General features: G+C 40.9%; 13 protein-coding genes, 1 long non-coding RNA gene and 2 pseudogenes across 27 annotated transcripts in view; 5 read left to right on the top strand and 11 right to left on the bottom strand.

Moving 5' to 3' along the window:
• LOC116311735 (protein phosphatase, EF-hand calcium binding domain 1) overlaps nt 1-7,330 on the bottom strand; it is a 36,964-nt gene extending 29,634 nt beyond the window's left edge. Inside the window, 2 exon segments of the mRNA XM_039608700.1 lie at nt 6,438-6,545; nt 6,860-7,330. Of these exon segments, the coding sequence (XP_039464634.1) occupies nt 6,438-6,545; nt 6,860-6,902 (151 nt within the window). The 5' untranslated portion in view covers nt 6,903-7,330.
• Nucleotides 7,331-46,766: 39,436 nt separating this feature from the next.
• On the bottom strand, nt 46,767-60,478 carry LOC116328418 (M-protein, striated muscle-like). The gene is made up of 17 exons (XM_039608559.1): nt 60,445-60,478; nt 60,198-60,303; nt 59,145-59,189; nt 58,435-58,579; nt 57,813-57,875; nt 57,479-57,546; nt 56,406-56,519; nt 56,202-56,289; nt 55,811-55,849; nt 54,850-54,955; nt 54,126-54,171; nt 53,615-53,711; nt 51,043-51,065; nt 50,897-50,941; nt 50,732-50,821; nt 48,425-48,550; nt 46,767-47,308 (listed from the first exon to the last, which is right to left on the bottom strand). The coding sequence occupies exons 3-17, from the start codon at nt 59,160-59,162 to the stop codon at nt 47,099-47,101; spliced, it is 1,278 nt and encodes a 425-aa protein (XP_039464493.1). The 5' UTR covers nt 59,163-59,189; nt 60,198-60,303; nt 60,445-60,478; the 3' UTR covers nt 46,767-47,098.
• On the bottom strand, nt 60,475-65,306 carry LOC120440373 (M-protein, striated muscle-like). Its single transcript, XM_039612733.1, has 4 exons — nt 64,882-65,306; nt 62,901-62,957; nt 60,910-61,024; nt 60,475-60,605 (listed from the first exon to the last, which is right to left on the bottom strand). The coding sequence occupies exons 1-4, from the start codon at nt 65,008-65,010 to the stop codon at nt 60,475-60,477; spliced, it is 432 nt and encodes a 143-aa protein (XP_039468667.1). The 5' UTR covers nt 65,011-65,306.
• Nucleotides 65,307-74,094: 8,788 nt separating this feature from the next.
• On the bottom strand, nt 74,095-79,825 carry LOC120438301. The gene is made up of 3 exons (XR_005611788.1): nt 79,536-79,825; nt 77,226-77,409; nt 74,095-74,278 (listed from the first exon to the last, which is right to left on the bottom strand). It is a non-coding gene; the product is annotated as an uncharacterized LOC120438301 (long non-coding RNA).
• Nucleotides 79,826-88,872: 9,047 nt separating this feature from the next.
• Nucleotides 88,873-103,311, top strand: LOC120438256 (annotated as a pseudogene).
• A 5,993-nt stretch (nt 103,312-109,304) lies between these two features.
• On the bottom strand, nt 109,305-123,765 carry LOC116311674 (annotated as a pseudogene).
• Nucleotides 123,766-127,563: 3,798 nt separating this feature from the next.
• LOC116311673 (AP-1 complex subunit sigma-2-like) lies at nt 127,564-133,466 on the top strand. Its single transcript, XM_031728868.2, has 5 exons — nt 127,564-127,734; nt 128,188-128,366; nt 130,270-130,378; nt 130,517-130,654; nt 131,528-133,466. The coding sequence occupies exons 2-5, from the start codon at nt 128,188-128,190 to the stop codon at nt 131,573-131,575; spliced, it is 474 nt and encodes a 157-aa protein (XP_031584728.1). The 5' UTR covers nt 127,564-127,734; the 3' UTR covers nt 131,576-133,466.
• Nucleotides 131,648-140,364, bottom strand: zrsr2 (zinc finger (CCCH type), RNA-binding motif and serine/arginine rich 2). The gene is made up of 11 exons (XM_031728867.2): nt 140,065-140,364; nt 139,492-139,571; nt 139,310-139,397; nt 139,093-139,201; nt 137,815-137,901; nt 137,379-137,417; nt 136,225-136,355; nt 135,192-135,405; nt 135,035-135,090; nt 134,834-134,943; nt 131,648-134,747 (listed from the first exon to the last, which is right to left on the bottom strand). The coding sequence occupies exons 1-11, from the start codon at nt 140,103-140,105 to the stop codon at nt 133,939-133,941; spliced, it is 1,764 nt and encodes a 587-aa protein (XP_031584727.1). The 5' UTR covers nt 140,106-140,364; the 3' UTR covers nt 131,648-133,938.
• Nucleotides 140,365-141,027: 663 nt separating this feature from the next.
• Nucleotides 141,028-149,483, bottom strand: LOC116311671 (transmembrane 6 superfamily member 1). Of its 5 annotated transcripts, none has more exons than XM_039608572.1 (11): nt 149,414-149,483; nt 148,076-148,431; nt 147,840-147,943; nt 147,526-147,623; nt 147,340-147,443; nt 147,075-147,157; nt 146,748-146,866; nt 145,816-145,920; nt 145,619-145,711; nt 145,404-145,523; nt 141,028-142,558 (listed from the first exon to the last, which is right to left on the bottom strand). In XM_039608572.1, the coding sequence occupies exons 2-11, from the start codon at nt 148,165-148,167 to the stop codon at nt 142,367-142,369; spliced, it is 1,110 nt and encodes a 369-aa protein (XP_039464506.1). In that variant the 5' UTR covers nt 148,168-148,431; nt 149,414-149,483; the 3' UTR covers nt 141,028-142,366. The 5 variants fall into 5 exon arrangements, with proteins under 5 accessions (XP_039464506.1, XP_039464507.1, XP_039464503.1 ...); XM_039608573.1 differs by having other exon boundaries at nt 147,840-147,963; nt 149,410-149,482; XM_039608569.1 differs by having other exon boundaries at nt 149,410-149,482.
• On the top strand, nt 149,433-156,250 carry LOC116311669 (BTB/POZ domain-containing protein 1). 2 transcript variants are annotated; one of them, XM_031728864.2, is made up of 8 exons: nt 149,433-149,999; nt 151,365-151,521; nt 152,366-152,471; nt 152,563-152,760; nt 152,974-153,103; nt 153,206-153,293; nt 155,172-155,318; nt 155,413-156,250. In XM_031728864.2, the coding sequence occupies exons 1-8, from the start codon at nt 149,584-149,586 to the stop codon at nt 155,569-155,571; spliced, it is 1,401 nt and encodes a 466-aa protein (XP_031584724.1). In that variant the 5' UTR covers nt 149,433-149,583; the 3' UTR covers nt 155,572-156,250. The 2 variants fall into 2 exon arrangements, with proteins under 2 accessions (XP_031584724.1, XP_031584723.1); XM_031728863.2 differs by having other exon boundaries at nt 152,911-153,103.
• Nucleotides 156,251-165,136: 8,886 nt separating this feature from the next.
• LOC116311668 (RNA guanine-N7 methyltransferase activating subunit) lies at nt 165,137-168,836 on the bottom strand. 2 transcript variants are annotated; one of them, XM_031728862.2, is made up of 3 exons: nt 168,700-168,836; nt 167,691-167,861; nt 165,137-166,081 (listed from the first exon to the last, which is right to left on the bottom strand). In XM_031728862.2, exons 2-3 carry the CDS (start codon nt 167,858-167,860, stop codon nt 165,811-165,813), a joined length of 441 nt encoding a protein of 146 aa, XP_031584722.2. In that variant the 5' UTR covers nt 167,861; nt 168,700-168,836; the 3' UTR covers nt 165,137-165,810. The 2 variants fall into 2 exon arrangements, with proteins under 2 accessions (XP_031584722.2, XP_031584721.2); XM_031728861.2 differs by lacking the exon at nt 168,700-168,836 and adding an exon at nt 168,068-168,190.
• On the top strand, nt 168,269-200,162 carry homer2 (homer scaffold protein 2). Of its 3 annotated transcripts, none has more exons than XM_031728860.2 (9): nt 168,269-168,402; nt 180,784-180,940; nt 190,317-190,448; nt 190,883-190,975; nt 191,715-191,857; nt 194,074-194,230; nt 194,725-194,835; nt 196,605-196,685; nt 198,223-200,162. In XM_031728860.2, coding segments are annotated over exons 1-9 (1,065 nt in total). In that variant the 5' UTR covers nt 168,269-168,400; the 3' UTR covers nt 198,412-200,162. The 3 variants fall into 3 exon arrangements, with proteins under 3 accessions (XP_031584720.1, XP_031584718.1, XP_031584719.1); XM_031728858.2 differs by lacking the exon at nt 168,269-168,402 and adding an exon at nt 168,733-168,847; XM_031728859.2 differs by lacking the exon at nt 168,269-168,402 and adding an exon at nt 168,946-169,079.
• A 3,306-nt stretch (nt 200,163-203,468) lies between these two features.
• LOC116311666 (WASP homolog-associated protein with actin, membranes and microtubules) lies at nt 203,469-218,711 on the bottom strand. Its single transcript, XM_031728857.2, has 11 exons — nt 218,018-218,711; nt 216,181-216,354; nt 213,991-214,141; nt 213,613-213,782; nt 212,094-212,301; nt 210,125-210,309; nt 209,486-209,572; nt 209,305-209,400; nt 207,074-207,488; nt 206,464-206,606; nt 203,469-204,781 (listed from the first exon to the last, which is right to left on the bottom strand). Exons 1-11 carry the CDS (start codon nt 218,591-218,593, stop codon nt 204,626-204,628), a joined length of 2,361 nt encoding a protein of 786 aa, XP_031584717.2. The 5' UTR covers nt 218,594-218,711; the 3' UTR covers nt 203,469-204,625.
• Nucleotides 218,712-218,873: 162 nt separating this feature from the next.
• Nucleotides 218,874-225,888, top strand: LOC116311734 (fibronectin type III and SPRY domain-containing protein 2). Of its 5 annotated transcripts, none has more exons than XM_031728946.2 (13): nt 218,874-219,170; nt 219,275-219,512; nt 219,773-219,868; nt 220,092-220,325; nt 220,488-220,510; nt 221,364-221,485; nt 221,740-221,904; nt 222,040-222,174; nt 222,323-222,476; nt 223,152-223,285; nt 223,616-223,748; nt 223,826-224,002; nt 224,936-225,888. In XM_031728946.2, exons 2-13 carry the CDS (start codon nt 219,330-219,332, stop codon nt 225,183-225,185), a joined length of 1,806 nt encoding a protein of 601 aa, XP_031584806.1. In that variant the 5' UTR covers nt 218,874-219,170; nt 219,275-219,329; the 3' UTR covers nt 225,186-225,888. The 5 variants fall into 5 exon arrangements, with proteins under 5 accessions (XP_031584806.1, XP_039464433.1, XP_039464431.1 ...); XM_039608499.1 differs by having other exon boundaries at nt 218,874-219,207; nt 219,307-219,512; XM_039608497.1 differs by having other exon boundaries at nt 218,874-219,207; nt 219,301-219,512.
• On the bottom strand, nt 225,344-234,028 carry LOC116311664 (KH homology domain-containing protein 4-like). The gene is made up of 14 exons (XM_031728855.2): nt 233,815-234,028; nt 232,611-232,875; nt 232,394-232,513; nt 232,189-232,265; nt 231,870-231,922; nt 231,538-231,743; nt 230,786-230,994; nt 230,108-230,168; nt 229,785-229,842; nt 229,325-229,560; nt 228,944-229,048; nt 227,217-227,302; nt 227,015-227,133; nt 225,344-226,496 (listed from the first exon to the last, which is right to left on the bottom strand). Exons 1-14 carry the CDS (start codon nt 233,841-233,843, stop codon nt 226,366-226,368), a joined length of 1,755 nt encoding a protein of 584 aa, XP_031584715.1. The 5' UTR covers nt 233,844-234,028; the 3' UTR covers nt 225,344-226,365.
• A 1,450-nt stretch (nt 234,029-235,478) lies between these two features.
• pde8a (phosphodiesterase 8A) lies at nt 235,479-287,998 on the bottom strand. 2 transcript variants are annotated; one of them, XM_031728854.2, is made up of 22 exons: nt 286,459-287,998; nt 259,139-259,195; nt 254,957-255,147; nt 253,814-253,870; nt 253,597-253,651; nt 253,338-253,426; nt 253,041-253,119; nt 251,428-251,568; nt 250,774-250,862; nt 250,584-250,635; nt 250,456-250,498; nt 248,608-248,685; nt 248,289-248,359; nt 246,659-246,823; nt 244,102-244,150; nt 243,750-243,885; nt 243,432-243,630; nt 241,314-241,531; nt 240,378-240,510; nt 239,472-239,636; nt 239,220-239,349; nt 235,479-237,686 (listed from the first exon to the last, which is right to left on the bottom strand). In XM_031728854.2, exons 1-22 carry the CDS (start codon nt 286,609-286,611, stop codon nt 237,580-237,582), a joined length of 2,457 nt encoding a protein of 818 aa, XP_031584714.1. In that variant the 5' UTR covers nt 286,612-287,998; the 3' UTR covers nt 235,479-237,579. The 2 variants fall into 2 exon arrangements, with proteins under 2 accessions (XP_031584714.1, XP_039464392.1); XM_039608458.1 differs by lacking the exon at nt 286,459-287,998 and adding an exon at nt 283,400-283,469.
• Nucleotides 287,999-288,358: the final 360 nt, after the last annotated feature.

Below are 288,358 nucleotides of genomic sequence, written 5' to 3'. Positions count from 1 at the left end.
ACCCGTGTAGTAAAAACTTTCTATGTCGTAATGAGGAATGCAGAAGGGGTGATGCCTCATCGGATCACCATTTCTTCCTGTGTCTTAAAACCCCAACTAGGAAAGATACAGCTAGGCAAGGGACCAAAGGGGGGAAAAGGAGAGAACCCCGTGGCCCAACGGAAGAGCAAGAGGCTGTGTTTGCTGGTCTAGGTCTGTCCCCGAGCAGCTGGAGGCTGTTCGAAGGCTTGCACAAACAAAGTGACTTCAAAGTTGTGTGCTAGCAGAGGTTCGGGAGATGAGAGTTGTCTGAAGGAGCTCCGGTCCTCATGATGTTGTTGGACGTCACCACCAAGAGGGGAGACTGGATTGGAGCACTCATCGATTTAGCCTCTGACACGAACTACATCACCCACCAGGCGGCAGAAAGGCTTGGCCTGACTGGTGAACCAATCACCTTGGTTGTTCATGGTGTTGGTGGCATGGAGGCGAAAGTAGAGACAAAGAGATACCTGGTGAGCATAAAAGTAGCCACAAAGAAGGGGACATGGCGACTCCATGAGATGGTTTGCTATGGGTTAGAGGAGATTGCCAATGTGGGTCACGTGGTGGACTCGAGCGCCTGGAGAAGTTCTTCCCAGGCTCCGTCGAACCGGGGAACTGATCCGCCCTGAAAAGATTGAGCTACTCATCAGCACCCGAGGGGTCGTCTAGCCCCCAGAGAATGATGAGGTGCGGTGACTTGGTTCTGTGGGATGGTCCGTTAGGGAAAACCATCAGTGGCGCACACCCAGATCTGTTTGAAGATGTGGAGGTGACTGCACGTTTCTCGTCAACCCATTTCGCGTGCTCCATGAAGACAGAGTCTCAGGTAGTTGCGACCCTTCGTAGCTGTTACCCGAAACCAAAGAACAGCGTGAGGTCGGTACCACGAATACATCCAACGCTGAGGTCATCAAATGGTTACAGTGGGACAGTATTGGTGCCGCCTGTGACCCGTGTGTGGCGGTTGCCGCTGCGGGAAGTGCGCCCCTGGAGGAAGGAAATGTCACTTGCTGACGAAAAGAGAGTTGGAGATCATCAGAGGAGGTCTGACCTTCAAGCTGAGTGACAATCACAGTGACAAGCCCCATTGGGATGCTAAATATCCCTGGAAAGAAGACCCTGCGACCCTGCCTAACAACCGCAAAAGCTGTGGAGGCGACTTTCCTGAAGTCAGAAAAGCGCCTCGAGAAAGATCCGCTATGGAAGGCAGCTTATGCTAAGCAGGTGCGTGACATGCTGGCAAGGAGGGCCGCTATCCAGCTTTCCCAAACAGTGTTGGACGAGTGGAAAGGAGCCGTGTGGTGGATAAACCATTTGATGGCGCCCAACCCACACTCCAACACCACGCCGATGAGGCTCGTTTGGGACAGCAGCCAGGTGTACAGAGGTGTTAGTTTGAACAGCATCTTGATGAAGGGCCCAGATGTTCTGAATCCCATTAGGGCGGTGCTGCTCCATTTCCGAGAGGGAGAGCATGCGGCGATAGGGGATGTCTCCAAATGTATAACTCTGTGTGGCTGGAGGACCAAGAGGTGCATGTTCACCGCTTCTTGTGGAGGAATTCCCGGAGGAGGACATCAAGGATTATGCTGTAGTGCGTGTGAACATGGGTGACAAGCCTGCAGGTTGTATCGCTCAGGTTGCCATGCGAGACTGCCCTCCTGCCACAGTTTGTTAACAGAGTGGAAGAAAGACGTGTCATTGAAGAGGATACTTACGTGGATGACATCCTTGTGTCCCACAGCGACCCTAAGAGACTGAGCGAGATCCTGGAGGTTGAAACCATTCTCAAGTATGGGGGTTTTACCTCAAGCCTTGGGTGCGGTCTGGCTTTAGTGGGAGGCAAGGTGATGTTCCTGCTGAACCCGAAACCATCATGTTGCCCAACCAGCTGCGGACCGAGGACAACAAGGCCTTGGGTGTGGGGTATCTTGTGGAAGAAGACAAGCTCTTCCTCATGGTGGCTATCAACTTCTCCACAAGAAAGAAAAAATGCGTACTCAAGTAGACCTCACTGAGGAGAACATAGGGAGAAGACGCCGAATCCCTCACCCGTCGTATGCTGCTGAGTCAGGTAGCAGGGCTCTCGACCCCCTTGGTCTGGCGGCGCCCCTGAAGCAGAAAGGTGTTATTCTTGTTAGAAGAGCCTTTCAGGAGGCCGGTATACTGACTAAGGATACATGGGATAAGCCGCTGTCTAGTGAACTACGTGGGAGAGCGATTAAGCTCTTTGAGGAGTATGCGCGCGCTGAGTACCATCACCTTTCCCAGAAGTATTACGCCATCCGGCTGGGTGGGTAAACCCTGGGAATTACATTCTCTGATGGGAGTTGTGATTCATACGGAGCGGTCCTTTACCTGCGCTGGGAAACTTCTGAAGGATCAGGACTCGGCTCGTGGAGTCCAAGGCCAAATTGACTCCAATTGAACAAAAGGGAGATGCAGTCAAGGCAGAGATTTGTGGAGCTGTCTTTGCCACCCGCCTGAAGGGTACTTTCTGAAGTACAGTCGGTTGGAAATAGATCGTTGGTACCATTTTCTGGACAGTCAGACTGTGTTAGGCGCCATCCAACGAGAGAGTTACGGGTTCCAGACCTTCTTTGCCAATCGAGTGGGCGAGATACAGAAGGCCGGGCCTGTCACTGACTGGTGGTGGCTGCCTGGCCAGTTCAACGTGGCTGACCTGGTCACAAGAGGATGTTCCCCTGAGCAGCTTAGTGAGGACTCTTCATGGCAGACCGGTCCCATGTTCCTAACCAAGCCAATAGAGGAATGGCCCATAAAGTCGGCTGCAGAGGTGGCCTCTGGGACTCGAGAAGTCGTCAGTCGACTCCAAAGAAAGGCTTTTTCTGCCATCTTAACAAGGTCGCAGGAAAGGGTGCAGACTACACCAGATGGCTTTGATAGCGTCAAAGCTGTGGTCGGCGCCCAAGTAAGTCCAGAGCTTTTACCATTCAGCAACAAGGTTACTTCTTTTGAGACTGTGGGGTCTTCTTCTGTTGCTCCTAGTGTCTGCTGGATCAAGGAGTACTGGGGTTCAGCCTTGATAAATCAAGTAGATCTTTCACGGTTCAATTCTCTAGCCAAGCTCTGTGGGGTCATAGCTTATGTCCGCAGAGCCTTGCGGTTTTGGTTAACTGGCGGGGTCAAACTGCTGCAGGATTAAAGTGGGAGGCAGTGCCGACGGCCCAGGAGCGGGTAGGGCGTTTCAAGACTTGTGCCTCGCCGCTCAAGCGGGGTGTGACTTTCCCTCGACGACGCCAACCGCCTGGTTGTGCGCAAGGATAAAGCAACAGGGCTCATGATGTGCCATGGCCGGATTCAATCTGTTGAGGAGGAGAGGTCCGGGGTCCCTTTGATCCCCTACAAGTGTCAGTTAAGCTCTCTCCTCGCTGAGGATGCCCATCGTGTCAACCATGAAGGTGTTTCTGCCACCCTTCTTCGGATGAGGAAGAGGGGCTGGGTAGTTCAAGGTCCCAGGATCGTGCACGGAAGGTGATTGATTCGTGCATAAGTTGCAGAAAGTGCAGAGCCAAGCTATGCACTCAGGTGATGAGTGATCTTCCTCCCGTACGCACTACGCCAGCAGCCCCTTTCGAGTACACTACTTTGGACTTGTTTGGTCCGTATTTTGTCAGAGACTCAGTAAGGCGACGAGTGAAGAAGAAAGTTTGGGGCGTGGTTTTTAGTTGTATGGCCTCAAGAGCAGTTCATGCAGACATAGTTGAAGATCTGTCGACTGAGGGCTTCCTGAAGGCATACCAGCGGTTTACTGCCCTGAGGGGTCACCCCAAGAAACTCTGGTCTGACCAGGGGACCAATTTTGTGGGAGCTAAACCTGCACTGAAGGAGCTCTATGATTTCCTTGGTAGTATCGACAAAGAAGAGATCCAGAGGAGGGCAGCTGTGGTTGGGTCTGACTGGATGTGGGAGTTTAGTCCAGCAGATTCCCCTCATCGGAATGGAGCGGAAGCAGCTGTTCGCGTGTTAAAAGGGCATTGGGCAACGTTGGTGAGGGGGGAAACTTGACTGCTCTGGAATTCCAAACCCTCCTCTATTTGGCGGCAAACCTCACCAATGAGAGGCCTATCGGGGCCAGAGCTCAAGTTCAGGAAGAAACTGTAGATGTTGTGACACCAAACTCTTTGTTGTTGGGTCGGGCGGGGCCCAGGGGTGACAACATGGGGTTTGAGTTCCCTGCCTATCCATTCAGCCGTCTGCGTGCAGTCCAGGTGGAAGTGGACAAGTTTTGGAGGCGCTGGAGCCAGTTGGCCGGGCCGCACCTGTTTGTTCGGCAAAAATGGCATGCCCCGGCGAGAAATGTCTCTGTTGGGGACCTTGTTTGGGTGGCAGATCAGAATGCACTTAGAGGCCGCTTCAAGCTGGGCCGTGTGGAGGAGGCAGATGCAGATGACCGGGGTGTTGTTCGGGACGTCAAAGTAAGGATTTGTTGTAGTCGTCCCATCAACTGGTCCCAGGCAAGGAAGGACAGGGAACCATGTCATTCCACCATTCTCCACAGGGACGTAAGGAGGTTGGTGGTGTTACTGCCAGTAGAGGAGCAAGAGGGACGTGGTTCATCCCCCTGAGTACCTGAGAAATATTTACAGATTGGGGACTCTTTGGTGTGGAGACCAACTTGTTTAATGACGGTTATAAGAGTTTTGTTTCTATATGTGTATGCTACTGGTTATTGTGGCCTACTTAGTCTGGCACGTAGCCCAAGTGGGAGGTGTGTGGTTTTTCCTATATTTCTAACGTGCCAATTTATTTGTTGTGATTTATTATTAATCAGACCCAAATTTGTTTTAAATGACAAATTTATTTAAGACGGAGTGATTTATGTTAGTCTGGGATAGTATGTGTTAACATCCGCTCATGGATCCTACCTGCCGGATCTTCTTTTCATTGATGTTGTTGTTATGACTGATGAAGCCGAGCTGGTGAGTTTCTGTGTTGATTAAATAATGTGTTAAAGCCATAAATATGACTATTACTAAACTGTACTATCATTAATAGGGTTGCTTTGTTAATGTTGTATGGTTGTTTATTTTGTGTCTTTCAGTTGATTACCTGGCTTCTGTAAAGGCACGGTTACTGTACTGGTGTTAGCTTATGCTTGTACAATAAAGCTTACAAAAGGCAGCAATCAGATGTCCGAGCCTGAGTACGACACAGTTTCATCAGTTAAAACACACCCTTACGGTGGGAGTTTACTAAATTAAAGGTAGTTAGCTTAGTAAAAACCGTACAATTATATTTACATGCTTCCAGCTCCCGTTTTTGCTCCGTGACAGCTCGGACTTTTCCTTTCTCTCCCTCCCTCGCTCACAGACACATAACGGGTATGGTAGTCCATTCTCCCTGCAGCACGGACTACACTGCCCATCAGGCTACATGCTTTAGAGCTATGCCTGTAGCATTCTGCCTTTTAGCTTAGCACAACAACAACAACAACAAAAAAGCGCTCTCACCCAGGAAACACGCAGAGAGAGAGCGCGTCACCCTGTAACCATGGCAACCGTGACGCTGCCGCCTGGAACAACAGAACATAGCTGTCAAACAAACCCAAATAATCCTGACCCGCGACAATATGAAACAGGAAAGTACCGCCGTGTATTCCATGTATTTCAACAAAGTAACTGTATTCTGAATACCACCTTTTTAAACGGTAACTGTAACGGAATACAGTTACTCATATTTTGTATTCTGAATACGTAACGGCGGTACATGTATTCCGTTACTCCCCAACACTGAGCATTACAAAATGCCTTTGCATAAACACAAGCATGCAGTAACACCTGGAGTACACCCTGCAATTTAGGTGAACTGACTGCAGTCATTTTTAATAAGGGGCAACTGTATGTGCCTGATGTGTAATCATTTATTAAACTATCTTGTACTCGAGTAACGGGAAATCAAAGTCTCTGTAAGGGCCCAGAAACAGTAGAGGTGGGTGGATCCATTAAAAAATATCGATATTATCACTGGTATCGGTATTGGTACAAGCGCGATGGGATCGATACTTTGCTTTCATCTTCTTTGTTCAGTATGTAGCTCACTGAATTATGTTAATCATTTGCTAAGTTGCCGCTTTTCCCTACATAAGCTGTCTTTATAATTTAAAAGTATCGGTATTGGTAACATTGGCAGTGCATTTACTTAGTATCGGATCTATACCAAAATTTCCAGTATTACACAGCACGAATACATATGCTGTTTTACATCACATGAGCTTTGCTTTCCAATTAGTGTTTAACACCTATGGGCTGTTTTGTGTGTGTGACGTCTTTGCATGTGGGTTTTTCCCCACCTTTCACAGGAGGAACAAATCTCTCTGGGGACAGGGGGGGGGGCAATAAAAATCCCAATATCCGGTGTACTCCAGCATTAAACCACCTACACATGCTTACCTTGCTCCAGCGTTTCCCCTTGCTTTTCTGTGGCGACAGAGGTGCCACATCCCATGATGGCTAACAGAGAGGGTCCAGGAGGGCTCACATTAGCCGCTTCTTCCACAGCTGTTTGGTGGCATTTGGTGACATGACACTGATTGATATGAGAAGGTGCTCCTTTATAGAGACACATCGTTAAAGCAGTACTCGATTATCATGTTGCCTTCAATGTATTCACAGTGCAGGATTGGCTTCAACTTACAAAAATAAAATACAATACAAAAAAGCGACAGTAAGAATTATCCTGCTAGTTAATCGAGTCAAATCATACCAAAATAAAACAAAAATGCTTCTCATAGTCTTACTGTGCGTTACCTTTTAGGACAGCATCGTGTTCCAACGAGGTGTTTGTTTGGCAAAAATCATCAGTTCAAACCTACCTGTAGCTCTTATCCGCGCGACAGGGTCATGCAGTTCATTCATACCAATAATAATAAAATACGGTTGCGCTCTATATTCCCTTAATAGCTTATGAAATCGATTTGAGGGTAAAAACAGGTCGATATGAGGACTCTGGTGCGCTTCCGGAGCAGCTCTACATGCAACAGGAGCTACTGGTGCAGAAGGAGAGCTCACAGAAGAGGCGGAGGCATCAGGTGGAGTGAAACCTCAACCCGGGAGGGGCCGGTTTTTCACGAGTGAGAAGTTGTTTTTCCTTTGACAGCGTTTTAAGTTTTCAGATGCAGTTTAATTAGCTTGTTATCCAAGTATGAGAAGAGATTTCGGCCTGAAAGCGGATGTGTGTATTTTAACTTTGTCCTCCTGAGAAAAACATACATTTACTCAAAATAGTCTGGTTTTCATCCTAGTTATGACAAGAGAGCGCCTTTATTTGGGGGCATCCATCCATCCATCCATCCATTCGCTTATCCTTTCCAGGGTCGCGGGGGGCGCTGGAGCCTATCCCAGCTGTCATAGGGCGAGAGGCGGGGTACACCCTGGACAGGTCGCCAGTCTGTCGCAGGGCCAACACACAGGGACAGACAACCATTCACACTCACATTCACACCTAGTGACAATTTGGATTATCCAATTAACCTATCCCCTCAAACTACATGTCTTTGGACGGTGGGAGGAAGCCGGAGTACCCAGAGGGAACCCACGCAAACACGGGGAGAACATGCAAACTCCACACAGAAAGACCCCAGCCTGATGGTGGAATTGAACTCAGGACCTTCTTGCTGTGCGGCAACAGTGCTAACCACCGTGCCACCTTGCTGCCCTATTTGGGGGCAGCCTGGAAAAATCCCCACCCAGCCACACTTGCACTTAAGCTCATGCCACAGCATTTCCCCAGGGTTAAGGTCAGGACTTCGCCGTTTCAAAGGATGGATTTTTCCTTTTAAGTTTACTGATGTTTGAACCCTATTGTTGAATCATCCAGCCTCTCCTGAAACTTCAGATTGGACTGAGAAAGCACCTGTAAAAACCTACTTCAGTGTTTCTAAGCCGCTTTAGTGTGACGATTTTCATACAAAACAGTATCATTTTGTTTTTGTAGTCAGACAGCGATCCTGAAGCCCGTTAACGCTGGTAGCGTTATAGTGATCTCACCACATATCACAGGGTGGGCATCTCCAGGCCTCGAGGGCCGGTATCCTGCAGGTTTTAGATCTCACCCTGGGTCAACACACCTGAATCAAATGATGAGTTCATTACCAGGCCTCTGGAGAACTTCTAGACATGTTGAGGAGGTCATTAAGCCATTTAAATCAGCTGTGTTGGATCAAGGACATCTAAAACCTGCAGGACACTGGCCCTCGAGGCCTGGAGTTGTTCACCCTGACATGCCACATTTACAATTTCCAGTGAGAACGGGTTGAGCACAAACACTGGTTTTACAAGTTGGACTGTTAGAAAATACTAGAGTCTTCCTGTGGTGTCAGGACAAACATGAAGAGCTGTGAACATTCAGAGTGAGGAGGTTCGGTTGGTGTGAAAACAAGCATTCTCAGTGAATTTGAGTGCAAAACTGTAAACTTGGTACGTAATGACGATTAGCCCTCAGTTTGAGTCATGAGACACAGCCATGACCTCACAGTGTATTTACAATCTTGAGTTAAAATCAACAAATAACAGGCGCCACAAACTCAGAACGCTTTAACACGTGCGCTTTTCTTCACGCTGATGGAAACATGTAGGTCTCTGTTTCAGCCCTGGTGGACCAGGACGCTGCAGAAACGCCTGGATTTAAACTGGAATTCTGATACGCTCTGGCTGTCTTTAAAAACATAAGAGTGACAGCAGTACAGCGATACTTTTAATGACTGCTCCTTATTTCACTTAAAAGTTTTAGAAACATCTAGTTTTGTATAATTACCCTAAAAGCTTTTTTCCTGTGGAGTATTCACTACACACTGTGTCAAAATCGCAGGTTATTTCTGATTAAAATCAATTTAAAAAAGAAGCTGCCCAAAGTGAAAACACACCAACTACACTGCAATAAATATACTGTATGCTTAACAGCTACCTGATCTAAATAATTACAATGATTACAATTTAATATACTAACCTTTTCTGTTAAAATACCTTAGATTTGAGCTTTAATTGACATATCATGTGTTTCTAACTTCTTTTAATCTAAGCTGAACTCCTCATATCCAAAATACACAGATATCAAAAATTCCAGTTTGGGCCTTTCTCCGATCAAACTCTCTGAGGTGTAAATACACAGCTGGCTTCATGAGAGAGAACTGAAAAAAAGAATTTGTGTTGGAAATGAGCTCTAAATGAAAGCAGAGCAGTTGAGCTTTCTTTCATGCTGAGAAACTAAATACATTCAAAAGTGACGTGGATGTGTTTTTTTTTTTTTTTGTAGATATGTATAGAAAATCTAAGAAAGAGTCATTTTATTGTTCATTCTCATACAAAAAACAACACCAGAGAAACACAGTTCAGTCAATTTCATCTGAAAGTGTTTAGAAACAGAAATCTGAACTGTTCCTGCAGATCCAATCGTTACTGTCATAGGGAAAGCCAACAACAAAAAAAGAAAATTAAAGAAAGGTGATGGTTAATAACTTTTGCATAAATGGGCTTTAGTCTGAAATTTAAGGATAGTATTTTTCTTTCTCTCTCGACAGCAGCGATTCGCTCTGACAGGATGCTGGAGCAAAAAAAACACTGTTCCTGTTGTCTCGATAGTTTATCATAAATAATCCCGTGTAATTTGACATCAAGTGAAGATGTGGGAAAGGCTATACCACACCATCACAAGTCATAATAAATGTTTATTCGTTTATTTTCTCTCTTTTTGTTTTTTTTTCTTTTTTCTCGTTGCTTGTTTGGTAAATAATAAGGGAGAAAAATGTTCCAACATGAGAAGTTCTGTTTTGTATTCATTGTAAACAGTTTGTGTTTTCCGTCTTCTTTTTTTTCTTTGTAAACTATATCCACAAATACTCAATAAAAATATTTTGAATTAAAAAAAGAGCGTTGGAGCATTTTAGCGCTTAAAGCTGCAGCTTCTGACCACTTGGGGGCGCATTAACAACTGCGAGCTGTGTCTGTCCTCTGCTACAGTTGCTTTTAAGAGCTTTTTGTCTCCATCAGGAAGCCAAAGCAGCAAGGTCGTGAATGCAGATAAACGCTGATGTAAGGGCACATCTTACATCAAACATCTTCCAAAGGACTCTGCAGTCTAGCTGATAACTGCTGCTCAATGATCAGACACACTCGTGTAACACTGTTCCTTTCTCATATGAGGAGTGACACCCTCCTGGCTGAAGCGCTAATTCACCCAGTAACTGAGAGAAGTTATCTAAGATCCCAGAGAGAAGGGAATTAAATTAATTTTAAGTTAATTAGATTTGTTTCGTGTCACTTCTTCACTTTATTTGTTATTTCTCTGTCAACTAAGGAGACAACGCAGCGAGCGGTGTTTGCTTGTGGCAACACGGTTCTCTCTCTGTATTATTAATTAAAATGATACATGATTTCCTCCTGATATTTGCACGTAAGGAAACTTGTTATTTAGGGATTCTAGGTGGAGCCCATCTCTATAAGCCGGGCGGAGAAACAGCGCATGTACTCTGTCATCCAGTGGTCGTCCACCACCATCAGCTGCAAGCGTCTTATCTTCTCAGGTCAGCCGATCGAGCCCGCCCGGCGGTCCAGCCTGGAGCTCCGCTATCAGACTCCCTGCGGGTCTGAACGCAGGCATCAGAAGTGTGACTCTGTGAGGAGAAACCAGAGAGGAGTCATTTCCGAAAGCTACACCGGCGTTTTATTATTCATGTTTGCCACGTGTTCGGTAACACAGTTTCACTTCTCTTCTGTCCTGTGAATGAGGTCGAGCTGCTCTGCAGGACCCCTGCACTACCAAGGACGGGCCTGAAGAAAAAGGCTGGTAATGTGCTACGTGTTTTTTTCTAGTTAGCAAGTCTGTCTCTTGAAATATAATGGTGTTTAAAATCTTAATGTATAACTTAAAAACAGTCAAATTATTGATTGTAATTAAACACACACACACACACACACACACACACACACACACACACTTACATACATATAGAAGTTCACACACAATGCCTTGTCTTAGAAACTATGTGGGCATTACTTTTTGTGTGAACTGTCTCTCAATAAAAGGCAGCGAGAGGAGGCGGATTTGGGGTCTCTTTCGTGCTGGACACAGATGAAGCCTCCCTTGCGCAAGTAATCAATCGAACGCTGTAGCCTTGTTTTTCTTTCATGGGAATAAGTCCTGGATACAGCGGGGTCTGAGTTTAGACCCAACATTATATTTTTACACCAAATGAACAATGAACAGAATAAATTATGTAACAGTTTCAGAATTTTCATCATAGAATTACGTTAAAGGAAAAAACAATTACTTGAATGAAGTTTTCAGCCAGCTGTTAGGGTTAGCTAATGTAGGGATGTTTAGCTTATTTTAGAAGTTTAGGAATGTGTTAGTTAGAATGTAGAATTATTGTAAAGACACTGACACTGCCCTCAATGTAATAAAGGCCTGATTGTGTCATGAACTTAGAAGTAGATTTTAGGAGGCCCTCCCCCACTTGAGTTGTGAAACTAAGACAAAAGGAGTAAAGTGGAAATTCCTCAGGGTATACTTAGGTGGGGGTGTCAACATTTGTGACCTGATAACGGTGGTCTGGAACGGAGATGGGTTTTTATGACCTCCGGGAAGTCACTACATTGAGACACACACCTACAGTGCTTTAATTTACGCACCCACACCCACATGCACACTCACTCACGTGCACACACATACACACAGGTAGGCGCACATAGTCACTCACGAACACTCACGTAGCTACGTGGGAGCACGCACATGTAGGCATTCACGTGCTCGCACACACACAAACATGTAAACATGGTGATTAGTTTTATGGCACCTCGTAGAAGGGTTAGAAGGGGGGTCACTTATACAAAACTGCATGTAACAGACAAAGGAGTTGAGATCTGCAGAGGAAATCCGGGGTTCTGTACATCTCCCTTCTAGAAGGTATAATCAATAAGTGTGTATTAATAAAAATATTGTTAATTGACTACTGAGTCCCGGTGTTCTTTCTGGAGGCCTGACGAATACACGAACCGGGGTGAAATTGCTTTTTGCAACACTAACCATAGCCGCCACTGCCAGTACTGATGATCAGAGCGCACAAATGCAACACTTTTTTCATACTTGACAACACAATAAAACACAAGAAAATCAGAATGTATTTGTGATTTGGATTTTTATTTGATGCTGAATAATATTTTCTTCATGTCAGGTTTTGATTCATTTGAATGAAGTATACTTTAGTCGTTTAGTTTTACTTTGATGCTATAATAGATGTTTTTAAAATTCAGTTAAATTCAAGATTATATAGCATCACGGCAAAACAACAGTCTCCTCATGGTGCTTTATACTGTAGGGTGAAAACCCTACAGCGGGGTGGCCAACTCCAGGCCTCGAGAGCTGATGTCCTGCAGGTTTTAGATAACACCCTCGGTCAACACACCTGAATCAAATGATCACTTCATTACCAGGCCTCTGAAGAACTTCAAGAAATGTTGAGGAGGTAATGTAGCCCTTTACATCAGCTGTGATGGATCAAGGACACATCTAAAACCTGCAGGACATGGGCTCTTGAAGCCTGGAATTGGCCACCCCTGTCCTACCAAGAAAAAACCCAACAATCAAAAGATCCCCTTTGAGCAAGCATTTGGCGACAGTGGGGAGGAAAAACTCCCTTTAATAGGAAGAAACCTCCAGCAGAACCCGGCTCAAGAAGGGGCGGCCATCTGCTGCGGCCGGTTGGGGGTGTGAAAAGAAAATATAGGGAGACAAGATGAAGTATACTTCTGATGGCCAAATGCTTCAAGATCTCTAAAGAAGCATGCTAGTGGGGAAAAAAGTCAAGATGGTCATTTAGTCATCACTGCTGCCCTTAAAGCAGCAGCTGAACGGCTTCATTAAAGCTTTTCCCACTGCTCGAAAGAACCTAGCAATTTTAGACTTCATTGGGGGATTGAGTACAACCTCAATAATGATTTCCAGATGAGCCAGAAAAAGTTGAGCAAATGTTGAATCATCTGGTGTAAGAACAGAATGTACGAATTGATCTAAAGAGCCAAGCTCCTTTCTAAGGGCTTTAGTCATTTTCTTTACAATCTGAAGTTTGTTATTTTCAAGAGCACTCAGATATTCTGAGCTTCTGACGTTATCTAAAACCAGATGTGTAAGACGCCTGGTGATGGCCTTTCTTTTTTCTGTATTCACTGTCTTTCTTGTGTCAAAACTGCATTTCTCGAGGAGACTCGGTAACAGAACGGCGCTGAAGTCTTTGGCAATTTTCTCAGCAGCAAAAGGTGATATAAAAAATTCTGAAGGTTCCTCCTGTAAGTTTTAGAGATTGATGGCTGACTTTGACCTTCTGTAGGCCCAGTGTCAGCGACTGGCTCAGGCTCAGGGCTTTTTCTGGAGGTAGGTCCTGCTCTAGTACACTCACACAGGAGATGGGTTGATTTTTGTGAGGAGAAACTGGACTTGACTCTGGTTCACACAGTCTGTCGCATTCTCTTTGCTCTGTTGGGGTTAGTGCTCGTAAAATCACATCCTGGATGTCTTCCACGGCACCAGAAACTTTGTCACTTTGGACAGTTTCATCCAAAGCATCATTCTCTAACCACAGAAGAATGTTTTGCAAAAACTTTTGCACTGAGTCTTCTACAGTTACATAGAGGACTTCGGGCGAAAAAGGTAACTCACCTGTTGGCTCTGGAGACCTAGAAATCACAGAGTCTGAAAGACTTCTTCCCAGTAGCATCACAGGGAGTGAATATCTTTGAGTTGACTGGAGATGGTCATAAATTTTATCTGTCAACTCCCTGCAAAACGTCTCAACTTCAACAAATGCATTTACGTTTTCCATGGGTTTCTGGATAAGGTTAAGGTGTTTTGTCTGTTTTAATTTATTAAACAGTTGATCAAGATAAGGGTTGAAACTGGTAAAATCAACTGAGGAAGAACTTTTAAACCTGGTATGCATAGTTGGTGTGTTTACATACCTACAGAAAGAACTGTAGCTGTCCATAGAATCTGCTCTCTGATTATCAGGTGACTTGACCGGATCTTGGAGACAGATGAAGAACCTTTTGTTTTTCTTCACCAGGTGTTTTATCTCTCTTATCACTTTATAAAACTGCTTTTTTGGCAAAGCTGCAGAAGTGGTCTTTGTGCAGCTTTTGTTCATTGGTTTTAGGGTGGGATGCATGAGGCAAAAAGTTTTTCACCTTTTGGATAATTAGCTGCACATTAAAAGGTTTGCAAGAGCCACATTTGTTACTAGATGTGACATCTTCACCATCAGAAGACTGCAGATTATCAATTACTGTGTTGACAATATCAGCTGCAGCTATTTCTTCTGGCGTGCTGGGAGGCTGCAGACTTTCAGCAGCCACAGCATCTGTGCACTGCTCTATTCCTGTGGCATCTTCAGCTAAATAATTCAGATTGTCAAGTATTTTATTGACAGCATCAGCTGCGATCACTTTGGTTAGACTTTCCATTTTGTCCTCAGTGATTGCTGCATCTGTGCTCCATTTGGTGAGAGCAATGCTGACCTCATCAAGTGTCACCCTCTCACGGATCTTTGATTTAGTACTCTCTGCACTTGAATCAGAGGGACTAGGGGAACTCGAACTGGCCCCCTTTCGCATGCACAGGCAGCTTAGCTTACCTGCACATCTCTTCAGATACGAGGCTGCATGAGAGACCATGCGTCGAAGGTTTTTTATGCATGTAATTTTTCCGCTGACATAAACAGCGGGATCTGACCGTAAATCCGGGTTGTTTAAAAGTAGAGTCACAGCCGAGTTGACCTTTTCTGAAATCTCCATTTCAATCAGTTTTGTCAGCGTCTTAATGGACTCATACTTGTCATGGGGGATGTTAAGAGAGATGGCAATGCTCATTGAGAGAGAGTCTCCCAGCGACGGAGCTATTTTTACCACAGGTATGCTAATATCTGTTTGGGACACATGTGTCATAAACTTCTGAACTACGGGAAGTGCCGAGTTCAGGATGCCAGTAGAAACTGTCTGAATTATTTCAGTTATCATGTCAGCCAGTGCTGCTTGGAGATCAGAGTCCCAGACTCCATGTTCAATCGTCCCCCATTGTACTCGGGAGAACCGATTGAAACACTCACTGACAGCAGGTAAGATATTCTCTGGAGTAATGAGGACAGAGACTACAGTCTGAAATTCAGCCATTGTGGACTCTCTGTATTTTTCCTCAATGTCTTTGAGTTTGCACTGCATGTCTTGTTCTTCCTTCTGTTGAAGGATTTCTCTATTTTTTTCCAGCGCTTTGTAGAGGTTTTCTTGGAGCTCCTCATTAATTTTGTGTGTGTGTTCGAGCTCTTCTTCTAACTTTTCTATAGTAGCATCATTTGCATCAAGCTTGTCGTACCCTTGTTGTAAAAGACCCATATGTTTCTTGCAGCCTTTTTTCAGGAAACAAATCTTATTTCGGGCTTCACCAAACTTGATTCCCCAGCCTTCATTAATGATCTTTATGTCAGGCTGGCGTTTAATTTGTGCTTCCATTTCTATGCACTTCTCCTGAAGTCCAAGGATCTCTTCTTCAGCTCGTTTAATTTTGTTTTGTAGATCGACAGAGCAAAGAGAGGACAGGGATGCGTTTTGTCGTTTTTGGTGTTTTTGTGGACTCATGGCTGTATACACTACAGTGACTTTGAAAAGGTTTTCAGATGTTTCTCTGGTGAACGTTTGAATGCTGTGAAAACACTGACTAAAAATTGCTGCTTCTCGGTCCTATTTAAGGAAAAACTTCAAAGGATTTAAGATTCTAAATTTGACTTTATGACATCATCACTCTAAACCAAGGAGTGATGATGTCATAAAGAAAAGGTCACATGACATTTTGGCTGGGCGGTGCCTAAAGGCCTCAGCTGTAGGTGTTTAAACCAACAGTCATTGGTTTAAACCTTTCCAAAAGGTTGATTCTGTTTTCAGTGAGAGAAACGTTTAGTCACTCATCCAAGGGACTTCAGTCTCAGCTGACTGCAGGTTTTCCCCAACCTTATAAACAGTACACTTGCACAATAACTGAAACCAGCCCAGTGAATGAACAGTGAGGTCAGTTCCTTGATTATTAGTATGCAAAGCAAGACATGTTTGAACATTAAATGTCCTCGTGTTCGAGCAGCCTAATGGATGCTAAAGGGTTAAGAACATACAGGTAAGCGTTTTTTGGGGTATGAAATGTAGCATATGTGTATATTATGCACCATGGACTTTTAGCTAGTCTTAGCATTTGATAGCGCTGCTATCAAGATGGCGTCAGGTAGCTAACCTAGGGCAAGGCCCGCGATACCGGGCGGGGGAAACTGCGCATGGTTTTACCGGCTGTAATGCCAGGTCTGCTGTGTAAATATAGACAGGCATGTGTGGTGCACTCAGACTTCTCAATCTCAGCTAAAAGCTCATAAAAAGATTTCTACAACCACCAAACACAAGTCAGAGTTTTAATTGGACAACGCGGTGAGTGTCAAATGTATTTCTCGCTTTGCAACTCGTGATTGGTGGGACTGACGTAACGTAACCTTGAATATACTGTGTAAATCAGCGGTCCCCAACCGGTCCGGCCCGTGCGTCGTTTGGTACCGCACCACGAGAGTTGAGGCTCAGCGTAAAATTTATGGTTTTCAGGGTTTCTTTTTGCTTTTGTCGTTAACTCGGTTTCCCTGGGTCTTTTTCCGTGTAGTAGTTGTGTGTCTTATTTTTAAAGAAATATTTACGCGTTACCATAGCGACCAGAGAGCATAAAGGGGCAGAGAGGAGGACGTTAGTCTCAATGTTGTTGGAGGACACTGCTAATAAAGTTATACACAGTGAATTCACGTTTGTCATATTTACAAAATACCACAGGTTTTGTCTTGGTCGCATCATTTTATTTCATCATTTTTATTTTATTTATTTATTTGCCAAGGAGTTGCCATTTGGTGTTTAGACTAATGAACAATGCACCACGTAGGACAAAACAGTATGCTGTCCTTTTGGTATAGTGTGTACAGTTATCAGTAAATATAATAATAATAATTATAATTATAATGTTACTACTACTACTACTACTACTACTACTAATAATAATAATAATAATAATAATAATAATAATAATGATACAATTTAAATTGCCCAAATTAAAAGTTTAAACCCAACCTATACTGCACATGTTCTCTTTAAATGGCTAAACTTAAATAGTTGCCGAATATGTCAGGTGAACAGGTGCTTAATATTTATTCATCAAATTTGGCACAAAGAGGATATTTACAAACATATTTGCAAATGCAAATATTGAAAAATGTTCTATATGCTTTTCAAGGTTCCTTTGTTTTGCTTTCTTAATTGTCTTCAGGGGTTCCTTGTTCAAAACCTGTTTCCCATTTCCTGCTTAGTCCAAGTGTGTCAGTTTGTATTAATAGTCTGTGGTCCTGCCCTCTTCTTGTGTTCTCCCTGCCTTTCAAGATATTTAGTTGCCTTTCATCATGGATATTTATTTCGCTTAGCTTCTAAAATCGAGGATTTTGTATTTTAGACCCAATGCCTGAAATACATGTAGTTTTATGTTATTCCTTCTGGTTTGTGAGCCCTGTATTATTTTCCTCCTCTCACAATATTGATAGTTTGGCTGGCAGTAATAGGTATGTATGTTTTAAAGGATAGGGAAACAAAGCTTACAAACTGTAGCTTGTTTCTGAAAGATAATAATAGTTAACTTTCAGGAACAGTTTAGCTTTTGCAGGACATTTGTTGTTTGAACAGTTTCTTACTGATGTTATTCACATTGTAATTTCAGTGTGAGATTTTCTCACTGAAATGATATTTACTATTAAAGTCTTTTGAATGGAATAATTTCTGAATCTTGTTTACTAGTGCACGTTTAATTTAAACTAACTATTAAAACAATATTTTATTACAATGAGGAAAGTGATAGCATTGTCATCTGGAGCAGCATGTTGGTGCAGTTCGTGGATATCCTATATCGAGATATCAAACTGCATCAGAAATGATCATATTATCAGTTTTTAAAAATATTTATCCAACTCTTTTCTCTCTATTTTAATCAGTCTGCTAAATAAAAATAAGAAAACACCCATTCTGTCGCTGTTATATACTATTTTCTTTGTTAACATTAGGGTGAAAAGGCAGTAAACAGCCAAGCTGCTGTCTCACTGTGAACTTTGTGTACCTGCTAAGTAGGCTGTGTTTGATGGGTGAGGTGCTATGGCACAGGCACCATGAAATAACTACTGAAATAGTGAAACAATTTAATAGGTATGGTTTTTTTTGTTTTTGTTTTTTTAAAAATTGACTAAATAATATTCTACTATTAACTGTACATGATGAAACTAACTATAAAGAATACATTAGTTAATGAGACCTTTCATTCATTATTTAAATATTTAATTATTTATGCATATTGACCCTCTACATTAAATATATTCATGTTTTCATCTGTAAATTCCACGAGCTAAAAACCTTTAGTTAAAAAGTTCTTTTTAACTAAAGAACTTTATTTATTTTATTAATGTTACGGGCATCAGAGACTGTAAATGTGAAAAGGCCAAAGTGTTCTCTACTGTTGAGGCTTTTGAATTTTGATTGTCTTCATTTTCTTCAGAGGTCAGCAGCGGATAGTGAGGACAGCAGAGAGGATCATTGGAGGCCCTCTCCGCCCATCTCCCAACTCTCGACAAACACATCATCCGGCGTGTGAAGGACACTTTCCACCCTCACATGCACTCTGGATGGCGATTGATGGGGAACAGAGACTCTTCCATGAACGGAAACAACACGAACAGTGAGTACAGAAGGCCTTAGAGAGCGGCTATGTGCCCGTGCGTTAAAGCAGGTACGTGAGTGCGCAAGCTGTGCGTGTAGACACAAGCTGCCTGGTTTCTCCGCCAGTGTTTTTGTTTTGTTATTAATCTTTTTGATTTATTTTTAAGGAGGGTTAAGTCGGTTTCTCCACCGAAGGAGGTTTAAAGAGGTTTCTCCACCGAATAGAAGGAGGGTAAGGACGGTTTCTCCACCGAAAGGAGGATAGAGCTCTATAAAGATAAAAAAAAAAAAAAAAAAAAAAAGTTCTCCGCAGTTAAGGGCGTTGAGTGTATGGTTTCTCCACCAATGGTAAGGAGGAAAGAGCTCGCCGCAGTAAGGGGATTATGGGCCTAAAAAGAGTGTGAATGAGCGTATATGTGTGTGAGTGCCAGTAAGTGAACGCAGCAGCACAGAAGGAAACCTAAGCGGTGTTAATGGAATTCTGTGACCTGTTGTGTACACGTAGCCTGGGTTTTGGTGTAAGTCGCGTTGCCTGCTGCAAACATAAAAGAAGTCTGCCTTGAAAGAGGATGAAATACACTGCAAAGTTTTTATTGGGCAGCACGTGTTGTGTGGATCGTTGAAGAATGAAGTGAAATTGTGCTCTAAGCAGAAGTGAGTGTGAGTGTGTCTGACGTCACGGTGTGTGTGTGAAAAGGTGTCCAGCTGGGGCAGACGTGATTCTGTAGGTCACCTGCCCAGCGGACAAAGAAATAACATAGTTGTGTGGATGAATGATAACACAAAGAGTGTTTGGTGTTTCTCAGCCTGAAACAGCTGTAATGCTATTTTCTGTTTTGGAGAAAAGGACAGTTAAAAAATAAAAAAGAGAGAGAGAGAGAGATGTGTTTTGTTTTAAGCAGTGATGAGATTAATGAAAATGTGATGAGAGGAACACAAAAACATACAGAAAATGCATCAACCATACTAACCCTACATGCACATACACAATAAATGATACTCATGAAGACCAGACAGCATCTTAAGCATGAGATTCTGTTTGTCATCTTGTCCAAGTCACTAGTAAGATGAAAGTGATACATAGACTAGTGGACTGAATATTATAGGAGGACAGATGACCGCATCATAGGGAGAAAACAGAATGCTGATGAGGGGTTTTAAATGAGTGAGCTGATTGTGAGTTTCTGGTGTGTGAAGAAGTTTTACCATGGCACACGTTTGGTTACATGAGAAGAAACTTATTATGTGATGAGACAACAGTGTTATGCTGTATGTTGTGTGTGGCTGATTGGATGAATGTTTGAAATTGATCTAGCTGTTGATTTGTCTTTTGTTACTAAGTTGAGCCTGCCAAATGGGTTGTTATGATTTATCCCCCTGGCATGAAGAACACGTGTCATGATTTAAACAAGGCCTTTCTTTCCTTTTTCCTTTCTTTTCTTTCTTTTCTTTTTATTTTGTTACTTTCATGGTGCACTGAAAGTTTCGTTTGATGATCTCTGTTTGAGCACATATGCACGATTAGAACAGAAATGCTATACGACTCGTCGTCAAGAAAACTGTTGTAAAAGTGAGTTTCTCCAAAAATTTAAATAGGCTTAGGAGAAAGCCACTTATTTGGGACAATCAGAAAACAAGTCCCTGCCAAAAAGGATTCAGAGAGGTAATCCGATTTAAAGTTTTTCTTTTTCCTTTTGAAATGACGTCATTTTGCTGTGGGTGGAAAGCGAATTTACCGATAGTTTCCACTATCAGCAAAGAAAGAAAGAATGAAAGAATGAGTGGAAAAACTGACTGACAAAAGCTGACAAGATTGACTGACTTAACACCATTGTGTGAAGTTAACCCCACCTGACAAAGGTGTGGACGCATCTCTGTGTGTGTCTTCTGTTGCAGGAACAGAAGGAGACCACAAGAGGAAACTTGGGTCACATGACTATGTGAACTCTGCAAATTTAACCTTTTTAGTTTAAAAATTTCTGTGTCTGTGAATTTACCATGGGTGTGTTATTAACTGCTTTGTGTTGCTCACAGAGATGACTGTGAGAAAGAGTGTATACAAATGCGCAGCGCTGACATTTAAATTTCTTTTTACAGCAGATGGTTAATCATGTCATTCGATCATGTGATTTGTAGTAGGACACATCTTAAAGATGTTTTTCTATCACAGGATTACTGAGATTTTGTGTGAAGAAAACTGGTTACAGGCTGTGTGTTGGTGATTAAATTACACTGTGTTGGAGAAAATATGAATGTTGCAGGGGAAAAGTGAATAGAGTGACACCGTGTTTAAAACCAGTGTTACTTCTTTTTACAGCATCTCTGGAATCTGGGTGGCGACGCCTGACCACCAGGATGAACCGTGTGTTTGGCTAATGTTTGTTTTTCTTTAAGAGTGCTTGTAAAAGATTCAGCACAGACAGACAAGTGACAATTGAACAAATGTGCAGTGGTTACAGAATAGTTGAATATGGGGCTCATTAGCTAGCCACTATTAAGCTCACAGTGATAAAAATGAGTGGAGTGACATTGCTTAAGGGAAGTCACCGATTAAATTGTGGAATAAATTGGGATGATTCATGATTTGGGACAAATTATGGCAATAATAGTGATTTAATGATTGGAGAAAACCTGCACATGATATTTGTCTTTTATGCTGAATACTTTATTACTCTTATGATCTATAGTTGGTTGCAAATGTGTAGTTGTTTTAACTTAAAGACTTTATCTTCCAGGATACAGGCTCCAGGTGGAGCTGAGAGTTAGACAAGCTAAACATTTAATTGCTGACTGATGTTTTTACACAGAGTTACAGGTTGGAGTATGGCTGCTCCAAGTGGGAAACCCTGGAGATTTTTTTTTTTTTTAGGGAGACTGTGCAATATTCATGTACATGTCTCATAGGGGAGTTGACACATGGCGAAAGCCATGTGGTGAGAGGAGTGTCATTTTAATTTGCAGATGTCGTGAGGTGCCATGACGAGAAGGAGTGACTGAGAGGATCATCGATAAGATGGAAGCTGAGGCCTGGAGAGAGTCTTCAGGAGGATCGGAGATCACCTTTAGCACAGAGAGCTGTGCTACTGGGCTTCCAGGAGATCGTTATGAGGAGACTCTGCACAGCAGAATCTTGAATAGGATAAAAGAGTTTCGACGTTGACGTTGAGGAAGACTACTAAGGTGTACGACGTGCTCTGCCTTTAAAATCTTCAGCAGCGTTGGAACATGAGAATCTGAGGGAGCGTGCCAAGCTCCAAAAAGTGACAGCGCAGAGGAGGTCCAGCGATGGACTTGTGGTTCTGTGAACAGCACAAATGCCAGGTGACTGTGAAATAACTAACAGCACTTTTTCCACAAGTGAAGCCAGTAACTTACTATCCTAAAAGATTAGCTGTAGTTCCTTGTGCTTTACCTCCATGTGTGTGATCAGTATGTGCAGCGGCTTAAGCTGTACAATGTTTCAGGATATAGTTTTTCACCTTTTTGACACTGTTAGTTCCACACGAGGTAGATGTCTACTACTGCAGGCTAAAATTACATTTCTGTCACCTACAAGACGCTTGTCTTTAATGTTACTGTTACTCTCACAACCACATATTACCATAAAGTGATGCACAATTCTGAATCCGTCAAACCTTTTGCCAACGAAAGAAGAGGGCACTTCTCATGAGCGTAGAGAAGGAGTGTAAGCCGAGGGATGACTTAATATATGTGCCACTTGGTGAGGGAAAAGGTTTGGTTTGTTGATGGTTTGAGTTTTTACAACAGCAGAGGGACAGACTAAAACAGGTTTTACTGTAGTAGATGGTGAGAAAGTTATCTGTACAGGACAACTAGCATGTTTCATATTTGCTTAAGCAGCAGGGATAGTAGCTTTAACGGAAGCGTGTTAAGCTGCAGAGAAACAAGATGTGACAATATACACTGATAGCCAGTATACATTTGCTACAGTATATTTACATAGAAATATACTGTAGCAGTGGGTGAGACGAGGTGTGACAACCGTAAAAATTACGCTAAACAAAATTATAAAGCAAAAACTGAAATTTTGCTTTATAAAAACTGAAAAAACTGAAATTACCCATTATCTTACACTTATCCTTATCCAAAATAATTCAAATTATTAACAAATATACACTCTGTGCAATCTGAGTAAAGTAAGAGACGATTAGACCTTTATCTTATACAGTTACTATATACAGAGTATTGTACAGTTATTAAATTAAATAAAAATAACTACAAATAAGAGGCAAACCAATGTTTGCCTCTGGGCAGTGTTATTATCCAGTAGAATTGCCGTTTGTAAATGTGTAGCACACATGTGAGGGAAAGATCCAGTTGCATTAGAGGATGCTTTTGCAGATAAGATCGCGAAAGAGGCAACTTTAGGAGAACATGATGTTAACATTTTAGCAATGCAACACCAGTAGACGTTGTCTATTATACCACATGTATTAGCAGACATGCAGGCCCACTCACCTACTGCAGGGAAAACAGGTGTGACTTAAAGAAGGAGCGAGCTTGCAGGATGGTGTTTATTATCTGTGTGATACACCAATACTGCCTTTAGAATTTGTATAAGACTGCTGCTATTTTGCGCCATGGGCTTTGCCATGTCGCAACAGGAGGGAGATGATGAGTAATTTATACTTTAAGATTAAATACCCTTAAAAAACAAATTTTGCAAGTTATGTATGATATGTTGCAAGCACAATTCTCAGGGTAATTTGAGACATAAGAGGGAAATTCCCAGACCCAGTCACCCATTACAAATTATTCACATGGACTATAGAGCTGTCCAACTGTAATAACTATGAGTATTGTTTAGTGATAATGGTCCACACTTTGTAAATGAAGTGATTAGATTAATGGCACAACATCTAGGGATAACATTAAAACATCATTGTTCATATCACCCACAAAGTGCAGGGTTGATAGAGAGAACTAATGGAACAGTAAAGTTAAGACTTAGGGAGACGCAGGACATGGTTAGACTGTGTAGAATTAGTTGAGATGTACATGAGGATTATTCCAACAGAGAACGGTCTGACTCGTTGAGATTATATATGTTAGAGCATTTAGAGTTCTAGTCTTCTGTAGTGATGATAGAGAAGCAGAAGAGAGAGCATATTAGCAGATTAGATGCTTAAAATGTTTAAAAATAAAGAAGTCTTGAGAACAAATGATCTGCCAGATGATTCTGTTTCTCCACAGGAGCAGAGTCTGAAGTCTGGAGATTGGATTTTGATAAGGCCATGGAGAGGAAGTGCTGGTCCAGTCCACGGTGGTCCCTATCGGGTGATGCTGACGACGACCATAGCAGTGAAGATTGCTGAAAGGATTACTTGGATATGTGACAGGTTGAAGGACTACTGTTGAAGGACTACTGCATATAAAACTGTTCAGTTAATAATAATTCATATCAGTTGATAATGTAAATATGGTAAGAAAATGGTTAAGAGTTTATTATTTTTCATGTTATATCAATGGCTTTCATGTTATTTAAGAGAACTGCAATCTATACATCAGTGATCTAGTAAGCCTTTTCTGGGATCGATTAGTAGTGTCTCTATTCTCCACTAGGGGGCTTTCGCGCTCTCCTCACTGCAATAAACCACTGCATGAGAGACGCAAGTCATAATCACTCTCGTGATTCTTTTCCCCCTGTTTTCAGGTAAAAGTGTTTAAAAGTTGATATATTTCCAATGTGTACACTGTTAAGATATTTAAGAGATAATCCTTCATTGTTTTGTAAGCTTTAGAAGCATTATATTACGGGTTTTGTGCACATATACGTGGCGGTTTTGAGCCTCAGTTTTGTACTGTGTGGTGGCCATTAAGATAACGGCAAGAGCTAAAAAACGCAGCTATTGTCAGCCATTTTGTCAGGAAACCTGCTCAGGTATCTGTATAGTAAGCACTTTGGTATTTTGGTTTATTGTTTGGTGTTTTCTTCCACCATGTGACATTGAGCAGTGCAGAGTGTGAAATGTTTCTGTTCATTTTGACTGCAATAAACCACTGCATGAGAGACGCAAGTCATAATCACTCTCGTGATTCTTTTCCCCCTGTTTTCAGGGGTGTAACATTTGGAGGCACCGCTGGGATCGCTGCTTAGATGTCCGGTGTCCACAATCTGCACATCGTAGTCCAAGCCAGCCAAATCCCCCCATACAACCCAGGCAGACTGCAGTGAGGAAAGTGTTGCTGTCGAGGCGAACTGGTAGCTGTGTTTTAGCGCATGTTTCCTGAGGCCAGCCAGAGATCATCAGGGGCTGCAAAACGACTCAGCTCAGCGTCACCTGTACATGTAAAATTCTTCCTGCCTACTGCCACAATGTCTTCGTGGAAGAGCTGCGAGAAGAGGTTGTGCGTGAAATGCACACTCTGTCCAAAGATCAACTAGTGTCAATCTGCGAGTTCCTTGGCATTGCAGAGAAAATAGATGTTAGCGGAAAAACACGACTGTCACTCCTAACACACATCCAAATACACATTGAGAGAGAAGGTATAACAGAACTTGAGGATGAAGGAATGTCAGAACTGTTTAATGATAAGATTGCTGAAGTAATGAAAGAGACAATTGTTGAGACTGAACCAAATGCAAATGAAGGACGTTATTCAGGGCACAGAGAGCAACTAAACACTGCAACCTCACTGGTAACGGAGACAGCTAATGCAGTTAACACAGCTGTTAGTTCTCACTCCCAAGCTAATCACTCTGTCCCTAACTCATCTGTGTCAAGTGCCCCCCAACGACCAAGCCCTTACTGGCAGAAAGATTTCAAAATATCAGGCCAGATTGGCGAACCAGGTCAAAAAGATAAACTGACATTTTCCAGTCTTGCTCACCAGATCGAAAATGGACTGAGCAGAGGCTACTCAGAGCTTGACATTGTAGATGCTGTCATCAGAGCTATCTTACCAGGTCTACAACTACGCAGCTATTTGGAGGGAAAAGCTCAACTCACCCTTCTGACTCTACGCCGCATCCTGCGCTCCCATTTCCAGGAGAAGAGCGCCACCGAACTCTATAAACAACTTGCCTCTGAGGTACAGACCCCGAAAGAGACTGCCCAAAGCTTCCTGATGAGAGTTTTAGATCTAAAGCAGAAAGTCCTATTTGCTTCCCAAGAATCAGAGTCAGGACTCAAATACGACCCAGCTTTAGTCCAGCGTATGTGTTTACACACCATACTCACAGGGTTCCAGAGTGACAGTGTCAGGATAGATATGCAGCCACTCCTGTTAGACTCTAAGACACCTGATGAACTGCTGTTAGAGAGGTTAAATATGGCTTGTGCCAATGAGGCAGAAAGGAAAAACAAGAAAAGATGTTTAGCATCACAGACTGCTACAAGTGTGAGTGCAGTGCAGTCAGATGATGTGTCACCTGCTAAGAACCCTGTGAAAGAAGTTAAAGCTAGGATACCACCCGAGCTTTTAACTGAGTTAGCGGAGCTTAAGACAGGTGTAGCCTCCCTGAAAGGTCTCAGTGCAGAGATAGCTCAGATTAAAGAGACTCTACAGCAGCCGGTGCCTGGTCCTCAGTCATATGCCCCACCACCAGTTATGCAGTATGATAGGGACCAGCAGCAACAGCAGTATTACAGTTTCCAGGGCCCCCGTCAAAGACCACCACCCCCTCAGTATCCTGTACAGCACTACACAGGTAGTCCAGCCCGCCGTGAGAGGAGGTGCCACATTTGCCAGCAGAATGGAGTCAACGAACGCTGCACACACTGCTACCTCTGTGGGAGTAGAGAACACTTTCAGGCTGGATGTAGAAGCAGAGGTATGAGACCATATACAGAGAAACATTTAAACCAGCAATGGTTACCACCGAGGGACGAGTGTTAACCATGCCCATCATCCACAAGTCCCAACATTGCTCCAACTGTAAACAAGAAAAGTCAGGCATGAGACAGTGTTCAGCATGTAAAAACGCACTTTATTGTTCAAAAGCATGCCAGAATCAACACTGGAGACAACATAAGAGACAATGCACTAGCTTAAAGACTAACAAAGACAATAAGACTGTTCAGGTACCACTGCCGCCAGCTCATGTAAAACTCACAAAGTCACATCTCTGGTGGGCAGGCAATGTCTGGTTGAGTGTCTCCTGGACGGCCACAGGCTTCAAGCTCTATGGGATTCAGGCTCACAGGTGTCGATCATTGATGAGAAATGGAAAAAGGACTATCTGCCACACACGGAGCTGAGAGATGTAGCCGATATTATGGACACATCTGAACTCACCCTGACTGCAGCAAATGGGACCAACATGCCATATCTTGGGTGGGTTGAGACAACCTTCCAACTTGTTTCTGGAACTGAACAAACGGAGAAATTGACCATCCCCATGTTGGTAATGAAAGGTTTTCAGCTCACATGCCCTATTATAGGTTACAATGTCATTGAATACATTGTGAATTAGACTGACCAAGCTAAACTGTACAGCACAGTGAGAAAAGCATTTCCCAGCCTCAAAAGACACAAGGTGAAAGCTTTTATACAGGCTGTTAGTGCAGATACAGTTGACGAGTACAAAGTGATGACGAAGAAAGACTGTATTACTGTACCTAAACAGAGCCACATGCATGTTGAGGGTCGTATAGCAGCAGGGCCATTTAAACAGGACATGGTCATGATATTTGAGCCAGACTTAAACCCTCAATGGCCAGACAATCTTGAGTTTTTTGACACTTTGGTTAAAGTTAAGAAGGGTACTTTACCTGTCATAACACTAGGTGTCTCTAACCCCATTGACTATGAAATTGTCATTCCAGGCCGTACGTTAGTTGGCTCGGTTCAGACTATTACAGCTGTTTTACCTGCCCAGATGTTTGAAAAAGCCGCATCTGTAGCTACTGTTAACCAGACAAATACACAAGCCCAGTGTAGCTCTAGTGAAGAGTGGGATCCACCTGTAGATCTTAGCCACCTGGGTGAAGAGCAGAGAGTATTAGCGAAACAGATGCTCAGAGAGGAATGCCATTCTTTCTCTAAGACAGACAATGATATAGGCTGTATTGAAAAACTGAAAATGACCATCTCACTCAAAGACAACGAACCAGTCAAACGCACATACCTGTCTGTGACATGGCCGCTCTACCAAGCGGCCATGGCAAGTTACCTGCATGAAAAGTTACCTGCATGATTTAATAGCACAAGGCTGGGTCAGAAAGTCAGACTCGTCATGCTACTCACCAGTCGTTTGTGTTAGAAAAAAAGATGGTACTTTAAGACTGTGCATAGACTACAGAGACCTGAATCGGAAAACCCATCCTGATCGCCAGTCCATCCCACGCGTCCAGGACATTATGTTCAGTTTGGGTGGAAACTCCTGGTTTTCGCTTTTAGATCAGGGGAAAGCGTACCACCAGGGGTTCATGTCAGAAGAAAGTCGTCCACTCACTGCTTTTGTGACCCCCTGGGGATTATATGAGTGGATTCGCATCCCCTTTGGACTTATGAATGCCCCTGAAGCATTTCAGCGCTGTGTGAAAGAGTGCCTGGATGGGCTGCGCGACAACAGCTGCATCCCCTATTTGGATGTGTTGGGATTTAGAGATTCTTTTATTGCTGCCATATAATCTGCCTTATGATAAATGCATTAATAACATGTTCTACAGTATTATTTTATCAGTAATATTGTTTACAGGGTTCATATTGCATTGAATATGTTTGTCATCACATTCATTTTATTCACAGGTTGAGTTTATTTTATACACAATGCATAACTGTGCTTGTTTAGAGTTGATGTTCTATCCAAGAGGGTTTTAAGCTTCACTGGTGAGAGTGTCCAGGTGATACATGTTGAGGGAAGATGAGAACATAGCAGGTTAATTGCATGCATGCTTACAATACACATAAATCTAGTAGCAGGCCTGAGCGAAGGCCCAAGTGTCTTCTGCTTCTTATTTGAGACCTGCGCCAATTCAGTCTACTTAGTGATTGAGGACGAGGGTCCATTATTAGCCCTTAGAGGCCCTGAAGCTTGAAGTTATTACCTTAAAAGGAAGGTGTTATCAAAAAGAGAAGTTATGTTTGTTTATAGTTATTAGAGATGTACAAGATGTACCCTTGTCTGTAAACAATGACTGGACATAATGTATTTTTGACCTGTATTGACGTGTATGTGGGGGTGTGATCCTCTATGCTATAAAACCAGAACCCAGTGTATTTTTGTTAGAGCAAATAAGCCATATGCTGACGGTTGTTCTCCGTTGTCAATAAACTCATCGTTTGATTGCACTTTTCTGGGCCTCCGTCGTTTGTTGTCTGGTCTACAGTTGATCGATCTCGCTTCAGATGACACATTAGTTTACAGCAAAACGTTCAAAGGTCACTTGGAGGACGTGAGAAAAGTGCTCCAGAGATTGAGAGGCTTTGGTATAAAGCTTAAGCCAAGTAAGTGTGACATGTTTAAGTCTGAGGTGCGCTATTTGGGCAGAATAGTGTCTGCAGAGGGCAGTAAAGTGGATCCTGCAGACTTTGAAGCAGTCAAAGCACTCAAAGGTATAAAACCACAAAATGTTGGTCAGCTCAGAAAAATGTTAGGCCTTCTCTCCTACTACAGACAATACATAAAAGACTTCTCCAGAAAAGCAGGTTGTTTGTATGAATTGTTAAAAGCTGACAAAACCACAGAGAACTCAGACACCACAAAAGGGCCAAGGGAAAGACCAAAGAGAGCCAGTCAAGTTGTGCCCTCCTCAAAACAAATTGTGTAGACTGACCAGCATCAAAGTGCGCTTGAGGAACTAATAGACTGTTTGCTCCACCCACCAGTACTGGGATTCGTACACACAGATGCTTCACACAAGGGGTTAGGTGCCGTGTTGTACCAGAGACAAGATGGTAAGCTGCGAGTTATTGCTTATGGCTCCCGTACTCTAACAGCAGCTGAAAAAAGACTACCACTTCCATGCAGGAAAACTAGAATTTTTAGCATTGAAGTGGGCTATCACTGACAAATTCAGAGACGATTTGTACTATGCCCCAACATTTACTGTCTATAGCGATAACAACCCGCTAACGTACATTTTGTCAACAGCCAAACTGAATGCCACCACATCAAGATGGGTCGCTGAGCTCGCTGATTTTCACTTCACCATTAAGTACAAACCAGGGAAGGAAAACAGTGACGGAGATGCTTTATCAAGAATGCCACTTGATGTAGAAACCTTAATGAGAGACTGCTCTGAGGAAGTGCCACATGGACACTCTCAGCTGCAGCAATGTCAGTCACAGCAGAAGGTGAGCCAGCAGAAGCAACATTCACACCCATACCAAAAGAACAGCTTAATGAAGCGCAAAAGTCCTGTTATAAGCCCTGTATTACAGTGTAAACAGACAGATTCAAAACCACTGCCCAAGGAGCTAAGAACATTTGACCCTAAGACAAAATGCTTGTTCAGAGAGTGGGGCAAGTTAACGCTAGATAACAATGGCATCTTGTACAGACTCACTTCTGCCCGGAAACAGCTAGTCCTGCCAGATCAGTTCAAAAAGACTGTACTTGAAGAGCTGCACAATAATATGGGCCATCAAGGTGTTGACCGTACAGTGTCTTTGATACGTTAACGCTTCTTTTGGCCACACATGCAAGCAGACATCGAGCATTATGTGACCAACGTTTGTTCCTGTGTAAAGCAGAAAAAGCCCAGCCATGAAACAAGAGCTCCTTTAGCAAACATTGTAACTGTTGGGTCTAAACTCAGACCCCGCTGTATCCAGGACTTATTCCCATGAAAGAAAAACAAGGCAACAGCAATCGATCGATTACTTGCGCAAGGGATGCCTCATCTGTGTCCAGCACGAAAATGACCCCGACAATGGCCTCCTCTCGCTGCCTTTTATTGAGAGACAGTTCACACAAAACACAGCGAAGCAACGCCCACATGGTTCTAAGGCATTGTATGTATATGTGTGAACTTCTGTATGTAAGTGTGTGTGTGTGTGTGTGTGTGTGTGTGTGTGTGTGTGTGTGTGTGTGACAGACTGTGTGTGACAGATGTGCTAGCAGGCAGAGACAAAAGGAGCATATGGCAGCAGCACCCGAGGCTGTAAATTAAACATAGAGGAAGATTAGATAATGAATGTGTGCTCTGAGACAAAGAGACAACAGTAAGCCAGAGGCGGAGCAGACCGCTCCAGCACCAGAACTGTATGTGTGTATATGTCGTTAAACACATAATAAATGCGTGGAGCAAACAAATAAGTTGACCGACTGGCATGAAATCATTACAAAGAAATAAAAAGACAAAAGAAATGAGAAACACGGGGACGGGGGGCTGTATATAAAACCTTGACCAGTCACACGTGTGAGGGACAGTGACAGCAACGGACCCCTCCTCTCTAAATTACACATAGTCTAATGCATGATCAAGCATACACAAAGAGTCATATGACATATCAACTCTGAAAGTTAACACTACTTTCAATAACATAGTAAACAAATATAGTTCTTATTTTTCTGTTTTCTGAAGAATATCATTTTGCTAGAACTAATCACGTATCTTCGGCAATCCAAACTTTACAGTGTTCCCTTCATTCGCCCAGTAATATGCAAAAACACATTCAAAGGCAGAGAGCATGAAGCTATTTTTGCCTGACAAATGACACTTCAACATGTAGGTCGTAAACTGGCAAACCTCTCTACCTGCTGATTTAGAAAAATTAAAACATTAAGAGTATTCTGTACTAGTGTAGATTAAACTACTCAGTAGTATATAAAATATATAAAGAAGTTTCATCCTAGCCACACACAGGAAAAAAAAATGCTGAACGGAAGTATATTTATAACAATAAATAAACATGTTTAGCTCAGAGCCACTATAGCCAATAGTGTTATTTTTATATCCAGAAGATTTAGTGGTGTAGTTCCACTCTGGGACCTCCCCACTCTTTTGTATGAGTGAAAAGCATACAGTGGGATGAGTGTACCTCCCTGCCCTTCTGTGTACATACATGCAAAGCCAGAGGCAGAGGAAATCAGCAGAAAGACCCCAGCACAGAACATAGCTGATATCAGAGACAACAAATATGACTTTGGTTAAGTCAGACACTGGATGAAAGAAGAAGATGGGCTAGAGGCAGGTTGCAAAATGGCTTGCAGATGTGCACCATCTGTAGGCCACTGATAGCTGATCTGCCAGGACTGAGCTTGAATTTGTGGCTTGCTTGAAGGGATGTAATGCTCAGTTATGTTATTTTGAAGTTTACTGTACATTTTAGAGTTATCTTATATTTACTTCAATCATATTTTCAATGCAAGACTTTCATTTAAAATTAAAATTTTTAAAGTTTTAATAATTCAATTCAGTATTTTTGTCAGTCTAACATGTATATGTGTATCTATACACAATCATCACAGAGTATGTAAGTACAGAATATATGTCTGTACCCAGTCTTGGCCTTAACGCGTGGGCTAATCTGAGCAACACTTTGCACAAACATCAGCACACATACAGCAATTATTAACATCTATATGCTTTTCAAAAACATTTATTATAAATCTCCAAGTCTTCTGATTCTTATATTCTTTGTCCCTTTGCAAATGCAGTGTTACGTTCTCTGCATTTCGTTCATGTGTCATGTTCAATGTATGCTGTCTGTACATAACTCAACAGTTACAAAAATTTGTGTCCTTTGTGTCCCACATTTTTAAACATTGAAAGAATACAGAAACAGTCAGAGTTTTGTTCAGAGAACTACGTGCGCACGGGTGAGTGATCGGGTGATACCCACTCCGAGGCTTTGTAGTCAGCTTTATTTATACATCGTAGCATTCCCTGTTTTGTCAGGCTGTAGCAGACAATCTGGGCGTGTATGGGACACAGTGTATATGTGTGTGTGTGTGTGTAGTTTCTATCTCGAGGAAAACAGAAGCCAGTTGGGTCCTGTTTCCAAGGGTGTCTGCAAGAGACTTTCACAGGAGTCAGCGAATACTGCGGGGCTCATGTGTATGTGTGTGAGAAGAAGCAAAGACAAAACATAAAGATATGTGAACACTATGTGCTTTCCAAGCCTTTCTCAACAGGAGCATGTGAGTAAACGAGCAAATGGAGCATTATAAGGAGAACTGAGTAAATGAAACATTAAAAGGAAGATGTATCAAAAGGAAAAACATCATAAAATCACAAAATCCCTTAACATTCCCTGCTGTTGTTCATATATATTTATGTACTTCAACTACTAGTCACTTGCAGAAGCATTTTCAACTAGAGTATCATTTTGTGAAAACGTACATGATGAACTTTAGTGGGTTTACACAGTTTAGTGCTTAGAAATCATCTTCTTCAACTTGTACCTTTTCTCGAGCTTGTTCAACTTGAGATAATGCAATGTAAGCTTGCACTCTTACAGTAAACATTTTGCTTATCATACTCCGAATACAAGGCAGTACACATGTGGAAAATAAGCAAAGTAACATAAGGAGCATTCCAACGAATGTTAGTCCTTTTGTGAGTAATGACTTCCATGACCCGCTAAGCAGCCATGTGAGCCAGTCCGCTGTGTTTTGCGTGTAATCTTGCTGCTGTACTCGTCTGAGCTGACGTAGCGTGTTCAGTGTGTCAGACAAGTTGGTGGAATGCACATTATCAGGTGTTTTGCATTAAGAGGCATGTGCGAACAGATGTAATAGTTTCTGTCTCTTGTGGAGTTGCACACATAACGGTACCAGGCATTGTTCATCCATGGGTGGTTGTGATCTTGTGTCATGTCGTCTGGATGTATTGTGTCATGTGTCAGTCTTGCCTCCAGGTGGTGCTGTTGTTCTTCTTGTGGAATCAGTAACAGCAGTCCCAACAGAATTGTGACACTGGCCATTAGAACGAGTAGGGTCTTCATGATGACCGAACACACCTGGTCCTGTGAGTGAGTAGACTAGGGGCGAGAAGAACAAGGGCGGGATTTACCCAAACAGCCCTCTCTCCACCTCCCAGATCACTAACAGGCAGGGGTGCTGGCGTCTTAGTGTCTATGGGCTGTCACTCACTTTCTTACAGTGGCTCTGATGAATCCAGGAAGGTCGTTCAGCAATTTTGCAGGCTGTTGGTGTGGCCAGGAGGACTTGGTAGGGTCCTTCCCACCTCGGGGAGCTCCGCTTTTTCCTCTGGAGCACTTTTATCAGGACCCAATCTCCTGGTTTCAACCTGGAAGAGACTGGAAGAGAATCATCTGGCAGTTGATTGTTCAAAACTATTTCTTTATTTTCTAACAGTTTTGTCATCCATTCTGCTAGTGTTGTTTCTCTTATGGATTTGTCTATCGGTTCACTTGTAATAGGTACTCTGCGGGTGATATGAGAAGTGATGTTTTAAACTGAAGCCCAGTGCTTCAGAGACTTTTGATATTACTTCATTTACGAAGTGTGTAGCACAATAGACAATTCAATCAAGACCTTGAGCCATAAACAGACCTCACGCACAGACATTGTTTTCATAACCAGACAATTTTAGACCTTGTTCCTTAAATCTACATAAATATCCTCTGGGTGACATAAAACACATTTTAAGTAATCAATTGCTTCTCATAAAAATTATGTATTGGGATGTTTGTGTGCAGCATTTTGCATATCAGCATAAGCATTTGCGAGCAAAGCATTCTTCATTGCATAAGCGTGTGTGTGTGCCATTTCTCCCTCTATCAACGAGTGCACATGTGTTCATGTGTGTGTTTCACTTCATTCTGAATCGGTGTATGTAGATGTGTGTGTGTTCATCACTTTCCTGTTCTGGTGTTCTGGGTAAACCACAGCCTGAAGCGTGCCCTGGGGTCCTGCCCTCCTCCTTTTCAGTCCGCTTGCCACCATTGCTGCTGTTCAAAGTTCAGTTTGTCCTGGTTCTGGCCCCAATTGGGACAGTCCTTTTCTCCAGTGTCCATGCTCACCGCAGGTGAAAACTGCATCTTCTTCTGTGTTTTGTCCATTCGACCTCAGTTGCTCCTCCTGTCTCTGGCACGCCCTTTTTGCTGCCGTGTTGGTCCATCCCTGTCCTGCACAGTGTTAATGCAGAATTGTTAAGGTCAGCATTCTTTTGCTCGGCCTTACTTGTCATAAGTTGTCGGCTTGGCAGGCGTCTCGTCACAGCTCTGTCAGCTGAAGCTGTCTGGGAATTTTCCCCCGTGTAGTGAAACGGGCCTTGGTTTTAACGCTCTCCGTCTCCGCTGCATAAGATCGCTTTTCTGCAGCCCTGTTGACATTTTCAGGAAATTGTTTTTGTAAGTCCAGCTGCTGCAGCATTTGGTCAGGGTCACGTCGAAGGTGGTACAGGGGAGAGCAGGAGTCCAGGTCAGCCTCGGCTTTCAGGGCCAGCAAAGCAGCCTGTAATTAAACATAAAGAGAAGAAAAAACAAAACAAAACAAAAACAAACAGAAGTGTACGAACAGGAAAATTATGTTGTGCTGGCTGTGATACAAAGAGAGGGGAGAAACACCGGGCAGGCCCTGTGTCAGCCTTCCCCTTTTTTTCTTTTTTTTCCTCTCACGATGTAATCAACTGATAACCCACCAAGTTGACAGGACAACACAGGTAGATATTTAAATTCTTAAGATCATGTTTAAAAGCACAAAAAGGAATTTTCCTTCCGTCTCACAATTTGACTCTTAACCACTAAAATTGTTGTTTAATCACTGGTTGGTCATACCAGTCTCTTTATTTTCTTTTTGAAGTTTAATTGTTGTCCTGCAACCCAGAGGGTTTATTTGTTAGTAATAGATAAACTTCATCATTTAACAACAGGTGTATATTAATTTTTTTTTTGCTGCTTTAACCTTGCTGGAAAATCTTCACGTGTTCATGAGTGTAAGCTGTTTTTCATTGCGTTTGTCGGCAGGTTAATTTTAACTTTTTCTCAAACAAGGCATTTCTCTAACAGTTGCCCTTCACTCGCTTGTGCTAAGAAAGGCAAAATGTGCTTGTAGTAGTTGTGAGATTATATCACATTATACCTGTAAACAAAATGAGCGAATCATGATACTGCTGTAGGCCACATCATACTTCTTGTTTAATCAGTATTTAGTGTCAGTTTGCATCACACCTCCCAATTGAAAGAATGTGAAAATCACCAGATCTATTAGATAGGTTTGTATTATCCTATACTGCTGATTTACCGTGAGTGAGTTACACTGTTTCATGACATTTCATAACGCTGAGTTATGAAAAGAGTATTGTGTTCAGAGAGTAGGGGCCTCCCTTTTCCTTTGTGATAGTAAAAGAACAGAGCACATGCCACGGGGCGTCACCCCACCTTTGGTGGAGGCAGAAAAACAGGGAGCCAAGGTCATAACTCAGGCTCACAAAGAGTCAGAAAAATGTGAATGCTTAGTTTTGTGGCTGTGGCGCATTTTGTATGGCTTCTCTTCTTTTGTTTGTGTAGCTTTCTGCCTTCACCTGAGAGGGTGTGCCCTAAGCATGTGACTTCAGGTCTCCATGATTGGAGTTTATTTAAAGATAAATAAGATGATTTCATTTATTGCTCGCAGATCATGCACTAAACGTATGTTGCAGTATTTAGCTTTCTTCAACACTTAAACAAAATATCACTTCTTATCCATTACCATTCTCTCGTATTAAAAACAAACAAACAAAAACCAAACTAAGTTTAACTTTTCTGCTTTGTCACTTAAACAAAAAGCATCGCTCTCAGCTGGCTCTGAAATTATCATCATCAAGCATGAAGTTGCATGAAGAGAGCTGTTTCAGAAGTCACAGTATTCCTCACTCAAGCAACATCAAGAAACAAACAAAAACAAGCTGCTGATGGCATGAACGCTTTACACACATGAGACAGGATGCAAAAAGCTGCTGTTAAAAACAGATCAGGGGTGTGAGGGTGAAAACTGGGTTCACAGACAGCTGCATGTTCGAGCTTTAATATGCAGCTTCTGCTCTAAAAACAAATAAAAAAATAAAAATGTGTAACTTGCTCATCAGCTTGGTAGTGTCCACATATTTAATTCATTTTATTCAGCTTCTCAAACCTGTAGCTTTAGCTGTTGTATACAGGGTTTGGCTTATTAGTTGTTAGTATAGGTTTGCTCTTCATCTTAACAAAGTCTCATCTAAGATGACAGGTTTACAAGCAGGTCAGGTGTCTCTATGCACCTGATTAGTGTAGTTATTTTCCTTATTTTCTTCATCTCATATGTCATTATACTGAATTTGAGCAAACCTTAAGCTTGATGCAGACTACTTTTAACAATTATCCACCTCACATCACAACTGACTGAGGTGCCTCTTCATATTTAATATTATTTCATTATTAATGTCATTATGCAATAGTATATTACAATATTTATTTATATTTTATTTGTGTCCACCAAGGGCTGAGGATGAGCTGCAGTCTCACCCTCTCCCAAGCTGGAGACATTTTCCTTTTCACACACTTTCCTTGGCTGAACAATGACACAACCTTAATATACCTTATGCATCTCTCTATTTCATTTAATATGTGTTTGTGTGAGTTATGTATTTTCTTTCATTCTATTCATTCTGGCCATGGTCGTCCTGCCAACTATATTTCATTATTAATACCAGTTTACCAGTTGCTATCCTTCTATTATCAATTTGAATACATTAACTAAGCTCTAATTTAATTTAACCTTTTGTTTATTCCACTTCATTCCTCTTTCCATGCTTTAAAACATTACACCTTGTTTTGCTTTTATTTATTAATACTGCCAGCACACACTGTGAGACGTTCTGGTACTAGAGTCAGAGGAGGTTATTAAGTCAGCCTTCTACCCTGAACTAAATTCAGGGCGGACTTAATTTTACGCGTTGAAGCGCAACCTTTTCTCTTTCTCACCATCCAGTACTCACAGGAAAACAATAGGAGTAGTGCAGGAGCCTAGAGCTCCTATTCAATGAAGCACTTACTCCTCAACAAACATTCAGCAAACAGTTAGCGCGCTTAGAGAAAATCCTATTTTATTTGACACTCTCGCTTCTCTGGCTACCAACCTTTATTTTTAATCCGTCTTACACAGGCGAGCGTGGCTACCAACCTTTTGTTTTTATGCTGCGGATTATGCTGCGGATTAAGCCTCCCAGGGCGTGTTAATCCGTCTTACGCAGGCGAGCGTGAGATATACTGGCTACCAACCCTTACTTATGTTGCGAAACAGGCCCCCACAGGGCAGGTTGTTTCGTCTTACACGGGCGAGCATATTACATAGGACACGTCTGTCCTTTTCCTTTTCGGTCCACACAGGACCCTTCTATTTTGAGCAGTGTCAAACTAAAATCGATTATTCAACGCAAAGTGTTTCTGGCTGCCTTATATTCACCTTCAATGTTGCGCTGTGTTCTTTTTCCCGGCGTCACCGAGAACCTGGCGTCGTGGACCTGTATAAGACACTGGCCAGTAGGCGAATGTACGACTCTGGGCTTTTCCTCGCTTCGCTAGAAACGGTGGTTGCAGTGCAGGTAGTCACGACGCCAGGATCTGGTGGCTCCGTCTGTGAATAGTTAGATGATACAATAATATCAATAAACTATCCGGCTCGAAGGACCAATTAAATGTCAGTGGCAAGACATTTTTAAACATTGAAAGAATACAGAAACAGTCAGAGTTTTGTTCAGAGAACTACGTGCGCGGGGTGAGTGATCGGGTGATACCCACTCCGAGGCTTTGTAGTCAGCTTTATTTATACATCGTAGCATTCCCTGTTTTGTCAGGCTGTAGCAGACAATCTGGGCGTGTATGGGACACAGTGTATATGTGTGTGTGTGTGTGTAGTTTCTATCTCGAGGAAAACAGAAGCCAGTTGGGTCCTGTTTCCAAGGGTGTCTGCAAGAGACTTTCACAGGAGTCAGCGAATACTGCGGGGCTCATGTGTATGTGTGTGAGAAGAAGCAAAGACAAAACATAAAGATATGTGAACACTATGTGCTTTCCAAGCCTTTCTCAACAGGAGCATGTGAGTAAACGAGCAAATGGAGCATTATAAGGAGAACTGAGTAAATGAAACATTAAAAAGGAAGATGTATCAAAAAGGAAAAACATCATAAAATCACAAAATCCCTTAACAGTCATGTTCAATGTATGCTGTCTGTACATAACTCAACAGTTACAAAAATTTGTGTCCTTTGTGTCCCACTAAATTTGGAATGAAAGATTTGAGAAAGCACTACAGTCCTGGGAAAAAATGCCCATAGGATAGGTTTTTGCTAATTACTATAATATTTATGTTATAGGATAGTATTTGTTGAGATTTTAAAGAATTTATTTTTATTTTATTTTACAATTTATTTTATTCTATTCTATTGTGTACAGTATCTTATTGATCTCTTATTCTAGTGGTTTTTCTCCAATTTTTCTATGCAACTTTGCACTGTCCACTGCTGTAACAAAACAAATTTCCCACGCGTGGGACTAATAAAGGTTATCTTATCTTATCTTAACCACATCACTAAAATGCTGGATGATCACAACTCTGTGGTTCAACTCTGTGGTAGTACCCTGTGATTCCTATTATTAAATGTCTGACATGGGATTAGAAACTGAGTCTGTACCATATTAACTGTGTCCATATTCTTATCACCTAAGCATGCACGTTTACACACTTCAAACACAGCTTGAACGCCCACACACATACACAGACTGAACTTCTGCAAGCCTCTATCTTGCTCTGTGTGTGTGTGTGTGTGGGATGGGGTGGAGGGATAGAGGGAGTATGGTTTAGGGTAATCTGTCACTGTCTCATTACTGGGCCACATAGAGCAGGGAGGTGGGGTGTGTGGTGTCATGCAATAACAAAAAAAGGAAAAAAGAATCAGAAGAGAGGGAGGGACTTAATTCAATAATGGATATCGGCTGGATGCAGATGAAACTGATGTGCACCTCAGTTGAGTAACTTTAGTAATCATTTGTATCTCAGACCAGAAGCAGCAACTAGGAAACTGTCAAGAGAAAATTGTATATATGTGATCAGCTACATGAAATGTATCCTTTCATTATTTGTGATTAAGCACATGTTTAAATAACCTTTTGCCTAGTAACTTGTGTGATGAACTTATGCAGATACTAACCGCATCCTGTCGTTCTGAACATTTAGATGTAGAGAAGACCAAGCTCAGCTCTTTTACGAGAACATGCAAATGAAGAGAAGGGGAAAAACCCGCTGCTCTTAATGATGTTGTTACCTTTGTACACACACACACACACACACACACAGGAACATTTTGTATAAATAAAGGACGCGGACAGTCAATAGACGCAGATCCTGCGTCTAAAGGGCTGCCCTCGCGAGTAAAAGAAGAACTGCAGTGTTCGTGTGTTTTCTAAACTCAGGAGTCTTGGCTAAAGAAAGAACGGCAGGGTGATTTAAAGAAATCCCCTGTCAGAAACGAATGTACGTCACCTTAAACTGATTTAAAATGTGAAATACTTCTCAGCCTTTAAATTCTTTAGAGCTTTCAGAAATGCTAGCAGCTGCCTTGGGGATCAAAACTTACTATTTTCTTTTACATATCTGGCATGCAGGAAATGCATACCCACAATGAAGAGGCCTTGCAACATGGTGAAACTACAAACTTGTATTTGTATAAATATGTAATACATACATTCCTGAGTTGTGAGCACAAGCGTGAATAGTGATAACGTTTCTGTGTGTTGTCCTCTGGAAAGAGTGTGTCAATAGTAAGCCCTTGATATTAATACCCCTCAGACTTATAGATACTAGAACATTAGCAGGCCCTGATATTTCTTTGTACAGCTAGTAGATGATACTATTTCTCCGCTAGTTACATATCTTTTTAACCTTTCTACACTTTGTTACGGAGCTTGAAATTCGTCTTAGTAAACAACTAAAAGACTTCCTTTTTATAAATCATCAGGTTTCAGGGAAAATTACAAAATATCTTTAGCAGCCTTAAAAATATAATGTCTTTGCTTGTTTTCATTATGTAACATGCAACACTGTGCAATCCTTTTTACTGATTTAGTCAAAGGCTTTGACACAGGCTTCGCAGGAAGAACATTGTTGAAAGGTTTCAAAATTATTCAGGTGCAGGTAGAAGGAGTCGCATATAGCTTCCCCAGAGTAACTAAAGGAGTGCCCCAGGGTTCCATTCTAGGACCACTGCTATTTGTTGCATTTATCTTGGTCATAATATGACAACAGCAAGCTTTCATTTTCAAGCAAACAGTATGGTGAGGATTTGATGATATTCTCCTACTCCTAACCAGGCACTCTGTTAGCTACGATCAACATTTAATACAGTGCACCTAGTGTGTGATTTAAAAATTGTTTTAAATGCACATAAATTAAACTGAAAAAGTTTCCCAAACAAAATAAAAACCACTGAACCTCTCACATATCAATACAGTTCAGGACTCTGAGATCGAGTTAATATCTATTTGTAAGCACTTGGAAATTATAATTGATGACTCTCCCTCTTTTATACCTCACATTCAGTTGCTGGTGAGAAAATTTAAAAACATGCCCTCTAAGGAGATCCCTTCTCAAGCATTTTAACCCCCTCTCACAACTTGCCTCAGGTGACCCCAACAGCTCATATAATGGTGGGGTGGGGCAGTGCTTTACAGAGGTTTCAAATCTTGGCCCTGGTGACAGCAATGACCCATGCTGTTTTTCAACTCATGGCTCATCTGATGACTCAAATGATTAATAGTAGGTCACGAACCCGAAAACCGTCCCCCACTAGAGGTTAAATACCTGGGATTTTCCATCAGTTGTTTTAGAATTGAAGAAGCCTGGATGAGAGGCAAAAACGATCCTGCAGTCCAGTTGCTGTCTTTTCAAGCACTATTGACTACCATGACATGAATGACTGAGAATCTGCACAAATGTAAGTGCCAGGCCAGGATCTTGTAAAAAGAGATTTTTAATATCAAGAGTCACATTTTAATAATAAATATATAAATGAAAATCTTTACACTGTATGTGTGTGCGCACTCACATACACACACACAGATTGCTTTGACTACACCCACATGTACCACCGCTGCCTGGAAGGCTAACAGGGGGGAACCATAATCACACACACAGGAGATAAAGGTGATATGTTGGAGCCATAATGAGGGAACACTGTTGTTGTGAGCCAGTCACTGCAGCTCTGATTACAGGCCGGTGTTCAGTTTCTATACGAGGAGTAAACACATGAGAATACTGCCACTGTGGGGATTTGACAGTAAGCACACACACACTCGCACACACACAGGTTGGTATAGTGTAGATGAAAACACAGCCAGAATGTGAGTGCCTTCATGTGTGAAGGTTTAGTAGGCTGAAGCCCAACACACACCACTTTCCCTGCTTACCGTCTGTCTCTTCAAAAGACAAAGCATGGCCTTTACTGCCCCCAGCTCATTAGCTGCACCAGAGATAGAGATAAACAGCACATGCAAAGACATTGATACGTGTGTTTTTTCACTGATTCTACGGACACCTTAGCAGTTTAGTGGCATTTGGCAGTGGTCAGAAAAGGATCATCTTCTTGCTGATATATACACACATAGCAAGGAACTTATTTCTCTATAACCTACGATTCGTTGCAAAACTATTAAAAAACTATATTGCTAACATTTCCCCTCTTGTAGCAGAATCCACTGTGGTACTGTAAGTGAACTAAAGTATGCCTTTTTTACTGCCTGTTGGTAGATTTGCAGAGCATTCAGCCTGCCACCAGGGATTAGCTCAATTCTCCACTCAATCTCACAAGTGCACACACTATATGAGGGGATCTACTTATGTGTGTGACTGGATGTGCATTTGTTTGTATTAATGTGTGTGTTTGTGTACACACTCAAGGGTGATATTAGTTAATCATAGCCTTCACTCAGCATAAATAAAGACCAATTACTGTGGATCCCTATGGGCCTTTCGCTATTAGCACACTAAAAACCCTAAAGAGTGTTGCCCCATAGCTAATACAGCCTTGGTGTAGCAGTCAGTCTTCTGAATCATGATGATAAGCAGAGGGTAACAGAAGGACAATAATTACAGGATCACAACTACTGGGGCTGGATTAGACATGCATGCAGCAGGGAAGATCAGTAAGTGCTCAAAAGAATAATGATAAACATCATGAAAAGTATACCTTTTTGATAAGTGCTAAGCTTTATTTATAACTGACTTTACATTAATAACCAAAAGAAGAAGAATTTGGGTTTCTGCCAGTGATAAAAAAAAAAATGAGATGGGATTTTGGTTGATAGTAAAAGAGGGCTACTTCTACATATTGAGTTGTCCATTCATTTATGTGTCACTGCATGTATTATACTGTTACATAATGAAATGGGCTTCATATCAATCCTTAGTTCAAAAGGGTATAAGACCTTAAACGGTGTTAAACCGTCTTATCTTAGACACAGAAAATACTGCCATGCATGAACAGGGATTGCTGCAGTTCTACCAAATAATTAAACTGAGGTTGTTTTATTTCAAGAAAATAAAAACTAAATTATTTGAGATGCCACAAGCCAGTGTCCAACCTTTGTAAAGATCAAAGTGCACAGAACTGCAAACTTGCAGTTAAGTTTATGTTATAATAATTAAGTGGTTTTATTTTCTCTGCAACGGCGCGACAGAAATATTTAAAACACATCTGTCCAAAGTAATGGACTAAGCTGGAAGGCATTGCATATGGCACACCCTGTAACATCAAAATCTGCTGTTAAGTGGAAACTATACCCTTTTGCCCATTCGGTCAAATTTTGTACTGTGACTTTTAGCAAGAGTTAAAAAAGTAAAAAGATGAACTAAACCACTGGGTCCAGAGTGCCACTGTGAATTTATCTTTCCTTTGACTTAATGTATACATGTGGACAAGTGAAACAGCAGTCACAGAGATATGTGATCCACAACACGTGCACAAATGCAAAAATACACACACAAATATAGTGGACCCTTGCTGGCAGCCACTCATCACCCGGAGTGGCCAACCCAATTTGGAGGACAGGCTCCTCTTTGTCTGCTGGGGAGGCAGCAGGGATTATGAGCCTTTATACACACTAATCTAGTTTAGCCACGCTGGGAGAGGGAATCTGTGTATCTCTCTCTCTCTCTCTGTGTGTGTGTGTGTGTGTGTGTGTGTGTGCGTTTGAGAGAGAGAGCGAGCGAGAGAGCAAGAACAAGGCTGTGCATGTGCCTAAAAGTGAGTCACAGAGTCTCTGTGTGTGTGTGCATGTTCCCATAGTGCCCCATGTGGAGGATTGCAAAGAAATATATATTCTATAGTCTGGTTTCTTAACACACATACACAGAAACGCACACACACTCGTACACTCCAATGACACGGTGTTATATTTGGAAACACAATTTCATGCTATCAGTACTGGCTAGCTATTCCATTTAGATAGCAGCCATCTATATATATATATATATATATATTTGTGTGTGTGTGTTATATATTTGTGTGTTTAAGTGTGTTTGTGATCAGGTTGTGTGTCTGTGCATATTGCATTTCTGTGAGTGCACAGCTCACCCGTGTGTCTTGCAGAGACGAGTCATTTTCCAAGTTTATTGAAATTAAAAAGTGGTTGCCATGGCAACATTTGGATTCTCTGTAATTATATTGATTAAAAATGTGAAAATTAATTAAAAAGTCAGGAAAATGATCTCACAGCAGATGATCAGCAAAACATCAAAATGATTCAGATCTGTCTCTCTTTCCCTTCCTCCTGCTCTCTCTGATACACTCAAGCCTTCCCTTCCTGTCTCCCTCTGTCGCACTTCAGAAGTCCTTTATCGCCACACAACACTGAATTATCTGCATTCATTCCTCACACAAGCTTGTCTCCTTTCCTTTCACACTTACTGTATATAAACACTTTATGGCATGATGAAATTTGTCTTCATGTCCAAAGGGATAAAAAAAACAAAGCAAAACACAACAGCACGGAAAATAACACAAACTGCACCGCCTCTCTCTCTCCCCCCCTTCATCCAATCACTCAGCTCATTCACAAGTTTTTAACAAGCATGACAAGACTCGTCTCATGCTGCCAAAGCAGACGCATCAGCAACAAAAGTAACACTCAAAATGAGGAACCTAACAGTCTCAGTTTCTCTCTTTCAGCCTTCTCCATTACTCAGTTCTCTCACAACCCGTCTCTTGTTCTCAGTCTCTTTCCCTCTGACAGAATGAATAAACAGGCTAGCAAAGTGTAATCGCTTTCTTTTATTAGCAACAGCAAACACAGAAACAATGACTTTACCCTGCGCCCCTCCCTCTCTCTTCTCCGTCTGCTCCTCTCATCAGCTTTAATGAACCACAAATCTCATCAGCCATCTTTTCATCAGCTCTGCCATCACAACTTCCTGCACTTCGGCTCAAGTATTTAAACCTGACTACTTATAGCATGTCTGTTTCTGCTTCTGGCTGATGACCAGAAGGACTGAACATAATTTATATTTGGCTGCAAGGCAGAATGCATATCTTCTGCTAACAGTCAGAGTTAATATTAGGTAAAATTTGGTAATGACGGTTTGAGAGGCAGCAGCGTTAGTAGGACAGCTTCGCTTCACAGCTCTGGTTTACTTAGTGGTGATTCACTGCCAGTTAATCTTCAGCGTGTTCACCATGGTGATCTTAAGGAGGATGGTGTTATACATTTGCAGTCATCAGTTGACCGTGTTGTAGAGGTGGCAGTATAATGACTACTTTGTACAGCCTGACCTATTTCTCTCTGTCCCTTTTTTCTTTGTGAAAGGTGCACGTCTGTGTTTTTTTTCCTCCCTTTAAACAACATAAAATGAACACTGATCTTGTGAGCTGTGATACTAAGCCTGTGTTGTTTTTGTGCATTTAAATATGTAAATGACTGTGAGACTGAGCCAAACCACTGATCATATTCAGAAAAATATAGACAAGAAGGGCCCACCTCTCTCCACTGGCTCATAATGAAACTTGCCTCAGCCCCATAATCAAAGGCAAATGGGAGTGGTGTGTATGTGATTATACCAAGAACATCTGGTGCTAGACACCATCAAAAATGCAGGTAATAGTCAGCAGGTTAGTGATGTGAGGGCATGTCCTGGCTAGTGGCCCTAGCAACTTTGTAACATAACACAGCATTTTTTAAAACTATGTTTAGAGTAATCCTTGATGGAGCAGACCATGTCTCTGGTTTACTTGAAATATTCTGTGACACAGATAAGAATTTAAAGAGAAAACTCTTAAACTCTACAGTGAGGGGATCCCGTGGTTTTGATATGCTGTGGGGTTATTTTGGTGGCATGGCAACAAAGATGGATGGGTCACTTGGTTACGGGGGACAAAACCCACATCCATAGGGCAGCTTTTTCCATCAGGCCATCAGACTGCTGAACACTTCATAGACACCTCACCTTCACTTACCAGAACTTCAACATTATGCACTCCATACTGTATATAAATACCACTGTTTTGCACATACCAACCTCTGTATATTTTATATATCTTATTTTATTGTTTACTTTATTTCATTACATGTATATACACACTATATACACACTCAAACACACACATGTAGAAAAACATATTTAGTATACACATTCAGTAATGTATATACCTTTACATATTGTACATATATTTATTACTTTTTAGATTAGCCATTTTTATATTTTGCTTGTTTTACGTTATTGTATTTTGCACAACTCTGTTGCTTGTGAAGCTCGCACACAAGAATTTCACTCGCATGTACTGTACCAGTGTACCTGCACATGTGATGTGACAATAAAAGTGATTTGATTTGATTTGATTTGAAATTAATGTTTACTGGTCTCCTTTGGGATTTGTACTTACTAGACTTTAACCCAATTTTGTTTTGACTAACATGTTAAACTCCCCCTAACTATGATAAATACGAAATATTGTTCCACAATGCCAAGGTGCATCGAAGCTTCAAGTCAGTTAACTTTGGGCAATGTTCCTGTAATTTGCAAGCCATTTAATATTTGATTATACTGCATGCGGTGTCATTTGTGCACTTCAAGAATGAATTTAAAACACATTTCACTCTTTCTTCAAGTTTTATTCAATTTGTAGCTTTATTCAAGTTCATTTCAATTAATTTCTAATTTCCTCATGTTTAGATAGTGCCTAGCTTTTTATTATTCTAGTATAATTTTGCTGATTTTATACAATGATTTCACATTGAAATTATTTTTTGCTTTCCATCACAATTGCAAGATTTATTTCATATGTCAGGGTTTTCTTGACGCTCTAATTTAATGGAAAGAGTATTAGCTCCATTTCAATCCAGATAGAGAACACCAATAAAGGCTTCTCAGCTATGTGTGGTCTAATTGTGCACCAGTGATTGTGTTTCTTCTGCCTTGCTTTTCACTTCCTCCGACTTGGAGTAGGACTCTTCACCCCTCTTCCCAGTGCTGCCTTAGGAGCGGCAGGGCTAGGAGTTGAAGGGGCAGCGCTCGGAGCAGGCTGGGTCTTAGGCTGAGGGATCTCGATTGGTAATTTAGGTGGGATGATTGTTTTAGGGGTCAGAGTTGGTTTTGCCTCAGGGATTTTCTCCCCATGGCGATACACACTGACCTGAAGATAAAAAAAATAGCGAGACAAGGACACAATGTTAATACCCATTCATGCATTTACTTTTTTTTTTTTTTTTTTTGTCTGTCCCATTTGGTTCTTAAGCCATCAGAATTGTTGTCTGAAGACCAACAAGGATACCAAATGGATTTATTTTGCCAAATGGATCATCATGGCATTGCCGTATTGGTCCATTTGATCAAACTTAGTTATTTTTATTTATTTTATTTTCAGTTGTTACAGATGGGACAGACATGACTGGGGGATAGGAAAGGGAGAAAGAAAGAGAGGAAGGAAAAGAAAAACAGAAGGAAAAGGGACAGTGAGAAAGGGCACTTACAAAGACAAAGAAAAGAAAAAAAAAAAAATCTCCTGGATCACCTGTTGAGAGAAAAGGAGAAGACAAGCAAAAAAAACCAAACAAAAACAAAGCAACATACTAAACACAACACCATCACGTTAATCTAGCTAAGTGTGAACAGCAGTAAATACTAAATATTGAAAGTTGTTGTGCAGCACACAGGACAGACAGCGCACAATGTGCTTTGAAGTAGCAGCTACGAAAGGTGTAGTTTGTCTCACGAACAGTGAACACCGTGTGCACACCTGTGTGGATCAGCGCTTGTATACAAAAAGGTTTCCCCATGTAACGGTCTGCTAGAGGGTGTGAAGGCCCATAGCCCCGTCCCCCAGGGCATGAAGCAGGCATGGAGGAGATCCAGGCTCCAGACATCCAGAGGCCCCAGAGTGCGAGAGCCCAAGGAGGACCACCGGAGGGGCATCCGTGCCACCTTCCTGGGAAGGGCATTCATGCATTTACTACTAGCGGTGAACACAAAAGGATTGTTTAAAGGGCTGCAGCACATTGCATCATCAATAGAAATTGTTTAGGTATTTTTAATTTTAGAGAAATTTGGATTTTGTATTATTTTGTATTAATTCTGTCAAAATCAGGGTGAGAAAAAGTAACAAGGTCAAATATCAGGCCCGTGTAAGGTTTTTGTGCTGCTGCGATCAAATATATCCCCATGTTGGGCACCAATGGAAAGAAAATATTTCTGAAGCAGAGACGGCTCAGAGTAAATCCAGTCATTTGTGTTACACAGCGGAAACACTCACCACTATATCCACAGACTCTCCTCCATATTTATTCTGGACAATCATGGTATATCTGCCAGAATCCTCCATGGAAACGCCTTTGATCGTCAGACTGGCAAACTTGCCCTGGTCCAGGGAGACCACATACTGGGAAATGAATTCAGAGGTTAAAAAAAGTGAGAAAGCCAGTGGAGGGAGTTTAGCATGATTTATTCTTTAAAATGCCTTACTCAAAGTGGCAGCATGAGCAAAAGCTGAGCACTGGTGCATGGGCTGAATGGACAAAGGGACTAATGATGTATTCCTGTCTTATCTGTTCTGCTGCACTCAACCACGCTCAACCAAAGTATGGTGAAATTGAAAAGCAATACAAATGTGCCCAATCTATATTTTTTATACCACCCAAAAAAACCCCTACTGTATATTGTCTCTGATACTCTAGTCTACACAGAGTACTTTATTCTGAATTGTACCATGTACCACGAGTGGTGCAGACAAGAGTCCAACATTTTAAATTGCCTCTTATACCTGCCCACTCACTTGTAAGGTCTGGACATTTATACATTTTTATGGAGTGGTACTTTCAGTAAGTTAATTACATTATTAAGAGAAACACTTGCCTTTTAATTACAAGAAATAAAATGGTCTATTAGATTAAAATCCTAAAAATGGTAGCCATTAGCATGCTATGTGTTCTTGGTTAAATGCATTAATTTACTTGACCAATGTAGGTTAAGCTGTGTATTATTCAGAAAAAAAATATTCTAATTACAGTCGTTTCTGTGATACAGATATTATAAAATTTGACAAAATGTCTAAAAAGTAGTAACTTCTGCTTATTACACTACTCGAATTGAATTCTCTGGATCTTCTTATGTTCATGTTTTTCATTTATCTTCATGCATCCTCAGACGCCTCTGTGGTAACTAAGTGCATGAGAGACACTCCAGAGGTTTGGAAAACTCATCAACAAGGGCCTTGCTTCTTGTTTTAGACAGATTATTAGCAGGTGAGGGAATGAATAAAGGAGAAAACTTGAACACAAATTCCTCCTGGACCGGGGTTTCTCAAACTTAAATCTTCAAAGCTGGTAGAAGCTGCAGGATTCTGATGCTGTTGAAAGAGCTTTTGTCGACTAGCGACAGACTGTAGACTTACTGTACTCTGGTTGGCAAGTAGGTTAATGAGTTATGAGAGGTAGAGTTGTTCCGTTACTGATCTAGGATTATGCTGATAATACTGACCCCAAAATGGGTAGAAGCGTAGTGTAGTTCCCTGAATCTTGGTGCTCTCAGTGGTAAATACACTCACCTGCCACTCGATTAGGTATACGTTGCTAGTTTTGGATTGGATCCTTTTGTCTTCAGCCTTAACTCTTTGTGGTGTATCTTTAGCAAGATGCTTAAAACATTCATCAGGGATTTTGTTTCATATTGACAAGATGGCATCATGCTGCTGATCTCATGCTCCACCACATCCCAAACGTACTCCATTGTTGATCTTCTATTGTTGATCAGAATACTTGGTCGCACCAGAATACTTAGACTAGCCCGTCTGTCACAAATAACCCTGCTCATGTACATTCAAAGTCTCACCTTTCTTCCCCCTTTTGACCCCCCTACATGCCTAAATGTACAGTGTTGCTGCCATTGGCTGATTAAATATTTACTTTAATAATTTCTTGAATCGGTGTACCTAGTAAAGTGGGTGATGAATGTATAAGAAGTGCTTTGGCACAATAGGGACAACATCATATTCATGAAGTTCCTAACAAGGAACTAAAGTATATCAATGGTTTTGGGGTTTATTGCATTTTATTACTACTAATCATTTGTACTAATTTAAATATACATGAAGCATACTTTTTAGAAAGTACTTCATTACCACTTTCAGTATTACCAGAAATTGTTTTTTAATTACTGCTATTTCATTATTTTATATGAATACTGGTTTTAATATCATGGTAAGTATTATAGACATTGACTTTTGAACAGACATTATCTGATCAAATGGATCTGGAGAGTTCTCAAAATAACATGACATCATGAAGCATATTTTAGTAGACACATACTGAGTGTGAAATTTCCACAAGACAAGTTAATAGAAACATTATGTTGTAATTGTGTATGGTTAATGAGATAATTAATCGTGAGACAGGAGGGGAGGAGTTGAGTTTCTGAAGAGGTTAAACAGAGTCAGAGAATAAGGCAGTATTTATCGGTAGGAATCAAATAAAAGTACAAAGCCCCATCTGAATATGAACTGGTTGTACATGTGACTTGCATACACAATTTAATTAGCTGAAAACAACTCCAATAAGACATTTACCTGATCATCAGGCTCGACTTCTGATCCGTTCTTCAGCCATGACACCTGAGGTTTGGGGTCTCCACACACTGTACATGTTAAACTCAAAGTCTACAGAAAGCATAGAAAATACCTATTAGCAAAATGAGACAGAAAGCATGCAGTTTCACACACTTAGACGCCTACCTTCTTTTCCATAATGGTGACCACATCAGGCAGTCCTCCCACCACCTTACCACGGTGTAAAACAAACAGTTGTTAACATTCTAGGTTATTCCTATTGTTTATTATATTAAGCTATTATATAAAGGAGAACAGGAGGATAAACTTACTCTTCTCAGCGTATGCCTCAGCCCTGAAAAATCAAAGCAGTTTTGTATTATTATACAAATTTTATCACTAGCAAATCTTTATATAGTTCAAGCTTTACTTTAGCCAAATCATTTCTGGTTAGCTTTCATTACCTGGCTCTGACCACACATCATTTTTTCTTTGTTTTTTTTTTTTCTTTTCTTTTCGGTTAACTAACAGTGGTCAGATGGTGTGCCACAAGGTGCGTTAGATTTACAGCCAAACCTCCTTTTAATATTGTTTACTTCAGGAGTTTCATGTATATTTCCTGGGGAAAAATGATATTGTTATGTGAGCGCTGTTGGAGCAGCATGGCAGGACCAGAGGTCAGCCACAAGACCAGATGGTTGAGGAAACTCTGCTCTCCTCTTGGCAAGTTGATGCTCAATCAAAAGGGTAACAGGGTGTCACTTGTTTCAATGTGTTTGTAAAGTCTTGTGCTTAAATGTCTCTCTTTGAATGTTAATTAGAAAAGGGATTTGGATGGTTTCCACACTGCATGCAGTGTTTAGTGTTTGCAGTCTCAATCCCTTTCCTAAAAGGATTTGCAAAATGTGTGTGTGGGTGTGGGGTTTGCTTTGGCCCAATTAGCCGACAGACCCCAAAGGATCTCTGCTACCTGACTGCTTCTATTTTTAACCAAGATTTTTATCTCAAATTATAATGCGCTGGACTCTTTCCAGACAGCCAGCGTTGGAGTTTTTGAATTTGCTCAACTTAAAGATGCAGGGTAATTTTTCGTAATCATTTCTGCAACTCGAGTTGCAGTGATTTAACAAGACTTTTCAAAACTGTAGCTGTAGGTGAAAAAAAAAACATACTTGAATAATTGGAACCAGGGCATGCAGAAGTTTTACACCTCTTGGAGCTCTTTAGATTCTGCTCATGCAATAGTGCCAGGGAAGCGTCTGATTCAGTTTGCAGCTTGCTACATGCATGCAGCAGTGTTTTAAAGCATACACACAGTTTCTTCAGTCACAGAAAAAGGAGAATAAATCATCAAATAATATAGTGACCTAATCTGAAAATCATAACTTTAGTCTGGGATTAAATCCTCAGTCAGACTTCCACAGTAGACCTTTAAAAAAAGTGCACAGGTCCTTACAGGGCAAAGCACAGGCAAATTAAACAACTAAAATATTCAAAACAAGCAGTTAGTTTTAGTGTAGCAGTTTGGAGTTAGGAGTGCACTGATATTTTAAAGTGACAAGTCTAATCAATGCATGGATCTACACTGATTAACACTGAGCATATAGTGGTTACAAAGGCTCATACAGTCTTCTGCAGTGTCTCAAATGATCTGAAGGCTTTGCACTGTTTGAAATGTGGAGATACAAATGTTAATGAAATTTCCAATAGATGTTTTAGTATTCAAATACAATCAGAACGAGAGAGTCGAATATACGTGTATTTATAGAAAACCTCATGCTTTACATTATTTGAAGCAGGAAAACAAGACTATTGTTTCCTTATATGAACACAGTGTAGCCTGGGAAATCATTACTTTGAACTATTAGATGTCAAACTCACAGTTATGAAGCAAATGTGAAGGAAGCAGTGATTCGTCATTAGGCGAGCCAGTCTGACACATAAAGGCACAAGTTTAAAAAAAGAAGAAAACAGCTTTGAGAATATAGTCTTACTTTAGTTTCTGGAACTCTGCAAAGGCTTTCTCATATACTGTTAAATACAAAAACAGAAAACTGTCAGTGTCACAACACATGCCAGTTTACTTTACTTTAAATTTAGACACACCTAGAACCAAAATAGTCTTTATAATATCAAAACAGAATCTTTCCCTTTTCCTGCTCATGAACATGGCAACTTTTTTTTTTTAAAGAAAATAATAGTTTTAAGATGAGAGTGATGCAGTAAACACAGGAGGAATGAACTCTTTCAGTCATAACACTCATAAATGTGTTTTTTTAACATTAAAAAAAGTAAATTTGAGAAGTTTTAGTGGAGATTTTTTCCATACAGTGCTGTGCAAAAGTTTTGAGCCGCAGTAATTATGCACGTAAAGGTACAATTAAAAAATGGTTCTTTGCTAATTTTTCTGTTATGTGTAGACACAACACTGCTTCAACCGTTGAGTTGGGGGTTTTTATGCTTGAATGTTACATAGGTCAGTGTTGGGTGGTTTAAACCAAAAAAAGCCATTCCTCTATAATTAGCCAGGTACCAGGACTGGACTCGAAATGAGTGAAAAGCAGCTAATGTCCAAAGACAAACTTTTCAAGGCTTTCTGTCTTTCAAACTTTCAAACTCAAGACTTTTGCATTGTTGTGTATGTAATCCGATCCACACTAAAATGTATGTAACTGACAAGCAGCCAAGCAGTCCAAACATTGAATTCTTTTTAAAAGTGAAAACTGGAGACTTTCATACTCAAAGACTAGCTGAAATATAACCAGAGAGACTACACGCTGAAAGAGAGCCATAAAAACAAGTGACTGTTTTTTTTCTACCCTCTTTTTACAGAGTTCTCGATAAAAACAGGAATTGACTCAGGAGGGAAGGAAATAAGAGTGGAAAAGTACTGAAAGTACTGACCATCACCGCTGAGGTCCAGTGTGCGTTTATGTGAGTTTTCAGGGTCAGTGATCACAATGGAGTACTTGCCCTTGTCCTTCTCCACTGGTTCAACTACCTGTGAATCAATCAGCGAAAAACGATCAGCCACATGACGACAGAGGCATCAACTCAGTGTCTTGCTATTTATTTCTGCTTTGCGTGTTTTGAGCTATGATTTAAAATGAGATTAATTTAACAGGTAGGCTAATTACAATTATAAAGCTTTCTGACAAAACGATCGGAAGACACGCTACTTAATCAACTTTAATGAATTTTAAACCATTTTTATTCATTAGCTTTCCCTTGTGATTATCCCTTTAATTTATCTCAAAGTTTCCTCGTCTCTGCAAAGACACTTTGAGGACTTTTACAAGCAACACAGACGAGCAGCAGCACCAATGTCTGAGGTGCTTTACTGTCATAAAGTTACTGATGTGTGAGATTCCTCCGAAGCATATACTGTTCAGCTTTGTATAGAAGATGATAATACCTCCATTGTTGCCATAGTCGGGGTTCCACCAATCACAATCTTGTCACTGTGGGAGAGTTTAGTCTCACCGAGGAGAAGAAAAGAGAGGTTAGTGTGTGTGTTTGTGTGGTGGGGGGTTATTTTTGAGCGAGTCAGGTAAATGAAAATCATGTTTACATGCCTCGCTAATGTCATGCCGACCTCTTGCTCTTACACGAACCCACAGAAAACACAGTGAGATATTTTAAAATAAAATCTTCATAATTTTTATTCAGTTTTACTTCATTGTTCTGTCCACTTGTTTTTATTTTATGAACCCATTTTTTAACATTTTATAATTTCTGGAGTGAACTGGAGTGCTTTTAAGTGCAGAAAAGCCTTCCTTCTTTATAGAAAATAATAGCTGTGTGATTTCTGTCACAAAACAGGGCAATTTTACTGCAATAACAGGGATAATGAAACCACTTGCCAATAGCCCATCAGAAGTTTTATTATGCGGCTTATTGTTTTTCCCACTCATGACAGTTTAACTTGAGGAAAACCAGAATAATGCGTTTGTGGTCAGCATGTTTATAGGTGGACTTAAAAGAATACTCTAGTAAAACAACTACCAGGACTACAAATACTGGAGTTATGCGTATTTTCTTCCTCCATTCCTTATCTTCATCTTCGTACTCCCAACTATTTGGTATTATGTTTATATTTGTGAGGCAGTGTTAATTCTGTGTTTAATCTAATTCCTTACCCATTATACCAGGTGATGTTCATCTCTAAGGTGTAATACTTCATGTGACACTGCAGCTGAATGCCTGTTGCTGTGCAGTTTATCACAAGCTCTGCTGCACTGGCTCCTGGAGGAGGTAATGGAGGCGATGGAGGTTGTGAGGACCACGTTTGAAATCAAAGTAAAATACATGTTTTCCTCCAGCTGCTGGACGCTGTGACCTCGCTATGCTGTGAAAGCTACTGCATGCAGAGATGAATTAATTGAATAAAAATAAACTTCCATTTTCAGCCATTTGTAGGATCTAGTTTGAAATTCCCTTTTGTCCAGCTTGGAGAGGAAAATTCTGCTAATGAAGCAAAGAGCAGATTGTTTATATCCTGGCACTCAGTAAAGCACTTCAACCATGACAGGTTTTATTAACTTTTTTTTTAAGCCGTTATACCTAAAAGGGCATTTTATACTACACAATGTCTGTGTCAGATTTTCCTCACTGCACATTACAAGTGGGCAAGTGTGTCATCCACCTGGTCACATCACCATGGTTTCCCATTATCACAGTAATGAACCACTGCTGTAACAGTTGCTGCAGAGCTGTCAAGTGACTGTCTCTTAAAATAGGAGTAAGATGCTCCTCCACACTGTCACTGTGACAGCGCAGTGGAATTTTAAAGTGATTTCACCACATGATGGCACGATGGCCAAATGCTTCCAGCATGACAACTTCTGCCACACGCTGATAAGTGTGTGTGTGTATGTAGCAGAGGGTTTTTAAAACAAGACCCATATCAGTCTGATGATGGATCTACCAAATCTCTCATCACTGGGGTTTGATGGTGCCATGTTAAATTTAGATAATTTGAACTGGATCCCTACAGTGGGTAGAGGGTGGTGCTGGTGGTGTGTCGTACCGTTTTTAACATGGATGTCTCTTTATGAGATTATTGGTGTGTGTGTCTGTGTGCAGAATGCAGCAACTTACCAGCCAGTTGGCTGAGCTTGTTTATGGCATCGTCAAAGACTAGAAGAAAGGCAGAGGAACATGGGGTCAGAGACAGAGCCAAGAGGATGGAAAGGCATGATGCTGCTCTCTGGTGGCTGCATTCAGAGCTCAGTAAGGAAAGGTTTAATGAAAACATGGGAATATGTTACTTTATGGTTTCCCAACACAGTAATGAAAAAAAGAAATAGTTTATAACATTATAAATGTTTTCCCCATGTCAAGCATTTTATTTATTCTTTTTATAAGAATAATACACTGTAGGTAAACAATTATACTTGCTCAGTAAGACATCAAGCTAACTATCCAGACAGTGAACTTGTCATTTTTATTAAGTGGTAAGATGAACTGCAAAAATAGAGAACATGTTTACCTTTTCCAGAAATGTTTATTTGGCTCATATCTTTTCCTCTGTCATCGCTGATGGTGGCTTTGTAAATTCCTGCTGTCTTCATTGAAAACTGGAGAAGAAACAGTGTGACATAGGGAATACAGATTTGTCCATTTTGAACACAGCACGAGGACAGCGTTGGAACCCCCAAAAAAAATAGTCTTTAGTGCCACAGTGTGCTCTTACCTCTTTAATTGGCAGTTTACAGACTCCTGATCCCAGGTCAGGTTTTACATCCGGGATGATCTCCGTGTCTTCTCTAAACCAGTGAAACACTGATTCCTTCTTCAAGTTAGCAACCTGTTAAAATCAATAAAAACTGCATATTATCATTTTCGAAAAACAGGAAGTGAAGTTTTATTGTCTCACACACACACTTTATATTTTATACAATTCATCGAACAATGCAAATCCAGATGACCAGGGATGTGCTGTATATAAAGTCTTGTTTATGTGGTAGTTTAGGAAGATCAAGAGATGTCGACGAGGCTTTTGAAAGACAAAGGAAGCAAATGCCTGCAGCAAACGGATTAAAGTGAAAAACAAATCTCTTAAATGTTAATGCATTGGTGCTTTTGTTTTCTGAATATAAAAATAATACTAATCGGAGAAAATGGTAAAACACAGTTTAATGCTTGGCTGTTTAGTTAATGAACTAAATGGTAAGAGTGCATTAGCATTTGAAGAAGGGGTTATTTAAAATGCCTGTTTGCTGCAGGACAAGTACACTTATTTTTGCCTACAAAAGTCAACAAGTCAACCAGAGGTTCCCAAATGTTAGCACATAACTGTACCTCATCAACTTTTTGCAGTAATTCTCATCCACTTGATGGATTTAAACATAAATCCTGTCTTTCAACCAAAAAAGCTTGAGGCTAAATGATCCCAAATTGGAAGTAGAGCATTTTTCTGAAAACTGGTTGATGTTTAAGCTTGCTGTGTTTTGGTACTCAACAGTTAAATAATGAATGCATATATTTACTATATCTCTGCATAAATCAAAGATATGCTGATGTCAACTTAACTGTCCCGGAGCATATAAACGGCGACTTTAATTTTAAAATGTTCTTGATAATATACTTCATTCTAACAAGGGCAGGAAAAACCCTGACAATTCGAGTTATTATATGTCTGGACCTTATCATTACGCAGCACTGTGGCATCCACACTTAGTCTCCATAGAATATCTGCTCAGTAAGTGAGCCTCCCATTTGTCAGACTGTAAATATTCAATAAATATCGAGTACCACTGTGTTTACCTTGCAGACCAAAGTGACAGAGCAGTCATCCCCAATCTGAAGTGATAGAAACTCACTAAAGTGGGGGCCTGTAGTGAAAAGAAACATGAGAGGAAGCCTTGAAAATGGACATAAGCTTTTATAAAACACTTGAGGAACCTTGTTATAAGCTGTATTAACTGATGTGTGGTTTTAACTTTGCAGCTCGAGAGTTTATGCAAAGATAGTCTACTTCTCTCCTCTATGCTCACTCATTAGTTATCTCCCGGGCAACATAGTGTTGTGCTGGTCTCAGGCTAAATTAAGAACAAAGCTCTTACAAGCTTAAAAGTGGATGATGTTTTGTATTTCTTACCCTCTTTGACTCTGATGTACTCTCTCCTCTGGAAATCAGCCTCAGCCAGGGCTGCTTTGAAAGCTATGTGCACATACAGACACACATAAACGAAGAATAATTAAAAGATCAAAGTGTTGCTATAGATTTTTTTTTTAGTGGTCCCCCATATGAGAGCAGAATCATAATTTATGAAATCAAGCATCTTTAGTTGAATCTTAGGGAGTCCTATAGACATGAAGTTCAAACCCTTCTCTACACTGATGGGCTCAATACATTTCCATAATGGGATCTCTAATGCAGCAGATGCTAAGTCTACTGTCATACCAAAAAGCCCATTCTATACACTCTCTGCTACATGTCTGTGTTTCTCCTGGCTTAGGCTTGACAGCATACCCCCTAATTAGTACGCTGAAAAATAAGAGGTTGTGATAAGTTCTTTCTGCACACATCCACTTAATATACATTTGTGGTTTGATACAACTGCAATCCAACCAAGAGAAAAAAAAATTACAGTCCAGAGGTTATTGTTCTTTTTTTGTTGAATGTAGTCGGATACTGCAGGTTTTGTGGGGTCTGACTGGGTTGGAATCACATTTGAAAGGCTGATCGTAGGACAGGAGTAAACCTTGGCCCCTCTTACCATTTCCAATCAGAACCAGTGAGCTCTGTGCCTTTCCTCCTCCATCTGTGATCTGGCAGGTATATGTCCCCTCATTCTCCTCAGTGAAATGATCCATGATGAACTCAATGATCCCTGTAGCGACGTCATGACCCATCTTGTTGGGCTGCAGAAAAATAGAGTTGTAATTTTAAAAAGCCTACTTGACGACAGACTTTGTGAATATCATAACTTTTGTGTAGTTAAAAACAGCTGACTGAACTATTGTCTTGATAGAAAAGTAGGTTGTTCACCTTGAAGCTAGAATATAAATCATTCATCTCTTCTGTTTTTATTTGCAAGGTTCAATTAAATGGTTTAGTCCATACTTTGGGATCTTTCAGTTTGAGCCTCGCAAAAATTGCAGCTGAAAGAAGACTACCTGGCTAACTGATATATCATTTTCCGGACAGGAAAAGGGGAAGAGCTTAGGCAGGTGATGCAAAAGCAGGTAAGACTTTTTTTTGGGATCAAATAAAAAGAGAAATCTGCCCCTAAAAAAATAAAGAAATCAGAAATCTTCAAAGGCAGAAGAAGAAAGAAAAATAAAAGCATAAAAGAGGGAGAACGAGAAATGAAGTGAGCAGGTAAGACAGATTAAGACTCAGAGGAGAAAGTTTTAAAGAAGAGATTAAAAAGGACAAAGAGAGAGAAACTCAGAGAGATAGAAAGAGTCAGCCAAAGGTACCTACCTGGGTGTCTGATATCATAACTGAGCGCCAGCATCTTTACCAACTCTATAAGGCACAGACACATTATTTTATAGACACAGACGTGCAGTTATCACACATGTGACATTTTATGCATTGGTCTAATTTTACCATTAGCTTCGATGAGGTACCAGATAAGTCAGGGAGAGGAAAATCAAGAAGCAAAAACATTAAAACTGAAGATTAAAGCTGAAAGAACGACATTACATTGTGACTCATAACTGGCCCTGAATGCTTACCCTGAAACACAGACTGTATTCTGAGTTGTTGTATTATTGGAGCCTCACCAAGTACCTGTGATATAACTGAAATAAATGAAACCTTGCGTGCTAGAAGTTCAGAAATTATTGCGAGTTACAGTGGAATAACTGTAGGCCGAATGGGAAGCAATCAGTGGAAGCCACTATTATAGCCTCGTAGCAAACTGGTGCAATAGAAGGAAAAGCGTTGTGAAGCTTTCTGACAGAAATCCTTTTGCCACGAAGATCTGGTGGTAAAACATGTTCAGTGCCCCAAGCTTGGAGAAATAATGCGCTCTGCTAGTATCATCAGATGTGTAATGAAATTGTTTGTTGCCTGGGTGCCAGGGTGATTGTTTTTAAGTATGCTCTCACTACTTTCATCTTTTATTGCATTCTACACACTGCCTTAGTTCTCCGATACAATTTTCTTTTGATTTTGGCTCAAGTCTGCGCTTTTGATGTAGTTATTAGGGTGTTGCTCTACAGCTGTTCAAATTTTCACGATCAAGGCATGAGTGGTATTTGCATGCAATAGTTTAACAGAGGTAGGAAACGGATATGGAATGCAAACTAATGCGATGAGATGATTAAGATAATAATGGCAACATCGCAAATTACCATATGTCAACAAGGGCAAATGAGCCATGAGTATAGAATACAAATAAACATAAACATGAGAGATTTCATTAAGTCTAAGTTGCAGATTCTCTTACAGATTTTCAAATTTTGCATGACAGTTGACTGGGTGCCTAAGCATCAGAGCCATCCTTACATAGCAATGAATAGAACCTACCTTCATTAGAGATTGTGTAGCTGGATGACACTCCTCTGTGTTTGTGACAGAAACAGAATACGTCCCAAAGTCTTCCTTATCTGGGTTCTTGAAGATCAGCTTAGAGCTGCAGTGGAGGCGGAAGAGAAACACAGACACACACAGTCAGAGAGATTGTTCAAGCTGAAATTGAATGCAACTGTTTGATGTCATATGCATGTCATATATGTGTGTGTGTGTGTGTGTGTGTGTGTGACTGTGGTCTTACTGGGTGCCCTCAGATTTAATCACTACCCCTTTAGAAATCTGTGATTTCTTTATAATCTTTCTTCCAGATGAACTTGGAGCCTTCGTTTATCTGGCAGGACTCGAATGACAGAACAATGTCACCTGACTTCTCATCCACCACACAGGACACCTCCTGGGAACCTTCAATACACAGACAAACATAGTTTTTAGACTAGCCATTTTTGTCTCCAGTTAATGCCCAGAAAGCCTAGACTGCTATTAATGTGATCTTTGATATTTGATGGATTGATAGCACGTGTCCACTCGCTCTTAAACTCTTGCCTTCACCACTGTCAACAATAGTGCAACACTCACTCAAAGCAAAACCATAGCACTTTGTATGCTTTACAAAGATACAAAGAGAAACTTGGAGACACATATTTATGAATTTTAACACCCTACATTTTAGGAAGGTATTCAGTTTCTGTCTGCTGTTAAATGTTACCTGCCACGGCCTTGGCAGTCACAGGGTCAGAGGCCATTGAGGCCATAACCACTCCTGCAGCATTGACTGCACGCACTCTGAACACATAGGTAGTGCCCACCTCCAGACCTGTTACCTAGGACACAAACAGACAATCTGTTGTTGCTAGGGGGAGTGGAGGTGTGAACGTCTGTAAATTGGTGTGGTAACTTTCAACCTGTGCAAAATTGACAGGTAAATAAATTATGACATAATAACAGCATATTCTATTCTGAATCTAACAATACTATTTATTTTGTTGATCACTTGGTGCTGTGAATAAATGTAAAATATATCATCCTTTAGCCCAGCAGCAGCTGGATCTATTATTATAATTCCCCTTCTTCTTTTAGGCAACATACCCTAAATATTAATAATGCATGAGTAATCCGTATTGTTTCAAAGCATAAATGGTCTTTGTGTTATTATAATTACTCTTGTGTTATTTTACTTTACTGACTTTCCATTATCACACATAAGGTGATTCACCTTTAAAAGATTTCTTAAAAAAACAAACAAACAAAAAAAATCCATCGGCCCGATGGCCAGTCCAGCTATGCTCAAGCCCCCCCCTGCACGTGCGTGATGGAATTTCAAAGTGTTCAACGGCCATTCCACGATCTCTCGGGGGTGAGGTGAGCAAAAAAAAACCTACTCAGCCCTGCACTGTTTTGTTTTTTTATGTTAAAATGCGTGTTTGACATTTAAATTCATATGCCCAGTGCTTTTAAAGTTAACGGAGTTCAAAAAAAGAGGGGGGAAAAGAATAACCTTTAATTTGCTAGAGCTAGTGCTGCAATCTGAATCCTAACGGGCAATTTGCCACTCAATTTTAGCCGTTGGGCCGCATCCCCCTGAGGACCCGGTAGGCCAGGGGTCACTAACAGGCGGACCGGGGTCCGAGTCCGGACCCAGACGCCATCCTATGTGGACCTAGACTTATAGTTAACAAAATATTAAATTATATTTAATTTTGACGGGGCGATACAATTTTAAGCGGTAACGTTACATTGTATTAGACCAGGGCCGTGCAGAGACGTTTAAATGGGCGCTGTAACAACTTCTACTGTTATAACTTGCACATTACTTTTCTCAGCTTATATATACACTAACTTATTGAAAGTTACATGTCTACTTTTTTAATGCACAGGTACAATAAACAATCTGCACTTTTCTAATTATTCTAAATATTCTTAACTATTTAAACATCTTTCAGTATCCTGCTCTGTTTGCACACTATGTGTACGCTAATTTAAACAACTGTACTGTACTCTGCTCTGGTAACTATTGTCCATGATGTAAATATGTAAAAATTGTGCTTCTGTTCTGTGTCCTGCTCTGTTTGTATATGTGTGTTTTTGCTGCTGATACAACCAAATTTCCCCTTGTGGGACAAGTGTCATCCTTTAAAAAACTTACTTACGAAAACGGTCCCGCCCCAAAACGTGCAATAAAAATATTATATATTCATATTTTTTTCCCACTTTAAATTGGTCAGTCTTTTAAAACTACTTCTGCCTGAAATATTCATATAAAGTTTTAATTATATTTTCGTTGTTTTAACCCTTTAAATCCCAGTTTAATTACATGAGCGCCCTGTTTTTTTAGCCCCCAAAAACAAAAAGACTAAATATTTTCCATAAAATACATTTGAAGTAATATTTGATTATTATTATAATTAGGCCTTTAGATGGGTCAAAGATTGGCACTAACATTCATTTTGATCGAGCATTATTTTTTGCAGCACCATAGTAAATTATAATAAAACGGTATGTTATGTTTTTAGTTTTCACATACTAAGTGCTTATTACCTCGTTGTTTTCTAAAATAAAATTACAAGAATATGTTAATAACAATACAAGATCACTTTGAACCAGAAAAATATTTATTTCAGAAGGATGAATATGAACAGTTATGTTATCGGGAATCGACAAAACTTATGATTTCCGCTGCCAGCGCGCCGCCTCCTCTACCTGGCTGCCGCGGTGTGTCGTTCCGCGGTGAGTTTCCCTGGCCAAGTTTGGTTTTCCCTGTGTAGGGAGCACAGGCTGAGATCACTAAATCACGCAGAAACAGTATTCCACAATTTTTATTTATTTATACAAACACTTCTAATTATGACGTTTTACGCCTGAAACTTTGGAGAGTTTAGTTCTTTATACAGAAAAGTTACAGCAGGATATAAATAATTATCAGGCAAAAATGTCCTTCGTTTATTACAATAATCCCATCCGAACGTGAGAACACTAAAATATAAAATGTTTTGTAACCCCGAAAACTGAATCGTAATGCAACAACACTACTAATGTTTTGTAACCAAAACATCCCACACCTCGCTGCGTCATCGACGCATGTGCCATCATCTGTCGGGGTAGCGACCTACACGCAATGTCCGATCCCACACAATAAATCTATCGTTTTCTTTTGTAACCGTCAAACTGACTGGTAATAATAATACACATTTGTCATGAAACCAAAACATGGGCGTCACGATCGTGACGCAGGTGACGTGTTCTGTCGGTAGCTACCTACACGACAGTTCGACATGCCCGATCCCACGCAATAAATCGTAGTAATAATAGTTTTCTTTTGTAACCTCAAACTGACTGGATACTAATTTTCAAATAACGAAAACATTGCAGAGGGGGGGGTTTGTCACCGGCGAATAGCGCTGCGCTATCGCGATGGAGGAGAGCATCGCCGAAGTCGATGGCGGATCATTGTCCGCGGGTGACCAAAATACTTTTAAATTTTTCAAAAATCACCCTGTTACTGTTTCATTCATCTCCCTTTCGCTCCGAATTTTAAAATGAGTGGCAAAGGTGCTTTTTTTTACCGTTTTTTTTGCGATCCATGTGCCTTTCCGGAGGATCGGCGATGCGCGCTGGCCACTTCCGCCGTCAAAAATAAGTACTTCCGGGGGCACAAGCTGGTTTTTCCACCACAACGGCACTGAAAAATTAACTCGAAGCCATAATAGTCTAATTTGGTTTTGGTTCCAGCTTTTATATTCATTCTGTTTGTAATGCATTGTGGCCTAAGAGAAAAGACGGAAAAAAGGTGTGTGTGTGTGTGCGCGCGCGCGCGTGTGTGTGCGTGTGTCATTTTTTTTTTTTTTTTTTTAGCCATAAAGACCTTTATTTTATTTTTTAAAACATACACGCCATTGTCTAAGACTGTTACTGACACAAAATTGTCATTTATTTGAGCAGAAAGTCTATGGAATAAATACGGAATTTACTGCGTTTCACCCACTTGCCCAAAAGTGGGAAAATGGCGCCACCTGGTGGACAAATAAAAAAATTACAATTTCAAGGCCCTGAGTCTAAAAAGAAATAAATAAAAATACATAATAATAATTTTGGGATGAAAAATAGCGTTTATAATGGTTGTCAATGGGCCGAAAACGGTCCCTAGGGTGACCAGTGTGAGTATTTTTGCTGCTCAGCCATTTTAGGCTGATTTAATAAAATCAGACTGAAATTTTAAAAATTTTTAAAAAACCAAACCGTTTGGTAAGTTTGGCTATATTACACCCAACACAGTGGAAATGGCTTTCATATGAAGAAACAAAGTGGCACAAAAAGGGCCCAGTATGACACAATTATTAACCAAAGTGTCAAAAAACTCAAGATTGTCTGGCCACTGAGGGTTTAAGTCTGGCTCAAATATCATGACCATGTCCTGTTTAAATGGCCCTGCTGCTATACGACCCTCAACATGCATGTGGCTCTGTTTAGGTACAGTAATACAGTCTTTCTTCGTCATCACTTTGTACTCGTCAACTGTATCTGCACTAACAGCCTGTATAAAAGCTTTCACCTTGTGTCTTTTGAGGCTGGGAAATGCTTTTCTCACTGTGCTGTACAGTTTAGCTTGGTCAGTCTAATTCACAATGTATTCAATGACATTGTAACCTATAATAGGGCATGTGAGCTGAAAACCTTTCATTACCAACATGGGGATGGTCAATTTCTCCGTTTGTTCAGTTCCAGAAACAAGTTGGAAGGTTGTCTCAACCCACCCAAGATATGGCATGTTGGTCCCATTTGCTGCAGTCAGGGTGAGTTCAGATGTGTCCATAATATCGGCTACATCTCTCAGCTCCGTGTGTGGCAGATAGTCCTTTTTCCATTTCTCATCAATGATCAACACCTGTGAGCCTGAATCCCATAGAGCTTGAAGCCTGTGGCCGTCCAGGAGACACTCAACCAGACATTGCCTGCCCACCAGAGATGTGACTTTGTGAGGGGTGTTTACATGAGCTGGCGGCAGTGGTACCTGAACAGTCTTATTGTCTTTGTTAGTCTTTAAGCCAGTGCATTTTCTCTTATGTTGTCTCCAGTGTTGATTCTGGCATGCTTTTGAACAATAAAGTGCGTTTTACATGCTGAACACTGTCTCATGCCTGACTTTTCTTGTTTACAGTTGGAGCAATGTTGGGACTTGTGGATGATGGGCATGGTTAACACTCGTCCCTCGGTGGTAACCATTGCTGGTTTAAATGTTTCTCTGTATATGGTCTCATACCTCTGCTTCTACATCCAGCCTGAAAGTGTTCTCTACTCCCACAGAGGTAGCAGTGTGTGCAGCTAACTCAGTTAAAAGCTCGGGTGGTATCCTAGCTTTAACTTCTTTCACAGGGTTCTTAGCAGGTGACACATCATCTGACTGCACTGCACTCACACTTGTAGCAGTCTGTGATGCTAAATATCTTTTCTTGTTTTCCTTTCTGCCTCATTGGCACAAGCCATATTTAACCTCTCTAACAGCAGTTCATCAGGTGTCTTAGAGTCTAACAGGAGTGGCTGCATATCTATCCTGACACTGTCACTCTGGAACCCTGTGAGTATGGTGTGTAAACACATACGCTGGACTAAAGCTGGGTCGTATTTGAGTCCTGACTCTGATTCTTGGGAAGCAAATAGGACTTTCTGCTTTAGATCTAAAACTCTCATCAGGAAGCTTTGGGCAGTCTCTTTCGGGGTCTGTACCTCAGAGGCAAGTTGTTTATAGAGTTCGGTGGCGCTCTTCTCCTGGAAATGGGAGCGCAGGATGCGGCGTGAGAGTCAGAAGGGTGAGTTGAGCTTTTCCCTCCAAATAGCTGCGTAGTTGTAGACCTGGCAAGATAGCTCTGATGACAGCATCTACAATGTCAAGCTCTGAGTAGCCTCTGCTCAGTCCATTTTCGATCTGGTGAGCAAGACTGGTCAGTCAGTTTATCTTTTTGACCTGGTTCGCCAATCTGGCCTGATATTTTGAAATCTTTCTGCCAGTAAGGGCTTGGTCGTTGGGGGGCACTTGACACAGATGAGTTAGGGACAGAGTGATTAGCTTGGGAGTGAGAACTAACAGCTGTGTTAACTGCATTAGCTGTCTCCGTTACCAGTGAGGTTGCAGTGTTTAGTTGCTCTCTGTGCCCTGAATAACGTCCTTCATTTGCATTTGGTTCAGTCTCAACAATTGTCTCTTTCATTACTTCAGCAATCTTATCATTAAACAGTTCTGACATTCCTTCATCCTCAAGTTCTGTTATACCTTCTCTCTCAATGTGTATTTGGATGTGTGTTAGGAGTGACAGTCGTGTTTTCCGCTAACATCTATTTTCTCTGCAATGCCAAGGAACTGCAGATTGACACTAGTTGATCTTTGGACAGAGTGTGCATTTCACGCACAACCTCTTCTCGCAGCTCTTCCACCGAAGACATTGTGGCAGTAGGCAGGAAGAATTTTACATGTACAGGTGACGCTGAGCTGAGTCGTTTTGCAGCCCCTGATGATCTCTGGCTGGCCTCAGGAAACATGCGCTAAAACACAGCTACCAGTTCGCCTCGACAGCAACACTTTCCTCACTGCAGTCTGCCTGGGTTGTATGGGGGGATTTGGCTGGCTTGGACTACGATGTGCAGATTGTGGACACCGGACATCTAAGCAGCGATCCCAGCGGTGCCTCCAAATGTTACACCCCTGAAAACAGGGGGAAAAGAATCACGAGAGTGATTATGACTTGCGTCTCTCATGCAGTGGTTTATTGCAGCCAAAATGAACAGAAACATTTCACACTCTGCACTGCTCAATGTCACATGGTGGAAGAAAACGCCAAACAATAAACCAAAATACCAAAGTGCTTACTATACAGATACCTGAGCAGGTTTCCTGACAAAATGGCTGACAATAGCTGCGTTTTTAGCTCTTGCCATAACTGAGGCTCAAAACCGCCACGTATATGTGCACAAAACCCGTAATGTAATGCTTCTAAAGCTTACAAAACAATTGAAGGATTATCTCTTAAATAGCTTAACAGTGTACACATTGGAAATATATCAACTTTTAAACACTTTTACCTGAAAACAGGGGGAAAAGAATCACGAGAGTGATTATGACTTGCGTCTCTCATGCAGTGGTTTATTGCAGTGAGGAGAGCGCGCGAAAGCCCCCTAGTGGAGAATAGAGACACTACTAATCGATCCCAGAAAAGGCTTACTAGATCACTGATGTATAGATTGCAGTGTGGTGGACCACTGGAGGGCTCCACTCACACCCAGTTCTCAGGAAGTGTTGTTGCTATGTTTTGGAGGGAAAAGTGTTCAGTTGTGTTGTGGTGAGGAATAAACGAGGAGTGTTAATCGAGAGCTCTCGTGTCGTCTGTGTTTACCTCCACATTGGTGACCCCTGACTCGAACATGCTGCAGTCCGATGGTGGCACTGACTCTGCTCTGGATGCATCAGCAGCCGCCAGCCCTCTGCCTCCGGCTGCAGCTGCGTTTGTTGTGCCGCTCAAGCTGCCGGACTTTTGGCTTCACGATCCCCCGTCGTGGTTCGTGCACGTGGAGGCTCAGTTCGCCCTTCGTGGCATCTCGGCTGACGACACGAAATATCACCAGGTGGTGGCCTCTCTCGACCCGCTAGCCACCCGTCGTGCGTTGACTCTCCTCCGGGACCCACCCGCCCGAGGAAGTACTCCGCCCTTAGGAGCTGCTTCTTCGGGCGCTATGCCCTCTCCGGCGCAGAGCGAGCCGAGAAGCTCCTCTCCTCTCAGGCCTGGGTGGCAGTACGGCTCTCGAACTGATGGGCGCATGCTGTCCTTTCTCGGACGACGGGGATTCCTGTTCGCTCATCTTCCTCCGACAGCTGCCGGCGGCCGTGAGAGCCGGCCTCGCCAACTCTCCGCTTCTGGGCACGAAGGATTATCGCTCCCTGGCTGAGGGCGCGGATCGTATTCTCTTGGCTACCCGCGCTTTCCACGATCACAACCTAGTTCCAGCCTCGCCGGCGGCTCTTCTACTTCCCGCTAACCTGCCCCGGCGTGTCCGCTCCTTCGCTGGCGGCAAAGGTCGCGGCACACAGCGACACCAGCGCGGACGGGACCTCTGTTTCTACCATCAGCGTTTTGGCCCCAGAGCGCGCCGCTGCTTGCTGCCTTGTGCTTTTCCGACCCTGGGACACGGGCCCCGACAGCGCTGTGGCGGCGCGACCGCTGGCGACAAAGAAAACTGCTCTTCATAGAAGACTCGCGCCCGGAGACGTTTCCTGGTCGACTCCGGCTCGCAGAAGAGCCTCCTTCCCCCGTCCGGCGCCGACAGTTTAGCAGCAGGCTGCGGACCGCAGCTTATTGCGGCTAATGGCTCTCCCATCGCAACGTTCGGGGAAAGGTTCGTGACTGTTTGTTTTCATGGTCGGGATTTCCAATGGACCTTTGTTGTTGCCGCTAGCTCTGTACCTATTTTGGGCGCTGATTTTCTTTGTGCCCACGGACTGCTGGTCGATGTCGCTAACAGACGCTTAATCGACGCCCAGTCTTTTTCTTCAGTGCCCTGTTTCACTCGCGCCATCGAGCCCCTGAATCGGGCTAATTTGGTGACTTCTGGGAATGTTTTTCAGCGTTTGCTCTCTGAGTTCCCTTCACTGACTGTTCCTAATTTCTCAAACACGGCAACGAAGCACGGGGTTGAACATTATATTCCGACGGTCGGGCCCCCGGTGTTCGCACGCGCGCGCCGCCTCGACCCCGCGAAACTCTCCGTGGCTCGGGAAGAGTTTGCTGCTATGGAGCGCCTCGGCATTGTGCAGCGCTCGAATAGTGCCTGGGCTTCTCCGCTACACATGGTGCCCAAGTCCGACGGTCGGTGGCGGCCGTGTGGGGATTTTCGCCGTTTGAATAATGTCACGGAGAACGACTGTTACCCCATTCCCCACATACAGGATTTTTCCGCCCACCTCGCCGGCACCTCGATTTTTTCTAAAATTGACTTGGTGCGGGGGTATCACCAGGTTCCCATGCGCGCCGAAGACGTCCCAAAAACTGCCGTTATTACCCCTTTCGGCCTGTTTGAATTTTTGCGCATGCCGTTCGGCCTGAAAGGCGCCGCCCAGACTTTTCAGCGGTTGATGGACTCTGTCTTGCGCGGGCTGCCTTTCGTCTTCGTGTACCTTGACGATATATTGGTGGCCAGCTGTTCTGAGAGTCAGCACGCGTCACATTTGCGTCAGGTTTTCCAGCGCTTGGCGGCACACGGCCTGATCGTCAACCCTTCCAAGTGCCAGTTCGGCTTGCGGTTCTGGATTTCTTGGGCCACCGCATTTCGCTGACGGTGTGGTTCCGTTGCGGACAAGGTCCGGGCCGTTTCGGCTTTTCCGCGTCCCGCGTCCGTTAAAGCACTGCAGGAGTTCTTGGGGATGGTCAATTTCTACAACCGTTTTCTCCCCAGAGCTGCGCACCTGCTGCAGCCTCTCTATGCTGCTTTGAAGGGTAAAACTGCTAAGGACCCGATTGATTGGCTCCTGAACGCATCCAGGCATTTTCTGAGGCCAAGGCGGCGCTGGCAACGCCGCCCTGCTGGCCCACCCGTTTCCGTCGGCGGAGATTGCGTTGACCACCGGCGCGTCGGGACGTGGCGGTGGGCGCAGTGTTGGAGCAGCGGGTCTCCGGTGTCTGGCAACCGCTTGCCTTTTTCAGTCGCACGCTTAGGGACAGTGGCGCAAATATAGCGTTTTTGACAGGGAGTTGCTGGCCCTGCACCTCGCGACCCGGCATTTTCGTTTTTTCTAGAGGGTCGGAGTTTCACCGCGTCGTCGATCATAAACCCTTGACATTCGCGATGTCCAAGGTCTCTGACCCGTGGGCGGGCGCCAGCTGGCAGCCATTTCGAGTTCACAACTGACATTCAGCACGTGGCTGGTAAGTCCAACTGCGTGGCTGACTGTCTATCCCGCGCTGGTTTCTCCCGTTTATGTTGGCATAGACTTTGGCGCTATGGCCGCTGACCAGCGGGCGGACCCGGACGTCCTTGCCCTTCGGTCTGAGCAAACGGGCCTTGTACTGGAGGACAGACCCGTGTGGAACGGCGGGCCTAGCCTGCTGTGATGTTTCCACCGGCCGACCACGCCCTGTAGTTCCACTTTCGTGGCGTCGTCGCGTTTTCGACTCCGTGCACGCCCTCTCTCATCCGGGCGTCCGGGCCTCGGTCAAGCTGGTCAGCTCTAGGTTCGTTTGGCGGACCTTCGTCGGGTGAAAGACTGGGCAGCAGCGTGCATCCCATGCCAACGCTAAGATCCATAGGCACACACAGGCGCCCCGAATCCTTCCGCGTTCCAGGGAGGCGTTTTGATCATGTACATGTGGATCTGGTTGGTCCCCTGCCGCAGTCACAAGGTTTCACGCACCTTTGACTGTGGTGGACCGCACAACCCGCTGGCCTGAGGCGGTGCCTCTGGCGTCCACTACAGCAGCAGCAGTGGCCAGGGCATTTTGTCAACGTGGGTTTCGGCGTTTGGTCCCCCTGCCGACATCACCTCAGACAGGGGCCCCAGTTCGTTTCCGAGCTTTGGTCTGCCATGGCTGACGGCCTGGGCGTCAGGTCCACCGAACCACTGCGTACCACCCGCAGGCCAATGGGATGTGCGGCGTTTCCACCGGTCGCATAAGGCGCGTTCGTGCTTCTCTCACAGATGGCAACTGGGTTGACCGCCTTCCATGGGTTTTACTGGGGTTGCGCTGCGCGGTTAAAGAAGACCTCGGGGTTTCCCGGCTGAACTTGTCCTCGGTCAGCCCCTCCGGGTCCCCTGGGAATTCTTGCCCGAGAGCCCACCCGTGCTTCGCTCCCTCTGTGCTGTCTCTCCGTCCCCGAGAGACTCGTTTTCTCTTCCTGGCCCAGTGCACCATTGTCTGCCCGACACCTTTGTTCCGAGGTCGTTGGACTCTTCGCAGTTTGTTTTCGTCAGGCATGACGCTCATAGGCCTCCGCTCGTCCACTGTATGACGGCCCCTTTAGGGTTATTCAACCGGGCGGAAGCATTTCCTTTTGGACTTTGGGGTCGTCAGGAGACTGTTTCTATTGACAGACTTAAGCCGGCGGCACATGTGCTGCAGGATGATCAGTTGGTGCCGGCTCAGGCCCCCGCCGTGGCCGCCCGCCTTCCACTGGACTGGACAACCCTGCTTCTTCCTCTGGGAGCACCCCCCACCTGGCGGGGTCCGAGCTATCTTCAGCTTCTCCTGGCCGCCCATGCCAGCCTGGTCCACAGGCTCGTTTCCCCTCAGCCAGCTCTCCACCTCCCCGGTTCAGCCGTTCTGGACGTTTGATTAAAGCGAGGGTTCTGGACTAGGGGATGACCCTACTGGGTGTTCGGGGGGGGCATGTGTGGTGGACCACTGGAGGGCTCCACTCACACCCAGTTCTCGGAAGTGTTGTTGCTATGTTTTGGAGGGAAAAGTGTTCAGTTGTGTTGTGGTGAGGAATAAACGAGGAGTGTTAATCGAGAGCTCTCGTGTCGTCTGCGTTTACCTCCACAGCAGTTCTCTTAAATAACATGAAAGCCATTGATATAACATGAAAAATAATAAACTCTTAACCATTTTCTTACCATATTTACATTATCAACTGATATGAATTATTATTAACTGAACAGTTTTATATGCAGTAGTCCTTCAACAGTAGTCCTTCAACCTGTCACATATCCAAGTAATCCTTTCAGCAATCTTCACTGCTATGGTCGTCGTCAGCATCACCCGATAGGGACCACCGTGGACTGGACCAGCACTTCCTCTCCATGGCCTTATCAAAATCCAATCTCCAGACTTCAGACTCTGCTCCTGTGGAGAAACAGAATCATCTGGCAGATCATTTGTTCTCAAGACTTCTTTATTTTTAAACATTTTAAGCATCTAATCTGCTAATATGCTCTCTCTTCTGCTTCTCTATCATCACTACAGAAGACTAGAACTCTAAATGCTCTAACATATATAATCTCAACGAGTCAGACCGTTCTCTGTTGGAATAATCCTCATGTACATCTCAACTAATTCTACACAGTCTAACCATGTCCTGCGTCTCCCTAAGTCTTAACTTTACTGTTCCATTAGTTCTCTCTATCAACCCTGCACTTTGTGGGTGATATGAACAATGATGTTTTAATGTTATCCCTAGATGTTGTGCCATTAATCTAATCACTTCATTTACAAAGTGTGGACCATTATCACTAAACAATACTCATAGTTATTACAGTTGGACAGCTCTATAGTCCATGTGAATAATTTGTAATGGGTGACTGGGTCTGGGGAATTTCCCTCTCTTATGTCTCAAATTACCCTGAGAATTGTGCTTGCAACATATCATACATAACTTGCAAAATTTGTTTTTAAGGGTATTTAATCTTAAAGTATAAATTACTCATCATCTCCCTCCTGTTGCGACATGGCAAAGCCCATGGCGCAAAATAGCAGCAGTCTTATACAAATTCTAAAGGCAGTATTGGTGTATCACACAGATAATAAACACCATCCTGCAAGCTCGCTCCTTCTTTAAGTCACACCTGTTTTCCCTGCAGTAGGTGAGTGGGCCTGCATGTCTGCTAATACATGTGGTGGTATAATAGACAACGTCTACTGGTGTTGCATTGCTAAAATGTTAACATCATGTTCTCCTAAAGTTGCCTCTTTTTCGCGATCTTATCTGCAAAAGCATCCTCTAATGCAACTGGATCTTTCCCTCACATGTGTGCTACACATTTACAAACGGCAATTCTACTGGATAATAACACTGCCCAGAGGCAAACATTGGTTTGCCTCTTATTTGTAGTTATTTTTATTTAATTTAATAACTGTACAATACTCTGTATATAGTAACTGTATAAGATAAAGGTCTAATCGTCTCTTACTTTACTCAGATTGCACAGAGTGTATATTTGTTAATAATTTGAATTATTTTGGATAAGGATAAGTGTAAGATAATGGGTAATTTCAGTTTTTTCAGTTTTTATAAAGCAAAATTTCAGTTTTTGCTTTATAATTTTGTTTAGCGTAATTTTTACGGTTGTCACACCTCGTCTCACCCACTGCTACAGTATATTTCTATGTAAATATACTGTAGCAAATGTATACTGGCTATCAGTGTATATTGTCACATCTTGTTTCTCTGCAGCTTAACACGCTTCCGTTAAAGCTACTATCCCTGCTGCTCAAGCAAATATGAAACATGCTAGTTGTCCTGTACAGATAACTTTCTCACCATCTACTACAGTAAAACCTGTTTTAGTCTGTCCCTCTGCTGTTGTAAAAACTCAAACCATCAACAAACCAAACCTTTCCCTCACCAAGTGGCACATCTATTAAGTCATCCCTCGGCTTACACTCCTTCTCTACGCTCATGAGAAGTGCCCTCTTCTTTCGTTGGCAAAAGGTTTGACGGATTCAGAATTGTGCATCACTTTATGGTAATATGTGGTTGTGAGAGTAACAGTAACATTAAAGACAAGCGTCTTGTAGGTGACAGAAATGTAATTTTAGCCTGCAGTAGTAGACATCTACCTCGTGTGGAACTAACAGTGTCAAAAAGGTGAAAAACTATATCCTGAAACATTGTACAGCTTAAGCCGCTGCACATACTGATCACACACATGGAGGTAAAGCACAAGGAACTACAGCTAATCTTTTAGGATAGTAAGTTACTGGCTTCACTTGTGGAAAAAGTGCTGTTAGTTATTTCACAGTCACCTGGCATTTGTGCTGTTCACAGAACCACAAGTCCATCGCTGGACCTCCTCTGCGCTGTCACTTTTTGGAGCTTGGCACGCTCCTCAGATTCTCATGTTCCAACGCTGCTGAAGATTTTAAAGGCAGAGCACGTCGTACACCTTAGTAGTCTTCCTCAACGTCAACGTCCGAAACTCTTTTATCCTATTCAAGATTCTGCTGTGCAGAGTCTCCTCATAACGATCTCCTGGAAGCCCAGTAGCACAGCTCTCTGTGCTAAAGGTGATCTCCGATCCTCCTGAAGACTCTCTCCAGGCCTCAGCTTCCATCTTATCGATGATCCTCTCAGTCACTCCTTCTCGTCATGGCACCTCACGACATCTGCAAATTAAAATGACACTCCTCTCACCACATGGCTTTCGCCATGTGTCAACTCCCCTATGAGACATGTACATGAATATTGCACAGTCTCCCTAAAAAAAAAAAAAAAAAAAAAAAATCCAGGGTTTCCCACTTGGAGCAGCCATACTCCAACCTGTAACTCTGTGTAAAAACATCAGTCAGCAATTAAATGTTTAGCTTGTCTAACTCTCAGCTCCACCTGGAGCCTGTATCCTGGAAGATAAAGTCTTTAAGTTAAAACAACTACACATTTGCAACCAACTATAGATCATAAGAGTAATAAAGTATTCAGCATAAAAGACAAATATCATGTGCAGGTTTTCTCCAATCATTAAATCACTATTATTGCCATAATTTGTCCCAAATCATGAATCATCCCAATTTATTCCACAATTTAATCGGTGACTTCCCTTAAGCAATGTCACTCCACTCATTTTTATCACTGTGAGCTTAATAGTGGCTAGCTAATGAGCCCCATATTCAACTATTCTGTAACCACTGCACATTTGTTCAATTGTCACTTGTCTGTCTGTGCTGAATCTTTTACAAGCACTCTTAAAGAAAAACAAACATTAGCCAAACACACGGTTCATCCTGGTGGTCAGGCGTCGGCCACCCAGATTCCAGAGATGCTGTAAAAAAGAAGTAACACTGGTTTTAAACACGGTGTCACTCTATTCACTTTTCCCCTGCAACATTCATATTTTCTCCAACACAGTGTAATTTAATCACCAACACACAGCCTGTAACCAGTTTTCTTCACACAAAATCTCAGTAATCCTGTGATAGAAAAACATCTTTAAGATGTGTCCTACTACAAATCACATGATCGAATGACATGATTAACCATCTGCTGTAAAAAGAAATTTAAATGTCAGCGCTGCGCATTTGTATACACTCTTTCTCACAGTCATCTCTGTGAGCAACACAAAGCAGTTAATAACACACCCATGGTAAATTCACAGACACAGAAATTTTTAAACTAAAAAAGGTTAAATTTGCAGAGTTCACATAGTCATGTGACCCAAGTTTCCTCTTGTGGTCTCCTTCTGTTCCTGCAACAGAAGACACACACAGAGATGCGTCCACACCTTTGTCAGGTGGGGGTTAACTTCACACAATGGTGTTAAGTCAGTCAATCTTGTCAGCTTTTGTCAGTCAGTTTTTCCACTCATTCTTTCATTCTTTCTTTCTTTGCTGATAGTGGAAACTATCGTCGAATTCCGTTTCCACCCACAGCAAAATGACGTCATTTCAAAAGGAAAAAGAAAAACTTTAAATCGGATTACCTCTCTGAATCCTTTTTGGCAGGGACTTGTTTTCTGATTGTCCCAAATAAGTGGCTTTCTCCTAAGCCTATTTAAATTTTTGGAGAAACTCACTTTTACAACAGTTTTCTTGACGACGAGTCGTATAGCATTTCTGTTCTAATCGTGCATATGTGCTCAAACAGAGATCATCAAACGAAACTTTCAGTGCACCATGAAAGTAACAAAATAAAAAAAAAAGAAAGAAAGAAAGGAAAAAGGAAAGAAAGGCCTTGTTTAAATCATGACACGTGTTCTTCATGCCAGGGGGATAAATCATAACAACCCATTTGGCAGGCTCAACTTAGTAACAAAAGACAAATCAACAGCTAGATCAATTTCAAACATTCATCCAATCAGCCACACACAACATACAGCATAACACTGTTGTCTCATCACATAATAAGTTTCTTCTCATGTAACCAAACGTGTGCCATGGTAAAACTTCTTCACACACCAGAAACTCACAATCAGCTCACTCATTTAAAACCCCTCATCAGCATTCTGTTTTCTCCCTATGATGCGGTCATCTGTCCTCCTATAATATTCAGTCCACTAGTCTATGTATCACTTTCATCTTACTAGTGACTTGGACAAGATGACAAACAGAATCTCATGCTTAAGATGCTGTCTGGTCTTCATGAGTATCATTTATTGTGTATGTGCATGTAGGGTTAGTATGGTTGATGCATTTTCTGTATGTTTTGTGTGCCTCTCATCACATTTTCATTAATCTCATCACTGCTTAAAACAAAACACATCTCTCTCTCTCTCTTTTTTTTTTTTTTAACTGTCCTTTTCTCCAAAACAGAAAATAGCATTACAGCTGTTTCAGGCTGAGAAACACCAAACACTCTTTGTGTTATCATTCATCCACACAACTATGTTATTTCTTTGTCCGCTGGGCAGGTGACCTACAGAATCACGTCTGCCCCAGCTGGACACCTTTTCACACACACACCGTGACGTCAGACACACTCACACTCACTTCTGCTTAGAGCACAATTTCACTTCATTCTTCAACGATCCACACAACACGTGCTGCCCAATAAAAACTTTGCAGTGTATTTCATCCTCTTTCAAGGCAGACTTCTTTTATGTTTGCAGCAGGCAACGCGACTTACACCAAAACCCAGGCTACGTGTACACAACAGGTCACAGAATTCCATTAACACCGCTTAGGTTTCCTTCTGTGCTGCTGCGTTCACTTACTGGCACTCACACACATATACGCTCATTCACACTCTTTTTAGGCCCATAATCCCCCTTACTGCGGCGAGCTCTTTCCTCCTTACCATTGGTGGAGAAACCATACACTCAACGCCCTTAACTGCGGAGAACCTTTTTTTTTTTTTTTTTATCTTTATAGAGCTCTATCCTCCTTTCGGTGGAGAAACCGTCCTTACCCTCCTTCTATTCGGTGGAGAAACCTCTTTAAACCTCCTTCGGTGGAGAAACCGACTTAACCCTCCTTAAAAATAAATCAAAAAGATTAATAACAAATCAAAAACACTGGCGGAGAAACCAGGCAGCTTGTGTCTACACGCACAGCTTGCGCACTCACGTACCTGCTTTAACGCACGGGCACATAGCCGCTCTCTAAGGCCTTCTGTACTCACTGTTCGTGTTGTTTCCGTTCATGGGAAGAGTCTCTGTTCCCCATCAATCGCCATCCAGAGTGCATGTGAGGGGTGGAAAGTGTCCTTCACACGTCGGATGATGTGTTTGTCGTAGAGTTGGGAGATGGGCGGGAGAGGGCCTCCAATGATCCTCTCTGCTGTCCTCACTATCCGCTGCTGACCTCTGAAGAAAATGAAGACAATCAAAATTCAAAAGCCTCAACAGTAGAGAACACTTTGGCCTTTTCACATTTACAGTCTCTGATGCCCCGTAACATTAATAAAAATAAATAAAGTTCTTTAGTTAAAAAGAACTTTTTAACTAAAGGTTTTTAGCTCGTGGAATTTACAGATGAAAACATGAATATATTTAATGTAGAGGGTCAATATGCATAAATAATTAAATATTTAAATAATGAATGAAAGGTCTCATTAACTAATGTATTCTTTATAGTTAGTTTCATCATGTACAGTTAATAGTAGAATATTATTTAGTCAATTTTAAAAAACAAAAACAAAAAAAAACCATACCTATTAAATTGTTTCACTATTTCAGTAGTTATTTCATGGTGCCTGTGCCATAGCACCTCACCCATCAAACACAGCCTACTTAGCAGGTACACAAAGTTCACAGTGAGACAGCAGCTTGGCTGTTTACTGCCTTTTCACCCTAATGTTAACAAAGAAAATAGTATATAACAGCGACAGAATGGGTGTTTTCTTATTTTTATTTAGCAGACTGATTAAAATAGAGAGAAAAGAGTTGGATAAATATTTTTAAAAACTGATAATATGATCATTTCTGATGCAGTTTGATATCTCGATATAGGATATCCACGAACTGCACCAACATGCTGCTCCAGATGACAATGCTATCACTTTCCTCATTGTAATAAAATATTGTTTTAATAGTTAGTTTAAATTGAACGTGCACTAGTAAACAAGATTCAGAAATTATTCCATTCAAAAGACTTTAATAGTAAATATCATTTCAGTGAGAAAATCTCACACTGAAATTACAATGTGAATAACATCAGTAAGAAACTGTTCAAACAACAAATGTCCTGCAAAAGCTAAACTGTTCCTGAAAGTTAACTATTATTATCTTTCAGAAACAAGCTACAGTTTGTAAGCTTTGTTTCCCTATCCTTTAAAACATACATACCTATTACTGCCAGCCAAACTATCAATATTGTGAGAGGAGGAAAATAATACAGGGCTCACAAACCAGAAGGAATAACATAAAACTACATGTATTTCAGGCATTGGGTCTAAAATACAAAATCCTCGATTTTAGAAGCTAAGCGAAATAAATATCCATGATGAAAGGCAACTAAATATCTTGAAAGGCAGGAGAACACAAGAAGAGGGCAGGACCACAGACTATTAATACAAACTGACACACTTGGACTAAGCAGGAAATGGGAAACAGGTTTTGAACAAGGAACCCCTGAAGACAATTAAGAAAGCAAAACAAAGGAACCTTGAAAAGCATATAGAACATTTTTCAATATTTGCATTTGCAAATATGTTTGTAAATATCCTCTTTGTGCCAAATTTGATGAATAAATATTAAGCACCTGTTCACCTGACATATTCGGCAACTATTTAAGTTTAGCCATTTAAAGAGAACATGTGCAGTATAGGTTGGGTTTAAACTTTTAATTTGGGCAATTTAAATTGTATCATTATTATTATTATTATTATTATTAGTAGTAGTAGTAGTAGTAGTAGTATTATAATTATAATTATAATTATTATTATTATTTTACTGATAACTGTACACACTATACCAAAAGGACAGCATACTGTTTTGTCCTACGTGGTGCATTGTTCATTAGTCTAAACACCAAATGGCAACTCCTTGGCAAATAAATAAATAAAATAAAAATGATGAAATAAAATGATGCGACCAAGACAAAACCTGTGGTATTTTGTAAATATGACAAACGCGAATTCACTGTGTATAACTTTATTAGCAGTGTCCTCCAACAACATTGAGACTAACGTCCTCCTCTCTGCCCCTTTATGCTCTCTGGTCGCTATGGTAACGCGTAAATATTTCTTTAAAAATAAGACACACAACTACTACACGGAAAAAGACCCAGGAAACCGAGTTAACGACAAAAGCAAAAAGAAACCCTGAAAACCATAAATTTTACGCTGAGCCTCAACTCTCGTGGTGCGGTACCAAACGACGCACGGGCCGGACCGGTTGGGGACCGCTGATTTACACAGTATATTCAAGGTTACGTTACGTCAGTCCCACCAATCACGAGTTGCAAAGCGAGAAATACATTTGACACTCACCGCGTTGTCCAATTAAAACTCTGACTTGTGTTTGGTGGTTGTAGAAATCTTTTTATGAGCTTTTAGCTGAGATTGAGAAGTCTGAGTGCACCACACATGCCTGTCTATATTTACACAGCAGACCTGGCATTACAGCCGGTAAAACCATGCGCAGTTGCCCCCGCCCGGTATCGCGGGCCTTGCCCTAGGTTAGCTACCTGACGCCATCTTGATAGCAGCGCTATCAAATGCTAAGACTAGCTAAAAGTCCATGGTGCATAATATACACATATGCTACATTTCATACCCCAAAAAACGCTTACCTGTATGTTCTTAACCCTTTAGCGCATCCATTAGGCTGCTCCGAACACGAGGACATTTAATGTTCAAACATGTCTTGCTTTGCATACTAATAATCAAGGAACTGACCTCACTGTTCATTCACTGGGCTGGTTTCAGTTATTGTGCAAGTGTACTGTTTATAAGGTTGGGGAAAACCTGCAGTCAGCTGAGACTGAAGTCCCTTGGATGAGTGACTAAACGTTTCTCTCACTGAAAACAGAATCAACCTTTTGGAAAGGTTTAAACCAATGACTGTTGGTTTAAACACCTACAGCTGAGGCCTTTAGGCACCGCCCAGCCAAAATGTCATGTGACCTTTTCTTTATGACATCATCACTCCTTGGTTTAGAGTGATGATGTCATAAAGTCAAATTTAGAATCTTAAATCCTTTGAAGTTTTTCCTTAAATAGGACTGAGAAGCAGCAATTTTTAGTCAGTGTTTTCACAGCATTCAAACATTCACCAGAGAAACATCTGAAAACCTTTTCAAAGTCACTGTAGTGTATACAGCCATGAGTCCACAAAAACACCAAAAACGACAAAACACATCCCTGTCCTCTCTTCCTCTGTCAATCAAATAAAAAAAGTTGTAAAACGCCCAAAAAGAATACAGAATAAAAGAAAAAGAATCTTAAACATCCGAAGGGCATTAGAGACAAGGAGGAAGGAAAATTACGATCTACAAAACAAACTTAAACGAGCTGAAGAAGAGATGCTTGGACTTCAGGAGAAGTGCATAGAAATGGAAGCACAAATTAAACGCCAGCCTGACATAGAGATCATTAATGAAGGCTGGGGAATCAGGTATGGTGAAGTCCGAGATGAGCTTCGTTCCCTGACAAAAAAGTACAGGAAAAATGAAAGTGTTATACAACAACTGCCCAAAATATTTGAAGCAGATAGTGCTAATATAGAAAAGTTACAAGAAGAGCTCAAACACGAACACAAAATTAATGAGGAGCTCCAAGAAAACCTCTACAAAGCGCTGGAAAAAAATAGAGAAATCCTTCAACAGAAGGAAGAACAAGACATGCAGTGCAAACTCAAAGACATTGAGGAAAAATACAGAGAGTCCACAATGGCTGAATTTCAGACTGTAGTCTCTGTCCTCATTACTCCAGAGAATATCTTACCTGCTGTCAGTGAGTGTTTCAATCGGTTCTCCCGAGTACAATGGGGGACGATTGAACATGGAGTCTGGGACTCTGATCTCCAAGCAGCACTGGCTGACATGATAACTGAAATAATTCAGACAGTTTCTACTGGCATCCTGAACTCGGCACTTCCCGTAGTTCAGAAGTTTATGACACATGTGTCCCAAACAGATATTAGCATACCTGTGGTAAAAATAGCTCCGTCGCTGGGAGACTCTCTCTCAATGAGCATTGCCATCTCTCTTAACATCCCCCATGACAAGTATGAGTCCATTAAGACGCTGACAAAACTGATTGAAATGGAGATTTCAGAAAAGGTCAACTCGGCTGTGACTCTACTTTTAAACAACCCGGATTTACGGTCAGATCCCGCTGTTTATGTCAGCGGAAAAATTACATGCATAAAAAACCTTCGACGCATGGTCTCTCATGCAGCCTCGTATCTGAAGAGATGTGCAGGTAAGCTAAGCTGCCTGTGCATGCGAAAGGGGGCCAGTTCGAGTTCCCCTAGTCCCTCTGATTCAAGTGCAGAGAGTACTAAATCAAAGATCCGTGAGAGGGTGACACTTGATGAGGTCAGCATTGCTCTCACCAAATGGAGCACAGATGCAGCAATCACTGAGGACAAAATGGAAAGTCTAACCAAAGTGATCGCAGCTGATGCTGTCAATAAAATACTTGACAATCTGAATTATTTAGCTGAAGATGCCACAGGAATAGAGCAGTGCACAGATGCTGTGGCTGCTGAAAGTCTGCAGCCTCCCAGCACGCCAGAAGAAATAGCTGCAGCTGATATTGTCAACACAGTAATTGATAATCTGCAGTCTTCTGATGGTGAAGATGTCACATCTAGTAACAAATGTGGCTCTTGCAAACCTTTTAATGTGCAGCTAATTATCCAAAAGGTGAAAAACTTTTTTGCCTCATGCATCCCACCCCTAAAAACCAATGAACAAAAGCTGCACAAAGACCACTTCTGCAGCTTTGCCAAAAAGCAGTTTTATAAAGTGATAAGAGAGATAAAACACCTGGTGAAGAAAAACAAAAGGTTCTTCATCTGTCTCCAAGATCCGGTCAAGTCACCTGATAATCAGAGAGCAGATTCTATGGACAGCTACAGTTCTTTCTGTAGGTATGTAAACACACCAACTATGCATACCAGGTTTAAAAGTTCTTCCTCAGTTGATTTTACCAGTTTCAACCCTTATCTTGATCAACTGTTTAATAAATTAAAACAGACAAAACACCTTAACCTTATCCAGAAACCCATGGAAAACGTAAATGCATTTGTTGAAGTTGAGACGTTTGCAGGAGTTGACAGATAAAATTTATGACCATCTCCAGTCAACTCAAAGATATTCACTCCCTGTGATGCTACTGGGAAGAAGTCTTTCAGACTCTGTGATTTCTAGGTCTCCAGAGCCAACAGGTGAGTTACCTTTTTCGCCCGAAGTCCTCTATGTAACTGTAGAAGACTCAGTGCAAAAGTTTTTGCAAAACATTCTTCTGTGGTTAGAGAATGATGCTTTGGATGAAACTGTCCAAAGTGACAAAGTTTCTGGTGCCGTGGAAGACATCCAGGATGTGATTTTACGAGCACTAACCCCAACAGAGCAAAGAGAATGCGACAGACTGTGTGAACCAGAGTCAAGTCCAGTTTCTCCTCACAAAAATCAACCCATCTCCTGTGTGAGTGTACTAGAGCAGGACCTACCTCCAGAAAAAAGCCCTGAGCCTGAGCCAGTCGCTGACACTGGGCCTACAGAAGGTCAAAGTCAGCCATCAATCTCTAAAAACTTACAGGAGGAACCTTCAGAATTTTTTATATCACCTTTTGCTGCTGAGAAAATTGCCAAAGACTTCAGCGCCGTTCTGTTACCGAGTCTCCTCGAGAAATGCAGTTTTGACACAAGAAAGACAGTGAATACAGAAAAAAGAAAGGCCATCACCAGGCGTCTTACACATCTGGTTTTAGATAACGTCAGAAGCTCAGAATATCTGAGTGCTCTTGAAAATAACAAACTTCAGATTGTAAAGAAAATGACTAAAGCCCTTAGAAAGGAGCTTGGCTCTTTAGATCAATTCGTACATTCTGTTCTTACACCAGATGATTCAACATTTGCTCAACTTTTCTGGCTCATCTGGAAATCATTATTGAGGTTGTACTCAATCCCCAATGAAGTCTAAAATTGCTAGGTTCTTTCGAGCAGTGGGAAAAGCTTTAATGAAGCCGTTCAGCTGCTGCTTTAAGGGCAGCAGTGATGACTAAATGACCATCTTGACTTTTTTCCCCACTAGCATGCTTCTTTAGAGATCTTGAAGCATTTGGCCATCAGAAGTATACTTCATCTTGTCTCCCTATATTTTCTTTTCACACCCCCAACCGGCCGCAGCAGATGGCCGCCTTTCTTGAGCCGGGTTCTGCTGGAGGTTTCTTCCTATTAAAGGGAGTTTTCCTCCCACTGTCGCCAAATGCTTGCTCAAAGGGATCTTTTGATTGTTGGGTTTTTCTTGGTAGGACAGGGTGGCCAATTCCAGGCTTCAAGAGCCCATGTCCTGCAGGTTTTAGATGTGTCCTTGATCCATCACAGCTGATGTAAAGGGCTACATTACCTCCTCAACATTTCTTGAAGTTCTTCAGAGGCCTGGTAATGAAGTGATCATTTGATTCAGGTGTGTTGACCGAGGGTGTTATCTAAAACCTGCAGGACATCAGCTCTCGAGGCCTGGGTTGGTTAACCCGCTGTAGGGTTTTCACCCTACAGTATAAAGCACCATGAGGAGACTGTTGTTTTGCCGTGATGCTATATAATCTGAATTTAACTGAATTTTAAAAACATCTATTATAGCATCAAAGTAAAACTAAACGACTAAAGTATACTTCATTCAAATGAATCAAAACCTGACATGAAGAAAATATTATTCAGCATCAAATAAAAATCCAAATCACAAATACATTCTGATTTTCTTGTGTTTTATTGTGTTGTCAAGTATGAAAAAAGTGTTGCATTTGTGCGCTCTGATCATCAGTACTGGCAGTGGCGGCTATGGTTAGTGTTGCAAAAAGCAATTTCACCCCGGTTCGTGTATTCGTCAGGCCTCCAGAAAGAACACCGGGACTCAGTAGTCAATTAACAATATTTTTATTAATACACACTTATTGATTATACCTTCTAGAAGGGAGATGTACAGAACCCCGGATTTCCTCTGCAGATCTCAACTCCTTTGTCTGTTACATGCAGTTTTGTATAAGTGACCCCCCTTCTAACCCTTCTACGAGGTGCCATAAAACTAATCACCATGTTTACATGTTTGTGTGTGTGCGAGCACGTGAATGCCTACATGTGCGTGCTCCCACGTAGCTACGTGAGTGTTCGTGAGTGACTATGTGCGCCTACCTGTGTGTATGTGTGTGCACGTGAGTGAGTGTGCATGTGGGTGTGGGTGCGTAAATTAAAGCACTGTAGGTGTGTGTCTCAATGTAGTGACTTCCCGGAGGTCATAAAAACCCATCTCCGTTCCAGACCACCGTTATCAGGTCACAAATGTTGACACCCCACCTAAGTATACCCTGAGGAATTTCCACTTTACTCCTTTTGTCTTAGTTTCACAACTCAAGTGGGGGAGGGCCTCCTAAAATCTACTTCTAAGTTCATGACACAATCAGGCCTTTATTACATTGAGGGCAGTGTCAGTGTCTTTACAATAATTCTACATTCTAACTAACACATTCCTAAACTTCTAAAATAAGCTAAACATCCCTACATTAGCTAACCCTAACAGCTGGCTGAAAACTTCATTCAAGTAATTGTTTTTTCCTTTAACGTAATTCTATGATGAAAATTCTGAAACTGTTACATAATTTATTCTGTTCATTGTTCATTTGGTGTAAAAATATAATGTTGGGTCTAAACTCAGACCCCGCTGTATCCAGGACTTATTCCCATGAAAGAAAAACAAGGCTACAGCGTTCGATTGATTACTTGCGCAAGGGAGGCCTCATCTGTGTCCAGCACGAAAGAGACCCCAAATCCGGCCTCCTCTCGCTGCCTTTTATTGAGAGACAGTTCACACAAAAAGTAATGCCCACATAGTTTCTAAGACAAGGCATTGTGTGTGAACTTCTATATGTATGTAAGTGTGTGTGTGTGTGTGTGTGTGTGTGTGTTTAATTACAATCAATAATTTGACTGTTTTTAAGTTATACATTAAGATTTTAAACACCATTATATTTCAAGAGACAGACTTGCTAACTAGAAAAAAACACGTAGCACATTACCAGCCTTTTTCTTCAGGCCCGTCCTTGGTAGTGCAGGGGTCCTGCAGAGCAGCTCGACCTCATTCACAGGACAGAAGAGAAGTGAAACTGTGTTACCGAACACGTGGCAAACATGAATAATAAAACGCCGGTGTAGCTTTCGGAAATGACTCCTCTCTCTGGTTTCTCCTCACAGAGTCACACTTCTGATGCCTGCGTTCAGACCCGCAGGGAGTCTGACAAGCGGAGCTCCAGGCTGGACCGCCGGCGGGCTCGATCGGCTGACCTGGAGAAGATAAGACGCTTGCAGCTGATGGTGGTGGACGACCACTGGATGACAGAGTACATGCGCTGTTTCTCCGCCCGGCTTATAGAGATGGGCTCCACCTAGAATCCCTAAATAACAAGTTTCCTTACGTGCAAATATCAGGAGGAAATCATGTATCATTTTAATTAATAATACAGAGAGAGAACCGTGTTGCCACAAGCAAACACCGCTCGCTGCGTTGTCTCCTTAGTTGACAGAGAAATAACAAATAAAGTGAAGAAGTGACACGAAACAAATCTAATTAACTTAAAATTAATTTAATTCCCTTCTCTCTGGGATCTTAGATAACTTCTCTCAGTTACTGGGTGAATTAGCGCTTCAGCCAGGAGGGTGTCACTCCTCATATGAGAAAGGAACAGTGTTACACGAGTGTGTCTGATCATTGAGCAGCAGTTATCAGCTAGACTGCAGAGTCCTTTGGAAGATGTTTGATGTAAGATGTGCCCTTACATCAGCGTTTATCTGCATTCACGACCTTGCTGCTTTGGCTTCCTGATGGAGACAAAAAGCTCTTAAAAGCAACTGTAGCAGAGGACAGACACAGCTCGCAGTTGTTAATGCGCCCCCAAGTGGTCAGAAGCTGCAGCTTTAAGCGCTAAAATGCTCCAACGCTCTTTTTTTAATTCAAAATATTTTTATTGAGTATTTGTGGATATAGTTTACAAAGAAAAAAAAGAAGACGGAAAACACAAACTGTTTACAATGAATACAAAACAGAACTTCTCATGTTGGAACATTTTTCTCCCTTATTATTTACCAAACAAGCAACGAGAAAAAAAAAAAAAAAAAAAAAGAGAAAATAAACGAATAAACATTTATTATGACTTGTGATGGTGTGGTATAGCCTTTCCCACATCTTCACTTGATGTCAAATTACACGGGATTATTTATGATAAACTATCGAGACAACAGGAACAGTGTTTTTTTTGCTCCAGCATCCTGTCAGAGCGAATCGCTGCTGTCGAGAGAGAAAGAAAAATACTATCCTTAAATTTCAGACTAAAGCCCATTTATGCAAAAGTTATTAACCATCACCTTTCTTTAATTTTCTTTTTTTGTTGTTGGCTTTCCCTATGACAGTAACGATTGGATCTGCAGGAACAGTTCAGATTTCTGTTTCTAAACACTTTCAGATGAAATTGACTGAACTGTGTTTCTCTGGTGTTGTTTTTTGTATGAGAATGAACAATAAAAATGACTCTTTCTTAGATTTTCTATACATATCTACAAAAAAAAAAACACATCCACGTCACTTTTGAATGTATTTAGTTTCTCAGCATGAAAGAAAGCTCAACTGCTCTGCTTTCATTTAGAGCTCATTTCCAACACAAATTCTTTTTTTCAGTTCTCTCTCATGAAGCCAGCTGTGTATTTACACCTCAGAGAGTTTGATCGGAGAAAGGCCCAAACTGGAATTTTTGATATCTGTGTATTTTGGATATGAGGAGTTCAGCTTAGATTAAAAGAAGTTAGAAACACATGATATGTCAATTAAAGCTCAAATCTAAGGTATTTTAACAGAAAAGGTTAGTATATTAAATTGTAATCATTGTAATTATTTAGATCAGGTAGCTGTTAAGCATACAGTATATTTATTGCAGTGTAGTTGGTGTGTTTTCACTTTGGGCAGCTTCTTTTTTTTAAATTGATTTTTAATCAGAAATAACCTGCGATTTTGACACAGTGTGTAGTGAATACTCCACAGGAAAAAAGCTTTTAGGGTAATTACGCAAAACTAGATGTTTCTAAAACTTTTAAGTGAAATAAGGAGCAGTCATTAAAAAGTATCGCTGTACTGCTGTCACTCTTATTTTTTTAAAGACAGCCAGAGCGTATCAGAATTCCAGTTTAAATCCAGGCGTTTCTGCAGCGTCCTGGTCCACCAGGGCTGAAACAGAGACCTACATGTTTCCATCAGCGTGAAGAAAAGCGCACGTGTTAAAGCGTTCTGAGTTTGTGGCGTCTGTTATTTGTTGATTTTAACTCAAGATTGTAAATACACTGTGAGGTCATGGCTGTGTCTCATGACTCAAACTGAGGGCTAATCGTCATTACGTACCAAGTTTACAGTTTTGCACTCAAATTCACTGAGAATGCTTGTTGTTTTCACACCAACCGAACCTCCTCACTCTGAATGTTCACAGCTCTTCATGTTTGTCCTGACACCACAGGAAGACTCTAGTATTTTCTAACAGTCCAACTTGTAAAAACCAGTGTTTGTGCTCAACCCGTTCTCACTGGAAATTGTAAATGTGGCATGTCAGGGGTGAACAACTCCAGGCCTCGAGGGCCAGTGTCCTGCAGGTTTTAGATGTCCTTGATCCAACACAGCTGATTTAAATGGCTTAATGACCTCCTCAACATGTCTAGAAGTTCTCCAGAGGCCTGGTAATGAACTCATCATTTGATTCAGGTGTGTTGACCCAGGGTGAGATCTAAAACCTGCAGGATACCGGCCCTCGAGGCCTGGAGATGCCCACCCTGTGATATGTGGTGAGATCACTATAACGCTACCAGCGTTAACGGGCTTCAGGATCGCTGTCTGACTACAAAAACAAAATGATACTGTTTTGTATGAAAATCGTCACACTAAAGCGGCTTAGAAACACTGAAGTAGGTTTTTACAGGTGCTTTCTCAGTCCAATCTGAAGTTTCAGGAGAGGCTGGATGATTCAACAATAGGGTTCAAACATCAGTAAACTTAAAAGGAAAAATCCATCCTTTGAAACGGCGAAGTCCTGACCTTAACCCTGGGGAAATGCTGTGGCATGAGCTTAAGTGCAAGTGTGGCTGGGTGGGGATTTTTCCAGGCTGCCCCCAAATAGGGCAGCAAGGTGGCACGGTGGTTAGCACTGTTGCCGCACAGCAAGAAGGTCCTGAGTTCAATTCCACCATCAGGCTGGGGTCTTTCTGTGTGGAGTTTGCATGTTCTCCCGTGTTTTGCGTGGGTTCCCTCTGGGTACTCCGGCTTCCTCCCACCGTCCAAAGACATGTAGTTTGAGGGGATAGGTTAATTGGATAATCCAAATTGTCACTAGGTGTGAATGTGAGTGTGAATGGTTGTCTGTCCCTGTGTGTTGGCCCTGCGACAGACTGGCGACCTGTCCAGGGTGTACCCGCCTCTCCCCTATGACAGCTGGGATAGGCTCCAGCGCCCCCGCGACCCTGGAAAGGATAAGCGAATGGATGGATGGATGGATGGATGCCCCAAATAAAGGCGCTCTCTTGTCATAACTAGGATGAAAACCAGACTATTTTGAGTAAATGTATGTTTTTCTCAGGAGGACAAAGTTAAAATACACACATCCGCTTTCAGGCCGAAATCTCTTCTCATACTTGGATAACAAGCTAATTAAACTGCATCTGAAAACTTAAAACGCTGTCAAAGGAAAAACAACTTCTCACTCGTGAAAAACCGGCCCCTCCCGGGTTGAGGTTTCACTCCACCTGATGCCTCCGCCTCTTCTGTGAGCTCTCCTTCTGCACCAGTAGCTCCTGTTGCATGTAGAGCTGCTCCGGAAGCGCACCAGAGTCCTCATATCGACCTGTTTTTACCCTCAAATCGATTTCATAAGCTATTAAGGGAATATAGAGCGCAACCGTATTTTATTATTATTGGTATGAATGAACTGCATGACCCTGTCGCGCGGATAAGAGCTACAGGTAGGTTTGAACTGATGATTTTTGCCAAACAAACACCTCGTTGGAACACGATGCTGTCCTAAAAGGTAACGCACAGTAAGACTATGAGAAGCATTTTTGTTTTATTTTGGTATGATTTGACTCGATTAACTAGCAGGATAATTCTTACTGTCGCTTTTTTGTATTGTATTTTATTTTTGTAAGTTGAAGCCAATCCTGCACTGTGAATACATTGAAGGCAACATGATAATCGAGTACTGCTTTAACGATGTGTCTCTATAAAGGGAGCACCTTCTCATATCAATCAGTGTCATGTCACCAAATGCCACCAAACAGCTGTGGAAGAAGCGGCTAATGTGAGCCCTCCTGGACCCTCTCTGTTAGCCATCATGGGATGTGGCACCTCTGTCGCCACAGAAAAGCAAGGGGAAACGCTGGAGCAAGGTAAGCATGTGTAGGTGGTTTAATGCTGGAGTACACCGGATATTGGGATTTTATTGCCCCCCCTGTCCCCAGAGAGATTTGTTCCTCCTGTGAAAGGTGGGGAAAAACCCACATGCAAAGACGTCACACACACAAAACAGCCCTAGGGTGTTAAACACTAATTGGAAAGCAAAGCTCATGTGATGTAAAACAGCATATGTATTCGTGCTGTGTAATACTGGAAATTTTGGTATAGATCCGATACTAAGTAAATGCACTGCCAATGTTACCAATACCGATACTTTTAAATTATAAAGACAGCTTATGTAGGGAAAAGCGGCAACTTAGCAAATGATTAACATAATTCAGTGAGCTACATACTGAACAAAGAAGATGAAAGCAAAGTATCGATCCCATCGCGCTTGTACCAATACCGATACCAGTGATAATATCGATATTTTTTAATGGATCCACCCACCTCTACTGTTTCTGGGCCCTTACAGAGACTTTGATTTCCCGTTACTCGAGTACAAGATAGTTTAATAAATGATTACACATCAGGCACATACAGTTGCCCCTTATTAAAAATGACTGCAGTCAGTTCACCTAAATTGCAGGGTGTACTCCAGGTGTTACTGCATGCTTGTGTTTATGCAAAGGCATTTTGTAATGCTAGTACTGCTACTACTATGCTTTAGTAAGTTACTAACCTGTTCTGCTGCAGCGAGTTGATGATAGTTATTTTTTTGCTGCAGTAAATGTGCCTCTGATTTTGACAGATGATGCTTTCCCTCCTTTGCAGTCTGTCTTTTCTTCTCTTTAATGAGTGCTGCTGCTCCCAGAAGCTTGTTTAATTTGCTTAGTTTTCCCAATCCCACTGTTGCACACGACCTCCCTTGTGTCTTGTTATCTCTCATACCGTGTGTGTGTCTGTATATGCTCATTTGCACACAGTTTTATTCAATTACGCGTTTCACGTTTTCTCGCTGAATTGTAGTTTTCCCTTCATGCAGATGAACCAGTTAAGACTCCCAGCCCGGCTCTGAGTAAGACCCCGCTCATCCTTAACCGTCAGGCTTTTACTTATGTGGCATGTATATCTGTGTTTGTGTGCTTGTCTGTCTGCAATTTTACATTTTGCAAGAGTAACGGAGGGTTCCTGTGGCCTGTGGAGTTCTGCAGAACTAAAAGATGGGATGTTTGCTTTGAGTGTGCTGGTGGAGATGTATAGGGAGGTCAGAAGGAGCTTCACTTGTCTTTGTGGATCTAGAGAGTATGAGGAAATAAGGAGTGGCAGAGAAGTATGTTAGGGTGGTGGAGGAAGCATATGAGGATGGTGAGATGTGGAGTAGGAGTGACACAAGGGTTCAAGGTAGGGTTGGGATTTTATCAGCGGTCAGCTCTGAGCCCCTTTTGTTCGGTGGTGATGGACAGCTTGAGAGATGAAGGTCAGGCAGGAGTCTCCATGCACTATGATGTTCGCTGACATTATGATCTGTAATGAGAGGAGGGAACAGGTGGAGCCTGGAGCAATGGAGGTATGCACTGGAGAGAAGAGGAGGGAAGTCGGTAGAAGCAAGACAGTACGTGTGTTAATGAGAGGAAGAAAGGTGTAACAGTGAAGCTGCAAAGAGTACAGGTAGTAAAGATGCACGAGTTTAAATATTTGGGTTCAGCCATGCATGCAGAGCAATGGACAGCGCACAATGTCAGGAGTGATTTGTGGCCTGCTATGATGTATGGTTTGGAGACGGTGCTGCTGACAAAATGACAGGAGGTGGAACTGGAGTTGGCAAAGCTGAAGATGCTAAAAGTTTTAATACGAGTGACAAGAATGGACATGATTAGAAATGAGTACATCAGAGGGACAGCTCAGGTTGAGTAGAGACAAAGTTAGAGGCGAGGATGAGACAGTTCAGACATGTTCATAGGAGGGATGGTGGATGTATTGGATAAAGTTGAGTATGGAGCTGCCAGGCAGTAGGAAAGAGGAAGACCACAGAAGGGTCATGTATGTAGTGAAGGAGGACATCCAGAGGGTTGGTGTCACAGAGGACGATGCTAGGGATGGGGTGAGATGGAGATGGCCGAAAAAAGACGTTTTAAACATTTTCATCTGTTTTCATCTTTGTTTGCTACTACATACACTCACTGGGCACTTTATTAGGTACACCTTTTGCCCTCAGAACTGTCTTAGTTCTTCATGCCATAGATTTGACAAGGTGCTGGAAACATTCCTCAGAGATTTGATCCATACTGAGATGATAGCATCACATAGTACCTGCAGATTCATCTGCTACACATCCATGATGTGACTTTTCTGTTCCACCACATCCCGTGGGAGCTGTGATTTGAGCATTGTGGCATGGTGCGTTGTCTTCCTGGAAGAAGCCATCACAAGGGTACAAATTTTAGCCCTACAATCTGAATGTTTCAGCATGAAGCATGTTGCTATCATACAATTTTTGTGATCCTTGAATTGTAGCCTCAGTTTCCTGTTCCTAACTGACAGGAATGCCACCTGTAGCCCGTCTGTTTCAGAGATTGTAACCAGTGGTTATTTGAGGTACTGTTGCCATCCTATCAGCTCAAAGCAGTCTGGCCATTCTCCTCTGAGCTCTGGCATCACCCAGAGATCAGCAGTTTGTCACTAACAACCATGCCATGTTACTTACATCACCTTTCTTCTCTATTCTGATGCTCAGTTTGAACTTCATCAGGTCATCTTGACCTAAATGAACTGAGTTGCTGCTATTTAATTGGCTAATTAGATATTTGTGTTGATGATCAGTTGAACAGGTGTAGCTAAAAGAGTGCCTAGTGAGTGTATTTTCTCACATGTTGAGCCTGTAAATTTAAAAAATACAACATTTTGTTGCAGCTATGAAGGCAGCTGTTTTGATCCAGCGATGGTACCGGCGCTACATGGCCCGTCTTGAGATGAGACGCAGGTACACCTGGAACATTTTTCAGTCTATTGAATACGCCGGGGAACAAGACCAGCTACAGGTGTCTCTCACTACAGGCATCTATTTTGCAAATTTCAGAAGTATCATAAAGCTTAAACATGTGTTTCTTTTTGTTTTTTCAGCTCTCTAGTTTCTTCACTTTCATGCTGGACAACTTCACTCAGCTGAATGGGAATGGGCCAGGTTAGGGGAGAAAATTCTAATATCTACAGCGTAAAAGGGTGTATTATTATTATTACTTTCACTATCATCATCATCATCATTATTATTATTATTATTATTATTATTATTATTATTATTATTATTATTTTGCATGTCTAAAACTTAGATTTTTGCCTTTAATATTTGGAACTGCTGAAGTAATGTTTGCTTCCTTTTGGAGTAAAATATCACACTGTAGCAGCTAAATAAATGTGCCTAATTTTAAGAAACATTAGTTTTCTTATCAGTTGGTGTTTAATGATTGTTCTTTTTAACTTTTCCAACACCCCCATTGCTTAAATTAACACCATTTTGTTTGTTATGCCACTGTACTTTAGATATTTTGATCTAGACGAGGAAACCCATTGCGTATACCCCGTTGCTTAGCAACTACTGTGAATGTGGAGGCCAATGTGTCAGTGTGGTGCGCTGAAACAGCTGTGGCTTAAGTGTGTATTGACCCGCTCTTCCAGCTCAAAAGCATAATGCTTCATTGACAAGCTAATCCTCAGGGAAGCCCTTTTTGCTCATCATCTCCTGAACATCTTCTTCATGGGTTTTACATTAAGTCTACGTAAGGGATGCAAAGAGGCCAGACTCTGCTGTCTCGGTTTACTACGTACGGGATCTGTGTTTTTATATTTGTTTGTCAGAGACAATATAGAGGAAATAACACAATGGGAGAGGGAAATGGGCCTCTGGGTAGACGTCTGTCCCAGCACTGTTTGTTTGCATAATTTAGAGACTGTCAGGATTTGTTCTTATATTTGAAACATCATTGAGGTCTCAAATATGAGAAGAATATTTAGTATATTCTATATTACCTATATATGAGATTATAGTATAGCACCTGTATATGAGATTTGTGTAGTTTAAGACAACGAGAGAGAAGAAAAAAGCAACAATACACTCCCATTACAGACAAAATAGAAATTGTTGGTGACAAGCTTATCATTGATTAAGTCAGAAAAAGAAGAGCTGTGTGGTGGGTGGGTTGCAAAGCAGCTTGCAGATGTGCTGCAACTATAGTCATGTTAAAGCATGTTCAGAAGCGCCACCTAGAAAACATTTTGCACTGGGATGCTTAAAAGGGCATCAGCTAAGCCATCATCTCACGTGAGCTGGCATTAATAATTGATTGCTAGCTGAGGTTTTTAAGGGTTTATTTATTTTTTTTCATATAACCAAATATTGCACATTCCTGTTTTGGATTTAAAGGATGTAAAGGTGAGGATAGAGGAAAAGGTACAGGATACATACCATTTACTAATTTTTTTTCTTGACAAAGATAAGATTTCATGTTTGTGGACATCTAGCTTTCATTTTAAATAAATTATATAATATGTAAATTGCGTTTCAGACTTGATCTCCCAGCTGCTGGATCCAGTGGTCGACCCATGGTTAGACAGAGAAACCTGCTACAACTTGATCCATGTTCCAGAGTCCTACACCGGACCTAGACTGTCGTTTCCTCTCTCCGTCGCTGATACAAATGCACTCCTGAGTGCTTTTAAGGATCAGCAGGTACCAAATATGAGCCTTTCACTTTGTCTCTTAAACATCTGATTGTCTGCTGGTTTAGATTTGGGGTGCTCACTGCTTTTTTTCCACACAGACTCTCCATGCCAGATATGTTCTCCAGCTGCTGTATGAGACCAAAAAGCTCCTCAAACAGATGCCAAACATAGTCCACTTGTCGACATCCTACTACAAAGAGATCACTATATGTGGTGGGTCTCAGTGTCTCTTGTTAATTTAAGCTTCAAAATTATAAGTTTTCAGGACCACAAAAAATTAAAAAAAAAAAAATATTTTAATCTCATTGTAGCCTATGCTACACTGCAGTGAAGCACAGACCAAATGAATGATCTCCATAGTTTTTAAATGATAGATGATGCCTTGTTGTTGTTTAAATACAGTTGATTGTATCTTACTGGCAGCTTCCCAAGAAAGGTAAGTCCTACTTATTTGCACACTGATCAGCCACTTGACTCCTCTTGCACAGCTTTCCTCCTCCTACCTTTGCATGTCATTAAACTCAAGAATACTTGAGTAACAAAAATGAAAAAACACACACTCATAAGGCTGAGGTGGAGCAATCCTTATGATTAGGGAGTTTTAGACCACTTCTGTAAACCCATAAAGCAACAGGACTTCAGTTTCTTGATTGCAGTGACTTTTTTTTTTTTTTGTACAGGTGATCTGCATGGGCGACTCGATGACTTACTACTTATATTTTATAAGGTAAGGCTGCCCGTACAACAGCTTTCTTAAGCATCATTCGTGCATCATCTACCTCACAGCAATATCAGATTTCATGTAGATTTTTTATAAACAAAAGACTGAACCCTCTGCAGTTAAATCCTAAGCAGTCGCTATATGTAATTTTTATTTTTTAATAAATTTTTCTGCCCATCAGAGAGCAAAGAACAACTAACTGACATGCGTCACGAAACTACTCACATATTTATGTCCATTAGTCATTCTTTAGACTGTAGGTCATTGCAGGGGGGTTGTCTATGACGACAAACCTCAGATGGTTAAATAAGTAAAAGCTGAAGATCTGACTGTTTTTGTTTTTCTCAGAATGGCCTTCCCTCTGCAGAGACACCGTACGTGTTTAATGGGGACTTTGTGGACCGTGGAAAAAAGTCAGTTGAAGTGGTTATCCTGCTGTTTGCCTTCCTTTTGCTTTACCCAGACTACATGCACCTGAACCGAGGAAACCATGAAGACCACATAATGAACCTCAGGCAAGTTTGGAAAAGGGTGAAGTGAAAAATATTTACCTGTCTAGGTTCACCATGAACACGAGGAGAATAGAGTATCAGGGTTTAAAGGTATGTTGTTTTTTTTTTTTTTTCAGATACGGGTTCACAAAGGAAGTCATGCAGAAGTACAAGGTAAAGTCCAAATACATGCCGTCAGTCTGATTTTTTTTTTTTTTATGTCCACAACTCAGTAAGCACTTTGCAGCTTGGTGACTGTCACAGCTGATTTTTTTAAAATTACTGTTCTCGCCTGTTTGCAGACTCATGGCAGTGAGATCCTTCAGCTGTTTCAGGATGTTTTCAGCCTCCTGCCCATCGCAACAGTTATAGACGGAAAGATTCTGATCGTTCACGGAGGAATTTCACGGAGGAATTTCAGACCAGACTGATCTGGACTTCCTGAGCTCCATAGAGACACAAATAAATGCTTATAGGAAATCTATATTACTGGAAGATATAGGTTTCATATTACACTGTAATATGAAACCTATATCTTATTATGCCGCATATAAATAAGTCAGTGGAATCAATCAGCTGTGGCCACCAGGGGTCAGAAAAACAACTTTTTACAACAATTACATGCGGACACACTCATACCCACCACATATCAATGTAGCTGTGTGCAGCATGAAAAAGTGGTTTGTAGTTTTATCCAGCAACAGGAGGCAGATTCCTGAGACGCATATCGAGACATGTTGTAGAGTTGGTTCAGCAGCTTCTCAGTAACAACTGCAAGGCTTAGTTATTGACAAGTTATTAGAGTAGCTTCTTTCTAGGTCTGCTACTGTTTGAATAGGGGTTAAAATGGGATTTGGCAGGTGGGGAGACCCTAAGGTTGGGTGTCGGAGTGCGGTGTGGGAAAAGGCATCACTTTCCCTACTTCTCAGTAGGGGTGGCTGTGGCTCAGGCGGTGAAATGGGATTTCTACCCACTGGAAAGCAGTGATGGGAATAACGGCGTTACAAGTAACGGCGTTACTTTTTTCAGTAACGAGTAATCTAACTAATTACTATTCCTATCGTTACAACGGCGTTACAGTTACTAACAAGGTAACGCGGTCCGTTACTATTTTTCAACAAACAGACGGTTGAAGCTGTGTTCAGTTTACCGCATCTTATATCAGCTGCACGGAAGTAGCTGTAAGTAATCTGGACGCTACAGCTTTAAGCAGCTGCGCGCTCCCGCGGACGGTAATCACGATCACTGTCTAGCACAACACCTGGAGCTAAGGAGGCAAAACAATCGCATGTGTGCTGCTGTTTGACTGAGGAAGAATAAAGTAATCGTGGTAAGTCAATCACATGACCACTTAAAGACAAAGCAACAAGGTGCCAGTTTTTAAATTGTGTCGATAGGCCGCGTAAAACCAGAGTCATGATAAACAAGATATACGCGGCGTTTTTTCCTCAATAGTTTCGCCACGTTAGCGCTAGCAAGCACTCTCTGCTTATGAGCAAAAAAAAAACAAAAAAAAAAAAAAGTTTTAGGAGTGACGAGAGAGAAGAGAGAGAGAGAGAGAGAGAGAGAGAGAGAGAGAGAGAGAGAGAGCAGGAAAAGAGAGAGAGAGTTTTGAGATGTGAGATTTGTGACGTTTAGCGTGTTTGGAGTGTGTAGTTAATGTGTTGTCTTGTGTAGTTAGTGTGTAGTGTTGTGGATAGTTTTGTGTTGTGTGTCAGAACAATGAGGCGACTGCTGTCTCCAGGTAGAAACAGCAGTGATACACCTGCTGCTGTCAGACCTGCAGGTATCAGGCTGTGATGTTCTCCTTTATAGTGGACAGAAATGATTTTTTTGGAGTGGCACAAATAATTTGTGGCATCTTATTGAAGAACAGCTGATTGTTCTGTAAATAGTTTGAAATGGTTATTTAAAAAAAGGGTAAAAGGTAAATGGATGCAAATAACTTTGTTGTTTGCAAAACTTGTGCATAGGATTTTAAAATTGACAATTAATATTTGCATTTGAAGTTATGAAATATGATTCATTAAACATGTTTATGGTTGTTACAGTAAAAATATAACTTTTTCTACTGTGATTTTATGTTTTTTGTCTGATTTTAGATCAATTCTGGTTATACAGTATGACAAAATGAGAACATAACTGTAAATTCAGGCACGTGAGGTTGTGCTAAAAAGAATGATACCAAACAAGGCAAAGCAAATAGTTTTTAAAGTTAAAATGTGGAGAGAAAATCAAGAGTAGTAAAAAATGGCCAATTATACCCTGGACGCCAGGGGTTAAACGTTCTTTGTTTTTTTTTTTTTAGTAACGCAATAGTTACTTTTCCAAGTAATTAATTACTTTTAGAATATTGTAACTCAGTTACTAACTCAGTTACTTTTTTGAAGAAGTAACTAGTAACTATAATTGAATTACTATTTCAAAGTAACTTGCCCAACACTGCTGGAAAGGTAGCGGATTGATCCCGGACTCCTCCGGTCTGTGTGCTGAAGCATCCTTAAGCAAGATGCTAAACCCTGAGTAGTGTGATTCTGTGTACGATGTGTATGTTAGAAATCAGTCACATAAGCTCTAGTTAAATTTTATTTGTATGCAGCCTATAATCAGCTGGCTTCTGCTGCTGCTCCAATATTCACTGCTCCTTGTGGATTTAGCCAGCTGAATTCATTAAGATCTAAGCAGATGTTCTTGAGCTGGTTGGCTGATTTCCAACCCCTAGACAACATAAAGCTGGTAAAAAGTAAAAGTAAAAAAAAAAGTAAATTGGTGAGTGATTCTAATCAACACCATAAATCTGGTGTCCTTGATGTAACCGAACACTGAAAACAAAAGCAAAGTGTGCTTTGCAGTCCAACACAGAGCATCATTGTAAACATCACCTGTTTGTGTGTTTGTTAAACTGTTTGAAAAGTTGCATTTGAAATTCCCTGCATGATTACTCTGTTTATGCTCACTCATCCTCTATAGCGCTGATTAGATTCTGAATTAGGCCATCATGAACAAACTTTATTCACATCTGCGCCTTGAACACATCACAGAGATGAGAGGTAAAAAGGGATGTGTTGATGGTGTAAGCAGACACGTTTAATTGCTCATTAATCTAAAGCGCCGCAATGCCTTTCCAGACATTTCCAGCCCACTTCAACCCCAGTTTGTGGGCTTTTATTATGGTATCAATCTGCATTCAAGATTGCTACTCCAAGTCCAATTAATGGACTCCTGCTTGATAAAAAACAAAAATATTTAGCCTGACAAATTTTGAAGGTTTCTGCGACACTGCAGTGTTTCACACTAGGATTAGCTGAATAATGAAGCAGCAAACCGGAGGCCAGGTTTCCAGCAGAGGGGTTAAAAAACAGGGACTCATGCACAGGGATTAAGAGAAACCGTTTGTTTTGCAGGACCCATACAGAGTAGTTTGACTTTGCTTCACTGTTTGGTGCTCTGGTGACATTCACTAAGTTTCAGTTTCACAGAGCTTTTCTTCTGGCATGAGTGTCTCAGACAATTGCAAAAAGATGTTTAAATGCTTCTAATATGGCAACCTTCAACACTCTGTCCTGTACCTATGCTATTTTATTGTTTTTTACTATTATTATTTTTATTTTGAATGATGGTTTTGAAAGAAAATGACACAAAAATAAAATTGTATTTGAATAAATTATTGCATTTATTCTCTTAAAATGCAGAAAGCACAGAGCATGAATGGTCATCACAGGTATCTCAGACTGCTTTAATATGTGTGAAAGTTATCATTAAGGTGGATTTTATAGATTAATTTGTTTATTTTTTACATTAAAATACTCATTTACTGCTTGCTAAGCACTGCACTAAAGATGTGTATATACTTTTTTTCCACCCTTTTTTTTTATGTTCCTTTTCTGTCTTCACGTTTTGCTGTTTGTCAGCATGTTGTTTCCACCTCACTGCTACCTCCCATTCCTTCCTCTTGTAGGTGAAATCTGCCCTGAGATTTCCCAGGTGCAGTTTGGAGCACCTGGACATCAGTCAGTCCTGCAGACAGACCAAAAGAACAAGATCCACAGACAGCTCTCGTCCCAGCAGCAGTCGCAGTCAAAACAAGAACCAAAGGACACCCAACACGAGGTGTGACCGCAGCCCACAGACACTCACATGTGTTATGTAGTAAGGTCAGTGTGCAGTTAGCTCCTGTTAACAGCTACAGGGCCTCTTTTCTACCGCCGTTTGTTTTTTCTCTAGGAAGAAGCGATGCAGGCTCAGCCGACAAGACAGCGCCGCCTCCACCTCTTCCTCCTCCTCGTCTTCCTCGTCTTCCTCTTCACTCTGCTCTCCTCGAACCCCATCCTGCCTCTCCCGCATGCTTTTCCATCTTCTCCTTGCATGCCTTACTCTGTTAACGTCCTCCAAGTGCCTTTCCTGGACTCTCTGTCCTCCATTCCCCTCCCGTCACCTTCGCAGCATGAGCAGGAATGGAAGCAGGTGAGAGGAGCAGAGAACACATTAATATTGTTTAATAATCGGCTCATTTGATGAGGTCCTTCTTTGTCTTGGTCAACACTTTTATCTGCTTTACTCTGGAGCAGATAGTGGATATATTGTGGAGTGACCCTAAAATCCAAGATGGCTGCAGTCCCAACACCTTTAGAGGTGGAGGCTGCTACTTTGGCCCTGACGTCACCCAGAGACTACTGCTCCAACACGGACTCCAGCTGCTCATCCGCTCGCATGAGTGCAAACAAGAAGGATACGAGTTCTGTCACAATGGAAAGGTAGACAAGGTGCAATCATTTCATTTAAAAGTGTCACTAACACTTTAAAATACAGCCAAGACTAAGGGCTTAATATCCCTGTAATTAAATGGAATTTCACTGTAATTATAGTTACAGTTAAGTGTAGGTGCCCTTGGATAAGAGGATAATAAGTAATATTTTTACACAAAGAAATAATTATAATCTAAGCAAATATAAGTAGTCTGTAAATAATTCTAGGTAATGTGTAAGTAATTTTAAATAGCGCATGACGAGCTTTAAATTTTGTATGTAATTAAATTTAAGTAGTGCATAAGTGATTTTTTGTGCCTAAATTCTAGATATAATACAGGAAAGGAGATATAAATTACACCCTAAGTCATTTTAAGTAATTCTAAAGTAATTTTGTACTGCATCATTTCTTTGTAATTTTGCAGAAAAACAAACAATTTTTTCCCATCTTACATTGTAGAATTTAGGGGAACCAGCCGTGTTATGGAGTGGCTCCATCATACGGTCACATAGGCCTGAGAATTTTGATGGTATTTATCTTTTCCTTGTAAGTCGTTAAGCCGGAACAGTCATTTCATTTATTTTGGCAAAGTAAAAGGACAGTTGATTAATAAAACATTCATCATGAACATCAACATAATGAATATTAAGTAATGTTGTAAAAAGCTGAGATTAATCAATTTCATAATACCACCCACACCATGGAAAATACTGCATATTTACGATGTAAGATGAGGTAATATTGTTTGTTTTTCAGATAAATTACCAGGAAATTGCACAGTACTTAAATTTATTTGACTTGTTACCTCTTATTCTAGTGTGCTTACCTTTAAGTATTTGAAGGTAAATATATTTCAAATGAAGTACATTGCCTTGTTGAGACTATTTGCATATTATAGGTGATCACCATCTTCTCTGCGTCCAATTATTACGAGGAGGAAGCAACCGAGGAGCCTATGTCAAACTGGGGCGAGAGCTGGTGCCTCGCTTCTACCAGTACCAAGTCAGCGGACCACTCAGCAAACTTACACTGACACAGAGGTAACACGGGTGTCTGGTGTGTCTGTGTGAACTGTGGGGCCGATGAAGCAATGCTCAGGGTAGTAGCACTGAAACTAATCATGGCAAAATCATTTGCATAATTTTATAATTCTATTAAATGTGTAAGAAAGGTTCGTTTGTGTGTAAGAAAGGTTCGTTTGTGTCTGCAGAGTGCGAGCCGCTGAGGGCTCTGCTCTCAGAGCCTTAAAGGAGAAGCTGTTCGCTCACCGCTCCGAGCTGATGGTCGGCTTCCAGCAGTACGACCAGAATAACACAGGTGCTCTCTTCTCACTCCATTTTCTTATAAATTTCATGTTGTTTTAATGTTCAGGTTTGATTCCCAGGCTGACATGTAGAGTTTCTACATTTGCACACGCCTTGCTTCAGGTCGTGTGTCGGTCTCTGCGAGTGGGCTCTGGTTCTGGAGTCTGTACTGAGACTGGACCTGCCGTGGAGGACGCTTCGTCCACACTTAGCCCGTCTGGCACCAGATGGCAGCCTGGAGTATCAGTCCTGCTTCGAGGATATGGGACCAGGCATTCCCCTGCCGCAGGTCAGAAACGAAGGGTAGAAAGGAAAGCGCGTACATTCGCTCGAGTACTGAGCTTAAAGGAAAAAAGAGATGAAGGAAAACCGTTAAAGTTCACTGTTTTCATCTGAAGTTATACGCCTAATATAAACATCCCTTTGTCTTATTATACAATACTCCAGTCACAAACATCCAGATTATTGAAAGGCTAATTACCTCTTCACAGTATTTTTTTACATAGCAGTTCTTTCTCATTTGCACTTTTAAAACAGTCCATTTTACTCCTGATCCTGTTCTTTTGTCTACAATGTTGAACTTGTATCTGCGAGGAGGATTCTGCCCCTAGTGGTACAGTTACTTCTAGCATCGCAGTACATGTTCTTGCACTGCTGCTGTTAAACACAGCTGGTAGCACTCCTGTTTTTTTTTCTTTCAGGTCACTCCAAATTTGGCGAAACTCTGTTCAGATACAGGACAGACATTGAGATAATATTCAACATCATAGACAAAGATCATTCAGGTAAATAAAAAGCCAAAAATATTTTTCGAGATAATGTTTCAAATAAGCCAAAACTGACTTGTACGTGAGTGATGTTTGTTTTAACCTGTAGGTCTAATTTCCATTGAGGAGTTTCGTCAAACTTGGCGTCTTTTTAGCGCTCACTTGGGGTTGCCATCGACGACAGTGCCATTGATGACCTGGCCCGGAGTATTGACTTTAATAAGGATGGCAGTATAGACTTCACTGAGTTCCTAGAGGCATTTAGAGTGGTACACAAACTGGACAGCAAAGATCAGCAACTGCATGATGAAAAGATGGATGGAGAGAAGAGGACAGGCTGAATACTAAACTGTGGAAGTACCGATGTAGGGTACTGTAGGATATAACAAAGAATACTTGAAGACCATACCACTGGAAGTGATTAGGTCATGATTCATTGGCAGATTTCTCGATTGTGGTGTGTGGGTTAAGGTTAGGAGGGGTATGGCTCCGGGAATGCCAATATCTAAGGCTGATTTAAATAAAGTGATATATCTCAAATTTTATTATGTCTTTTATTGCACCACCAGCTTTTTAGAGGGGCTGACTGTGGAAAAAAAAACGTCTTAACAACTGCTGGCTCTAGTAAAATGAATATTTCAAAGAACAGCACAATAGAGTGAAAAACCTTTACAGTGAGCTGATTAAAAAAATCAGCTACAAAATCAGAAGAAGCTCTCGAGGCGTTGTGTACTTCAGGCACTGTTTGATTTACTTTTATTCATTTTCTTCCACAGAAATTGAACTGAAAAATATGGTGCGATTGAAAAAGCTTGTACAGCTGTGCCTAATAAAGTTGACTGAATGTAGGTTTACAAGTATTGGTGTAAAAAAGACTTCCTTTTTTTTTCTTAATAAAATAAAAATAATATTTGTGTGTGTGTGTGAGTGTGGACAAGTGTCTAAGACAGACTGAATGTTCAACTCTGTTTGGCTCAAAGCTGGTAGAAAGTTCAGCTGTTGAACTTTAATCCGCGTGCTCAATAAATACATTTAGAGAGCGAGGAAGAAGTCCCTGGGATTTTCAAAGTAAAAGCCCACTGAATGCACTATGGAAAAATGTCTGAACCTTTTTGTGTTGACTGTCACATCAATTTAAAATATTTCTAAAGTACCCAAAGTGCTTTGGAGAGAGGCACATTTACATTCCAGGTCTCCAAAGAACAAAAACAAAATACACAAGAAGCTGAAAGATGTGTTTTGTTGTATTAAATAATTATTGTTGAAAGTAAAACCCACTAAAATGTTTTCAGAATTTGCAAATTGATGATGATCATTCATGTCATAAATCATGACACACTGTTCTTCCCCCACACAAGGTTCTGTTATAAGTTAAAGGTCTTGTTATTGGCATTATTGGCTGTTTTTATGTGGTGTGGTATCAATACTACATTTTCAGTAACACACAGCACTAATTAGAAAGTCTGGATGGTCACTCTAGAGCAGGCCTCAGAGATTTCAAATCTCCACTGATGTATTAAATAATACACATTTGACTGGATTGATAATACCCCAGGGACCAGGTGATAAAAGGAACCGAGATGTCTGGACTGTGGTACTTATGTTACTGCATTAAAGTGGACGGATTATAACCACCTTTTCTGAAAGGTTTTGGCTGTGGATGGGCATGCACAGAATTATATTACTTCTAATTCCTGACCTTGCTCCCTGTCACTTGTAGAAAATGGATGTGAACTTGTTGACGTCACCTTTGAAATGTTTTCCTGCGAGTGTCTTAAGGTTAACCAACGCAGCAGCACTTTAGATTATATTTAGCAAGAAAACAAAAAGCTGAAGAGAGAGCATGTTGAGTACACTGGAAAGATTTGGGACTTTGCTGAGCACAAGGCCCAAAACATGAAGCTCTGATGGGCGAGTAGTTTGTGTCTCTATGAGGGATTGGAACATTGTTACTGCCTACATGTTTAAATTATTCACTCATGCTCACTGGAATGACACTGGCTCCTGGCTATGTCACACCTCACTGGAGTTCAAAGGACCAAATGTCCCACACCCCAAATTTAGATTAAGACAGATTTAATAGTGTCCACGTGTAATAAATTAGCAGGTTTCATTGTTCACCTTCAAGACTCATATTTGTCAATATTGTTAGAGTAAGAAAAAAACAGTTGTTTTACTTGCTACAATGTCCTTATTTGTTTGATTAACAGACTATTTTTGGCTGGGCTCCTCCAAAGCAACCTTATAAATTTATGATACGAACATTTTAAAACAATTTGTGTTTCAGTGTTGTGTTTTTTTTCTAATGGTTATGTTGTTGTTAAATGTCACCTTGGCACACTATAATACTATGTAAAAGTTATATGAGCGCTTTTAAGTAATCAGTATGATTTGATGATTTTTTTATGATTATTTCTTAAATTGTAAAATATAAATATCCAGCAGGAGATCCCTAAATTATTTGTCCAAAACTATAAGATGTTTAGTTAAATGTATTGTTGTCTCCGTCAGAGATGGAGAGTAGGCTTGAAACTGCTTTGGCATCATTTGTAAACACACATTTTCTCTTCATTTACTAGTTGGTCTAAATAACTATTGTTGGGTTTATCTAGGCACAAACCCGCTTGAACACGAGACACTCAATAACTGCACAACAAAACAAGGCAAGACAGAGCTCTTTTGTCTTTGTGGCTCGTGAGGGAAGTCAGCCCAGGCCTTCACCTGTCCTTAGCCAACTTCAACTGATTCCTTCGCTACAGCCCTTTATATTGTCAGCAAGCAATCATTCATGAATATGCAATTACAAATACACGTGACATTCTTAAGCAGTCATATCTGAACAACATCAGTGTCTGTATTCTGTGTGTGTAGGTGCATGTAGGTGTGTGTGTTTCCAGCCATACCATACATAGACATACGACCTTTCAATGAACTTAAACTGTGTGTATGAGGTATGCAGAAAAGCAGAAGTAAGTGTCTTGCTAAACTATAAAACAGGAACTTGCATGTCATATCTCAAATGAACATTTAAAGGTGTGAAGTCTTGCACCTCAAGAAACAGAACATGGTGCTTTCCAAATGTATAACATAGCTCGTCTCTGCACTAAGCTGCACTCTAAAGAAAGAAAGCACATTTTGTCAGCACAGACACAGATAAAGGAAAATTTAGAAGGTTGAAAATAAATCCTCTGACTGTCTGGCATTTTCTTCATAATGATAGCCATTAGAGGACACATAAAGGCAATGATTATATATCTATATATTTTAGCACAAATGACAATATAAGAAATATCAATTCTAACAACTATAATTATAGAAAAAATAAGGAGTGTGTATTTTTATCATCATCATTATAATTATAATTATAATTATAATAAATAATAATTATTATTACTTGCTTAAATTTGAAGCAATTATATGATAAAAGGAGATCGCTTGAACGCACCACGGTAATTTGACAGATTTTACATACAGTATTTGAAAGCAGCACAATTGTGTCGACACAGCAGCGTTCAACAGCATTTTAGAAGCAAACAACACACAAAAAAGCTAATGTTGGTGAAGAAGAACAGGGACACCGGCCATAGATCTTTTCAGATAGCTGTGACATGGGATTTGTAGTGTGATTATCAGACCAGTGCTTATCAGAGGATCTCTGCTAGCAGTTAGCGACAATTGAAAACCTTTACATCACAGTAGCACTGTTATGCTGCCATCTTTCGGGGAAATTATGTCATTACACCGATATGAGTTTGGGTATAGGTGGATTTTTTTTTTTTGCTCGTGAGTTTTTGCAAACAGAAATGTCCACGAGCTGCAGTGAGTTAACATTTTGCACAAATGTTATTCAAATCCCAGTGTTTGTTTGTTTTTTTTATCACATCTCAGGATTTTAGCCCCATGTCTTAACAACAACGTCCTGGTAACGTTTTTAGTGTTTATTTTAATTTTTATTTGAATCAAAATTAAAATTTTTACAAATGTTTTTAACTTTTTCTTGTTTTTTTTAATGTTTTACAAAATTTCAGTTATGAAGCACTTTGCAACTTTAAGAAAATAGCTATATGAATATAGCAATTTGTAATACAATATTTATATTTTCAATTAACGCTTTATCTGGCAAGGAATCATAAATAGTTACTTGATTTGCATCTTAACAATGACCTTTTTTAAGGAACGATAAAAGGTAACAGTCTTGTAATATCCTCCAGTAACTCTCTAGGGTTGTGAAATTTACCATGTGCAAGCATTTCAAGTTCCCAATAAAGGTTAAAAGCCGCAAAAACAGCAGTCTTAGTAGGTCTGAGATGGTCTGACTTATGTCTTATATTCAAATCGGCACAATGAATGTGATCTCATTAAGTGATAGGCCTGCATATGACTAGGACAATTTTGTAAGTCTCTAATAAAAGATGGGACTGTTTTGGAAAATGGATATGGTTCTAGACATGCACACTTTGAGTCTTAGATCTTTATGATGCCAAAATGCATCAGCAGCTACACTCCCCTGCTGTTCAATTCAATTTTATTTATATAACGCCAAATCACAACAACAGTTGCCTCGAGGCGCTGTTCAAACCTTCTGTTTGCTAAGAGCAGTTGCTCAAAAGGAAGTTGACTTGGAGGGTGATATAAAAGCTTGTTATAGAGAGTGAATGTGCACGGGTTGAACCAAAGTTCAGTACAAAGAATTACTGTCAAACATGAATCATGTAATCATGATCTAGTAGTCCATGAGGATTTTTATAGAGTTGGAAATTAGCACAATAATTCTCCCTTTATCTTTCATGTTGTTTTTTTTTTTTTTTTAGTTATATAAGTTCTTCTGTTATACAGAACTGACACCATAAACAATGAAGGCTATTCCAAGATGTGTTCCTATTCCCACTAAATATAAAGTTCTGGCCAGGCCCAAACCAGGACTCAGTGACACTGCTGACCTGGAGTTTTGCTGCTCGATGACCAGTGAACAGGGGTTGTTTTTCTTCCTCTCTAGATGGGCTCTTTCTGATTACACAACAGTGTGCACTGAGGCATGTTACAGCACCTCAGGGAAGCTTCTTAACATGTGTTATGTGTTTATGTCTGCTCCCTGATATCTCATAATCTTTGAAGGCTACCAGTGGACATAAACATATGCAAAGAAAGGGCAGATGTGCAGAAAATTGTTAGTGTGGGAAAACTGAAGAGGAAGCGAGCAAACATCTTTGCTATGGCGTGTTTGTTACAAACGACAACAGCAGGCAAGCATGGAGACACATCAATGAGATTTCAGATTCCAGTTTGATTCAGAGCAGCAAGGGACATGATCAGCTTTTATCTTCTGCTCTTCTCTTTTATCTCAGTGCAGGCTGTTTTTTCTAAGACTGTCCATGCACAAGTGTGTGTGTCTGTAGTTTATGGATGTATCTCTGTTTGCATTCTCTTCAAATTGTCTAAATAGTTTTGTCTAAACGTAGATTTAGTGTAGCTTGTGGATGGGGCTGCAGTGGTGTCAGCTGAGATGCTGCAACATGTTTTGGCTCTTTAAGTGTGGCTGCAATGAAGGCTAACTCATGACCAGGCCTGCTGTACAGGTGTGTGAGTGGCTGTGTGTATTTGTGCACTTGTGACTGTTTCTATCATTTATGTCAATGAACTGTTTGGATATGCTAACACTCCTGGGAGCTTCCACTGCCTGTGTCCTGCACACCACAGTCTTCAGATTGCAGATGGCCTCTGCCAAGGCTGCAGAACATTTGCTCGATATAATGTACTGAATTGACTATATTACTTTTACTCTGAGCACTGCTTCAATGCTGTTTTTCACCAAAGAATTACCTGTTTAAAACACTGACATTAGTACTGACTTCATGCACGCAGACTTTAAATAAGAGTCCCACATTAAAGCCTGGAGTTTGACAGCAGTTCAGGAGCTGCAGACTGTGCTGTGTCCATTCCTGTTCACCTTGTATCTCAGACTTTTAGTACAACTCTGGGTCATACCACCTGCAGAAATACTCTGATTATGCAGTGTTGAATGTAATAGTGTTGGGCAGGAGGAGTACAGAGCACTAGTGGATGATTTTGTGGTGTTGTCTTGGGAAAATCATCTGTTTCTGAATGTGAATTGGATCAGAGGACAACTGTGCGACCCGTTCCTGGGAAAGGATGTTGATGTGGGGAAGGAGTACAAGTCCAAGGGGGCTGTTGTGGTGAGCACAGCTGTGGACTAAATAAAGTATTTTTCATCTTATTTCATGATCATGTTATGCAAAAATTCAAACTGTAGACAACTGTGAGTTGGTTCAAAGCGATTGTAATTCACTTCTTGATAAAGTCACAGCACTGTGCAGAAGTGCTATTTTGCATCCAATGAGCCACACTGTCTTGTGATTTTTAAACTGGTCTTGAGAAATAGTTCTCCAGGCTTTCTTTTCATTCTTCTTTGGACATTAGCTGCTTTTTCACTTATTTTTTTTTTTGCAACTTTTTTTTTTTAACCTGACCATTTTCAGAGGAATGCTTTTTTAAATTTAAGGTATTTAACACTCATCTATGAATCACTAAAGCATAAAAAAAAGCACCTAACTGAATTGACAAACTGGTGTTGTGTGTACACATAACAGAGAAATTAGCAAACAACTGATTTTAAATTGTATCTCGAAAAGAAATAGTGACACAGAGACATCATTAAATGCACATGTGGTTACTCTACTGCGCTACTATTGCAGATAAAAATGTCAGCAACAAGAGGCCTACTATAATTTCAGCAGCTGGGAAAACAGACTAGACCCCCGCTGTTAGTCTATGCCAAGGAAAACACCTGGCCAACTTCTACCTGTTGGGTAGTCGTTAACTTACTTTTGCTGTAAATTAATTACTACATTGAAGTCCTTTCTGTGAAACAGGAAAATGGATGTGCATGTTAAAAAAGACACATGAAAGCTTTTTTTCTTTCTTTATTTCATGCTAAATGAACAAACCTTTAGTATATGATGAGGTAAAGTTGACCAGACATATCAGTAGCATAACCCTGGAGATTTGCAGAAATACACAGATTTTTACTCTTTATACACACAACACAGATTAAAAAAAAAAAACTGTTCCCAAACAGAGTATTGTTAGTACTAAAACACGATTGGCTGCCATGAAAACAAAATAATAAAGAACATGGAAACTATCACATTTAAAAATAAATACATGTGTTGTTATGAATGTGGTCATGTGTGAGTGAAAAGCTAATCTGAGGGCACAAGTTGTAAATTTTACTCCTTTTTCCCACATATCTGGGGAATTATCTCATTAATTACAGCAGAACAATGAATTACAATGTTACTAAATAAAAAATAAATAATAACAGCAGAAATGGATTTGATTTATGAGGAATAAGTGTGCACATATGATCAAAATCTTTCCTCTGGTAAATGCTGGGCCTGAATACAACTGTAACATACGATAAATTACAAGACAGACAACAGAGTAAGATTGTAAGTGTCATAAACATACGTCTGAGCAGCACGTTCACAAAATAAATAGGTTTACAGTCTAGACTCACAAAGACTAAATAAACTGAAATACAGAGGTCTGCACTGGCAGCTAAGGCTATGATGTTAGATCAGTTATATGAGCGCTACACAGTTTATTAAAGAGTATACTTACAAGCACCGCATGAACAGTATGAGGTGATAACGGGAAGTTAGTTTTATGAAACATGCCTCTTCGGGTATTTATAGAGTCTGTTGGTAAAACACACCAGTCTGCCTATTCACTGCATCAGGCAGCTGGAACTTGGCAGGAAGTCCTGGACGTAAGTGACTGCCGCTTTGGAGAGATAGGTCATGGTGCCATAGCTACCACTAGGAGCGCTGTCGTAGAAAAAGTTGCAGATTCCGGTTGCTGGGTCCTTCTCAAGGAAATACTGACTGGCGCCGTGGGATTTCTAAAGATGAAGAGGTAACGCAGAGTGAAGCCCAGTGAACAAATACTTGCAACAGACCAAAAACCTTTCTCTGTTAGTACCTGGTCACTGAGGAAAAGGTCATTGGCCAAATGCAACACGCGATCCACGTGGATGATGCCGCCGATGTTGTCCACGTCTACGTCCGCTATCAGGCCCACAACCATCACAGTCTCCACTAGCAGCTGCCGGTACTCTGGCTGTGGGACGTGGTTCAGCACAGATTCAACCTGCACTGCAAACTTAATCTCTCCTGCTGTCATCTACACAGAAAACACAGAATTTAAACACACACATATGCAGGAAGTCCAAATCTGCAGCAGGTCTGCGAGTATCTACCTCTCTTGTGGTAGAAGAGGGCAACACGTATCCGTCGATGGACAGACCGTGGCACTTCTGCAGGATCTTCCACACCTTTTGGTAGAAACCCATAGGTACTCTGTTGATGGCACCATCTAGCCTGCGTCTCCTCAGCCACTGACCTTGCCTCTCCTCCCAGTGCAGCTGACCGTCTCCTGGACAAGTGCTCACCGGGGACAGCATTCCACTGGGAGTGGAAGGGCTGCTGCAACGCTGTGGCGAGGCAAAACATGTAAAAAAGGTTGAAATATTGGAGCATTTTTTTTGTCTCACCAATCCACAAAATGATAGCTTTTCCACCTTTCATGCAGTTATCCATGCATACTGACACTCTATCAAACTTGGCAACAAAGCACTTTAGTATATATGCTGAAGGACAAGGCTGCTATCACTCTGTTATTGACAAATACTCCTAAGAGCCTACTAACTAGTGTTGTAGCTGTAGTAACAGCCTGATATAGCTTGTGCCTTCACTAATTATCTTCCAACCAGAAAGGACACTGTATACTGTTGCAACAGCTGCCACATTGCTTCATTATGATAAACACACCCAGGGTTATTTTTGTCAAGCTATTATAAATGCAGACATCTCCCAGACCCAGAGATTTATGAACACAAGCTACCCCAGGCTTCGGCCACAGTAGAGCCCGTGCTGATATGAGATGAAACAACAATGTTGTTTTAGCTGAACATAATGCAAAGAATTGGAATCTTGTCTTGATATGTACTGTTTCATCATTTATAAATAGATGAAAGTTATCAATCAAGCTCTAACACACTATACTTGTTAGTTGGGTACATTTGTGAGCGATTGTGTTCTCATTAAAACCGTTGTTAATAATAATAATAGATGACAAAATAACATCATCCTCATCCTTAAATAAGTAAAGCCACGAGTAAAGTGTAAGATATCTACATAAACTATGAAATCTGAATGGACTTTGCTTGGTCTACACATACTTCCTATTGCAACCTTAAAACAAATAAGCTGATATGAAGCAGGCGAGGTGAAATGGTTTACCGTAGAGCGAGGAGATGTGACATTGCTACTCAAGGAAAAACCGCCACTGAAGATCTACACATGGATATGGATGACAGATGACAGAGAAGAGTTTGAGATGGTTCACACGGCTGTCACACTGCAAATATGATGGCGCTGGAGCCACACAGAGCATGGGCATGGGTAAAAATTACAACAGAGCTGCGAAAATCAGCACACGAGAAAGACTGCTGTAAGCAAAATGATAGCTGGACAGGGCTGATCACAACAGAAATCCTTTAACAAACAAACCATGCCAATCCATGACCAAATGCTATAACAAGATGGGTTATGGGGGGGGGGTTCTGGACTGGTTCATCAGTTATCTGAAGTCTTGTTCTCCTACTGTCATGGGATGGGATGAGAGTCGCTCCAGCTATGGATTTAGACTGATTTAGTCATTTAGACCAAGGTCAGAAAAAGTCACATGCTAGATATTATTAAAGCCAACCCACACTTGTAGGGCGAGAGTCATCCAGCTGCAAAAAGAGAAGAACAGTGTCATTATATAGATAGATAGATAGATAGATAGATAGATAGATAGATAGATAGATAGATAGATAGATAGATAGATCGATAGATAGAAAGGCACTTGAAGCAGATGATATATATATATATACTTAAATTACAATACTTAAAATTCTATGTCCTATTATTTCCCACCTGTTTTATCTCACTCTTTAGCTTGTGTATTCCTGTGCGTTCAGTCTTTGTAGCTCCCGTGTGACCTAGTTCATGGATGGATATCGCAGGGCTAGTGGCTGTAGACTGGATTGGGCGCACTGATGAAAAGAAACAAGAGTCACAGATCAAAGATTCTGGATTGTTTAAGGGAAGTCAAATACATTTTTCCTGATTAATCATTTTAAGTAACAAGGTTCATGATCTGGTGTAGAATACATAGACTCTGTGTGAGAGCCACAAAATATATGTCCATGATTATTAAAAAGGTGTTCAGCTGTTCCTGAGGGATAAGGGATGGATGCGTAGGGAACAACAAAACTCACTGCTTCTCTCCACCCCAAATTCTTTGCCACTGAGGATGTGATGCAGTAGGTTCTTCATGCCAAATGGACTCAGGCTCATCAAACTCTCTGACGCCTCCTCCCCTACAAAGACGTTGCAAGCCTTTCATATTGCACACTTAATTCCTTTGCTCATCCACTCAGTTATGCGTGCATGTGTATGTGTGTGTTGTGTTTTGGTGTTTTTTTCCTACCAGAACAGTGCAGGCTACGAGCTAACTCAGTGGCCATCACTTGCATGATGAGTCCTATCCTGAGTCTGAGCATGTCCCCGAACAGAGCGGGCTGGGAGCGCACATACATGGCTAGATACACCATAATTTCCTACACGACAGACACACACAGTTCAGAGCTGTAAGATCAGCGTGTGGAAAAAGTCATCAAACAGTCCAAACAGTGACTGACTTACCTGAGTGAGCACTGCTACACTTATGTCCTGACCACTGGCTTCGTAGATGAGGTTGTTTAACTCATCCGGAGGAAGAGGGCTGAACAGAATCAGGACAGAGACCTTGGATTATTACTGGAAAATTTCTTCAGCCACACTGTTTTACTGCAATAACGGCTTACACTGTGATCACTCTTTCCCTGGGTTGAGGAGGTAGACCTACAGTCAGCTGCTTGTGATGGGAAATCAGATCTGTGCAGGCTTGCAGAAAGACAAATACATGTGGAATGAATTATTAATAAATGGTCATGGACACTGTTGATCCTGTTCAAAACACACCTATTAGGAACTTCCTAATTCTTACTTGCAGCATGAGTGAGTGACTGAAGCTGTTTGTAGCAGGAGGAATAGGGTAGGTCAACAAAGAGACAGCAATGATTCAACAACACTGGATCAGAACAGAGTCCAGATATCTGATCACAGTGACTGAGCCACATGGAAGATACCAATGACACAGCTAAAGACTGAATATATAAGTATACATGATTTATGGTACATGTTTGTAAGGTCAATTTGTGGCTACATGTGGAATGGCATCATCATGCTGTTGGTGGTAGTGCTGTCTTACTACTTAGTGGTGTTTAAGTCAAGCACATAATCTCTGCTGCAAGTTGCTGACACACTTCGTTTAAAATAATCTCTAACCAGGTGCTAAGCCACCTTTTTCCTAAGACACTGACCTCAGCGAGGACCTCCACCCTCTTGCGCAGTATTCCAGAGATGTACCTAATGAGCCCCCACTCTTTGCAGGCTCCGGCTTCCACGTACAGCTCCTCCAACAGTGATCGCACGCTGACCCCACCCTGCCCAGGACCTGACAACTCCACCAGCCAATCAGCTCCTCTGCTCAAGAGAACAAAAACACAGGATGGGCAATTACAAAAGCAGCATTTTTTAATCAAACGTTTGCTCTACTTTTGTCTTGATGATCATACTTCATCACATAGAGAATGTAGAGGATGTCAGCCTGGTCCTGAAGAGTGGGGCATTCTTTTAGCTGCCTGACCAACGCTGCAAAGTCTGTGTTGCCCTGAGAGTCTCGAGGCAGGTGAAGATCAGCAGCAGAGTGTGGCTAGTAATGGAAAAGTGCCAGGGTTAGACAAATGTACTCACAGCAATACTGAAGTCATGAGAGAAATGAGTTGGCTGGTGGAAGGATATGCTCTGTCTACCTTGTGCTGTTTCGCCTGTGGGCCGTGCTGAGGATGAGGAACATCAAGAAGGTTGAGAGATTTGCGATGTTTGCTCTTGACCGGAGTCACAGGCAGATACATGGAAGACTCTGAAAATATGTTTCATTAAAACAGAGCATTAAAAAGAGAGTCTCTGCTTTTTAACACACTGGCAGCTTATTACAAAAGAATGCCTTTTAAGGTCTCTGCTTTGCTGTTAAACAGGGAGGACATCTTTGATTATTACTGGATTATTATTAGAAAATTCATTCAATCACAGTTTTTACTGCAGTAACAGCTTGCACTGTGATGACTCGGTCCTTGGGTTCAGGAGGTAGACCAGACCTTTGCAGGTTTGACAGGCTTGACAACGGCTTAGTGTCTTGACAAGATTTGGTGAGTTTTGTCACTTTGATGTCAAAAAAATCTAACATCAATCTTATTATATCATTACAGACTCCTTATAAAAGATGGATGTGCTAGGAGGGTGAAGCCAGTGCTTGAGTGCCATAAACCTGCTGTCTCTCTAATGGCCAGCAGGGGGCGAAACACAATTGAACTAATTGTAATGACGTTCACGAGAAAATTACGTCCTTGCTTAATGTGTGACCTCAGCAAACATTTTCAGTCACACTGACACCGTGCTTGTCTCAGATAAACAAAACAACCAAAATGCTCAAGACAAGGCCTCACAAACCAGTTGGTGGCATCGTGGTGACCACATCCATCTTTTAAATACACATTATGGTTAATATATCTGCACTAGCATGAAAACTAGCATGGTCATTAAATTGTTGAGAAACTCACTGGGAACGTTCAGGCCCTGGACCTGCGCCATAAAAGACAGGATGTCTCTTGTGGTATGTTCTGGACTGAAGACGTGGTGCTGCCCCTCTGGATGGGAGGAAGATGGCACTTGGTGGTGGTGCTGTGAAGGAGCTGGGTGAGGTACTGGTCAAATACATCTTTTGAGTCCTCTAGAGTTAAAAAGAATTGAACCATGTTTACACACAGGACAAAGTAATCGTACCACTCAACTGCTGTACAGTCTTGGACAATTAGTAATTACCGAGGGACCACAGGATACTCCTCTCCATATCCATCATCATCATCATCGCCATCATCCTCAAGCAATATGTCATCATTCTCTTCATCCAGGAAGCTGAGACGAGTGTGAAACGAAGTGGTCTGGACACTGGAGACGTCTGACATCTGCACCCTGTAGTGGTCAGCCAAAGTACTCAGACACAAACTTTTCTCTAATCACAAAGTTCACATCATCTGTTGTTTTAAGTTATAGAGGGAAACAAACCTCGCTCCAGCAAAATAGCCATCCTGCAGTTTCCTTAGAGTTGATAGGATACATGAATCAATTGTTTCTCCATCCTCATCTAGACAGAAAAAGATGGACATTCATCAGGTAAAAATTAGGAGCTACTCACAGTTCATGTGTTCAGCAGTGTCATCTCCTGTTTGAACATGCCGTCTAAACATCTAAGTTTATTTTTATATTAGCTAAAAATACAGTACATTCTTAATTATATTATGTAGAACAATTACAGACTGATATGATTTGGTTATTACCCAGCATGCTACGGGTGATTGGGAATGTGAGCGTCGGACGTCCTGTCATCCTCCAGCAACAAGAGAGATAGGCCAGCTCGGTCCGTAACATCTCCACAATCATCTGGTTGTCCAGTGCCAGATAGAAATGGTGCTGATCCAGAAACTGAACAAAGGGCCCAAGCAGAAATAAAGAAATTCAAATATTTATTGTTCAATCATTAATGTTAATGTGGTTAACATAACAAGGTTACAGCGTGCCCTAGTTTTACCTGAGGGGTGAATATGTAAGAGCGATTTCGGATCTCGTAGAATTTGGATGTTCCCAGGACACCAATGTGTCTGTCTGGCCGCCCACTCAGATTCAGCTTCTTGCTGTTCCCTGTGGCAGAGACACCAGATGGTACTCTTATTTATTTTAATATGAACTCACATGCACAGCTGTACACTGTAAGGAAAAGAGTGCTTGTTTACCCAGTCTAACATAGACATGGCTCAGGATGCGAGCTGGCATGACCCTGATGGGCAGAACTTCTGCCATTGTCTGTACCTCGATCCCCAGATCTCTCAACAACTCCTGGATCTCCTCCGACTCTGCTAGAACACAAACTAGAAAAAGAAAATGTATAAAAAGCAATTTAGATATTAAAAAGGTTGGTAGTTCAATACCTGGCTGCTCCAGTCTGGATGCCAAATATCCTTGGGCAAGTTACTAAACCCAAGTTGCTCTCTGATGTCTTTACTGGAGTGTGAATGTTAGATAAAAAGCATTTAAGCATAAAAAGGTGCTTGTATGAATTGGTGTTGACATTGGTGTGTACAAAAGAATATGCTGACATCAGAACATCAGAAATGACTAATCTCAGAAATGTGACATTTGGTACTGAAGCTGAAAGTCCCTCTATTTTCAAAGCAGTGTTTAGTTAATATCTGACTTTAACTCTCAGCCCATATTAATTGTTTCCTACAAATTAATCACCAACCTTGTACCACCACATCTGGTTTGAAGCTTGTAGAGAATCTCCTGTTGAGCGGATCTATCTCTCCTGGTGCTAAAAACCCTTAATCCGAAAAGAAAAGGCAAGACGAAGCAGAAGATTTATAACATTCGTTGAATGCTTATAAGTAATAAAAGCAAGGTGGGTTTTATGTATTGAATTTCTGTTAGTAACATCTACTAGAAGTATTCTCATCATCATTACTTACAATACAACTACAGCATCATTACTAATTTGTGACATTATCTAAATATCTGCAATAAACACAGTAATAACAAACAGTTGCCTTGTGGCTAGCTATCATTTAAGGTGTATAGCTCAGGACCTACCTCAGCCACAAGGGACCCCAAGATGTAGAGTGACTGTCCCCACATGTGTGGCAGCTGGCCCATGGCTACCCTGTCTACTGAGTGAGGATTGCTATACTCCTCCTCAACCTGCAAGAGGTGGTAGCTTAATAAACAGATATATACACTGAAACAGTCCAGGTAAACAGAACAACAGATTGACAATGTATGAGTAAAATTAGCAAAAAAAAAACCCTTAGGTGAACAAAACTACAATTTTATAGAATATAAGTGATGACAAAAACAGGGCAAAGAGTATTAACCACAGCAATTAGCTAATTAGCAAATGCTAATATGCTAATGTTCACTAATTAGCTAATTGCTGTGGTTAATTAATTTTTCACTTGTTTAAAATTTGTCGTTAAACAAAGTTTAATGACTTCTACAAACTATTTTGTGAAACAAGAATAAAACAAATAGTAAATATATAAATAAAAAAATAATAAATAAAACTAATTTTTTTTGACACAACTGTTTTTTTTTACCTTTTAATTTTTAGAAGACACTGCAACTAATTATGGTTAAACTTGATACTGAAAAACATAAAATAATACACTACAATAGCATTGCACATGTAAAAGCTGCTCCTATGTCATATGTGTCATATTACAACAGACATTTTGAAAGTATTCTTCATGAAAGACTCAATTTCGTATCTTCTATTAAGTTTCTTTAGACTAATTTACAGCACAATCTTGAGTCCCCCTCAGTTCGTATATTTCACTAGGAAAATGGGAAATAGGTGCAGTGATTTAACTGAAATATATGCCAAAGAAATGTAGTAGACAAAAAAGAGTTTGCACATTTCTAATAAGCTTCTTTTGTCCTCCCAGATAGTAACAAAATGCTTCAAGATATAATTTATCTTTTGTCTGTTATGTGTTGATACAACACTGGTTCATCCCTTGAGTTATTTGCCGTTTTATGCCAGAATGATTCACAGGTCAGTAACAACAAACCATGAAAAGCATTTCTCTGAAAATGGTCAAGTATGAGGACTGGACTGAAAAAGAGGACGCCAATGACCAAAGACAAACTTCGAAAGATCTTCAGAAAGCTTAGAGAATTACTGCTCAAGACCACTTGAAAAAATTACAAGTCTAACAAAACATAAAGCAATGAAAGGTGGATTAAGTCAGACCATGCCACAATAATGTAGCCCTTACTATGAGAACGGGTGCATATATCTGTCAAAATGTGGGACTATGTTTACAAATGGCTGTAATTCCTACATAGCTAATGCAATATTTTCGTTAATACTCTTAAAAACCACATTCATTTTAAAATATAACCCATACTATGGTGGTGTTCAGAGGTAAAATTATTTTTAAAAATGCATCACTGTCCAAATTTATGGCACTAACTGTATGTTGTGCTTTCCTGAGTCTAGGATACCTTGTCAGGAGGAACAGAATAAAGTTCAGGCACCAACTTAATGCCATTCTTCCCTCTGATTAAAACACCCTCCAGTGCTTCACGGTACTCTTGCACCTGTGAAAAAGCAAATTTGTTGTTATTGTTAAAAAAGCCATATCCAAAGTGACTCAATGATTGTGTGAGTACAGCAGAAAGTGCATATGAACCAGTGTATTTGGTTGCTTTACCTGAACTTGATCACCAGCAAAAATACCATCCAGGATGAGGTAAGTCCAAAACACAGGCCACTCACACTCGATATTTTCAAATAGCTTCAGCTCAGCAGGATCATAATGCAGCCGAGATGGATCCTAGCGAGAAAGATCAAGAGCTTACATAAGCTTTCCTGCAAAAAACATAAAAATCTATACTCTTCACTAAAAAAGAGCACCTCCTCCCTGGGTTCACTGCTGTAATGCATTTACATGTCCCATGAGCCTTAATACTAGAATATATCACCTCTTTGGGACAACGATATCCGTCCCTGATAAAGCGACAGCAGCCATAGCGACCCTGAAATAAAGCAAAGAGTAGAATTTAAAGAGGTCAAAAGGTCAAAATACCAAACTACATACTTTTCCTTGGCAGAAATGTCCAGCTTGCTTATGCTTTGACTTCACCTGCAGTTTGCTTATGATCTCTGACTTCGTCACAGCCACCAGGTCAGCATCCTCCACAGCAAACGCAGGGAAAGAAGTGATGGACAGAAGACCAGCATCTATTTCCTTTGAAGTTGAAGCTCTTGGCAGCATGGAGCACAGAATAGACTGAAGGGGAAAAACAGCACGCTGAATACAAGAAGGACAAACAGAGGTGATGCTACCATAGCTAAGGGCTAATTAAAAATGATACCTGACAGTGTTCGACTTCATCAGGCAACACATGGATGACTGACTTCGGCCCTCCGTGAGCACCAAACAGATCCAGCTCATCTATAGCCTCAAGCGCTGCCTGCAACGTGCATACGAGATTAATCCCTATATCCATGAATGGACAGTACAGTGTATCATAAATGCTGATAATTATTAAATAACACGTAGCCTTTGTACCTTAGCCATTCCTACAGAGCTGGCATTGAGCTCAGGAATGCCATGGTTAGTCTTGTCACCTCGTTCCCACATTCCATAGTCCTGCAGTGGTAAAAATGGTCATGGCTTCATTTCTTTAGGCAACTGTCCAGGACTGAAACTCATCATGGCACTGAAAAGCCTATTCCACTGATTTATCATTCAACTATGATAACAGAAACAAAAAAAACAAACCTCTGACTTTTACTACTAATTCTTCTTTCATTCATTGTTTCAAAAACCTGTGGATACACTACCCTGAAGTCAGTCCAAAACCCAGAAGTGTTTCCAAACATCTGGACGTGTTACAGTAGAAGACTCGACATGCACATATTTTGGGAGCAGCTTTTATTCTGTGTCTTTTCATTTAACTACTCATATGTCACACTCCAGACACCACATACCCAAACAAGACCTCTAAAATATTACCCACCGCTACTTTGTAGGCAGCCTCTATGTAGAAGACCAAGTTTTGGATGAAGGCTACCTCGTCCAGGTTGGAAATGATACGAAGACCTGCGGGATGAGATAACAACTCATGTTCAGTGTTCAGTAGCTGTTTTAACAAAGGAAAACTCATTCTTTAATAATATGATGTTACAACACCAAGGCAAAGAAAAGGCAAAAATTATATATATACATTAAAAAAAAGCAGTCTGCATCGCTATTGTACCTGAGGCTGTCATCTGTGCCAGCATCAGCAGGTAAATCGAGGTGGCGTCCACCTGGAGATGACCCCACTGATCATCCCTGACCACTGTGGCACAAGTGGGAGTATCATATTTGGCATGCAAGCAATCCTTTGTACTCTGGGTGTGTTTGAACTTCTCCACCTTGGCCACCTGGAGACACATGACCAAAGACTCATTGTTTCTTGTCTATAGCTTTAGCTAAGTTTATAATGAGTTTCCTCATAAGCTAATCAGCAACGTCAATAATTTCACAGTACAAAGCGACGTCATCAAGTTGTTTGTTTTGTTTACCCAGCAGTCCAATACTCAAACCCAGGGTATATCTTACCTGTCTCATCATGCACTGCAGAAGCCCCTGCATCAGTTTCACGACACTCTGCCAGCAAACAAAAACAGCTCTATCAGTAAACGGCAAAAATCTCACCGTGATGCAATTTACTTTCTATTTCTAGCAAGCTAGAAAGGAAACAGCTACAATAATCTCTTGTGGCTCTATGTATTTATTCTCACATTTCCCACAAGAACTCGTGGAGGGCGGCTCGAGACTTTTGCAATATGCTGTATTTTATCAAACAGGTTAGCAAATTTATCAGCTTGGACTATTAAACAATGACTCAAAGTTACAAGAGCTAAAAATGTACTTAATAATTTCTAACAGAACTATGAATTGGGGGTTTTTTCATACACATTAGATAATTTTTTAGCAATTCTTTTAGTGAATCTCAATCAGGAGCTTTTATCAGTGCTGGCCTGATTTTAAAGTTAGATATTATAACACCTTACTCTATAATTAGGGGCAGAGTGCTACTTGTTGATTGATGGCACTCAGTACATCCACTGTAGGTTTGTATGTATGGGTGAAAGCCTGTGCATGTTCAGTGCATGTTATGCCAGAGTGAAATAATCCTTTCCTCTTTCTTTAATCCTCTTTTTTCCTAAAGCCTACTAAAACATTACGATCGCAGTGCTGACCAAAACAAATGTGATTCTTTTATATTCCCTTTCAAGCTATTTAAGAGTAAAACAATATTTTCTGTTGAGCTAATGTGATACTTTAGCTTAACTAAAGCCCACATTCATTAAAGTTTTCCTAAGTTTTGCTATCCTCAAATATTTAACCCGTCATAACTGAAAGAATGCACAGGCCCCTTTTTTACTCGCTCTATTTATGTTGCAAACACACCTGCTCCAGTTCGTAAGCTTTGGCCTTGTCTTCATCGCGGTCTGCATTCTTCCGGTAGGCCATACCCAGCCCCGACACCGCCAGGACACTGTAGACATTATCCCTCACCCAGGCGTCCTTCTTCTGCGCACTGGCAGGAAGAAGTCCTGTCACTGGGTTCTGAAACCAAGACACATGTGACATGTTAACCAATAGTAAAGACAGGGGTGGTATGAAGGATATAGTTGTGGTCAATAGTTTACCTGCACTCATCATGAGCCTGAATGTGATCATAATTGTGATTTAGGTTGGGTTTTTTTCAGAGTTGAATGATTGTACCAGTTTCAACTTTCTAGCTGTTGATCTGACGTGAAGCTGAAAATTTTGAAGATAGTCATCCTTCATTATTCCATCTACTTTGTGCAATGCACCAGTATCATAAGCAGCATTATAGCTACAGAGCATGATGCTACCACCACGCTTGACAGTTTGTAAAGTGTTCTTAGGTTTGAAAGCCTCAGCTTTACTCTCCCAAACATACATTTTGCCATTGTGTCCAAACAGCTCAATCTTTGTCTCATCTGACCACAACATTTTTCTCCAGAGAGTATTTGATTTGTCCATGTGGGCTGGTGCAAATTTCGGTCAAGCTTGAAGGAGCAGGAGCTTTTTTCTATAATCCATGTGTGAAAGATCCACGACAGATACACAGCTGCAGCTTTTTAGCTAGCAGCTGAACACTCCACCAACGACTACAACACACAGACAGGACCCAATACACACTTTAAGCCAACGAGGCGTGATTCTTCTTCACCTATCACAGAATCATAGCTATTATTCTTATATGTGTTATTGTGATCTCCTATGAGCAGAGCTGAAAATGAATGGAAGCATGGTCCCGCTGGTTACAATTCAAACTGAAATTGTTAAAAAGTATCAGAATCCTTTCACTGAAAGTTACTAAAAGTTAATGTGTGCCCAGTAAAACATATACCCCGACATGTCAGTACATGCTATGCGTGGAAAGCTGATGCCGTTTCCTATCAGCTGAGTACTCTCTGGGTCACAGTTTAGCATAGACAGCTGTTGATGGTGCCTCATGTGAGCTCAAGAGCCAGTAGATAACAGTACATAGCTTTCCAGTCCTCAGCCTGTTCTAGTGCCTGAACTTTGCCCACACTTTGTTTATTTCTGTGCAGCTCACTTTTGGCTGAACCCTAACCTATATGGGCTACAAAACATGTCCATACCTAGCATGCTTCTGAAGGAGAAATCAAGGATATGTGCATAACTGAAATCCATAACACTGGGTCCTGGTGTTGTCTCGTTTAAAGTTTGCATGACTTAAACGTTCAAATGGACTATAGTGTCCAAAATAATGTATGAAAGTATTTCATATACAACCACGTACATTCTGCAACATCTAAACTAGTACACAGGTAGTGACGCATCAATAACTGTAATCACAGTATGCAACATACTTCATTTTGAAATAAGTGCTTCCACATTTAGATCTTGAATTATTGCTTCATTCAAACGTTTCTCAATAACATTGCGAAAAAAGTGGCCCTCACCCCTTTCCCTGCCAAAAACGAAAATCCACCACCTTTGCGGAAGTGCTCCAGCTTTACTGCGCTGCCTCGTCTCTGGTGTATATCTGGACTCACCTGATGGCAAAGGATAGTCTCCTGGACCAGCCGGGCATAGCCGTCCAGCCGCACTCCTGAGTTACTGCGACTCCTCATCCTCTCTGATCACTGCACACACAACAACAGTTTAAGTCTCAGCGACCGCTTAACACTCGGTTGCTTGTTTGTAAACGAAGCTTCGAACACCACCGGCTCTCGCTTAATAACTTAGGTAGGCTGTCTTACCAGGCAGCGACCCATCCTCCCAGTCCTGTTTCGCCGACTCGATCCCCGCAGAGGCTGCTCTGCTAGCGCTCGCTAGCCGGGTAGCATCCAGCTGTTTTTTGACAGTATCAACATGTAACATTAAGCTAGCAGCATAAATTTTCAGGCACACACGACCACACGGCCCGGTCAAAGTGCCTAATAAGACGAGTCAGGGCTCGCAGAGGACAGGACGTGAGGTCTCACAAACACAGAGAGGCCGGAGGGCAGAAACGTCTGTGAGCGACTGTACATCCAATCTGTAAAAAAACAACAACATTGTGTTCTTGTTGTTTCCCTGCTCGCCGACAGGGGGCGCCAGATCACTTTCGTTCCTTCTACTCCAAGGCTTTAAGCCTTAAGCGTATTCACTTTATTTAGAAATGGGGAAAACTGACCGAGTATCCTGCTAGTTTATATGGCTTGTTTCATAAACATTAGATTTATTACATGTACTGTTGGGTTTTTGGGGGTTTATATTTTATATACAAAAAGTAAATAGTTTAAAGTATCTAGCTATTAAATGCATTCAGCTAGAGTTTCCCTTTATTTCCCTCGATTTTAAAGCAGCATTAAATGAAAACACTCGTTGAGTACCACAGAACTGTACTTTTGCACATTACTTAAAATGTAATTCATGCATTGTTCTTTGCCATTAAAGTCATCATCACTGTAAAGAATATACAGTTGGTGTATTGTGTAAATGTTGACAGTATTTAGACTACTTTTTACGTATAATCTGAGAAAAATATACCAGCAGAAAAAAAAAACAAATAGACATAAACTTCCCTTGTTGTTTATTATTTATGTATACCAGGTCTATATTACAGTACTGTAGTGCAGATTCAGTATTTTAGTCCAGTACTCAAGTAAATGTATCTCCAGTATATCTTGATTTCAAAATCAGAGAAAGTAAAGAACAGTTAAAAGTAGCATTTAATTTAAATATACATAGTTAAATGCATAAAATATGTGGTCAAAAGATGTCATGGTAATTTGAGGCTTTTTATGATTTCTTCAAATCATAAAAAGTTGTTTTTCCAGGAATGATTGCTCAGCGTATGTCTCTAATGGTTGTTAAAAAAAAAAAAAGAAGAAGAAAAAACAGGAATTGGGTGCACAAGCTCAGAATTATTTTGGATTTTCTGGGGGGCTAGAGTCTATCCCATCTGCCACAAGGCAAGGTGGGGTACACCCTGGACAGCTCACCCATCTGATACACAGAGACAGAAGACCATTCACACACACACACATAACACCTGTAGGCAATTTAGATTAACCTATCAACTTAAGCCACTAATTTGCAAGCCAGAGTACCCAGAACTCACGCAAACACCAGGACAACATACAAATGCCACATAGAAAGGCCGAGACAGATGATGGATTTGAACCCCTTTCGAACATGTTTTACAGAAAACTGCTCCAACTGTCAAGCATGGTGGTGGTAGCATCATACTCTGAAGCTATTTTGGAATAATGAAGAAGAAGGACTACTTCCAACTTTGTCAACTTCACCTCAATTAGAGATAAATTTATCTGAATTTCAGGACTGGGACCACATCTCCATACACCTCCCTTCTGGTTCTCTGCTAAATATGGCCCCCAGACACTACAAGCTGCATTTTGTGTGCCTGACCCTCCCTTCCTTTTTCAATTTATATACTTGTCATTAGTACATGGGGATCTGCCTGGCTCAGGAGCCACCACCAGTTCCCTCTGAGGCAAAACAGTTCCCCAAACTGCAGCCTCAATTCATGCTCAAGCCATCTTCCATTATCTATTAGAAATGCTGTCAAAACTAAAATGAGGATGTGGTCACAGATAGTGAAATCAACAGCTAGACACAACTGGGTATTCCAACAGGACAATTACCCAAACACACATAAAAACTGGTTTTGAAATGAATAATGCAAGCTAACATTAAGCTTCTAGAGCGGTCTTCCCAACAATGTTCCCTCTAATTTTTCATGTGTCTGAGCGAACACACAAACTCCCTGAGCGATCCTTTGGATCACTGTGAGCGACATTAGACGTGTGCACTGTGGTCTCGCCAGCATTGAATCCATCCAAGTTACATGGTTTATTAAAATTAAAATTAAAAAATAAAATAAAATTACAGCATTTACATTTCTGTTAGACTACTTTTAATTAACTGCTTTAGCCCAGTTACAATGAAAGTTTAAAAAAAAAAAATCTTGTTCATGACCTGTGTAGTATATTAACACTATTGGAAGTAAAAATAACTTGAACTCCAATTTTGAAAACACAACTTTCTTTCTTTCTTCTTTTTTTTTTTTTTTTAAATAAAACTCTGACTTGTATTATGAGTCTGTGGTCTGTGAGAGAGTCCTGTAACTCTCTGTCTGCAAAATACAGTATATAATGACCAATGTTGGGCAATTAATTATATAGTTACTTCTTCAAAAAAGTGACTGAGTTTTGCAAACAAGTTTTTTTTGCAGCTGTTTACCTAAAAATGCTGCCAAGGCGGTTTTTTAAACAAACATTTCAAAATACTTACAGAACAATCAGCTGTTCTGCATCAAATCTGATGCCACACAAATTATTTGTGCCACTCCAAAAATTAATTTCTGTCCACTATCAGATAAAGGAGAACAACAGCCTGATACCTGCAGGCCTGACAACAGGAGATGTATCACTCCTGTAACACCTGTAACATTCAGCAGTCGCCTCATTGTTCTGACACACACAACAAAACTATTGACTACACCACACACTAACTACACAAGATTTGCGCTAAACGTCGCAAATCTCTCACATCTCAAAACACCGCCGTCACTCCTAAAACTTCCCCCCGTTTCTTAACAACTAAATGCCATGTTTTGGTTGGTCGACATGGTACATTTTGCGACCAATGGGAAAGGGTGTGGGGTGTTTTGGTTTCGTCTTTGCTCACAGGCGGAGAGTGCTTTCGAGCGTTTTCCTTATAAAACGCCGTTTTTACCCTTTCTTCCCGCAGTAAATATAAACAACGATAGTATTCAGTCCACACTTTTTCCGTCAATTGTTCCGTCTGTCCTGCTCACATCTCCAATGGTTGTACACGTTGTCATTAACGTGGCTTCACTCCACATCAGCCACGCTTTGCTAGCTAAAACACCGGTCTCGGCACATATTTACTTTAATTTCAATTCAGGTTAGAATTTTTTTTGTGTGCGCAACGCAGATTTTCTCTGCGCAGAGACCGTGCCAACAGTGCGCAATTGCGCACGTGCGCAGCTTAGAGGGAACATTGCTTCCCAAAGCTTTGACTTCAATCCTTTTGAAAATTTGTGGACTATGCTTAAAAGCTGGATCCGTGACAGGAAACCAACCAATTTAAATTAACTCCACTATTTCAGCCGAGAAGAGTGGTCAAATATCGAGCCAAAATTATGCAGCATTGTTGAAGCTTGTTGATGGCAACCAAACGCATCTGGTCAAGCTGCAACTGGCAAATGGTTAACCAGATATTAGTGGGGGTGTAAGTGTGTATGTGAACCTGTATGTGTACTTTCCACCCTGTGGAAATTCAGAAATTCAAAATAAATTCAAACTTGTGCACCAGTTCTAGTTTTTTTCAAAGTAATTAAAGATGTACGCTGTACAATCATTCAACCCTGGAAAAGGAACATTTCAAAGAAATCATCAAAATTTAAAAATTACACCTGACCGCAACTCTCTCTCTCTCTCTCTCTCCCTATATATATATATATATATATATATATATATATATATATATATATATATATCACTCTTTATTGCCTGTTCTTATTGTCCTTATCTTCAACGTTATGCTGCTCTGTTGTATGTTAATTGTCCCTTGGGGATAAATAAAGTCTTCTGATTCTGATTCTGATATATATATATCGTGAAACCAGTTACTTGGATTAATATACGCTCTTTACTGAACAAGAAGAAGTAAATTTGACAGAGTGGTAACTTTACACCCACAGGCAGCCATTGCTGTTTCCTTGGAATAACGTAACGAATAACGGAATCTTTAATCCAATCAAATTCCAGAGCTGTGGCTTTTTAAACCAATCACAGTGCAGCCGTCTCAATCGCTACCTACCATCGACCACTATCCGCTAGCTAGTTTAGCATCAAGCTGGGTGAGGGGCTAAACCGCAGATACACAGAAGCACCTTCTTCACTCGGTTTGTTTGTGTATTTCGCTGGGACATAGTGAAGTTAGCAGTCATCCAAGTGACTATCTTCACGTATTGGTCGAAGGTAAAGAGTGGTGTTTACTTCTTGTGCATGCTTTAGCTAGATAACCCTTCGCAGGAGGGGGCGCAAATGACACGAGACGCGTTGTTGATGTTATTATGTGGCCATTAATTAAGATTAGCTGATATTAGCTAATGCAACTTTGTACTAAAACCTCTTCAACGTAAAATATTTCAAGTTGGACACATTCTTAACGGGCGACCAGGCGGTCGTGTTATCATTGTCAAGAATGCGTGTATTTCCTGTTTGGACGTCTCTCCTTATTGTTGTGACTAAGTAAACTGGGTGATTCAAAGTTTCATACCATGCCAACGTGTTATTCAGTAGTTGCCACACGCTTGCTGATTGCACCCCCTCCTCTAGCTATTTTAATTTCTCATCTTTCTCTCTCATCTTCAAATGACTCCTTCAGTTTGGCTTTATCTCACTCTTGGATAACTGGACTTCCTCCCGCAGATGCAGTTCATGCTGCTGTTCAGCCGGCAGGGAAAGCTGCGGCTGCAGAAGTGGTATGTTCCTCTGTCAGACAAGGAGAGAAAGAAGATCTCCAGGGATCTGGTCCAGACCATACTGGCCAGGAAGCCCAAAATGTGCAGCTTCTTGGAGTGGCGAGACCTGAAGATTGTGTACAAAAGGTAGGTGTATAATGCAAGTTTAAATACTGGGTTGTGATATCGCTGCACGCTCTCCCTTTCTATCACAGGTGGTATTTGCGCTCAGCTTTTGGTGCAGTAGGTAAGATTAGATCAGATCCTCAAATCCAACAGCACAATATTGCTCTTAAAGATTAAGTAATGCTTATTAGCACCAACCTTTGTTTTCTACAAAATAACTTGTATTGGTTCACTTGAGTTGAGAAATGGTCAAAAAAATTATTTATTGGGATTTTGTTTTTTAGTCTGCCAGTCGTTGGTTCTCCTCAGGAGGGAGGAGAGTAGTGAGAGGAACTAAAGCAAGATGTGTGGTCCTCTAAATGCCCAACTGGTGGGAGCAAACTCCCACTCCCTTCCAGTTCTTCTTCCCTTAGGTTGTGGATTCCAACACACTACACCTAAAGGAGAGAGAGTAATTCACAACATTAATCACCTGTGTTAATTAGACTCCCTCTCGCTTCTCCCCTGCTGCCTCAAGCAGCACCAGACTACCTGTTGCCATATTTTGAAGCGGTAATCCGTGCACTACAAGTTTTGACTTAAATAAACAGGAAAAAAAAGTAAATTCGGTGTGAAAAAATATTTGTGACTTACATAAACTGAAATAGCAATTCATTAGGGAAGTCAGGATTGAGTGCTTTGCCAAGAGATGTCCATATTGGCACATGTGGGATGGGGACAGTTCTTCCAGGGTGAAACAGTGGTGCCTGATATGTGGACTCTGAGAGGCCTGTCAGCTCGTTCCTGCTCACTATATCATAGCTGATCAAGTGTACTGTTCATGTCAGGCCAAAATGACTCTCATCTGATGGCTCCTGAATGGCTGTCCCTCCTTGCTAGCAATATAATAAGGGTTGGTACTGGTGAAGTGCCCATTTCCAGGTGCACATACTAGTTTTTTTTCATTGTTTCAGTTTGCATCTCAGCAGCAGACGGAGTTGGCTCATGGAGAGGTGTTTTAACTTGTATAAAACACTGGTCACATGACAACAGAAGTTTATAAGGAAGAGAACTGCATAGTTTCAGTTCCTGAATTCATGATGACTGTGGTGTGGTTTAAACCTTCAAAAACCAATAGGAAAAGGATCGTTGACTTCAGGCATTTATGTTTAACCTGTAAATGGCCCAGATAAGCTTCATTCCGACTGTTGTGTAATTTCTTTAGGTCAGGGTATGATCTTATCAGTAGGATGTGTTAACGTTTGGTTCGTTGCATCACTTGTAAATCTGAGGTGGTTTGTTGGGGTGGTTAATGGGAGCTGGTGATTCAGTGATTATTTTGTCAGGCACTGAGATTTCTGGCATCTAGAGCTCACCTTCTGGTGTGTCATGGAAGCCAAAACACCTCCTTTTCAAATAATAACTGCCAAAAAATGGAGGACAGAGTTAATGGGGAGATTGCCTGATTTGTCATGAACATATGACTGCTAAGTAATGTAAATGTCCACTTTATCAAGGCAAAACAAACAAACAGTTCAGCCAGATGATAGTGCAGTATTATACACACATGCAGGCCTAAATGTGTTGTATTCATAACATGTGATTGTCTGATCAGATATTTGCATGACGGAGCATTTGAACAGGTGTACCAAAAGAAAAGATTGTGAGTGTATTATCTCAGCATTAACTTCCTGACTGTTTTTAAATGCCCTGCAGATACTTGCTGGGTTGTGATATCACTGCATGCTCTATCACAGTCTGGACCAGACATTAGACATTTTAGCTTAGTGTCTATGCTTTTTTTTTTTTTTTTTTTTTTTTTTTTTTCTTTCTTTGTGACTGAATTTTATTACCAAATATACACTTATCAGTCATAATGCATTACTTAATACTGCTGATGTCACAAATATTGATGTTTTCCATATCTTCTTTCTTCGTGTACTAGATATGCAAGCCTGTATTTCTGCTGTGCCGTTGAGGATCAGGATAATGAGCTGATCACACTCGAGATCATCCACAGATACGTGGAGCTGCTGGACAAATATTTTGGCAGCGTAAGTCTTGTCAACATCATGCACATAATATGCTGATTGATGGTATCAGAAGGGGAAATCTGTTAAAATGTTACTGCAAGAATTTTTAGTAGGGACAGTGTCTCCTCTGATCTGATTTGTTGTTTTGTGGACTCTCAGGTGTGCGAGCTGGATATCATCTTCAACTTTGAGAAGGCTTACTTCATTCTGGATGAGTTCCTGCTGGGCGGAGAGGCCCAGGAAACATCCAAGAAGAATGTGCTGAAGGCCATCGAGCAGGCTGACCTGCTGCAGGAGGTACACTCAGTTCTTCTTCAGCAGATAAATCCATTTGACCTGTAACTATGAACAGGGGGTTGCAATAACAAAGTGTTGATAAACCAATCGTGTGTGTGTGTGTGTGTGTGTGTGTGTGTGTGTGTGTGTGTGTGTGTGTGTGTGTGTGTGTGTGTGTGTGTGTGTGTGTGTGTGTGTGTGTGTGTGTGTGTGTGTGTGTGTGTGTGTGTGTGTGTGTGTGTGTGTGTGTGTGTGTGTGTGTGTGTGTGTGTGTGTGTGTGTCTTTTGTGTGTTTTTTTTTTGGGGGGTTTGTTTTTGTTTTCTTCAAAGATATAAAGGTGTTATCTTTACTGCAAAGTAAGACAAGGAAAGCTAGCAGTTGTTCACATTTGCTAAGCTGAAACAAAAACGGATATAAATCCTTTCAAAATTATTACATTTGCGAAAATTCAGAATAACTTTCTGTTGGTTGCTGGAGCACTGACTTTGTGGAAATAGAATTAATTTTACTCAAGAATTCAAGTGTTGCTCCACACAGAAGGCTGGTTTTCTCCACCTTGCACCTGCTATCATGTTTATTCTTGGGCTGCAGGACTTGATTAATACCTCTTTCTATTTCTTGTGCCAGTGCACTAAAGAACGTTCTGCCTAGGTGGCTGTTTCGAGTGGACAGATTCAGTGCTCTGTGATTTATTTATAGCAAAGCATGCAGCACTATTGTTGTAAAAGGACTGGCTGTGCATGCCTGTAACTCACTGTAAAGCCCCTCTGTTCCAATCTCAGATTCAGCAGCTAGCAATTATGACTCATGCACAATTAATTATGTTTTGTAAGGAGTACTTAAAGAACCTGACATAACAGCTTTAAAGAACACTTGTCTGTCTTCTTCTGCAGGAGGCTGAGGCACCACGGAGCGTTTTAGAAGAAATTGGGCTGACATAGATCAACGTGTTTCTGCCTTGTTTGATTCTCACCTCCGTGTGTCGACCAAGTCCTCTCCTGTTTACCGTGTCAGTGTTGTGTGTGTGTGTGTGTGTGTGTGTGTGTGTGTGTGTAATCACCATCTATGTACTGTATTATTCTGTACTGTACTATCCTGTATTGTCCTTTCAGTGTAGTGCCAACTGTGGTTCTGATGTGTTCCCTATGTGCAAGCTCCCTCACTGTATTCAGCAGCACTCAGCGTACTTCACTCCCTTAACTTAAAACTCCACAGAGAACAATGTAGCACCGACATGAACTCCAGCATCATTAGATAATCCATCATCACCCACTGCAGAGCTGTACATGTTTGGCCTCAAGTGCTTGTTAAGGTGTTGTGTCTGCAGCTGGTGCTTCTCATGTTTTACCATCACATAGCAAAGAATCATGAAAATACAGCACTGTGCAAAAAATCTTGAACTACCCCTCATTTCTTTATGCTTTGCTAGGAAAATTGAATATGGGTGCAGTGGTTTATTGAAACACGTAAAAACATATGTGGAAATACAGCCTGAAAAATTCTGTTTGGTCTGATCGTCTTTAGTCTGCAGCCTGAACTCTCTTAAACCAGCTTTGTAAGAAACTAGTGTTGAGGAATAGTTCTGAAAGGACATTTAAAGCTCAGTTTTAAGGCTCCACTGCACACCATGCCAAGATAACAGCTCTTTGGGAATTGACTTGTTGCTGCAAAAATGCAGTTTTCTGTACTTCAGACTGTTATTTCTGACATTTTTGAGATTCAACTGAAGAAATGGGGACAAATGGTGGGGGGTTTTTTGCGGGTGGGGTTACAGGCTCCTATTGCTTAAAGATATCATTTGAAATTGGTCCTTTGCATAGTTTTTTGTTACGTGTAGAGATGATGCTGGTTCATCCCATGATACCTTTTTATGCCTGATTGGCTCACAGTCAGTGTTAAGTGGCTTAACAAGTAAAAAAAACCCACATTGATCTGAAAATGTTCAGGTACAAGGGTTGGACTGAATGAGTGAACAAGCAACCAGTGTTCCTATGTTGCATGCTCATATGTAATGGTAATGCATGAAAGCTACCAGCTGGGGCCAGTGCTGTTAAGGGAACCACAGACACTGTTACAATCACTTATTCATGCCTAAACTGAACCCAATAACTAAAATCAAACATTTAATAATCATTGTGTCTGTGTTAACGCTTAATACAGGTTTACTTTGTGTGATTCTCTTCAAATGAATTATTTCATATTCACATTTTCAGACTAATTGTTTGCTATATGTGGGTGGTTTCTGTGTAACTGGTGTCACGTTTGCTATACTGTATTTCTGTAGTCTTTTTGACCATCGACTTATTGTCCTTACAAAAAAAACCAAAAAAAAAACACTGAAGCCTCTGAAAGTATATCTTAGGTCCAGTTCCTCCCTTAGTGCTGAATTAGGTTAGGATAGTGACCCAAATAAAACCACTATTTTGTGTATTATATAGCTTTGGCTTACTCTTAAAGACTAACATATGACCAAAGAACACTGTGTTTTACCTTCTCAGTGGTGTCTATAGGAGGCTAAAACAGCAGAAAAAAGGGATTTATAACTGCAGGTTGATGTCACTGGATGTGGGAATTATTTGGCTACTTTAAACCAGTATTATGGAATTATTCCAGTCCACCCAGACATGTCGATCATGACTTTCTTCATGGAGTGGGAACGTAAAAACATGAACTGCAGATATCAGGTATATCATTGTCATGTGCAAGGAAACAACTTATAGTTTCTCATCTCAAACTGTATGAAAGTCTTTTTCTTTTTTTTTTTCCTTATCAAGATCAAAACTGTTGTCATTGAACACTCGTATTATTAAACTTTGATTTGTGCAAAAGAAATCAGTTTTTGTATTAAACACTGCCAACACATTTTTCTTATATTTGAAAGATATTAAAAATAAATGTATTCAAAAAGCAAAGGGTTTTCTTTGTTTTTATATTTTTACGTAACAACATGTAGTGCCACAATGAGCATTTTGAAAATATTCACATATGTACAAAGGTGTTGACAAGTGCCAATGTTGACTACATTAAAATCATTGCATTTTAAACTGGATTAACTCATCAGAATACAGTGATCTCAGGACTCACAAACTGCAATGTATCCCTTTTTATTCATATAAAATCCAAATCTGTAAGGCAGAGATGTATCGCAGTGTGCACTAATTTCTAAAAGTTATTTTTAAGAAAATCTGATTTGTAGATTTTTAAATGTGTGCACTACAAAAAAAAAAGCATATTTTAAGTGAGGTCGCCTCAAATTTCCTCGGACTATTCTCTTTCCAGCTCTGAACTAAAGCCATTGTTGCCGTCAGCAATCATCTGTGTCACTGTTTTTCTGCGTTCGCTCCATCTCATTTCTCTCTCCACCAGGACTTGATGTTGAAAAATTTTCCACCGTCTCCTCCCCTGACTCCTCTTTTTCTGACTCTCCAGATGAAGCTGTCTCTTCAGGCAAATGGCTTTTCTTCTTGTGCTTCTTCTTGCTCTTCTTCTTGCTCTTTTTGGAGTGTTTGTGGCGACGATGTGTGCTGCTGTCATCATTACACTTTTTCTTACTTTTATCTGGTGACCTGGGGCTTCTTTCTCTACTTCTCGACTTTTCTCTCGTTCCCATGTGAGCGTCGTCATTCGTGCCTCTACCGTCTCTCTCTTGATCTCTACCTCTATGTTCCTTCTCTCTGTCTCTACTTCTGTTTCTCCGCCTGTCTTGCTCGTCGTCTCTGCTCCTGCTCCTTGACCTGCCTCTGCTCCTGCTCCTTGACCTGCCTCTGCTCCTGCTCCTTCGCCTGTCTTTCCACCTGTCACTGTGTCTGGATCTGGACGACCGTGTGTCCTCTCTGTTCTGGTGAGACGGCCTCCTCTCTCTGCTCCTGCTCCTTCGCCTGTCTTCGTCTCGTCTCCTTTCAGATCTCTCCGATCTCACCGGGCTCCTGCTGTAATGACGCTGCCTCCATGATCGGCTCGAATACCACCCGTCTCTGTGACTGCCCCTGACGCTGCGGTCAGGGGACATGTGCAGGTCCCTGTCAGCCTCCCAGAATTCATTCCCAGGGTTTCGAAATACATGCAGAAAGTTGCAGTGCTTCCCTTTAGGGCACCTGTGTCTGTCAAACAATCCTGAGAAGAAAAACAAACAAGCTAAACACTGTGGGAATGTCTTCAAGTGAAACTGTGCATGTCGTCAGCATGAAAAAGTAGCTCACCACATATGGCATTCTTCCACCGTGTAACAGGTGATATCTCACAGTGAAGCTGCCGGCCTGCATACCACCTCCCATTGAATTTGATGAAGGCCTCTTTGCATTGCTCCTCTCTGGAGAGACAACGATTCAAAGAATGATATGTTTTCTCTGAAGTGTTACTTCAATTGCAAAGAGACGGGAAGTGGCTGAGTGACTGCTTACGTGTCAAACTGAACATAAACGTTTCCTCTCAGGTGTGGTTCATAGTTACAGCTGACCTATTAGAGGAGAGGAATAGGTGAAATCAAATAAATGTTTTTATGAGTCTGTTTTACAACAGACAGGATGACGGTAGGAAAGCTTCTTGATGTCATCTCACCTTAAACTGCAACACTTTGCCGACACTCTTGAACTCTGGCAGAACATCGTGGTAGAACTCGAGGAAGGACTCCTGCATCTCCTCCTCGCTGTGCTCCAAACAAGCATCGATGTCATAGTCATCACGGCGCGACTCTTCCATACCGAATGTTCTAAACATTCCGCGGATCATCAGCGTTGGACTGGTTGTAGGATACGTATGTTTCCGAGAACATCTGGATTCATAGAGAGAAGACATTCAAATATGTGGGGAAAGGCCTCTTTAGTGTCAACATGTAATTTAACCTAAAATAACATTCTTCTTGACAGACTAGCTTCTATTGAAATCACTGACACACTCTTAAACTGGTTTAAATGTTATCTCTCCAGCCGCACTCTGTTCATTCAACTCCATCAATTTCCAGTTATTACTGGAGTCTCCCAGGTATCTGTCCTGGGCCGCCTTTTCTTTTGAAATCATCTCCTTCCTCTTGGTCAAATCTTCCATAAATCAGTTTCCATTGTTATCCTGATGACACCCAGCTCTACCCACATGCCAAACTACCAGCACCTCCCACTCACTGCCCTCTGTGTTTGCCTCCAGGAAATTAAATCCTGGTTCTACTGCAACCTTCTCAAATTACAGTGATAAAACAGAGGTTCTTCTCACTGTCTAAACGTAACAGCTATTCATTCCCTGTTGACAACTCCTTAGTTTCTCCCTCGCCTCAGGTCAAGAGTCTGGGGGTCATCCTTGCCAGGACGCTTTCTTTTCAAGGGCATATCAGTGGCATCTCAAAACACACCTTTTTAAACTAGTTTATTCACTCTGATTGCCTTCCACTTCTCACATAAATCCTCTGTTCTCAAGGATCTTTAAACTATTGTAACTTCGCTTTTGATTTTATAGGATTTTTTCTTATTGTTCTTAACTCTTCTGGGTGAGGTGACCTTGAGTGTTTTGAAATACACCTAAAAAGAAATGTATTATTATTATTATTATTATAATCATTATTATTATTAACAAGTCAGAAGAAACCAAAACCCATCAGTACCTGTCTCCAAATCGACACGCTCCAGTCTTGAGGAAGAACGGACAGTTGGCTACGTCACGCTCTGTTCCAAAGTTCTCAGAGCTCACTGTCACAGGAGCCTCAGGGTTCATCCACGGGCCACCATTTTCCAGCTGTAAGACAGGCCATGAGCAATATATAAACTGTCTTAGTTTTCAGTCTTTTATTAGATTTAGAGATGTTTGCAATGACACCAAAGTGCAGTGACACTAGTTACAGTAAACTGAATTGAAAGAATTTAAATGTGTCTCTAGATATAAACAAGTGAAATTAAAAACTTCAGAGCTTCTAAATACCACTTTGAGTAAAATCTAAGGCCAACCTGCGACAGAAAAGCCCATCAAAAATCATCAAAATGAACAGTAGGCTCAAATGAAAGTATCTGGCTAAGTTTTAAAACATTGAAGGGTAAAGAGCAGGCTGAAAAACAAGGCCTAAAGCTTTTATTTGTACACTGCCAATACAAATACTAACATTTAACAATATTAAAATAATATTTTGTCATTAAACCAAGTCTGTTCCAAATCTATTCGGTTAAACAGGAAAAGAAAAAATGTTCACACTCCCGGGTGATTGGATAGAAAAGCAATTTTTTTTATAAAGAAATATATTTTCCATTTCCTGAGAAGTAACTACAAGTCTTACTGCTAAGACTTGTTTACCTTATCTTACATGTCTTAACTCTATGGCTTTTAGGTTTTAAATGTTTTCTTCTTTTTATTTTGTTCTTAATCTCTTCTTTTTATTTCTGTTCTTAACTTGTACTGTGTCTCTTATCTGTATTGCCATCAGTTGTACAGCACTTTGCTTGAAGGTGCTTTATAAATAAAGTTATTATTATCATTATTATTATTATTATTATTATTAATCTGCAGACACATATACAAAATACTATATACTGGAAATGAGTTACTATCATTCTGTGTCTCATTTATTTTCAGGGTGCAGAAAGTTTATTTCTGAAGTCATGATGGTTTGGGAGAATTTCCACTGTTAGTGTATGACATTTAACTGAACTTTATTTAACTGATTCAAGTTAAGTCCCATTAAAAGACATATATATGTACCATATGATACTTTGGGGGGGTCTGTGGCTAAGACAGACAATTTTTACTTGTGTTTGTGTGTGTGAATACCTGATTTTCAGCTTCATCCAACATTTTCTGAACAGCCTCCTACAAATGGTGTAAAGACACGGCTGGTGAAAATGTGAAGAAGTCAATACAACTGCAGCATATCTGTTTTCTGTGGGTTAAGACCACATTCACAGAGACTGAGAGGCACAAAAAAAGCTGTTAATGGGAGGTATCCTTTCAACACTAGTGAAGCGATTTCATAGCTTTCACACAATATAAAAGATACATCCTTGTTGTGAGAGCTGAGGTTTTTCTCTTTGAGTGTATCTCAGTTAAGGAGTAAAATGGTTCAGTCAAGGAAAAGTTGCACAAACATGTTACAAAAGAAACAATCAGCGGGTAAGACATTAAACTGGTTCATTAGCTTAACCTCAAGATTATGTAGAAGAGGATATATATGTCTTTTTTGTTTCTATCCTCCTGGAGCCCATATCACCTCTCTGTCTCGCTTCTCCTGCTGCTTCTGCTCTTTTTCTTCTTGTTCTCGCCTCTGCTGCGCTTCCCATTCCTCCTTTATCATCCGCTACAGACACAAAAAGACATAAAGACAGTTATTTGGAATTTTTATTGCAAATCATTCCCACTGATTCCACTGTGCTGTCATTTCCATTCATTTTGGTGCCATGAATTTCTTCTTTTTTTTAAACATTTCACCACAAACGCAGCTCTTTTAAATCAAGCTGGTATGGCCATCATGCCTGGACTGCCTTTATCCAGTCAGCTGTACTGGGTTTTTATCCCATACAAAAGCGAAATGAAATATAATATGGTTTTAAATTTAAATAATTAAAAATACTCAGTAAAATTCTGATCTGAACTGCAGTTTTTAAAAGCCATTACTCAAACAGAACAATGGATCTGTTGGGGTATCCAGTCAATATTTACAGCAGCAGGATGCTGTGCGCTGGACTGAGCTAGACTAAACTGCTCATGTTCACCAGAATAATGCACTGAATGAAACAAGCAAGATCAGGCTTCTGTTAAACAGGAAATAGCTCTTATTACAACGCATTCTTTGAGGCTTTGGTGGGTCAATGGGAACTGCTGAAAATAGGAAAACAAAACACAGAGTATTTTATAATGATCTTTCTAATCCTCTCTAACTCATTATAAAACAGTCATGTTGTTTGTTCGCTGTAAACTCCTGAATCATCTAACCTCTACACCAGTAAGGAACCAAGAACATCTGTTAACTAACTGTGCTGTCAACGTGGCTTTAATTATTACATTTCTTGAATTGTACAAGCTTACTATGAGGCAGTAGTGGTCAGTTACCTCGTTAGGAATGGGAACCCCCCCCCCACAAAAAAACGGCACTAGAGACAATTGCAACACGTGCAAAGCTTTGATCATAACAAAGGGGAGAAATGCCTCCAACATGCTCAAACATTTGACCACACAGTTCATTTGCACGACTGTAACGTCTTTGATACGCTGCTTAGCGACGGTGGTGACTCTCGAGGGGAAGCTGACAGCACAGCACAAGCAACGTAAAACTCCTCCAGGTCCTGTTGATTGTAATAATGTTAGCGCCATAATGTATGAATAATCTCCATCTCGTATTAACATTTAGTTGACGAGGACTGCCAAAGCAAGACTGGCTCAGAGGCTCTCTCATATACTTTTAACTACATCTGTACTATATTTTATTCTCTAATTGATATTGATAATGGAATAAGTAACGTTAAATTCCTGTCAGTTCCCATCCCTATACCTCCTCCTCCTCTTTTCTTTTCCTTGCTGTTTCCTCCTTCTCCAACCGCAGCCTGAATTCCTCTTGGGCAATCCGCTCTCTTTCCAGCCACTCTTCATGAAGATGCTGTCTAAAGGTAAATAAACACAAAATCAAACACATCCAGCATGCGCAGCAAAACGTTCTGCGCCGGTATCAATGAATGAGCAGCTTCAGAGCAGTGTCAGTATGGCCCTACCTTTCTTCCTCTGCAACATCATCATCCTCACCGTCTTCATTTACTTCATCTTCTTCTCCGGGAGTAGGACTTGCTCCATTTTTTAAATCTGTAACAGAGAAAAGGTGGTTGAGAATCTGCTTAACAACTGCAACTAGACAAATGAGAACAACACAACCTGGACTTATACATTTATCACATACCATGTTCTCTGGCATGGGCGAGAGCTTGGCGTTTCCGTTTCCTCCTCTCTTTCCTCAGAGCAGCCTTGCGTTGCTTCTGACTGAAGTGAAAGAGATTGAAAACAATAATCACAAAAGAGGAGCAAAAGGTAGATGGGAGACTAAGCCATGTTATCCCGGGGCTTGCACAGCTCTTGCAAGAGAGTGCACCTTAAAGAATAAAAGTCGGTGTTCACAGCAGACCCTGTGCCCTGTCAAACATAATGATCACTGAACTCTTCCCATCACTGGTGCTTCTGAAGAAGACAGACTTCATGTGCCAATTGCTTAAGTTAGCCATATTACACCACCCTCTACCTTTCCCAATACTAAAAGATCTCACTATCTGCAAAGAAAAGGCTCAGGCATTTAAATCGGTTTCTTTAGTACCACCAGACTCATAAAAATGTATCTAACCTAAGGCTAAATTTGTACGATTATTGCGTTTATTTAACAACACTTTAAAGGCATGCAGATGCCACAGTTGTCTACGTGTCTCAAAATCATTAGTTTGACCAATAAACACGTTCAAAAGACCTACAAAGAAACACAGACCTTAATACAGGAGCAGAAATCACTGGAGTGGACGCTGCCATTGCAGCTAACGGGAGCCAGCTGGTTAGCTTCTTTGGCTAACGTTAGCTACCCAGTGTAATTCTGCCCGCGTTGTTTGTTCTCGCCAGCATGTAATTAGAAAAATTAGAGAAAATCTTCTCTGCTTATACGAAATATTTCTGACGTGGAATAATTTGTCAGGTTAGAGGTACAACTAAAAACATGTTTATTGCAAATGTTAGCTACATGCGGAGCTGTTTTGCCTTCTTTATCTTCTTCTTTGTGGATTTCCGGCAGGCAGGACGCAACGCAGGCGTATTGCTGCCCTCCTCAGGTACTTCCTAAATGTACATCAAGGATTAAATCCTTATGTGTAGTCCATTTGGGTGCAGAACTTTAGATAAAAAACTTTATAAATTCCTAAGGATTCAAATCGATTACTGATTTTAGGGGAAAAGTCTTAATGTTCATAATATTTGTCTCAATAAAATAGCTGGAGCAGTTCATCAAAACATGCTTAACAGTTTCCATCTCTTCACATGTGCAATTTCCACAACCTGACCTCCTCCACCCACTGCAGCACCCATACCATAGCTATAAATTCTGCCGTGTGCACAGAAAACCCCTCATTCAGTTATCTAAACTTAACTGTGCTTCTGAGTCTTCATCTCTCCTCTACCACCTTAGAAAATGCTGAATTAGCTTTTGCTCTTCTGTTTTCCTAAATCCTTAAATTAGTTTTTGGTCTAAGAATAAACCATGGTGCTATGGCTATCCTGTGGAACTGGGGGCTAACCCCACTTTCTCCACTCACAACTTCTCCCCCTTCTTACTTAATACTGAAAACAAAACTCCCCTCTGGTTTAAACTAAAAAAATAGATTTTTAAAAAGGAATAAAAGGTCTGCTATACATTCAGTAATATAAATTTTAAAGTCTAAAGTCTGTGTGCAAAAAAGTCTGTCTACAACTTTATTAACTATCATCAGAGATCATTTGATAGAGCATCTGGATTAACAAATAACAAAATACAGGCCAAATATAATAACACAGCATATAGCACACAAGAGGGTTATAAAAGACGCAACGGATGAAATAAAGAGGTGGTGCAATGGCAGTACAGGGGCTATTATTTTTTCCATAACTATTATTTCATTTCAGTGCTATGCTTTTCTTGATCACAATTAATCCCATTAAGATGAATGCAGGATTGTATGAGGGCTAGAGAGCGCCTAAAAGTAGCTGTTTAATGCAGGGAGACAGTGCTTGTGAGCTCCTTCTTTTAGAGAATATAATCAGTGAAATCACTGAACCTAGAGCAAAAATGATTTACATTGTATATTATAGACACACTAAAATGTTCTGCTGGCACTAGAGTGTAAAGTGTTTTTAAACGATGCACAGTCTAAGTAAAGCTCGGTAGTGTCCACTAATCTTTCCTCTTGAGGTAATAATTATTTATTTCTCAACAAGGTTATTATTATGAATTAGAAGTAGATGTAAAAAACAAACCAAAAAAAATTTAGTTAACTACAATAAAAATAAAAACTAGACCAAAAAAATGAAATTAAATGATTTTGTGAACTTGGAAAAGAAAAAAATAAACAGAAAATATCCTTAATTTTGGTATTTGCTAGTTTGTTACAGATTTCATTGCATTAGCTGTAAGGATTTTCCTAAATTTTGCCCCTGACATACAATAATAATTAAAAAGTCATTAAAAAAAACCTAAGACTAACAAGGAAACTACTAAAAACTAAACTTAAACTAATCATTTTCAGACAATTAAAACTAAACTGAATCAAGGGAACCCACTCTGCAAACTGACTGAAACCACACTGAATAAAAAAAACTAAAAGTTAAAAGAAATTTAAAAAAATTGCTATTTGCTGATAAATGCTGTGAAAGGCACAGACACAGAAGGCACTGCGCAGAAATCTCAGCAACAAACGACAGTTTTGTTTTTATACCAAACAATGATTTTTGTGAGTCATATGAATCTGTTACACAACTCTAACGCACCATTGCCTGCAGTGTAACATTGTGTGTGCCTTATGTGGATGCTGCTGCTTTACACACAGAGATTTTCAATAAAAAGCAGCAGATCAAAAACAGTAGATGGCACAATTTCCATTTTTCTTCATTTCTAGCACCTCCACATAGCCCCATGAAGTTTACAGGTGGCAGTTTCCTCTCTAAAATAGCAGCCGCTAATAACTGCAAACACAGCAGGAATTTGCAAGTTCTTTATTTTAGGCATCTGTGGCATCTGTGGCACTCTCTCTGTCCCCCCCGACAGTCTGTCATTCATTTTTCTTCTCTGGCGCTGTCCTGAGGAAGAAGGCAGGCTGTGTGCAGCAGCGGTAGCACAGAGCCTGAGGCACCAGCATGTACAACACATTGACCAGCAAGAAGACAGGCTGGCTGTCAACAGGTACTCTGTATGAAAACGGTGTCCGTGTGTGAAGAGATGCACCGATGTGGGAGAACTGGGCCTGTGAAACGCAGCAGAGAGGGATAATAAGCATGTGCTTCACAGCTGGTATGTTCATCAAGATTCTTATATACACACTACATGGACAAAAATGTTAAGTCACCTACATATTACATCTGCAGGAGCTTGTTTGACATCCCACTGTAAATTCATACGCATTACTATGGAGTTGGTCCCTGTTTGCAGCTATAGCTTCCACTCTTCTGGCTTTCTACAAGATTTTGAACGGTGCCTTTGGAAATATATGCCCTTTCACCCAGAAGAGCATTTGCAAGGCCTGACACTGATGTTGGACGAGAGGGGTCGGCTCACAACCTCCATTCTAGTTGATCCCAAAGGTGGTAAATGGGGTTAAGGTCAGGGCTGTGTCAAGTCAAGTTCTTCCACTCTACTCATCTGACCAAACCTTCATGGGCCTTGCTTTATGGCATGGTGCACAGAGATGTTGGGAAAGAAAAAGGCCTTTCCCTAAACTGTTAATAGTCAAAAATGTCTTTGTAAGCTGAAGCTTTAAGAGTCCCCTCCACTGGAAGTAAAGTGTACAGGCCAGAAACACAAGCCCCAAAGCATTATCCCTCCTCCACCAAACTCCGCAGTTGGCCCAGTGGTCATCACTCCATAGAACATCACACTATTGAACTTTCAATATCCCAAAGCAACCCATAGATGCAAAAGGTACCTTCTAAAACTCAGAGCAGCACAATATGTTTATTCATCTAAGATCCTGTACAGTTTTTCTTTTACTATTATACGTATATAGCCATTTTTTTTTATATTCTTCCATCTTAGATTCTTTTTTATATTTTATATTTTTGTCCAGTGGCGAGTGAGTGCACCAAAAATTTTTTTTACTGTACACTAACTGGTGAGTGTGTGTGTTCTGAATGACAATAAAGTAGCTATTGTATTCAGTTCCTCTGTGTCTCCACTGCTCCAGAGTCCAGTGACAGAGTACTTTACAACACTATCTGACGCTGGGATGCAGCTGCTCAGACAATTTTCATACTGATGTTAATGACAGAGGAGGTTTTTAACTGCAGTTAATCAATCAGCAGAGTGTTGGTGACGTTTATCCACTATGTGCCTCAGTGCTCTGACCCTGCTGAGGCATCAGATAGGCTGTAACTGGCACTGGTTAGCTGAGCTCCTGTGGTTCGCAAACTTTCTACTTTGCAAAAAAAAAAAAAAAAACCACTTACAGCTGATGCTGAAACATTTAGGAGGGAAGAAATTTCAGACACTGACTTGCCTCAGTGGTGGCATCCTATTACAGCAGCACACTCAAATTCAGTGAGCTGTTTAGAAGGACCCATTCTTACACAAATGTTTATAAAGAGTGGCTGCACAGCCCATTACTGAACGAAACACCTGAATTCAGTGACTAAAAGGTGCTGCCCAATACTTTTGTCCATACAGTGTATCTTGATCTTAAATATTTTGTACATATTTAAGAACATTTTGAGCTTATGATTGTCTTTTTTCCCCCTTTTTTTGTAATTTAACTACTGGAAGTAGTTAACGTCTAAGTCTAAAAATGAATAGACTTAGATGTCAACACCAAGGTTAATATAGTTAAATAAAACTAAACTAAAACTAAAGGTAGATATGGAAAAACATGTTAGTTAACTGAAATTAAAAATAAATAAAAAAATAAAACTAACTGAAATTGCTTTGTGAACTTGGAAAACTAACAAAAATAAAATAAGAATATAGCGAAAACATCCTAACTGAAACTAAACTGAATAAAAAAAAATCAAAACAGATTAGAAAATTAAAAAAAACTAAAATAACTGTGGTTAGCACAGGTTTTTAGTTGTTGTTTTGTTTTTCCTGTTAGAATCAACCTACATAAAAAAAATGCTTTCCCACAATTATTGTTTCCTTTATTTTAAATGTATCAAGTCCCACATAACCCCAGTTATCTGGTATAGTGAGACCATCTGGGCACATTACTGTCTTATTATCATGTATCAGTAAATTAAACACCATTCCAAAGTCATAAATCTTATAGGAAATCCTGTGGTGCTAAAGCCCACATATTCTTGCTGGATGCAATGATCTATCTACAATAACAGACCAGTAAGGGCTTACACAGGAAACCCATTTGAAACAGGCAAAAACAAAGTAACAGCTGTTTTAGAGTGAATTATTCCTTTACTGGACTGACGATGCCTGCATTCTGGCACCACCACTGATCCTCATATGATTTTCAATCTAATACACTTCTGTCATTTACCTTTTCATAGAAAGCTGCTGACACATGACATGTTTCATAGCAACCAAGGCTGCCAGAGGATCAACCTTCCTATTTATATCCTGGCTGAACAGCTGACATTTAAGTGAATACCACCAATACCACCATTCCTCTTGGTCTGAAGTCAGCTTCTGCCCTTATCCTGCCGATGAGTGACGCGCCAGCCTGCAGCTCAAACACAGTGGCTGCATTGTGCAGTGGAGATGTGATCAGCGCGATAGCCACTCCCACAACTCTTCACTTTCCATCTTTAGATGTAAATAGAGCCACTGGTGTCTGTCAGCTCTGAAGAGTACGCTAAACAAAGACCAACTTGCAATCGCTACAGAGGAGAAAGTTTACCGAACTGGCCAGGAACCGGCTCTCAGTCTCTGTGTAACGTTACATAATCTACCTGGAACTATGATGTCATGTGGGAAAACAAAAGACTGCAAACGACTCTTTCACAGAGTTGACCTTCGTTTTTAAAGCCTGGAAACTCTTTCATCACTTACTCATTTGGTTTCCAGATATTCAGAACAAGTTAGAGATGTTAGGCGTCTAATGTAAATCATACCTGGGACCCCTCAGTGTATACAGTGATCAACAGTACCTGTGCCAATGCTCCCGAGTGTACAAGAGTCAGGTCTGGCATCCAGTCACATCCTGGGACCAACAGCCCATACAGAGTAATGATGTAGTAGGGCCCAGAATACAGCATGCTCACCAGCATCTGACAAACAGTGACACAGTTTACTGCTTTAGATGTGTGGCTTAATATTACAGCATTAGAGTGACGTTTTTGGTGCGTTTACTGCACCGTATTACCTGTACTTTAGGGTAGGCTGAAGGGTCTTTGAGGTATGGCTCATACTGTTGTGTGTAGTCTTGGCACCATTTGCTGGAACAGTCAAGAACAACCTCGAACACATAACATAACAGTTTGATATGTGAGAGACACCCAACGCTAAGAAAGTAATCTACAGTTGTGTGCATGCTGGGCAAGCCGATCCCCTTTTTCTTACCAGGCCTCTGAACACACAGAAAGCCAGCGCTGGAATGAGGTAGATGATGAATACCAAGTCCACAGGTCTGCGGAGCAAGCCTGCCCTCTGAGCCTCCTCGATGTCCTGAGAACACAACATTTGCAGATGCAAAGTATGGATGTGTTTCCAGCAGATAAGACACTTTAACCCTTACTGGATGTTTCTGTGTATATGAGGTAGATCGCAGTTATTTTACAGAGGCTACTGTAAGTATTGCAGTTTCAGAAAGAAATGTCACCAATAAATGGGCATCTGTTTAAACTTCAGTTATGTTTAGATATATCCACTATCACAGACATATTTGCCTAACTTATAATGTACTGTACTGTAATTGTTGTTGACATAACCACATAACAATGCTCTGTAGCTCAACTAAAAGCATGATGACAAACACTTCCTTTACTTTATTTTATGTCTTTATCCCTCAGTTCTTTATGTAAAGCGACTTATCAGCTCAAAACGCATCAGTCTTTGCTGAAGAAAAAATTCACCTCAATGATATAAAACAAAACACAGTAATAACATATTGTACTTTACCAAGAAAGGCTCTTCCAGTTTAAAAATATACAAATCTGATGATTATACATGCCATACTGTTCAGAAATATGAACAATAAAACAAACAGTTTTTACCCCTCATTCATTACAGCATTAAATAAAGCATGGCTTTGAATTATTACTCACGGGAACGATGGAATATTGTGAACATAGGAACTCACAAACACTTTTGATGAATGTGTCATTTGGTGTCGATGACAATAAAAGTATGATTCTGATTCTGAGAAATGTGCCCATACATTTTTCTTGCACTGTTTCTGTGGTGGTAATTACTCATCAGAATCATCTCACAGACACCACAGACAATAAAAGTAGGTGTTTTCTCTCTGAGAGGGGCGGCGGTCAGGTTCTTACTGTTAACTCAACGTCCCGTGTAGAAGACTGACTAAAGATCCGGAAGCAAGCCCACACCGACATTGAGATGTACAACATATGGAGGACGAAGAGAGGGCCAACGTGGGTCCCATACTTCCCTGGGAAAAAATGAGGGGGGCCCATTAATTCCATGTGGGAACAGAAGCAGATATGATCTAGTTTAAATCCCTGTAAGCAAACGGGATCTAAAAGTTTTGTGTGTGTGTGTGTGTGGGTGGGTGGCTGTGTATGTGTGGGTGGGTAGGGTGATGTGGGCTACCCTACACAAGCCATCTAAAAGCATCCCATTATTTTTAGTGTACTTACCCACAGCATTCCCAAGAATGTAGACCATTGCACGCATGAGAAAAGATCCTACCCAGTAGAGTCCAATAGCTCTGTAATTGTCCCTGCCCAAACCATGTAACAAAGCCAGATGATCATATTGTAGTTTCAAAGAATTAGGTATATAAATACATTATCAAGCTTATCTTATCAAGCAGTATAATATGGATTGGATTAAGTGGCAAATATTTTCCTTACTTAGTGATGCAGCTGTGGTGAATAACCTTGGAAACAATACAGGACTTACCCCCAAGTTATTGCAGCAATCATGAGCAGATACATGAGATAGTGCACGCAGCCATCCCAGTAGGATATCATGTGCCCATGTGCTGTGTTGATATGTGGATCTGCCTGAAACACGGTGTAGATTTATCAGTCAAACTGTGAGGAAGTGGGGGCATTCATAATCTGGACGCAACAAAGCAACACTTGCCTCTTTGAGGTAAAATGTCACAAATCCATCAATGATGTTGTCTTGCTCCAGTCCAATGATCAGATTCACCACACTGAGGAATGCATGCACTGCATACACTTCACAGATACATATTTGATACATTAATTTCTAATTAAAGACAAGATAACTTGCAAACATTACATGCTGCTTTGAATATCACAGCTTTTTAAATACTGCAACAGGTTTTTATATGTGCAACATGCAGAATATGAGTCGCAGCTCGAGCTTTGATCTGTAATGGTGCTCGCTCACTGTTGGTCAAAACAAGAGAACTTGCATTTGAGAAATCCTACCATAGAAAAGTGGATCTACTGGAGCCTTCTTTTTAAGTATAAAACGAGCTGAAATGGCCAGAATAAGAACTGTTGTGCACCAAGCGAAGAAGAAAGCTTCAGCACTGCATGAAATAGAGAACATCTTTAAAAAAACACATGATAAATCATTCTCAGATTAGTGCAGTTACTCCTCGCTACTGGTGGTGTAAGCCGGAAGTCCAACATTTAAAATATGTGAACCAGATTCCACGTACCTGTTGCTGTAAATGAGAGAATTGAATAAATAGCAGATGGGGATAGACATCAGGGAGAGCAGGAACACTCCCGTTCCCACAGACGCGCTCATTGCGCACCGACTATGAGCGATTTGTCTGAGCGAGAACTGAAATTTTTAAATGAATGAGCCGCAGAAAATATTCATGCGTTGCTTGGATGGGAGGAAAGTCAGAGTGTTGCCGGAAAAAAAAACTTTGAGCTCAGCCCCTGCGTGCATGCTCAATCTTGTCTGGTCTGTCTGTCTGCTCTCCTCTCGCTCTCTTTCTCTGTTTACCTACACATGCACTGTAGCCAAAGGAGCTTCAGCTTTCAGATGGTGGAGGCGGGCCCTCACCTGGAGAAGAAACGTCAAAAGAAAGTCTTTCATCAGATCTTAATGTCGTAAATTAACAATTCTCGTGTCTTTCTCTTCTTCTTCTTTCTGAAACCATTTTTTGCTCTCTTTTATCTCTGATTTGATGGAAGTGGCGATTTTTTCATTCATTCATATTATTCTATACATCCAAATACTAAGCTGGAGGGAATAGTAAAATAATATATATAGGGGCTGTGCAAATGAATTTAAGTGATAGTCCGTGAAAAATACAAAAAATTTTACAAAATAACAAAATAGGACAGGGACGCCACAACTTTATATAAAAAAAAATAAAAATAAAAAATAAAAAATTAAGATGTATTTTCTCGGGCTGGTTCATTGTGCTTAACAAAAATATATATTTTACCATCTGCGAAAAAAAGGGGTTTGTTTGTTTGTTTGTTTGTTTGTTTAACGAAGAGAAACTGACACCCAGCGGTCAACTGGGAAAACACTAATCGTAGCACCGATTTGCAACACTGTTACCATGCATATAGAACAAGTATTACAAATGTGTTAAAAGCTTAATATCTGATAAAACGTTTACATTTGATGCCTGACCTTTATAATTCAGTTTTTGACGGCTTATTATTTGTTTTTATAAATTACACATCTATTTATTTATTTGTTTACATTTTTAAGCTTCAATTAATGCACCAATTGCATAATGATCAAAAAATATTAAAAAAATTAAAAAAATAAAGTGTAGTGCCTCTTGCTCACACGTTCTCCCACGTTTGAATGTATAAATGCTGCTTTTATTTAGCACTTTATTATTTTAATTGTATTCTATTTAACATATTTGCCGATTGTATTGTGCCCAAAACGGTCACACAGATAAAAAAAAATATGTATGTTAAGACACTGTTCAAGCTTTTTCTTTGTTCGTTTTTTTCCATCTGGAAGTGAACAATAAAGTTTCAGGATAAAAAAAAATGTGTTTTGGAGGAAGTATACCTACGCCACTTCCGGAGACTCTGAAGCTAGCAGGTAGCTAGTGATGAGTGATGGCGTCCCCTGCGATGGATACCACGTAAATGAATAACGACAAAAACATTACGGCGAGTGCGTGTCTGCGTGTCAATAACGAGGCCGTTTCTGTGGAAGTACACTTAAAAACAGTGTGTCGTTATGGCGACCGGGAGCAGTGGTGGCGGATTGCCGTCAAACCATGACGGTCAGGAGGCAGCATCCAACTCGGCTCATTGCGGAGCACCAGCAGCGCTCTCCAACGTCCCAGCCTCCGCTCCTACCCCGTCCGGCTCCCCGCCCGTCCTCGGCCTTCACCGGGAGCCCATGTACAACTGGCAGGCGACGAAGAGGTCCCTAAAGGAGCGCTTCGCCTTCCTTTTCAACAACGAGCTTCTCAGCGACGTCAGGTTCATAGTCGGGAAAGGCAGACAGGCCCAGAGGATACCGGCCCATAAGTTCGTCCTGGCCGCTGGCAGTGCCGTTTTTGATGCCATGTTTAACGGAGGGATGGCCACGACCTCTGCTGAAATCGAGCTGCCTGATGTGGAGCCGGCCGCCTTCCTCGCGCTGCTCAGGTAGGACAGGTGAACCCCATGCCCTGCCTGTATTCGAGACCACCTAGTACCACACTATTTCCAGGTGGTTAAAAACCAATATGCATACCTCATGATCTAAGTGTACATAAACATTAAAAACAGCATTTAGAAGTTAATCAAAGTCAAGGCGCTTATGTGGTGATATAAAGTTTACGTTCTGAGCTGTTGTTGATACAAAGAAGGTAACCAATTATAGGCCTAATGAAAAATACAAAACCTCGCTCGAATGTACTCTATTATAAAACAGTTTATCACTTATTAATTTAACTACCTTATTTTAGAGGTCTCACAGCAAAGTGACCTTCAGACCTTTTTTTTTAATTAAGCAATTTGAAAGGTAAAAACTCAAATACGAACTGCTAAGAAACTAATAATTAGAAGGGGTGGATGGGGGAGGGTATATTGATACAGTTCAGTTTCACGATATTGTATCGACGCAGGGACACCAAATATCGATATTTTATTAGATGAATGAAAATAAACAGATAAATAATAAGTACATGAAAACACCCTGTAATATTACTCTACTAAGAAGAGGGCTCATCTCCTGCACCACCATCCTAAATTAGAATTCTGATTTAGGATGGTGGTGCAGGAAAAATAATGCTAGCCAAGCAAACTTACAATAAATGGGCTCAACTGAAAAAAACCATCACCACAAATGATGGACACACTCAGCATGACAAGGTATATAATTGCCAACTTGACCCCATTCAATCGCAGACTGATAGCCCACCCACTCCATCTTATGTCAACACTGATGGTGGATTTTAGTGACATTGTTGTTATGCTTGACAATCTCATTTTGCAACAGAAAAATAACTGAAACACATAACTTTGTTATTGGATAAAACTGATACTTTGAGGACATATTTTGTGCTTAAAAAAGGTCATAAATAACTGTATATGTTATTGCAATACTCAGCTTGTTGCAAAATGGTAAAAATCGCAATTATAGCAAATCATGAGGGAAATATTGTGATAGTATCGTATCTCAGGGTGTCTGGTGATTCACGCTAATAATGAGTAAAGAACTGTTGTGATTAGCTAGAGGATGATTTCAGTTTATGCCAAATGAGTAGTGAGGTTTGTATGAACTTGTTCCTGCCATTAGAAAAAAAAAAAAAAACTCAAGCACAGCTAAATCAAAATTTGGGGTTATTATCTCAAAATCAAACCCTTCAGTTTAGTTAAGCTAAAAAGCCAGCATCACTGATGGTTTGGGTGTGCCTTATTTACTATGGAATTGGCAATTTGCACATCTGGAAATTTTCAGAATTTACATAGAATAACTATGAAAATGTAATTGTTCCCTTCGTTCTGGTGCCTGTTTCCTCTCTACAGGTTCCTCTATTCTGACGAGGTCCACATTGGTCCAGAGACGGTGATGACGACTCTGTACACGGCTAAGAAGTATGCGGTCCCTGCTCTGGAGGGGCACTGCGTGGAGTTCCTCACCAAACACCTCAGAGCTGACAACGCATTTATGCTTCTCACTCAGGTTACTTTCACCCTCCTCGACTATAGTGCATCCTTTACACTAAAACTGAGAGATCCAGATGGCCTGGATTGTACTTTTGGTTTGTCAAATTTTTAATGTTGAAATATTCTTTTTAATTCTGCATAGTTAACTTGCTTGGTTTTGAATTATCTTTCCTCGATGGCACTAGATATGAATAGTCAGAGTTATGTCGTCTACAAAGAGTCAGATTTCTTTAATGGTGGGCATCAATAGGGTTTTAATATCAGCTGTGTTTTGTTTTTTTAATAGATTTTCCAGGCAATATGTTAAAAAAAATCAAATGAAAATCTGGCATTGCTCTTACCATCTGTTCAACAGCAGCTCTTACAGTTAGAGATAAACTGTATTTTTTTAAAGTGTGTGTGTGTGTGTGTGTCAGCACCAGACCACCTCCCAGCCATCGATGGCTGGACTTTTACGACATTAGCTGTTCTATTTTTGGTTTATGCTGCCGTTTGTTTGGGTTCAGCATTCTGTTCTGTGGCTGGCTGCTGTGCCCTCAGGCTGCTACTGAATCTGATTGGGGGGTAGAAAAAGTCTCAGCAACACCTAGAACAAAACTATAAACAATACTGTAAATCAGCTAAAGCAGCCATATTTTGAGCAGTGTTTTCTTTATTAGCAGTGGTGGTTTGCCAGATTTATTTATTAACATTATGAGGTTCAACCCAACTCAGATTGTTTTAGTGTTTGCATTAAACTTTCAATTTTGTTTTTGCTTGTTCTAACGTGTTTGGGGTAAATTCAATACCCTCCTTTGGTGCGTTCAAGATAAATGACCAGAATCGACACTTACACGGATACTTTTGTGGTCTCGTTACAGGCCAGGTTATTTGATGAGCCTCAGCTCGCCAGTCTCTGCTTAGACACCATCGACAAAAGCACCGCAGATGCAATAAATGCAGAGGGATTTACAGATATTGACCTTGGTATGTGAGCGTTCATGATCAGGTGTTTTCTTGTACACGGTTTGCATGTGAGTTGCTAAATATTAAGACTTTTGTGTATTTACATGTGTAGACACTCTTTGCGCGGTGCTTGAAAGAGACACACTAAGCATCAGGGAGAACCGTCTGTTTGGAGCGGTGGTCCGCTGGGCGGAGGCCGAGTGTTACAGGCAACAGCTTCCTCTGACCGCGGAGAACAAACAGAAGGTTCTGGGGAAAGCCCTCCCGCTCATCCGCTTCCCGCTCATGACTGTTGAGGAGTTTGCTGCCGGTAAGTGGATCACAGAAATATGAGTTTATTTGCAATGCTGCGATGTTTGCAAAACTCTTCGATTTCAGCCATCACTAAGCATAACCATCATGTTCCTGATGTACACCTCAAACCACAGAAACCAGTTTGATATTCTTTCTTGTGCAACAGGGCCTGCCCAGTCTGGAATATTGTTCGATCGGGAGGTGGTAAATCTGTTTTTACACTTTACAGTAAACCCCAAACCGCGGGTCGACTACATCGACAGGCCTCGCTGCTGCCTCAGGGGGGAGGAGTGCAGCATTAATAGATTCCAGCAGGTTGAGAGTCGATGGGGGTACAGTGGTACCAGCGACAGGATCAGGTGAGCGGAGGGTTGATGGTTTTTAATTAAAAAAAATAAATATATATTAACAATTGATTTTTCTAATTTTCTTTCCATCTCTCCCTCTCTCTATCTCTACAGATTCAATGTTAACAGAAGAATATCCATAGTGGGCTTTGGCTTATATGGTTCCATACATGGACCCACTGACTATCAGGTCAACATACAGGTAACTTCTGGCACGGAGACATAATGAGGTTCAAGAAAAAATACTTATACTGCTGATCAGTGGGTTTATAACTTTTTAGTAGAAGTGAGTGTGATTAGATATACATAAGACTGTCCTGCAGCTTTGTTTACTGTGTGTCATGTCCAAAAAAGTTGGGATGGAGAGTGAAATGTATACAAAAACAGAGTTCAGCGATTTGCAAATCTTATAAACACATAATTTATTCACAGAAAACATGTCACACATTTAAAATAAGACATTTTACCACTGAATGGAAAAACATCAGCTCCTTCTGAATTTGTGGGCAGCAACGTGCCTCAAAAAAATTGGGACAAGGGAAAAAAGAATTGAAAAGAAAGAGTTCAGTAACACGAGAGGCAGGGGTTTCACCTTTCTGCAAAAAACTGCAAATCTACAAATTGTGGGACAATTTCAGAATAATGTTCTTCAGTGTAAAAGCAAGTGAGACACCAGTGTATAATCTGTATGCCTCAGTTCTCTATGCCAATGTAATACTTATAGTTAGCTAACTGAACCCTGACATTGCTCTTGGGTGTTCCTGTTATTTATTCCTGTTATTTATGCATCAGAGCTTTTATTCTATAATTACAGGCTAAAGTCAGCATCGTTTTATATTATACACACATAATAAATTAGTTACTGTTATTAATCCTCTTAGCTGTAGAGTCAATCTAGCCAGCTAGTGTTTCTAGTCACATCAGATTTTGCTAGCAGTACCATTAGCAAGAAGGAAAGCATACATTAGAAATTAGTGGACTCCATTTCCAATCTAAATTTAGCTAGTATTGCTCAGTGTTGGTGCTGTAGAGGAATGGAAGAAAGAGACAAAGGCAAGACGTTAAGGAGCGGACAACTCATCTCAGTCCCTCACATTAAGGTTACTGCACAGGCTGCTGGAGGTAACCCAGAGCTGGAAAAGATCTTATTTTTTAAGTAACGTTACAGTCCGCTCACACATTGGCAATAAAAGTAAAAACATTGCATTTATGAAAAAAGCAGAAATAATGTTAAAAAAAAATACTGGTAAGTAGGAAAATTAGAAATCTGAACACAGAAACCAGTAGTAATATCCTTTCCAAAATATGCAATAAAGATACCAAAAAAGGGTGTGCTGTCTAGATCTGCTTTATGGTAAACTCACTCTCTTTTATTGTGTATTTTATAATTCCTCTTTATATGACGGTTTTCTCTGTTTCCTGCTTGAACAAAAGCTTTAAAATAAAACATGGCTGAAGATACTGATCACGTATCTATGTGCGATTGCTAAAAGCCAGTGTTCAGTAGCTGACCTTTTATCTCTGTCAAACACCAAGCCCTGACACGTGTTTGCCTTTCAGTTATTTTACTAAAAATGTGCCATCAAATGCCAGCTGACTCGTTCAGTTCCCTGCATTTGTTAAAAACTAACAGAAGCTTCTGCACACCAGTGAACAGCCCAGGATCTTACAGTGCTTGGTAGATGTTCTGATTAGAATCTGTGATGTAAAGGTCCAAGATTTGCATCATCCCTGCAGTTCAAAGTATAGCCAGGGGCCCTTTATGCATGTGATCCCTCCTATCGCTGCTGCTCATCTAAACTGAACTGAAGCCCCAGTCACACAGGCCTAAACGATCGACGACTGAATTCAGCAGTTTAGCGGTCACAGGCTGGTCTCTGTGCCTGTTAACTTTAGTCCCCAGTAAGAAGAGACATAGTTGAATATGTGCTGTGTAACAGTTTAGTTCAGGGGTCTTCCACATTTGTTATAGCTACAGAAATCCACCAGTAAACAGATGTGACACTGATACTGCCAGCTGTGTAAAAAGTTGATTTTGTTGTTGTACCTTCAGTGAAGACCTTCTCCTGTTCCTCCGTAGATCATAGAGAGCGACAAACGCATCACACTGGGACAGAACGAGACAGGTTTCAGCTGTGATGGCACAGCAAACACGTTCCGAGTGATGTTCAAAGAGCCTGTGGAAATTCTACCCAACGTCAGCTACACTGCGTGCGCCACCTTAAAGGTCAGTCCGAGGTCGCTGTATTTGAAAACTGAATTGAAGGAATGATTGAACATTAGCTCAATTTAACGTCTGTCTTTTTAATTTTATAACTCAGGGCCCCGATTCGCATTACGGCACTAAAGGGTTAAAGAAAGTGACCCAGGAATTGGCATCGGGGGCCAAGACAACGTTTTTCTTTTTTAGCTCACCTGGAAATAACAACGGCACATCCGTGGAGGACGGGCAGATACCAGAAATCATCTACTACAGCTGAACTCGCTGCAGTGTCATTCAGGTACACTGAAACAAGGAGACCTCAGACTGCTGGGAAGACTGGACTGTACTTAGTGCCTCACGAGCCCATGGAATAAGGAGTGTGTGTGTGTGTGTGTGGGTGGGTGTGTGCACCTGTGCTGTATGTGGGTATTTGTCTATACAATGTTGGTGTACAGGCATGATCAGCAATGTGGAAACAGCCTGAGTTGTGGAAAAATCACAGCTCTGTTGTCAAAAAAAAGAAAAGCTTTTCGGGGGATAAAGTGTATCATCGGCTATGAATGATCTAAATACAGACACATCCCTGGAGACAGGCCTGAGAGCTGTCTGTGTGTTAACATGTGAATCTGAGCTGCACGTCAGACTGCAGACGGCTACAATCTGTTTTGCTGATGCATTTATCCTAAGTACAATATTTACATTTGTTTATTTTTTTTATTGTGCACTGTTTATCATGTATTCAACATGTGTCTGTTCAAGTACTTTGTTTTGGCCTTGTAATCACGCTCCGTGTGTGTATGTTGTGTAACTTTGCCAGTGGTACATGCTGTTATTTATGACTTCATGTTTGCTTAGAGTTACAATGAAAGAAAAAAAAAAGAAGGAAAAAAAAACAGCAACAACAAAATAAACGTTCCAGTTTTATGGAGAAATAAATGGGATTTTTTTTTAATATGGCTTAAAAAGTCTGATTTTTTTTTTTTTTTTTTGTCCTGTTTCAAACACTGTGGTAAATATTTATGTACAGTTTATATCATTCCTCTTTGTGTCACTAGGTGATGCCAGATCCTCTACATGCATTCAGATACTACAAAACAGATTAGAGGAGGGGGTTGTGAGACGATCAAGGGAAGTAATCGGCGCCGTGGTTACAGTGTCGTCCTTAATCCTGACGCACATCTCAATAATGCCCAATTATTCTTTGCTGGATGTGCTCTGTTCTGTTCTTACTCTGCCAGTGAAAAGAAGAAGGCTGTCCTCTGAAAGCTGCGTCTACAGCTCAAAAGATGAAGTGCTCTTAAATTGCATAATCTGCACATTCATCTGAAACAGGCGGTGCAAACAAGGCCACTTTAGACGGCTGTGAGTGGGCTTTGACGAGGAGAGTGATCCACGAAGGCTGTCAGGTGAGTCACCGGGACCTGAGAGCTTCTCCTGCTGCCTGCCCACTTAGACGGCCCTCATAAGAGAAAGAACCAAGAAAATCAGTTTGAGGCAGCTTTTTTTTTTCTTTTTCACCACCCACGACACAAAACACTCAAGAACCAGGAGGACAAGTAGTCCACAGTACTACCAGTCTTCTAATTTTTACCTGTACTTTGTTAAAAAAATGTTTTAAAGTCTTCGAAGAACTTAATAAAGGCTTCCTGTTACGTCTGCCACCGACACAAACAGGCAAATGTGGAGCTTATTGGGAATAACTCAGTCACAAGGATAATTTCTTGCACTTATTAGATTACAAATCCATGACAGGGATTTGTGGTTTCTCTGATGTGTGCGCTTGTCTTTCTAGGTGTGTGGGTGGTGTGAGGCTGGTTAGATGGCAGATGAATGGGCCGTCTTTCACGGCGTGAGCCTGAACATGAACACTGATGACAGGAGGGGATTTTTCCCTCTGCTGTTTTTTGACAACAAGTGACACATGACTGTACAGGACTAAATGGTTTATGTGGTGCTGAAGCACGCTTATAATCAAGACCCCCACTTTTAGTACTCTGCCTAAAAATGGTTCCTCTAATTAGTGTGGCTGCAAAAATGTTGTGCAGCAAAACTCTCACATAAATGATGCTGACATATGAACAGGTTGTATTACCTGCATGTGGTTCTTCTGTTGTGAAGGAAGTGAAGTGAAGCAAGGTCTTTACTCTCTTTTCTGGTTTTTAGCATTTTTATGAAAACACATTTTCGTGTTTGCCAAAGACATGTATCATATGTGTATGATGTGTCTGCGGTTACAGTGTGTATTTGTGTTCTTGGTATACTTGCTATACGCACTATAAAAATCATTTACATGATGTACCAGGATGTATATGTGGTAATGCAACACACCAAAAGGATGCACGCGCTCCCTTTTTATCTGAAGACGCAAAGAAGCAACAGCAAAAATCAGATCAGCGTTAGAAGTGATTCAGGCAAACCTGAAATATTGTGTTTTTCTTTTGGTCAAAAGCTGAGTGTGATAAGTGTTACACCAGGCAATTTTTAGACTCCATCAGTTGAGCCAATTTCACAGACTTCACGCAGCTTTCTCTACACACAAAATACAAAAGGTTTTACACACCTTTGTTTTCACATTTGTGGCAATACTCCCCAGGATCTTTTTGGATTTCCCTGCAGGAAATTCAGTTCAGCGATTTGTTTACTCCTATTGCGTCTTGACGATTGTGTTGATTACCTGAAACCACACGAAGTCATTTTTAAGGCTACATTTAGATGCTGATCCTAAAATGTTACCTGGGTCAGTCCAGTTCCCCACTCAGTCACTCATCCTGGATTTTAGCTTTATTGTGTGTGCAGCCTATCCTTGTTTGTCAGTGTACTGCATCTTAGCACCTACATTTATTTAAATATCGTCAAACGGGATGACACATCCTCAGTGAAGGTACACTGAATGTACCGTGTTCTGGTACAAGATGCAGCTTTCTGTGTATGTGTGTGTGTGTGTGTGTGTGTGTGTGTGTGTGTTTGTGTGTCCATCACGACTTAACCTGCAGGCAGGATGGATAGTGTGTGAGTGTGTGTGTGTTTGTGTTCACCTACTTGTCCAGCTGGTGGGAGTTATGTAATCTGTATTCCAGTGTTGTGAGACAGTTGGATAATTAATTATCAGATATATATATATATACATGTATATGACTGCATGGTGAGCATCACTGAACTGATTCTGCTAAACTGCGATGCCTCTCACTTCATATTCTATTATACTGTATGCAGTGCAAGTTTTAAAGAAGTCTGAATTTGATGGAGAATACATGGCTGTGTGATTAGAGTGACAGTAGAGCAATCAGGCTGTGCACTCCTGATAGACGGATGCTGAAGAGGAAAGGAGAAAACTAAATGACACACAGCCCAGTTTATAATTTTTTATATAAAAACTGTTATAAAAACTGAAATCAACATTTCATTTATTTTTAAATTTACATTATAGGGGGTGTTTTTTTTTTTAACTTAACAGAAATAGATAAAAAATTTTTTTGCTATTTGTAATTCAAATATTTTTGGTTATTATCTCAAAATTTAACTTTTTAAAAACCATTTTATTTATTTTTGCAGATTTTTTTTCTCAGCAATTCGAGTTTGTAAGTCCCAGACCAACCCAAACCGTAACTTTAATTTATATCATTTAGAGGGTACCTTACAAATTTTGGAGCTATTAACCCAAATGTTTGACTTATCAATGAAAGTGGAAGAAAAAAAAACTGTCATAGGCATGTGCCTTCACTTGTGGTGCTAAAAAAAATCAGTTAGTTCTAACAGTAACTACTGAAAGTAAAAAATGTACACAAAACTCTCAATTTCACAAATTCATTCTGGCATCTCCACCATTCATGTCTACATTTCGGACTTGTCGCCTACATCATAGCATAAGCAGGCGTTTGTCAGATTTTTCTTGAAGTTTTATGTTAAGTTTTCTCCCTTTGCATATTCAACAGTGGAGGAAAATTAAGAGTGTCACTCATAAGAATAAAGATGGCACCCTTTTATTTAAGGAGCTAAATGATGGAGTGCAGCAGCATGCACAACACCAAGAATCAGAGACTGAAGTAGCTCAATAAAATAAATCCATATTTATTTATTTATAACTGTGCATTTCTACCATGCACTTTTAAAATTTTGACTCATTTTATCAGCATTTCATTAACAATCAATCAGGAAAAGGATAAACAAAGGCAAATTTCTTACATTTACCTGTTTGGGCGACTTGTTTCAAACAAAGGGACGTTTTCTCTATTCACAGAAAACCTGCACCTTTCCCTCTTGAATGTGACTTTTATTAATATTCAACAATGTAAATTTTCAGCAGTGGTTCAATGTGCTGCTCTGTAGGACGCTGATGGTTGTCATCCTGAAGTCTAATTGCAGCCTAGCCGGCAGTAAGCACAGAGCAGGTTGAAGAATGAGGGAAAATCGTTCCCATTTCACACACTGCTGAATCTGAGAATGTCCTTACCCCGAATGAGAAAAGAAAAACAGATGGCTCAGATGTTGCATTTTTGATAAACATCACTCACAAACCAGCATCCTTACTGCACTGAAAAGGCTTTCGGTGTAGTTCTGTGTGTCAGCCTGTCCCTCGGCCAATCCCTGGTTTGCATGATGGAGACACAGATGGACTGAGTGGAGCATCTAAGGTTTTGGAAGATGGAGCCATCTTTGGTAACAAGAGAAAAGCCATTTCTGGCTGTATTCCCATGGTAGAAGAAATACATTGAATTTTCATCACCTGCATTTTATTTATAACATGAGAATTTACAAGTTGGCCTTTCTACTACATATGCTGAATTTGATAATAACTGAGCCAGCTTTTAATTCATGAGAAAGCTTTTTGGTTATAGTTGCTTGCAAAAAGTGGAACCAAAGCTGCTTCTCGTTATGTTTCAGATCCACCACTGAATACATCTCTCACCAGGTGAAATAAAAGACAATAAAACAGCAGCACAGTTAGTTAGTAAAGGATCAGGTCTGAATGCTTCTTCCACCAAGCATTCCTAGAGCTGTGTATGTGTCCCACTAGAGTACCACCTGATATAATCAGACTAACAAGCACTCCTCTGCACCACAGTCCACTGTCTTCACATGGATGACCTGGGCAGCTGCATCATTAAGTTACAGAGTGTGCATTCGGATGAGCAAAGGACTGGGGTGCATTCAAACCTCACTTTGTGCGACCTATTCTTAATTGTTAATTAAGTGCATATATGATCACGTGGCTGCTGGCTGCACGTGTGCTCGTGCGCACAAGGTACACTTGTGTAAAGCATTGTTTGAAGGCTGGAGGCATTCATTTCGACAAAAAAGGGCAGAGCACGAGCGCTTTGCCATTTACACACGCCACTCTCTACACGAACACTCTGCACTGTCTGCTGGGGGCTGGCTGGCCCGGACCAACCTTAGCCCCTGCACTCTCCAACACCAGATGTAGGTCGTCGAGTGCTCCGGGGGCTGGGGGATCCTGCGTGTTTGTGTGTGTTTCCGGGGAGGATGTAGTGTATTGTGCGCACAAGCGTATGTGTGTATGCTCTTCCAAGAGGAGGGGGGGCAGAGTGATGATTGTAGTGGATGAGTTCATCATCAAGGACATGGCCCCCAGCGCACTGTCTCCATTGCTGTCACATTGCATCGTCACAAACAGGCCACATGAAGCCTGACAGCCCGGCAGACCACACCGAGGGCATACTCTTCTTGGTCCCTCTCTGTGGCTCTCTCTATTGTTTTCCTTTTCTTACATCTCGAAGTCTCATCATGCATTACCAGCGTATTAATTGGAATTAAAACGTGATGGGATTGATTTTAGGGGGATTCAAAAGGTCGCCACCTGGTAGTCAAAGAAATAACAGTGAGCAGCACATTTATTTTCTTAATGTGGCAAAAACTGCTTAACCAAATGCTTTATGCTGCATTTAGAGATGAGTGCAATGAATGTGTAGGCTACAGTCAACACTCTGTGTCACACAAAGGACCGGATTAACATGCTGACCTTTGGATTAATCTTTCTAGCTGTGTGAACTTTATGTAGAGTCTAGTTTCTGAGGATTTCAAAGGGGATGTCAGTTCATCTCAATCTGACAGGCAGTCCTTCTGATGTGATGTGTTAATATCAGCACCAAATTCTGTACTATGTAAGCTAAACATATTCAAAGCAGGATTCGAGCACGAAGACCCACTTTTTTTGACAATCCATCAAAAGCAAAAACTATCATTAGTGCTAGAGAAGGAAAGGTCAGGGGAAAACACCAAATTCTGTAGGATATATCCTCTATATCCTACGAGACTGATGACAGAGTGAACAACACTGTATGGGTCCTTAAAGAGTCTTTGCCAACAATGCCATCCACAGAGTCATGCTATTAGCGGGGAAAACCATAAGAAATATGACTTTAGCTTACTCTTGTAATAACTTGACACATTGGGAAATGTTTGTTCACTGTGACCATAGTAAACTTCAGTAGTACCAGTTTAAAAAGTACATCAATTAATGAGCTATATGTGTTGTATGCTCCTTTCATTTTCAAAGCTGTACAGTGGGCCAAATTGGAGTCTCTGGAGGACCGATTCTGGCAACTGGGCCTTATGTTTGACACCCATGCTTTAACACTCTTTCAAGATTATTGAAACTGTAAAAACTCTGTTTCGACCTTCCCAAATGGTCAAGGGAGCCGGCTGCTGCCTGAATTTAGTTTTGCCTGAAGTTTCATACTGCCCACTGTTTGCCAAGTGTTTGCTGAGTGGTGATGTGGGTGGGTTTCTCTTTATAATATTGCATCTAATTCAATATAACGTTTTTGTCATATATACTGTGTTTTCATGTATGATTGCATGTATCCTAATTTTCTATAATTTTCTAGTAGAATATAAAGAAATGAGGGGTGGCTTAAACCTTTTCCACAGTAGTTTACCTTCACTGACTGGAACATAAAATACTGTATAAAGCTCTTAATGACTAATCACTATCATAAAATTTTAGAGTACTCTGTTGTCTCAGCACAGCACTTGACTTGTTGGTTTCCAGTAGACTGGGAGGCAGATCCTTCAGCTATCAGGCTCTTCTCCCGAGGAATCAGTTCCCAGTTTGAGTTCAGAAGACATACACCACCTGTTTTTTCAAGAGTAGGCTCAAAAGTTTCCTTTTTAATGAAAACCTGAAAAATCCTTTCTTTATGATGCTATAGGCCCTTCTTTTGTGGGACCTCCCACAGTGCACCTGTCAGCTCGGCTTTGCTCTCTTCTCGTTCAGTGTAAATTCATTTTATTCACAACTATTGCAGGTCATTAACCTTAGACAGTTTTGGATAGTTTTTGCATTGTCCTCTCTCTTTCCAGAGCCCGTGCGTCTGGCTCTGGAGCTGTGTTCCTGATCTTTTGTTTACTGGCACCACCAATCTGCTCAGTGTTTATTGTTTTTCAGCGCCCATCCTTTCTCTCTCCGCTCACCCCAAATGGTCAAGACAGCCGGCCGCCCAGCCTGAATTTAGTTATGACTGAAGTTTCTTACTGCCCACTGTTTCCCAAGTGCTTGCTGGGTGGTGATGTGTTGGGTTTCTGTTTATAATATTGCATATAAATCTGTTGACCCTAATATGTAAACTCTCCTCAGATTATACTTTTATGATTTGCCAAAGCACTGATAACAAAGACAGTGAACTGACCGTGAAAGATGGGAATATCTACACTCCTTCCCCGTGCCACGTAAACACAAGTCTAGAATTTTTAGATATTTCTCTGCAAATAAACCCCTACTTTACTTACTGAACTACTCTGCACAAGACATCGCTGTGCTGTGAAGACACAGCAGTCTCGGGTGACAACTCTCTAATCTAAACTGATTACAGTGGTGATGGCAGCGTTCTCCAGTGTGCCAGTTTCAGCACATCCCCCACGCACTTACGGCCTAACCTCCTTCCTCCCTCCCTCGCTTATCATCACAGCTGATTGCACTGCTGAAGTCCAAATGAACTGTTAACCCTGTCTTTACCAGGTCCATAAATAGAAAGCACAGAACTGCATCTAGGCAGCGATGAAACAGTGCGGCGGTTTGCTTGCTGCTTCGCTGGAGAGACGGCTAATGTGTCCAAAGTTGCTCTTTGTCCCTGAACTGGGATCTGCAGTGAATGCACTGGGAAACACAAGTGCTGACATCTTTAGGCAATGAGCTACATACGCCATAGCCAATGATGCATGTAGCAAGAATGCATTAATAATGCACATTAATATTTTAGATGCTCTTTCACAATATGAACTATTGGTGTTTAGCTTCTTCTGAGCTATGAATGCTGCTTTTCCCCCCCTCCACAGTTGTTCAGGCCATCTGGTTTAATGTGTCATCCAGTACTCCGACATTAAATCTGGTGAAGAGTTTCTGAGCCTGTGGGGTGAAGCATTCATAATTATAACTTCTATGAGAGAATTTGTTGATCCATTTGAAGAAGAGTTAAGGAAATTTCAGGAGAGCTTTTATCTGAGCTAAGATTCAGTATTTGTCGCAGCCAATCAAAATGTAAATCAAAAATAAAGCCAACTCAATAGCAGCGTAGTCCCAAAATCAAAATACCTGGAAAATACTGATTGGTTTATTCTGAAATGTGTTGGAATACAATAAAGATATAAGCCTGGACCACTTATTGATGAATTTTGCAGTAAGGTTCAGCTTATTTAGTGTTTAGTGCTCATTTGTTTCAGAACTGATAAAAAGATTTTATTGCTCTATAAAAACACTCATCAGTGCATTTAGGCACGGTCAAGATAATCTGCTGAAGTTCAAAATAAGCATCACAATGGGGCTGGCGTGAGTATTTCAGAAAGTGCTGATCTACTGTGATTTTTACACACAACCATAATAAAGTGTCTGGTGAATGTACACTACTGGTCAAAAGTTTTAGAACACCCCAATTTTTCCAGTTATTTATTGCAATTCAAGTCATTCAAGTCCAGTGAATAGCTTGAAATGGTACAAAGGTAAGTGGTGAACTCCCAGAGGTTAAAGAAAAGGTCACCCAAAACTGAAAAATAAAAGTGTTTGACATCAACTGTCAAATATGGAGGAAGTGTGATGGTCTGAGGCTGTTTTTCTGGATCTAGGGTCAGTCACTTGTAGAGATTGAGAACCAAAACGGCTACCACAGCATTCTGCGACTGTGACCAGTACAGTCTCCAGACTTAAACCCCATTGAGCTGGTTTGGGATGAACTGGACAGAAGAGCGAAAGCAAAGCAACCTATAAGTGCCACACATTTATGGGAACGTCTGCAAAAGATATGGGAAGAACTTTCTGAAGAATATTTGATTTCTGTTGTAGAAAGAATGCCACGGGTGTGTTCAGCTGTTATATCTGTCAAAGGTGGCTACTTTGATGAGTCAAAAGTTTAAAATACATTTAGGTCTAAGTTGATTCCATTATTTTTTTTTTTAATCTTCAGTTGCTTATTTGTACTATGCTTTCATTTCAGAATGCAAGGAGACATTAAACTGCATAATTTTTAATTTAAAAAAAAAAAAACAAAACAAAACAAAAAAAAAAACCCAAAACGGTAGACCAGTAGGAGAGGTGTGTGTGTGTGTGTGTGTGTGTGTGTGTGTGTGTGTGTGTGTGTGTGTGTGTGTGTGTGTGTGTGTGTGTGTGTGTGTGTGTGTGTGTGTGTGTGTGTGTGTGTGTGTGTGTGTGTGTGTGTGTGTGTACACACATCATACAAAACTACTATTTATATGCTATGTAATACAAGGACAGTGATCCTTTGGTGCTACAACTTGAATCAGCTTAGTGAGACTAAATGAAAGAAAGAATTTAAAAAAAAAACAAAACAAAAAAAAAACTATATAACTAAAAAAAACAAAACAAAACCCAGAAATATCTTATTTAAAGAAAAATGGTACAAGTTTATTGACAGCAGATTAGTTCTTATGTCTACATGTCCTTGCATAACATTCTGACACAGAAAACTGATGCCGTTTTGTCCACAAATTCAGGTTTAGTGTTTGTTACAACACTGTACCACACAATTTTATACCAAAGCATATAAAACAGTAGCAGAAAATAAACAAAACAATGCTCCTGTGAAATTTCAGAGCAATAATGTGCTAATGAAATTATACAGCAGCCCACAAACCCGAGAGAAACAGTCATTTGCAGTGTGAGCTCCACTGCAAAGCTATCTCCTGTTAAGATATCCAAATATGACAACAGAGCTGAGCAGTGTGAAATAACATGGGAAAACATTACTGTGGTTAGGTATGACGAAGGAGGGGAAAAAAAGAAAAAAGCTAAGTGGAAATCCAAAAGAAAAGCAGCAGCTTTACACAGTCCCATTTACCTGCCAGGAATTTTAATTTGGAGAGTAAAAATCAGTGCATCAAAAATAAAATGATAAACACAAAAGACTTTTTAGTTTATACATTGCTCATCCTGGCTTATATATGCATCTTGAATCACTGAAAGAAACATTAGTTGCACACTCCTGCATATAGTACTACAATGTGAGCTGAAAGATTACAAATACTTTAAACGCTTGGAACACCTGAGAGATCAACAGCGATCATGATGTGGTCTCTGATGGGAGAAGTTGTATCCCTGGTTGGAGCTTGGCCGACCTGAATAAGACCCACTTCCATGACCCCAGTGCCTGTCTCGGTCTCGCTCTCTGTCTCGGTCTCGCTCTCTGTCTCGGTCTCGCTCTCTGTCTCGGTCTCGCTCTCTGTCTCGGTCTCTGTCTCGCCAATGTTGCTGTCCACGATCATCTCGTCTCCAACCGCGGTCTCCTCCCCATCCACGTCCTCTGTGACCACGGTCATGGTACCTTGATGATGACATAAAATTAACAAACAACAGGCAGTGATTGATAGACATTAGCTTAAGTTGTCCTTATAAACTACTATGGTATTGTGAGTCGTGCTCACTGGGTTTCTCTAATCTCTCATCACAATTTAAAAATAGATTTCTCATTTACAAGAGGGTAAAATACCAGGAAACTCCTCCAGAAACTTCAGTGTTAATGCTGGGATTTCAGTTTTATGAAGGCAGTTCACTGCTTACTGGGGTACATCACCATGGCAACTTATTCTGCCAACCTAACCTGCAGGCTATGCTCCAGATTAGATATTAACAGGTCCAAAATTACCACCTATGGATTAATCAGTTCTCTGGAAAATAGCGTCAACATTCCTGGAAGATCCCTCTGACCTCTGTGGGCAGACTGTATTGGGTCCAAGTTTTCTTAAGAGCATAACAAACACAGATTTTGAGATCTAGCCTTATTCCTTGAATTTTTTTGTGCCATTTTCTGCAAATATTGGAGAATTTCATTACACAATTATTAATGGGGTCACACAACACATTTATGAACCTTACATCAAATTTGCTCACAGACAAAGCTTGCATCTGAATTACAAACAAAACTAAAACCATCTTACAGACACTACATTAATTTCATTGCATAACAATTGTAATCCATCAGATGTCTTTGTTACAGCAGACTTACAACTTACACAGTCCTCATTTTCATCAGCATTCTTTCGTGGTTCCTGGAGGAGTTTAAACAGATATGCCCAGACCTCCCTTTTTTAGTCACCTCCTCCAGCCCTTGTGCTGCGACACCGAGGTGTTCCCAAGCCAGCTGAGAGACAAAGTCTTAGAAATGACTAAAGAAATTACTTGTCCTGGGTTGGCCCTGATAACTCCTCTGTAGGACATGCTCTAAACACCTCATCTGGGAGGGAAACTAGTCAGATGGTTGAATCACCAAAACTGGCTCCTTTTGATATGTGTGAAAGTAGCTGCTTTATTCTGAGCACCACCTGAATGACCGAGCTTTCATCCTCTCTCTCAGGATGGAGGAAGCTCTTTTCCACCACTCCACAAATCGCCACCTTATAACAGGGGAGGAGTTTGTGTGCTGTCTCAAGTAATTTGCTCCAAGTGGCAAACTGGTCCTGGGTGAAGGGCAGAATAGATGTGTCTGTGTTGGTTCAAAGTCACACAGATCATTGGAGTCATGTGTGGTTGGTTGGGGGGGCTTGCGACTGGGTAGATGCTGCCAGTGCCATGCCTTTCAAAATATATCAGCGGTATCTCGAACGTACTTCATAGTACACTGTCCAGATCAATGGCATAGTGGAATACTGATCTTTAAGGATAGTTTCACCCCTCTGACTATCTTGCTGTCATTTTTCAGTGGAAAACTGCCTTACTTAATGATAAGTATTTTGCATTCTTTTTTACTAGTTCAGAGCACCTAAACAAAATCTCTCATTCCTTACTGATATCCCAGCTACACGATGGTTAGGGGAATTCTCCTTAATATTTTCTAACGCTTATCAGCTACATTACAGCGGTGTTCCTATCATTATCACTTCTCTCAGTCGTTAGCAGTTTCGCAATGACAAAGTGAAATCAACAAGGAACCCTACCTGTTATCTCTGCCCCTCTGGTTTCCTCCCCCACGACCCCTCCAGTCCTCCACGATGGGAGGGCGGTCTGCAGGACGGTTTAGATACTCCTGGTACTCCTGATCCTCCGAGGAGAACCTGTCTGCGAACATCTCCTCGTAGTTCTGCTGGGTTTCCGCAGTTTCGGTCATTCTGTGAGCACACAAATTATTGAAATACTTAATAACACAGAAAAGCTGCTATCGCGGCGTCGTGTTTATATTCCCTCTTGGTCTTGCTAAACCGCGTGTTCCCAATAAGATAACTATTCTGGACAGTAATAGTAGTTATCCAACACATAAACAACGAAAGATAAACCTAGATTAAAAACAGTTACATCTCTGGCTTTTAAAAAATACCTTAATGTGACAAGTACGTCGTTAGCTTTAGCGACACTTTCCACTTCTGAAATTTCAGTGTTGTACATCGCTGAAATCCTTCCCCCCCGGAACAAACCTCTACAAATTTTAACGGTTCTGGGAGCGCGCGCACCTGCCAGAGATTAATGAATGTTACCTGGCAGTAACGGGATAGAAGAAAAAAGCCCAACAATCATTATGAAAAGATTCAAGAGCTATTAATTGACACAATTAGATGCTAATAAGTGGTGTAGCGAAGTTTCCTTGAACAGTTATTCCGCTTAATTTGTGAGAAAGGGCAAACTGGTGGAAGCCAGCACAGTGAATGGAAACATGTAAGTGCATCAGATTTTTTTATTTAAAAAACCGTCGGGTTTAACTGAAAATTATTATTATTTTTGTTTATGACTAAAAAAGAAGCACCAGTCTGGCCTGAAAGTCCATCTAAAACCGCAGACGCCACCACAGATATGACAGGTTTAGGAAACAGTGGGTGGCTGAAAGGAGAAAGCAGGTGGAAGCCACCCCGTGTCGCTGCTGCTGCCGTTGATATGAAACAGCCCCGTTGTGGAGGAAGAAGCTCAGCTCAGCTCAGCGCAGAGCAGCGAAATGCAAACATTAACTTAACTCACCACCGCCGATTGTTTGAAGGCGGCGAGGGAGAAGCCACGCCAAGGTGGGATTCACACCCGCCCATCTGAACAGGAAAAACAAAGGAGGAGAGGAGGAAAAAACTTCCTGAATTGAACAGGCTTCTGTGAGAATGAGCTTGACAGCCCGGTGAGTCGAGTTTGCGAAGAACTGCTCTCTCTCTCTCTCTCATATCTCAGCTGTCTCTCAGCGGCAAGAGGACTTGTTCGGAGCTGGCACACGGGGTTATGAACTCTTTGGACCGCTAATCATCTACGGACTGCGCTTTTGAAACATTATTTTTCCTCTCAACCCAGCCAATACATAACCTTCAGATTAAAGAAAAAAAGAAGGAGTTGTTCCTCAAGTCCGCGGCAATGGGGTGAGTAATCCAGAAAGCGCTGCCCTTCAGAGCGCCTCTCATGACACCTGCGCTGACTAAAAATGTGTTTGTGCGGCGAAAAGACGGCAAATATGCCCCCAGAGCTGCCCGTTTCACCTGTCAGCCCTCAAATACATTTAATTCTAAATATCGCTGTTCTCAAGCGCCAGGTTGTGAGAAGATCACCTCTGTTTTATTGCCAGATTGTGTTGCAATGTGGGGAAATTAATGAGGTGACTCTTGGTGGACTGTCAGTGAGACTATTCAGATGTTATGTGTGTGTATGTGCGTTTGTGTGTGGTGGGGGAGTGGGGGTTGATGCCATATTTATAATTATGGATTTATGTTTTATTTATGAGCAGAATTTCAAAAGGATTCATTCTTGAGTGCTCTGCTTCTTCCTTTTCTTCAGGATAGGAATATGGTTTGGAGAGGGTTATCATATGGAGGTGTCAGAGTCAACACTGCCCACTAATGAGGAGAGATGGTGGTACTTGTGGGAGTGTGTATTTGTACGTATGTGTGTTGTCCACAGTACTGGAGGTAGTGGCGTGTACTCCCACAGTAGTTTTACATGGTACCGTACAGTATTTTGCCTCCATACTGTGGTGTGAATGTTGATTCTGTGGCTCACTGCCACAGTTACGCAATCACCATCTCTCCCTCTTTCTTCACATCTACATATATTCCTGTCTTTGCTTTCCAAGCAGCTGGAATGTATTTAATTTCACACAAAAAAGGGAAAACTTTTCAGACCTAAACCTAATTCTAGATCATTTATTTATTCATTTATTTATTTTAGGAATTCTTCTACTTGTAACACACAAAACTTGGATTTATGGAAACTATGATGTGAGGCGTGAATCACTAGCTGCATAAATGTTCAATTATGTAATGAGTACCACCCCATACCAAAGTGCTTGCTTTTCCTCAGTATTTTAATGCGTAAGAAACCAGTTCAACAGTCCTGACTTCCTTTCGCCAGTTTGGTGTACTCACCCAGCCGGTTTCAAAGGACTCAGCTGTGTTGTGTCATGAAACTGACCCATGCAGCGGACCTGTGACAAGCATGGCAGCCAGGCCAAAGCAGGAGTTCCCACCTACTCACAGGCACAGAAAAAGTTCCCTTTTTCTTTTCTACTTTCACTCAGTGCTAAGCAGTGGTGTCACTTGTCAGCTAAATACCTTTTTAAGAAGGAGGGAACAAATGGCTTCTATGAAATTTCATCCCACAGGACTTCCTTGAAACTACATTGGCTGCCTTTGTCATTCCAATTAGTTTCGGGGTAATCAAATGTTGCTTGTATAAAAAAAAAAAAAATCTTAAAATTCCTTTTCGCAATACCTGATCAGCAGTAAAAAAAAAATCAAAACTATGGAAGGCTGATAAATCCAATCTCCTACACTTCTGATTCAGTGTTGTTGCTTTGATGCATTTGAATCAGCAGCTATTACAGCAGTGATTGAATCAGCATGTTGTGAATGTGTTAGATTGTCTGACCAGGAGTCCAAATCACAACTAATGAAATTTACTCTCATAGAAGGCAAAGAAAATATCCAATAATAATAGCGAATCAAATGTGAGAACTGAAACCAGAAACTTTCTCCTTAAGAAATGCCTTAATCAATGTTGCTCATTACATTTCTGCAAGTGCATTTGTTTATAGGGCTGCAACTGAATGATGGAGATTACTGATGAATCTGCGGGTTTTTTTGTGTGTTTGTGTAAAACAAGACACAAAAAACAATGCCTATCACATCTTAAACCTTGAAGTAACTGGACTAAATTAAAGAAAGGGAAGGGGAATTTTTTTGTTCGCCTTCCAATAATTAGCAGATGTTTTGCTAATTCTCCAGTTTATATATTACAACCTGAGCACACCTGCTAATGATGTAATGTGTTTTGCACGAAGCAGCAAATCAACAGATAAGAATAAGTCTGTGTGTTTGGTGGAGGGAGCTGTAGATCATTTGTCGTGTGTGTGTGTGTGTGTGTGTGTGTGTGTGTGTGTGTGTGTGTGTGTGTGTGTGTGTGTGTGTGTGTGTGTGTGTGTGTGTGTGTGTGTGTGTGTGGGGTAGGTATTTAGGTGCCTTTGTCCCTGAAGCTCCTGCCTCCTAAATGGAGTTATAGATTAACTATAAGTCAGACAACACACACATTAACACCCTCGATATCTATCTTTACGTGTCCCTTTATTACCATATTTCTTTGAGCAAATGATCTATCAATACCCTCTTGACCCTGAGACACTTTTTATTGTCCATGCCATTTCCACATGATTTATTGAGTATATACTGTTACATATTGGTCCAAATTGTAGCATTGTATGTGTGCAGCATGTCCTAAAAAAGAATAAATCAAGCCTATGTAATTAAAGACTGGTGAATTGGAGAGGGGGAGGAAATTCAGACGGTAGCACTGGGAAAGAAAGCAATGATAATTCTGTTTCTAAGTACAGTTTTGCAGCTTAAGGGCTGCATCTCTGGAATTATTCCAACATAAAGCTTAGATTGCCTGAAAGCCCCTACTGAATAGGCAGCCACACAGACAGCAATGCAATCAGCATATTGCTATTTAAAGTAAGCCATGCTGGGAGCAGGCCTAACACAGGGATAGATGATAATCTCCTGGCTGGCCAGAGAATGGCATATAAAGGTTTAACACTCATTGATTAGGCTCTGTGACATGTGACGTGGCAGTGGGTCCTTTGGCTGCCCTGACAGGAGAGTGGACTGTAAGCTTAATCTGAGGTTATGTTCTCCATCTGTGTCCGAAGGCTGGAGGGGATGGCTGTAGAGGTGCAGTCGGGGAATAGCAGCAGGTCTTACTGTTAAAGAATCATGTGTAAATGAAAGGGGACAGGCTGATGGCGGATTGGACGACTCATCACCAGATGGTTGAAGCCTAGGAGGCCATCTGCTGCCATGCTGTGCTTCTGTGGAGACTTCCTCACTTCCTTTTCCTTGGAGCGCTCACATTACGTTGGGGTCTGTGTCCTGCCGCCTCAGTGTGGTGGAGGGAGACCTGCTGTGGTGGCTTGTTTGATTCTGGCCTGCTGCCTGTGTTGCATGGGACACTCAATGATGCCAGACCTGGCATTGATTATGAAGGTCATTGGTAAAATGAATAAAACAAAGTTTACCACAGTCATGCCTAAGACTGAATGTTTTCTACAAAATGAAAGTATCCTGTATTATAGCAATATGTAAAGATTATTTTAGTATTTTTCCAGCTGTTTTCCGATTTCCAAAAATGAGAAAAAACCCGATTACTAATGTTTTAATGTTTTGGCCCTCAGAGCCTGATCATGATCTATGTAAGGAGTGGGACAAAATATTAACAACAGTGTTTTGTCTTGAGATCTTCAATCGTCGATAGCATGGATCCAATTAAGATACTTCTATTGAATAGGTGGACTAAACTGATTTCCCTGACAAAGGTGGACTGTGTATTAAAGCAAGAGAGCTACTGTAATTAACTGATTTTAATGCTAGTAAACAAACCAAGTAACATAACAGCAGCTTTTACTCCTCTTCAGTTGCACAAATATCTTGATGTATGTTTGGATAATTGCCTCACAGAGCATCAAACGTTGTATGCCTAATTGTGGATACCATATTGCCGTACTGAGTTACAGTAGGCACAGGAGTTAAATAGTATGTCTCATGAATATCTAATTTTTACTATAGCCTTATAGAGATTGGGAATTCTGGTAATACTGGAATTTTTTTTTTTTAGTAAAATAGAAATGATTGTAATTAGTTTATGAGCAGTAGTGTTGAATTTGGGCTTATTTTGCCCTTCCCTCCTAACGGTTGGTTCTTCCTGCACTGGATAGTGTAGTGCAGAAGAGATGCCATAAAATAACCTTTAACAGTGACTTAATGTGAGTGGTTTTAAGCTGAGACACCGTGCTCCTGTTTTGTAAATGTCAGGAGAAAGAAAATGAAAGCATAATATAGAGCTGTAGTTCTCTGCTAACTATTAAATCCATTATTTGCCTCACTCAGCGGAGACCTTGAAGTCTGTTATTGCATACAGTATATACATACAGTGGCCTCCTTTGACCTCTTGACATCATTAGTTGAGCAGCGTGTTTGTTGCAGGGAAAGCCCAGGTGGTTTAGTAGTAATGAATCCAGAGAGAATTTCCTCCGCTGCCTACTTTGCTCATTCACACAGACAACATGCCGCTCTCGCTAATAAGGCGATGCCGCTCTCCATCAGGACTCGCAGATAAAATATAAGACAAAGCCTCAGCTGTGCTCACCTAACATGCAAAAAAAGGATAATGAGAATCCAAGTTGATGATTTCTAGTGTTTTATGCTTAGCAAATTAATACATTTGTTTCTAATTTTCCATATTCATGTTGTAAATTTGAGCAGTACACCTTGTGACACAGTTTTGTTCCTTTTGTTACTGTGCTGCACTCTAAAGCAACTTGTAATGTGGTATGCTACTGACAGCACCAGCAGAGAAAGCGAGGAAGGATAACTGCTCCAAGTGAGTGTTTCTGCAACTTCACTGTGGATATTTGACAAGTGAATAATGCCCCATTTGTCACTAAAGTTCTTCGAGCAGGCAGAGAAATCTGCATATATATATATATATATATATGTATTTTTCTTCAGACCACATAGGGACAGGGACAGCACTTTATACATACTCTATGAGTGATATAATGAGCTTAAGTAACTGGGGTAGCCTGCTGATTGTCCTGCTTTAGTGCCTGTTTCATCAAGAAAACTTTCACTGTGGTGAAATTGTCTCTAAAGGAATAAAAAAATAATTGAGTAAAAGACCCAAAAAAAGAGTTCCTAATGTTGGATTTTTCTTTTTGTTAGTGAGATGGTTGCACAGTTTGTGTCCACATCAGGCAGCTGACAGTAATGTGGTCCAGTCTCTAGAGGATTCAAAGGGAAGGAAACATGAAGTCTCACTGGCAAAGAGACTAAAGAGGTTATCTTATATTATAGGTTACTATTCTCAAACATATTGTTATGCTTCTGGAATTGCACCCATGTAAAAGTGACTACTTTATTCATCTCTTGCACATTTAATGCCCCAGACATGGTACAAACCCAGATAGCGTGTGGCGATGCCATCTCTCTAACCTATTTAGTGAGCGATCTGACACCTTTGTAACAATACTGCAGGCTAGAAAAAATTACACCGAACTTTCTAAAGAGTCGGGCCTTACTGTCGTAAGTGATCAAGTTTTCTTTCTTTAAGATGACCGAAATTACCCAAATATGTTTTTACATAACCCCCCTTGGCTCCACATTTAATTTTCAAACATTACCACCTTGTGAGGTTAAACTGTCACACAGGTTTACTGCAGTCATACGAGCTTCCTTGTGTTTAGTGAGACGCATTAACTTTCCGTAGGGATGTAAAGAATGCAGTTCGCATAGCTGAAGCTGCTGACGCAGCAGATTTCTGTTAAACCAGCTTCAAAGCCTGTTTGAGTGACGTTAAATGCTTTAGTGTTTAACCTCAGATTTCCAAATCCTCTATCAGACCGAGAGCTCGATGAGCAAAGTTTGTCTGGGGGTGGGGTAAGCCCGGAGTGGATTCCTATACTCAGGAATCTGGACAAAGCTGTTTGTCTTTGTTACTGAAAGAAAAACATGCCTGATCTGCACAGATGTAGCAGCACACAAGTGCAACGTGACTGCAAGCACTTGCATTAAAATCACCAACCCAGGCTCCTGTTCAAAGATAGAAGCTGTCGGCTGTTTATTCACACTTCCTCTCAGAACACCATGCCATCCTGTATCATCTTAAAATGTCTTCTTTAAGCTGCATCATAATCCTTCTTAGCTGTGTATGGTGTTAGACTAATCGCTACCTACCTGAGTTATCATAACTTTTTGTGAGTTATTACTCTCAAGGCAAGATTTTTTTTTTAACCATTTATGCATGAATTATGACAACCTCAATCAGGCTTTTTTTCTTAAGTATTTTTTTTCATCTTTAGGCATGAAAAAAAGATTTTCGAACTTCATTTTTTTTAAACATGTACTTTTCAAAGAGTTTTTTTTTTTTTTTTACTTGTCCACTTAGGTGGACAACATCACCTTTGGAGTGGGTGGCAGGGTATGGAGTGACACATCAGTGTCCAATGTAGTGGTTTATGTGCAAGTATACCATCAACAATGACATTGTGAAAGGCTGATACAAGAAAACAGCATTTGAATAGCTGTCTACTGTAGTGACCACTATGTGTGAAAGGGTTAAAAAAGCATGTATTTATAGGTGAGGTACTCTGAGTAGATGGATCTGTCTGTCGGCTCACTTTAAATCTTTTTGCTGGTACACAACAAACACGATTGCTGCGTTATCAGTGTGTACAGTCCTGAGGTGCGTGTGTAGGTGTATCTAAGCATAGACGGTGCAGTCTAACTCAGACCTGCTCCCCCCACATAGAAACACACACACACACACACCTGTAAATTATTCAAAGCACCAGATGGGGACAGAGAACACCTGACAGGCAGCGGGACAAAGTATTCAGTGGTTGTAGAGTCCCAAACGTTGTCGTCTTTTTTTTTTCTTCTCTCCTTTAATTATTTATTTTTTTATATCTAGCATAATCAATCAACCTAATGCTTTTTATCTGAGAAAAGCAGATCAGTCAAATCCATTAAACAGTTGTATGAGTGCATCCATGTGTTTGGCAGCGGCCTTTCACTCCTCCTTCCTTTGCCAGTCTGAGCTGGCTCGAGACACTGGCACTGCAAAGGTCAGCGCGTGTGGCTATGTAAAGCGACAACAGTGATCTGTATAATGGGTTTTGTTGTTCCCAAAGCAGATGAAGACAGAGATTAGGCTTAAAGGGGACAGTGAATTTATTAGGCTTTCATTTCTGTGAGAACCATAATCCCAATGGAAGTAAAAGCTTTATTAGCTCATGAATATGTGCTGCCTGCCAGCTTGTCTGTCTGACATTATTTTCACCGGCAACTCATAACAGTGCATTAAAGTATTTCTGTACTGAAGGTCCACGAGACATGTCACTTTGCCCGTTGCAGTGAAGCTTTGCAACAACAAAGGGACCATCTGTACCCTGTTCATGAAACATGTGTACGCTTCTCAGCATGCAAAAAATTGTTTGTTCAGATTTTTAAATTTTTTTTTAAAATATACTCTCAGATGATTTTGATTTAGATTAATTTTCCTAAGCACATCCCCGTGCTTAAAATGTTCAAAATAGATTTGTTGGCATCACATTACAGCAGCTGTACCAGTGTATCTAGCTCAGAACCATTACATATGTTTCAGGCATTTTGTAGAAGGAAGATACCAGCCCAAGAAAATGAATGTAATGAAACGGTAAAAAGGGTTATAACAAAGAAAATATAATGCAGTAGAAAAAATTGTGTGGTTCTGTTGCTGTGGTGGTTCAATCCCCAGCTGCTCCAGTTTGGTTTGGGCAAGATAGTGAATTTAAGTTTCCCCTGATGCATCCATAAGATTGTGAATGCTAGACAAAGTCCTTGTTCGAATGAACGTGTGATTGGGTGAATGCAGCTTGTAATAAAAAGTGCTTTGAGTGCTCAGAGTAGAAAAGTGCCATAAAAGTCCAAGTCCAAGTGATAAGATTTTGTGGAGGCAGATAAGTGATATGTAAACAATGTTTTAGAAGCACATTTGGGATTTTACAGAGAATAAAATTATCATTAAATCATCAGTAATTATCAGAGGACAGAATGAGGCTTATAAGATGGAAATGGAAACTGGCCATGACTGTGTTTGGGTGAGCTAATGCTATTGCTGGCTAGCTAGACGGGTTGGCTGGATTCAACTCTACTCATTTTGATATTAAGAGGACATGCTAATTTAAGTTAGCAAATAACAAGATATGAAATCTACTAACCAGAAAAACTTAACAGCTGACTCCTTTTTGTCTTTTACTACCTGATACTGATTAAGAGAAATCCACCTGTGACTCAATGCTGCCAGTGCCACCAAGCCTCAACACAATTTAAACTGATGTGTTTTTAAAAATAAATTCACTCTGTGCAGTGGTCACAAACAGGTGGATTTGCTATAGAGCCAAAAAACGGACAGCCTGAAGAGACACGTTTCGGCTGTAAAGTTGAGTATTTTAACCTGGGATTCTGTGGGGGTGGAGTGGCTTTTAGAGGTATCCTGAAGTGCCCATTTGAGGAAATTACAACTTAATTTTTCTGCCCTGGAGTTTGATGTTGGCTTAAGATATAACGTAACATAACAGATCATCCTTGAGGGCTGTTCATACATCACAGCATCCAAATTTCTGACTCAAAAGGGTTCTTTTAGTATAGTTGCAGTCATTAGAGTTCAGCGTTTGGTGCATTTTAGCCAGGTCTTGGCTTTAGATGGAGAATTGAAGGTGAAATCCAAAATGAAAGACTAGAATCTACAATATGGGCTTGTGTAAATGTGTGGGTCCGACACACTATGGACCGCAGCAAAATACATGTAGCTTATATACCAGCAAACATTTTATTCTCCCTGTTTTCCAGAACGTGGGAATGAACTGCACTGTGCTGTGCTTGTACTGTAGCTCACTACTCAAGGCATCAATATGCTTCCACTGAAGTGCTCTTCAGATGGCTGAACAGCATGTGAAAGCCCACTTACTCCCCGATGTCAGCACTGAGGGGGGGCTGCATCCAACATTTTCTTTATTTTCCTAAAGCGACAGTCACAAGAACACCACTTTCATACCACTAATGATCAGCTGTAGATTTGTTTTTGTTTTTTTCCCAGAGGCTTTTTTCCCCTTCTTGACACAATTACTTATGTCACTTTCTGTGTCTATAACCATGTGCAATGTGTTGGATGCCTTTGAGGAAGGATTGTTCAGGAGTGTGTTATGCATGTTTGCACCGTTCATTGCATTTCACTGCTCTGTGAAGGCACAGTTTTCACAATGCATTTGACTGTGCCTTGTGGGACAGAAGCACTTATGGTGTCAGATGTGGTTGGAGGGCCCTTGGAATTAAAGAAAGGATAACAAAATGATCAGTATGTGCTCAGAACAAGCTACTAAAATATACTGCAATCAGAATAACAAAGCACTGACAACAGTCAAGTTATTTGTACCAAGCAGTGGCATCTTTCTAATCTATATTCTGTCTCTGAAAGTCCTTTTTACTTCACATTTTGATTTCCAACAAGTACTTCGAATCCGTCTCCCCACATTCTTCAGCTTGTATCCATTATTAAGTTCTTCAGGTGTCCTATGATCCCTCTCATCTCAGCCACTCCACTTAATTATTCCTCACTCTTGGAACGTTATAGAGGAGCATTTCAACCACCTGCACTTGCCTTTTGAAATGAGAACCTCCAGTGGAAATTTTAACCCTCCTGAGCCCAGTCCTTTTAAAGCACTATCATTAAAGAGAAGGCCGACTGTTTTTTTTTTTATTACTTTTTTGCTTCTAGCGGCAGTGCTCTTTCAGTCTTAGGTTTCTGCATAGTTGCCTTGAAACACTAAAAATGAATGGTCTGCTTTCAGATGGGGGTTGTTTTTTATATTTATTTATTTATTTATTTATTTATTTGTAACCACAAGAAAATGTGTAATAGTGTAGTAGATACCGATGTGTTCTTTTTGCTGAACCCAGCGATCACAATGGCTTGAAATTTAATTGATTTACAGAGTCATGTCTGTTGTAATACAGTGTCACCTGAAGATCACTCAGTGTTGATTTTCTCTGCATTCTCTAAATCGGGGCGTGTCAAACATACGGCCTGGGGCCCAGAATTGGCCCACCAAAGACTTTGGAAAATGTGAAAAGGGGCGTATATTTTGGACTTTTAACTGGTTTTTAAGTTTTTACATTTTTACATCTTACCGTACTGATTTAAAAACCTCTGGGTCATTCATACTACACCAAAAAGTAATAGATGAACATTTAAATGACAGTTTCTGATTTTTTGCAGTCTACAAATAGAAGTTTTTTTGTTTTTGTTTGTTTTAATAGTGTACACATTTTTTTTAAAGTTTCTTTTTTTCCTTTTTTGTTCTTTGAAAGTATCAAACAACTTCTTCAGTCCTTTGTCAGCTCTGTTCCAATTTTTCTGAAATTCATACAAATCAAAATGAGCATTTTTTTTTTAACATGATAATCTTGGTTTCATTTCATGTGTTTTCTTTGTATTGTTTTTATTTCAGCGTGGGGTTTAAATTATTTGCAAAAGGTTAGGGTTTTTTTTCTCTTCTTTTTCTCCTCTGTTGAAAGCTGTGAAAGCTGAAAATCCTCTTCTTGTCTTACTGAGTCAGGCTATGGTATGTGTTTATACAGGCGTGTTTCCAGGTAACAGCAGGACTGTCATCGGAATCATAAAGGTGTGTCTGTGGATGTCATTGAGAGGAGGAGCATTCACACTTTGTATTTAGTCTGTGGTCATTCAAGTTTAACAGGCGCCTTGATCCTGCTCCTTCATCCTCGTGCTGATGCTCTTCTGAATCACAAGGGCGGTGTGCAGCTCATGGCTAAGAGGCAGATTACTTCACTCTCACGGACAGATGACATGATTTTGAACTTTTCTCCATCACATTTATTGCTGACTTGGGTTTTATACCTTTTTTTTAAGTCAAGTGTGGTTTCAGCTTTTCACTTAAAAATGATTAAACTATAATGAGGCTGTAAGAGATTGGAAATGGAGAGAGAACTGCTTGAGTATAATGACGGCGACGTGGCAGTAAAACTGGGCTGGACAAAAGCTTAACTTGAATCAGCTTGTGAATACTTTCTAAAAGTGGACACTGAGATGAGTCAGAGACGGGCTCAGCAGAGCTTTTATCTACTTCCTAATTCCCGTGATGAGTGGAATCCATTTTACCGATGTTTCCCAGTACAATCGTTTGCCGATAAATCCCGAGAATCCCCATTAGTTTTATTACAGGTTTAATATTGGTGTTTTATGGATAACGTGCTACCATTCGAGCTAAGCGAAGTAATACAAAGCAGTTTTCTTTGATTATAAAAGATGACTCATGATGATGGCAAATGTATGCAAAATCATAATTAGGAATTAATCCAACTGATGCTTAATTCAGTGCCTTGTGCTGTGCAATATATAAACTGTTCAACAAAACAAAAACTGCTTTTGGATGTGGGTAATTTCAAATGTGACATGATAATAACATACTAAGAAAATGGGCAAGCATTATGTGCATTATCAGAGTGACATGTTGCCATTAGCACTGTGCATGATTAGTGTAAAACTTCTGTTTTGACAACGTGATCACTTGGTTAGATTAACATTGCATCCAGTAGTAGGCAGCTGGTGTGAGAAAAGTCAATTATCTGACTGTGGTGCACTAGAAAAATCTTTCTCTAAACACACCAAAGTGCACAGTCCAAACATCTAGTGTGTTACTGACACCTATGAGAGGGAAGGGGGGGTGTTAATGTGCTAATGGCTTTGGGTTGCCATGAGAATTAAGGGTTTGTGTTACATTATCACCTGCCTGTCCACACTAAGACTCTCAGGACTCTGCATTTCTGAACACAAAGCACACGGTCTCTGCAGACTTTATGTGATAAAGATTTTATTCACCCTGTACCTCTGTTTGTGTGTGTTGTGTGTGAGAGAGATTTGGCTCGTTTATCAGTGGATGTTATCTTGAGCTGTAGTTACATGTTGTGTCTTATCTCGATCCCCCTCTAATATCGTCCCTCTGCTCTGTCTTCTGCTCTTCAGGGAGCAGCCGATCTACACCACCAGGGCCCATGTCTTCCAAATCGACCCAACTACCAAGAAGAACTGGGTTCCTGCCAGCAAGCAGGCTGTCACTGTCTCCTATTTTTATGACAGCACGCGTAACAGCTACCGCATTATCAGTGTGGATGGATCCAAGGTATGTGTGTGTATATTCTGTATCTTTGTGTAACAATATCAATATCAATAACTGCCCTCGGGAGACAAGGAACGAGAGAAACACTTAATAGTATTGAACAAAAGGTGCTGCCAAGCATGTCAGTATTACATTTGCTGCTCTCACTGATCAGTGTTAGTCCAACATGGCAATGTTTAAGGTTTCCCGCACTCCTGTGCGTTTGTCTGGATAATTTAATATTAAATTATTGCAAAATGACAAATTAAAAAGATGAGATCAGCTCTATTTGTGGTCACAATATTTAGCAGTTAGAAGTGTTGTATCATTAACTCTTTACACCTTGAAAGGCTAATAACTGGGAGCAGCCCTAGTAACAGGAGGCTTGAGGTCAAATTTCATCTTTGTAGGGAAAACTACTAATGTAGTGCTAAGCTGAAATAACCATCTAACTGTACTGGCTGACACCTGCAGTTAGGTCCATAAGTGTCGGACAGTGACAGTTTTTCTAGGTTTGTCTCTGTGCATCACCACGGTGGATTTTAATGATCAAGATGTGATTGAAATACAGACTTTTAGCTTAAAAAAGGGGTTTGACAAAACCATTGCATTAGCTGTTCAGTAATTAGAGTCATTTTATGCACAGTCCCCCATTTTCAGAGTTTCAAAAGTAACAGTTTTCTGACAAGTTGTTTCATGTCTTGTCAGGCTTGTTCACCATTTATTCCATGACAAATTAAGCATTCTGGAGTTGATTCAAGTATTGAACTTGCATTCAGTTCACTGGAACTGTCTATGTGAGAGTTGTTGATGCAACTGAAAGAAGCCAGATTTGACCTCGCTGGAAGATCTCTAAACGAGTTGGCGTAATTCTGAAATAAAAATCTTTAGACAGATGAAGACACGTTTAACCTGTACCTGAATGATAGGAAGGGAAATCTATGAGGTAAGGAGAGAAACATGATCTGAAGCACAACACTTATTCTGTCAAACACACTGTTATAGTATGGGCATGTATGGCTGCCAGTGGAACTGGTTCAGCAGTATTTATTAATTATCCGACTGCTGATAGAAGTAGCAGGATGAACTCATGGCTATACTCTCTGCTCAGATCAAAACTGATCCCACGGTGCTTCACAGTGCACATGGATAATGGCCCAAAGCATACAGTGAAAGCAACCCAAGAGTTTCTCAAGGGAAAGAAATTTGATATTTTTCAATGTGCACGTTGGTCACCTGATCTCAAACCATCAAACCACACTTTGGAGTTACTGAAGACAAAACTGAATGCAGAGAGACCCACAAACAAGTGAGAGTCGAGGCCTGGCAGAGCACATACACAGCATGTGGTGACGAGCATGGGTTCTAGACTTCAGGCAATCATTGACTGCAAAGGATTTTCATCACCATGTTGAAGACTTTCAAAAGTTATTTTAGTTTGTCCAAGTGCTTTTGAGCCTGTGGAAGAGAGGTCATGTAAAGGTTTGCTGTAGTTTAAATATAATAAATAGACTACATTGAAATGGACTTTCTATACTGTCGCTGCATTTGGTATTGTTACAGTTTAAACTGTATATACTTGTCATAGGAATGTTAACTGGAGACCTTAAAATTCAGAATTGCCCATTAAATAGTTGTACTTTCCTTTAACTGTATAAACATACATCTAATAAAATATTTTTAAAATTAATACAGTGTTACAGTTCATAAAATAAACATGCTGGTGTTGACTGTCAAATTAAGGGAGGGAAAAAAAGTGTGAGCTCTGCATTTTTGCTTTGCCAGCTGTTTCCATCTATTTAATGTATTTAAAAGCACACACAGCACATAAAAATATGAATATTGGACACACATTGATGATTTCTCTGCTTGCTTATGATCTGCTGCCTAGTTAAACTGTTTCCAGACATGGAGCTTTGCAAAACAAATATGTGTACATCATAACATTAACTTGAATAACTGCCATGTAAGTTGAAATCAGAGACTGTATCATATTAGCAAGCTTCCCCTCTAATAGATTAACAAGAGTATCAAAGAGCTGCCGACCTGTTGAGTCACAATTAAACTCAATTATCTGTAATTTCATGTCATCAACAAAAAGCCAACAGTCGTCATACTCTGAGGGTGGTAGAGTTTTTAAAAACTGGCCACACTGCAGGGGGACAGTGTCAACTTTTTGGTTGTGTTATAGTGATTTTCTTGTAGTTGTGAGCATGGTGCTGAGATTAAATAATACAAGTGATGATGGACACCACTTGAATTTGTCTACATCCCATATTCACACAGTCTTCCTCTGCTTGCTGAAAAAGTACATTATGCGTTTCCATGGCGATCAGTTTTCTGTCTGTGTAGAAAGCTAGAGGAGCCTCAGGACAGCGATATTCCTCTGTTGACGCTGTTAGGCAACCACATTTCAGAGTCTTAAATCACACAGTTTACCTGCAGAGCCACTTTAGGGTGGATGTGTTGACAGATGTTTGGATTGGTTGATGGCCTAATAGTTTCACTTCTCTGTTTCGGTGAAAGGATTGAGGAGTTAAGATTACCAGCAGCCGATGAGTGGCTTTCTCACAGGAAGTCGGCGTATCGGTGTTGAGTTTTTTGCACAGCAAGCATGTCCTGCTGTCTTCTTAAAAGTAACAAACAAGTGCAAAGCATGTGTTTTTTTTGTTGTTCTTGTTTTTTCTTTTTGTATGTTTTTTGACCATCTGGCTCTACTGTAAAGAGCTTGTGTTCATTCTTAGAATTTTAACTCACTTTTCTGGGCAGTTTAAGCCTTACAGCACAATTTTAAGTAAAAGAAGCATCGGTTCTCTTCTCCAGCAAAGCATTGTTGAGTCAAGCTCTGCTAGCTTCAAAGCTTTCAAAGCTTTCTTCCTACAGCAACAGAGGCAAGACTTTAATGTGTTATGTCATCAGCCAGCACTTATGGATCTGCAGGGATGACAACAGCTGACAATAGATTACTAAAGATAAACTATATCTACTACTTCATGTCTGTTTCATTTGTGAGAAAGATAACGGGACTATTATTTATTCATGTCTAAAAGCATCAATATTTTGTCCTCTATTTCCTCAAGGCCCTGAGTGCTCTCTCTCTTCTCTCCCTCTCCTGTCATCTTTGTTGTTGTCCTCCTCCTCCCTCCTCTGTAACCTTAACAGAACATTATGTGTCATAAAATCTCTGCAGGGAACTGCTGTATGTGAGGTATGGGGAAAAGGAATTTCTCAAATGTTATCTCAATTTAAAAGGAGCAGACTCCTGCTGATTTTAATTTTATCCTCCTATCCATTTAATTTAAGTGAGTCAAAGTGATGTCGATATGAGCAAAGTAACCAAAAGCGAAGAAACGTTGAGTCATGTCAAATAGATGTTAAATATAGTTTCTAGTTTGCACAGTTGCTGCAAGGGAGACAGGTCTGTCTAGAAGAATGGTCTGTGCTGTTGCACGCACTAACTATGACAGACCGTCAGCTTGTATTCATCCACCTATGATGTCTGGGCAACTGGCTGATGATGATATGGCAAGTAGAGGAGCGTATCAGCACTTTTGACTGTCGCTCAGCCTGCATCGTGCTTCTCATGCGGCGATGTACCAAGTGCTGTGACAACACAGTGAGGACACATCTTGCTGTACTTTATAAATAATTCCCAGTATGATAACTTTGTGAGGTAATGCCTAAAACACTCAGCTCTTTTTAGATTTATCTTTCTGACACTTCATTAAGTATCTTTTTCTTTTTTTGCCACAGCCAATTTCTAGCACTAACGTTAAAGCTCATGAGCTTATGAGCTTGGCTTGTAAGCTAAAAGACATGTCTCCGCCAGTAATAAGAATTCAAATGAGCTTTTTATTCATCAAATGCATATTTTAGGGACTATTTTTTACTATTTTACACCTTGTGTAATTTAGTCATTTCATTGTATTCATTCACTTTGTCTGCTTATTACAATGTCTGTTAAGCCAGGGCAATCTGTGTTGCATGGCATATCCTCCTTTCTCTTTGCTGTTCCTGTCAATCGTCACTTTTGACTGTCAAATACAAAACTGTCAAACAAATATATATTCTGCTACCTAGCCAGAGCTCATTAATGTGCTGGGAAATGTTGGCATTCAGCTGCTTTGGCCATACCAGGGAAGAAAGGAGTAAAAAGGAAATTTCCAAAACCTGAAGGTTCTAAAATAATTATTTTATTAAGTGCTAAGTATTCTTGGTGCAGTGCTACCAGTGACATGTTGTTTTTGAAAGTTGAAAAATAAGGGTTAAATGTGCTGGAACATAAACAAGATGATCAGGTTTAGTTATTCTTTGTAAAGTTGTTATGGTCTTGCCTAAACAGCATAGTTTGTATCAAACTATCAAAAAGTCAAGTTTTCCTGTTATCATCAATCTGCTCATAAAGAGTACACTAAGTATTTTTTTTATTTTACTTTTTTAAAGTTGTGAGCCATAAATGTTTGTTTCCATCCAAGAACAAGAAAACAAAAAACTAACACCCTCCCCGATAAACCTGGGGATCTAGGGGACATGCACACTCCACCTTTCAGTGTCTGGTACGTCAAGCTAGTCGATTGGATATTGTGCTGTATGCCCAGCTGTCATCAGAGCGAATGCACTGGGCTGTTATCAGTCCCAGCACAATTATCCATAAGGATTATGACACAGTTGCACCAACCTTTTATAGTCTGAAGCCCCAGCATCAGCAAATTCTGTATTGTAAACAACGCTGCAGATCAGTGACTCTTTCAACAGGGGAAACAAACGAGGACAGGAAATATCAAAAAATAAATAAATCTAAGAGCACGCATTTGAACTTTTGCCAGTGAAAAAGCTGCACTTCATCAGACGACTGTCAAGGCTTGAAGCATAAATACACAGAAATGTTGTATTTATTGTGACTCAAGGTACAAATACACCCTCTATTCAGGCAACACCTGGATTTATAGGTCTGCAAAGACCTTGTGAAGGTCTTGGCTTTCTCAGAGATCAAAAGCTACACTCGGGATGTTGAACTAGCGGATTGATTAATTCAACTTTCTGCAAAAAATGTGTCATAAACATCAGCAGATGTACAAAACAAATATAATGCACACAAAAACTGTAAAAAATACATTATGCTAAGTTGAGTTAAAAGTGGTGTTGGGTAACCAAACTTGCGTCATCGCCACCGAGGAACAGTGTTCTTTTGCAGTTCTTAATATATGGTGAGATGAAATGCATCAGGACATTAAAGCAGTTGGCAGACATACAGAAATACTGAACATTTCTTCATCTGCATCACACCTCTGCCTGATGAGCAATCGCAATTTTTCCACTTTGCTTTCTGGTTTAATGACAGGACACGGCAGACTTTGTCTCGCCTTTCATTGGCTGTGTTTCAGTTATACCACAGCATCATAATGACTATCCTCACTGCCCATTTGTCACCATAATTCAGATTTTTATTTATTTATTTTTTTGTATGTCCTTTTAAGAAAAAAAGATTCCTTCCTCTTGGTCCTAATTATCAGTAGATAACTTCAGCTGGTATTTTTTTTTCTTTTTTTTTTTTTTTTTTCTTTCCAACCATGAAAAAGTCGTCTGGTATTTGGAGCTTGATAACTGATCTCTTATGTTCTACATTTCCTATCCGAATCACTGACTCTGCAGATTCTGTGCACTCTGCAGACACCTAATCGGCCGAGGAAGCTTTCCCTTATAACCTCCTGGCTGTCTCTGAGTTTCTAGCTGACCCTCAGGCCATTAGCTTGCCGAGCTTCACTCTGTGCCTCCTGTGCCACTTGATCCACAGCCCAGCTCACCATCCACACAGCTGCCAGCGTCACTCTGCACCCCCTCCCTTTCCTCCGTCACACCCTCCCACTCTCTCATTGGCTTGCTCACTGGGTCGTTTACACATGCGTGCCAAACATACAGTCACAGGTCCCGTGGGGGTAACTCAGTATCCCTTATGTTACATTACAGATGATACTGTAAATGCAATGTCTGGGCCTTTCTCTGCAGATACTTTTACTTCAGTAGGTATTTAGTTACAGGTATGTAGCCTTCAGAAATGCCTCAGTTCTTTGCTGCATAGATTCAACAAGGTGCTAGAAACATTCATCAGAGATTTTGGTTTGTAATTGACATGCTAGCGTCATGCAATTGCTGCATATTCCTAGGCTGCAGGTGATGATAATCTCCTGTTCCAGGACAGCCAAAAAGTTCTCAATGGGTTTAAGATCTGTTGATATGTCACCACACAATTACACCACCACCAGCAACCTGACCAAGGCAGGATGGCTTTCATGTTTACACCAAATTCTCACCCTACCATCTGAACATTGAAGCAGAAGTCAAGACTCATCAGATTAGGTGACATTTATCGGTCTTCTATTGTCAAACTTTGGTTGAGGCCAAGCAAATTATAGCCTCAGTTTCCTGTTCTTGGCTGACAGTAGTGGTATCCGGTGTAGTCTGTAGCCCATCTGCTTCAAGGGTCGATTTGTTGTACTTTCACAGATGTTCTTTTGCATACCTTGATTATAACAAGTGGTTGTTGATATTGTCTTCACCTCAAAGCAGTCTAGCCATTCTCCTTTGACTTCTAGCATTGACATTTTCACCCAGAGAACTGACGCTCACTCGTAATTTAAGAGTCCACATGCCTAAATGCCCTAAGTTGCTCACTTGTGAGCGTGAATAGGTACAGGTGTACCTAATAAAGTGTATAGTGTTACATACATGCTATAATGTTTGGACTTAATCATTCATCCATTTTCATTTTAGAATCCTAAAAGGAAAAATGAACAGACAGTTAAAACACTTTGCAGGATATTTGTTGTATTTTGTAAAAGTGAGAGTTTTGACTGACAGCATAATGCTCATATGTGTAAACAAAGCTACATTAAGAAGTTTTGAAGTACATTTAATTATGAAATAATTTTATGGTAATGAATTTTTTAAGAAAACTTAGCAGGGAGTAAAATGTTTGAGAAGCACTGACTGAGCGTTCAGGTCTTTGTGTGTAGCTTCAGTGGTGTAAAAGTCGTCATGCCGTGTTTCAGATCTTATATCAAGAGTTATATTGCATTATGTTTTTGTTTAATAAAATTCAATTCAGTGACATTTTTTTTTTCTACCTCTTAAAAAACAACAAAAAAAGAATTTCTCCTAATTATTTTGAGAATGATCTGAAAGCATTCATCACACACGAGATAAAAAAAGAGAAGAAATGTGAATTTCAATTGTCTGAATGACAATTTATGATGACTAATTTCAGGGTACTGTATGACAGGATTATTATTCTAAAGGAAATTCACATTTTATACTCTGGCTGTTGAGCCGCTGGTTGCAGACATTTACTGTGTGTTTACCTAACTCCTTCCTTTTTTCGCTTTATTCCACAGCAGCATTCCACTTTTTCTACAATGATCATTAAAGTTTCATCTTATCTTAACACTTCTCTTTGAGCCAGCGTTATGAGCCCTGTTAAATATTCACTTCACTGCTAGAGATGAGACGTGGGAGTGTTGTTCAGGCTTTACCCAGGTTCCACTTCAGGGGAAATTGGGTCACCTTTGTTTTGAAGAAGCCTCTGAAAGAGTGATGATTTTTAAGATCAGATTAGCAGTGCCTTGGTAAATTGCCAGTCTCCTTATAAACCCTTGATGTGGGAATGATGCCTGCATCAAAGATTGCAGTTGTAATCTTTAGCTGTGATGCCTGATGGTCGTCTTTTTTTTCTTTTCTTTTTTTTTTTGTTCACCTGTAGTGATCTTTCTCCCTAGGTGCCATTAGCATTGATCTAAATAGAGGACAAACATTAATTGCGTACTAATGATCCTTATTCCGCTCAGGCTCCTCTGCTTTTTGGCTCGCTGTGTCCAGTAATGATGTGGTGCAAAGAGTTTTAACACCTCAGCCACTGAAAAGATGGAGAGGGAGACAGTGGGGGCGTAGAATGGGACACGAGTCTGTCAGCAGTTTAAATCCTCAGATCCTGTGTTCAGAGCCATGTTGCTATGAAACAAGGGCTGCTCTGCCATTAGACTGTCTTCTATTGTTTCTTAATTGTCGGGATAATTTGCGTGTGCTGGTTTTAAGTTCTGTTATATCTCTGTAGTGAGACTGGGTTTGTGTGCATGCAGCAATAAATCAAAGCTGCTTGTGTTTACACGCACACCTAGCATCACAGAGGATCAGAGCTGTCTATATGAACTGTGATGCAGTATTCAAATGGGTGAAGTAGGCTGACATGGTGTTTAGACACGTGTTGCTTCCTTCACTGACACATGCACCCGTTACAATTTTAGACTGCAGCAGATGTTTTCTGGCATCTGAGTTGCGGCGTGGCTACAACAGGTGAATGGATACCATGGCAAATATAGAGACTGTACTTCAACTGCTTAGAGGTTAGCGGGTCAGCAGCCAGTGTTTTTCCATTTGTGTGTGCTTTTTACATTTGCATGTAAATTATTTAGTGAACAAAACTTTATTTGTAATCGGGGAATAAAACGAGTGAGCTGAGAGAGGCAGCAGTCTGCAACTATTTTATTTAACTCAGTATCACAAAGTAGTGGAGGTCTTTTGCATGGAGCTGAATATGCAATAAAGACGTTTGCAAATAGCTCAACCTGATTGCTGGTGTATGATAAATCCTTAACCAAACCTGATGTTAATAAGCTTTAGGATAATTAATCCTGGATAAATGAGAGTGTTGCATCAGGAAGGTCATCCTATGTGAAATCTCTGCTGAATCAAAGGTGCAAATCCATCTTCAGTTGCAACGTTAAACACTAAGGGAACACATGAATGTCCCACACAGGTTATTAGAGTGTATTAAAAATGGTACGTTTGATTCACACGACAATGTTGAAACTTTAAAACTCTGGGTTGACAAAGTGTTTGCTATTCAGCATCCTAAATTATAAATGTGGAAACCTTGTATGCCATCTGGTTTAACAATAGTAAAGATGAGTATTTTTTTTCTGTGAACACGTAACTGCTTTATATTTCAGAGACATGCTTATAAATCTGCTTTTTATATGATTGGATCACTTTAAAAGAAATAATAAATATGCCGTGTGTGGGCACTGGCATACAGCCGTCAGCATATTACAGGTGTAGTCTGGTGTGAATGGAGCTGCAATAGAGGATTGTCCTTTATTAAATTGGTGGGCCTATTTATTATGTGAATGCAGCTGCTGGAACAGCTTCTGTAATATGTCTTGGCTGAATGAGACGCACAATTTTCCAACCTCTGTACTGCTGAAATCCAACATCAGTTATTTTTATGAGGAGTGTCAGAAAGACCTGAGAGCTATGCTGGAGGATTACACATGACTAACTGTACTTTGCATTGATAACACTATGGTCTCTTATAGGCTTAGAAAATCTATGTGTTATTTCCCAACAGGTCATCATCAACAGCACAATCACGCCCAACATGACGTTCACCAAGACATCACAGAAGTTTGGCCAGTGGGCCGACAGCAGGGCCAACACCGTGTTTGGACTGGGCTTCGCTTCAGAGCAGCAGCTCACAAAGGTGAGAGGTTTTTGTAGCAGAGCCTTCATAAAACTGATGGATGGCTCATTTCCCCTTTCGTTGATTCTCTTTGCTGGTTTAAAGTAAAATCCAGAATCAATTTAAAATGTTGTATAGTTAACCTGCTGAGCCCTTATTCTAACGATCAGCCTCTCTGACATTATGATCAGGGGCTCTTAACTGTTTTCAAGAGGGGATCATGCTTTGGAGGTTGAAGCGCTTAAACTGAATCTGTGGTTTGTTTTAAACAGTTAGCTTCTTTATTATTACTGTTATTGTAGTTGTTGTTGTATCATCATTATTATTATTATTATTATTATTATTATTATTATTATTATTATTATTATTAGTCCTCACCATCCTTAGATAATGTTTAAAAATGAACCTTGCCACTAATAACCACAGCTTCCTGACATCTCTTCTTGTACTTTCAGTTTGCTGAGAAGTTCCAGGAGGTAAAAGAACAGGCTAAGCTAGCAAGAGACAAATCTCAAGAGAAGGTGGAGACGTTGAGTAATCACTCCCAGGTAAATAATATCTCTGTGCTGTCTGAAAGTCTGATTCATTTCATCTCCTCGGCTTTCCACTCGTTTCAGCTACAGTCAGTGTGTTGGCTTCCAGAAAGCTTACAGGGCCACAGAGAAAGTGAGAAATAATTTCACAAACACCAAATGATACACTTTCTGTGTTTAGAAATGGCTTCTGGCATAATTATGTATGTAAATATGTTCAAATATTAATGAATCTTGTGTTTAAATATTACAACGGAACTCAATCGTGGAATAGTGTGAGCCGTCATGAATAAGAGGTCAAAGATCGTCCTTACTACCTTGCAGGCACAACAGTAACTCGGAGGATAAGGAAGCTATAAACAGTGACAGTAAATTTGCTCAGATCTACATAAATGATTCAAATCTGAAATGCTATCATTACGTTAGTGGTTCATGCCACAGTCACCCACAACGAACATGCCTGCTTTCTACTCGCCCTGACTCCAGGTGCTAAGGATCAGCCCTGAAGCACACAAAGCTTCTGGCCCATATGACATGATAGATACTGGCAAGCATTTACCCTCAACCCTTCGCTGTCATAGCTGACGTCTTCAGGGTGTTTTGGCAAAAGAAGCCTAGGGCCCTTTTTCATAGTGAGAGCAGGATTTTTGAGATGGATTTCTGTTTAACCCATGAGACCCTTTTAGATGGCTGCGTCTTAACCACAGGCCTCCTTAAACCTGCTTTGAAACACAAGTTTCCCTCAATTTCTCAGTCGGAGTCTGGTCGTGATACACCCTCAACCAACCAGGCATCCAGCATTAACGGGACAGATGATGAGAAAATCTCTCACGTCGGTCCGGAGGCTGCTCTCCTACAGAGTGAGAATGAACGTCTCAAGAGTGCAGTAGAGCAGAGGTAAGGTTTTATTTCATCAGAAGAACTGCTTTAATGTGAAATTCATATGTAATTAAATCCAGTTTTAAATCTACTAAATATCAGTCTGAAGATTCACGTCTCAGGCTGCATCAAAGTGCTCATATTTAAATTTGTATTCACCAAATGAAAACAAATTTTCCGACAATTTTCTTTTTTTTAGTTTTTTAAAAGAATAAAAATAGAAGAATTGAAATGGGAACAGCTGGTTCAAACAAGAACTTTCGTACTGTGTGATGACGCAAACCAACTAAAACACATACTTTATAACTGGTTTTACTTCTCTGCAACTGTCTCATCACAACCAAATAAATAAAAAGTAATAAAAATTCACACACTGCTTGGCCTGCAGCTGCTGCTGCTGATGCAAGTGCTGTATAAACTTTTCCTGTGGCATCAAACAGAAACCAAACAGGTGTTTGAAATCTGGCTGTTTGAATGTAAAATAAGCAGATTGGACACACTTCAGTGAGACAGGTACTGCATAATCATGGCATGACACTCGTCCAATCGAACAGCTTGCTCAGTATTTATTATTTTAAACATATACACTATTATATTACAAGCATGCAAGTGTGTAAACCCAATGCAGATCATATCAGCTCTTGATCACACTCATGCTTATTAAACTAAACTGTGCTCGTATGTTCTCTCTCTCTTTATTTTATTGCTGTTACTTAAAGCAGTAATGACTCTAAAAGGGCTCAGAAACCATATAATCTAAAGAGTGATGCTCCTCCACTCCACCGTTTGGTTATTTGGCCTTTATAATCCAGATGCAGAGTGTACAAATTGGTAATTGTATGAAACGCCAGATGTGATTCCAGATGGGATTAAAATGACGCCGGGCCATCAGAGTCAATTAAAACCACAGTGAGGAAATAGGGAGGAGAAAAATAATAATAAAATAAAATCCCATATCATAGTGGATTTATTTGATCCAGATGTGAGGGTGGCGTGGAGGGGATTGCAAATTTTCACTGGCAGCAACAGACCCCTAAAAAAGTAAGAACTACATTAACATTTGCATGAGTGGTGTGGATAACAATTCATTTACAGAACTTGTAGTTCTCATTAATTTCCCTAGAAAGTGACAAAGTTGAAAAAGTCACTGCAAGTTGGTACTAATTACATGGAGGCCACTGCAGCCTTTCCTGCTTAACCTGCCTAACCAGCTGAGCTATAGCGGTGCCATAAGTACAAACATTGTAACACATGTTTGTACTTATGCTAAATCGTTGAGATGAAACTGTAATAATTATAAAAAGTTAAAGCAAATGCATGCCCTGGGATTATTATTTTCAGACTTGTTTTGTTTCTTTTTAATGTTTTTTTTTCTTTACTTCCTTTTTTTTTTTTTTTTTCCAAAGCACCGGCTGAAAACAACAACCACACTGCATAAATGTCACTCTACAGTGCTCCCTTTGTATATCTAAAGAATCTGAGGTTATCTTGACCAGTTAACTTATTAAAATTCCTTTGGTAAACTAATAAAGTCCAAATTTTGATTGCAGAGCTCTTTCCAGGAATTATCTTAATAAACAAACTTGCAAAATCAAAAAGTCATAATTGAGAATTTAATACAACACTGATATGAAACAGTTGCTGAAGGAAACGCTTCACTTCATATAAAAGCATCAAAATATCTCCAGCTTCTGGATGTAAAATTGTCTCTGTGTGGGCATTTTCTCGTGCATTCACAGAACTGTTGGATTTTGTTTTTGTTGGAGAGTGTCACAGCAGTGAAACAGCAGAGGACTGCAGAATGCTGCGATGCCAGTCTGTCCACATTTGATGATAGAGCAAAACACTTCAACCCAGCCATGCATAAGGAAGTGGGAACAGTGATGCATACTAAATATACATCACATATCTCCCCATCCTTATTGATAAGACAGGAATGCACCCCCTGTGATATGAAAGGATAACAAATCACATGCTGGTGCCACAGTTCATTGGATTTTGGGGGGAATTTTCCCCACTTCTAGCTTCATTTTTTTTTTCTTTTTTATTGTGGTCTAAACATCTCTCGACAGCGTAATGTGCAGCAATACTAATTAAATAGATGTGTCTGGAAGGAGATTGTAGAAATATGTGCCGTGTTGGCACTCACAAGCTTTTCAAAACGGAGTGGCTGAAATTTTACTTCCATTAATAACTCTCCTGCTGGATCTCTTTCTGTCGCTCCTGTCTGACAGCAACACCAACGCCAAGAAGTGGGAAACAGAGCTTCAGACTTTAAGAGAAAATAATGCCAGGCTGGTGGATGCACTGCAGGAGTCCTCAGCTAATGTAGAGAGCTGGAAGAAACAGCTTAGTGCCTGCAAGGAGGAGAGTGACACGCTCAGGAAAAAGGTAATACACTCATGCACTCCTACGGGGAAGTTGAATAATGTAGACAAGCCCATTGATCGAGGAAAAAGTGACAGGTTTGATAAACCGTTTCCGCTGCTTTAAAAGAAGAAAACTCTATCACAAACTGCACACACAGAGTTCTCTGCCACGGGTTTGGTCAAAATCTGTACAGAGCAAAACACTGTAGGTACTGTACATTTCATTAGCTTCTGTGTTGCCTGCAGAGTCTCAGTCTGCTAAAAATAGAATCATTTTAGTTTCATAATCAATGTGGGCTGTTCCTGCAGCTGGGCTGGTATGGTAACAGTGTTATTCTCTAACCCTTTCTTTTTTAATTGTTGGTATCAATTTTCAAATTGCTATTATACTCTACAACAAATCCAGGTTTCTGCTTAACAAGGAGGAATATGTTAAAAAAAAACCAATCTGATTAGCTTAAAAAAAACTGCCAAATTTTTCTTTTAACTTTTTTTTCCCCCCATTCTGCGTTTTAGATTGCTGAACTAGAAGCCCAGTGCAATGAAGCCAATCAGGAGAGGCAGAAAAACGCCCAGCTGACTGTTAGGGTAAAGGAGCTGGAGGCTGAGCTACAGGAGAAGGAGCAGGTGAGACTTGCATCACAATGGTCGGTCTGCAGAGCTGCAATGGAGAGTTTGTTTTACAAACTACTTCCAGTGCCACTTTTTTCCCCGAGGAAGTGATTAGGCTTCAATAACAAAATGTTAGATTGTGCTGTGGGACTAAGGGTTTTGCATGGATTGATCTTTTCTTTTTTTGTGTGTGTGTTTATTTTAATCCAAGACAGCTCTTTATATTGCCCCTTTGTCTCAATTTGATTGATCAAACTGTTTTGGGGGTTTTTTTTGTACTGTTAAAAAAATTAAAAATTAATCCACTCTATTCAAACCTGAAAGAAATCACCTTGTGTCTCCTCCATTAATCATCCGTAATCCAAACTAGCTGACTGTCGGCTCAGCGCGGCCTAATGGCGCTGTTCTTTCTAATGAGGGTGAACTCTGTGCGACCACGCGGCATTTTAACCTTTGCTTATTGCTGGTTAAATGCCGTTTTCTGACCGCAGACAAATTAGGACTGACTTCTGCCAATCTGAGAGTCTCGCTGCCCTTTTCAGCAGTGACTGCGTCTCCCTGTCGACGCCAAGAAAGGGAGACGCAATCAGCCACGTGTGAAAACCATAAGTAGGATATGTATACATTTTTATATACTTTGCAGTTGTTCTTATATATGCTTCTGGTTTGGGGTCATCTGTGCATCTGTCTCATGTAGTGCAATATATCTTCAATGCCCTCTCTTTCAATTCAGTGGCAATAACAGCTTTACTGTGTGAAGTCCCATTCAGATCGCCTGAGGTAAAGAGTGTCTGGGATATTCTAGTTTACCACATGGCGGCCAGAGTATTAATAGAACGTATAAATCATTCCTTCGAAGGCGGTATATATTTTACACAACAAGAGGAAGGGAAGTAGTTCAAAGAGCTGGAGCTGAATTTGAAAGATGATGAGCAAAGAATGGCGTCCTTTGGGAGCTCCGGCTTTGCCTTTCTTGTGTATCCTCGATAACGCTGTGAACACCGAGCATGGGGTCTGCAGAGAAAGTCTCCTTGTGTGCACAACATTGCTGCCGCAGGCGGCCCATAGAGGCTCACCTGCACAGTGACTCACCCCCTCCCTGTCTAGAAATCCACATCCTCATCTCCTCAAATTTAAAAGTGTGCCTATGAATTATTAAGAGTTGACTGTGGTGACCCCTGTGCTGGCCAGCGGTGAACTAACAGAACAAAGCCGCTGCAGGTAACTACAAAGACTCGAGCAATTATTACTTGGCGAAGATGTGCTCGAAGCGGTAACAGATGCCGTGAAGCCGCATAGTGTTTTGCTTAAAGCAGGGAGGAGGTTTTCAGAGCAATAACTGAGATGTTTACCTGAGAAGGACACAGAGGCATGATCACAAGGCTATCTCTTGATCTTGATGTCCTTTTTGCCTTCTTTGTATCACTTTGACCTTTTTTCACTTTTTGTAGTTGGCTTATTTACAAAGGATGGTGCACCTTAATTAGCACTGACATAAAATCATAACTGTAATTATGTTCCAGGGTTAGTGCTGGGCATCACACTTTTTTTTTTTTTCCTTCGTTTTTTTTGGCAAGCAGTTAATTACTGGCTTAGATGTCCTATTTTATCTGGGTGCTGTTCTTATCAATCCATCTACATACTTTTATACAAAAAAGCAATTAAGAATGATTTATTTTAAATTTCAAAGGTCCTTTAGCTAAATAACTTAGATTGTTCCTAAGACCCTGACTGACATCGGAATCGCTGGATTTTACATTTTTTATTATTAACATTATTCCCAGGAGCTGGAGAACTTGAGGAAGCAGGCAGAGATAATCCCTCAGCTCATGTCGGAGTGTGAGAGCATCACTTCGAAACTGCAGGTACGTTCAAAAGCACCCGGCACAAGCCCTACTTTTTACCCCCCCCTCAGGTGTGATTTACTGCAGAGTACAGAGACCAGGCTGAGAGCTGTCTAGACCTAACACACACGTGAGGACACGATGGCTATCACAGCGAGCTAACACTCAGGCTCTGAGGCGTAAGCAGCGCTTTCAGATGGAGGTAGACAATAAGAGTTGCTATTCATCATTCTGCCTGAGGGCTGGTGACACAACATTCCTATCACGTGTCTCACTAACGCACATTGTCGTCGTTACTGTATCTAATAATAAAGGTCTGTCCCCAGTACAACGCAGAGAGGATTATTGCCTCTTTGAAAAGGGTTCTTTTTTTTTTTTTTTCCTCTTCAGTGGAACAGAGATATGTCTCTGTCACAGCTTATTAGTTTCCTGCTGGTGCAGATTTGATCTGTTTTTGCTATAAAAACAGCTGAAGTAGTTTGAGGGCTCTGCTCAAAGCTTTAATGATCAGCTCTTATAACATTTCTGTAGGTGTGTGGGTTGTGCCTGTGAGAAACCTCACGTCTTCTTTGTAACAAAGGGCACCTGTTCTTCAAAGCTGAATAATATCAGACTTTCTGTAGAACCAGAAGAGCCAGGCTCTTTGGATCACCGTGTGTCCTGTTAGTGCCAAGTCTGACATGAGCTGCATTGATACTGACGCTCATGTCGCCCTGTGCTGACTGACTCAGATCGGGATTTTTATCGTCCAAGCTGTCAGTGCATGTGCTGCCATTTCAATCTGGGCATGGAGTGATGAATAAAACCAACAGTGGCATGCCTGAAGTTCTTGTGCTTTACAACGCTCGACGGCATGGTTTGTCTCTGCAGCAGCCAGCTGGGTGAAAGACAACAAAAATGGCTCAAACCGGAGTTTATCTAACCAGTTATCCAAACTGAGAAGAGGCATAGACGATGGGGTTTCTCCAATACCTTTTGTCCATCTATGGAGCCTAAAGCTGAAGCTGACTCCATTTAGACAGAAATGCTGTAAAAAAATTCTCTTTGCTGGTGCAGAGTTTATGCTTTAAAAAAAACAATTTAAATAAGTCTACCTATTCTACCCCTGTGTTTGTGGTTACGGCTGCCCTCTATTTAAAGATGACAGCCCTCATGGAGATCAGGTTTCAGGAGTCAGCTGGAACATAGTCATGCAGGCGCAACACCCTTTTAGCACTCCTATTTTAAACCCCTCCCTTCATTGCTATCTTCAGCATTATTAATGTGTCACTCGTGTTGCCTGTTAGTCTGAAAGATTCACTTTCATGTCCCATTCACACATGCAAACACGTGTCTTTCACATAAATATGTTTTCCCATCACTTTGTCCCAACCTACAGCAAGTGGATCTCTTTCTTTGTGTAACTGTACCTGCACATGTAACATGGGAAGGCTTTTGTTTGTTACTGCAAGTGAAAAGCTCTTGCTCATTTCTGCTCAAACACACACAACAAACCAGCTGTTCTGATACATCAAATGTTAACATTAATGTTAATGTTTTCCCCGACATCTTTTCACAGGCTGCAGAGACAAGAAACAAGGAGCTGGAGGGGAGAATAGAGGGTCTTCAACTGGACATAAACGACAGCCGACAAAAGCAAGGAAACATGAAGATCGAGCTGAAGAAGTTGATGAATGTTCTAGATGGAAAGCTAGATGAGCTGCAAGAGTTCAGGCAGGGGCTCTCTAAGCTGGGTGCTGATAACTGAGGAAAAGTAGCACTGAGCTAAAAGGGTCGGAGGTCAGGTACGAAGGATTCACTACAGGGCAGAAACTGTGTGGCACCTATTCCCCCAAGGTGACGTCCACACAGACAATTCAGCTTTGGCTTCTAATAAACACTACCTTGTGAGAAAGAGATGTTTTTGAGAGAGGGAGAGAGAGACTGGCAGACTAAAAGGAGGGAGGAAGGCCAGTGCACTCCACCAAATGGCTCGATTTCGTGTGCTGGCATTGCAAAACTAAATCAAGAGTCACACTTTGAGCTTACTTAACCGTTTCTGTGGGGGAAAACAGGTTTAAAAAGCCGGTGGTGGGTTCTTAGATTCTGTCCATCTGTCTTTCTTCTGTTTTGTTTTTTTTTCCTGAAGGCAGCACTTCTGCACAAGGAAGTCTGAGCTTAGAGTAGAAGAGGGGACTTAAAGGGCTAAAACGAACAACAGAGACAATGCTGCTCAGCATCACTCAAGTAATAATTGGTGTTAATCTTTGTGTCCCGCTCGAGAATTAGAGATGAAATCTTTGTACAGGCTGTCCTCGCTGTTGCCTCTCTTCTATCTCAGGTGTGTTCGAAGACAGTTTGTACTTATTAGATTATATGCACATATGTGATAAATGGCCGTGACACAAAGTGCCTCCAGGTGAGCTTAAACCTACCTGGTGAGGAGAACTGGCCAATCCATGACCATCACCATAATAACAACTTTCTTTTTTTCTTTTTTTTTTTCTTTTTTGTTGAGAAAACCTGAAGATACATTAAAATTCTTGCTAATAAACTCAGATGAAAACGGAGACAAGCATGCACACCCCGAGGACTTTAATGAGATGAGAAGCGTAAATGATGAAAGCCACGTTTAAAAATAAATAAATAAAATAAAAATAAGAGCCTTCAGCTGACTTTATCAACTCTTTTATGTAAACACTTTTTTGATTGGATTAAAGAAGGAAAACACTTACTTTTCCCGGGAGCTTTCCTTCCAGAACATCCAGAATAATATTGGGAACCCCGTATAGCCATGAGTGTAGTGTTTAAAGGACTTTGTGTGTGCGCGCAGTAGTATTGCTCATTTGCAGAACAAAGACGTCTCAGAGGCTCTCGATGTGCTTCCTACACACTCGGTTTTTGTTATGGTGGTGGTTATTTTTGGGTGAGGGGACTCGGTGCTGCTCGATGGGTGGATGATGTGAAAGTGTACTTCACTTTAGATGGCATGGGGCTTTTCACTAAAAACCTGTCAAAATTTTGTTTTGTTTCGTTTTTTGCAAGGGGGGGATGTTTTATGCATTTATTTATTTTTGGTGCCTCTCTACAACTAGCATTTCTAGAACGTAAGAAGTAAATCAACCTTAACCTAGTGTGTCCACGGGTGTACGATAACCTATTAAAGAAGTCAGGTTTTCAGGATGGCGCCACAGCTGCTTCGAGGAAGTCCATGTCGAAACTTGCTCCATTTGAAATCAAAGGCACATGTTGTAGTGACATATTTACTCTGTAATACTAAGTCTTTATTTTTCATCACTGTTTTGATCTTGTCTTAAAGTTGAGATATCGAATGAAGGGATTTTTTTTTTTTCTGCTTTTTTCTCTTTCTGTTTTGCCCTCCTGTTTGTAACTCACCTGAATCTGGATTACACAATGTATGATCCTTCCTTTTGAACCGATGCCTCTTGTGCACTTTTGTGATTCCTGTTCAATATTGTACAATAGAACTGACAATTGGTAAAATTTAGTTTAATTACACTGCTGAGTTAGTGTCTTTTCTGTAGGGGGATACATTTTTGGAAAGGGCTCCACAGAGAGAGGATGGGAGGTTTCCCTAATACCTACTTAGCTGCATATTAGTGCTGTGGGTTCTGTGTAGGAAACTTAAAAAAAAAAAAAAAAGCTTACAAACACGCTGCCTGACATTTTAAAAGTCTTGAGGCATTTTTTCTGGACGAGAAACACAGAGGAGGTGGAATGAACCTACAGTGCCAGAGCTGAAACCCGTCAAGCACAGAAGCTCCGCCACCGCACGATTTACATACCACTAAATATAGCTGTAATCCACGCATAAGCAAAGCAGATGAGGTGGGATTCAATCAGTCAATGATGTATCAATTTCTGAGGTTAGAACAAATAAAGCACATAAAGATAAAAGCTGGTTTGAGGACTGATGGAAAACACCTTAAACATCCTCTGAGCTCAGAGAAAATAACTGCAGTAGTGGATCAGAGGACACGTTGCCTTGGCAACTTAATCCTACTGACTTTTATTTTTCTTGTGTAAATAACTGTGTGAATGATGGACTGAGGGATGTACCAGTTTTACTTGGTTGATTTAAAAAAACAAAAAAACAGACCCTTGGAAACTGGATTCCCTCTTAGAGTCTAATTTGTTTTCACCTTCAGAGATCAGCTGGTTTACAAGGGGGAAATTAATCAATACACAGTTTAAGCACCAAATGATGGGATAATTGACCAATTAATTCAGTCAATTGGAAATTAACTGCTGTAGGACTGCAGCTATGATTTTCACTGCAAATTACTCTATTTTGATGAATCACTTTGTTTATTATATGAAGTATAAAAGGAAAAAGAAGTCCAATCTGTGACGTTTTGAAAAGTTGTCTTTTGTGCAGCCAACAGTGCAGAATCCAAAGACATTTGATCTAGAGTGATTCAAAAAAGAGAAAACTCTTACAACTGAATAACAACATACAGTGAAATTATTTAAATGAGTGACTCTAATGTGGAGACTCCTCATTTTTAGAATTGTTTTTGGTTCTGAGTTTAGTAAAGTTCAGACAGCTGTGGAAACACTGTAAATGATAGTTAACAGCACAGACACGTTATTCAATGCACTTTCCTAGTACCAGGTTGGACCTTCAAAACGGACTTCATTCTTCATGGAACAGATTCAACAAGGTACTGGAAACATTCCTCAGATATTTTGCTGCATATTGAGTTGACACCATCACACAGTTGCGCAGATTTGTCGGCTGCACATCCATAATGTTCCACAACATCCCAACGGTGCTCTACTGGAGCAAGATCTGGTGACTTTGGAGGCCATTCGGGCACAGTAAACTCATTGTTTTGTTCAAAAAAACAGTTTGAGATGATTTGTGCTTGTTGATGTGGCACATTATGCTGCTAGAAGTAGCCATCAGAAGATGGGTACACAATGCTTATCTGGTACTGAGGGATTTACAGCACCAGCCTGACCCACTGATACGAGGCAGCATTTGTTAAATTGGGGCTCCATGTGAATTCTGCTGCAGAAATCGACACTCATCGGACCAAGCAACTTTTTTTTTTTTTCCATTTCCTGTCATCCAGTTTTAGTGACCCTGTGTGAATTGTAGCCTCAGTTTCTGTTCTCAGCTGGTGGTTGTTGCACCCATTGTGGTCTTCAGCTGCTGTAGCTCATCTGCTTCAAGCTTTGATGTCTTGTGCACTCAGAGAAGCTCTTCTGCGTAGTGGTGAGTGTTTATTTGAGGTCCTGCTGCTTTCCTATTAGCTCAAAGCAGTCTGTCCATTCTCCTCCAACCTCGGACATCAATGAGGCATTTTCGCCAAGGGAACTGTCGCTCATGATTTCAGCACTTTGTCTTTTTTTCACACCATCCTCTGTAAACCCGAGAGATGGCCGAACAAGAGTGCTACTTTCAAAGTCACTTTCTTCTTCATTCTGAGGCTCAGTGTGAACTTCACCAGGCTGTCCTGGCCATGTCTGGATGTCTAAAGGCTTTGAGCCATGGCTTTGAACCATGCGACTGGCCAATTAGATACAGTATTTGTAATAATGAGCATTTGAACAGGTGTGCCTAACAAAGTGGCCAGTGAATGTATCTTAAGTTAAACCAAAAAAATGGTGTGGTGAACATTTTTAACTGTTTTACTAATTTTATGAACCATTATTTTTTTTTTTTTTTTTTAATTATTGTCACATGAATACACATGAATGTCCTCGAGGTCAACAGATGGGTTCCCAGACTGTTTGCAGCCTTACTGAACACCTGAACACTGTCAGCCAGAGTAACAAACTACTCAATGGACCGCCATGAAATTAGGAAATCTGGGCAGGTATTCATGACCACTTTAGGATGAACCTAAGTCACCCTTCTGTCTTTTTGTCTGGCGCCACCAGCAGGTCACCATTTTGATTATTTTTGCCATTATGACCATATATCTGACACGCATACTGATAATGATCTGCTAAATGTCAGCACTGCTTTAAAGTTTCAACTCTGGATCTCATTACACACAATTAGGGCTTAAATACCAATTTAAAAAAATAAATAAAGGTGAAAGGTGAAAAAAAAAATGTACTTCTGCTCAACTTTCAGCCTCACTGCCGATCGATACTGGTAGAGCAGAAACGGCCTCTCGTTCTCTCTGCTGTTCATCGCTGTCTGACTCTCAGCTCTCATTGTGTGACTGGTGACGAGTGGGCGAGTTGGTGAAACATCATTAAGAGACTATGCTGCTCTGTACATGTGAGCGAGAGAGAGAGCAAGAGAGCGATATGGCACTGCAGGCCACTACCGCTGACACTTCTTGTTGCCATAGTAACAGGCTGCTGAAATTTCTGTTTATGCTGGATGGAGGTGTTCGTCTAAATACCCCCGTGTGCGCCTTCCCTCCCACCCCGAGGTGCGTGACCCGTCTTCCACCTGAATCGCGTGGATGTTGCCAACAGATTGCACACAGAGACTGACAGCAGCGCCGCAAAAACGGCCGCTTCTCTTAAGTACACAGAGCTGAATAAACTCAATCACAGCTGGCTGGGGATGTCTGAGCTGTCACTGCAGGAGACAGATGTGTGAGAGCGAGGGCTGCCAGGATGGATATTACTTTGTGACTCATCGCTGTGGGCTTCATCCACCAAAGCCCACTCGCCGGGGGTTCACCGGTGCAGGTCTGATGTGACTTTTTTAAAGAACGAGGGCCCGGGCACAGGTAACCCTTTGGAGATCGGGGGACAGCGTGAGCAAAGCAAGTGGCAAAGAGCTCAGATGAATGTATGTGAATGAAAGTGAGGGGGAAAAAAGGAACGCCAACGTTCGATGACGACCTGATGTCTCTTAGTTTATTATTAAAACACAGCAGTGCAGGTATCTGTCTCAAACATCATTAACTCATAAAACTAGAAATAAATTCATCCTGTAAAGCATTTAATGCTGCTATCACACAGTTTAACTGTTTGACAGGTTCAGGTAAGGAACACTTGTAAAGATTGAGGAGGGAAAAACCCCCAAACTAAAGCAATGCGCTGTCACAGGTTGAAAGGTCATTTTGCCTTAATCAACAGGAACCTTTCCCCCTTTTTCCTTTTCTTTAGATCACACAGTGATTACAGATTGGGATGTGTAATTAATTACGTAACTTTTTTTTAATCCATTAGTTAAATTAAAGCCTAATATTCTCAATTTGTCTCTGTATTTCATTTCGAAAGTGCCCTTTGATTAATCCTAAAGCGTTCCCAAAATTCTGACACGAGAAGGGGAAAATAGCGGTCAGCGTGAGACGGCCTGCAACGCAAACAACGACAAAGACTTCAGACACGCAGGCTGTGAATAATTAACAGCGCTGCCTTCGCGTGGCTGTAGCCTTACTGGGGTTAGGTTAAATAAACAATTGTTCAAATTTAATTACATTCAAAATGATGAGATCAGACCGGGCGGTGCGAGCGAAACGACAATTTGCGTAGTGTTGTCTTCACCGCCCGCAGCACAAGCTCCCACCCCACTCCCCCCCCACTCCCCCCCCTGCTGTGTGACACTGTCACAAAAGGCCTTCGGGCACAGATTTGGGAGAAATTCAATCATTAGAGGAGCGTTAAAAACAAAGCGGCTCATTCGCTCTCACTGGGATTTCTGAAAATTGGAAAGTGTTTTAGAGGAGACTAAGTCCTGATTCTGCCGCTCGCTGGTTAGTTGCAGTGTTGGATGTATTACACCGTTTCAGGGCTACTTTAAAAACAAAACAAAAGCACACGCACATACACACACAAAAGGGATTAAATGTGCAACAACTTCAACAAACTGCAACGTTGAAGTCTGAGGAGGCGTAATCCTGTTCTTGTCAAAGAAGCAGCTTTTTTTTTCTTGTTTTCGGATGGAAAATTGGCAACGATGAGCTGAAGCTCGTAACTGTGAGGAAGACGGAGCGGGGCTAACGTAAGACAGCAGCTTCATCGGCGCGAGTGCGCACGCATTCTCAGCTATCCCAGTCTGCACTGCGTCCCTCTTCGTCCCCTCTGTCGTCCTCGTCCGAATCAGCCGCTACCTTCTTCATCCTCATCATGGCGGCCTTGATGCTGCGCTCAAGCTCGTTGTCTCCGCCGCTCGGGACTTCTCCTCGTGCAGGAACCACCTATGCAACGGCAAAGAAATACAGTTCACATTTTAAGTTACCGCCTGCTGTGAAATCTGTAATCAGTACTAACATTATAGTAGAGAGCTACATAGCAATGACCCTGTTGGGATAACACCCGACCCTGGAACTAGAACAGCTAAATGTATTCTAGTCTGTTATAGCATAGGTTTTTACATATGCATAACTGTGGCTCCATGGTGCAGCAGTTTAGCACATTTGTCTAATATGTGAAAGATCCCTGGGTCGAGACCAGAAGGAGACACAGATCCAGCCTCAGGGGGTCACAAGCGAGTGTACTCCCTGTGCTGGACCCAAGCCTGGATAAATGGAAGGATTGCATCAGGAAGGGCGTGTGGTGTCAAATCTGTGCCAAATCAAATATGTGGCTCCATCCGCTGTGGTGGCTCCTCGGGAAATAAGGGAAGAGCCTAAAGTATGTTGCATGTAAAATGGCCTGTATTTGTACAGCGCTTTTACTAGTCCCTAAGGACCCCAAAGCGCTTTACACAACCAGTCATCCACCCATTCACACACACATTCACACACTGGTGATGGCAAGCTACATTGTAGCCACAGCCACCCTGGGGCGCACTGACAGAGGCGAGGCTGCCGGACCCACCGGGCCCTCTGACCACCACCAGTAGGCAACGGGTGAAGTGTCTTGCCCAAGGACACAATGACCGAGACTGTCGAAGCCGGGGCTCGAACCGGCAACCTTCCGATTACAAGGCGAACTCCCAACTCTTGAGCCACGATGTATACTTGTGAAAGCTGATTCTGTTGATCTGCATTGTAGGGTTTGCGGTGGTTGAAGCGCTGGCTGAAGAGGTCACTTGGGTAACATCGTCCACATCCACAGAATCAACATTCTGGGCTTGTAAAGGAGACGTCTGCATTCTCATAAAATAAAAAAGGAATTTACACACACAACCTGTGAACAGCTTCATCGACCATTTGTTTAAAATTAGAAGCAAAATACCCCATTTTAAATTTATTAGCACTGTTCAATAATTCACTCCTTTGCTGCACTAAAAACGAATCCACATGGGGGAGCTGTTTGCTGTGCACAAGAGTGCACTTGTGAAGTTTCCATACAGCATGTCTCCTTCTTTAAAAAATTAGGATGTGAACGGCTTTTTGTGACAGCTCCTATAGCTTAACTACCTCATGAATGTGTTCCTCGCCATTAATAGTCGGTCAGTGAAAACAAATATTGTACACTGAGAGCAAACAAGGTTTAATTCATGTGATCCGCGTCCACAGCAAACAGCTCAGCAAAACTACCGATGGTCCTTAGTGAAAATGAAACTCCTTAAAACGTGTCACATTTACCTAAACACCGATGATCGCAGATTACACAAACACAAATAAATTGTGCATTTGTTAGGTAGCATTTTCACATGCAGATTAATTCTTTAGTAAGGACTGATATTTGACATTTGGAAGGGGGTTTTTTTTGGAGGGGGGGGTTGACACAAACTGAGCCACACTGGCTATTTTTCCACAGGTGAATAACCAACTTAGTTTATCCAGAGAGCACTGGCTTTCTATGTAATGGTTACGAGCTGTCTAAATCACTCAGTGTGACTTTTCTGTTCGGAAATGTCATCATATTTTTACCAAGTGACACATGCGGTGATGCAATCGTTCTGCAGTAAGCTAACCGATCAACATCTCACCTTCTTCAGGGTGACTCCCTGTCGGATGGCAGACATCAGACTGCTCCTTGCATCCCCAGTGGGGCCCGGCGTGCTGGCCGCGGGGACCTTTCGAAGCTTAATCTGTCCACGCTGTAGTGAAGCCAACACTTCGTCCATGGTTCCTACAAAAATACCAAAGTTAAAGGAGAAAAAGTATTCAAGTGAAGAAGAAGAAGAAGCTACACTGCTGATGAGCTGGTTCTTCCCAGTTCTTAGCCCGCTGTATGAAACATTATTGAAACAGTTTTCTTTGAATGTGCTCCATTTCACATGAGCTCATAAAAATGAAGCTCTGCTGGACGTTACTGTCTCCCTGGAGCAGAGAGCGTACATAAGCAAGACCACTACTGAAGGTAAAATGCCTCCTCTGCCCCTGTGGGAGAAGTTGGGAATTTAGGACAGAACACTATGTGCAGACACACACACACACACACACACACACACACACACACACACACACACACACACACACACACACAACCTTCCCAGCAGCCAAACAAAAATCACGTATCCTGCTCCATTCTTTTATTCTTCATTGGTTTTGTTGGACATGAAGATCTGAACGATACTGCACGTATTTCACCCTCACCTATATTTTGTTTGAGCGTGTTCTTGGCTGGAAAAGGAGGGCCCTCTTTGTCACTCAGAGGCATCGGGGCATCCTCTGATGAGGGCGACACTCGGGGGGGAGGCAGCAGTGGCGGAGGTGGTGGTGGTGGTGGCGGAGGAGGAGGAGGAGGAGGGGGTGGGGCTGTTGGGGGAGGTGGGATGGCCGTGGGAGGAGGCGGCGCAGCGTAGATTTGGACAGGGATGTCTTTCAGCTGCTGCTTTTTGGCTGGTTTCTTGCGCCTTGGTGCGGGTCGGATGGAGGGAGGGGGTCCTTCAGAAGCGGGAGCGGGGCTGAGGCTGATGATGGACATCGGCTGCGAGGGGCACAGGCTTTCTGGAGAAGACGGCGAAGGCCTGGACTGGGGCGCTTTCAGGATGTACTGGCCCGGTCGCCTCTGGAAAAAAAAGAAGAAAAAAAAACATTATTAGCTGAAGCTCATGCATTAATGTTTTGTTTTAAACAGGCACAGCGACTACATGAGATTAAAAAAAGTGATGACAGATGTGCATCAAAGCCCCGCACAGTTAAACACGGATGTAAAAGCTGATCGTTTAAATCAGGGATGTCAAACTCATCTGTTAGTGCAAACTGTCCTGTGATTATAACATTTTTTGTTAATTGACTGAATGTTTTTTTTTTTTTAATTACAGATTTTCTTAGCAGATAGATTCATCTATTTCTTATTTACCTTAGTGTCTGTATAAATGGCTACGGTGGAGGTCTTTATTAGTTTATTAGTTAGCTCTCTTTCATATTTTCCAAAGCTGTCCAATGGGCCACATTGCAGTCTTTGGCAGGACGATTCTGGCCCTCGGGCCTTATGATGACACCCCTGGTTTAAACAAAATAGTCTCACCACAAAGGCTACTCAGTACAAAGGCTACTGGCTTAAAAAGCACCAGTTTCGACTGAAATGCTTAATAATTGTTTTGATTTTCCTGCTCACTATGGAATATACAGATATACTGTCAATAGTGAGCAGAGCATGTAGACGCTCATGAACAAGAGGACACAAGGGAGTGATTTTAAACACATGAATCAGCTGCCTGAAATCTTGTGGGTGTATTTTCGTGCAGGTGGCACGACATCACAGTGTTGGACTTTCTGTGTGTGTTGCAGAGAGAGAATTTCCTGGGGCCAAAAACTTGTTTCGTAGTGACCTTTGACCACCGAGATCCAACATCATTGCTACGTCTTGTTGCCATGATGCCCTGACGCAACCACAAATGGGATTTGAGTCTCCACCTGGAACTGAGCCAGCAACCTTTTGCTAACCATGCACATTTGTTAACCACTACACTACGGAGGCATTAAAAAAAAAAATACCAAGAGAGCGTTAATGTTTTGTCTTAAATAAGCAGGACCATTCATTCAGACACATGAATTAATGGAATGATTTCTTGTAGTTTCTGACCACTCAAAGTGCTTTAAACTACAAGCCTCCATCTTCTTTTTCATACATATTCATGCAGCACTTCATCCTGTGCACATGAGCGCTGCATCTACCGATTTAGAATCATCAGTTAATCTAACATGCATGTCTTTGGACTGCTGGATGAAGACGGATAACCCCGGGAGGTTTGAATCCTTAATCGCCCGCTCTGCTTTTTTCTCGCTGTGAGGCGACGCAACGCCAACCACTGCACCACTGTGCCGCCAAATGATGTAGTCATCATCATTACCCAGTCATTATTACTGATGCAGGGCTCTCTTCCTGGGCTCGTAGCTATTCTAGCAGCACTGAGGTTACTTCAGCTGAATACTAATGCCGTTCTTGATTAGGTGTTGACAATGGCATTGCTAACATGCTACTTTAAGGTAGGGTCTAAGTCTTTTTTAGCAATCAGCACACTGTAAAGGAGAAGCTGATGGAAATGTCATTAGTTATATTTGTATTTAAAGTTAAAACAGAGTCTGACTGTCACACTGAAAATGTCACTGGGTCACTGAAGTTATAAGCCAACAGAGAGCAGTCGTCCACGCACAGTTTGAAGCTCTGGTGTAAGACAGCTCATTACTAACAAGCCCGTCCACAGCGCGCTGTCATCAGGACTTCCTCCGATGCGAGGGGTCGAGTGGCTAATAACTGAGCTTTTATTTTTGAGGTGAACTATTGCATTAAGAGGGTACGATGCAGCATCCCCCTGGGTTTTATTAACTCGGAGAGAGCTGCAGGCGAAGGCAGTGCAGAACGAGTGAGAGCGCCTGACCTCTCTGAAGGATCGTAATCGGCTCAGAGTCTTCTCCCGCTCCTTGTCCACCCACTCTTTCCTCCTCTGCTCCTCCTCCTTCTTCTTCTCTCGTTTCTGCAGACAACAGAGGGAGACACTGAGAGGCACAGGAGAGAAACAGCGGCTTTCATTTGCGGCTCCATCAACCCGGCTCACTTACCAGGTGGACCTGGTGATGCTGGTTGAAGACTATGGAGCTCTGTTTTGCCGCCAGGTGCTTCTGCTCATGTGCATCCGTGCACTGATCCTAAAGAGAGACACAAAACATATTACTTAATCGCTTGAAAATACATTTTAGGCTGTCAGAAATTAGCGACTGTCTGAGCAAACAGTTAAAAAACTTTGAGAAAATGCAACTGCAACACATCCGGATTTTATTAGGAGGCCTTTATTTGTAATTTTCCAATGTCCTTGTTTTTTTTTTTTAACTGCATTCCCTACCTGTGGATTACTGGAAGTAACTATCGAGAGTCTTTAACCAGGCTGCCTTTGCCATTTTTTTGCTCTGAGTAATACTTTTTTTTTTTATCAAATAAGCAAGCAGCCAACAAAAAGAGGAAAACATGCCAAGTGCTTCAATTACTATGTCAGCTAAAAATAAACCAATGTAGTAAAAACATTTTAAAAACTCAGCATTTGGGGACACGAGGCAGGCGGAGATGTGCTTTTGAAGGATCAATACATTTTTCCTTGGACAAAAACCCCCAAAATGCTTGAAAAATACAACTTTTTTTTTTTTTTTTTTTTTAAAGGACCAAAGAATATGAAATGATTTCAAGTCAGCAGCACTCACACACACCTTTTTGTTACGCAGGTAAGCTCGGCGGGCACAGATGTTGCCCCTCTTGGTTTCCAGGGTCTGTAGGCGTCTTTTGAGCTGACTGACAGCTGGAGGGTCTGCTTGATGAATACCTGTGTGGACCATGCTCTGCAGCTCCTCGGGATCCTCGCACACATCATAGTACACCACCTCCTCCTTCAGCTCTGAAACATAAACGCAGCCCTGTCACTCCTACATGTCTTCTGTTTATATGGCATCCTCTCGAGCCGTACGTCAGCTGTCGCGTCCCATCAGACAGCATAACTTAACCAGTGTCATGCCCACTGCTCACGAGCAGCACAGGAAGTTGTCACAGGTAGTGCCAGGGTTACTTTTGTGCCAACTGTAGTTATGCAGCTTACATGCAGTTAAGAAACCTGTTTACTTCCTGTTTAGATGGTAAACTTACATCTGATTAAGAGTAAGCTGCTTAATGTTGGTAAAACTACTGCTAAATTATACAAGCATCTCCTCAGCTGCTTATGAAACATTCTGGGTCTCCTTGGCAACTGCACTAATTACATTATTTGCATTGCAGTAGCTTTCTCCTTATTTGCAGAACATCACATCTTCCTCAGTCCTCCAACTTTTTTTTTCACCAATAACAAATAGCAGAGGGCGCGCTGCTGCTTCTTAGCTAGGAAACTACACCTGAGAGCTGTAAAGGTAAATATGCCCGCAGCCACAGTCACCACAGACACAGATGGCAAGATGCACACACATGCACCTTGGAAGCAAACATGCCACCTCCCGCGAGGAACAATTAGAGAAATATTTACACGAACAAAATACAGCATTTCCCAGAAGGCACCTCTTGTCCACAACACACTGGCTGACAATCCAACACATTATAATGCAGCAGGGAGGGGGGCATTGTGTAATGTGTCATTTTAATCATAACTAACACAGAGTCTGAAGGGTGCTGAATCAGCGCTGTGAGAATTGTAGTGTTGGGATATATCGTAAGATGCGTTTAGAATATTGAGAAATATTAGAGACACACAATAAAAGACGATCATAAACACTTCATGCATGAAAACAAATGGCTTTTAAGGGCCAGTTCACCAAATGAAATAAGGAAAAATACCAACGAGGTTTGCAACATTTTCAGGAAGTTGGAGGAAAATTGCACAGCTGGTAAAGCTAGTATTTAATGTGGAGCTTTTAAAACAAAAGGCCATTATTAGCATTAGTATACTTCCATCTAAAATCTATGGAATATCCTCGAGGACCTTTAAATCTCACTTAAAGGTTCAATGAGACATGTCGTATAAAGCTCTTTGAGCGCTCGGGGAGAGTAGACAAGTACTATATAAGAATCAGACCATTTATCAGGTGCCTTTTTAAAGATGGAATTATTCATTATTATTGAATTATTCATTCAGAAAATTAAGTGGCTTAGCAGGCAAACAAAGAAACAAACACAAAAAGTTCTGAAAATGATCGGGTACAAGGACTGGACTGAAAATGAGTGAAAAACAGCCAATAACCAAAGAAAACCTTTAACCTCCTAAGACCCGAACTCTTCCATGGCATGCATTTTTAATTTCTCTTTGATATTTGGGCATATTGGGACCCGATGAATGTAAAAATTTTTCTTTTGACCTGTTTTTTGTTTCTGAGAAAAATTACATCCACATATGAATATATTTGTTTAAAATTTCGATAGTACAGTGGCAGTATAAAGTCCTTGTGAGTGGATATCAGGCCCTTGTAGAGCAAAATTTAGTATTTTGGTCTAGATGACCCAAAATGTGATGTCCACATATGTGGACGCCAGGTCCTAGGAGGTTAAAAGACCTTCAGAAAGCCTGGGGAACTATTGCTCAAGACTGCTTCAAAAACAAGAAAGTCTGGCTCCATGGAGGCTCAAGACTTTTGCACAACACGTGTATACATACCCAAAATAAATGTGCTGTACAGCACAGCTATGTAAATCTGAGGATACCTTTAATCTGTCGTCTCAGGGTGTCTATCTGAGCCACCAGGAGCTGCTCTTCATTTTTCAGGATTTCAAACTTGGCGTCGTAGAGTTCTAGCTGGGTTTCGTAGAACTGCAGTTCCAGCTGGTCCACAGTGTCCTGCTTCTGGCCGTCCTCAAACGCAGACCTTAAATCGGCCCTCTGGCCTTGGGCTCTCACAGAGAGGTTCTCCAGCTGCAAGGCAACGACAGAAAAATGTTACATCAGCCCCTTTAAAAGGATCATAACGGTCGTTTGTGGAAAAAAAACAAAAAAAACATCAGTCGTTTGTATGCATACAGTGAATACTTTGTGAGGCAAGTGCTACTTTTTGACAGCTCGCTATTTGTCATTGAACATTATGATCAAAATGGGCTTTGCTTTCAGCCACGCTACTGGCAACCCCCCCCCCCCACCCCACACACACACCCACCCAGAAGATAAATCTGGCATAAAAAAAATAAAGCATTTGTGATGGACAGCCTATCTGAAGACAGTTTAATCTCTGCAAGCTTTCATGCTGTGATGAAATGAGCTGAAACCAGCAGCTACCTGCAGCATGTGCATGAGCTTTTGCATTCAAAAGACAGCCTTAAAATGCTCTTAATTATGTCGAACACAAATACACACACTGCTGCAATATGACACAGCTGCCACAGAGACTGAAGCCGTACACTCGCGCAAACATCTGGGATATCCGCAGGCACGCTGGCACGCTCTAAAGAGTCACCGAGCTCTGTTGCCACCAGTGCAAGAGTTTGCGTAGGTGTAGCTCGCTGATCTCGTTACGAACACTCGCACACAGCTGCAGATGTAAAGGCTGGGGTTGATTTCACAGTGACAGATGACGCCAGCGTCCTCAAACCTGACTTTTTCTTTTATTATTTAAAAAGCTTAATGGGATGGGAATGCAGCCGTGTGAAGGTAAAGGTGTTGCGGTTGTTCTCTTTGCTCTTTTCAAGAGCTCAAACGCACAGCATGACCCCCGTGAAGCAGCAAGTGATCCGGTGCCGTACCATCCCAAAAATGCTGTGATCCTGACATGAGAAACATCCTCCCGGTGCAGTCACACATTTGTGTGTAGCTGGCACATTTTGAGCATGCATATATGCACCCAGACACACTCACTTATTCATGCATGCAGGGGGGGTTTTTTTGTGTTTGGGATGGGGGTGTATTGAGGGGATTCTCTATGTTTTCAGAGAAGCTTTATAAATAGATCAAAAGGAACAGAGCAGCCACAGACTCACATCAGACTGGAATACCAAGTGAATGATACATGAGAGTGAGTAGGCACCGTGTCACATCTCTACTGACTTACAACCACTACAAAAGCAGCGTTGGCCTTGGCACGGAAATAAAGACATGAATGATAACTAAAGCCTTACAACTGCGCCACACTCTAGTGAGATGTTACCGAATGTGATGAGTAATTACAGAACCACTGGAAAAGCAGCTGATACTAATGAAAAAAAAGAAAGAAAGAAAGATAAAATGGACACGCACCCTCTCCTTGATGCTGTCTTTCTTGCGGCTGAGGCACATCTCGGTGGCTCTCATGTGCTGCAGGGTTTCTTTGGCCAATAGGAAGCGGAGTTTCTCCAGCCTGGGAGCCGCTGACGCCCAGGCAGCGGGTCCAAAACGACACTTATCCTCTTCCATCTGTTTCACCATACCTGGAAATGTGCACAAGGAGCTGTCATGTATATATAAAGGTTATAATTGTTTCCTTACAAGTGTGAAATGAATCCCATAGCATAATCATATAGGCTTTTCTTTTAAAACCATTTCCTCTGAAAACAATCTTTTTTGGAGGTTTTGATCATTTACACATTTCATAATTAACCGAAACATCCACACAGATATAAACACAGCGACTTATACCAGCCAGAGCCTTTGAAGTCTGTGCAAAGTAGGTGACAGTGATGTCCTGAATCGAGGCGACTGCATCCTCTGCTTTCTTTCTCCACTCCTCCGCCTCCTTTTCCAGAGCTGCAATTCTCTTAGGACCCAATTCCTCAAACTCCAAAGACTTCTGCAGACAACCACAGCAAGCAAAACGGTCTTTACTCAAGGGCTTACGTGTCCATAAGAAGCATGTATTAACTGTGCATTCATGGGAGCTTTATTCATATTTGGATGAGTGTAAAAACAAATTCTGACCTCTCTTTTCCCTCTAAGTGGACATAAATATTTTCCCTACACCACGCTTACTTTTTACATCTCATTCCCCTTGCTTTCTCCCTAATTTCCTGATACTCTTTACGGTCCTATCAAAATAAAGGCTAAAAATTCCCTTAAAAAAAATAATGTTCTTTCACCTACATCACAGAGTTTGAGAACCACATTAGACATAGTGATGCAACAGGTCAGTCTATTCATGAGTGCTGTGTGTGGCTCAGCAATAACAAATGAACCAGTTAAGAGTGAAAAAGACCTTTATGTGATCACTAAAGGACATATAGGTCAGTGCTGTGCAAAAGTCTAGAGCCACCTCTCATTTATTTATATTTTGCTTCCAAGGAGTCAGACTTAGAGAACACCTAACAATGACACATGAATTACTGAAGCATGGACCAGTGTTTACACAGAAGAGACAACTTAGTAAAAAACATTTTATTCATTGTGCTATTAGCTGAAGACTTAGCAGCAGCTCAGCATCATGTACAGTGTGTCCTTAAAAGACTGGGTAAGTGGAGGACAAAAGAAGTGGCAGGTCTAAAATCTGTCGACAGCAGGTAAACAGCATGTGGAAGTCATGTCTTTAAGAAACAGGAATACATCCAGGAAAGTCCTGACACAGGACCTGAGAGATCCTTGTGATGTTTTAGTTGATCCATCTACTGGTCAACGAAGTAAAGAAGCAATTCTTAAGAAAGGGAAACAAGAAGAAAAGGCTGAGGTGTGCCAAATTACATAAGAACTAGACTGACAAATCACTGACAACAGATCTTATGGAGTGATGAACCCAAATTTGACATTTTTGGTTCAAATCACTGTCGGTGAGTGTTTACAGTCATCTGTAAAACACGGTGGAGGCTCCGTCATGGTTCGGGGCTACGTTTCATTCAGGGGTGGTGTTAAAAATAATGGAATTATGAACACAGAAAAGTACCATCACATTTTGGTCCATGTTATCAAGAAAGCGCCTAGTTGGCAACGCCTTCCTTTTTCATCATAACAATGATCCCAAACACACTGCGAGTGCAGTAAAAGTATACCTGGATAGAGAACCATAATAAAACACCATCAGTCACAGACTGGCCTCCCCAGAGCCTGGACCTGAACTTTACTGAAGCAGTGCGGGATCAGCTTGACAGAGAACAGAACAAAAGGCAGCCAACATCCAAAGAAAAGTTTTCAATGTCCTTCAAGAAGCCTGGAGAACTATTCCTGAAGGCTACTTAAAAAAACTACGAGAGTGTTCAGGCTGTGTTGATTAAACTTTGTACAATTCTAACAAGCTTGAAAGTCAATTTTGCCTCACATACTGTATTTTTAGATATGTTTATATGTTTTGATAAATCACAAATGCGGGGGGGGGTGCTGGAGCCTATCCCAGCTGTCATAGGGCGGGACAGGTGTCAGTGGACAGGTCGCCACTCTAACACACAGAGACAGACAACCATTCGCGCTCACATTCACTCCTGCATTCACACCTATGGGCAATTTAGATTAATCAATTAACCTATCCCACGCAAGGAAACCCACGCAAACATGGGGAGAACATGTAAACTCCACACAGAAAGACCCCGGGCTGATGGTGGAATTGAACTCAGGACCTTCTTGCTGTGCGGCAACAGTGCTAACCTGCCTGTTTTGATAAATCACTGCACCTATTTCACATTTTCCTAGCAAAATATAAAGAAATGAGGGGTTGGCTCAAGACTTTTGCACAGTATAGTAAAAAAACACTTTAAAGCATTTTTTCCACTGACAAAGAACACTTTACATTAAACATGTACCATAATCCTCCCTTTTCATTTTCATCAAAATCTTAACTTTCTGATATCAACACTAAGTGCATCCCCTGCATGTTATCGTGTACAACATTCTAACAACGTGTGTATTTACAAGGATGTCCATCTTGTAAAGGCAGGCCAGCTCTCTCATGTCCCTGAAAGGCTGCAGCAGGTACTGGAAGAAAGTTGTGGCGACAGTCGCCAGGTCCTGGTAGGCCTCGTCTTCTTCCTCATAGATGCTGAGCAGCACGACCATCCTGTCAGCACCGCTGTGACTTTGTAGCAGCTGTGAAGATGAAAAAACATAAACACCATGATCCGGGTTTACCCTGAGCCCACAGCTTAGTTTTGCTCTGTATGACTTTTCATACTCAGAATGAACCAATCCAATCCGTGCCGGCTAACATAAGAGTCGATAACTAGGCCTTTCAGAATACAACTTGGGTGGGCTGAAGGTAGACTTGTGAAGACACTTCAAGATGAGGTTGGTGGTTGAACACCACAGGGATTCTTGGACCCGGTTCTCCGATGTTGACCACTGAAGTCAAACAAATTCAGGTCTTAAAAAACATTTTATGTGAGAGTGATGAAAATAGTGATGAAATATTTGGAACTGAGACGTCTTTTTGGTTAAGAAAATGTTAAATCGCTTGGATTCAAAATATGTAAATAGTTGGAAAATCAAGAGTTATCTATGCCCTGACATCTTCCAGCATACAAAGGGAACATGTTTGCTTTAGATATCAAAAACAATCAACACAGCAACACAAGCCTGCATCTGAGACAGCATAAGCAAAAGCTGGATATGATTTCATAAAGGTATCATATACAGCAGATCCGTAACAGTGGTTTATGTAGACATAATACCGACACTGAGTACAGATTCTGATACATTTAATCTACTTGTAGCGGTGCCATCAACAGTTTTTCTTACAGGTCCACTTGCTCATTGTTTCTGTTACCAATTCTTGATCAGAACCTTACATCTGTGTAAGGAAACAAACCAGCACAACAAGGACATTTTCAGCTCAGCGAGCTACATCATGATGCCTGTGGAAACAGGTACAGTGTGGGCATGTAAAAACTCAACTACCATAACTCAGACCACATTATTTTGATAAAAGGACATGATAAGCTTGGAGGCATGCATTCCAGCGATCTCCAGTGGATCTCAAATGGAACTAGATTTCTGCTTCAATGTCCAGCTGACGTATTTTGCTCTTCAAATGCCTCATTGGTCTATTGGCTGTCATTTTACTGCTTTTACTTCCATTTGCATGTGAAACAAACTAAACAGAGCTAAAGGGTCAGGTTGCAGGTTAAAGCAGCAAACAAGAGCAAACAAAGACCAGTGCTGGTGTTGTTGCAACATCTAGAGCCTTGGCTGGAACAGCAGCTGTGGTTTGCTGTGTCATGGTAGACCTGATTTAGGCCCACACCACAACTGAGAGGTGCTAATATGGCAGACTAGACCTTTAAACTTCTTGGGATTAGAGAGCATGCAGTCTTTTCTCATACTTCAGGGAATCATGTTTTTAAGTGCATCTAAGGTGTTGTAAGACTTCTCCTATCAGAGGTGGGGCACCAAGCAGATACAGGGCCAGTGTTGCCGATACCAATGCCAATACTTTTACCCTATAAAATGTAGATTACAAAGGGGAGAGCAGTGTGCCATGATTACTGATTGATTCATCATTAATTTACACATTCTGAACACATTTTAATGACCACTAAATCACTGTGATTTCTGCTTTCCACATTAATTAGTTAACACAACGTGTTTGGAAACTGATTTTCTGGAGACCTGGAATGTAAATGTGCCTGCCTCTAAAACACATTTATTTAACACAATCCAGTAGGCAACATACTGCACTTAGGGAACAGAAAAAGTCTCAGGCCTATCGCGCTGGTATCGATATTAGATCAATCCGCCCACCTCTACGCCTCACCTGTCTCAGGTGACCCTTGGCCCTTGACATCTCCTCCTGCAAGCTCTTCTTTTTGAACTCCTGTAAATTCTCAAAGTACTCCTCAACATCTCGGTCATCCTGTGCGAACAAGGTGTCGAGAACAATCTTCCGTCCGCAGAGGTCAATAGCGGTGCTGAAATACTTCTCGAGTTTCCTACACGGGGTGTCATAGTCCCTCTCGTCGTCATTGTCTGGACCTGATCTCCTACTCAGGAAAAGCAAGTCCCAAATGTTACCCTCTTCAAACTCCGTCAAATCCGGGAAGCAGCCTCCCAGGACGTCGGCCACGCAGGTGAACTGCTGGTGGACGTGCTTCAGATCGCTGACGGAGAAGAGTCCTGCCCAGCTCATCTGAGGGTCGTCGGCGGCAGGCTCGGATTTGCGCTTCTGCCGCTGTAACGTCCGGTTGTGGCAGGTGACGGCGAACTTGCACTCGATGACGTTCCACTGTACGATGAAGCCCAGTTTAAACGCCTCATCTTCCTCAAATATGTTGCTTTTAACGGCCACCCACCCCTCCAGACTGTCTAGTCGCTCACACTCTATGCTGTTCATCTTAAAAAGAGATGTTTCACTCTGGCCCCCGAGAAGCTGCTGGCTCTGTTTACAACGTCCGCCATTTGTCTGACGTCAGTTGCGTTCAACAGCCCCGGAAGTTATCGGTCAATATGAGCTAACGGTTTTACTAACACAGATATCTACCCTTTAAAGAATACGCTGTTTTGACATAGAATGGTAACCACGAAAAACCCAGCCTGGGTCACTAAGAGCAGGCGGGTCCCAATGCAGAAATTTCTAATCCAATGCGTTTGATGCGTCTTGAATTAAAGTTTACGAGGAACCTTGAATGCACCATAAGTCTCTGGTACTGCCTTTAACTTTGACCTTTTAATCACATGTTCGGGGATTTCCAACTCCTGAAAATTAAAGCATTTTACTTTTAGTTGTTGTTCCTTTACAATGTCAGCAAATCTCAGACCTCTGCGGACTTTCAATCACGTTTAATGAATCTATTTCATGAATAACGAACTTCCGGCGTAGATGTTTGGCATGCCTGTGAAATGTGAGCAAACACAGTCCCATCTATTTCTGTCACTGCTGTCCTGCCGGATACTGCTGCTGGCCTGAAAAGGTTGTTTAAGAACCAAACAGCTCCCTTAATTTTCCAGGTAAATTTGTTATCAGCTGCTTGCTCACTATAACAGTTCTGCTTTGTTAAATTCTCCTCCGATGCAGTTTCAGAACATTAACGGGTACTTAAGCCTCAGTCCTCCCCTGAGTCCTTGTCATCATGGACTTGTATGAGATCAGAGGAGGCAGGCTGGGTGTGATTGCAGAGGAAGCCGAGCTCCAGGAGTTAAGCAGAGAGTCTACTGCTATGGAGACCTACAATGTAGGCTCAACTCCATCTCCCACTGGAGCAGAAGATGGAAGTGATGGTGAGGAGGATGCTTTTAAGGAGGGAGAAACTGAGGTGAGGACACTAACTAACTACCTCTATTCAGCCACAGTCGTCTCACTGCATTTAATCACTTCTCTGAGAGAACGCCAGTGTGAATGGTAGCACAATACAGAAGAGTAAAATGAATAGCCGAGTGAGGGGAACATCTGATTAAGATACACTCATAGTAAACAGCAACATAAACTCTTAACTGTTAGCCCTCATCGTAGTCTGTGTTGCAGGTTTGAATTAAATGCGGAAAGAGCTCAAGCTTGTGTTATGACTGCTTTCAGGGGGAGATCATCTTGATTCGCGATCAGCTGCAAGAGAAGGTTGCAGAGATGGAGAGCTTTGCTGGTCATCTGGAAGAGATCTTCCTTACAGTGGAGGTACTACTCAAACGTCCAGTCTGATCTCCTTTGTTTTGACATAATTTTACTGTTTTATTATAATATGAATATGCAGAGATGCTTTTTTTTCTTTTTTTACTCATAGACAGTAATAAAGTCATCACAAGCCAATTTTATTACATCAAATTCTTCATTTTTCTTTGTTCTTTCCTGTACAACAAATGTGTTACCCTCTAACTCTGTCATATTATTGCACGTACAGGAGAATTTTGGCCGTCAAGAGCAGCACTTGGAACAGCACTACAATGATGTGCTGCAGACGCTGTCTCAGCGACAGGATGAGAGCGCGGCAAGGTTGGAGGAGGAGAAGAAGAGTAAGCTGGAAGCCTTGTACGGTCAGCTGCTGGCCTGCGGTCGGGCACTCGATGCCTCCAAGGAGCTCATCGAGACAGCGCAGGAGGTCTACCGCAGCCAGGACAAGAGGCTTTTCTTGAAGGTGATAAATGACTCCACTGGATCATATTTGCAGATGGCCCCAAAAATAAATAAATAAATAAAACATGGCCAGCTAATGCAATTGTGGACATGAAGCATTGATTAGCATTTATTCATTCATTTATTTTGCTATTGAAGTGATTTCTTTGGATTTTATTGACAGACAGTTATGCCCACAATTAAAAGGTAAGCATGAGGCTGCACAGTGAGTCTGCACGGTGTGACACTGCAGGTGTGATATTAAGAGACCGAGCATCAATAACATGTGCGATTTGTCTTCCCTTTAGTTTCAAACTAATTTTATTTAACTCTATATATTTTAAAATCCCAGCTGAAGATCCACTTACTAAACTTAGCACAAAAAGTAAGGAAATTTGTATTTGGTCAACAATTCTTTTTTTTGTAAGGTTGCTTCCTGCCAATAAATCTTATACGTCGGAAAGCCTGTTTATTTCCCCTTAAATGTAGCCACATTTATTAGGGAAAATGCATTTGTGGGCTGAGCAGCAGAGTTGAGTATGTGGGTTGCGCCTTTGAAACACTTGCCAAATTTCCTCTGCCAATACCAGTCAGCTTATTCTGCCACTGACTCTTGTTTGGTGTAGTTTATTGCACTGGATGATTAAAGTCTGAAGAAACAATTTATTCATTTAACAAACAGGGCCCTGAGTAGCACGTGGAAGATCCACACACAGCCACAACAGCCTGGCACCTCCTCCTCATGCTGGTCACCAGCTTGGTCACACACTGCTGTGGGATGGCATCTCAATATGGTTGTGTTGGCTGACTTGCGACAAATGCTGTTAAACTGACAATATGTCTTATTTCTTCAGACTTCAATCATTCATGTTCATTCATGGGCACAACCCACAGACCCAAACTCCATCCACTGTACAAAACATGCTTGCATGCTTGATGAAAAGCACATAAAGTATTTATTTTATGGTCAAACTTTGAACATTGTAAGTAATCATTAGCCTGATAACGCACTGCACGCTTTTTAAAATCAGGGCTTTTTTTTTGTTCTGTACCACACTAGAATCGAGGAGTTTGCCAAAGATGAGGTTGATCTCACGCTGTCTACAAGTCTTGAATTCAACACACCGCTCGCTGACCTGTCAGATGTCAAAACCATGATGGACTCGATCAACGTCGTTCCAGGTCTGAATCTACAAATCGCCTCCTCTGGTTCACTTTCCGCCACCTCCTCTGTCACTTGAAAAATACAAATCTAGGAACACGCCGTCTCTTGCGTCACTGAAAATGAGAATCCTAATAATAGGAAGCACACAGAGGTGTCAGTGTTGAGCTTCAACCAGAACAGAGCTGTCTTAACATTTAGATTTTTGTACTCTAAAAAGACTTCTTGATAACTGTGCTGAATTTACAGTGAATCTCTGTCAAACAACCCCCAGCTCCATCTGCCCCAGTAATCAATCCCCAGATGCCCAACTCTGCCACTCAGACATCCCTGCGTGTGTGCTGGAGCTTGTTCTCTGATGACACGGTGGAGTACTACGAGCTTTACTACAGGCCGGTGCTGGAGGACACACCAGCAGACAGTGCCTTCACACCGCAGGGTATAAACCAGAGATGCTGCCTGCAGATGTGCACTGCATGATAATGTCACCATCTGCTGCTCAACTTGTATCTACTGATCTTTCTGAAAATATTGTGATCTAAAGGTGTGCTCATTTTTTTGTTTTTTGTTTAAGTGAGCAAGGTAACGTTGAAGGAGACGCACTGCACTGTTGCAGATTTGCTGCCCAATGCTCAGTACGAGCTCTGGGTGACGGCTACCAATACCACAGGCATCAGCCCAGCCAGCGAGAAGGCCTTATACATGACGGGTAACAAATGTCACTCTCCAACTACGTGAGGGGTTCTTAAACTTGTGGCAGTTTAAAATAATAATTGTTCTGCCACTTTCCTTAGCTTTGCAATCTCTCCAGAGTGGCGTGTTGGTGGGAATAAAAGTCTAAATCCTCTCTCCCCTAGTGCCATCACCTCCAGTGATTAAGCAGAGGGAGTGCAGTAGCTGTCCAGAGGCTGCTCTGATCCGCTGGGAGTCAGGAAACACCAACCCCGTAGACTCCTACATGGTGGAGCTCAGGGAGATGGGTGCTGACGGCACAGAGAGCAACATTACTGAGTAAGAGGTGTTTAACGAGACCGATTCGGCAAGCTCAAAATTTAACCGTGCTCTCTCCTTGAAATCTGTCACTTTGAAAAGGCTGCGCCTAGAGTTAAAGTTAAAATAGCTCGGTAAAAATAGAAGCGCTTCGCTTGAAACGCAGAGCTTCAAAGACGCAGTACCCCGTGATATTAGGCTCCACTGGCTTTTTCCTTTGATAAGGCTTTTGCTTCAAACAAGCTGGTGCTAGTGCTTGCCTGGGAAGTTTTGTTTTTTGAGGTCCCATGGATATAGAGCTGCTGAATCAAGATGCACTCTGTCCTAGAAAATCTATTCTTAGCTTCAGCCCTTGCAGTGCTGTGCCCACATTTGGGGTCATTTTTTTTCCTTATCCAGTCGCTCTGGAGAACACTTTAAACATTTATCTGTGCCGTAAACTGTGTTTTTATTATAATAATATTTTTTTTTTTATTTTTTTTTTTGCAAAGTGGACTTAAACTGAAGAAAAATTTCAATTATTAGTATATATAAATGTAAGTTTAAGTTTAAGTTAAATTTCAAGGTGATCTTTCAGTGATTTGTGTTTTGGTAACCATACACATTAAAATACAGTTCACAAAGTGATCACTGTTCTGCATTTACTATATATTTAAAGGAAGACACATGACCCTCATGTCTCAATTACAACCCCAGGTCTATTGTAGCAGTGCCCACCTGTCAGTGTCTGATCCAGCTGCAGCCAGGACGACGTTACCTCATCTCTGTGAGAGCGGTCAACATCGGAGGGCCCAGTGACAGGAGTGAACCAATTACTATCACCACTACAGGTGAGAAACAACTGGGGTCAGCGTTTTCATTATGCTTTTGGCTCACTCATAGGCGGTATGGACCTTATCATTTAAAGCAGAACAGTTACGTCTGTTTGTAACTTTAAGCATCTACTTGGTGATCATCCCCATCGTGTTTGAGACTCCTTTCACTCAGAAAGAGCATATATGTATATCTATTGTTAACCTTGTATAAACAGAAGTTACACGATTAGACTAAATCAATCTGATGTCCTGTGTTTAAGCCGTAGCTTAAATAAATATACCTGCTTACTACATACATGGATTCAGGCACAGTCTTTGCAATCAAACATCCATTTTCCTGTGCAGGTACGTTTTTCTATCTCCTGGAGGACACTGCCCATCCTTGCCTGTCCATCTCTGAAGACGGCTTCACGGTCTTTTATGGAGATGAAGAACTTCCCATAAGTGCCATGGCCTTAGATGACAACACCTTTACCAGGTAACATTAATGAGAACCTTGACTTGTAAAGATGACTCTATACACTTGCAGATGTTTAAATGTAAGTGTCTTTACAGATGTGTAGCGGTCCTTGGGGATCTGATTCCAGTGCGAGGCAGGCATTACTGGGAGGTTGAGGTGGACGATGGGACAGAGTTTCGGATCGGAGTTGCCTATGAGGACACAGAGAGGAACTCGTACCTTGGGGCCAACAGTACCTCGTGGTGTATGAGACACATCCTGAGTCCATCCAGGTAGCAGTCAGTACCAGCCAGGGTTCGTTCATGGCTTCATCAGCTTCACTGCTGAACACCCTGTGATGTCCTCTCAGTACTCTTTATACACATTAGTACTCCTCCAAAATAACTGCATCCCAGGGATCCTATAGGTAAACTATGCCCCTGAATGACTGTTTAGCAAATACACAAAAGCACAACCCTGAACCGCAAAATACTCATATCTGATTGTTGTAACAAAGTCCCCATATGTTTCATCTTAATCATCTCAGATGAACAGCGTCTGAAGAAATCTGTTTAATTATACTGAAAGTTTTCAAAACCAGTGCTATAGTAGCCTTGGTTTTCTGCTCAGTCATTTTCTTTTAAATATACTTCTTCCCTGAAAAGAAAGACATTTTCACAGGACTACACAGACCTAATAGATGCAGACTTTTCCACCAATCTGATAGCAGAATTAACATGCTGATTCTCTGAGGGCCTACTATTGCAGTTCTCAGAAACTGGGCCAAGACTTTATTTTTAGCATTCAGAAATTTTCCCTTTCCTAAGCAAAAAAAAAAAAAGTGCATCTTTTCTGTGTGAAACTAAGCCCATTGAAGGGAGAAAAGCCCACAGCTGAATATCTGTTACTTTATAATAGTTTCTATGGCAACTCTTCTTGGAACAAAGCAGGACAGATGAATTATCACATTTAGCGAGTCATTCGCAGCAGCATATCACACGAGCCCTGAATATGGCTCCCATTGTGGGCATCTTCTTGTTGATTCTGCCTACACACAATTTAACAAGCACATTTTTCATTTTCTTTAAGCTGCAGCCATTTGAAATCCTGCTGTTGGCTCATTATTCAGCATCTGCTTTCCTAATGGCTGACAGAGCGGGAAAATCATCAACAGCATGAATAAAATAGCTTTTTGACACACTCAATAACGCTTCTCTTTTTGTTAGGCACAAATACGAGTTTCTGCACAACGGCTGGAGTCCTGACTTGAGGATCACCGTGAACCCCGTGCGGATTGGAGTGGCACTCGACTACGACAGAGGGACTCTGTCTTTCTTTAACGTAAATCTGGAACAACACCTGCACACCTTCCACTGTCACTTCCGAAATTACGTCCACCCCTGCTTTAGCCTGGACAACCCGGGAGCGCTTACTGTGCACAACGGCATAGAAGCTCCTGAATACGCATTCATCTGATATCATTAATATCAACAAGAAATAAAAACCCAGGCAACAAGGACAAAACAATTATCGTCTTTAATACTTACCAAAGTGCTCGGTGACATTGAACAAAACCGATGTTTGTAACGCCAACCTCTATTAAAAACTGAACTTTCTCACTGAAGACAACACACTGCTTTCAAATGTTTTTATTATAGTATTCCATGGGAACAGGCATACACCATTTTCCAAGATAAGAAAAGGTTTCACTAGATACAATATTTAAACCACCTGTGACTGCAGCAGACTTGAGTGTTTAAGTCCAAAGGGAAAATAAGGAGCTGCTTTTTCTTTGCGCCTCCACCCCAAAAAAAATGAATTGGAGAAAGAAATGAAATAAAGGGGGAAAAAAATGTTTTAATTATAATACAGCTATATTCACATATGTAGAAGGAAAGTCCACCCAGAATACTTCCACACACTGTATAAAGTGGCTACTAATGATGTGTTTGAATTTGCAATCAGATCACTATTTCATAAAAAAATAAAATGAAAATAAAAAACCCACACATGTAGCCCAAAGAGGTGTGACATTTTAACATAAATCCACACTAACGCTGAAATAGTTCGCATCTAGACTTCTATATTTACATTTTCTACACAGGCAGCAAAAAGTTTGAATACGCTCATCCTCATCTTAACCAACGGGTTCACATGCCTGGTGTCAGGGGTTATATTTTAAAAAAAACCCCAAAACAAAACAAAAATCAAAAGGCATTCTGGAAAATTTATTTAAAAATACCACCCACCCACCCCCCCCCCCCAAAAAAAACAAAACCCCTCTATTTCCACATGTGTCCTTTTTTTAAAGCATGTTACGACTGCTGTATAAAGACCGATGGGCTTTGAAGCTTGGCCACCTGATCTAAAAGGCGTGTCAATAGTAAAAGAGGTACACAAACTTTCAAAGAACTGTCTCCAAGATCCTTACAGAGCTGAAATTAAAAATGCATCTGTTCTGAAAAACCGAAGAATGAAAAGGACTCTCCTCCGCTTTGTGCAAAGGCTTTGTAGTAAATGTGGTGTAACATGCCAGAACAGTGTATGATACAAGGGTGGACTTTTCCTTGAATGCGGTTTGAGTTTGTGAAACTTGCTGATCTACTGAATGTGGTCTATGAATGTCCTGGACAGTGGGGATGGGACGGGGCAGAGGTTATGAGTTATCTGTCTTACTGCTGCGGCTCCTCTCCTCCTCTTCATCGGAGGAATCCCCTCCGTAGGGCACTAACCCTGATGTATCACTGAACACTTTAGGCTTCTTCTCGGACACCTCGTCTTGAACACCTGCAAGAGCACAATAAAGGAAAAAAAGAAAAATGGAGAGAGAGAGTGAGAGAGAGAGAGAGAGAGAGAGAGAGAGAGAGAGAGAGAGAGAAAAGTAGAAGAAAGGTGGGAGATATGAGCAAGAGAAAAGAGAAAAGAGAAGGGGGGGAAGAGACAAAGCAGGAGAAGAAAACAAGAAGGAAACCCATTGAGGAGCCCCATATTAGCGGTGGTTTTTGAGTTCGTTTGATCCACAGCCAGGGGGAGGGAAGATATCAAATGAAACGGCAGCAGATCACACATCCATAACAGGCAGGTCCAGGGACACATGTTGAGAGAGAAAACAAGGGAAAGACAAAAAAACATATACAAGAAGAGAATGTTAGTGAGTTTCACCAGCGGAAGGTTTCACACAGGTCTCCACTCCTCCCCCATTGCTCCACGGGGGGGAGATGCCATTTCATGTAACAGACAACACCACAGAAGAAATATCTGAGTACTCAGGCTCTCAGAGTATTAGGAAATAAAGAACAGCATACCCAATGAAGCGGTGCTGCTGGGCAGACTCGCTGGATCATCCGTCACGGCATCTCTCGGCCTTTTGCGTGCAACAGCGGCGGGAGCCACGCAGGGAGGTGGCGGGGGAGGCATCAGAAACCTGAACAGAGAAAAATATGAATATCTAGGCTACACAAGACTCACGAAAAACATACAAAGGGAAATGATGATCTATGAGCAGACCTTTCTACTTCTTTCTCCTCGCCAACACTGGGTGCAGGAAGGGTGGACTCCTCATGAGCTGGACCCTCAGGAGAGATGGTGTAGGGCTAAAAAGACAAATACAGAACATTCAAGGCTTTTTAAAAACTTTTTAAAGAAAATGCTTGTCTCAAAAGAAAATTATTTTAGCATGTGAAAACCTTGGAAGACACTCAGAGCTTCCCATTTGTTTCAAGTTATTTTCATAGTCAGCTAAGGCTGCAACAAGATCCAGCAAGTTTGCTCACTTACAATGAAATGAACGATTGCTAATTTTTATGGTGGTTCCAATGTAATGGAGAGAAACCAGAAAAAAAAAAACCCAATTCACATTTTTCAAGTTATAGACTATCCCCTAACACCCAGATCCCACCGATAGGCTGCGTAGCACAGAGATTACAAATAATTTCTCCTGATCTCATTCAACTCATTTATGTGTATGAAGCAAACCCGTCCAGTTACTTCAATTTAAACCTGTCCACCATCATGAGCAAGACCAAACAACAGTGCAAACCTGGTGACAAACTACAAAGAAACATCTTACTGCTGTCAAGTTACACTTTGAGATCAAATACTCATTTCACTCATCTACATGCAAATCATTTCAGAACTTTTATGTAAAATGTTTTTTTCTGGATTTTTGGTTGATATTATGTAGTTAAAATGAATTCGTCAGATAAATCAAAGGCTGTTTCTTTCTAAGTGAGCCAGCTTACAAATTCAAGCAGGGGATCAAATAAATATTTCCCCCGCTGTATAATACAGATCTCTTGCATGCACTAAGGCATTAAAATCTTTAATATTCTTTTTAAAAATATTTGAATTTAAAAGGCAGATCTATAGTAGGGAGCAACTAGAGAGAAATCTGCTTACAAATTGCAACCCAAAGTGCTTTTAATAGGAGATGATAGGCACTACAGTTTCAATAAAGTTTGTTTTTGAACTGAACACTGGCTTAGATGAAAATCAGATCATGTTTTATCAAAGTTATGGCCAGATGCAATCCAACTAAAAAAACAAACAAAAACACCCCAAAACAAACCTGTTGTACTTTTCGCATCTTTACTGAACAGTAATCACTTAAAAACCTAATATTAGATTCCTAATTGGAACATGTTAGGACATATATTCACATACTTTTCCCAGCATGGGCTCTAAATGATCATGCACTTGCAGAGTAGAACTGCTGGTGTTTTATTAGCACAATTGTGATCACCTATTTTTCTGACACCATTGAAAATCCGAAAACATAAATAACCACGGCAGAAATCACAGACCCCCTCCCCGTATTAATTTTTTTTTTTTTAATTAACACAGTGATGCAGACGAAACTTATGTCTGTGATCAAAAAACACTGTTTAGCTCAGTCTGATGGCCATTTGTATTACAGACAATAACTTTCAGCCTAAACACTTATGTAACTTGGTAAACAACTAACTCAGAAAACAGCAAAAGAGACGGTCAGTATTTATGCTGAACTAACTAACTGAAACTAGTATTTTCATACAATAATTTCATGAGCTATAATTATGTGTAATTCTGTCCAATTTTGGTTGTTTAGCAGTGATGCCTGAAGCTTCTCTGTTTAAAACCAGACGGACTAATCAGCTGCAATTCAGACAGGTTTATCGGTGAGTAATGGTCACGTTAAAATGGATTAGATGGAATTATCTATTAGTGATATGTACAGATGTTACTCTTCAGCTAACCTTTTCATCCTTAGCCCCCTCCTGGAATTGATGCTTGGGACTTCCTGAGTCAGGGGGGGTATTTAAAGATCCTTCAGGCTCCACTGTCTCACTGCTGCTTGGATCCTTGGGTAGGGCAAAACCAACACATACACATTGATGCTGCCACAGGACTTTAAGAGAACTAAAACTCCTCCTAAAGACCTCGACGACTTTCACGTCTTATTGCACTTCTAGTGTAAACTTGCAGTGAAACTGATTAATCTATTCAGTGGTTTTAGCTATATGATGTCACAGTTTTTGATGGCTCTTCCAACAAGCAATTAAAAATGTAGCACTCTAAATCAGCTGACTAACAAATGGGAACTTTAAGTAGTGGCAGCTTTAGACTTTTATAATTACCTGAACAAGATAGGGATGCGGTTTCCTAGGACACACCGGATACTGAACCATTGCCTGAGAAGATGGAGGGTTTGTCGACAAGTTAGAATGACTTGGGGGACCATTTGCCTTACTCCAATAACCAGTGGCTCCTGGATACGCTGAATAGCCGCCAGCATACCCATTTGCTGGGTAGTTATACCAGGACCCCTGGCTAGAGTAATTGCTATTAGGTGGAAATCCATGTACTGCGTATGCTGAAATGAAAGTATAGAACCCTGAGTTAATAGCACATATCACATGGATCAATAACAGGGTGTTTTGACAACTGTGACCTACTATTTCAAGCAATTGCTGAGCCACTAAAGACGTCACGGGAGGATTAATTACCACAAGGAGAACGAAGTTAGTCAGTACCTTACATTTGGTCACCCTGTTGGAATTTGCCTGTTTAGTTACAAGACTTAAGAAGAATACTCACACTGTGTCGAGCCTGTGGCTGTGTATATCGACACCATACGTGCATGCTCAGCTCTCACCTACAGAATAAAAGAAAAATTAAAATGATGTAATGAACCAGACAAAACTGCAGCTCTATCATCAGAAAGTTTTGTTGGTAGGTGCAGAGCACTCAAAACCTATCTCTGGAGATCAGGTGGTTCACACTACCACGTTCACTTTTGGAGGTGGGTATCAGTGAAAACTATACACTTTAGTAGCTTCACCTTCTTACACCTCCTGTAAGACTTTCATGCAATATAAATCACCTCTGACACGATTACAGTGATAACAGTGTGTACTTACAGTTTCCAGGAGACTCTCTGTGAGTTTCTTTGCCGATTCCAATCCAGCTGCATTTGGGTGGCTGTAACAAAGGACCATTGTTAAACAGGATGTAGCAGACTTAGTAAAGGACTAAAGCCACATATTATCATTACATAGACCGACTGTGAAGCCAACACTGTGCCATAACCTTTAAAACTTGTGCTTAATACGTGCTAGCTCAACTCACTGGCAAAGAAAAAACAAAAATAATCTGCTACACTGTTGGAACAGCAATATCGAAGGTAATTTACAGGATTTACGTCATTAAAACACAGTTTTTCCGCAGTTTCTACAGAAAGTTTTGTCTTTTCAAGAAGCAGAAATCTCCTTGGATGAGTTCTGTGCCATCTGGATGTCTCCCACATCAATGGTCTGTAGAAACACAACTCTGGCCTACACCTGAACCATTTAGCATATCGTTAGCTTCATAGCATAAGTGCCTAAGTCACTTTGACCAGAAAATGACTTAGGCACTTATGCTATGAAGCTAACGATATGCTGCAGATGCGCAGTGTTCATCAGGTTAGTAAAACTAGCAAAAGCCATGCAGCAAACGAGTACTCGTCTGCAAGCAAGGCTCTAACACTGAAACCACACAGCACATACTGAATGTGTGTATATGTCATTTAACGACTCTTCCCATTAGAATGAACATACCTGATGTAGACATAAAGAGGTTCAAAGGACTCTCGTTTCGATGCTTGTTCTATGTAGCCAGAACCTTTTCCTCTGAGGAAGACTCGAGCTCCCGTCTCTGTCTGGATGTGACTCAGGTACGAACCTGCTGGACCCTCAACCTTTTCTTTCACGTTGAATGAAGGCAACGCTTGGTCCAGACCCACAAAAATCTTTGTGTGCACAAAACTCTGAAGATAAATAAATAAATAAATAAATGGTTACCTTACTAATACCATGTACCTTCTGGCTGTTTAGTGAAATCCTGTTTAACATTAGGCAGAAGTGCTTTGTAAGCAGATGCAGTAATCCAAGGCTTTTCACTGTAGACCAGGGACGTTCTCTCTGCTCCTTAATTTTGGAGGCAGGTATCAGTGAAAGCAACATAGTCTCCACTTGCTTCACTTTCTTTACCTCCACTCCTAATAGCCTAGTCTGCATAATTAATTTTATATTTCATAACCCTAACTTTATCTTAGATTTTGAGTAATGTGGCAATGTTATACACCCAAATAAACAATCCTACTACTGAGTGTCCCTCAGTTTACTGTCTGATTATGGAATGTTTCTCACTAGGCACCGTTAGTCTTCAACCTTTAGTTACAATGTAGAGCTTATCTGTCTTTGTCCAATACTTAAGGAGACATAAGTAACTAAATTAAGGATCAAGTTACTGATATTTAGGGTGTGATGAGTTCATACAAAATTGACTTTATTTTTAATCATCTGCCTACCCCTAAATGAGGAGCTGCTGGTCGATGACCCTGGGCTGGCACTGAAGTGGTATTGGGCATCCGTGGCACAGTAGGAGGAACGACAGGTCGAGGCGGCTGAGGGTAGAGAGTGAGCGGGGGAATTACAGGCACCTGCTGTCCCCCCGAGGCTGCTGACGTCCTCATCACATCCTCAGAGATGATCTCCTTTATCCTGATTACAGCCTCTAATATTGCAAAGAAAAGTGACCGATATTTGAGCATCTGCCACATCAATTGTAACAAACTGTGACATTTGTGACATTAGATGATGTCAGCCTCAGCATATTAAGCAAATAAAATGTGCTACTTACTGTTGACTTGTTCTTGGGTCTTTCCCTGAACGTGCAAATACAAAGGTCTTTGTCTAAAGGAAAGAAAATTGGTCATGGACAACATTTTACACTCCTCTTTATCACTGCAAAACTCATTAATTCAGGTTTGTCTAAACTGTTTACTTTTATTAGATGATCTTCACTCTTCTGGTAAATACTTAATGTAGAGGTGTCTGTGAAGGTTCTCAGTCATCTCACTTAATGTAGAGATTTTCTCAAGACACAATATGCAATTGGGTGGGTGGGTGGGTGGGTTCTACTTTTGCAGAAACAAAGTATTAAGACTTGAAACACATACCCTCCTGCTATTTCCTTTTCAGCTTCTGTCATGTAATGGCCTTTTGTTGAAACGATGGCTCCACTAAACTGTCGGATCTGAAAAAGGTATAGGGAGATTTTAAAAAAAGAAAAAAATATATTTTAAGAGACAACTTGCTTTAAAAGTTCTTAAAGTGTGACAAAAAGTGTTAAATGCAACACTGCTGTGGTCACTTTCCACCAACCTCCTCCTGTGTTTTGCCTTTAGTAAGAAGGTCCCTGCAGTTGAGTGGTACATCATTTATGTCGACTTCAGTGACCACCATCTCTTCTGTAACAGCTGGCACAGGTACACTTGGAGGAGTCTAAAATATATGACATAACACAGAAAACTTAAGGTCCATTAGGAACCACAAAAACATACATTATACAGTTATTCACAGCAGCTCTTTAACTGCACACCTTTGCAAGTAACGGTGGAGGAGTCAACAGCTTTCCTTTTGCCATCAACATAGCATTTATTTTAGCAGCCATTGCTGCAGCCATTTCAACTCCTCCCTGAGGAGATTTTCCTCCCGTTTCTGGCGCCTGGGAAACTGTGCTGTTCGGTCCAGCAACGACTCCTGACAATGAGATAGGGTGGGCTGCATTTTCACTGCTCTTCTGCTGCTGTATGTCTACACTCTGTTTAGGCTGGGCTGGCTTATCCCAACGGCTGGTTAGGCACCTGAAAAAAAAGATATAAAAATGAAAATATAGAAATATAAAAGAAACAAATCCTATAACAATCCAAGTTTATTAAATTATTTATTGACAGTATTCCTACACGTAAACGGTTTCATCTTAATTTCTTCCTAAATGTTTTCCATAATGTCTTGGGAAATACTTTAGTTTTGACACGTGTTAAGCAAATAAAGTTATAATTATTATGTGCCTAAAATAAAAATAAACAAAAAACAACTCCGTGACATCAAATAAAAGGGGACTAGATATTTTTAACCTAAGGACAGCCTGAGAAATACTACATGAGCACCCATATTAGCACTGTCCAAATTAGTCGTTGGAATTTAAAGTATCGGCACAACATTTTGTCTGTGCTATAACGATCTGTTTAGATACACTAATACATTGTGTGATATCACAAGAAAATTGCCCAACACTTCACTGATGATTCCAAACATCAGTAAACGTGGTGAATAGCTGTTTACTTTAGCCAATCGTATTACGCGTTACTAGACATCTCTGTCATACCGGTGCATTTCAATGTTTTAACAATCTTTCGTGTGTAAAATCTGTGGATTCTGGTAACGCTAAGAGCTGTTAGCTATCATATTAGCAAATAAGACGGCGTTAGTCATTGCTAAGCTATCAGACGCCGAGGGCTAAGCTAGCTAGCTATCAAGTTACGATACTGTTTCACGAGTTTTGTACGAAATATAATTTTGGTGTACAGTGACCACATAAACTCAGAGTAATCCATGTATGTTGTTGGATTTTTTAGCGTCAAATAACACCCTGCAATCTAACTTTTACTAACAGGCCAGGGTAGTGCTGGCAGCTAGCAGATTAAGCTAACAAACACTAGCTTACTGTTCGGTGAACTCTGCAGTGTGGCGTTAGCTTGTGTAACGACTACTCAGTGCTAACAAACTAAACAGACACTCACGGTGTTTGCCCCGTCATTCCTGAAGACATAGCACAACTCCACTAAATGGGTAGTAAATTTATACTAGTTTTCGGATACAGTACAAAAGCTACACGGCGTTAGCCATCGGTCTGCTTTCTCTCCTGCTCCGGCGATTTCTTCTGACGACTTGTCGCAAAGTCTGACTTGGCGGAAGCGCAGCTGTCCTCATGTTCTGGATGAGTCTCTCTCACTTTCAGTACGCTTCATAACAAACGAAGGCTCACCTGGTTTACGTAGTGTTATGCTAGTAGTGATCTTAGATTTTTCAGCCTATTGATTTAAAATAACAAAGTAAAAGAAAAAAAAAACATTAAAAAGTTTAATTAATTTCCTCCCCCTAGTAGCTTAAACCGACGACAGCTCAACCACAAAGCGCTTATTTTCCCATTTGTGTGCAATCTCAAGTCGAAAGCATCAAATACAACTTGTCTTTTTGTACAGTTCTGCATTTGCTCGCATTGCGTACCTTATTGTGTCTACACGTGGGACATTATGAAAATTTAGTGCCATATTTCTGCTCCCAATATTACCATGCACAAACTGTCCTGTCATTGTTGTGTGCATGCTTGTACCTGCTGCTCCATGTTTATTGGCTGTATATAGTAACCAGCAAAATACATCCGTCAGACAGGCTAAATATGGGTCAGTTTTGTTAAACAGACAGCTAGTATGACTGTACTTTAGGCACACACAGTAAGAACTGGCTGCCTTCATGCACTTCCTTTAAGGACTTGGAGACTATGTTCAATGCAGCCCCCCCCCCCCAAAAAAAACAACCGACACACATTCACCTGTTCACACAAACAGCATGGATTAAGTGTGTGTTATGAGCAGTTTCTATAGAAATTAACAGTTTGTAACACTCTGTTAAAGAGGAAGAGGATGAACTTTAAATGACCCGTGTTTATATTTAGCTGACAAGGATCTCTAGCAGCAGCAGTGTGACTTATTGACTCTCATGTGCTGGGAAAGAAGTTGGAAGTTGAACTACATTGTCTGTAGCAAGGCAAAACCTTGAAGGGAGGAGGTTGTGGTGGATATATGGGTCGGCTAAGTGATGTAAACACTGAAGACTGTTGTTTATTTTCCATTTCCTACCAACCAGCAAGAGTCTTCTTTCTCCAATACCTCAATGAAGCAGCTTAAAAAAAATAATTAAGGAGTATGTACTTTGAACCAGAGTTAAAAAGCCTTGTTTTAATCATATGTGGGAGGATCAAAAAGAAAATGAAAATGGGAATCTTACTCGTGTCTTATTTTTCCTTTGTAGATTAAAAAGAAAGTGCCACAGAAAGGAAGTAGCCTCAGTCACATTTTAATGTGTTTGTTTTTTGACTATTTTATACAATAAACGTGCAGGGATCTGGGGGAGATTGCTCCATTTATATCTCAGCTGGCTTGTTCCTGACCCAGCTGAAATATCCTTTAACGGCTTTGTGATGAAGTGTGTCACACGGGGTCTCAGTCGGCTGCCATGTAGTTTGAGATGCTTCACAAAATGTTGAAAATCTTTTATTTAAACTAAGTCAAAAGAAAAGAATAAACTAATGGAAATAACCTGAGGAGGCAGACAGAGTCTTACTGCAGGCTGTGAAATAAATGAGCAAGTCAGAGAAAAGGCATTGAATCATAGACATTAAATATATAATTGACATTATTTTATTTTTCATTGAATAGTTTCTAAATTTTTTTTTTTTCCGTGCCTTCAGACCAATGTGTATCAGAAGGAACAAACAAATCCCCTGATTGCGTGTACATTTCTGTCATTTGAGAGAAACAACGATAATCGTGGTCAGCGCATCTTGTTAACCACCATTTGCTTAGCTGTTATGGCATTTAATATACTGTTTAAAGAGGAAATATTCTTAATAAGCGACAATCTTTAACATATATTAGTATCCTAATCTGAATCCAACCTTGAACAAAAAGCTGTTCCCTGGGTCTGTGCAGAAGGATGTTGGACAAGTGGCCAAAATAGAATGATGTTTGATCCAAAACAAAAGCAAAAAAAAAAAAGAAAGAAGAAGAAGAAGAAAAAAGAAAATCAATACAAGCTGGCCTCCAGGAGACTGCTTAAAGACAGTGATAGACAACTCTGCGATCCACATCCTTCTTAACCATTTAGTTCTCTGTATACATGCTCTGCGTGACCATCCCATTCAAAAGTATTCAGATAGCTATAATGGTTGATCTCTTTTGCTGCAAATCCAGTGTAAAATTCATTGTCTATAAAAATATTGAGATTTCCTTGAACATAACCTTCTGACTATGTCATAATAAAAACTCCAGATGTCTGTTGCAGTTGCACAGTGGGATGTACTGTATAAATATTGTATAAAATAAGGCAGTCTTTTCAGTAGGATAAACCAGATACAAAAATTTCTGGGAGACAAAATTTTTCAAGTCCAAAATGTTTTCACATATTTCTGCTGTTGTCAAATGTCAAGCGGTTTACAGCATTAAACCAAGAGCAAGGGATTGTTGCAACAATGAATACACCCACGCACTCGCAGCAACAACCAAAACACACCCACACACGCACGCACGCGCACACACACACACAACGCACGCACGCAAACTCCTGATGATCAACAATAACAGCTTATTCTCCAATGCAACATCCCATCCCTGGACAAATCACTGAGACGTAGACATTTCTAATATTGTTTACAGTGCAATACAAAAGTGTTCATTCAAACTGGTACTGTACTTTTGATAAGAAAATTTAAAAAAAAAGTTTAATATGGTAATGCTTCATATGAATAATAATTGTGAATTTTCGAGAGTTATAGTAGTATTTGTCTTCATTAGCTTTGGCTTTTCTCGCTCTTTATAAATTCATTTTGTTCTCGTCAACTAATTCATTTAGGAATTTTTATATAGAAAATATGGAACATCTTAAGAAAAATGTACACACCAAATCATCTGCAGTTAGATACCTACGATTGTGATGTTGAGGTTTTTGTCTCTCAGCGGTGGCCTAAGAGAAAGATCCCCCCCACCCCCCGACCCATAAAGAAAGCATCTCTTCTCACATGTCTGCTAAGACAGCTTGGTTGGGTTTCTCTCGGACACGTGTGAATATTGCCCCAAAACAGAAACAAACAAACAAACAAACAAAAAAACAAAGAAAAGCAGTGGAGTGTTCTTTCATGGTGTGACCTCCAGGGGGTTGAAAGAGCAGTCCTGCCTTGCTGCGAGCACAGGAATGGAGGTCAAAAGTGATTTCACGGCCTGGTTTGAATTAGATACCTTTTTCATCCAGACCATGCTTCCATCGAGTCTTTTCAGTAAACAAGCAGTTTTTACTCAAACAGCAACTTCACAGGCAGACAGGAGTGCCCACGTGGCGATCGGGGAGGGACGGGTGCTTCGCCAGAAGACCGGTAACGACCCTCTTTCAGTCATGTCACTTGACCAGCTACACTGCGATTGCCTGAGAGGCACAAGAAGTTCGTAAGGATGCTGCGTGTCTGTGTCTGTTTGTCACAGTTCGCGTACGACAGGCTCGTAAAGCCCGCAGCATTACAGCTGCAACTGCCTGTCAGGAAGGAAGTCCTTCTGTGGTTCTCTGTATGGACGGACATGTGGACGCTCGGTGTGCTACGGAAGCAGGAGAGTGAAGGCGAGGAAGCCCCTTGGCTGGCTGGGCTGGCAGGGAGAGAGACCCCCCCCAGCCAAGAGAGAGAGAGAGAGGAGGTCTGCCTCAGATTACAGAGTCCCAGGGCACAAACACTGCAGCACCTACTCGGGAGGTGGTCGCAGGCTGTGCAGCTTCCTCTCATCCAAGCCTTTCCAATACTTGAAGTTGTTGTCCAAGTGCTGCATAAGATTGGGGAGGTCTGCAAAAGCTGGGGAGAAGAAAAACCAAGATGAGGCTTAAAGATTACATTTCGTTTCAAAGATAGTATGACACATTTATATTTAATAAACATCTCTATCTCACTGTCACAGTATAAAAACAAGCAGCAGCATCTGGTGCTGAAAAATGAAGACAGCGGAACGTGACAAAAACTGCAGTTCCTCCGACGGCCACTTGGGTTGTGCCAATGGCCGAATACCCAATAAAGGTGATGGATCAAATTAATATTATTATTATGAGAGTCATAATAAACTGAATCTGCCTCGCTATAGTTTCATGTCATTTCTCCACATATAACCAACAGTTGCAATACAGGCGTGTCTGGGTGTGCACGGGCACACAGGAGAAAACAGAAAAGAGAATGAAACCATAATACTAATGTAATCCACCATTTTGGCTCTTCAGCTGTCATCCCTCCACTCACATGCATGCTAACTAATTACAGGGGGATAAATCAGTTAGCGTTGTATGTCGGCGCCAACTTTAATTAGATACCGTGGGTCGTAAACGAGTCGGAAGGTCGGTGGATCGATTCCCCGGCTACTTCACTCTGAACGTCGAAGTATCCTTGGGCAAAATACTGAACTCAAAGTTGCCCCTGATGCATGCATTGGAGTGTGAGTGTATGCATGAATGTTAGACAAAGCACTTAGGTGGAGGGGAAAAAAAGTGCTTGTATGACAGGGTGAAAGAGGCTTCTAGAAAAGCACTTTATAAGTAATAATTTACCATTACAGAAGGTGAGGAATAAACTCCATATATTTTTTTCCTCCCCTGTATGTTTGGGACACATTATGGAGAATGAATAACCTCCCCTGCCCCCCAATGGTGTGTCAGCCGTCGGCTTTGACACGGAGAAAATAGCACGATTGGACTTTAGAGCAAACCTAATTGCCACTTGAGACTGGTTCTAAACAATTGAAGCATCACAGCCCACCCCAAGTGAATAACGTCTTGGTTATACAAGCAGATATAGAACACGGCTACTGGTACAGCAGCCAATGCAAGCTGTGTCACTAACACTAAGTCACTGAACTAGTCCTCTCAACTGTGTTTGTGGTTTCGGTGCCTTTTGCAGCATTTTTTGAATGATTATCTGATCATAACATGGCTGTGTGAAAATGTAGGACTACTTTATTTGTGAGTTAGGACTAATTAGGACATCTATGTGCATGTGATGCACCCTAACAGTCTACGGGCGTGCCATTCCATCCAAACTAGACAACACTAGCAAGCTTACCAGGTTGATAACATCTATAGTGTATCTGCCTACAGTATGAGCCTTTGGATTAATTTCTTTACAAGGCAACAAAAGGCCATGTTTGATGGTACCAAACACTGAGTATGCTTGCTGTGATCTAATAACACTGAGAATTTTATTATGACACTGAAAGACAAATGCCACCTAATCACATTACAGCGAATAACTGAACCTCCTACGAATATTGATCCTGTGCATGCATAGGAATTGACACAAATATAGATATAAAAGTACTTTTTCTGTCATGCTGTGCAGACTTACCGTCCCATGCATCAAACATGTCTGTAATGAAGTAGTCTATGAAGGAAATCTGGGACTTTGGGATGCTACAAGTGTTTCTGTCAAACACAGGCATGACCACCGGTAGACCTTGTCTCTTCTCCTCGTCAGTCTGCATCAGAGATAAGAGCGCAAGGAGTCATCAATCCCAGTAAACACATTACAGCTGCTTCCTGCTGGATCCATTTCCACACGCATTCAACACTATGTTATTTTTTCCCCCCCTCTAATCACCTGTGCAAAATACTCCTCTGAGATTCGTCCAGCCCATTCTATACAGAGCTCCTGAGGCCTACATGGATTGGATATGTCTGCACATTTAATCAGCATCCGCTTGACAAGGATGCGATTCTCGGGGGATGTCAAGATGCTTTTGACAGATTCCTCATCGTTGTTTCCCTGTATATAAAGAAAGAAGACAAGAAAAAGCAAACATTTACCACAAAATAAACTCAAATTCATGTTTTTAGTTAAAATCAACAGCACCTTACAAGTGAACTACTTCACGAATAACCTAATATGTCTTTACAAAGTGCAGCCCTGGCAGCTGATAGGGTTTAGTTTTCCAGTCGTTTAATTATGAGTTACACTTCCATGTAAATGAGCACAGCAATCTTCATGAAGTCACATGATATGAGTTGTACTTTATGTTACAAGACTGAATTCACTGAGAGTTATGTTAAACCAACCTGCAGAAGAAGATTAGTTTCCCCTAGCAGAGTTATTTTATTCCAGATCTTTGCATTTTGTCTTACAGTCAAACGATATTATGTTTTTCCCTCAAGGCACTCTTTTATTAACCAAACCTGACCTTCATCACATTTTACATCAGACACAAATGCACAAGCCCTCTAAAAGTCCTACACTTAAAAAAGCAATACAGCTTTTAAATGTCTGTGTTGAGCATTCCACACAGGGATGAGAAAGATGGTACCAAGTTGCAAAATTCTCCCCCTACAAAGACATCTGTACCACAGCAAACACCAGTATTATCATCTCCCCAAGCCCTTAAACCACCGTGGCTTGCTTGTTGGTGTATCATTTTCTGGTTTATTTAGGGGGAAAAAGGGAAAATTATATTTCCTCACACGTGTGAAATCTATATTAAAAACATTTACGAGTGTTTAATTTCATTCTCACCCCATTCTCCTCCAGAGCAGCCAGTGGTTTGTTGATGCTGTTGACAAACTTGTTGACATGCTCAAAGTGTTTGGTCATCTCAGTTGCGAGCACCATGTCAATGATGGCCTGTCGTAATGTTCGATATTCATTCCTTGAGAGAAAGAGTGGACAGGAATCACGTGGGTAAGGGAGGGAAAGACGGGGAGAAGCGAAAACAGAGAGTGAGATGACAGTGTGGTAAATAGCCTGGAAACCCGTGTGAACAGTTTTCCCCTTCACTACAGTGACAGTGGCCATGAATGAATGCTTTGTTCACCTTCCCCCTTGGAGGGGACCAGCAAATGTGAGCTATTCTGTTTTGGGACTCAAATCACATTACTACCCGGCTGCTGTCAGCACACACAAACACACAGTATCACTTTCATCAGTGCGTATGGAGACTTAAGTCCTATGATACTTCAGATCATGTGCGTGTCTCAAAGTGCTTCCATATGTTAAATATAAATGAGCCTGACCTTACACGTTGCAAAATCTAAAGATTTTGTAGAGTGTGCAAAAAAACCCGTAAAATAAAATACCTGGAATCCTGGTTTATCTGATCAAAAGTCAGCAAATTCACTTAAACTGAAATAAATAATTCATCCCAAAATAGAAATTTAGTAATCAGTTTTCCGAGTCTGTGCAAGCAAAGGCTGTGTGGTAAATATTAGTCCTTTGAGCACACAGTGACAGCAGATTAGACAGCTTGATGTCTAGTATAAACGATAACTAATTTAGGCCTTGAGGCTTCAAATGTAGCTACATCCTAAAAATTCTTCCTCTTAACTCAGTTATTAGGGAAAAAGCTTAAAGTCTGGACACCTAATACATTTATGTTTGGGGAACTTGTGGTGTTTTACAGAGCTACTGGCAGTAAAAGCAAGCGCACAGATGGCCACATCATAAATCTCCTACCTTTCTATGTTTTTGAAGATGTTGCACTTATCATCTCTCGTGGTGATCTGGAAGGCCAGTGCGGCATGGTGACTCTCTAGTACAGCTGTGTCATTATAGAGGATGGCCAGCTCGCTTCCTGCATTGCAAAGGAAGCTGTTGGTACGGCCTGGGTGGTCCACATCGTGCACGGTAGCAGCAATCAGGGCGGCCACCTCATCAATGGGATCCAGACTTTGCTGTTGGCAGAAGCCAATGAAGTTAAAGGTTGGCATTTGAATAGCTTAATCGTTATCAGGTGAATGATAAGCTATACTAACAGTTGGCACAGTATAACCTTCTACTATTATAACATTTATATAACAAACATTTCCATCTTTGTTCAGTTCTCTGTCAAGATGATCCCACACTGCTTTAATAATGTTGAGATCCGGGGTCTGGGGAGTCCAATCCATGACTGATATTGATCCACTGTGCGTTCTTCTATCCAGGTTTGCTTTTACTGCACTGGCAGTGTGCTAAAAATGAAGCCAATGTTTCCAGATGGTTTTGCACAGTAGATCTGACAGCGTTTTCTGAGTTTATAATTCTATTTTTCTAATATTGCCAACAACGTTTATTGAGATGCAGCCCCAAACCATGAGAGAACCTCCACCGTGTTTTATAGATGGCTGCTCACACTCATTGTTGTACCTCTCTCCTGACCTCCTCCGTACACACCGACAACAATTTGAACCCAAATTTTTCAACTTGGATTCATCATTTATTAACACCTGTGGTCACTGATTTTCATTTCAGTTCTGGTGTAATTTTCTCCCAGTTTCCCTACCTTAAGAAAAGCTTTCTTAACAGCCACCCTTCCACTGAGACCATTTCTGATGAGACTTCAGTGAGCAGGAAATGAATCAGCTGAGGATTCAGATTTATCTCTCAGATCATTGCTGGATTTGTTCCTCTTTCCTAAAGACATGACTTTCAAAAACTGTTCATCTATATAGTGTTTTAGGGCTGTCATTTCTTCTTTTGTCCCCAATTTGTCCAATTTCCTCAAATTTCTTAAGAACATGTACTGCACCATGCTGAAATATTCCAAGTTTCAGCAAACAGTTCTTTGGGAATCATTGTGTCAGTGAGAAAAAGCTATATGTCCATCAAACTGAGTTATCTTTGACATTTTTCATAGAATCGACTAAAGAAGTGGGAAGAAATGTTGTTTTTGTGACAGGCTGCTTGCTGACTTGTCTGTTACGTGTGGACACAACGCTGGTTCATTGCTTGAGCTAGATGCATTTTTATGCTGGACTGATTCAAAGGTCAGTGTTAAGTGGAGTAAAATATGACCGCTGTAAAAATATAAATAAAATAATAGTAATAAAATAATAATACATGAAAGTCTGACTCCTTGGAAGCAAAACAGAAAGAAACAAGGAGTGGCTCAAGACTTTCACACAGTATTCTTTTATGATAATACACATTTCATGTCTAATGCAAGCCAGAAACCGAAAATCATTTAGTCTTTAAAGCACTTGTTTTTAAAAAAAAAAAAAAGCTTTGTTCTACTTTTGATTTGAGGTATATTTAAGACATTTAAAGAGTATACTATACAACAGTACATAACAGATTTTAAACCTGCTAACCCTGCAGATTTCAAGGGATTTATTAACCCTGGTGATATAACTACACAGTTTACGGGGTAAGCCAATGAAAGATCACTCCACTGAGTTCAGAAATAGACGGTTTGGTAAGCAGCTTTAGCCACTGCACATCACCTAACAGTTACTGAGCTACTGACACACTTGGGCAAAACCAAGACTTTTTAGGATAAAGTAGACTCAGACAGGACAAGTGACACCCAAGACTGTGCTGATACTTGTGTCTGGCTGTGTTACCTTCCAGCATTTAGTTACTGTAGAGGTCTGGGTCCAAAAATCAGAAATGGTGAACTCTTGCAAACAAAAGTAGGGCAGGCTGCTGAAGCTTTAAATAACTATTTTATCCATCTATAACATCTGGTTCTGACCTAAGATAATTCACATAAACCATAAGTGAGCATTGTTTTTAATTCTAAATGATACAAGTAATCAGGAAATATTAGCTTAATTTGTAATATACTTTTTAAAACTAACATTATTAATTTACCTTGACCCTCTCCTTGCAGAGAAAATAGGCCGTTGCATGCAGGACATCAGCTGCATGGGTAGAGTTGTGGTAGGAGTTACTCGAGTGGTAGTTCGCTTCAATGACTTGTAGCCAGGAGCGCAAAGTGGCTTCAGGGCAGTTTAGGAACTCACAGACCCCAAAGCGGGAGAAGATCTTCAGGCCCAAGTAGGTCAGAGGCCTGTGGGATGATTGAACATGAAACTTTAACACAAGCTGTCATCGCGAGTCTTCTTTTTATTTTTCCCCCCCAAAAAACACACAAATTAATCCTGCAGCATTAAACAGGTTCAGCCTCACCGTTTCAGGGTTGCCGCCTCCAAGTTGAAAATGTCAAAGTCCCAAGAGTCCTCATTCTCCATGGTCTGGGCGATTCGAGGGGGGATGTCGTTTAACGACAGAGGAGTTGTCAGGTGACTGGGGAGATGGTGGGGCTCTGTGAGGAAAAGGAAGACACGACAAAGGAGGAATTCAAATGAAGAGGAAAGGGAGGAAGGGAACTAGGATGTTTTTTTAAAAAAAGATGCAGGCAGTTGAACAATATAAGATACAAAATACACAAAATATACAATATACACCAAAGCTGGAAAGAAAATGTAATGAAAAATCTGTACTCTGTGTCGAAATTGCAGTATGCATTTTGTAAACTCACGTTTGGTGGAAAAGATGTATTCATTTCCCGACAACCTGCGTAAACCATCCTGTAGACCAGAAACAAAGAGTTTTAGGGACTGCAGGTAGAGAGAAACAGTTGAAAAAAAAAATGCATGCACAGAATGAATAAATCCATCCTTCAGCTTTCTTCAAACAGCCACATGAAGACTTCAGCTCATTGTCAGGAGCACCAGCATCACCTCTATTAAATCCTGCGGTGTACCGTCAAAATTATCTGGAGAGTGAAACTCTTCAGATGCTTTGAGTTTATGCTTGCATTAGATGTTATATAAAAGTTATCTTTGGAAAATTAAGCCATTTGGAACACACACACACAGAAACATCAGCTCGGACTTTAAAGAAATCTGTGCCAGATCAGCCTGAACATCTGGATTCAGCCATCACAGATGTTTTTCACAAAACAGCGTGAATGGCATATGAATGAGCCACAAGTCAGGAGGAATCTCCATGCCAATAGTAAATTTAAAAAAATAATTACAAATGTAATATTGTCTACACACAACCTATGAGTCATTTTAATTTGGTAGTTAAAGAGCCAATAAATCATTAAACCAAAACAGCAGTCCCAATAACGCACATTCAAAAGATGAACGTCAGTTATCACCTGTGTTTATTGTGATTTAAATAAGAAACAGGTGGTTGGATTTTGGATTTGTCTCAACAGCTCTGTAAGGAAGTGCATCTCACGCGAGAGCGCAAAAAAAGAAAGAAAAAAAATGACAAATGTAGAAATAGACCTGTTGTTCCTGCCTTTATGAGTGTTCTTCCATCTGTGCTGTGGTGACACAACGTTTTAAAGGCCACGTTAAGCCGACAGAGGGATGACATGGCCAAATTGAGCTTATTAATGACACCAACACGCAGTCAAAAGAGAAACAAATTTCTGAACTGACCGAGTAAGAAATAACACTGTGATAAGTTATGTTCGCAGGTCAGATAATCTGCATCGAATGATTTCATCGTGACATTTGTCTTCCTCTGGGCATTGATGCATGCTGTGATAGCAAATGGAGCTTATCAGTGGGGTAACACTTCATCACCCAAATAATCAAACACGTGGTGAGAAGCGTAATGATCCGGCTCTGCTAGGACTGTGATTTGTACCAGCTGTGCCGAACACACTGTGTGTTAAGAATTTGAAAGGTAATTTACAAATATTATAAATAGCTCTTGAATGGACTGCCATGACATTTTGCACACAATGCGGATCAGCTGGCTTTCCCTGCTGGTTAACAGGACAGCCATGTAGCTCAAAGCAAAGCCTGAGTCGCCATAGCACCTTGAGCCCTATCTACATATAAAGCCATTCACCTGTTGCCATCACTTTGTAGCAGATAGTTGGTCTCCTGTCTCTGCTTACCTATATTTCAAATTTAACAGGTCAGCCAAAGTCAGCACGGCCGACAGAGCCGCAATCGACACATTGATGGAAAATAACCAAATTAACAAAAAAACAAAACATGACATTATGAACATCAACTTTCAAGTTCTTTCTCCAACTCGCCAGCAATGAAAATTACAGACTTCTATCATCCAGTCATTCCCATGCTAGATATATCTGCTGGGTGTTGGTGAGTCCATGGGTGTGTGTCACAGAGTGAAATGTTTACTTCACAAGTGAAAAAGGAAGAGGAGACTGGCTCATCTTTGACCCCAGCATTGTCTCATGGTGGCGTTGCCTCTGCTACACGCTGGCTATTTTAAGACTTCTTCACCCAGAAAGATGACAGCTCCTCTCTTAATGTTCACTGGGCGGTTTAAGTTCAGAGCCAGCATCCCGTTCACCGTAGCAAACTGGACACCTATCATTTTAGCAAAGCACAAATTCAGCTAGGCGCCTCATAAACCAGTACGATTGTGTAGAAATAATCTTCTAATCACAGACGCCTCATGGTTTTCGGATTCCATTAGCTTTATCACCTATGCAGAATAAATCTTTCTGGCGAAGGACCAACACCTCTATGCTTTTGTGTTTCCGCAGTGGACATGTATAAGTAAAGCCATGCTTATTCATCGGATCCAAAGAACAGGATGTTTCCAGGCCTGTGGAGTCGAGAGGAAAAGGTTCATGTGTGCAGAGCGAGAGAGAGAGAGAGAGAGCGAGAGAGAGAGAGAGCGAGAGAGGGCGAGGGAGCGGGGGGAGAAAGAAAGGGTGGGGTGGGCTTTCCTCTCCAGCCTACAGGAGCACAAAGGACAATCTAACACTTCCTCTGGGGTTGTTGCCAAGACTGCCAACTTGGCACTCTTTCTACTTCTGTTCTTCACCATTGCTGTCTGTGAGTCGCTTTTTGCCTCCCGCTCTCTTACCGTCCTCCAAAATACGAATTGATATATTTGCAAAAATACGAGGGCCACATTCAAGGACGTTCCCAAAATGCCGTGCATTTACATTACCACATCGCGGGCATTCATAGTGCAGGCATCCTGGCTATTCAAGAGTCGTCATATAGGAACTGATTCATTGGTAGATGGAGGAAACAGGTTGTTTCAAACTACTTGAAGGACTTTTGTGCTCTAAAGGATCTGCGACTTACCGTCATCAGCCCGCCTACAAGGTCATTTGTGTGAGGATCTTCATCCTTGGTTCCCAGCTGTGGAGAGTAGAGCTCAGTGGTCCTTAGGATCTCCAGTACCCGATCCAAGGCCTCAGCAACAGGCATAGGACTGCTTTCCTGTGCTGCATTAATGATGTTGATTACCTGTGTAATGAAATATTATTAATATTATCATCATCATCATTATTATTATTATTATGATGTAGTATATACAGGAGGAGATGTGAAAAGTAAAAGCCCCCCTGTAACCATGATGGTTATAAATGACATGTACGTTGAACCAAGTACAAATAAAATAAAGAAATTCTTTCAAAATATTCATAAATTCTCCAATAAAAGTGTGTTTCAAACAATGCACATTAAACTAGCATCACTTTATTTGGGCCATTTCAAAGCCTCTGGGGCCGCACTAAAAAGGCTCTGTCCCTTGTAGTTTCAGGCATACACACGTGTAAATTGGAAAGAAAAAAGGGTCACAAATACAGCTAGATGACTCACTGGAAATGTACAAATTTTGTTTATTTGTAAAAAGTAAATGTATCCTCTGTAAAAAAAAAAAACTAAACAAACATCAGTTTCGCAGATTAACAGTGCACTCCTCTAGCTATAATACACAATGTAGCGTCACAGCAGCAACAATTGCTTCTCTACAATCACTGCGGATGTCTTTCATCTTTGGCACACCTGAATGCTCCAGACCAGTAAACCGCCAAAACTGTGACTTCAATCTTCCTGTGTAAGAAGTAAGCATGCATGTAGGTTTTCTTTTGTTTTGTTTTTGACATGCAACCTTCTGCATTTTGGCTTCGTTTTTGTTAAATAAATACTGCCACAGTCTAATATGTCACGTTTTGTTTTCCATCTGGGGTTGTGTTTACCAAATTTCAAAACCTGCTGAGGAACAGATAATTCTTTATCTCCTGATACATAGTACACCCTCTGTCAAGGTTGTACTTTCTTTTTCATATGACTGTATGACCTGCTCTTGCTCAGTAACTAATAACAGTACAATATCAAAATGTTTCTTTAAGTAAATTAGTATTTAAATAGGAGCTCAAAAGCACAGACGTTTTCATTTCTACTCAGAAGGCTGAGGCGGCTTTAGCAATGGGCACCTATGGGCGAGGTCAGCAAACATGTGCAAGAACAGAAGTTCCAGTTAATTCGCTTACACACACATATAAACACACACAGTACCCGCAGTTCTATCAGCGCTTTATTCTGGTGAGGATGACGCCTACAGGGACTGACTACACAGTCAAATGATACAGCAGAGGAACTGCAGTGTGTCATATGACCCATCCCTGGGGACTTTTTCTGTTCCGACTATCCAGCCTGCAAACTGCATAAACCAGTAAAACAGCAGGTCATTCTCGTCCAACATGCTTTAGTGTCTTGTGCATAAAATCTGGTATTTTATCAGCTTGTCTACTAAACATAGTGTGTGTGACCTCTACACTCAGTGCTGGTAGCTCTTCAAAAAGTGCTCATGGCAGTCGTGGCAATTTCTATAATCCAAGAGTTCAGTCATGAGATCCAAAACATCAAAACAAAGTGCTAATCATATGATAGAGGCTGGGAGGGATGATGAGGAAGGAAATGTACCCACCTTAGTGATGGGAGCCTCTATAGTCATGGAGTGGATACGAGCCATTGATGAGTGCCTTCGCTGTGAGCTCCCTGGAAGAAGGAGAAAGAAAAAAAAAAAAAAAAAAAAAAAATCACAACCTCTAATGTTTATTTTCAGCAAACTGTGAAAGTTGGGTAGTTCAAGCACAAGTTAGGCAGCAGTTTTCCCAACCACTTTCTAATTAGCGTGTTAGTGTGTGTATCCAATCAACACTTGATGTAAACAGACAACAGGGAATGTTTCATAAGCTGACACGAAACGCCCAGAGTTTCCATCATCTGTCTCCTTTCACGCTCACCATCGCTCCCTCGAGATGTTGTGGATCTTACGTCCAGAGAGCCTTTCCTCCGGTCTTTGTGCTTACTGGATTGTATGTCTGGGGAGAAGAAAACACCTTTCATTAACTGACTGATCTTTGGCTAGAGGAAGAAATCTGTACTTGTATCTATTTTAAAAAACAAAACAACAACAACAAAAAATTTGTTTTGTTTCTCGCATTTCTGTTTTTTTATTTGGATGAATATGCAAAGTTGCAAAAGCGGAACAAAAAAAATTGAGCCAAGAAATTGAAATCTAATACAGTTTATGTCAGAACAAATATGCTGCTAGAAGAAAACTGAAAAGCAACAGTAGACGTTACAGCTGTTTTACAGTAATATCAGTCTTAGACATTGAGTGTGTTATGGAAGTCCATTCTACAACACGTTCTGACTTCCACATGGAGCTCAGCCTTCAGCCCTTCAGTTTCTAACGTAGGTGAGAGTCTCAAACACACAGGAATAAACAGAGCATTTCCTGGGGACTGTTCCCAGATGCAAGTATGCTACAGAAGTGTGTGTTTTGGAATGACATATTTAAAGCTCTCAATACAGTTTTTCAAAAAACCATTAACAAAGGACCAACAGTTAGTCATTTTAGGAGTACTACCAAATGGTTTTACAGGAAACAATAAAAAGGATCTCTTAAGAATCTTGCTTACAGCAGCACTAAAGTGTATCACCATTAAATGGTTAAATCATGACCCACCTTCATATAATATGTGGATTGATAAAGTAAGATTTATCAGATGGAGAAAATAACATATGCTCTGCGGATTCAGAGAGAATTGTTCAGGGAGCGTTGGCGACCCATACATGCTTTATTGTTTCAATAATCTAGCATAGGTTTGCTTCACTTTGTTCATTTATTGCTACTAAGATTGTCACATCTTTGTTTTCTTTTCTTTTTTCCTCTTGTTTTCTAGTATTGTTTTGTGTTTTCTTTTTGTAGTTTTTTTAATTTTAACTTGTGCTTCTACATTGCTGTTCCCGTATCTGTTCAACTTGTGAACACTGACAAGTATAAATTGCAGGGTTGTAAATTATAATAAAAATTGAGTGTAACAAAAAAGAAAAAGAAAGAAGAAGAAGTGTGTGTTTTTAAGGCAATGAAGAAAAATCCCACCCAGTGTTATGGTGGACCTTGTTGATGGGAATGTAAACTACTTTGGATCAACAGTAGTCTATCAGGAGAAAAGATCTCATCATGATCACCCCCCTCCCCCGTTTGTTCGCTAAATGTCACTTGCACTTTCCAGTAATCTCAAAGAGTTCACCAACTTTTACTTGTAGCTGTAAGGCTTCCCAGACAAGAAGGAAGATTTTCAAAATCAATTTTTCGCAGTGAGCTGGTGACGCCAGCACAGGAACGATATGATCCCCGTTTTGTTTGCCTGTCAGAAGTCAAGCTGCTGCATTTTGATATCGGTTGCAGCTGTGAACTGGCCTTACACTTCAGTCCACAATACAACGAGAAACAATAGTCCAGTTGAGAGAAAGTGAAAATATGAATGACCTTTTCAAGGTAAACAAAAAGACAGAATTCATTCCTCGTGAGATATTTCTCAGCTAGATAAAGCAGGACTGCACACTCTGTTAATCTCAGGTTTAAAGTTTGGGTTGTGATTATAGAAAGCAATGAGTTTTGCTGGCATGGTGCAATATATTTGCTAAAATATTTCCAAAGTCTGACTTCACAAAGCTCCCAATTGCATGCATTCTTATTTTAAAATGACCAGCAGCTTGGCCGTCAAATCATCAAACCTTGCGTGACTTCTGGCACAAATTTTAGGATATGGAGGATATGGTCAGCATTTAATGGACCTCACCTGTCTGAGACTCTGCCTGCACACGTTCACTGGATTTATCAGTCTGCATGGACAGAGTGGAAAAGCAACATGATGAAAAAGCAAAAAGCTCACATCATTCTTCATTAACAACTAGAAACACATCTCACCTTATTATTATCATTTAAAGGCCTGTTGATAGACACATAGTGTCTGATTTTTCTGTGAAAGACAAAAGCACATTAACACAAAAGAGAAACCTAAACTGAATAATTATTACAGTGTAATCATTCTGTTGCTGAACAGGTCATTTACATTAAATCAGCCTACAGGAGCGAGATTTCCAAAACACTCACTCACCCTCCCTGCCCAATTACAGGTGTGATCTTCACATTTTGCTGAATGCTGTCTCCATTCTTCTTTTTGGCATAGTAAATCCCCTGCCATTCCTGGAAAACATAAAAATAAGTCATGTGACCAATTATTTAACCATTTAACACAAAAACTGACAATATAAGACTTGAAAACATCCGATAAATAGGTGTGGAGCTCAGTTGGTGTTTGCGCTGCAGATTGGGGGGGAGGTAGGAGGGGGGTCAGTGTATTTCAGATGGCAGCCACTTGCTTTAATGGGTAAGGGGCACGCTCCTGGAGTCCAGTGCTCTTGTTTCATGTCACCCCCCCCTACAGACTACCTTAGTAGCTTGAAAAGACCCTTCCTGCTGTTAGCCTGTCTGCGACTGACCTTCGCTCTCTGTGTAGTGAGATTACAGCACAGGCATCAACCGCTGCTCTTATGCACATGAAACGGAGGTACTGGATGACCGGTTGTGCAGACTTACAGCACACACATGACACGCCAAAACTGTACATGTATGACCAATCAGAAAAAAAGCTCCTCACATATTACCTGATGAAATTAAGTCTGTGATGAAATAAACTACATTTAAAAAAATGTGTATGACCTGAAATGTGAGATGCGAACGATAAAATGATTTGATAAATGCACTTTACCTTTCCTTTGCGTATGCAGGAGTTTATCGTTTCAAGGAGATCAGGCTTATTCTTCTCACTTTTAGGCACTTCTATTATTTCCTTCCCTATTAGCTCGCCTTGTTGGTAGCCCATAATGGACTCGTAGGCAGGATTCACATACTGTCAAGGAGAGGCAACAAGAGACTGTTGTCTGCTGTTTAAAAGATGGACCATGAGTTAAGACCACTACCTCTACTGATACAAGATACAAAAGTCTTGAGCAACCCCAATTCCTTTATATTTTGCCAGGAAAAAGTGAAACAGGTGGAGCAATTTATTGAAACCTGTGCAAACATACATGGAAACGCAGTATATAAAGGGAAAAACAGAGTTTATACAGCTCTAATGAGGCTGAAAGTCAATAATTGGTATGACCACCTTTTATCCTTCAACACAATCTGAACTCTTAGGCAAACTTTCTTGGCATTTCTTTAAATAGTCTTCAGGAATAGTTCTACAGGCTTCTTGAAGGACATTCCAAGCTCTTCTTTGAACGTTGGCTCCCTTTGGATCCAATGTTGAGATCTGGGCTCTGGGGAGACCAATCCAAGACTGATAGCGCTCCATTCTGTTTTTCCTATCCAGGTATGCTTTTACTACACTGGTAGTGTGTTTGGCATCATTGTCATTATTCACTGTGACAGACCATAGCAGATGATACGGTACGGTGGAACAAAATCCAGCAAGTCTGACAAGAATCCCAACACCACCGACTGAAATGGCTGTAGTCACAGACTGTTGCACCTCCTGACATCCTCCACCCATACTGACATTGGATCAAAAATGTCAAATTTTGATTGATCACTCTATAAACACTGATTTTCAGTCCAGTTCTTGCCTAAACTGGCATTTCTATTTTTTTCCCTCCCATTTCCCTCCTTTAAGAATGGCCGTTTATAATCATATTTATAATATGTTTATTTATATATGACTTATTAATACCCCCTTGAAAAATAGATTTGGTCTTTGCCTTTTCTAAAGGACATGACCTTTAGATACGGTCCATCTGCTGTAGCCTGCTTCTTTCCTTCTCCTCTACTTATTGAGTTTCCTCAATTTTTCTAAGGTAACATTGCACACCATGCCAAGGTAAGCCAAACTTTTGGTTTATAGGTCTTTGGGAGTCAACTTGTTAGTGCACAAATATGTCTGTCAAATGACGTAATCTTTAGATTAATTTAAAGAAACTGGAACAAATTGTCTATTTTTACAACAGGCTGCTAGTAACAAAGTTCCTATAGACATAATTTCAATTTTTTAGATGTTGAGTTGTCCAGTATGTGTATCCACAACTTTCAAAAACCCTTGAGAATTACTGCTCAAGAGCACTTAAAAAAGTCTGGATTCTTGGAATCAAAATATAAACAAATGAGGGGTAGCTCGAGACCTTCGCACATACTACACATACTACACATACTACTGTATATGTAAATATGAGAACACAGGCTATAGTATTATGGGTCATTCAGATGACAGGAACGAAAACAGGATCTTAAACAGGAGAGATTGTGAAAGGAAGAAACAGGAGGGGAAGTTCAGGGAAAGAGAGAGAGAAAAATTGAGCTAGAGGCAAAAGTTTATGAAAAGCCCACCTGAATAACTTGATCTTCAGAAGTGATCTCTATGGCCTCTTGGCTTTGTTCTAGAGCTGTGAAAATAGCATTGCCAGCCCTTGTGTAGAGACACAACAGCACCAGAATTATTGCTGAGAAATGCAAAAGTAGCTTAACATTTACCAACTTTTAAGAAAAATGTAGCAGGCGTTAAAACTGGGATTGAAAGTCAGCGTGTTCTTTCCGATGCCTTGCTCTCAGTGCACGAGCATTTAAATAAGGGCACTGTGTATTTAACTACAACACAGGACATCACACCGATACGGTGTGACTCACCTCAATTTGAACTGTGCCCGCACCTCTCCATGCTCCAACTGTAGCAGCTCATTGTAGCAGGCCATCATATTGGCATTTTCCACATATCTCTGAGAGTCAGAGCAACACAGGTAAAAGGCAAAAAAATAAATCCCACTTGCAATTCATGAACAGTCCAAATCTGGACTCCTGCCTTATATACCGATAGATTAAAACACATCAGTACATCAATACACACGCAGTCGTTAGAAGACACACATTTAAACACAAAGTCACTCACCCTATTAAAGCCAGCATTGATCAGTGGCATCACAGAGGCTTCCTCTCTGTCTGGCCTTAAAAGGAGAGCACGTTTAAGCACCGAAACACCGACAAGACAAAAAGTTGTTTAAAGAACATCAGACGGTTACAGCAGACCTGCTCCAAGCCAAGCATTTTCAATCATTTCAAAATACAGTGACGAAAAGACGACGAAAAGGAAGAAAGAGATTACATACCTTTTCACAACGGCGACTATCACAGTGTTTTCTGAAGAGTTGACTGCTCTAATTGACCTGAATGTAAACAGAGGGAGCCTTTTAGCTGGCGAGCAGGCTGGTGGAAAAGCCCATGGCATCAAATCAATGTATTTTTCAGTTTTTCACGCTCCGATTCTCCCAGGCAGGCAGAGCCCACTGGTGGAGCTCTGTGAGCGGGCCGAGGCCTCTGAAAGAATGCAGTGTACAGGGCCACTCATCCGCCTGTGGTTTTCCCCAGCCAGTGGTCATAAAGGCCCTTTAGTTCCCGTGTACACCGAACATATGGATCGGCCAAAATGAATAGGGTTAACATACACGCTGGGCAGGGCAAATGAATGTTTGTCAATGTGTTTTTGGTTTGAGCAGAGGCTAAAGATAGAGAGTGGTATAGGCAGTCACCGCTCATTTCTCAGTGACATGACTCCACTAGGTAGCATGCAGTGGTAGCCGGGGAACCCAAAGTGAGCTGAGCATTTACCCCCACACAGAGTCATAATCACCAGTGCTGTATCAAATGCACTGTAACACATGAAAAGTAGTTCCATAATTGTTCGGTCACAGCCCTTAGATGACAGCCACTAACAAATTCACTTCAGCTGTGTTGGTTAAAACAAAAATCACAGCGTGATTAAGTTAATTTATATCCCGCTCTAAGGTCCTACGATCTAGAGTGCGTAAAAACAATTTACAAAGCATGTCTAAACAGTCTGTGAAAAAGCAATGAAAAGGTTAATAAAAAAAAGGTGTAAATGATGTGAAGCTAGTGGAAACTGGGTACAAACTGCTGAAATAGCAATAAGTAGTGGGTCAGTGGCTCAGAAAGTAATGACCCAAACAAATGGTCACAGTTTACGAGGTAGTGATATTTGAATGCAAACTCAATTCCTGACTGGTCAATCACTGATAGCTCAGCTCAAAAGTATCAATGTTCATATCACCAATAATGTTAAATGACATCCAGCTTAAAAAACAAAAAAAAACAAAAAACCCCAAAACGGCAAGAGGAATAGATACTTGACCATCTGCAAAGAGCTGTGCGGGTATACTGGACAAAACAAAGCCGCAGATCACTACACCGCATCACTCTAGGAAAGGGCACAGATGATGGGAGAGCTTGCTTACCGGCATAGTGCTTCAGCGTCAAAGTGTCTGGAATGTCTGTGGTCAATGATAACGAGGTCATGATGCTTCTCCAAGAAGCATTCAAGAGCCGACTCCGGCGTTCGCGCCATGCTGCACCTGAAGTTGGCCTTCTCGCATGCCCAGCAGAAGCCATTACTCTGACTATCCTCTTTGGCAAAAACTAAAAGTACCTGCAAAAGAGACATGGCTAAGCACATATCGTAATATAGACAAAAGACATCTATTATTACCACAGTTAATAAATGAAGAGTGGTAAAAAAGAACACATTAAAAGAGTCTCATAAGTAAAAAATTATGTATGCAAACAGATTTTACACTCAGTTTGCTAGCATGGACAACAAAGACAAAAGCACGCAAGTGGCAACCTTTGGTGGGTAAAGTCCACATTAAAGTGCCAAACACTTATTAAACATCTCCGCTGTGTAAAATTCATCGTGGCTTACATTTACGAAACATTAAGGACCGAGAAGTGGCTGTCAGTCATGGCTCTAAAAGTAAGGTGGTGCCAGCCACGGTGCCACCCTCAAGGTTTTGGAATAGAACTTCAAAAACCATTGAGTGACGCCATGATGGATTCAAATATTATTGTTTTTTTTTTTACTAGTAAAAATATCCAAATAGTAAGGGAGTAATTAGGACAATACCATTATATAACGTCTATGGACTAAACCTACTGTGGCACTCAAACATCTGGCCTAAAGAACTGTGATAATGATTCTGTTGATTCATATAATCAGTCTTTTTTTAAAAAAAAGTGAGTCTATGAAATTATGCTCTACTGGTTGGATGTGTGACAACTACAGAGTGGCTGTATTATTAAAAGGAATCTGAAAATATTTATTGCACAACCCTGGAGAACTCCCGTGCAAATCCTTCCGAAGTTGTGATTCCATTAAGGAAATTAGATTAATCACAAATGATGTACCCTGGGCCTTTATTATCAGTTCTGTGCCCAAAACAAAAATGGCTACAGGGATATGGGATCTGAATTGTCAAAACATCAGTGTCACATTTGTGGTCATTTGCGTGTGTCACTCTAATCAGCCTGCAGTGTGACCTCAGGCCTCCAGTGGGTAGGCCCTGATTGATCAGCTCGTACTCAGATGCATGAGATTTTCTTGTCTGCTGCCATGAGCTATAGCACAATTAATCCAGGTGGCCTTGACTGGCTGTGGGCCCCTCCACCAGTCTGCCAAGGCTGTGGCCCAACGAGCTGCTGCTGCTATCGTCAAACCTGAGAATAGGCTCTCTCTCTCTCTGCCACCATACTTTCAAATAACCCCATTACATGCGCAAATACTGGACCAGAGCTTTAGGCCTGCCTCCAAGAGCACTGCCGCACTAAGAGTAGATTCATGAGTCACCCTCTCAAACAGACGTCATCTCCAACTGTTGGCAGGGAGCAGTGTGAACGTAAAGAAAAGAAAGCTTGTTCTGCAGTTTTAAGTTTGCATCACACCTGTAAGGTTGAGTTAGGATACAAAGACCTGATTTTGCTGAGAAAAGTAGAAGCTCTGTCTTCCACACAATGAGGGGATAGAGGATTGGCTGTTTGGACAGTTGTCTTTCTGATTCATGCTGACAATTGGCATGGCATTATTTAAGTAGCAAAACATAGCCTCAGGCTCAAAGCACCGAGTCCTTATGTCTGAGAGAGGTGTTGCTAATCCAAGCCATATTCCTCATGTGAGCATTTTTCCTACAAGCGGCATTAAGTGTCCGGGTCATAAATACATCACCTCTGAATCCTAGAGCTATGTTCGGTACGCACAGGGAATTGGATCAGAATTCCACATTGGGATGTTGGTAGAAAAGTCAACATTCCTGTAGAGCTGGAGGAACGGGGCAATATAGGCCACGATAAGGTCTACTTAGGGGATTCTTGCTGGGCCTAGACAGATATACCTTGCTTATAATAACAAAACCAGTTACAACTGACAGGGAAAAATAAAATCTATAATCTCAAAGGACATTTAAAGAAAAAAAAAATTCTGAAAATCAGGATACACTGCTCATGCTCCAAAGAGTCAGATGTACCAGCAAGAGAAAGTAGCAGACAGACAAAGACATCCAGAGGGAAAAAAAATAGTTTGAAGGGGGTAGTGAGCGGTTTGGCAGGGTCTGATCACTCAGTCTAGAAAACATCATTGTTGAAAACAGAGGGCCCGGCCAGATCCTGTGGACCGCGAGAAAAGAGGAGGAGCAGAGAGGAGGAGGGAATGACAGGATCAGCTGTGAGTGACAAAAACAGGAAGGGGATATCTCTCTACCTCGCTTTCCTACTGTGGTCACAGCGGAGCGCATCAGACAATGAAGCAGTCTGTGCACTTATATATGTCATTACAATGCACGACTTCTAATATATCCAGCACCTTCAAACCATCACTGTTATGAGAATTTGTTGCAATTTTATTTTTGTAAAAATGCACCATGTTACGTGCTATGCCCCAGCTGTGCAACTAATGTCTATTTTCATTCATGCGGTATGTCTGAGGGTTCGACATGAGTCCTTTGTCATCTCCATTTTGGCCTTTTAAAAGAGGGTGTGACAAGCACAGGGTGACTCTGACTAAGAAGCCAGGGGACAATGCAGGCTCTCTGTGATCTTGTCAATGAGAAAGTAGCCACACCCTAAAGCATACATAGCTTAACCTTGTATTCTTTTGTATGCAGAGCCATGATTTACTGAGAATATAATTTCATTATTTCATCAATACATTTTTTGAGCACTTTCTTATAGAGATTTCCTGCATGGCGTCATTGCAACCAACAGTTATAGGGGAAAAAATGATGTATTCCCCAACGGGTTGGCAAGTGGTTTCCTTAAATGTTGCTAGGTAAACTTAGTTGCATCTTAGGTGCAGCACCAAAAACCTCAATCTTATTGCTTTGGCTGTTAGCAGATTTCTGTGATCACCTGTAGTTTGCATAAAAGATGCAGACTTGTCTGCAAACATTTGCTAACCACTAGCAGATCAGTACCAAAAAATAGAAACCTGAAATATTTGCCTTCAGATTAAAAATAGTGCCTCAGCGCTTCCGCAAACATGTTTCAAAGGTTTGTGTTACACTTTTCACAGTTTCACTACTGCCTGAAGAGTAGTTGGCAAGTGTTTGCAGACAAATCAGTGCCTTCCATGCAAACTATTGCAATTGTAGCAACATGCTAGCAACCAAAGCAATCATAGGTGGGTCTTTGCCAACTGGCAAACATAAAAGATTCCCAAGCTGTCCGCCATCAGGGGTTAACGATCAGTCTCTAGGCCCATGTGGCTGGAGATCCTACACTGTCATACGTCCAAGATGGCGGACAGATATACATCATGCGACTGTAAAACCTTCTATACAACTGTACAATGACTTTTTGGCACCAGATGAGTTGCCCCCTGCTAGCTACTAGCAAAAATGCAGCTTTAAGGCAGCAAAAATGCAGTTTTAAGGCATTTCTGCAGCCACTTCAATTTATCCTCTTTTCATAATCAGTGTATGTTCTACTGGGTAGAACAACAGTAAATTCTTATTTCTGATTTTAAAAAAAAATCTAATAAAAACAATAAAATAAATAAATAAATGTCAAAACCCCTGAAAAAACAAAAACAAACAAAAAGACCACACCACACTGCGTAAATGACTAAAAGCTTGATGTTTCTGAGGTTTTATACAACAGCAGCGACGCATGGCGAAGGAACGCACACGAACTGTATAATGACCCACTGAACATCTGAGAATGTCTCCAGCGATGAAACCGGTCCATGGACCCTCTGTGCAGCTGTTCCATAATGTGCATTGTTCATTATGGTATGCTCTTCGTCACAAATGTTTGGCCTTGTTGCCTTGACAACCCAGGGCTGTACTGCACACAATACGCCCATTAACAGTTTTAATCCCCGTCTCTCCTCTTTTCGAATCTTTGCATGGGACATGCTGCGGTGTCTTTAAGAATTTCCACCAAACTCCAAGCAAAAGTTTTTAAATACTAAAATGCAAAAAACAACTCCACCAAATATTCGCAGTCACACCAAGTTTGGCTTTACAACTTAGCTAAAAGCCTCTTAATGAATGGACATGAATATTTCCCTGGAGCACTCGTGTTGTTCCACGGAAGGCCTCAAACACTCAAGCACAGGACCGTCAGTCACGTTAGTTATTGTTTTACGATACCTGAAGTGGGTCTTTAAATAACTTCATTGGTCCGAATTGCACCTCTGTTAATGTGGTCTGAAAGATAACAAAAAGAATACAGGCATTAGAAGAATATCAGAAAAAAAAAAAAAAGCATTTCATGACTTTGATACGTTTTCACTTCTTTCAGTTTAAAATGGTTCCATAGATCCCAGTAATTTCCCAGAAATAAGAAAGTTAAGCAAAATGTTGCACCTTTATCTTTTCTTCTGACCTTAATATTGCAGGAAAGCACTGACATAACTATATTCATTGCTACAAGTTGACCATGCATATTTAACCAAGATAAAAAAAAATTTGCTGTAATGCCAAAGGAATGTATCACATACTATATGTAAATATCATTTGTTTTTATTGATTCACAGACAAAGAAATACACTGCAAGTAATCCTAAATGGTGATTTCACTTATATTTATACTCACGAATAAAAAAAATCATTCGCTGATACTTTTTCATATGAAAACAACAAATCAGGAGCTTAGCCTGTTTAAAAAAAACAAAACAACAGCAACTCATTTTTCTGAACCACATTCTCATCAGTTTAAAATTTTTATAAGGAAATTAACAAAATTTCTAAAAAGTATTTAAGTATGAGCTATTAAATAGAACGGATATGGCAACATGTTAAAATTTACTCATCTGACATCTCATTAAAGACAGCAGTGAAATATAAACAAGTATTTTCTCAAGTAATATTTTCAGTTGATGCTACATTTTACTTCTGTTCAACTAGAAATATCACACTAACTCTAACTCTCTGTAACATTCACACTATATCTTTTAACCAATTTTGATTTTTTATTAATTAATAATCAAGATACATTTTAAAAGAAAAAAAAAAAAGTCCTTCATTAAATAACCCAGGCTATTGTTTCACACACATTCATTTCATTTTTGCACTGCACAATTTTAAATTGCACAACCTTATCTTGTGTTTCTACATAATTGGTATTACATACCTGCATACTTCTCTCACCACCAACTGAATTAAAACAAATGTTTGAAATTTAGTCTTCCAATTTCTCCTAAACAGGAGACTTGAAAGAACTTTTTTTTTTTTTTTTTTTTTTTTTTAAAAGGGCAAATATCACACTGACAGGTTTTTCACTCATTACACTTTCCTTACATGAGCTTTCTCATTTCTGTCTGCAAATAATTTAGCTTCCTTCCTGCTAAATGGAACCCAGCTCAGGGGTTAGTAACCATAGCAACCAAGCCCCTTGCGGACCGCCATCCCTCTAGAATTCCTCTTCTCCGTAAACAATCTACACATGTGAGGAGGAATACAGAGAGGAATTTCAGAGTGCGCTGGGCTGCAGTAAATCACTTCTTGCTAAATTGTAAGCCTTCTGAAAGCTCCATGAAACAACAAAGAGGGGGGGGGGGGGAAAGAAGCTGATTAGCCCTGGGTTGTAGCCAAACTGACGTCATCATGACACTAGGCTGTTTGTTGTAGCTGACCACAAACAAGAAGTATGGGACCAGAAAGGCTACAAGCTCTGTGATGCTCTGTGATCATCTGATCTTTCACATGAACTAGGATCTGGTGGCAAAATAGCCTGATGTGGTATGTGCACACATAAAGAAGTGTCCCGCTACATTTTTACACAGTCATATAGAAACATAAACCCATGGTCTTCTAGAAGGGTTTAACTCAACAACATCTAGTTTATTCTGTTGCTAGATTTCTTTGCCCTCATGCCAGATCAAATGAGATGCAAATAACATCTTCTGCTTCAATCATTTCATTTTGCCATGAGAATGAAACAAAACTTTCTCTCTCATTTCGATTGCAGCTGGGTAAATGACACTGAGATGTGTGTAAAGTACACAGTACAGTGCAAAAATTACCCCTCATTTCTTTACATTTTGTTTCCAAGAAGCCAGATTTTCTTGTAATTTTTTTTAAGTGGTCTCGAGCAATAGCTCTCCAGACTTTCTGAAGGTCTTTCAAAGTTTTTCTTTGGACATTGGCAGCTTTTTCACTTACTTCCAGTCCAGGCTTTGTACCTGACCATTTTCAGGGGAATGCTTTTTTTTTGAAGCAATTTAACACTGGCCTATGAATTATTCAATCATTAAAAAGGCATCTAACTCAAGCAATAAAGCAGTGCTGGGTCTAGACACAACAGACAACCTAGGTTAGAAAGAATATACATAATTTGTTCCCATTCCTTTAGTTGAATCTGTCAAAAAAATTTGACAGCCATAAAATACAATTTTTCAACAACAAGTGAGCGATTAGCTGAAAACATGGTGTGTAGTGTAGTCGTAAAAGAGGAAACTGGGAAACTGGACAAGTCTCATCAGAAATGGTCTCAGTGGAGGGATGGCTGTCAAGAAGCCATTCTCAAGGAAGGGAAACATGGAGTCTGAAAAGTCTGAGGTATGCCAAATTACACAAGAACTGAACTGAAAATAAGTGCCAACAGGTCTTATGGAGTGATGAATCCACATTAGAAACTTTTGGTTCAAATTGTCATCAGCATGTATAGAGAAGGTCAGGAGAGAGGTATAACAGTACATGAGTGTACACTGTAAATATAGTTTGAGGCCACATTTCAATCAGTGGTGTTGGAGATCTTGTCAAAACTGAATGAATTATGAATGAAGAACATTTATATTTTGATCCAACACCCAATAGTATATGGAAAGCTTTTGATTGGCAACATTTTAACTTTTCAGCATGACACTGATCCCTAAAACACTGCCAATACAGTAAAAGTATACCTGGATAGAAAAACACAATTTAACACTATCAGTCATGGATTGGCCTCCTCAGAGCCCAGACCTCAACATTATTGAAGCAGTGTGGGATCATCTTGACAGGCAAAAGGCAGGCAACATCCAAAGAAGAGCTTTGAATGTCCTTCAGAAAGCGTGGAGAACTATTCCTGACAACTACTTAAAGAAATGACAAGAAAGCTCCCTAAGAGAGTTCAGGCTGTGTTGAAGAATAAATGTGATCATGCCAAATATTGACTTTCAATCTCATTAGAATTGTACAAACTAAATTTCTGCCTCATATGCTATATTTCAATAAATCATACAGTACTATATACTACTCCTTTAGTGTGTAGCATTTGGCTATAAAGTATCCAGCTAGCTGAGGTGTAGCACAAGCAGTAACACACCAGAGTCTCACCATCCCGGGAGACTTGTCTTTAACTGACAACAATACAACAAATACAACTGCAGCTGAGATTGTGTAACTCACAGAGCCAGCCCTTGTCACACACACACACACCCACACACACACACAGCTGAACCAGTCTGCCAGCCTCTTCGGGCAACATACTTCTCCTGTACAGTACACAAACGCACACACTGCAATGAATCATTCAGACAAGCATTTGCATCCCGCAAACATCATGTTGGCCCTCAACCAGGAGCAAACAAAACAGGGGAAGTGAGTGAGCATGTAGGCCAGGCAGCCTGGCAGTACAGACACAGTGTGCGCGCCCAGGTAAGCAATGTCCCGCCCTATATGCTGCCGCGGGTTTGTTTGTGTCAGAGTCTGTGCAGTCTGTGCCTGCATGTGTGTGCGCACGCGTGCATGTGTACACGGGGCCTTCATGATGATATTATCATGTCATCTCCCTACAAATCTTTCTACCAATCTTAATACAAATTCCTGCTGACTGATTCAGAGACACAGTTATTAGACAAAAAAACAAAACCTAAGCGAATGGTTCAAGTGTTTCTTTCACATAAATATTGTTTATTAATATAAAAAAGTTGTCATTATAATCAAATGTTAGAAATTACATTCCCAGTTTCCCAGACAAAATACCTCCCATAGAGAATTAAAAAAAAAAAAAAAAAAAAAAAAAAAAAAAGGCTGGGGGGTCATTTTAATTACCAATAAGTAATTACTTTGCAGTAATCTGAGAAAATTCTATTTAGGATTTACGGGATGTTATATTAAAGAATAGGTAATGTTTTTTTTTGTCCATAAATACAAAAACAAAGTGAACTATCCTTGAAAGTTGTCACGATTTGTGCTTTATTGAAGTATAAACTACAACCAAATAAACACATAAATAAGCAGTTATTTTAGTTTTAAGCACCATGATCAAATCTTATCCCTCAATATTTTCAGTATGTATGGCAATCTGTAAAGTTATTGGAGTAATTTTTCAGCCAGGCACGCAGTGGTACCAAACACTGAGTCAGCAGCACACAGTGACTAAAGCAGCTCAGTACAGACGCTGAATTAATGTAGATCAGTAACATCATGGCCAAAATCTGATACACTCAGCCCGGGTCACATTATGTCGATATACCAGCATGAGCAAAATCAAATTACAACACACCAGTTGGCACATGGTGAACTTGGAGTCTTCAGGCCCTCTAACCCACTTTGACAAGTTCCTAAAAAAATTCACCAAAATTCACAGAACTGCGTCTGTTTTATTCATTCACTGAGAGGCCATTTTGCAGGCTGGCCACTTCAAAGAAAGTTATATCACACCTTTTTGTTTGTTTGGGCCAGTATGACCAAAGATGAGAGCTACTAGGCATCTGCAGTCATCTACAGAAGTATTTAAGACAGTCTGCAGTACCCCTGATTTCTTCTTTGTTTTGGTCTATGGGTAAACCTACGTTGCAAGAAAAATATACAATGAATAAAACAAATTTTCAAAAACCACCCCACCACTGTGACCATTTATACCCAAATCCTTTCAAACTGACTTCAGATCAGTGTATACGCAAGCACCTACTGTGAGTTGCTTTTAACAGGCCGTTCAGCTGTCAACCATAGACAGCTACTCTGATAGCTACCATGATTTCACCCACTGGCACCTGAAATTCTGTTTTTGAAGCTTTGAGATCATAGGTATATAAAAGTAGGGTCCGAAAAAATATGCCAAAGCATAAGTGCCTTAAACCTATATTTTATCTGAAGACCACCAGATGGCTGTAGCTGTGGTTGCTAAAAGACTTCCAGTTCTATAGAAATCTATGGAAAACTGGTTTTCTGTCTCAAGTTGTGCCAAACATTTCCTGAGGTTCTTGGTAAAAGGTAAAATAAATAAAATCATACCTATTGTGACAATCTTGGTTGCACTAAAAATGCCCCCCCCCGTCACTTGGCCTTACCATCCTGGGGTTTTGAAACCTGATGTATTGAGTGAGGATTCACGCACACATTAGCTAATAACCTATCAGTCCAATTCATTAACCAATGAAAATATGCTGGATAACTCTCCTTTCTTGGATTGAACAAAATAGACGATGGAGGCCATACACTCATGACAAATGTGTTTATGAAGATGAAATCCAAGGGCTATTTTCCCATAGACTTTGAAACATTTTTAGTGTAGCGCTGAGCACCAAAGGGTGCATCTTTTAATTTGAAGACAAATATTCTTAGTTTCCAATTTGCGTAAAGGTTTGTCTTTTTAAGTTTTTTTTCAGCTCGGCTATTAGCCAGTAAGCAAGCAACTTAGCATCTTCTTTGCAAACTACAGGAGGCTACAGCAATCTGCTAGTGACTAAAGCAATTACAAGGTATTTTTCAGTACGGGATTCTCTCTGTGACCAATTTCACCCCACATCAGCCAGCAACCACTCACTAACTAGTCTCTAGGCTTGTGTGACTAAGTCAACCTATCCAAAATGAAAGACAAAAACTAGAAAACCTGAACACCCTCAGTCTTAGGAATGCTGAAAACTAGGAAGCCTTTGGTGTAGCTAGTTGTTAGCTAAATCTAAATGCGTGGCTAGCTAACCTATATTTTTTTTCTAAGTCAATTCACAATTTGTCCATAGTCAAAACCAGTTTATTTTATATTATTTACTGATTCTTTTAATGTGAAAACCTACACATTTCCTGATTTAATAGCATTTAATGGACTGCATAAAGTGAAACCACAGGAAGCTGTTGTTTTACCATAGCTAACTAGTCATTAGACAATTCTTGTCATGTTTGTAAAGATAATGGAACACAAAAAGAACCTGTAGGTGGTCATGATGAATATAAAACAGAATATCCATCACATGATTAGATAAACCATCTGTCTCATAACATGTAACACATGGCTGACCCTATTGGCCAGTAGTCCCTAATAGGTCACCAACTTATCTCAACGAGTGCCTACCAGAGCATAGCATGAAGCCTGGCATGGAGCCTCTCATGATTGTGATCTTGAAATATTACAAGAATCTAGCTATTTCACGAGGCAAGTCCCGCTGCCACTTTCTTTTGATACACCAAATGTATTTACGTAGTGGAGCTGCTTCTGACCCTATATCCTGCTTCCAGTGTATCCGGCCCTATAGATCTCCTCCTCCTCTCCTCCAGACCACCAGCTCTTCTGTCTCAGACACACACACACACACACACACACACACACACACACACACTAGACCATACACACTGGGAGAGTGGCTTTCCACTAAAGTGAAAAACAGGAAATTGGATGACATTGTTCGGTGCGCCGACGTCAGCAGTGAGAGATACTGTAGAAAGAGTAAACAGCTTCCTCCACCCCAGAGCTGGGACCAGGATGCAGGGAATCTTGGGATGCCTGCCCTGCTCGTACTTCTTAGAAAAACGGCTACTCCATATTCTAACAATCTCCAGATCCCTCGCTTTGACAAGCCCTCTCCAGCTAACACTCTCTCTTCTTTTCACCGCTCCCTCAAACCACTTCATCAGTTCAGGAGTTTATTCCTTTTTAAAACTTCTCTACATGAGGTTAAGTAGAATATGATATGCCTAGCTGATGGCACAGTAACATAGGATGAGATCAGATTTCTTCCTTAGAAGTGTTGGGCCTTACAACTAGTGGTGGGGTGTCATGCGTGTGTTTGTGTATGTGTACGTGCATGTTCCTGTCTAAAAGTGTGAATCAAATGAAGATGAATCAATGTACTTGATTAGGACTGATTAAGGGCAGCAGTCCCAGCCACAGGTGTGGATGCACACTATGTACCAGACAGACACACAGTCGGACACACTAACCCTGACACACACTGAGCTAAGTGATGGGCTAAATGGCACCGCCTGACACATCAACCTCCCCACATGCTGAGCCACTCAGATAGTATTGCTAGCTACCCATGCTGGGTGTGTTACCTCAAAGAGAATAATTCACTTTCATGTGTGGCCACTGCCTATAGATCTGCCCTGAAACCAAGAGTAACAGAGGAGTTTCAAACTTGCGACCATATCAAGCTCAGATGAATCGACTACCAAGCCGATATTTAAAGCCTTTAACAAATTCAGCTGAACTAAATCTAAATTTCTTTAAGTACCAATGCACAAAATATGTAATAACAACCAGCCTGGTCTTAAGGAAAAGAACGTAAAACACATTAGTTTATCTCATTCCAGCAGCATATCTTTTATTAAGAATGGTGGTCAACCAATCTAAGGTAACTAGGGTCTCTAAAATAAATAATGAGTGATTTATCACCACATCCTGTTTCCTACTGCGCACTTTGTTACTCTGTCAAAATAAAAGTGGTACAATTCGTATTAGTTATCAGTAATGAATAGATACAGTTTCATCACTATTTCACAAGCTGTCATATAAAATTTTATGAGAAATTCACCTAATGCCTTCAGTGTGTAGCACAGTGTAATTGGTGTCCATGAACACAAATTCACTCATTTTGTGACTATTTCAAAGGCTTTCTTGAGACTGACGTGTTAGGCAAATTAATAGCTTTACTTATTCGTGTACTTTACCAGTATCCATTCATATAGTTCCCACTGATATGACATCTGAGGCCTATCAGTCACACACATCTAAATACCGGTCAGCAACCCCAAACGTGTAATCTCCAGCTGTTTGACGAGTGCTTGAAATCAGTTGCAGAGGGTACTGCACCAAAAACCTCCTTATGATTGTTTATGAGTGTACAAAATTGGAGAAATGCTTTCAAAGTAAAAGTTCTGCTGCAACCAAAACATTGTAAAATAAAAGCCTTTACTTTGAAGACAAACGGTCTTGTGTTGCACTTTTTTACATTTTCCCTACAGCTCGGGGAGTACTGCGTGAGTGTTCGTAGCCAAATTGGCGCCTTGTGAACAAACTACAAACGACAGATCAGAAAAGTGTCAGATCGCTCATTAATTCATTGCTCACAACAACGGTGCCTGTGACCCATCTTATTAATTTATCAATCACGCAGGCAGTCGTTCCTCTGAGTTGGAAGGTGGCAAAAGTTACACCAATTTATAAATCGGGTGATAAAACAGACCCTGCTAATTATCGACCTATTAGCATACTCCCTATCTTCTCAAAGATAGCAGAAAAGTGGGTTGCTAATTCTATCATCAAACATCTTAATGACTCCAATCCGGGTTTGCACCCTATGCAATTCGGATTTCGCACTCTTCATTCAACTGAAACGGCTGTCTGTGTTTTTGTTGAGAGAGTGAAATCTTACTTAGACAAGAGCAGTTGTGTTATGGCTGTTTTCTTGATTTCAAGCGTGCGTTTGACACTGTGAATCATCTTAAGCTCTTGTCTAGACTGTCGACATTTAACTTTAGTAATCATACTGTTAAATGGATACAGTCTTATCTATCAGATAGAAAACAATGTGTGCAAATAAAGAATAGCAAGTCACCCTATCTTTACTGTACGCAGGTGTCCCCAGGGTTCAATTCTAGGCCCCTGTTATTTTCACTTTATGTAAATGACTTGCCTAATGTGTGCAAAAATGTGGACACGATCATGTATGCTGATGATACGGTAATTTTACATAAGCCAAAACTGCTGATGATGCAGCCCATCAGCTTTCACTGGCATTACATGATTTACAAAATGGCTGAATGACTCATGCCTGTGCCTTAATTTTAAAAAGACCGTATCAATGTTTTTAGTAAACCTAAAACAACCGTGGCTGCAGTAAAAGTTTGCTTGGGTGCACAAGAATTAATTAATGTTGAGGAATTTAAGTATTTGGGAGTGCTACTAGACTCTAAATTATCCTTTAAAAAACACATTAGAAAAGTAGTGAAAACTGTAAATGTTAATATACAGAACTTTAGACATATCCGCACATCATTAACAGACACAGCAGCGATTACATTCCTGCATTCTATGATACTGGCTCATATTGAATATTGTATTACAAGTTGGTCCTATACGAGCTCTGCTGCTATTGGGCCAATTGAAGTATGCTACAAAAGAGCATTGAAAATATTAGATAAAAAACCTTTTTCATATCACCATTGTCAAATTTTAGATAAATACAAGTTTTTAAATTTTACTAATTTCAAATTATTTAAATCTGCCTGTCTAATATACAAAGTTATACATGGTCTGGCGCCTCCACCAATGAGTGATTTTATTAAACAAAAATCTAGCAGTGTTGCCGGGTCTCGACTGACTCGAGCCACTGTTAGAGGTGATTGTGAATTGACATTCAGGCGGACCACCTTTTCACAGAATGCTCTGTCATACCAGGGAGTGAGCTTCTGGAATAGTCTTCCACTGTCAGTGAGGGAAAGTACAAGTCTACCCATCTTTAAGAGTCACTTAAAAGGGCGGCTGAGAGGGACACAAACATGTGATCATGTTTAATAATCATGCTTTATATTGGACGGGAAAAAGAGTTAGTGTATTACTAAAAGGGAAACAACTGTTAGTGCAATGGGTGAACGCAATATCACGATAGTCAGGGCATATGCAATACTGGGGTTTGTGCAATATAATTGATGTGTTTCCGTTATTGTTATCTATGCTGTCCTCTGTGTCCACTCTTCTTGTCATTTGTTTGTTCTAGTATAATGTGATGACTGTTTTTGTCTCTGTTACATGACCTGTAAATAGTGTCTCTGTATGTTTTTACTAACTTGTGTTTAACACCAACCTGCCAGAGGGTCTGCAGATGGAAATTAGCCCAAGGCTATAATCTGGCATATTTACATTTATTAAAATGTTCATTAATATGTATTGCCCCTCTTTCTAAAAAAAAAATAAAAATAAAATAAATAACAAGCCCGAATACACAACCACAGCCATAAACAATAAACTTCCACAACAAGCTGCACCTATACTACTTCAGAAAACTGGGAAACACACCACACTGTAGGGCACATAGTGAACAGTGAACAATTCTGTGAACAACACTGTGATGTAGAAAAAAAATGAAAATTATGATATATAATCTTCAAAATTCGTCAAAAGCCTTCAGTACTGGTATGAGACTATAACTTCCACTCTTTCTTCCATTTTTCTGAAAACATAGCATCCTCATCTACAGTGCTGTGATTCAGAGGTGGGTTTTCTGATATGCTTTTGAAGTTCTTTAGATGTTGTTCTGAGTCGATGACTTCCTATAGGTTAATCAGTTAATTCATAATTCATGGGCATGATTACTTTTCACGTAAGCCCAGGGGAACTTGGTTAGCCCCCCACCCCCCTTAATAAATTAAATCAAAATTTATAAATGCATTTTATTTTTACTCAGGTTATCATTGTCTAAAAAAATGTGTTGTATGATCTGAAACAGTTGAGTGTGACATATTTCATAGAAATTAGGAAGGGGGCAAATACTTTTTGTACATGCAGAGGTTAACAGATAAAAACTGTCCACAGATAAACTTATTTATGGTAAATGGCCTGTATTTATATAGCGCTTTACTAGTCCCTAAGGACCCCAAAGCGCTTTACACATCCAGTCATTCACCCATTCACGCACACATTCACACACTGGTGATGGTAAGCTACATTGTAGCCACAGCCACCCTGGGGCGCACTGACAGAGGCGAGGCTGCCGGACACTGGCGCCACCGGCCCTCTGACCACCACCAGTAGGCAACGGGTGAAGTATCTTGCCCAAGGACACAACGACTGAGACTGTCAAGCTGGGGCTCGAACCAGCAACCTTCCGATTACAAGGCGAACTCCCAACTCTTGAGCCACGATCGCCCCTATTTATGGCACATGGATCCATCACTTTGCACTCTGGGATAAAACTGTGCGTTGAAAGCAGTTTGGAAATCAGTCTAGCTTAATCCGACATTACATCTCAAATAAAAGACAAATGAATTTTTCAATTCATCCATCTGGTCCTTCATTGCCTTATTAGGCTCAAAAAGTAATAAAATAACTACTGAATTAGATTTAAAAAAAAAGGACAAATAATAAAATCACAAATGCAACTAATGTGCTAATGTAATTACAGTCCATTCTTTCTGAAAAATAACTACGTCCATGTGTATTCTGGCTCTGTCCACATGTTTTATCCACAGTGACCAAGCCCACAGTCAGCCAGGCAGAAGACTTTAGTTGAGTCGCTGGCATGAGTGAGGGAAACTAGGCCACTGTGGATCGGTTTGTCCCAGAACATCCATGCTTTCTCTCCATTTCTCTCTGTCTCTTTCTCAGTCTGGCAGAACACACACGGAGGAAAGACCAATCGCCTGAAACAAAAACTATGTCCAGCAAAGTACACACACACACACACTACATGAAACGAACAATCACATTCAACTAATTTTCTTTCCATTCTTCAGATATATGACTGTGTGACTCACATGCAATGTTGAAATTAACAATGCAAGCATCTTGCATTTACTATGCAAATTGTTCAGTTATGTGTTCATGACAGGGCAGAATAAGCTGCCACAGTGAATGAATATAAATTTTACATTAACTGATTTATATTTTATCTCTTTTTTTAATTCTTCTCTAGCCTAGCTACGAAACTAATGATAGTTCTCACTGTTCCTACCTTTGAATTGAAACCAATTTAAGGTCATCCTCCAACTAATAAGTAGTAGTCATTAATTGGCTCTTGGTGAAAGAATAAATCTGTTTGCAGGAAATAAAAGAAAACAGAGAAAAAAAAGATTCATATTTACATCACAGTGGGATGTAATGTGAGTCAAACCATGTTATTTGGAGAAACGGGTAACTATCAAACATCTTTCCATTAAAAAAAAATTACTTTAATAGGTTATCATAAACAGATAAATGTAGTTCTTTCAACTGCAAACGGTTTCAAAATCTTAATTACACCATCTTATTTTCCTAAAATAATCTGAAATCATATTAAGTGATAAGAGATGGTCTCAACCTATCCAAAATAGCGAAGACACCTTTGTGAAATTATGTGCGACTCACAAAGAGCTTTCCAAAAAAAGTTCCTAAGGACTCCACAAATCTTAAAACCTAGATATCACTTAAGGTTCTGGAAATAAGGCCACTGTTTGAATACCACTGTGTGAGTACCATTACATTCAAGATTATAAAAAATGAGAAATTACAGAAGCTTGTGGTTAAGCTAACAACAGAATTGTACCCTTAGAGTAGATATGTAAATTAAAAACATGACATGATGTTAAAAACACTGGTGGACCAAGTAAATTACATTGATATTCTCATTAAAATGCAAAGTTCTGCTGGGAAATCTTGGATCCTTGGGTTGTTGTGGATGTTACTTTGACATGAACCTAAATGTTACTGCAGGCCAAGCGCACCCTCCATGTCAGTGGCCTTCCCAGTGGCTGCTCAGTGATCTGCACCACATTAAACCAGAACTTCAGTGACGTAGCAGCTTATTTGCCTCACAATCTATCACAATTCACGGACTGCAAAACCACAATTTTGCAGAATTTGGGTGAGGACCCATTAGATGATCAATACAACAGGGGGATTAGCTGTTCTTGTGAATTGTGGGCAGGTATGACTTCACTGTTATTTTGGCCAGATGAGCTAAAAACAACTTAGCAACTACTTGTAGACGACAACTTTTACCCAGCCTCCAAACTCTCAAGATCTTTAAGCACTCAAGGGATAGATCTGATCCACTGAACCCAAATGAAGCTGCCGGTGTCTTGGGTCAGGACCCCAGAGAAACCCTCAAATGATTCTCTCTCAGAGAATACTGCCTTTCCTCACCAACAGTTATTGAATCGTGACTGCTACAAGTCACCAAATATCGACAGTAGAGTTGGATGTCTCGAGACCCCTTTTACGTGGTCTTGGTCTTGTCTTGGTCTCGGATACCTCGGTCTTGTATTGGTCTCGCTGTCTCGGTCTTGCTGTCTCAGATCGACATAGTGGTCGTGAGATTTGGAGTCAACAGTATCCATGACACACAATGTAACGTTCGATGTGTCATGCGCAAAAGCATCAGCTCTAAGAGCCGTGCTTAGAGAGTGCTTTGTAGTGAATCAGAAGAGTCGACTCCCATTGAGCGAGAGCCGGCTCTTCACTTAATTTCCTTTCGCTGCTCAGCTCTCACACAGTGGCTCAGCTATGCTCCAATCCCTCCATATTGTGGCCAATCACATGCGCGGATATAGGATAATATCATTGTGTGAAAAACAGAGAGTGAGAGAGACGCGACAGTCAAGTGGAGCGTGCGTCTGTCCTCTCAGTAAGTGAGTGAGACAGTAGACAGCGGTGAGGTGGGCTGTGCGAGTGCATCGCAAAAACACATAAATATGCCTGACACCCGTAAACGAAGCAGCATCTGGCTGCAGTTTAAAGACTTTTTTTGTCTTGGTCTCGTCTCGACTTTGGTCTTGACTCATTCTGTCTTGGTGTTGGTTTTGGTCTTGTCTTGTTCTCGATACCCTCTGGTCTTGGTATTGTCTTGGTCTTGGTTTAGGCGGTCTTGACTACAAGTCTAATCGACAGTAATCCACAATGGTCACCACATCACTGCAAATCTATTACAGTATTTCTCAATGAAAGATGTCACCAGAGTCGACAATTATGATAACAGCGTATAGTGCAAGTATAACAGGAAGCATATGAGCCAAGGTTGCAACTCTTCTGGATATTAAGGGTGCAGCTTAAGCCTACAAGTGGTCTAATCTATCCTTACATGCTAAATAACCACAAGCAAAGGAAAAACAACTGCTGCCTTCCATTTGAAGCAGAAGCTTTGATTTCCAACTTAGAAACGTCACACTGTGTCACAAGGGTGTCACAGTGCTTATAAAACTATAAAACCTGGAACCTGTGCTTCTGTGCATTTGTGACTCATGAAATAAGCCATACACAGAAATGACCATTGCGTTGGACTGTTAGTGACCGATGAATGGCTCTACCTAGCTAGGAGTAAAATAGATCTTGTATTTCTTGCTATTCTGTTTTTACTGCTGGAACTGTGTCAGCTTGAGAATGACGTTACTTCCATCTCTGAATCCGACTCACAATTTAAATGTAACGGAGCATACATGTGGAAGATGGCACCCTGACTCATTGATAAGAAGGGAGATGAATTGACTGATTAGCGATTTCCAAAAAAGCAATATTGAAAACAATACTATTATGCTTTTCAGACCAAGGGAGGAATGTTTCTAATTCAGCGACGCACCTGAATGACCGGCATTCAGACCTGTTCAAAGAACTCAAGGTGAAGGAGTTTCAGTTTGACAGTATTATCCTTCCTACATGTTCCCATTTTGTTTGAAACAGCTGACACTGCTGTTGTGAAATCAACTATTTTCTACAAGTTAAGATGCTAGCAGCTGTTAATGTCATACAAATGCTTAAACTTACGTCATGTAGCTAACATTATATCTCAAAGGAGCATCAATAGGCTACCCATCAAGCATCCTCACAATTTAGTCTGTGTCCTGTCAACAAAATATAATGTTAACATTTTAAATGAACGGTCTGCGACCACCATTCTAGTAATTTATTTATTTAAAATGACTTTCCCATAAATATTATTATTTTTTATATTTACATGTTTGAAATAAAAAAACCCCCACCAGTTTAAAATGATCTAATCCTGTCCATCGTAATACTATTTAATAATAAAGGAGTAAAATAATAATGGAATATATAATAAAGCATTTTATGTTTAAGTACGTGAGATAAGTCCCTTTGTTTTGGGCGGGACAGTCATGTAGTTCTACTGATATTGATACAAACGACTACATTTCTGGTGTTATGACATCCCCCCGTGCACACCTCCTACATATTAGGGCCACTCTCCCCATATTTTATGTCAATAATTTGCCATCTAGCATCATATCTGTCAGAACATCACTTCTGTCATGCAGCAATCACAATACAAAACAGGATTTTTTCACATCCCTTCAAACACTCGAAATTTTGTACCTTTTTCCACTTCAGTATTTCCCCCGTTGTTACCATCTTGTTAAAAAGTGGTGGAATTATTCAGTTGAATAATTTGACAGGAAAGAGTGAGAATAGCTTTTATTCCTGATCTGTAGTGTTAGCTAAGGAAGCTAGCAGCAGCTAGATAATTTCGTTGGTACATTTACAGTAAGTAAAGGTAAGTATTTGCTCTGTGGAGGGAATTCATGATGGCATGAATTTAAAGACTGTGGTCTAAATAAATTCTGAAAATGCTGCTTGACGTCAAGTTTTAAAAACCTGAAACCTGAAATGCTTTTCCTGCAGTGTTGTGAATTACTGCTTACACGTCCTTACACGTGCTGTCCAAAAAACCTGAAACTTCTAATCGCACACACGCACACACATTCATTGTTTTTCGAGCGGTGCTTTCAGAATACACCCTGACCTTTATTCTGTCTGCAGTGACATCTCTCCTACCTCACCAGATAGTGTGGAAACTCAAGCATACGGGAATGTGCACACAGACACGCACACACACACACACAGAGGGAAGACACTGAGAAACACACAGGAGACTGAACTTGTCCTGGAATTCAGTCCCAAACGCCTTTGAGTGACGTCCGTGGTTTAAAAATACAGAGTTTGCAGAAAACGGATAGGTTACTGCATCCTTGGTGACCTGTCCCTGTTTCTAACTGGTGTTCCACACATTGCAAGCAATGCTTCAGATTTCCCAGAATCCACCAGGGTTGTGTGAACTGCTGGTCCAGTGCAATGTCTGCCATTTACAGTGTCTGTGCAAAGTCAGAGTGCATGCTGCATTCCCTCATTTCATGACGTGCCCAGGACTGCCTGCATGCATGCAGTCGCTGTATCCATCACAGCCCAAGTTTGTATGCGATCTGTGCAACACAGCGCCAAGGAGAGTAACTGAGGCTTGGCTGAGCAGCAGCTCATGCCGTCAGGCCAAGTGATGAGGGTTGTATGAGGAGCAGTAAAGAGTCGCATTCATGAAACTTGGAGAGAAACACTTCTTATGGCTGTTTACTACACTACTGCATGCCAGCAAAGACAGATCACATCAACACAGGTCCAGTTTTATGCATCTCCTGTGGCTGGATTTTTCTAAATATGTCCATTTTCCAATCATGTTCCATCATTTCAAATCGCCCGAATAAACGTATGTTCAAAGTGTGCTCACACTATAACCACACACCATCTGTTTTTTTTAGGATCCTACAGAACCACAAGCACAATCCAACTTTAAAGTCCTGATCTTTAAAGGCAGCATCGACAAACTAAAGAGGAGAAAGTGTGTAAGATCAAAGGGTAAACGTGGTCATTTATTTATATAGGAGATATTTAAAAATAATAATAATAATTTAAAAAAAACAAAACAAAACGAAACTTGAGAGTACTTGAAATATTTCAGGTTGTAAAACTCCATATCTCACACAATGGCATATTTGATTACACCTTCCCTGCCTCATAAATAACTGCTTCTTTCAAACTGCACAACTCCTAATTTTTTCCAAACATGTTAAATATTATGTTTTTGTATATCTACCACCAGTGCGTGACAATTAATTAAAGACAGACCCACAAGAAGCTGAGCACTTTCTCCAGTGTTCACCTTCAAGGTATTTCTGTCCTTATCCAGATTACCATGAAATCCCTGTAAGACCTGGTCAATCCTAAGCTATCCAGGGCTCTGGGGCAACCAAAACCTCCCCTTCTTCCAGTGGCCTACTTCAACACTAGTACAACTACACTGCAGGCCTGTTTTACTTTCCCTTATGTTCACATCTACTCTTCCTAAATAACGCCTCAATTTTATTACACATTCTTCCTTTCACCCCACTATCATTTATCAACTGTAAATCCTCTACTTACAGCGCCTGTCATCAGTGTGTTATCTTTACTGTGAACCATGTGCAACTATTGATCAGGTGCGTGTTATTTTTATTCCTCCTTCTCAGTCCAGGTAAAGCCAAAGGCCAGTGAAGCAGAAGGACTGCCTAAGTTGGACACTGCCCGGTCCAGCGACACTACAGCGTGCTGTAATCTTATCGGGAACCTTTCCATAGCAGTCAGCCCCTCCTCCTTCTGAGCCCAGCCAAATACATGACAACAAGTCCAAACAACAGGCACCACAAATAAGAATTGGGAATCATTAGTGTACAGTAACTTTCGTGCCAGATCCATACCCAACAGTGCAATCTTAATTACCGCACCGGCCCCATGGCCTAAAGAGAGGATTAGAATTAGAAAAACATGCACTCCTGCTCCATCTGTAACTCTGCCTGACTCCAGCCCTCCAAAACAGCTTATATGTTAGTAAAAATATCAGAAGTGGTTCTCCTGGGCTCCTCAGATGGCTGGAAGAGCATTAGATAATCACCGGACCCCCCTCCGTCTTCTTCGCCTGCTAAAACAGGACCACTGATGTCACTGTTGCATGAGGGATTAGTGAGCGACACGAGCTGGGGCTTGGCACACAAACTATACTGGAATCACAGACAAACATACACACAGAGACACGAAACGCTGAATAAGGATGCCTGCATGCCAACAGAAACATTAAAGGGAGTTTGTAAGAAACACAAAGACATGCGGCCCAGTGTACTCCTAGAAAATATGCAAATACAAAGAGGGAAAAAAAGTTTAAATAGACCGACAGCAACTTCCCGTCTGAAGAAAACTAATATTGTTATTGAATTATTTTAGAAGTCACGTTTCCCTTTGTGCACATTTTAATTACCACTGTAAGGACCATTAAAAGAAGCTCTACTCCTAATAAAAGTCTAAATTATTTGGGTTTTACGCAGGGGCGTAATTTCCAGGGGGGTTAGAGGGGTTATGACCCCCCCAATAATCAGACCCAACCAATATAACCCCCCCAATGAAATTATGAATTATCTTGCATAAATAGGCTGTTGATTTTCTTTACTCATTTCAGGTATTACCAGCAAAATAGTTGCATGTTTAATCATCTGGGAATTTACCCAGATTTATTTATTTATCTAGGCAGAGATCTTGACCCCCCCAATGTTCAGTACAAAGTTACGCCGATGGTTTTATGACCACATCACTGGAAACACTTTCAACTAGTTACTTCTCGAAATTCAGACTAATCAAGTCAGGTGGATGTCAGATATTTCACTGGTGGTATTTAAATTAAAACCATAACTACATGTAACCATAACTTTTCAGTTGCTTGTATCATTGAAACCTGAGCAGGTTTTTCAACTGCTGACGTTTCAACTGCTTTCTTTAGGAGGACATTATAAAAAGAAAGATTTTAAAAGGTTTATACTCACATACACTCAATGCTGATTTAAATGGAGAACTGGAGATTGCAATTTAATCTCCAACATATGTGCTGTTTATTTTATTTTGATGTCATTTACATTTAGAGAGGATTTAGTACATCTAATGCACCCTTTTCCATCTTGAAAGTGCACTCTGCACAAAACCCATTTCACCTCATCCAATATTATTGGTAAATAAATAAAAAAAACGTATTTGTAAATGCATCGTATCATTAAACAGAAGCTGTTTAAGACAACACAAGTGTACAGAGAAAATTCTTTCTAGCGATTAGCAGGTATTTCTAGGGCTTGCCATTTTCCTACGCACCCAAGATGACTGATAGTAGGTAGGTAACGAGTGATGTGACGCAATATTGTTAGGTAACCACTCAAAAAGGTAACACAAAATCTCCCTTATCTTTATGTTACTGATTATTCTTCCCTACACATTAAGCAAAAATTGGTTTCTTGTACACAACTTGTTGCCACTTAAGGTAGAAAGGCAGCCTTGCAGCTCTTCAACCTTCCTGACTTTGTTGAATATTTAAGAACAATATTTCACAACTATAAGCAGCTGTTCTTGTTACAGTGCACACAGTAATACAGGCAGTCTGTGAAAGAATGTCATCAGGCAGGTGCAACAGGTATGATAAATGGCACGGGTTCTCGTGAACGTCACGCAGGAATGTTTCACTTTTGTCACTTCTATTAGAAACATGTAAACATGCTCCCCTGTCATCAATGACTTTTTTATTAGGGCGTGTCCTTTCATAGTTTCCACTGAATCATTTTCTACTCTCCTAAAGTGTCCAACAGGCAGTCTTAGAGGTAGTTTCAGTGACTGTTTTCAAACGCTGTTTTTGGAAAACGCTTTCTGAAACCAAAACTGGTAAGCACCTGGAGTAATACCGTCTGTCTTGAATCAACCTTATCACCTCAAAGCCAAATAATATGAAGCCTAAAACCACTGTCAAGTGTTCCAGCAAAGGTTGCGCCAAAGTGTCTTTCTCTGACATGCAAAAGTAGATCAACTCGATAGGAGAATCAGAATGGAAAAATTACTTTAATATTTGGGTATATTCATCTTGACCTTTAGGAAGAAAAGGCGGTTTTGACATATCAAAGTTTCCGCAACCTAGACTTGAATTTCTCTGGGGTGGGGGTGTTACGGTAGAGCTAACCAATACTGACTGGCTCACTCCATGTTTTTGAAACTTAGCTACAAATTTTATTTGCATGTCACGGTCGAATGGTTTGGATTACAACAGCTCTGTTACAATCAAATAAGACTTTGACGGGATCAGTTAGTCAAAAGAGGGTGCTGATTTGAACTTGCCTATAAAAACCAAAAACTTAGTCGGGCGTTGGAGTGAATTTCTGCACCAGCCTACATGTGTTGTTACAAGCACGCAATGGACACTGCAAAAACAACGTGCACCATCTGCACTCCGCCCCACCGACACTGTCAGGGCTATATCAACTGAGGGTACAGTGCATCTCAAGAGCAAAAGACAGAATAGACTCCAGAGAGCTCTGCATCATAGTTAATGTCCCTTTAAACAAAGGAGGAGGAGAGCAGCGCTAGTTTAATGGGGTGCACAGCAGGTGAATGAGTGTCTTGTGTGTTTACCATAAGCTGAAGGCCTTTTTGCCTTAAATCTAGTCAGCTCAACAATTATTTAGTGAAAAAAAAGGCAGCAGAAAGAAATCAGTGCCTCTGGAGCACTTTGATTGTAAAATTATTTTTATATCAGTTGCCAGGTTTTGCAATAAAATACCCATCAGGTTTACAATTCATTACTAAATCTACCGATTTTTGGTGCTTTGTATATCCTGCCCCAGAAGGAAACCTTGCAACAGGCAGTACTGCAGTCAACCTTTCTTCAGTATATTCTGGCAGCGAAGACAGGGGTGTGATGAAGCGTGAAAATGTCCAAAGTACTCCAGTAACCAGTTGCTATTAACATGGCTGTTAGCTTTGTTAAGATGATGTGCTGTGTGTGGTTACATCAGGCCACAATCACTACGAAAGGCTCCATTCCAGAGCAGATTCACTCCTGTGGACACGGACGCTGTCCAAGACTGATGACACACGGGTGAACTTTTCCTTTGGAAGAACAATGATGCTGTGTTTTTACACTGTGTGCTTTTCATAATCGCTCATAGGTGTGGGAGTGGGACTTCAAGAGATTAATGTGTAATATAGAGGGTCACAGTAGTGTAGTATCCTAAATATTCATTCACATGAAGAAAAAAAAAAGGTGGTCAAAGCAGAAAATGGTGATAATACTACCAAGCCAACAAAAACTAGAACAAGCTAAGGTTCAAGAAGAGAGACGGCACAGAACCTTAAATATATAGAAGAGTATTTCTAATACTGCGACTCTTTAAGGAATCTTTATGGACTAGTTGTTGATGGCTGTAATCAGTCCCCTCATAAACAGCTATTTAGTCTAACATAACATAAAGACAAGCTCTAGCCAGAAGTAGCCTGTCTTCTGACCGCCTCTCTAAAGCTCAACAGTTAAAATGTTGCATTTCAAATAAATGGTAAAGTTGTGTCAATGATCAGAGCCAAGAAATACTCCATCACACAGTCCACAGAACCACAGCTCACAGGTTTGACCCTCTGGTTTCAAATAAAATAAGCAAACAGCGTATAATGTGTTAATTTGTGACCTTTGAGGGTGCTGCTAGAGGTTTGTAAAGTGTCAAACTCGTCCTTTAAATCCTTGTAAGCGGTTTTCTGTTTGAAAATCTGTTGCACGTTAAAATGCAGCACTCCAATCATTAGGCTCACGTTCGATGCAACCTGCAGAAACTATTTCACCTGCCCTGCCATGCCTCAGTGAGGAAGCGCATAGATACTTTGTGCATTCAGTATACAGCTATTTTATTTATAGGTGGGAGTATACTTCACTGACAATATCATACCGTTTTATCCAATAAGATAACATTATTTCACTTCAGCTTTTTTTTTTCCCCCAATTGCCAAGCATATTAACATTGTCGCTAAATCCTGATGGAACTTTTGCCATAAGACAAAGTCAGTCTGCTAGCAGTCGGATATTAGTCTGCAACTGAATGGGGTCAAATTGGCGATTTGCAGTGTAAATGGTCAGAAGTCTTCCATTTATTGCCCATCTACATAGACAAAACTTTACATAGAGAAATTTAGCAGAAATTCACATTGAACTATCATATTTGTGCTCAGCAACCTTCCTGTTCAATAAAAATATATCCAGAAGACAACCAGCTAGCAGCCGGTTGACTCAAGTCCTTTCTAGTTGTGCTCACTGATAAAGACTCATTCTGATGGCAACATGTTGGAAACCTGCCTGCATTTAAAAATTAAACAACAATTATTTGCAAACCTTCAACAATCTCTCTGAGAATGACTGCAGTCAGTCCAAGTCAGACTGCAACTGTTTTGCAGAAAGGTTGCCTCATACCAGGGCAGATGAGCAATCGCCTTGGGCTCAAAAGCAGTCATGAGTGCACAACACCCTCAATCTGCGGACAACCACTTAGCCACCGAAAGTTGCAATCGGTTGCGGAATGTGAAACAATTCAACGCAATAAACGGACAGTCACCGATTTTTTTTTGTAAATGCAAACAGGCTGCCATCCCATTTCTACTCATGTGACCGAGCCGTTAACTTTCTCGGAGTTAGGAAGTAGTTTTGTCAAGCTAAGTGTTTCCAGTGTTGGATAGTTTTTCTACAGAGCAGATTTGATCAAAATTTGCTCGGCTAACAACATCTCAGGATGGTGACACATAAGATAAGCCCTGTTGTTTTCTTTTATAAATATCTATATTTGATTCACGTGTATCAATGTGATATTACCACACAAAATATACTGTATCGATTTGTTTCCCCACACCCATGTCTGACTGCGCAGACAATAACTTGGATTCTGGTACGCTACACTACGAATATTGGAAGGTTAAGTGTGAAGTGAAAAAGAAATGATGACGCCTCATTCTGCTCCATCCCCACGAATAAATATAATCGACCCATCAGGACAAGTGACAGCAGTGATAGTTGACACTTAAACAGTCAACAGACCAAAGCTATCCTAAAATAATCTGTTTCCAGCCCAGCCAGGCCTAAAAGTCTGGATGCTTGGAGACAAGTGGCATGACTGCATAGCCCGTGCAGATGCTCAGACCTTAGAAAGCCCAGAAGCTGGGCGAGGCGCAATCAAGGAGGAGCATGAAAGGCCACCAGCGGACCAAGGCCCACTCACATCTACATTCCTGTGAGCTCCTGAAAGCGAACAGAGAGCGCTGCAGCAACATAAACACTTGTAGCTCCTCGTTTTGGAAGAATACCATTTCAGTAATCTCATGAAACTATCACATGCCGACCTTATGATACTAAATTCTAAACCTGGAGGGGGAGAAGAACAAGCTTTGAATGTGGCCTTGCTTGTTAAGACCAGTTTTAAAAAAAACAAAACAAAAAAACAAAACAATGGGAGGGTCTGTTTCACGAGTACACGTAACCCAGTATACACCCCACAAGTGAGCAAGTCCTGTGAGATGAAGAGACCCACTGTAGCTACACCTAAGGTGACAAAGAGATTTATCATTTTATCTTAATTTAATTTCTTCATGGAGCGAACACTCAGGGTGACACTATATGAAGTGTTGTGAGCTGCTTAATGTTCAAGAACAGAGTGGTTGTGGGAATTAAAATGTATGAATACTGTAGTACATTTGGCCCTGAACTCTTGGATATCTAATGCTATGCAAACATGGTTGATAAGCACTAGAGCTCCCTATATATCAACCAGAGGACTGTGGTTGTGCCATGTGCCCCTTCTTGCCTCCTCTGAGCTCCTTCTGCTCATGTGCTAGTGGAGATAAATGACATAGCAAAAAAAAAAAAAAAAAAAAAAATCCCCTTGCTGCCCCCTTACTGCCCTTGCAGGCACTCCAGACAGGAAGGGAAACACAGGGACGCTGCAGCTGACATTTTGTTTGAATAAAAGATAACATAAACTTATTAAAGAAGCTTGCAATCTTCCTTTTTCATGCCAAAGTTTAAAAGAAAAATTAGTGCAGAAAAAGAAACGTTAGCTTGACATGTGGGGGAAATACGTATGCGCCCTCGCTTGCCAAGAGCTCAGTTTCATATCTGTCAGTTAAATGTGAAACTACGGTCACAGGCTGGTTGGCTTATCTTGACACAGGGACTGGAAACAGGGAGAAACTGCTCATCCGACTCTGTCCAGATGTAACCAAACCCATTTACCAGCACCTCTAAATCTAACTGATCACCGAGTTTGTTTTGTTTTTGTTTGTTTAAATAATGCTTTATAGCACAGGAACTTTGCCCCAGTGGGATTCAAACGGCCAGCTGTGGCAGCACGCCAGGGGGGAGTGCCATGCTCTGGGCTATAAAAGACCACTGTACATATACGCATGACATCTTTGATAGACCCGGATAAACACAATCCATCATTTGATCCATACAGCAGCTGTAAAGACAAAGAAAACAGCGTGAATACTAAAGTCAACTGAACATAGGCGCTTCTGAGGCTGCTCAGAGGGAGATCAGCAACTATTGTGCATTCAGTCGTGTGCGATTGTGGCAATGAAGGCAGTTAGAGAGAATTTGAAGAGTATCACCTAAGAAGTAAAAGGTATATAATAAAAAAACAAAAGAGAAAGGTCCATGTCTGATAGCCAAAATGAAAGAGAGAGAAGGAGCCCATATCAGTCTCTTTCCTCTCAGGCAGCAGAAAAAGCACAGTGGATTAATTCATCACCATGCGAAGCCTTTGCCCTCCTCTGGAATAAATTACCCAATGACTCTCAACTTAGACTAAACACACACAAACTTGGCCATAGAGAGCTCGCATGGAAACGGCGGGAGAGAATACTGACAAATGCAGACAGTGTGCTCAGGTCGGCGGCGGATCAGGTTGGCGTTTCAGATAAGCAGCAGTTAAATGTTTCTCAGCCGACAGGAAAGAAAACCCCGTGTGCCCCGTCGCCCGTGGGGATGGGAGGGTTAAATGGCGAGGGGGGGGGGGGAGTCTGAGGTATGGCCTGAGTGATACCACTTATGCTAATGCACGCAGAGGCTGGAATCAGGCCGTAAGCAAGATGGCATTGCTTTCCACACACTTGTAAGCTTAGCACCCTTTACTGCCCTTTTTCATTCATACTAAGAGGTAACTGTAAAGCTGATTTTACATTTGCTGTTCTGGGGGGGGGGGCTACTTGATTTCCTTGCGTGGGGGGCAATCAGACTGGAAAAGTCAAGGCCAGATAAATGATGTTGTGTTTGGCTAAGGTCTCTCTTTCTCTCTGTTTAGGCCAACACATGCACACGCACACACACACACACACACACACACACACACACACACACACACACACACACACACACACACACACACACAAAGCCTACTATCACAGGACCTTGTACTTGAGCCTTATCATCACTAGAGCAGCCCAGATGGTAACGTACCCTTGACAATAGCTCACATCACACTCCCAAACTTCTATTGGGTCCTTCTCACGCTGTAGATGCCTGCACATGTTCTGATCCTGCCTCCCTCACTCATATGTAGGTATAAAACAAAGTAAGCAGAGTTACAGCACAGATTTCACATTTGCCTAACACAGTTTTGCAATGAGCTAAATGCGTACACTGCTGTACTTACTGCCAGTTGTGTGTATATTTGGAAGAATATTATTATCCTTCAGGGCACGAATGTGTGTGTTCTGTTCAGAATCACAGTGATTCAAAGCCGAAGCCCAGAACATATAATAATAAAACAGAAGAAGTATTTGACATTAAATTGTAGTGATTTATATGTCAATCCAATGTACTTATAAAAAATAAATAAATAAAACAAGGCTGTATCATATGAAACGATATGAAACACTCATCATCACAGGGATATACTTTACAGTGTAAATGTTTTCTTGCTCATTAGGTCTATTTTTCCAAATATTTTCTGAATGAAATGCAAGAAATGAGTGCTTTTCAATGATATTGCCTGAAAAACTGCTTTATTAAATCAAAATGCTGCAGGTGTCTGTTATTGGTCATTTTTTTTTAAGAGATCCCCCTCCCCCCTTAAAAAAAAAAAAAAAAAAAACTACAACAAGCAGAAGTGGTGTGGATTCCCCAGGCTTGGATGCATCATGGCGAGCTAACGCACGTGTGGTTCTTAATGAATAGCAACCATAAAAATACTTTTTCTGTCCATTGCGGTAAAAATAAATCCGGCCGCTTGCTCAGAAAATGCGCGGCGGATCTCGGCAATGACACCTTACAGAGCAGGAATTAACCATTTCCAGCACAAGAAGATTTGTATACCATTAGTCTAACTCAATCAGGGAACTAATTCAATCAGAGTCACAGTGGGCGTTTTGACGTGGGGGCATCTGTCACACAGACTTCTCACTGCATCCTGGGGTGACATTTGGCCACAAAATTCAGCTTGACAGAGGCCCTCAGATAGCCCGCGGCCTGTCGGACAAGCGCACACTTTCCCATAAACACACAGATACACTGCTGCACTACTAAATTCACAACATCCCACCTTCTTCTTCTTTAAACCAACGCTTTGTGCTTACAGACGCCTGCAGATCTACACCAAAACAATACAGTACAGCCCAGCTTTGACTGCATCATAAATGTGCCACCAATGGACTCTTCAGAGACACGATGACAGCTCCCAGTTCTATATTGCTCAGGTTTTTATGCTGACGAGGTTACGCTTTTAACCAGGACAAAAACATAAAAACATGGATCTTTATGTTTCAGTTTGCTGCAAATAGTTACACCTATCTGACCCCAAAACACACATCTTAATCTGAATAACAGAAATTGTTATGTGCATGTGTAATCTCTTACACAACAAAAAAGGCCAAAAACAATCATCCTGATTAGAAACACCTATTTAGTCCCTGAGTGGAAGCAGGCACGGCCTGTTTTGTTATATTTAGTGTAATTATTATTGGTCCAATACACAAATGGGACTGTTACTTTTTTTTGCCAGTGATGAAACACTTTCGATGAGAGACTTTCTGGTGTAATCCTACCGCCATCCTTCTCATTACCCACTTTCCCACTTCTAGCGCAAAGATCCCTCTGCACGGTCAAAGTGGGTACCGATAGCTGTTTGTGTAGGTTTTTGTGCATGAAGTTTAGACAACAATAAGATTTCGCAAGAGAGGACATCCTACTGAAAAGCATAACTGGTGGAAAGGTGAAACAGAGGCCAGAGCTAAGTCAGCTGAAAACAGCTGAAAGAAACACGTTTGACAACACATGTTGCTGCCTTGCGCTTAGATTTTTTAGATCTGTCGAGTCCAGCACTTCACAGTAGATATTTAAGGACTAAAACACACACACACACACACACACACACACACACACACACACACACACACACACACACACACACACACACACACACACACACACACACACACAAAAAGAGTGCAACAAATGTTTGCGTCATCCTGAAACCTCAAAGAGAACAATACCTCAGGGTAGCGCGAAGGGCTTTTGACCCTACGACCTTCCACTGAGGGTGGCCTATTTCCTCTGAATTAAAAAAAAAAAGCAGCAAAATTGCAATGTCCAGCACGGAAATTTAGAGTTTGAAGGGAGTTGCGATGAGCAATGTCTTTCCAACAGGTCATATATTGTAGTGACTGTGCCTGTTGGTCTGAAGAGTCAGGTTTCTAATGGCTTTAGAGTCATCTCCTCTCCCGTCTCCATGGATTTGTGTGTATTCCTTCTTTAATATTTCTATTCAATAACTTTTTTAAGTAAATAGACCGTAGTTTATAGAGCAGAGGTTTTTTGTTGAACAGCTTTAGACATGCATATACACAAACAACTGACTCTCTCACACACATACATACACACATAGTGGATCTGTGTCTGTGTAAATGTAAATGAATGTAGAGTCCCTCACCTTGCAGCTAGGGGGTTTTAGGGGTAGTCCAGAGGCAGGATTTCCTTGATGCTGAGTGGTATTAGTCTGCTGGGGTGAGTGGGAATCCTCGGACTCTTTTCCACTGTGGTAGACCACCCTATCAGAGATATGAATACTTGAAGCACAGCCCATGCTTCAACCCACTTCAGCCTTTTTTTTTTTTTTCCTTTTTGCGCAAGTGCTTTACTTTGAGGCTACAAGAGTGTCATTCGCCCTCTTTTTGTAATCTTACAGTCCACTCTTCCTCCTAAGGTTCATACTTTTTTTTTGTTGTTTAAATATAGGCTACATATATATAAATATATATGTAAATATCATCTAGGCCACAGCAAAGCCGGTTCTGCAATTGCTCTAACACAAGGCATGAATAATATATTTTTCTAACCCCCACCCCCGACCAGGAAGCTGATTTCCTCCCTCTGTTTTTCACATGAAGTTAATTGGAGAGCTTCAATCAAAGCAGCTGTCTTGTCCTCGAAAACTTGGATTCCGTTATTCTTCCGCTGCTCAGATCCCCATGGACGATTTATTTTATTTTTTATTATTATTATCCCTCACTCCGGCTCCTCTTCTCGCCTTCCTCGTACCACATCACCATTTTCTCATTTTTTTCTCCCCCCCTTCAACTTCAGTGTTATCAAGTAGGCCTAAGACACACCATGCAGTTCCCCCCTCCCCGGCCAGCTTTCATGCAATAGTTTTATCCATTTTTTGCGGCCAAGGTTTCATGTGTAGTCGTCCTCCACCACCTCGGAGCCATCAAAAATGATGCCTTGTCTCTCTCTCTCTCTCTCCCCCCTGTCCTCTCCTCTCCTCTCCTTCTCTTCAACAATCCGGTTGCCCACTTCAGCTCAAGACACGGGCCCATAAACCGGTTCTCACGACACTTTGCTCCAGTCCTGAGCGGTTCATCATCAACAGGCTGAAATATTCACACTGCAGAGCGTTATTCTGGCCAGTGGCTCCGGTGTCAAACAAGCTTCGTGAAGCATACTGCCCGACACAACACTCCATTTATCAGCCCCAAATCACCAATTTTAGGACGCGGAGAAATCTTGGTGGATGGCTCGCAATCTCCATTCAGGCATCCGCTGGCCGGCTGAGGATGATCCGCCTGATATAAGAGCTCCAAACCCGGGTTCAGTAAAGAGTGTTAGCAGGCTCCGCGATTTTCTGTCATTCTGGAGGAGGAGGGAGAGAAAAAAAAGGATGTAAAGGCTGTCAGAGAGTAATGTTGTGAGGTACCACCTCTGGAGAATGCGATCGCTCTGAGAGAGAGACACACAGAGAGAGAGAGAGAAAAAAATCTTTCCCCCCCCCCAAAAAAAAAGACCGCTCCGTGTCCACAAGTTTCAGATCCGAAATCGGGCACGGCAGGATTATTTGAGGTTGTCGAGAGCGGAAGTAAGGCAAGATCGAGCTACATAATGCTGATTTAATGTTTGTCTTTTCTCTGCCTTTTCTGGCGTTTGCCCTTCCAATTCTTCAGCACTGCTTGACAGCGGCACATCCAATAAAAGCACCCGCAAGGATTGACCTACAGCCTTTACTGACGTTAATGCAAATGAGCTGCGCGCAGCCAATCAGAGGCGCGCTCGCCGCCGCTGGGCGGTCCTCTGCTTTCCGTGGGAACTTTGAAAAGAGGAAAAAAGAGCCCTGGCCAACCAACGCTGAGCTGGCTGCAGGTAGCCTTACCTTTATTTATTTATTTATTTCATTTCTTTATTCAAAGCACGTAGCACATGCAAACCGCAGATACTGTGACTGTGGATGAGTCTCTCGCCCTGCTGAATCTGGGAAAACACATTTACAGTTTTTAATACACAGGAAAACTTTTATTAAAACGCTTGAATGCACATAATAAAGTTGTAGTCTATGC

The sequence above is a fragment of the Oreochromis aureus genome, linkage group 1, assembly GCF_013358895.1.
Source record: "Oreochromis aureus strain Israel breed Guangdong linkage group 1, ZZ_aureus, whole genome shotgun sequence".
In the NCBI taxonomy this organism is placed as follows: domain Eukaryota; kingdom Metazoa; phylum Chordata; class Actinopteri; order Cichliformes; family Cichlidae; genus Oreochromis; species Oreochromis aureus.
This window is presented reverse-complemented; position numbering and strand designations above follow the sequence as displayed.

What these genes read in the sequence shown, in the direction of transcription:
- LOC116328418 (XM_039608559.1), bottom strand. An exon ending in GTAAACTGCCAATTAAAGAG is followed by an intron (nt 56,290 to 56,405) that starts GTAAGAGCACAC and finishes TTTCTTCTCCAG; the next exon opens with TTTTCAATGAAGACAGCAGG. An exon ending in AATAAACATTTCTGGAAAAG is followed by an intron (nt 55,850 to 56,201) that starts GTAAACATGTTC and finishes CCTTTCTTCTAG; the next exon opens with TCTTTGACGATGCCATAAAC.
- LOC120440373 (XM_039612733.1), bottom strand. Translation starts at nt 65,010, where the DNA reads ATGGACACATCTGAACTCACCCTGACTGCAGCAAATGGGACCAACATG. An exon ending in AATTGACCATCCCCATGTTG is followed by an intron (nt 62,958 to 64,881) that starts GTAATGAAAGGT and finishes CTCCCTACACAG; the next exon opens with GGAAAACCAAACTTGGCCAG. An exon ending in GACTGCCAAGGCCGTGGCAG is followed by an intron (nt 60,606 to 60,909) that starts GTAACATTTAAC and finishes TGTGTATTGAAG; the next exon opens with GTTCCCAGGAGGTGTCCTGT.
- LOC116311673 (XM_031728868.2), top strand. Translation starts at nt 128,188, where the DNA reads ATGCAGTTCATGCTGCTGTTCAGCCGGCAGGGAAAGCTGCGGCTGCAG. An exon ending in CTGAAGATTGTGTACAAAAG is followed by an intron (nt 128,367 to 130,269) that starts GTAGGTGTATAA and finishes TTCGTGTACTAG; the next exon opens with ATATGCAAGCCTGTATTTCT. An exon ending in AGGCTGACCTGCTGCAGGAG is followed by an intron (nt 130,655 to 131,527) that starts GTACACTCAGTT and finishes CTTCTTCTGCAG; the next exon opens with GAGGCTGAGGCACCACGGAG.
- zrsr2 (XM_031728867.2), bottom strand. Translation starts at nt 140,105, where the DNA reads ATGGCAGCGTCCACTCCAGTGATTTCTGCTCCTGTATTAAG. An exon ending in AGGAGAAGCGAGACAGAGAG is followed by an intron (nt 137,418 to 137,814) that starts GTGATATGGGCT and finishes CACCATTTGTAG; the next exon opens with GAGGCTGTTCAGAAAATGTT. An exon ending in GTGGAAGAATGCCATATGTG is followed by an intron (nt 134,748 to 134,833) that starts GTGAGCTACTTT and finishes TTTTCTTCTCAG; the next exon opens with GATTGTTTGACAGACACAGG.
- LOC116311671 (XM_039608572.1), bottom strand. Translation starts at nt 148,167, where the DNA reads ATGAGCGCGTCTGTGGGAACGGGAGTGTTCCTGCTCTCCCTGATGTCT. An exon ending in ATTGCTGCAATAACTTGGGG is followed by an intron (nt 147,158 to 147,339) that starts GTAAGTCCTGTA and finishes TGGTTTGGGCAG; the next exon opens with GGACAATTACAGAGCTATTG. An exon ending in CAGCCTACCCTAAAGTACAG is followed by an intron (nt 145,524 to 145,618) that starts GTAATACGGTGC and finishes ACTGTTTGTCAG; the next exon opens with ATGCTGGTGAGCATGCTGTA.
- LOC116311669 (XM_031728863.2), top strand. Translation starts at nt 149,584, where the DNA reads ATGGCGACCGGGAGCAGTGGTGGCGGATTGCCGTCAAACCATGACGGT. An exon ending in TGTTGAGGAGTTTGCTGCCG is followed by an intron (nt 152,761 to 152,910) that starts GTAAGTGGATCA and finishes CTTGTGCAACAG; the next exon opens with GGCCTGCCCAGTCTGGAATA. An exon ending in ACTATCAGGTCAACATACAG is followed by an intron (nt 153,294 to 155,171) that starts GTAACTTCTGGC and finishes GTTCCTCCGTAG; the next exon opens with ATCATAGAGAGCGACAAACG.
- LOC116311668 (XM_031728861.2), bottom strand. Translation starts at nt 168,135, where the DNA reads ATGTACAACACTGAAATTTCAGAAGTGGAAAGTGTCGCTAAAGCTAAC. An exon ending in GACGTACTTGTCACATTAAG is followed by an intron (nt 167,862 to 168,067) that starts GTATTTTTTAAA and finishes GTGTGCTCACAG; the next exon opens with AATGACCGAAACTGCGGAAA. An exon ending in CAGAGGGGCAGAGATAACAG is followed by an intron (nt 166,082 to 167,690) that starts GTAGGGTTCCTT and finishes GTCATCATCAAG; the next exon opens with GTACCATGACCGTGGTCACA.
- homer2 (XM_031728858.2), top strand. An exon ending in CGTTGAGTAATCACTCCCAG is followed by an intron (nt 190,976 to 191,714) that starts GTAAATAATATC and finishes TCAATTTCTCAG; the next exon opens with TCGGAGTCTGGTCGTGATAC. An exon ending in GCATCACTTCGAAACTGCAG is followed by an intron (nt 196,686 to 198,222) that starts GTACGTTCAAAA and finishes ATCTTTTCACAG; the next exon opens with GCTGCAGAGACAAGAAACAA.
- LOC116311666 (XM_031728857.2), bottom strand. Translation starts at nt 218,593, where the DNA reads ATGAACAGCATAGAGTGTGAGCGACTAGACAGTCTGGAGGGGTGGGTG. An exon ending in TTTACAAGATGGACATCCTT is followed by an intron (nt 214,142 to 216,180) that starts GTAAATACACAC and finishes GGTTGTCTGCAG; the next exon opens with AAGTCTTTGGAGTTTGAGGA. An exon ending in CTTACCTGCGTAACAAAAAG is followed by an intron (nt 209,573 to 210,124) that starts GTGTGTGTGAGT and finishes GTCTCTCTTTAG; the next exon opens with GATCAGTGCACGGATGCACA.
- LOC116311734 (XM_031728946.2), top strand. Translation starts at nt 219,330, where the DNA reads ATGGACTTGTATGAGATCAGAGGAGGCAGGCTGGGTGTGATTGCAGAG. An exon ending in GAAGGCCTTATACATGACGG is followed by an intron (nt 222,175 to 222,322) that starts GTAACAAATGTC and finishes TCTCTCCCCTAG; the next exon opens with TGCCATCACCTCCAGTGATT. An exon ending in CACATCCTGAGTCCATCCAG is followed by an intron (nt 224,003 to 224,935) that starts GTAGCAGTCAGT and finishes TCTTTTTGTTAG; the next exon opens with GCACAAATACGAGTTTCTGC.
- LOC116311664 (XM_031728855.2), bottom strand. Translation starts at nt 233,843, where the DNA reads ATGTCTTCAGGAATGACGGGGCAAACACC. An exon ending in AAGGCAAAACACAGGAGGAG is followed by an intron (nt 232,266 to 232,393) that starts GTTGGTGGAAAG and finishes TACCTTTTTCAG; the next exon opens with ATCCGACAGTTTAGTGGAGC. An exon ending in AGGGGGCTAAGGATGAAAAG is followed by an intron (nt 227,303 to 228,943) that starts GTTAGCTGAAGA and finishes TTGTCTTTTTAG; the next exon opens with CCCTACACCATCTCTCCTGA.
- pde8a (XM_031728854.2), bottom strand. Translation starts at nt 286,611, where the DNA reads ATGGGCTGTGCTTCAAGTATTCATATCTCTGATAGGGTGGTCTACCAC. An exon ending in TAAAACCCCCTAGCTGCAAG is followed by an intron (nt 259,196 to 286,458) that starts GTGAGGGACTCT and finishes GTTATCTTTCAG; the next exon opens with ACCACATTAACAGAGGTGCA. An exon ending in CCTGTAATTGGGCAGGGAGG is followed by an intron (nt 250,636 to 250,773) that starts GTGAGTGAGTGT and finishes TGTCTTTCACAG; the next exon opens with AAAAATCAGACACTATGTGT.